The sequence below is a fragment of the Globicephala melas genome, chromosome 2, assembly GCF_963455315.2.
Source record: "Globicephala melas chromosome 2, mGloMel1.2, whole genome shotgun sequence".
NCBI lineage: Eukaryota > Metazoa > Chordata > Mammalia > Artiodactyla > Delphinidae > Globicephala > Globicephala melas.
The window spans coordinates 30,176,009-30,416,813 of NC_083315.2; the positions used below are offsets into that span (position 1 = coordinate 30,176,009).

A 240,805-nucleotide genomic window follows, 5' to 3' on the forward strand; every position below is an offset into this window, starting at 1 on the left:
TCCCCCAGCCCCAGACCATCCCCTCCCCACTGCACGCAATCCTACCAAAACCATCTGTGTGCAGGTCCCATCTACCATTACTCTTCTTTCCATGGTTATAGTTTCCACCCTTTGGTTGTTTTTATGACTCCTTGTTCCTGTTTAATTATTGATACGCTCCCTTGCCTGAGAATATTTATTGTACTTATTTTAAATTCTGGATCTGGGGACTTCCCTGGTGGCACAGTGGTTAAGAATCCACCTGCCAACGCAGGGGACACGGGTTCGAGCCCTGGTCTAGGAAGATCCCACATGCCGTGGAGCAACTAAGCCCGTGCGCCACAACTACTGAGGCTGTGCTCTAAAGCCCATGAGCCACAACTCCTGAGCCTGCGCTCTAGAGCCCGTGCTCCACAACAAGAGAAGCCACCGCAATGAGAAGCCTGAACACCACAACGAAGAGTAGCCCCCGCTCACCGCAAACAGAGAAAGCAGGTGCGTAACAATGGAGACCCAACGCAGCCAAAAATAAAATAAATTTATAAAAAAAAATTCTGGATCTGCCTGAAAATTCTGCTTCCCGAGCTGACTGTGGTCCAGGGCATACTCTCCATATGAGCTGCTGTACTCCTGGGTCTTCTGTTTGCCCTTGGCGCGTGGACTCCTGTCCTCCTGGGGCTGTTGTCACCCTGTTTGGGGACAGGTAATGGGGGACTAGGTGAAGCCCAGGCCTGACCTGTGTTTCTGTGTCCCTCCTGGAGGGGCTGACGGGAGAGAGGGATGAGCCCTGAGACCACAGAATTACTGCCAAGCACCCTCTTTGCTGTTGCTCCACCAGAATTTTCCTTAAACTCACAGATGTCAGTGGCCCCAGGAGGAGGTTGGCTTTCCAGGTTGCAGCCCACCAGCCCTGGGGAGCAGAAGGGGAGGCAAGGAGAGGGTGTTGGAGGGAAGCCGATCTGGCAGGGCCGCTTCCATCAGCTCCTCACCTGGCAGGACTGGGCCACCCCAAGCAGACCCTCTCCGATAAGAGGCTGTGGGATGGGCTGCTGGTCTCTTTCTGGGAGAACAGGCAGAGACAACAACAGAATTTCCCAGCTCTCCTCTGCCTCCTGCCCTAGTAGTGGTCCCCTCACCTCCACGGTCCCAGCTCCCCCATCACCACCCCCAGTGTTCCCACCAGCCTGGGGTCTCCCCAGGACTTTGCAGTTTTGTGTCCCTCCCTCTCCTGCGGGGCCTCCAAGGTTGCTGCTGGTGGGGGTGAGGGCAGCCCCTGCTTGTTCTCTGTCTTGTCCGGGCCCAGAAGCCTATCATCCATCCTTCTACCCTCCCCCAAGGCCCGCTGGATTCCAAGCCCTGGCAGATGCACACAAACATGGCTGGATGAATTCATGGATGAAGCGGTGGATGGCCCCCCTGGAGCCCACCTTCAGCGCTCCTTTGTGGACGTCTCGTAATGAGCCTCTTCACTCCCCCAGCCCTGGCTCTGCCCTCTCTGGAGAGCACACTTCCCCCGTCAGTCCCTACTGGACCTGGATAAAGTCACTTTAAATCCACTGAGAGGGAAACCATATGTCACAGTCAATAGTGGAAAAAGGGGGCTTGGTTGGAACCTTCTTTAAAAATTTAATAGGGCATCCCTGGTGGCACAGTGGTTAAGAATCCGCCTGCCAATGCAGGGGACACGGGTTCAAGCTCTGGTCTGGGAAGATCCCACATGCCACAGAGCAACTAAGCCTGTGCACCACAGCTACTGAGCCTGCCCTCTAGAGCCTGAGCGCCACAACTACTAAAGCCCCCGTGCCTAGAGCCCGTGCTCCGCAACAAGAGAAGTCACCGCAATGAGAAGCCTACGCACCACAACGAAGAGTAGCCCCTGCTCGCTGCAACTAGAGAAAGCCCGTGCGCAGCAACGAAGACCCAATGCAGCCAAAAATAAATAAATAAAATAAATAAATCTATTAAAAAAACAATGAAATAAAATTGTGAAAATGTGTAAATATTCACATATGTGAAGTTCATTTTGTCCTATAATTTAAAAAAATTACCTGATATGCAACCATAAACTACCTCTTAGAGAGATGAAGGAATCTATTGTTAGTTTGGGGGCATAATTTCATATGCTTGACAATATTAATAGCAAACATTTCTATAGCGCTTACTAAGTGCCAGGCACTGTTCTGAACTATAGACGTGTGTATGTATTTAATGTTCACAATCATGAGAAAAACAACATTACTATCCCCCTTTTACAGATGAGAAGACAGAGGTGCAGAGAGTTGAAGCGACTTGCCAGCCGCATGGCCTGTGCTGTAGGGCCACAGTCCCGTCCCCTCCCCACTGGGCTCGGTGCGTGTCCCTCACTTCCTGTGTGACGTCTGCATCCTGGTCAGGGGGATGGTTGGCCTTGCAAAAGCCCAAGGGCCTCCTGAATGCTGTGTCTTTGGAGACTTTCTCTTTGGAAGTGGTTGTTGGACCGTCCACTGTGTTTGTCAGTTCTCTCCTCGTCCGTGAGAGCGGGCCCACCTCACAGCCCTCACTGTGGATGGTTCTGTGTGACTCAGGTGGTCAGCACACCCCGAACTTTGCTCTTCAGGGCACCCACCCTGAGCTGCATGGTACTTTTCCACATGTGCGACCCGATGGCTCCATCCTATGGGGTTGGGCAGGGGGAGGCCGGCGACACTGCTGTGGGGCTGACATTCTGAGCTGTTCACTCCCTGGCAGAGGGAGGTTTTGGGTCCAGCCCGGATCTGGGCCCTGGGGATGCAGGGTGGGCAAAACAGACACAATACCTGCTCTGTTTTTATGGAGTGGACATTCTGTTACAGTCTAATGGGGAAGGCAGACGTAAACAGGACAGTTAAATAAAATACACACAGAGAGAAATGTGATAAGGAGGAAAATGAAGCAGGAAAAGAGGACAGGAAGTGATCCCCAGGGAAGCTGCAATTTAAATAAGTGTGTGTGCTGGGGTGTCTCCAAGATGGTGAGATCTGAGCACACCCAGGAGGACTGAGGGGGAGGCGCAGGCAGCCCTGGCAGGGACAGCTCGGCCCTGAGATCAGGAAGGGGGGGATACATCGGGCGGGGAGGTGTGGGCAGAGGTGCCGTCACCATCACCAGGGAGCAGGGCTGGGTCAAGGGGGCCTCCTTCACTGCAGGGGCTTTGGCTCTGTCTCTGCGTGAGGCTGGAGGGGACCGTGGGGGACCCCGTTGGCCTCTGTCTGAAAGGGTCACTCTTTTATGTATTGAGGCGAGACTGCAGGGGTCACGCAGGGACTCAGAAGGGGGTTGTTTGCAATAATCCAGAGGCAGTGATGACAGGGACCAGGGTCATGCAGTCATGGTGGGAACGGTGGCCCCCAATAGGTGCTCTTCCAAGTAATAGGGTACAGAAGGAGGGGAGTCCAAGGGACTCGGATGTGTGGCCTGTGCTGTGGGGCTGCCACTTCCTGGCGGGTAAGACTGAGGAGGAGCGGGGCACTGGGACGCTCCGTGCTGACACGCTGGGCTCAAGCTGCTTTTAGACTTGGTGCTGAGAACCGGAAGCCCGGGCCGTGCAGGAGAGGCGGGTGGGAGACGTGTGTTGGGGGTCCTGACATTTAAGGCCAGGAGACCAACGGGCCATCAAGGAGGACGCGCTGGTGGGAAAGGGCTCAGGACGGAACCCCGGTCTTCCCTGGGGAGGTGAGGGTGTCTAGCCGTGGAGGCGAGGCAGGAAGCCCAGGTGAGGCCGTGAAGAAGGTGCTGCGGAAGAAGCCGGACAGCCTTGGAGAGGGAATGGCAGAGGAATTGGAGACAGCTAGTGTCGACAGCTCGCTGATAAGTTTCCTGGAAAGGGAAAGAGAAATGCGCAGTAGCCGGAGGGAAAATGGGTCACGAAAGGATTTTTTTGTTTGGTGTTGGCTGGAGGACATGATCCAGGAGGGAGATAACCTTGCTGGGGCTGGACCAGGAGGCGCGCAGGACGGTGTCCCGGCGCAGCCGAGACGCAGTGGGTGCGGGGTGGAGTGCAGGGCCGCGCATCTCGGACGCGGTAGCCGAGGTAGAGCCGCGCCGGGACTGAGAGTGAAGGTCTTGGCCCAGCACCCCGGCTCTCAGCCCCACACACCACGCTCTGTCCCCTTGCCGTGCTGCCCATGACAGGCTCTCCCTGGGGCTGAGCTGTGACGGGGCAGACCTGCCCTGCGCTGAGCAGCGGGTGAAGGGGCAGATGGTGCCCGCGCGGAGGTGTCTCCTGCGGGGGACGGGAATGTAGGTGTCGCAGCGGCGGTGGGAGGGGCGGCGGGTCCCGTGGCACCAGTGCTATGACCCTGCATGGTATAGCAGGCGCCCCCACGGGATAGTGGCTCCGAGGCCTGGGCCCAGGGCCACGTGGCACGGCAGCTGCTCCACTCCCTGGATCCCAAAGTCATTCCCTCCTGCTCCCACCCCAGCTCCGGAAGGTAACGGGATCGTTGCTCTGTGTTAAAGACACTGTCTGCGGATGCCCTGCTTGCATATCTGCATGGGCTGGGGTCAGGTTTGAAATCTGCAGACTTGCTTTCTCGCCGGCCGCCGGTTGTTTCCAGAACATTCCATCAATCGGGCCTCCTTTCATGCTGGTCCCACCTGTGCCCCTGAGACAGCAGCTCTAGACTGAACCTCCATCCCCACCACCAGGGGAGCCTGACAGTCCGGAGGGGGCTTCTGAGGGGCTGCCTTCAATGACATTTAAATGGGGGAAGGGGTTTTCTCTTCACTTTCTCTGTCACATTTATGGTGTTCCTTCCCTTTACAGGACGTTTCCTCTAAGCTTGGCTTCAACTTCAATGGATAGCTTCCGAGCCTATTTAAACTTTTAAAAAAGGGACTCAAACTCGACACACAAATGAGGAATGTAGCTAAAAATGAGAGATGTGAAGAGAAACTCTTTTTGACTCAGTGCAAATATTTTCGGAATTTAATTTTCCTGAGAAAAAAACGATTTGCAGACAGAAAGTGCATCCTGTGTTTGAGCACCAGTGGCCTCTGGTGTCTTTGTTTGTAAACATTAACATGGTGATATATGACTCCACAAACCACGCTTCCCTCCCAGGAAAATTAGAACAATTATAACAACCCTTTCTCTCTTCCTCCCTCTCTTTTCTTCTCCTTTATCTTCTTGGATGATTGTGGACAAATAAGACAACACCTCCTAGAAAACAGAGCTGTCAGACAAGGAGAGTGTATAAAGCAAGATGCTTCCACGTCACTACGAAGCGTATTTCAGCAGAAGCCTCTGACAGTGATGCAGACAAGTGCACATGCCGTCCTCTGTGAGAAAGCAGAGCAACGTGGAGAGTGAGCACGAAAAGGGAACAGGAAGGACGATGTCAGTGTGTATGCTCAGCCTCCGGGCACGCTGTCACATGTCATAGATGTTCACGTGGTAACAGAGATGTAAATCCTCTTTCCAAGCCATTCGAGCCAACCTGAGGATGGTACCCCCGTGGCTGAGGGGCCCCTCTCCATTCATAACCACTGCTTCTCTGCCTGCCCCGAGAAGTCGAGAACAGACCCTTTGACCATGTGACGGAAGGAAACCCCAGACAACTCTCCAGCCCCCAGCCTTCTGATCTTGCAGCTGAGGCCCCAACATCACGGAGCAGAGGCCAAACATCCCCACTAGGTCCAAATTCCTTCCCTGATCCACAGAATAATAAAGGACTGCTTTACGCCACTAAGTTTTGGGGGTAACTTGTTACACAGCTGTTTTAGTCTGTTCAGGCTGGTATAACATTAACTGGCTGGCTTATAAACACATTCATTTCTACATTTCTGGAGGCTGGGAAGTCCAAGGTCAAGTCACTGGCAGAGTCAGTGTGTGGTGAGAGCTTCCTGGGGCACAGACGGCACCTTCTCACTGGGTCCTCACATGGTGGAAGGGGTGGGGAGCTCTGGGGTCTCTTTGATGAGGGCACCGATCCCGGCATGAGGGCTCCACCCTCATGACCTCAACACCCCAAAGGCCCCACCTCCTGATACCATCACGTTGGGGATTAGGTTTCAACATATGAATGTGAGTGGACAAGAACATTCAGACCATAGCAGAAGCCATCATAACCAGAAATGCAGGCTCACGTGTATGTGTGTGACTGGAGGCAATTCCTGAATATCTGAAGAGAGGAATTGGAGCTGCCATTCATTTATTGTTTTCCCATAGTTTCTAATGTTTGTACAGTAAGTTAGTATATTGTTCAAACTATGAAAATAAAACTTAAAACGATACGGGGTAAGCTGGGACGAAGTAAGAGAGTGGCATGGACACATATACACTACCACATGTAAAGCAGATAGCTAGTGGGAAGCAGCCGCATAGCACAGGGAGATCACCTCCGTGCTTTGTGTCCACCTAGAGGGGTGGGATAGGGAGGACATATGGGGATATATGTATATGTACAGCTGATTCACTTTGTTATAAAGCATAAACTAACACACCATTGTAAAGCAATTATACTCCAATAAAGATGTTAAAAAAACAAACAAACAAAACCAACATGGATGAATCCCTCAGACGGAAGGAAACAGGACCACAGCGAGTGTTCAAGTGTACTGTGCCGGGTCAGCCGGGGGCCGGGGTGGGTCGGTGGGAGGGTAGAAAGGGCTCTGGTGGAGGGGTGCTGCTGCTCCCACACAGGCAGCTTCGGCACCTGTGTTTCTGGGTGGGCAGGGCAGTGGTCAGCCTGCAGTGGACGGGATTGTGTGCTCGGAGGCCATGGGAGGGGCCCCTCCCGGGCCAGTCATGCATTTCTGGCTAAACTTTTCCTCCCCAAAATCTAGTTCATCAAGGGGCCTCACCTCAAACGCTTCATCTAAGAACAGTTTTAAAAGATTCATCTACACACCCACATTCTGAGTTTTAGGAATGCAAAATGGCCAGGTGATGAGACACACAGACTTCAACACAAAGACAGTGGGTTCAGCGCATCTCTGCTGTGGAATAACCACTCGAGGCCAGGGCCTGCCCTGCAGCGTCTGCAGAAGGAAGGGGGCAGGGGGACCCTTGCCCTTTTTCTAGGGAAGATGTTGCATACCATTTCTTTCCCCTCCCCCCAGAGCATCCGTCTATGTTCAGGGTCTGTTCCAAAATCACTGCTGCTTCAAAGCTTGTTCTTCCTTTTTTTATGGTCTATACCTCAGTAGAAAAAGGGAAGTTAAGCCTTTCTTTTCTCCCCCTTTTTCTACCCTGCATTATTTATTTGCCATGGCTTGACTCTCCAGGGAACCTGAACCAATCCATGTGGGCTTTGTTCTTGATATAAACACCTGGTTTGAAACATGGAGTCCCGGAGGGTCCTCTTACTGTTGGTTCCACTGAGGCTCCCAAGGCAGACTTCAGGGACTGACGCTGGGGTTCGCGGGAGGCAGTGAGGGCTCAAGGGGGCACCTTCCAGCGGGGCAGCTGCCCCGACTGCTGTTCGTGAAGGACCAGTGGGGGCAGAGGGGAGAGGCCAAGCAAGGGTCACGGCTCCGCAACACAGAGGGCAAGAGCTGGGACTGTCAGGGGCTGGCCTGCAGCGGATGAGATCTTGCCTCGGGAGGGGCAGTGTCAGGACCAGCCTGGGGGCAGGAACACAGCCACTGCTGAGCCACGAGAGGCCAGCTCGGGGGCTGGGGGCCAGATCCAAGCAGGCCTGGATCTGGGGTGGCTGTGCTACTCCTCGGACGGAAACTGGAAAACCAGAGTGGACCAGAACAGGGTTGGCCTGCCAGGGGAGGGCCAGGGGACGGCAGAGAGGGGAGAAGGGTTTCAGGGACAGCTGGAAGACCAGCTGATGGGGGACGGCCCACCGGCGGCTACCTGCTCAGAACTGGAATTCCAGGACCCTTGTATCCCATAGAAGTCCAGTGGCTCCGACGGGGGAGCTCCCAGGGCATCCCGAGAGCCCACCAACAGTCTAAGGAAGCAGCCGGGGGTCTCTTGGGACAGACTGGGTGAAAACCCCAGGATCCAGGCTGCTCTTTGGGAACGAAGAGCCTGCTGCAGGGGCGTTTCCCTGGCACGGAGAGACCGCTGGACCCTCGTGCGGCCTCGAGGCTGAGGAGCAGGGAGGACAGGAAGAGGCAGGCTTGCGCAGGGCTGGGTGTCTCCGAGAAAAGACCGCCTAGGTGCGCTGGGGCCCCTCCCCAGGGCAGGACTGGGCAGGGTTTTCCCTGCTCGTGTACGGTCACCTGTGGCATTTGGAGTCCCCCTCTAAGTCCCCTGTGAGGGACCACCAGCCCCACCCAGTCCCCATCGATAGGCCCACTGGGCTCAGCGAGGTGTGAGGCCCGCTGGGCTCAGTGCGGTGTGAGGCCCGCTCCCAGGATGCGAGCACCGTGTCCTGAGAACACCTGCCCTCCCCCTTGGCTGGGATCGCGGCTTCCTGTACCCTGTGGGGGAGCATCTGGCAGGTGCAGGAGGAACAGGCCAGTTCCTAGCCAAAGAGCCGAGGCTCCAAGTCCTGCCCGTTGCCATCGGTTCCCCTGCATCCATTTACCCAGCACCTCCTCTACCTGTCCACCAGGCCAGGCTTAGCCCAGGACAAACCTGCCCGCTCAAGTCAAAGTCACCTCCACCCCGCTGTCACATTTTCTGTTTCTCATTCTTGTGGTCCTTGCCACGCTCTGGAATCCTCTGGTCCACCTGTCTGGTCCACGTGTCCACTGTCGTCTGTCTCCCCTCTGGGATGTCGGGTTGGCGAAGACGGGGACCCGCTGGCAGGGTCGCTGCCTGCCTATCGGGCTCAGTGCCTGCAGCCTGGCAGGGCTCAGGCCGCCCTTGTGCAGGGGGCAGGGGAGCGAGTGGGTGACCCAGGCTCCCGGCTCTGGGGGGGGCGGTGCTGGGGACGGGGGATGAATAACACACAGTCACAAAGCCTTAAAGGGCTTGGATAACTGACAGCAGCACCGAGGGGCCTGAGGAGTCCCAGCCAGATTACTGGGCCTCGGGGGAGGGGAAAGTGCCCACCTGGGCCGGGCGCAGGGGAGGCTGAGGCCAGCTGCCGCATTCTGGCTTATCTGGGCCTCCTTCCTTCCATCGCTGTTTTCCCCGCACACCCCCAGGCCCCTTTTATGTCCCCATTCTCCTCCCAGGCCCTCTCCCTGTCCCTCCTGACCCCCTCCCTTCTGCCAGGCCCTGGGCCCTTGCCTAGACCCCTGAGGGCTGCCCCCGTCCAGGACCAGGTGGGCACAGACCCCATACCTATGACCCCTGGGTTTGTGCCCCGTCTGCTGCCATCAGCCCTGGGGCCCGACCATGGTCCTTATCCCCCCACACGGCCCAGCATCCCAACCCCACCCCCAATACTGCTCTCCCCACCCTTCCTCCACCCTGCCCAGCACCCAAAACTGGAGCCCTGGGCTGGGGAGGCCAACTTGGGCCAAAGCCCAATGTGGTGTTTGCGATGACGGCAGGGTATGGGCATGGGGTCTGGTCGGCACCTGCCTTGGCCAGGCTCTGTCTCTGTCCTGCAGGGCCCAGAGTCGTTCCTCCAGATGCAGGCCAGGCTCATCCACATCTGGGGTGTGTCTGGGAGCCGTGGGCAATCGAAGGGGGTGGCTCTGGCCTCTGGGGAGACTCCGTGAGCCAGCCCTTCCTCCAGTCCACGACGCAGACTCACATACACATGTGCGCGGTTGGGGGAATGGGTCCCCTTGCCAGAGCCCGGGGTCCTTGCCTTGAACAGTAGACCTCCTAGGACCTGCAGCCGGGGCCGAGGGGCAAATGTCTGCCAGTTGGTCCAGGGAGTTCTGGAAGGACCTGGGGCTGGAGGTGGAGGACGGGGCAGCTTAGGACTGCAGGGCCGGTGTTGCTGGGGCCCCGGGGCCGGGGGCCTGGAGGGACTGGCCCTCCTCACCCGCCCCTCCCTCTGCTCCCAGGAGCAGCCTCCTGGTCCGGCCTCAGTGGCGCCTCCGTGTTGGTCCTGCCTCCAGACTCCCTCCATCGGCTCCCCTCCTCCCGCCTCTGGAGCAAATCAAGTGTGACATTCATTATTCACAATGAAGAAGTAAAATCCTAGCAGCAGCTCAGGCTTCTGGAGCACATTTCGTGTGCTGGGCCCTTCTCCTTGCAGCAAGGGCAGAGCCAGTGTCGCCCTTGTACAGGAGAGGTGCTGAGGCCGAGAAGGCAGCTGGGGCTCAGGCCCACTCACCAACCCCACTCCACACTCCCAAGAACTTCGCGTTTGGTATTTCTTATTTTGCTCAAAAAAGGAAACGGTCTAGAGGTCATGACTAGTAGCCTTTATAGTTTCATGAAGTCCCAGGGGGTCTTCCCTCCCCAACCCCGGAGCCCCCAGCAGCACAGCCAGGATTCGGTGTCCAATAAGAACGGAGGATTATAACCATCACTTGGGGCCCGGAACCTGCGGGCCAGGGAAAGCTCCCATTCACGCCCCTGTCCCTGGAGAACAGGGAAGGAGTCTCTTTAGAGAGTTTCCACAGCCACGTCTGAAGCCGGAAGCAGCTCCAATGACATTCTCAGCTGATGTGAACGTGTCACCGCCCAGGGGCCCACATCCCCTCCCCCACTAGACCTGCAGGCCTCGTCCATCCATCATCTACCCAGGCCACCACCCCAGCTCGGCCTGAGTTCCCAAGTGATTGTCACGCAGGGTGAGAATGGGTGACACAGAACCTTCTCCACTTCCTGATGCCCTGCAGTCTCCACCCCCACCCCCTGCCCGTCCACAGGACCCAGGGGCATCTGTGCTGCTTGCACGGCTTGGCCACTGGGGCCAGAGGACCCCCTGCCCACCACACCAGGACCATCTGGACGGACAGTTTCAAGCACCACGTGTGTGGGTGGAAGGGAGTCTGCGGCGAAAGCTAGTCTCCAAATAACAATATGGAAAAAATGTTAAAGAGCTGAACTAACGTGGGATGGCTGCAAGCCTCATTCATTAAAGTAAAAAATGAGGAAAACTGGCATGAAAGTTAGGAAAATTACAGGGTATTTCCTACAAGGAATATATGGGACATCCTTGGAAATTTCTTGAGGCATGATAAGTTTACTGTTTCTCTCCTTTAAAAAAATATCTTGCTGTGATTCACCTGTCCCCCTGCTCCCCCCTCCGCAGGAAAAGCAGTTATTTATGGCTGTAAAAGAGCCCCCGTTTAGAGCAACGTCAGAGAACAAACACTGCTCTTGGAGCCTCCATAGCAGCGAAGAATCTGGCACTGGCTCAGCATCTGAGGTTGAGTGTCTGCTTGCAGCCATTAATTGCTGTATAAAGCCTTTGAAAAAAAGCCCTGGGTCTGGAGTCTCAGCCATAAAAGCCCATTTAGAGCCAGTGGGAAGCTGGTCTTCAAGTTCTCATTGACAGAAAGTCTAGTTTCCAAGCAGGAACTCCCAATTACTCACTGACTGGATGGACATCTGAGGGCCACCTGGGGGATCAATTAACTGTGAAAATCCCTCCTGGAACCCAGCACCATGGGCTGCCCAGATCTGATCCTGGAACTGCCGCCTGTGTGACCACAAGGGAGCCCAGAGAGAACTGGTGTGGGATTGAGGAGAACAGGAAGGTTTTCTTCTCCCCTCCTAAACTAAGCATGCTTGGCCCACTCCTTTATTTTATTTATTTATTTTTAAAAATAAAGTTATTTTATTTTTATTTATTTTTGGCTGCGTTGGGTCTTCGTTGCTGTGTGCAGGCTTTATCTAGTTGCGGTGAGCGGGGGCTACTCTTCGTTGCGGTGCATGGGCTTCTCATTGCGGTGGCTTCTCTTGTTGCAGAGCACGGGCTCTAGGTGCGCGGGCTTCAGTAGTTGTGGCTCGCAGGCTCTAGAGTGCAGGCTCAGTAGATGTGGCGCACGGGCTTAGTTGTTCCGCGGCATGTGGGATCTTTCCGGACCAGGACTTGAACCCGTGTTCCCTGCATTGGCAGGCACATTCTTAACCACTGTGCCACCAGGGAAGCCCTCACCCCCTTATTTTAAAAATGACTATTTAAATGCCCAAGTCCCGTTGCTTTGGCCCATGCCGGGGAAGTTATTTAGAAAGCAAACACCTATGCCCAAACACAAACCCTTCTCTGCTGCAGAAGATGACACCTACGTGCTCTTCACATGAGAGCAACCGTGAGGGCTGGGGTTTTCGAGACAGTAGATCCCAGGAGGGCTGCCTGGCACACAATGCAGCCAGGAGTACAATGATTTGCAAAAGCAACACTCTCATTTGCCCGTTGTGACAACGGCCACTGAAATGGAAAGAACAGTGGACGCCAGAGTGGCTGTCCGCTCCGAGCTTGGGCATCTCTCTTTTCCACGGGACTATGAACTCTGACCATGCTTCTCCCTTCGTGACTGCATTTGTTACAGAGCCCTCACCACCTCACGGCCCAAATGGCTTAAGTAGGAAGTGGCTCCCACCAGTCGGGAAACTGATGTTGGAGTCTTTAAAAAGGAGCCAGCACTGATAGTTTGGAGCTCTTTTAATTGATCGGGTCACTGGGTGAACTTGTGACAGAGATACTGCTGTCCACAAACTCATCCACAGCTGTGTCTTCCTTTCCCATCCACCAGATCTGTTCAGCAATGTTCAATATACATGATCCAAGTGAAGGTTTACACTGAAAACATTCTTTAGAGTAAATATAAATGGCCAATAAGCATAAGAAACAAGGCTCTACCTCACTAGGGATCAAAGAAAGGCGAAAACTTAAACTCCACACCATCCAAAAGGTTTATACTGAAAAGATACAAAGATAAGTTCTCTTTGGTAGAGATGGTGACACCCAGTAGTGTATGATGTGGGGAAATGGGCTCCCTTGTCCACAACTAAGAGCAAAGATTGCTACCTTTCTGGAAGGCATTTTCTCAATATTTTCCTTCACAATGTCCAACATTCAATCAAAAATGACCAGGTGTGAAAAAATGACAAGATTGGACCAAGAGAAAAAAATTGGACAATAGAAGCTGAGCCACTGGAGATTCTGATATTGGTGTTGTCAGGCTCTTAAGAACTTTAAAATACTAGAGTCATATGTTCCAGAAATTAAGTGACAAGATGAATATTTTCACTAGCAACCTGGAAGCAATAAATGGACATTGTAGAACTTTAAAATACAGTAACTAAAATTAAGGCACTGATTTTAACTAAAATTAAGTTCAACTACAGATTATACAAGGTGAAGAAAATAAGTAATCATGAAGGCAGATTAGAAAAATATATCCAGACGGAAGCAAGAAGAGAAAAAAAATTAAACAGTTAATTAAGAATCCCCCTGCCAATGCAGGGGACACGGGCTCGAGCCCTGGTCCAGGGAGACCCCACATGCTGCGGAGCAACTAAGCCTGTTCACCACAACTACTGAGCCTGTGTTCTAGAGCCCATAAGCCACAACTACTGAGCCTGCATGCCACAGCTACTGAAGCCCAAGCGCCTAGAGCCCATGCTGCGCAATGAGAGAAGCCACTGCAATGAGAAGCCCGCGCACCGCAATGAAGAGTAGCCCTGACTCACCGCAACTAGAGAAAGCCCATGGGCAGCAACGAAGACCCAATGCAGCCAAGAATAAATAAATAAATAAATAAGTTTTAAAAAAATACAAAAAGAATGTAAAAGAAATGTATGTGATTAGAGTCCCAGAAGGAGAAAGAGAGAATGGGGGCAAAAAGTAATATTTGAAGAGATAATGGCTGAGAATTGTCCAAAAATGATGGAAGACAGAATGCCTCAGATTTAAGAAGAGTTATAAAGCCCAAGAGGTATCGATGAAAAAAAAAAAACACATCCAGACAGAGCCTGGTAAAACTGCTGAAAACCAAAGAGAATATCTGAAAAGCAGCCACAGAAAAAATTAGAGGGCTTGGAATATGAGGCTTGGATTCACTGAATTTGGTGCCTGAGCTAGAAATGTGTGTTTTCCATCCAGCATAGGGCTGTCAGATAAGATACGGGACGCCTGGGTAAATTTGAATTTGAGATAAGCAACAAATATTTGTTTTGTATAAGTATGGAAACATGCATTATTTGGACCATACTTACACTAAAAAATTATTCATCATTCATCTGAAATTCAATCCAAAGCAAATTTAACTGGGTATCCTGTTCTGTTCTTGTTTTTTTCTTTCCCTAAATCTGGCGACCCTGTTCTTTGGGGATGCTAACGTCACCTCCTGTCAGTTCCCCCGGGGAAGAAAAAGCCCACCTGCCCTGGAGGCACCAGGAGGCCACTTGGACTCGACCTTTTTGTACTTCCCCTGTGCCGCTGCCTGATGGATGGCGACCCGAGATCTGAGGGCCCATGACAGCTCTCTCTGGAGGCTGTGGCCAGGGAGACCTGCTTCCCTTCCACGGCCACGGGTGGGAGGCTGCTGAGAAACCTCCCGTGAGACTGAATCAGACTCATCTCCTCCAAGAGACGGCGGCGGAGTCACTCAGCCCCCACTTCCTTTTTAAATGGAGGCCTCAGTGCACACCTAGCAGCTGTCACAAGTGCAGTTTGGGGTCTGTAAGTCCACAGAGCCACATCTGGTTCCACGGAAGATGCGCTAAGCTGGACAAAATGGCAGCCCAAGCCCCTGCCTCCATGGTCGGGGCATCCACACCTGACCCAGCTCAACAACTGCAATGGAGGGTTCCCTAACCCTTCACAAACACTGTGGATTAAACACCAAGTAGGCCAGCTCAGTGTTATAAACAGCAACTCCCCAGAAAGTTCCGGGTCTCTGGTAAGGTTTCAAAGTTGTCTTTAAATAAATAAATAAGCAAACAAACAAACAAATAAATGGAGAAAGCTCACAGTTCTCACTGACTTGTGTTACTCATGAGAATTAACCTCGACTTTTAAATCACTGCTCTCAGTCTCGGTTTCCTCCTCTGCCCAGTGAGGATAATAGTACCTGCCTCATGGATTCGGGGCTGGGTTAAATGAGATAACACCTGTAAAGTGCTTCGTTCAAACTGACAATAACAGCTACTCGATAAATGGTAGCTAATGTCATGCGGTGGACAGAGTAATGCCCACGCCGCCCAGATGTCCACACCCCCATCCCTGGAACCTGTATGTTATGTCACAGGGCAGACAGGATTTTGCAGGTGTGATTAAGGTGAAGGACCTTGAGATGGGGAGATTATCTTGAATTTTCCAGGGGGACCCAACGTAATCACACAAACCCTTAGAATCAAAGAAGCTTTTCCAATGTAAATTGGTGCAGCCATTATGGAAAACAGCATGGAGGGTCCTCAAAAAACTAAAAATAGCGTTGCCATATAATCCAGCAATCCCACTGCTGGGCATATATCAGCAAAAACTATAATTAGAAAAGATCCAGGCACCCCAATGTTCATAGCAGCACTATTCACAGTAGCCAAGACATGGAAGCAACTTAAGTGTCTATCAACAGAGGAATGGATAAAGAAGATGGGGTACCTATATACAGTGGGATATTACTCAGCCATAAAAAAGAATGAAATAATGCCATTTGCAGTAACACGGATGGACCTAGAGATGATCATACTAAATACCATATGATATCACTTATATGTGGAATCTAAGATATGACACAAATGAACTTATTTACAAAACAGAAACAGACTCACAGACATAGAAAACAAACTTATGGTGACCAAAGGGGAAAGGTGTGGGGGAGGGATATATTAGGAGGTTGGGATTAACATGTACACACTACTGTGTATAAAATAGATAACCAACAAGGACCTATCATATAGCACAGGGAACTATGTTCAATATCCTGGAATAAACCATAACAGAAAAGAAAAATAAAGGAACTTTCCCAGTTGTAATCAGAGGAAGAAGTGGCTATGGGTGGGGGGTGCAGAGAAACACAGCACTGCTGGCTTTGAAGGTGGAGGAAGGGGCCATAAGCCAAGGACTGTGGACAGACTCTCAAAGCTGGAAGAGGCCAGGTAGTGGATTATACCCTAGAACCTCCAGAAAGGAATGCAGCCTGCCGAGACCTTGGTTTTAATGCATTGAGACCCATGTCAGACTTCTGATCTACAGAACTATAAGATAATAAATTTGTGCTGTCTTAAGCCACTATGTGTGTGGTAATTTGTTACACCATCAACAGGAAACTAATACGATCAAAATGATTGTTAATAGGATTGTGTCTCCTTTGAGATCAGAGCCACATATATGTCTTTTGGGTCTTCCAAGGACCATGGGCATCCGTAAATATTTGTCTGCCTGAAAAACAATAAGCTTCATAGCACAGTGGTCAGGGCTGCAGTGGTGCCAGGAAAACAGTGAAATAATCAGAGTGTTTATGAGAAGATCAATTTTAGAAATATTACAGGAAAGAACAGACTGATTGTCAATGGCAAAAGAATTTTCCAGTTAAATGCCCAACAACAGAGTACTTGATCAATTGTAATGATCCAGAAAATTGAATACTGTGCAATGGCAAAGGCATTGAAGAATATTTAATTAACATGGAATTTTCACCCTATTGAGTGAAGGAAACAAAATACATGACTGTACACTGAGAATAAGCTCTTTTTTCTTAAAAAAAAAAAAAAGTACCTGTATAATATGTACCTGGGAATAGTCTCTGGAAGGATAAATATCAATGCAAGGTTCCCAGTGGCAGAGCCCTGGGGCCTTCAGGAATAGAGGTGTCTGGTTTCCAGCCACCGAATCTCCACAGTGTAAACCTTCCTTCATTCCACTGCTTAGCCAAGCCTGCTCTACAAGCAGGGACCCCCGTGGGTGAGGGAGGTCAGACAGAGGAGCTGGACTTCATGTCCTGGGCCTTGCAGGGCAGAGGGAAGGACAGGCCTGCAGGGTACAGGAGGGATCACAGGTCAGGGTCAGGAGATGGGGACCCCGTGAGAAAGCAGGTGCAGACACAGCATCCTGAGGAGAGTGTGGGGTGGGGGCACAGGTTATGTGGGGAATCTCAAAGGACAGGGTGACCTCAGCTGACACTCAGGCTTCACAGAAGAATGCACTAGGTGCTTCAGGCATAACTCTATGCCCAGGGAGTCTGAGGGGCTCCTTCCAAAGCACGGTGTCAGAGGAGCTGACAGGGGTCCAGGGAGTCAAGAGGGAGCAGGTGGGGGTCTGGGGTGGCGGGGGGAGCAGATGGGGGGTCCAGGGGGTGGGGGGAGCTGGTGGGGGGGTTGTGAGGCAGTGGGGCATGAAGGCTCTCACATCATGGGCACCTCCTGAGTGGCATATAGTCCCATCAGGTGGGCGTGCAGCCTGCACGGGAGGATGGGGATGAGGGCAGGTGTGGACAAGTGATTGGGTTAAATCAGCATATACGAGTCATTTGTGAAAGGCCTTGAGTTCCCTGCTGAGATACTTGGACTTTGTCCTGAACTTTCTGGCCAAAGGGTGGGAGTGTAATCAGATCAGTGCTCAAAAACCAAACCAAACCAGACGCCTCTGGCAGCGAGCGGAGGACTCCATGGCAGGGTTTATGTCAGCAGCCCGTGAGGCAACGTGTCAATTTTCTCCCAGGTCCTCATTTCCCCAGCTTTGGAAACCACAAGGAGTGGAAACTGAAATGACTAAAATGCCTATGGGTGTAAATTATTGGATTTTGCATGCCATTTGCAATTCTTCTCCTCCTAGGAAGTATTTACACTCGAAAGAGGAACTTCAGTCTTATGTCACAGCAGCTGGTCCTACAAGAGGTTGTCAAGAACTAGTGAACTAGCAAGTGTGTTGACTGGACAAGCCCAGCTTTCACTGTGAGGAAGCAGCAGGAATTTCCAGGACGAGCAATGAGGGCAGAGTGCCTCCATTCCAGGAAGGGCCGGGGGAGCTGGGGCTTGGCCAAGGAGGAAACCTGATTTTGGATCATGAAGAGCCCCCCACTAATACTTGAAATGGGAGCATGTTCTTAACTGGATTGGGTTACCCGTGAACATTACAAGTGTAAGGATGCTGCGGAGGGCTGACAAATGCTCATACCTGGAAAGAACAAGACAGACGCTCGCAGCTCAGCTGTGGAGGGAAGCATGTCCTGTGCACAGAAGCAGGCTGAGAGACGTGTGGCTGAAGCCCACTGGCGCTCCCCTCACTCATCTCGAAGTCTCTCAGGTTCCCTGGGTAGATGGGTGACTCTGCCAGTGTGTTGTTCTGTTAGGGAACCTTGACCAAAACCGCCCGCCTTGGCCAGGCACGATGATGATAACCGCTTGCCTGAGTTGTCTCACAACAGGAAGTCCTGATAAAGGACACAGTGCTGCCACCGAAAACTAACGGGGAGAATTTGGGAGGGGCCGAAAGGAGGAGGGAAGAGACGCCAGCCCATAATATGTCCTGAAAACCTCCCAGAGTCCTTTGCGCTGGAATCTGTCTTGGTTGAGTGATGCGCGCACCACCAGGAAGGACCCTGAGTCACCAAATATGGGCCACGCAAGATGATTGGCCAGAGACAACCAGAAACTAACCCCATCTCCATAAACCCTGAGACTGCGAGCCACGTGGACAGCAGTTCTCCTGGGTTCCCTTACCTTCCTGCTCTCCGCCCGGGCACCCCTTCCCAATAAAGTCTCCTGCTTTGTCAACACGTGTGTCTCCTTGGACAATCATTTCGAAGTGTTAGACAAGAACTCACTCTTGGGCCCTGGAAGGGTTCCCCCTTCCTGCTACAGTTCTGTGAAAGGGCTTTGCTGCTCCTCGAGGTACAGAAGGTCCATTCACACACCCCAATGCAGCCACCTGGGTTCTCTGTGGATGTCTCTTTCAGATGCAGCATCTTCTCCCTGGCTCTGCTACAGGCTCTGGACTCATGACCAGAAGCCAGGTCCTCAACTACACAGAGAAAGCATTAGTTCTAGCAAGGTGGAGGGGGTCCTTTCAGACTTGAAGCAACAAAGTCCAGGCTGGGCAGACTCTCTTTTCCCAGCTGCCTATTAAAGAGCTGTAGCAACTTTCATTGAGGAACCAGCAGTCAGATGTCTTCAGCTTTAAAAATATTCATCCTCCCTGAATGTTGCCATGGCACAAGAAAGAAGAAAGGAGAAAACTGTAATTCAAGAAGATATGTGCACCCCAATGTTCACAGAAGCACTATTTACAATAGCCAAGATGTGGAAGCAACCTAAATGTCCACTGACAGATGAATGGATAAAGATGTGGCCCATATATACACAAGGAAATATTAGCCATAAAAAAGAATGAAATAGTCATTTGCAGCAACATGGATGGACCTACAGATTATCATACTAAGTGAAGTAAGTCAGACAGAGAAAGACAAATATCATATGATATCGCTTATATGTGGAATCTAAAAGAAAAAAAGACATAAATGAGCTTATTTCCAAGACAGAAACAGACTCACAGTCATAGAAAAGAAACTTATAGTGACCACAGGGGATAGTGGGGGGGCGGGGGGGAATTAGGAGGCTGAGATTAACATATACACACTACTCTGTATAAAATAGATAACCAACAAGGTCCTACTGTAGAGCACAGGGAACCATACTCAGTATTTTGTAATAACCTATAAGGGAAAAGAATATAAAAGAAAAGATATATATATATATATCTGAATCTCCGCGCTGTATACCTGAAACTTACACAATATTGAAAATCAACTATACTTCAATAAAAAAAATATTCATCCTCCCTGAATGTTGCCATGGCACAAGAAGCCAACTTTTCCAGGATTATACTCGTGACCATCAAGGATTAATATGCTCTCTCGTGGGCACATGAGGGATGCTGCAAACACAGATTCTTTCATCCTAGTGGAGCCCCATGAGTTAGGCAGGAAATGGTTAGGGTTTACTTCAGGTGCACTGCAGTTTTTATTTATTCACTGCAACTCTTCAGAAAGAGCTGTCTGGTCTGATTCAGCCAACCAACCAGCTATTTTTGAAAACCACGTAACAAGTGATGGCTCTGCGTCACTTGTTTCCGTGGGCACACCAACAGGTGGGAGCAGATGAGGGCACCCGTCAGCCTCTATGGAAATATTCCCTGGAGTGTTTGAACTTCAGCTAAGACCCCAAAGCCGAGGACAACAGCAAAGAAGCACCTGCCACATTGTCAGAAGAGCACCAGCAGCGCCCAGAAATCCATTCTGGGCTTTGCTAAGAAGTCTAAACTGGTTCTGAGGCCCTTACCCCAGTGGCACCTGACAACCCACTGTAGAAACTCGAGACGGATGGGGTCAAGTGGGAGTTCTGTAGAAGCAGTGGGGTCACTGCCCAGGGGGGAGCACTCAAACCAGGTGAAGTGGGGCCCAGAGACCCCTTTAGAGATGGGGCACCCCCCCAGAAGGGATATTGGGCATCAAATTTGCCTTGTCTGCAGTTTGCTCCTTTTCATTTCGGATAGTGTACCCTTGCATGGATGTACCTTTGTTTATCCATTCTCTGTGGAAGGACATTTTGTTTCTATTTTGGGGTGATTATGAATAATGGGGCTATAAATGTTCATATACAGATCTTCGTGTGGACATATGTTTTCATTTCTCTTAGGCAAGTATCTAGGAGTGGAAGAGCTGAGTCATATGGCAAGTGTGTGTTTAACATTGTGAGAAGCTGGCAAAATTTTCCAAAGTGCTTGTAACGTTTTGCATCCTCGCTGGAAGTGTACGAGAGTCCCACTTCCTCCACATTCTTACCAGGACTTAGTATTGGAAGTCTTCTGAATTTCATCCAATCTATTACGTGTGCAGAGGTATCTCGGGGGGTTTTAATTTCATTTCCCTAACGACTGGTGCTATTGAGAGTCTTTTCATGTGCTCATTTGCTGTCTATATATCTTTGGTGAAGTGTCTATTCAAATATTTTGCCAATTTTTAATTGTTTTTAATCTTCTTATCAGTTAAAAGAAGAGCACATTCTTTATGTAATCTGAATAACACAAGTGCTTTGTCAGATATGTACTTTGCAAGTATTCTCTTCCAGACTACGGCTTGTCTTTCCATTTTTTAAACGGTCTTTTGAAGAATGAAAGTTTTAAAACTTTGATGAAGTCCCATTTATCAATTTTCTTTCTTTTATACTGGGTGCTTTTTGTGTTGTAACTTGTAAATCTTTGCCTAACACAAGTGCACATAGATGTTCTCCTATCTTTTCTTCTCAAAGTTGCACAGTGTTACCTCTTACATTTAGGACTATGATCCACTTCAAGTTAATGCTATAATGTGGCATGAGGTAAGGGCTGAGGGTCATTCCACACGGAGATCCAAGTGTTACAGCACCGCTTGTTGAAAAGAACAAAGAGAGCTTTTTCTACTGAAGTATAAAATACTTGCAGAAACATGTATGTCCGTGTATAGCTCAAGGAGGTTTTGCAAACTGAGCACCTCCGTGTTATCAGCCCCAGATTAGGAAACAGACCCTTTCCTGCCATTCAGATACTCATACTCCCCGTCTGCCCCACCCCACCCTTGATAATCATTACCTGGACTTCTAACAGCTGAGAGGAGTTTTGTCTGCTTTTAAACTTTCTGTAAATGGAATCATATAGTGTGTCTTCTTTCGACTCTCTGTTCTTTCACTCAACATTATATTTGTAAGAGTTGTACGTTGCATTTCCATGTAGACCACTGCTCCTCACTGCTGCACCACAATTCACTGATTCGTTCAGTTGTTAATACGTATGTGTGCCATGTCCAGTTTGGGGCTGTACCTGTCTTTTCGTGATCATTGGGTGCTTTCCTGGGAGTGGTACTGCTGGAGCATCAGGTGTGTGTATCTTTAATGTCAGTGGACACACCAAGGACCTTTTCAAAACGCTCACACCCCTTCCCCCTCCCCCAGCAGCACGTGGGAGTCCTGGTTGCCCAGCAGCCTACCCAGCACTTGGTATTTTCCATGACTTCCCCTTCCGCCACACGAGTGAGTATGCGGCCATATCTCTGATGACCAACAAGATCGACCCCTTTCTGTCTGTTTATGAAACTTATGAAGGAGGATATTTTGATTTGTTCTTTTGAGACGTGCCTATTCAAGTCTTTTGTCCATTTTCATGTTATCTTTCTCTTGTCGGCGTGTAGGAGTTCTGTGTATGTTCTTTGCGCACAACCTTTGTCAGACTTACACATTGTCGATAAATGTTTTTGACATGGAACTCTATGTGCTGCCTTTTGACGAATTTTTCTTTCCTTTTTCCCCTTTTTCTTTAACTTTTATTTTTCCTTTTTTTTTTTTTTTTTGCCTCTCCATGCAGCTTGCGGGATCTTAGTTCCCTGACTAGGGATTGAAGCTGGGCCCTGGGCAGTGAAAGCACAGAGTTGTAACCACTAGACTGCCAGGGAATTCCCTGAAGAATTTTTCTGAAGGTGCTACTTCAGGTGGATGTCAAGGCTCTTGGGGACTAACGACATCAGAGCCATTCCCGCTCCAAGGACAGAGGTCAAGGGGACAGTGTCGCCTGGTGCTGGGAGGCGGGGCAGGCCAGCTCCCACCCTCCTGTCTCCGGCCAGGGCCTCCATGGGCGGAACCCAGAGATCAGTGAGCAAGGAAGCCCTGGAGGCAGAGTCCAGAGGGTTCAGGCTCTGGGGGCACAGAGAAAGAGAAGGGGGGGACAAGGAGATGAAGATGCTGGGGGGTGGGGAGACGGGGTGCAGCGGAGATGAACCAGAAAGGAAGGATGTGTTGCGAGAGATTATGCAAAGAATGTATCTCCCAGGTTAAGAAACTCTGTAGTCTGCATGGCCCCAGGGGATCTCCAAAGAATCCACAAAATGTGGACCTTGAGAGGGGCAGCATTTGGAGGATTGCCAAGGGAGGGCGACAGCCACAGGACTACCTAAGTTAAAAAGAAAAAAGATGTTCTGCTCCCTGCCTCTAATCTCCCACGCCCTCGCCCCAGAGAGGAAGGGAAGAGTGAGAGAACCAGGAAAAGGAAAGGGGCGCGAAGCCCCTCCTCCATCACTGGCTCAGCCACAGGGCCTGCCTGCGAGTTTGGCTTGGATGTAAGAGTGGATGTGAGATTCGAATTTTGATTGAGACTGGACTGGACTCCTTAATGCCTGGAAGTGAGTCATCTTTACAGAAATGGGGCTTGTTCTTGTAGTTAAAACTGCCCCATGTGCTAAGGGGAGCTGGCTTGCTGAGATGTTGTCAAGGGGCAGAGAAGGAGATGTGGAAGAACTTATTTGAAGCCCAGGGTTGGAGGAAGATCAAGCCATTTCCTGTTTGTTCCTCACTTGTTCAGACTGTTCAACAAACCAGTTGTAAATAACTCAAATCTCTCTCTCTTTTTCAGTAGACACGGGGCTACATGCTTTTAATGCACTGTCTTGTAACACTTACAACAACTCTATGGGTCAGGACTGTTATTATCCCTGCTTTACACATGTGGAAACTGAGGCACAGAGAGGTTAAGTAACTTGTCAGAGGCCACATTAGCCTGGTTTCAAGTTCAGCAAATCTGATTCCATAGTCGGAGCAAGATTCTTTTTTTTTTTAATAAGACTTTTTTTTTTTTAAGTGGTTTCAAGTTCACAGCAAATTAAGAAGGTATAGAGGGCTCCCCTGGTGGTGCAGTGGTTAGGAATCCGCCTGCCGGTGCAGGGGACGTAGGTTCGATCCCTGGCCCAGGAAGATCCCACATGCTGTGGAGCAGCTGGGCCTGTGTGCCACAACTGCTGAGCCTGTGCTCTAGAGTCTGTGCTCTGCAACAAGAGAGGCCACGACAATGAGAGGTCCGTGCACTGCAACAAGGAGTAGCCCCCGCTTGCCTCAACTAGAGAGAGCCCATGAGCAGCAGCAAAGACCCAACATAGCCAAAAATTAAAAAAAACAAAAACAAATAGATAAACAAATTAAAAAAGAAAGGTATAGAGATTTCCAAGTACCCCTGCCCCCTCCCACCCCCCACATATAGCCTACCTCACTATCAACATCCCCCCAGCAGATTGGAACATTCGTTACAACTGAGGGACCTACACTGACACATCATTATCACCCAAGGTCCAACAGGGTTCACTCTTGGTGTACATTCTATGGATTTGGACAAATGTATAATGACAGGTATCTGCTGTCATAGATTCACACAGAGTATTTTAACTGCCCTAAAAGCTCTCTGTGCTCCACCTGTTCATCCCTCTCTCCCCTTAACCCCTGGCAACCACTGATCTTTTTACTGTCTCCATAGTTTTGCCTTCCAAAATGTCACACAGTTGGAATCACACAGTATGTAGCCTTTGCAGATTGGATTTTTTTTTCACTTAATCATATGCTTTTAAGATTCCTCCATGTCTTTTCATGGCTTGACAGCTCATTTCTTTTTAGCACTGAGTAATATTCCATTGTTTGTTTTTTTCCACAGTTTATTTAGCCATCCACCTATTAAAGGACTTCTTGGTTGCTTCCAAGTTTGGGCAATTATGAATGAAGCTGCTATAAATGTCTGTGTGAGGGTTTTTGTATAGACATAAATTTTCAACTCTTTGGTTAATTAAATACCAAAGAGCATGATTGCTGGATTATAGTTAAGAGTATGTTTAGTTTTGTAAGAAACCACCAAACTGTCTTCCGAAGTGGCTGCACCATTTTGCATTCCCAGCAACAGAGGAGAGTTCCTGTTGCACCACATCCTCGCCAGCATTTGGTGGTGTCAGTGTTCTGGAGTTCAGCCATTCTAATAGGTGCATAGTGATATCTCATTGTTGTTTTAATTTGCATTTCCCTGATGACGTATGATGTGGAGCCTCTTTTCATATACTTCTTTGCCATCTGTATGTCTTTTTTGGTGAGGTTTTAAGGCCTTTGGCCTAGTTTTTAATTGGGTTGTTTCTTTTCTTATTGTTGAGTTTGAAGAGTTATTTGAGTTTCTTATTGTTAAGTTTGAAGAGTTCATTTATCAGATGTTTCTTTTGCAAATATTTTCTTCCAGTCCATGGTTTGTGTCCTCACTCTGTTGACATTGTCTTTCACAGAGCAGAAGTCTTGAATTTCAGTGAAGTCCAGCTTATCAATTATTTTGTTCATTGATCATGTCTTTGGTGCTGTATCTAAAAAGTCATCACCATACTAAGTCATCACATCATACTAAGTTTTCTCCTATGTTATCTTCCAGGAGTTTTATAGTTTTATGTTTTACCTTTAGGTTTATGATCCATTTTGAGTTAATCTTTGTGAAGGGTATAAAATATGGGTCTGGATTCATTTTTCACATGTGGATGTACAGTTGTTCCAGGACCATTTGTTGAAAAGACTACCTTTGCTCCATTGCATTGTCTTTGTTTTTTGTCAAAGATCAGTTGACTATATTTATGTGGGTATATTTCTGGACTCTCTGTTCTATAGCACTGACATAATTGTCTGTTCTTTCACTGATACCATGCTATCTTGATTGCTTTAGCTTTATATTAAGCCTTAAAGTTGGGTGTGTCAGTCCTCCAACTTTGTTCTTCTTCTTCAATATTGTTTTGGCTATTCTGTCCTTTTGCCTCTCCATTTAAACTTTAGAATCGGCTTGTAAATATTTAAAAAATAACTTGCTGGGATTTTGATTAGGATTATATTGAATCTATAGATCAAACTGGAAAGAACTGACATCTTGACAATATTGAGTCTTCCTATCCATGAACATGGAACATCTCTCCATTTATTTAACTCTTTGATTTCCTTCATCAGCATTTTCTAGTCTTCTTCATATAGATTTTGTATGTATTTTGTTAGATTTATAACTAAGGATTTTATTTTTAAATGGTATTGTGTTTTTAATTTCAAATTCCACTTGTTCATTGATGGTATGCAGAAAAGTGAATAACTTTTGTATATTAACTTTGTACCCTGCAGTGTTGTGGTAATCATTTATTAGTTCCTGGAGTTTTTTAGTTAATGCTTTGTATTTTGCTATATAGATGATCACGTCATCTGCAACCAAACGTTTTATTTCTTCCTTCTCAATCTGTATTACTTAAAAAAATTTTTTTCTTGTATTATTGCATTAGCTTGGACTTTCAGTACAATGTTAAGAAGAGGTGGTGAGAAGGAATATCCTTGCCTTGTTCCTGATCTTTGCAGGACAGTTTTGAGATTCTCACCATTAAATACGATGTTAGCTGTAGGGTTTTTTTTTGTAGATATTCTTTATCAGGTTGAGGAGGTTCCCCTCTATTCCTAGTTTGCTGAGGGTTTTATCATTAATGGGTGCTGGATTTTGTCAGATGTTTTTCTACATCTATTGATATGACCATGTGACTTTTCTTTTATAGTCTGCTGATGTGGTGGATTATATTAATTAGTTTTAAAATGTTGAGGCTTCCATATCTGGGATAAATCCCACTTGGTTGTGGTATATTTCTTTTTGAACATTGTTGGATTCAATTTGCTAATATTTTGTTGAGAATTTTTGCATCTATGTTCATGAAAGTTATTGGTCTATAGTTTTCTTTTCTGGCAAAGTTTTTGTCTGTATTTAGTATTAGGGAAATACTGGCCTCAGAAAACAAGTTAGAAAGTATTTCCTCTGCTTCTATCCTCTGCAAGAGATTGTAGAGAATTGGTATAAATTCTTCCTTAAATGTTTGGTAGAATTCACCAGTGAGCCCATCTGGGCCTAGTGCTTTCTGTTTGGGAGGTTATTAACTATTGATTCAATTTCCTTAATAGATATAGGCCTATTCAGACTATCTATTTCTTCTTGAGTGAGTTTTGATAGATTGTTTCCTTTAAGGAATTGGTCCATTTCATCTAGGTTCTCAAATTTGTGGGCATAGAGTTGTTCATAGTACTCCTTTTTAAAATCTTTTAATGTCCATAAGATCTGTAGTGGTGTTCCTTCTTTCATTTCTGATATTAGTACTTTGTGTCCTATCTCTTTTTTTCTTGGTTAGCCTGGCTAGAGGCTTATCAATTTTATTGATCTTTTCAAAGAACTAGCTTTTGGTTTCATTGATTTTCTCTATTGATTTCCTGTTTTCAACTTCACTGATTTCTGCTCTAATTATTTCTTTCCTTCTGCTCATTTTCAATTTAATTTGCTCATTTTCTAGTTTCCTAAGGTGAAAGCTTATTGATTTTAGATACATTCAATGCTGTAAAATTTCCTCTAAGCACTGCTTTCGTTGCATCCCACAAATTTTGATGAGTTGTGTTTTTATTTTCATTTCATTCAAACTACTTTTAAATTTCTCTTGAGATTTCTTCCTTGACCCGCATGTTATTTAGAAATGTGTTGTTTAATCTCCATGTGTTTTGGGATTTTCCAGGTTACTTTCTGTTATTGATTTCTTGTTTAATTCCACTGTGGTCTGAGACCAGACATTGCTTTATCCCTATTTTTTCACATTTGTTAAAGGGTGTTTTATGCCCCAGAATGTGGTATGGCTTGGTGAATATTACATGTGAGTTTGAGAAAAATATGTATTCTACTGTTACTGGAAGAAGTAGTCTAGAGATGTTAGTTAAATCCAGTTGATTGATGGTGTTATTAAGGTCAACTATGCTCTTACTGATTTTCTGACAGATTTGTCCATTTATTATAGAGAGGAGTCAAAAGCTCCATCTATGATAGTGGAGTCAACTATTTCTTCTTGCAGTTCTATTAGTTTTTGTCTTGTGTAGTTTGACACTCTGTTGTTAGGTACGTGCATATTAAGAATTGTTATGTCTTCTTGGAGAATTCTCTTTATCATTATGTAATGCTCTTCTTTATCCGTGATAACTTTCTTTGCTCTGCCTGAAATTAATATAGCTACACCCACTTTTTTTTTGATTAGTGTTAACATAATATATTTTTACCTCTATCCTTTTAGTTTTAATCTATATGTATCTTTATATTTAAAGCAGGTTTCTTATAGACAACAAATAATTGGGTCTTGTGTTTTAATCCACTCTAACAAATTCTTTTAATTGGTGCATTTAAGCTATTGACATTGAAAGTGATTATTGGTATGGTTAGATTAATATCTACCATTTGTTACTATTTTCTGTTTGTTGCCCTTGTTCGTTGTGTCTATTTTTGTCTTCCACTCTCTTTCTGCCTTTGTTGTTTTTAGTGAGCATTTTATAATTCCATTTTCTCTACTTTGTTAGTATATCAGTTAGACTTCTTTTTATGCTTTTTTTTAGTGGTTGCCCTAGAGTTTGTCATATACATTTACAACTAATCTAATTCATTTCAAATAACACTATACCTCTTCACAGGTAGTGTGAGTACATTATAACAATAAAATCTCCCTAATTCCTCCCTTGTATCATTGCTGTCATTCATTTCACTTATATATAAGCATACATATTCAAATACAATTGTTTTTATTATTATTTTGAACAAACTGTTATCTATTAGATCAATTAAGAACAAGAAAAATATTTATTTTACTTTCACTTATTCTATTTATCTTCATTTCAGTGCTCTTCCTTACTTTATGTAAATCCAAGTTTCTGAACTATATTATTTTCTTTCTCTTCAAAGAACTTCTTTTAACATTTCTATCAAAGTAGGTCCACTGGCAACAAATCAATTTGTTTATCTGAGAAAGTTTTATTTCTCCTTCACTTTTGAAGGATGCATTCACAGGGTAAAGAATACTAGGTGGGTGTATTTTTTCTCTAAACACTTTAAATATTTCACTCTACTCTCTTCTTGCTTGCATGCTTTCTGAGGAAAAGTCAGACAATATTCTAATTTTTCCTTCTCTATGGATATGATGTTTCTTCCCCTCTGGCTTCTTTCAGGATTTTTTTTTTAATCTTTGATTTTCTGTATTTTGAAAATAATATGCCAAGATACAGTTTTGTTTTTGTTTTGTTTTGCAGGGTAGGACTGATGTTTTGTTTTGAGGGGGTTTTTGTGTGTGGTGTAGGGTGTTTTTTGGTGTTTTTGTTTTGTTTTGTTTTTTGCATTTATCCTGCTTAGTGTTCTCTGAGCTTCCTGGATCTGTGGTTTGGTGTCTGACATTAACTTGGGGAATTTCTCCATCGTGATGGTTTCAAACATTTCTTTTCTTCTTTTCTCCCTTTCTTCTCTTTCTGGTGTTCTCATTCTGCAGATGTTACACCTTTTGTACTTGTCCCACTGTTTTGGATATTCTGTTTTCCTTTTCTTCAATCTTTGTTCTCTTTGTTTTTTGGTTTTTGAGAATTCTGTTGATATATCCCCTAGCTCAGAGATTCTTTCCCAGCTGTGTCTAGTCTACTAACAAGCCCATCAAAGACATTCTTCTTTTCTGTTACAGTATTCTTGATCTCTAGCATTTCTTTTTGGTTTTTCTTGGGATTTCCATCTCTCTGCTTACATTGCCTATCTTTTCTGAAAGCTGCCTACTTTATCTCTTACAGCCCTTAGCACCTTAATCATAGTTACTTTAAATTCTCAGTCTAATAATTCCAGCATCCCTGCTATGTTTCATTCTGAAGCTTGCTCTGTCACTTCAAATTGTGGGTTTTGTTTGTTTGGGGTTTTTCGTTTGTTTTGTTGTTTTGTTTTACTTTTTGATATGCCTTGTAATTTTTTTAACAGTTTTATTGGAGTATAATTGCTTTACAATGGTGTCTTAGTTTCTGCTTTATAACAAAGTGAATCAGCTATACATATACATATATCCGCATATCTCCTCCCTCTTGCATCTCCCTCCCACCCTCCCTATCCCACCCCTCTAGGTGGTCACAAAGCACCAAGCTGATCTCCCTGTGCTATGCGGCTGCTTCCCACTAGCTAGCTATTTTAATTTGGTACTATATATAAGTACATGCCACTCTCTCACTTTGTTCCAGCTTGCTCTTCCCCCTCCCCGTGTCCTCAAGTCCATTCTCTATATCTGCGCCTTTATTCCTGTCCTGCCCCTACGTTCTTCAAAACTTTTATTTTCCTTAGAGTCCATATATATGTGTTAGCATATGGTATTTGTTTTTCTCTTTCTGACTTCACTCTGTATGACAGACTCTAGGTCCATCCACCTCAATACAAATAACTCAATTTTGTTTCTTTTTATGCCTGAATAATACTCCATTGTGTATATGTGCCACATCTTTATCCATTCATCTGTCGATGCACACTTAGGTTACTTCCATGTCCTGGCTATTGTAAATAGAGCTGTAGTGAACATTGTGGTACATGACTCTTTTGAATTATGGTTTTCTCAGGGTTTATGCCCAGTAATGGGAATGCTGGGTCATACGGTAGCTCTGTTTTTAGTTTTTTAAGGAACCTCCATACTGTTCTCCATAGTGGCTGTATCAATTTACATTCCCACCAACAGTGCAGGAGGGTCCCCTTTTCTCCACACCCTCTCCAGCATTTATTGTTTGTAGATTTTTTGATGATGGCCATTCTGACTGGTGTGAGGTGATACCTCATTGTAGTTTTGACTTGCATTTCTCTAATGATTAGTGATGTTGAGCATCCTTTCATGTGTTTGTTGGCAATCTGTATATCTTCTTTGGAGAAATGTCTATTTAGGTTTTCTGCCCATTTTTGGATTCGGTTGATTGTTTTTTTGATATTGAGCTGCATGAGCTGCTTGTAAATTTTGCAGATTAATCCTTTGTCAGTTGCTTCATTTGTAAATATTTTCTCCCATTCTGAGGGTTGTCTTTTGGTCTTGTTTATGGTTTCCTTTGCCGTACAAAAGCTTTTAAGTTTCATTAGGTCCCATTTGTTTATTTTTGTTTTTATTTCCATTTCTCTAGGAGGTGGGTCAAAAAGGGTCTTGCTCTGATTTATGTCATAGAGTGTTCTGCCTATGTTTGCCTCTAAGAGTTTTATAGTGTCTGGCCTTACATTTAGGTCTTTAACCCATTTTGAGTTTATTTTTGTGTATGGTGTATGGAGTGTTCAAATTTCATTCTTTTACATGTAGCTGTCCAGTTTTCCCAGCACCACGTACTGAAGAGGCTGTCTTCTCTCCATTGTATATTCTTGCCTCCTTTATGAAAAATAAGGTGATCATATGTGCATGGATTTCTCTCTGGGCTTTCTATCCTGTTCCATTGATATATATTTCTGTTTTGGTGCCAATACCATACTGTCTTGATTACTGTAGCTTTGTAGTATAGTCTGAAGTCCAGGAGCCTGATTCCTCCAGCTCCGTTTTTCTTTCTCAAGACTGCTTTGGCTATTCTGGGTCTTTTGTGTTTCCATACAAATTGTGAAATTTTTTGTTCTACTTCTGTGAAAAATACCATTGGTAGTTTGATAGGGATTGCACTGAATCTGTAGATTGCTTTGGGTAGTAGAGTCACTTTCACAATGTTGATATATCTCTCCATCTGTTTGTAACATCTTTAATTCCTTTCATCACTGTCTTATAGTTTTCTGCATACAGGTCTTTTGTCTCCTTAGGTTTATTCCTAGGTATTTTATTCTTTTTGTTGCAGTGGTAAATGGGAGTGTTTCCTTAATTTCTCTTTCAGATTTTTCATCATTAGTGTATAGGAATGCAAGAGATTTCTGTGCATTTTGTATCCTGCTACTTTACCAAATTCATTGATTAACTCTAGTAGTTTTCTGGTAGCATTTTTAGGATTCTCTATGTATAGTATCATGTCATCTGCAAACAGTGACAGCTTTACTTCTTCTTTTCCGATTTGGATTCCTTTTATTTCTTTTTCTTCTCTGATTGCGGTGGCTAAAACTTCCAAAATTATGTTGAATAATAGTGGTGAGAGCGGACAACATTGTCTTGTTTCTGATCTTAGAGGAAATGGTTTCAGTTTTTCACCATTGAGAATGATGTTGGCTGTGGGTTTGTCATATATGGCCTTTATTATGTTGAGGTAAGTTCCCTCTATGCCTACTTTCTGGAGGGTTTTTATCATAAATCGGTGTTGAATTTTGTCAAAAGCCTTTTCTGCATCTATTGAGATGATCATATGGTTTTTCTCCTTTATTTTGTTAATATGGTGTATCACATTGATTGATTTGCATATATTGAAGAATCCTTGCATTCCTGGAATAAACCCCACTTGATCATGGTGTATGATCCTTTTAATATGCTAGTATTTTTGTTTGCTAGTATTTTGTTGAGGATTTTTGCATCTATATTCATCAGTGATACTGGCCTGTAGTTTTCGTTTTTTGTGACATCTTTGTCTGGTTTTGGTATCAGGGTGATGGTGGCCTCATAGAATGAGTTTGGGAGTATTTCTCCCTCTGCTGTATTTTGGAAGAGTTTGAGAAGGACAGGTGTTAGCTCTTCTCTAAATTTTTGACAGAATTCGCCTGTGAAGCCATCTGGTCTTGGGCTTTTGTTTGTTGGAAGATTTTTAATCACAGTCTCAATTTCAGTGCTTGTGATTTGTCTGTTTATATTTTCTATTTCTTCCTGGTTCAGTCTCGGTAGGTTTGCTTTTCTAAAGATTTGTCCATTTCTTCCAGGTTGTCCATTTTACTGGCATATAGTTGTCTGTAGTAATCTCTCATGATCCTTTGTATTTCTACAGTGTCATTCGCTACTTCTCTTTTTCCATGTCTAATTTTATTGATTTGAGTCTTCTCCCTTTTTTTCTTGATGAGTCTGGCTAATAGTTTATCAATTTTGTTTATCTTCTCAAAGAACCAGCTTTCAGTTTTATTGATCTTTCTATTGTTTCCATCATTTCTTTTTCATTTATTTCTTATCTGATCTTTAAGATTTCTTTCCTTCTGCTAACTTTGGGGTTTTTTTTTTGTTCTTCTTTCTCTAATTGCTTTAGGTGTAAGGTTAGGTTGTTTATTTGAGATGTGTCTTGTTTCTTGAGGTAGGATTGTATTGCTATAAAATTCCCTCTTAGAACTGCTTTTGCTGCATCCATGGGTTTTGGGTTGTCGTGTTTTCATTGTCATTTGTTTCTAGGTATTTTTTGACTTCCTCTTTGATTTCTTCAGTGATGTCTTTGTTATTTAGCAGTGTATTGTTTAGCCTCCATGTGTTTGTACTTCTTACAGACTTTTTCCCTGAAATTGATATCTAGTCTCACAGCATTGTGGTTGGAAAAGATACTTGATATGATTTCAATTTTCTTAAATTTACCAAGGCTTGATTTGTGACCCAAGATATGATCTACTCTGGAGAACTTTCCATGTGCGCTTGAGAAGAAAGTGTTATTCTTCTGCTTTCAGGGGGAATGTCCTGTAAACATCAATTAAGTCTATCTGGTCTATTGTGTCATTTAAGGCTTGTGTTTCCTTATTTATTTTCTGTTTGGATGATCTGTCCATTGGTAAAAGTGGGGTGTTAAAGTCCCCTACTATGAATGTGTTACTGTCGATTTCCCCTTTTATGGCTGTTAGCATTTGTCTTATGTATTGAGGTGCTCCCATTTTGGGTGCATAAATATTTATAATTGTTATGTTTTCTTCTTGGCTTGATCTCTTGATCATTATGTAGTGTCCTTCCTTATCTCTTGTCACAGTCTTTATTATAAAGTCTATTTTATCTGATATGAGTATTGCTACTCCAGCATTCTTGTGATTTCCATTTGCATGGAATATCTTTTTCCATCCCCTCACTTTCAGTCTGTATGTGTCCCTACATCTGAAGTGGGTCTCTTGTAGACAGCATATATATGGATCTAATTGTTTTTAGATCCATTCAGCCAGTCTGTGTCTTTTAGTTGGAGCTTTTAATCCATTTACATTCAAGGTGATTATTGACATGTATGTTCCTATTACCATTATCTTAATTGTTTTGGGTTTGTTGTAGGTCCTTTCCTTCTCTTGTGTTTCCTGCCTACAGAAGTTCCTTTAGCATTTGTTGTAAAGCTGGTTTGGTGGTGCTGAATTCTCTTAGCTTTCGCTTGTCTGTAAAGGTTTTAATTTCTCCATCAAATCTGAATGAGATCCTTGTTGGGTAGAGTAATCTTGGTTGTATAGGTTTTTCCCTTTCATCACTTTAAATATGTCCTGCCACTCCCTTCTGGCTTGCAGAGTTCCTGCTAAAAGATCAGCTGTTAACCTTATGGGGATTCCCTTGTATGTTATTTGTTGTTTTGCCCTTGCTGCTTTTAATATTTTTTCTTTGTATTTAATTTTTGGTAGTTTGATTAATGTGTGTCTTGGTGTGTTTCTCCTTGGATTTATCCTGTATGGGACTCTCTGTGCTTCCTGGACTTGATTGACTATTTTCTTTCCCATATTAGGGAAGTTTTCAACTATAATCTCTTCAAATATTTTCTCAGTCCCTTTATTTTTGTCTTCTTCTTCTGGGACCCCTATAATTCGAATGTTGGTGCGTTTAATGTTGTCCCAGAGGTCTCTAAGACTGTCCTCGATTCTTTTCATTCTTTTTTCTTTATTCTGCTCTGTGGTAGTTATTTCCACTATTTTATCTTCCAGGTCACTTATCCGTTCTTCTGCCTCAGTTATTCTGCTATTGATTCCTTCTAGAAAATTTTAAATTTCATCTATTGTGTTGTTCATCATTGTTTCTTTGCTCTTTAGCTATTCTAGGACCTTGTTAAACGTTTCTTGTATTTTCTCTATTCTGTTTCCAAGATTTTGGATCATCTTTACTATCATTACTCTGAATTCTTTTTTAGGGAGACTGCCTATTTTCTCTTCATTTGTTTGTTCTGGTGGGTTTTTACCTTGCTCCTTTATCTGCTGTGTGTTTCTCTGTCTTCTCATTTTGCTTATCTTACTGTGTTTGGGGTCTCCTTTTCACAGGCTGCTGGTTCGTAGTTCCCGTTGTTTTTGGTGTCTGCCCCCAGTGGCTAAGATTGGTTCAGTGGGTTGTGTAGGCTTCCTGGTGGAGGGGACTAGTGCCTGTGTTCTGGTGGATGAGGCTGGATCTTGTCTTTCTGGTGGACAGGACTGCATCTGCTGGTGTGTTTTGGGGTGTCTGTTACCGTATTATGATTTTAGGCAGCCTCTCTGCCAATGGGTGGGGTTGTGTTCCTGTCTTGCTAGTTGCTTGGAATAGGGTGTCCAGCACATAGCTTGTTGGTCTTTGAGTGGAGCTGGGTCTTAGCATTGAGATGGAGATCTCTGGGAGAGCTTTCGCCATCTGATGTTACGTGGAGCCGGGAGGTCTCTGGTGGACCCATGTCCTGAACTTGGCTCTCCCACTTCAGAGGCACAGGCCTGACACCCACCCAGAGCACCAAGACCCTGTTAGCCACATGGCTGAAGGAGCAGAGAAGGTGAAGCCTAAGCAAGAACGCCTCCTCAGTGCTTCTTAGGAGATTTCTGCAAAAGCAGAAGCATCAAATCTTTCACCAATGCTATTTAGGAAGGATCTGCTCGTTTTGGAGGGTCTCCTGCAGAGGCAGGGTATGGCTGTGGCTCACCGCCTTGTAATTTTTTTTCATGACAGCCAGACTCGATGTACTGGGTGAAAGAAACTGCTATAACAGGCCTTTATTAACGTGGAGGTGAGCTGTCGCGGGAGGGGAGGTATTCTACAGCCCATGATCAGGTCTCAATACTTAGTGAGCCTGTACCTCTGGGCAGTGACCCTCACAAGTGTCTTAGTTTGTTTTCTCACTTATGTGGAATGGGATGGCAAGAGTGGCGTGGAACTGAGTGTTTCCCTTTCCTCAGGTCAGTGAGGCTCTGATAATACCCCAGCATGCTAGGTCTGGTTAACTAGTTTCCCCCCCAGAGCAGGTTTTGTTGAGAGCAGAATGTTCTGCACATATTTCAGAATGATTCCTCCCCCGCTACCCCCAGAAGCAGGAGGGGATATTTTCCTGTTATTTACTGTGAGATCCTGGTCGAGCTCCTGTAGGCAAATTTCACAAAGTTGTGGAGAACCTCCCATGACTGGGTCCCCTGGAGTTTTTAACTCTCAGAGTTGTCTGCATCAAGCCTCCAACAAGTCATCAATTACATTCCAGGTTTTCCCGCCCTGGCCCAGGCTCTGCAGCAGCTTCCAGCCCTGCATCTCTGCTCCGGGAAGCTGCCTGTCTCTCCAATCTTGGGGGCAGTGGTTGGCCATATGCCCTCCCCTCTCTCGGGGACCCAAGAAGAGTTATTGACTTCTCAGGCTGTTCAGCTTTTCACTTGTTAGGACAGAGTGGCAACTTCCAAGCTCCTTACGTGCAGAACTGGAGAAATTCCTACGCTGAACTCTGTGCCTCATTCAGCAGTCTGAGAGGGTTAGTCTATCTGGTTAGAAGCTGTACAGGTTGGTCTGGTCACCAAGGTTCTTTCAGGCTGGGGGAGAAGCTGGGCAAGCAGGGGCTGGCTAATGCATCAGATCTGGGCTAATCGAGGGGCAGGGGAGGCCCCACATCCCCAAGGGGCTTGGGAGGGAAGACAGATGGCAGCCTCTTCATACAAACATCTCCACAGAAGCAAAACCACTCCTCCAGCCAATGTTTCCAGTCCTGGGGTCCAGGAGCCCCAGGGACTGACCCATGGAACCCTGTCTGGAGCCTCTCACAGTGCAGGCTATGCCTGCAAAACTGCAGGTCAGGACAGGGAACAGGTGCAAAAAGTTCTGGGGTTGGGCTTCCCTGGTGGCGCAACGGTCGAGAGTCCGCCTGCTGATGCAGGGGACACAGGTTCGTGCCCCGGTCCGGGAAGATCCCACATGCTGCGGAGCGGCTGGGCCTGTGAGCCATGGCCGCTGAGCCTGCGCGTCCGGAGCCTGTGCTCTGCAACGGGAGAGGCCACAGCAGTGAGAAGCCCCCGTACCGCAAAAAAAAAAAAAAAAAAAAAAAAAGTTCTGGGGTTGTGCCACCCAATGTGGTGGGGATGGGAGAGCAGACAGAGGAATCATTATTAGATGATTAGGCCATAGAGGCTCCATTGCAAAGAAAGTGGAATGTGAAAACAGACATGATGGTGGAAGCCAGAGAGGCAGGCGGTGAGTGGACCGGAGGGCAAAGGAGCAGTGCACATGGTGTGGGCCATGGCAATGGGGAGGTCGCTGCCCCTCGCCTGTTACAGGGTGGCATTCACTGCCCTAGATTTCCAAGCACAGGCCAGCTTTCCCTTCCTTAGGATGTGGTTGTCTGATGGTGCAGAGCTCCACCCTGGTGGGAGACGTCCGCTAATGGCTTTATCACTTGGATCAGCTCCCTGAGGCCACACCACGTTCTCCACTCACGTGGGCCAGCACTCCACTGAATAGGCAAATTTTCTTACACCCAAGTTGCCAGTCACCTAGAGAGCCTGGTCATGTGTCATCCATTTTTGAACCCAGTCCAGAACCTGGTCCCAGTCGACCTTGCCTTCTCATGCAGCTGGTCATCTCTGGACCGCCAATCTCCCAAGACATTCCTGGATGACTTCCTGCCACTCTGCCTCATCTTTGCCCCAGAGGCCCTGATACCAGGCAACCCACACGCAGAGCTCTCCTGTCTTGGGGTGTGACTATACATCCCACAGTGAGGCCACCTACCCACAATGTGTCTCTATCCTGTTCACAAAAGAGTACAAACGCACGATTGCAATGACGTGACCACAGGTTCACTGGGGAAACGGCCTTCCCCTGGGGCCCCTCTCTTCCTGCTTTCCATCTGGTTATTGGAGTCCCTCAGATGTGGCTGGGGATGGAAGGCTCGAGTTTCTGGAGCCCACTTTCGCCTCTGTTTTGAGAAGTGGATAACATTTGCTCTGCTGCAGGCATTCACTCCACCTCCTATCTGCCAGGATTCTCCTCAAGAATCAAGAAAAAGTGTCATGTGTCACTTCAGAAAGTTCTCAGAAAAGCAAATCAAAGCTACAGGGACACCCCTTCACAGCTTTTTGGTGTGGCTGTGGAGAAATGGGAACCCTCGTACGTCACTGGCAGGAGTGTGAAATGACGCAGCCACTGTGGAAAACAATTTGGCAGTTCTGCATAAACACAGAGTTACCACGTGACCCAGCAATTCCATGATTAGGTATAGACCCAAGAGAACTGAAACACCACATCTTTTGGGGTGATGAGCACATTTTGGAATGAGACAGAGGTGATGGTTGCATAACACTGTGAATGTACTAAATGCCGCTGAATTGTTCACTTTCAAATGGTTAATTTTATGTTATATAAATTTCACCTAAAATTTAAAAAATTTCCAGTAGTGGGTTGACTCTGGAGATCTCAGGTCATCTGGAACCTCTAGGTGTTCCTTTATCATCCTTTCCTCCTTTAAGCTACTAATCGGGTGCTTGACTAGATTCCTCCATTCCTGTCTTTCCAATGGGCCCCTCTCAGGATGCCATGGAGGGACCACTGCATCTGTAGTCTAAATTCCACAGTCTCTGGAGCATGTATTGCCAGCTCGTTTTGCACACAGGGGAGAAGAGGGCTGAAGTGGCTTGCCCAAGGCCACTTGTCTGGGTGACAACGGGGCTGAGTGTCAGCTTGTCCAGCCCCACTGACTTGCCCTCACCACCTGCTTTGCTCCCAGCAGCTATGATACAGAAGCACAGTGAATATACAATGGTGTGAGAAACTCACGCTCCCATCCAGCAAGGAGACAGAGCTAGACTCAGCCAACAGAACCTGAGGGATGAAGTTGCTTCAGCAAGGATTCTTGCCTTCTTGATATCGTCTGGTTTGCCCAGACACCCCACTTCTCCCCTCTGCTATTCTTTTCTGAAAATTATTTTCTTTACTTCCAAGAGAATGGCCGTTTGGTGCACTCTGGCTCTGTTCCTGTCAGAAGTGGGCAGCTGACCCTGCCTGGGTCCACCCATCCCTTTCCTAAGGAGGATGGAAATGGGACTTAAGACCCCTCTGGGGCCTGGACTCTAAGGTAAAGTTCTGAAGCTTCTAGAGGCTGTGTTACCTGTAGGTAGCAGCCAGGCAGAGAGAGGCAGAGGAAACATGGAGACAGAATTTTCTCACTTCTCCAGTGTCCAGTGCCAGCCCTTTTGCTGAGGCCAGCTCTTTCCTGCCCAGGAATGTCCTGCACACTGCTACCCCTCCTGCCCAGTAATTCGAGGGTGGGAAGCTAAAGCCTACATTTCCCAGACTCCATCGCAGCAAAGGCTTCATGTGTGACCGAGATCCCACTAGCCACACATCTGCAGGACACTGGCAGGTGGAAATGAGCCCACACTCAGGGAAACTGGGCTTCTTCCAGGCAGGACGGACCCAGTGCTTGGCTCCCCCACCTAAGCAGTTGAGGTGGAGCGTCTGTTGTCCCGGCCCTCAGCTGTGGGCTGGGGCCAAAGTCACTGTGGGGTTTTCAGAAGATAAGTCCTGTAGTCTGACAGGTGTCTCTCTGGCTGTAGGATCTAAGTGTGTGTCCTTGACCTACCCAGAAATTCTATAAACCACATAACACGTTGTAATAAATTCCTTTCTCTGAAACAAACTGGAGTGGATTCTGTTGTCTGCAACAAAGAATCCTAATTTATACACATGACAATAAATTACTCTTGTGGATGGTTTCACTTGGGTTTTTGTCACTTGCAAACAAAACTGTCTTAATCAATATAATAGCCAACTGATCATTCAAATTGTCTGTTAAAAAAAATACAACTCTCTAAAATGGATTAAAAAAACCTTTTTTATCCAAATAACAGATGTCTCCATTTTCAGGCAGTTCTGACAGTACCCTCGAGGGTGAGGCATCAAGACATGAAATTTCATTTTTATGGAATGAGAAATGTGTGAACATTGTAAGTTAACTGGCTTGTGAGGAACAGTGAACAGTTGAAATTTTGTCTTATAAGAGATGTTAAATTAAGATGCTCACCTTTGTTGCTGTTGTTCCAAGTTCCTCTGTTACTGCCTTCTTTTGTGTTAAATCGATATCTTACAATGTGCCATTTTAATTTTCATGTTATTTGTTTACTACAATTTTTGAGTTATTTTCTAAGTGGAGACACTGAGAATCACCATTAATAATGTAATTTACAGGAATCTAGTTCATATTAATTCTCATCTTCATTGGGTCATTGGTTCTAATTCCTCCTAGAGTTCTGAGGACATGAGGTCCGAGTGTCACTCAGTAGACACCTGAATAACAGGACTGGAACCAGAAGCCACATCCCTTGACACTGGTCTTGTCTCTCCGCCCCAGCACAGTATCTTTGGAGGCAAAGATTTCAGAGCTTGTGACTTGGTCAGAAACGACAGAGGAAGACAAGAGAACGGGGCCTCACATATTTTTCATTTATGACCATACCAGCAGAATTAAAAGTCAGAAGGTCGGAGTTGTGAGAGATGTATTTGGCTGAATCCTTAATTGTGATTCCTTCTCTACAGGGAGCTATCAATTCACAGGGGAAGAGTGTGGGTTCCTGGCCCGCCCCACCTTCTTGCCTGCCACCTGCATTGCCCTCACCAATTCTTCAAGCAGCCTCCACACAGATTGGACTAATGTGTCTAATGGGCTCAGGAAGTTTCTGCCAAAAGAAGCTGTGCTTCTTCCCCAAAGACACTCATTCCAATAGAGGTTTCCCTCTCTCTCTCTAACAAAGCAGGGGAAGAGTCTGCAGCAACTGTCATAAAGCAAGCGACTTGTCATGGCAGGAAAGGGGCTGCTGAAATGGATGGGGAGACTGAAGTCCCTGCTGGCCTCGCCATGCTGCCTCTGGGAAGCGGTGTAGACACAGGGGAAAAGACTGCCTCTGGGCACCTGCCAGGTGCTTCCAGGAACTTCAGTGTAAGGAGGTCAGCCCCAGCCAGAAAGAGTGACCATTCCTGGTGCAAATGCCATTGAAAGTTCACTTGGAAGACAGGCAAGAGCCTTCCCCAGAGTAGAAGGAAAAAAAGAATCAATGACTTTGACTTGGGCAAATCACTGGAAAATGAGAAGAGCTGCTTTGTTCCCAGTGTCTTCTAGAGACGGTACTTCATGGAGTCAACCAAACAGGAATTGAATCCGTGTTTGGAAAAGCAGTAGCTACAGAAGATTTTTCTTATTTCTCTCCACACTCAAGAACAGTAACAACGTCAGCATCTGGGAGATGGAAGTTCTTCATCATGTGTGAGGAATCACACCAAAAGGCCATGAAACTGGACGCTTTAAAAGCAGTGGATCGCACAGCTGAATGCAAACCATAACCACCCATTTCTCTTTGCCAGAAAGACCCAGGGTTGCAGAAACTGAAAGCTTTGTCTGGGACATCCTTTCTTAAGAGGATGCTGGCAGCATGGCCCGACCATTTCTCCCTGATGTGAGGATGGACGCATCTGAACTTCTGCCCCCAGAGGATGGATGCGCTTTCCCCCAGGACTAGACCACCCTTGGCCAGCAGGCTGAGAAGGTACCTGCGTGCTGGGTGGGAAAGCTGGGGCGTGGCCGGAACCACCAGAGCTGAGAGCCACCACAAAGGCCACCAGCAGACAGCCCCACCGTCTGTGCAACCATGAACACTGCTCCTAAGGGCAGAGTGAGCCTGAGGTGCAGAAGGAACATGTAACAACAGCAGCAGGGTTTGCTGCATGAAGAACAATGGAAGGCAGAGCAGAAGGGGCAGAGAAACAGGACTGTGAGCAGGGTTGAGAGGCCTGAGGCTCCTCAGGGCGGAAACGTCCCCGGAGCGGAAAGGCTCGCAGGCAAACCAAGTTTCTCAAATCCTTCTGGTATTGAACGAATTTAAAGCATATGGAGATGAGCCAGGGGAAGAAGAGATGGGGAAGGGTGCCGGGCTTAGAACAGGGTGGGGGAAGGGGGCGGGCAGGGGCAAACCGGGCGGAAGAGCCATACCCCCAACTCCCGGGGACGCAGCATCCCCAGGTCTGAGCCTCTCTGCGCCTCGGCCTTGCTGCTAACAGAGGTGGTGAGAACCACACTTGAAGGCGGGCAGGGGGCTCAGCCGAGGGAAGGTCCTGAGCCAGTGCCCCTCCCTCTGTCAGAGAGAATGCCGGGGGAGGACGCCGGCCGGGCCTCAGAGGAAGCCCGCCCGTGACCGTGGAGCAGTCTACACTGCATATCTCAGGTAACCAGATACCCTACACGGGGCAGCTTCAGAAGAAGCTCACAGGTCTGGAGGCTGGACATCCAAGTTCAAGGTGCCAGCAGAGTGGGTTCCCGCTGAAGGATACAGGAAAGGGTCTGTTTCAGGCCAGAATCATCACACTACTGTTTCAAAAAAACAAAAAAATCAAGAAACAAGAAAAAAAACTCTTGGAAATTACAAATACAGTAACAGAAATTAAAAACTCAACAGAAGGCTTGAAGGGTCAAGTGGAGAAATATTTCAAGAAAAATAAAAGTAGAGAAGCAGCACACAGGAACATGTGGCCGATTGCAAAGACAGCCAACATGCTCCATGCTCCCTGCGGCCACGCTGCCTCTGTCAGCTCGGGCCACTATAGCCAAAATGCCACAGGCTGGGCAGCTTAACAACACTTACTTCCCACAGTTCTAGAGGCTGGACGTCCAAGACCAAGGTCCCAGCAGATCTGGTGTCTGGTGAGGACCCACTTCCTGGTTCGTAGATGGATGTCTTCTCCTTGTGTCCTCACGTGGCAGAGACAAAGCTGAATCAAGATTCCTCATGTCTCTTTTCATTAGGGCACTAACCCCATCATGAGAGCTGCACTCTCATGACCTAATCACCTCTCCAAAGGCCCATTTCTAAATGCCATCACTTTTGGGGATTAGGGTTTCAACATATGAATTTTTAGGAGGACACGAACATTCAGGGCAAAGCACATGCCCTATGCAATGAGACTGCAGCTCCAGCCTACAAAGGTGGCATCTCTTCCCCCTCCCCTTGAATCGCGCTGGCCTTGGAATTTGCTTTAGCCAGCAGAATGTGGCAGAAGTGACATACAAGCCTTGTACACTCCTCCTTGTTTCCCCAGACCCCTACGTGGCTGCCATGTGAACAGCCCCAGACTCACTGTCTTGAAGACTAGAGAGGATGTGGGGGAGGAGCTGCCCTAGTTGAGACCATCTGACACCAGCCAACCACCAGCAAGCCCAGAAGCTGACCGTGGACGCATGAATGAGCCCAGCCAAGATGAGAGAGACTGCCCAGCGAGGCCCACACCAAACTGCTGACCTCCAGAATCTTCAGCTAAATTAGTGATGGTTGTTTCACACCACTACATTTGGGGGTAGTTTACTACACAGCTAACTGACACAGAGCATCAATCCAGGAAGTCTAAAACCTCAGTAATTAACACATCAAGAAGTAAGAATAAAGGAGAAAAAGGGGAGGAAATTGCCAAAGACATAGTACAGAAAAATTTCCCAGACTTAGAAGATGAGTTTCCAGATAAAAAGTTTTCACTAAATTTTCACTATAATAAATGGGAAAAATACTACACTAGGGACATCACTGGGAAATATCAGAATACTATGGGAAAAGAGAAGTTTTTATAAACTTTCAAAGATGAAAAAAATGGTCACATAAAAAGAATCCGGAATAAAAATGACATTGGACTTCTCAGTGGCAACACTGGAAGGTAGAAGGCAATGGAGAAAATGCCTTCAAAATTCTGAGGGAACAGTTTCCACCTGATAAGTCTATACTCAAACTATCAACCAAGGGTAAGGGTACAATAAAGGCATTTGCAAATATTCAAGGTCCCCAAAATGTGCTGCTATTCATCCTTTCTCAGCAAGCTGCTGAAGGATGTACCTTATCAAAATGAATTAGTGTATACTTACACTTACTTGCACGTCAAGTATACTTGGGTTAGTATACCTATACTTACACAAAAGAATAAAAAAACATACATCCACACAAAAACTTGCACACAAATTTCACAGCAGCATTATTCACAATAGTCAAAAAGTGGAAACAATCCCAACGCCATTCCACTGATGAATGGGTGAACCAAATGTGCTATATCAATTCAATGCAGTATTATTCAGCTATATAAGGAATGAGATACTGATCCATGCTACAACATAGATGAACCTCAAAAACATGCTACGTGAAAGAAGCCAGACAAAAAAGGCCACATATTGTATGGCTCTATTTATTTGAAATGTCCAGAATAAGCAAATCCACAGAGTGGATTAGTGGTTTCCAGGGTCTGGAGGGAGAAAGGAAAGGGGAATGACTGCTGACGGGTGTGGGGTTTATTTTGGGGGTGATGAAAATATTCTGGAATTAGACAGAGGCACGGTTCTGTGAATATAATAAAACACTGAATTGTACACTTCAAAAGGGTGAATTTTATGGTATATGAACTATATTTCAATTAAAAAGGGATATGTAAGTTGAGAACATAGATTTCTGGAGATTCAGAAAACAGAAGCTTCAACATAAGAGAGAGTCAAAGGGAACGCACAGGATGATATTAAAGCTCCAGGATGACAGCTGTGCAGCGGCTGGCGGTGACAAGGCCAGATTAGAGCAGCAGACAGGGCCTCTGAGAAAGATGTAGCCAGTTTGAGAATGGAGCTGGCGTGGACGGTCTGAACATATTCGAAAGAATTTTATAATCATTTTGGTGATAAATTGGTGATTACTATATAGAGAACAAATGTGAAAGCAAATGGAAACATTCAAAAAATTTTAAGAGCTTCCCTGGTGCAGCAGTGGTTAAGAATCTGCCTGCCAATTCAGGGGACACGGGTTCGAGCCCTGGTCCAGGAAGATCCCACATGCCGCAGAGCAACTAAGCCCGTGCACCACAACTACTGAGCCTGCGCTCTAGAGTGCGCATGTCACAACTACTGAAGCCCGAGCGCCTAGAGCCTGTGCTCTGCAGCAAGAGAAGCCACTGCAATGAGAAGCCTACATACCACAACGAAGAGTAGCCCCTGCTCGCCGCAACTAGAGAAAGCCCAGGCGCAGCAATGAGGACGCAGTGCAGCCATAAATAAATAAATAAATTTATTTAAAAAAATTTTTTTAATCTAGAAAGACAGAAAGCTGAGCAAAGAACAAACAAGTAAGCATAGCACAGTACATGACTCGTTGTGAATAACAGTTGCAGGCTCATAATGTGAATATAAATATACACATACCTAGAAACTGATATCACAATATTGACATGTGTGTCTGTGGACAAGGAGTGGAGAAGGATTAATTATCAATAAAAAATATCTAAAACTAAATACTCAAGAAATATCAGTGTGATCAAGTTGTATAGAAATATGGATATAAGTGCCAGGAAAAAAAAAAAGTAAGAGTTAAAAACATTTGCCTCAGAGGAGTGAAAATTAGAAGTTTCACAAATGAGGCAGGAAAAGGCTGTTTTTCATTGTTAGCCTAAGTAAACTTTTTGATTAAAAAAATATGCGTAGTATTTTGTTAGAAAAGTGAGAATTATCCCATGGTCATATAAAAGAATGCATAATCTTTATTCAAAGAATCTCAGGTTCTCTCTCATGCTATCACTCTATAATCAAGTTCAGGTATAGTACTTGTCAAAAAACAATACCAGAAAGTGTCCTAGAGTTATAGGAGACAAGAGTTCGGGGTGAAAGAGCTGAATACCCGGTTCTCCAGGGGTGAGTCTCACCACAGAGCTCTCTGAAGCCAGCTCAGGAAAATTAAATCAAAAGGCCTACGGGCATTTGTTCCTCTTGAAGAGTCACCCCCCAAACTTTCAGACTGAAACAGTTTAACCACCGGTAACAAGAAGCGTGCCCCTTCACCCTTGAGGGTGTGTGCACAGCAGGGCTTTTCTCCTTCCGAGGCACGGATGCACTGTGTGGGGGTCAAGCTCAATGTCCCCTCCCCCAAAGGAGCCGGGGTCAAGCTTTCACAACAAGAGCAGACACATGCGAGCAGTGAGACCTGGCGCTCTGACCACAGACAGTGCAGGCCCTCGTGGGCCTGAGGTAGAACCTTATCTTCCTCAGTTTGAAAACAGAAAACTCTTCCCACTGAGCAATGCCATCCTCTGTTCCTGTTAAGGGTACAGAGATGGGGCAGATGAATTAACAGTGATGCACTTACCACTGAATTGGTTCTGGGTCTCTATTATCTGTCTGTCTGTACATATGTCTATATATACCTCTCATCCAAGAAAATCATGTTATGTTAATCACTTCATTGTTTAAAGAATAAAAACTCAAGAGAAATGCTTATAAACATTTTGGGTTGCTTTGCATGGTTTTGAGATGATTGGTATCAGAATCTTAAATTTTTATATTTGAAAATATGCAATAAAAATTGAAAAAATAAAAGAAGAAATGGCCTGTTACTCGACAGCCATTCCTCCCTCTTTCTTCTTTACAACCAAATCATTATTCCTTTTTTTTTTTTTGTCTTTATGTTCCTCTGTGCAGCCCCAGCCCCAGAGGCTGGCTCTGTATTGGTCTAAGACTGGCTCTGTATTGGTCTAATTCAATCCTGCTAATTCTCATCACAGGCACAGGGAGAGGCATGTGACCCGATTCTAGCCGATGAGATACAGGAAAAGTCTCCCAGGAGGGAGTCTGTGATGGATTTCTTAGTTCTTAAAATAAGACACAAGGATAAGAGTGTCCTTCTCCTGCTCTGAACAATGCAAGGCAAGGGGATGCCTGGAGTCACTGCAGCCCTTTTGACGTGTCGAGGTCAGGAGAGAGAGAAGATGGAGTGAAGATGGGGCCCTGATGAGCCAACTCTGGAACTGCCCCACTTTGGGATGCGTTATTATATGAGCCAGTACATATCCTTACCTTTCAAGTTGCCATGTGTTGGAAGCCCTATTCAGGGAGCTGAAAGCATCCTGAATGATACAAAGATGCATACCTAACCACACATGATGAATTATTAGAATAGCCAGGATCAAGAGAAAATCCCAAAAAGCTTCCAGAGGGGAAAAAGAGATGGTCCTCAAAGGAATGAGAGCCAGGCAAGCAGTGGCCTGGCAGCCCTGCAGGATGCTGGAATACCATGGAGCAAAGCCTGCCGACACTGAGGGAAAACGGCTTCAGTCTAAAAGTCCAGCCAAAGTGACCCTCCAGTGGGAGGACGCACCAAAGAAATTTCTGGATACCCGTGAACAAAAAGTTAAGCTCTCATTCATTTTTTCCTTAGGAAATAATAAAAGAGAATACTCCAGCAAAATAAGAGAAGGAAGCAAGAAAAGGGAAAACAGAGACTCCAGGAAACAAGGGGTCCAAACCCAGAACTGCAGTCAGGAGAAGCCCCAGGACCACATTTGAGCAGTGAGCTCTAGGCTGGAGCAGGTCAGAGGCTCTGGGAGGGAGGACCCGGGAAGAATGGGCACTGCACGCCCAGACACTGGAGCTGTGACAAGGGTACAGCATGTGAGGCGGAAGCAGAGGGGCATCCAGGTGCTCCACGGATGGCCAAAGGGTGGAGAGTTGCAATCTACATATGAAGCACCTGATTCAAATTAGCACAGGATTCAGGTAGGGCTCGAGGATAAGGATGAAATGGACTAAGCCAAACAGAAGTGTAGGAAGCTGGAAACTGCAGGCGTTTGTTGAATGAGGCGGATGTGTCTTCTTTCCAAAAGAAAAACAAACTGAACATAAAAGATATGATCCAAATATGAAACAGACCAAAATATCTATCATGATTTCGAGTAACTCATAGCGTGAAACACAGTCCATGTGAAACTTGTTCTTTCAAAGACCCAAGGATACCAACAGTAGACCGCTAAAGAAGGAAACATAATTCTGGCACATTACTTGGCTTGGTTTTTTTGCTTGTCTGTTGGTTTTGACCTCTGAGAATCAATCTACAAACAAAGCAACAGATAATCTTTATAAATCTTGACAGTAAGTGGAGAGACGCACTGACAGAGGCTGGGAAGCAGAACTGGGTGTAAGCAGAGGTGTGACGTCCTCTTTTCAGAGTAAGGGATCCAGAAACACAGGTTACGTTTGCTAGAACAAGAAATGATATAGATGAGGTAATGATGTCACTTAAATTTCTGGTTCTGATTTTAATCAGAATGCTTACAAAGTGTCACTACTGAATATGTTTGCTGTGGCTTGGTTTTTTATTTTATATGTTTTAAAATTTTTAAGCTGTTTTAATTTTTACAGAAAGAAAATTGAGTGGAAAGTACAGAGAGTTCCCACAAACCCCTCGCTCTCCACCAATTCCTGTATTTTTAACATTTTGCATTAGTGTGGGGAACATCTGTGACAATTGATGTGGCTTTTTTTTAGGTTGAGGAAGTTTCATTGTATTATTAGCTTACTGAGAATTTTGATCAGGTTGGGTGTCAGGTTTTTTAATTTAAGAAATGTACCAAGGGCTTCCCTGGTGGCAGAGTGGTTGAGAGACTGCCTGCCAATGCAGGGGATACGGGTTTGAGCCCTTGTCCTGGAGGATCCCACATGCTGCGGAGCGGCTGGGCCCGTGCACCACATCTACTGAGGCTGCACTCTGGAGCTCTCGAGTCACAACTGCTGAGGCCCACGCGCCTAGAGCCCGTGTTCCACAGTGGGAGGGGCCGCCACAATGAGAGGCCTGCGCACCGCAGCTGAGAGTGGCCCCCACTGGCCGCAACTGGAGGAAGCCCACGCACAGCAACAAAGACACAATGCAGCCGAAAATAAATTAAAAATGAAATAAGTAAATTAAAAAGAATTAAGCCTTTAAAAAAAAAAAGAAATGTACCAAGATAAATATGTATCTTCCCCTTCATAAGATAGTAAATTTGTACATTAATAGAATTCCAATATTGAATAATAACAGTGAGAAGAAATGGACTCATCAATAGTGTTCAGATGTTTTGTAGAAAAAATAGCTTTGATCCCTACCTCACACACCACACCCCAAAGTAAATTCCAGATAGATTAAAACTCTACATGAAGAAATCAAAACCACAAAAGAATCAGAGGAAAGTATAATATTTTTATAATCTTGGGATTGGGAAGGACTTCCTAACCAAGAGCCAAAACTCAGGATTCACAAAAAGAAAAGATGGAGAGATTTATATGTCAAAATATAAATCCGTTTACTACCGCCAAAACCCTGTCACTAACAAAAAGAAAAAGATAAGAGACAGGCTGAGAGAAAATATTTGCCATATTCAGTAGACAAAGGGTTAATGCCCATAACATAAAAAGAGGCTCTGGGTATCGCCAAAGAAGAAACAGCTCACTACAGGATGGAGAAAGGGTATAAACAGGCAATTAACAAAAGATCTCCAACTGCTTATAAATGCATGAAAAGAATCTCAGCATCAAAATGTAAGTGAAACTCCAGACACTCATCAGATGGAAAAAACGAAATGGGCAGTGGGACTGGAGGGCGACAGAAAGGGTGGGACAGCCAAGGAGAGACCCTCAGAAATGAAATGGGAGCTGAAGGGCTCATCTGGCTGCTCCGCCAGCTCAGCGCCGGGCGGCAGGGCTGGCGAGAAGCAGGTCTGCATGGCTCTAAGCCTTCCGGCGAGGAAGGCTGGCAGCAGGCTCAGGTGGCAGGACCAGGGGTGTCCCACCATGGCTGGTGGGAGGGGGGCAAGTGGGGTGGATGCTTAGGACAAAAGTCGTCAGTCCTGCTTCCTTCCCAACCCTCCCCACTCCATCCTTCACCACCCTGCTCCGGAGGCAGAGAATCCCCATCATCCAGCTGTGTCCCAGCTCTCCTGACCCTGACCCGGACCCCCCTCACCCAGACACACACGCCTCCCACAGAGCACCAGCAGGTGGACCCAACAGGGATAGGGCAGTAACAACAGCACCATTTCTCCCCACCACATCTTACCCTGCAAAAACTTTTTTAAAAAATCAGACAGTGTAAATTCACCAGGAAGAAAAAAATTAACAACAAATGGAAAAATGATGGACGAATTTAATCATCTATAATTAACCATAGGAGAACAGCAAGTGAAACCATTTCCATTTCATTTTATTTGAGGGCTTATCTATTCAAATTATGCATGGCTGGGCTTATTCCCAGCCCCAGAGCTGACCTCTAACCAGCAGCTGGCAGAGAAGAACCATCCCGAGCACAGACAATGCCACTGTCTTCATTATCCTGGTCCAGCCCCTGGCTGCACCATGCGGGGGCGCTGCAGACCCACGTCTCCTTGCTCCCAGCACCCACCCAGGTCCTTCCACGAACCCTTCCTCCCTGGCCTGAACAAGTCCTGTTCGGTGGGAAATCATCTCCCCTCTGCCCTCAATCCTTTCTCCTCAGCCTCCTTCCACTCCTGGGCCTAAACAAGCCCGAGGTCTCCCCAGGATCTCCACACTGCACTGTCTTCTTGGATGGGGGCTGCTGTCTCCTCCAAGTTCAAGGGCAGGAGGAAGGGGCAGCCCACATCCTGGGGCTGCACCCAGAACATGGTTCACGGTCATCTCTCCAGAACTGCTCTCTTTGAAAGGCTGCACCATCTACCTTTCCCCGTCAGCATCACCCAAGGCGCCGCCAAACCCGCCTGGATTCTTGCTCGTATGTGGTCCTTCAGAGCTCCGAGTCCTCTGAAATAGTTCTTTCCCTCAAGTTTAATGGCTTCTGCATCGTCCTTTGTGTGACCCCACGACAGGGCTCAGGTGTAATCACAGAAAACACCCTCACAGGTTGACACAGAGGGGAGTTCAGAGGGTGTCAGGAGTGCACAGAACCCTCTGGGCTAGAGGCGTGATTTTGGGGTTCGTTCTCCCCGCGGAACTGGACGCCAGGTGAGCTCCACCTCTGGCACCATCGCCATCAGGAAGTTGGGGAGGGGGAGGAAGCCCACGTGCCTCTCGGCTCTCAGCCACGACCACACCAGTTCCGCGGATGCCCTCTGCCTACCTCTTGCAAGCATGAGGCCATTGCTTCCACCGATGCAGAAAACCCAAACGCCTCTTGTACTGTGCTCACCAGCAGATCAGAACGGAAGCAGCAGCAGCCGGGCCTCAGCCTCACCTTCCTTTCCAGGTGTCATGCACTGAACTGCCACACCCTTACTGACCATCAGAAGCAAGTGAGCCTGAGAAATGCATCCCCAACAGGCTGCGATGAAGAGAAGGAGGCAAAGGACATGTGCCACTGCCTCACAGTGCCCACCCCGGCCGGGACCCTGTCATCAGCGGCTGCCCCCCTTCCTCACCACCATCCACTTCTTTGAATCTATAAGTAATTTTGTACGATGCCCTCCCCCTCCCAAGTGTGTGTGTGTGTGTGTGTGTGTGTGCGTGCGCACACATGCGCACGCGCACAGAGTGGGGGGAGGGAAGGAGAGCGGGAAGGAGAAGTCGTACTGGTCATAATAACTAGTAACTTGTCCTTGAAGACAGGGACAGATGCGCTTTCCTGTGCAGGTGTGAGCCTCGGTTACTTTGCCGAGCGATGCAGAAGCCACAGGGGCCCTACAACATTAAGCACACAGGAGCGGATCAGCGTGGAAGAACTTTGGGGGGAACCCAAGGACACAAGAAGCCCCAACGCAGGGAAGGGAGCTGACGGTCATAGACTACAGACAGCCTCGTGTCACTTCATTTCTCACCTCACTCCCGCACATCTCCAGGGTAGGCAGCTCGTTTTATATAAGAGAAAACTGAGGGGGGTGGGGGGCAGGAAAGATCGCCCTTGTGCGGTGCTGGCAAGGTGTGCAGTAGCAGGGCTGAGAAGTGGCCGCCAGTCCTTCAAATGCCGCCCCAGGGGGGCGGGGGCCAATGTTGATGCCCTGGGGACATCAGTATCCAAAGGACTCTCAGTTGCAAGAGATAATACCAACTCAAAATACCTTTCAAGGTTAAAAGGGGGCAGGTGGGGAGCTTACTGGCTTGTGTAGCAGGGCTTCGGTGGGGCATCTAGCTTTGGGCACAGTTGCACCAGGAGATTTGCAGCCTGCAGCCCAGCACCTCCCACCAAGGCCAGCATTTGGCCCAGCTTCCTTGCCCCGCCCCTTACACAGGGCTGAGTCCTCTGATTGGCTGGGCCTGGGTCACGTGTCAGACCCGCAGCCCCAGGGTGGGCCTCCCCGCCCCACCAGGAAGAAGGATCCCGGGTAGCGTCCTCCACTGAGTCAGCAGATGCAGCGTCTGCACCTGCAGCCCCAGTCCACACACAACTTAGTCCCCAAACTGGCTGACACCACGAAGGGAGAGGAGCTGTCTCCGAGGCTGCAGATCCCCCCCATGAGGCAGAGGACTCCTCTCCGTAACCTGACCGTAAGGCCTGGCAAGTCCGCGGGGGCACATTAAAGGATAAATGCCACAGAAACAAAATTGAAAATAAAATTTATGACCCTTTTTCGAACCAATATCCTAAAGCTGGCCGAGACAGCCAACCAGACGTGGTCCCTGAATTGCAGGAGAAATCTGACGGGCACTTATACTATTAAACCACACGTGCGGGATGAACCTGGCCGTTTTCTAGCTCCCTGGGGGACGGATGAAGAATGAAGGAGAGAAGGCGGACTTGCCAACAATCAGCTCGCGCCGTCCTCATGCTGCTCATCTCACGGATGCTCATCCGTCACACGGTCCTCAGGCCACCTCACAGGCCCCTTATTGCTGCATAACCTTTCTGAGGAGCCGGAAGCATCTGTCTCTCCGGCTGAGAGATGCAGGTGATGGGCAAATATCTGGGCCAGAGGTCGGGCCGAGGAAACCCCAGACACCCCATTTTCATTTGATGGAAACACTCTCATTGGCTGGATGGATAAGGGGCTGTGGTTGGGCCTGCCCACCAGGCCCAGCACCCCCCAGCCCCCTTGGAGAGGTGCTTCCAGGCTGGAGAGCCAAACCTGGAGCAGCACAGAAGCCCAGAACATTCCATGGGCCAGGGGCCAGCTTTCCACCATAGCAGCCTGCTGCTGGGCCATCCAACATCCCTCTCCATCCTTCCTTGCTGAGTTCCAGCTGTTCCTGGGTGGCGATGGGCCCAGCAACAGGAAGTGAATCACGAGTCCGTCTACTGGTCATCAGTAGTAGAGGCAGGCATGTGACCAGTTCTGGCCAAAGAAAAAAAAAGCCCACTAGGAAATTGTGTGATCATTTTCCTTCTCAATTAGCAAAGGACATGCAAGGGAAAAGTTCCCTGTTTGCTATCCCCTTTTCTTTGCTTTGCACACATGGTATCGGGTAGTGTTGCCCTGAGTTGCTGGGACTGACTTAGGGAATTTCAGAAAGGCCAACTGAGCGCTGCTGACCCGCCTTGCAGCTGCCCACCTCCCTGCTTCCTGTTGGATTAGGTAACAATACTTGTGTCAATGAGATGGTGTCATATTCTGTCACTTGCTACTCAAAACAACCAACTACTATATTCACAGTCACCTAGTGGGCTTGAGACAGAACCAGGATACATGCCAGGCCAGTGCCCATCATACTTAACTTGGAATCCCACTTGTAAAGGTTTTCCACACCTGTTTGGAGCATGCAGCAGGTAACTGATACACACTCACACTGGGTCACATCTGGAATTCTCAGGGAGAATTCCTACTGTCAGCCAGTGGCCTTGTGTCTAACATGGTTTAACCCTATGAATTTGCATTCTTCTTGCTTTTCAGAAATTAAACTTTTAAATTTGAGATAATTGCAGGTTCATCTGCAGCTTTAAGAATAATACAGAGAGATGGTGGGAATATAAGTTGGTGCAGCCACTATGGAAAACAGTATGGAGGCTCCTTAAAAAAAAACTAAAAATAGGTTTACCATATGATCCAGCAATTCTACTCCCGGGCATATATCTAAACAAAATTATAATTCGAAGATATACATGTACCCCAATATTCATTGCAGCCCTATTTACAATAGCCAAGACATGGAAGCAACCTAAATGTCCATCGACAGATAGATGGATAAAGATGTGGTAAATATATACAATGGAATGTTGCTCAGCCATGAAAAACCATGTAATAAGCCATTTGCAGCAATATGGATGGACCCAGAGGTGATCATACTAAGTGATGGAAGTCAAAGACAAATACCACATAATATCACTTACACGTGGAATCTAAGATATGACACAAATGACCTTATTTATGAAGCAGTTCTCCTGGGTTCCTTTACCTGCTGCTCTCCGCCCGGGTGCCCCTTCCCAATAAAGTCTCTTGCTTTGTCAGCACGTGTGTCTCCTCTGACAATCATTTCCAAGTGTTAGACAAGAGCCCACTCTTGGGCCCTGGAAGGGGTCCACCTTCCTGCTACAGTTCTGAAAAAAGCCTTTGCTGCTCCTTGAGATGCAGAAGGCCCATTTAGGGGCCCCAATGCTGCCATCTGGGTTCTGAGTGGATGCCTCTTTGAGAGGCAACATCTTCTCCCCAGATCTGCCACAGGCTCTGGGCTCATGACCAGAAGCCAGGTCCTCAGCTACACAGAGAAAGCATTAGTTCTAGCAAGGTGGGTGTCGGGGGCAGGGGGGGGGCGTGGTCCTTTCAGGCTTGAAGCAACGAAGTCCAGGCTGGGCAGATTCTCTCTTCCCAGCTGCCTATTAAAGAGCTGCAGCAACTTACATTGAGGAACCAGCAGTCAGATGTCTTCAGCTTTAAAAATATTCATCCTCCCTGAATGTTGCCATGGCATAAGAAAGAAAGGAGAAAACCACAATTTGAAAAGATATGTGCACCCCAATGTTCATAGCAGCACTACTTACAGTAGCCAAGACATGGAAGCAATCTAAACGTCCATTGACAGAGGAATGGGTAAAGAAGAGGTGGTCTGTATATACAGTGGAATATTACTCAGCCATAAAAAAGGATGAAATAATGCCATTTGCAGCAACATGGATGGACCTAGAGATTATCATGCTAAGTGAAGTAAGTCAGACAGAGAAAGACAAATATCATATGATATCACTTATATGTGGTACCTAAAAGAAAAAAGACACAAATGAACTTATTTCCAAAACAGAAACAGACTCATAGAAATAGAAAACAAACTTACAGTTACCAATGGGGAAATGGGGTGGTAGAGTAATAAATCAGGAGTTTGGGACTAGCAGATGCAAACAATTATATACAAAATAGATAAACAACAAGGTCCTATTATAGAGCCAGAGAACTATATTCAATGTCCTGTAATAAACCATAAAGAAAAAGAATATATATAAGTGAATCACTTTGCTGTACAGCAGAAATTAACACAGCATTGTAAATCGACTATACTTCAATTAAAAAAAAATAAAGATTGAGCTAAGTTTCTGTAGTCCCTGTCACCTTCCTCAAAAATAGTGATAATAATAATACGGAGACACAATGTATCCTTTACACAGTTTTCCCCAATAGTATAATATCACAACCAGAAAATTGACATCGATCCAGTCAAGATTAGAACTTTTCCATCACTACAAGGACTGGTCCAGTGGCCCCTTTATAGTCACAGCCACTTCCCTCATGCCTCCCACCCCCAGTCCTTCACCCCTGGCAACTGCTAATCCATTGTATATCCACCATTCATATAATTTTGCCATCAAGAATGTCATGTAGGGCTTCCTTGGTGGCACAGTGGTTGAGAGTCCGCCTGCCAATGCAGGGGACACGGGTTTGTGCCCCGGTCTGGGAAGATCCCACATGTCATGGAGTGGCTAAGCCCGTGAGCCATGGCCGCTGAGCCTGCGTGTCCAGAACCTGTGCTCCGCAACGGGAGAGGCCACAACAGTGAGAGGCCCATGTACCGCAAAAAAAAAAAGAATGTCATGTAAATGAACTCATACCAGTAGGTAACCACTATGTTTTTCCATTGAGCATAATTCCCCAGAGAAACATCCTAGTTCTACATGTATCAGCAGTTCCTTCATTTTATTGCCAAGCAGCATTCCATAGGATGCATGTTCTGTTTACCTGTTGCTCACAGAACATCTGGATGGTTTCCAGTTTTTCGCTATTATGAATAAAGCTTCTATGAACATTCTTGTACAAGTTATTGTGTGAACCTAAGTCTTGATTTCAGGATAATTGCCCAGGAACACAATTACTGAGTTGTATGGTAGTTGCATGTTTATCTCAAGAAACTGCCAAACTGTTTCCCAGAGTGGCTGTTCCATTTACATTCCTGCCAGCAATATATAAGTGAAGTGATCCAATTACTCCGCATCCTTGATAACACTTGGTGTTGTCACTAGTTTTCATTTTAACCATTCTGATAGGTGTGCAGTAATATCTCATTGTAGTTTCAACTTGCATTTCCCTAGTGACTAATGATATTGAATACCTTTTCATGCATTTATCTGCCACCTATATACCCCCTTTGGTGGAATGTCTGTTCATGTCTTTTGCCCATTTTATAAATGAATTGTTTATTTTTTACTGTTAAGTTTCAAAAGTTGTTTAATTACAGATACTACTTCTTTGTTATTTACGTGGTTTCCAGTGTTTTCTGCCACTGTAGCTTTCATCCCTTAACAAGGTCGTTCATAGGACAAAAGGCTTTAATTTTGATTAAGTCAAATCTATTGATTTTTCCTTTATGGATTGTGCTTTTGGTGTTAAGTTCAAGCTCTCTTTGCCTAGCTCTAAATCCCAAAGATTTTCTCCTATGATATTTTTCTTAAAAAATTTATAGTTTTACACTTCACATTTTTAAAAAAATATACTTTACATTTATATATGAGCTATTTTGACTTTTTTTTCATAAGGTATGAGGTTTAGGTAGGTGCATATTTTTTCCTACAGATGTGTAGTTTCTCCAGCACCTTCTATTGAAAAGGTTATCCTCCCTTTGTTGAATTCTTTTGCACCTTTGTCAAAAATCAGTTGGGCATATTTGTGTGGGTCTATTTCTAGGTTCTCTTTCCTGTTCCATTGATCTTTGTGTCTGTCCCACCACCCATACCACAGGGTCTTGACTCCTTTAGCTATAGTAAGTCTTGAAATTGGATAGACTGATTCCTCCCAGTTTATTTTTCTTTCTCAAACTTGTTTTAGTTCTTCTAGTTCTGTTGTCTTTCCATCAATCTTAGAATATCTGTATCTACAAAAACCTCCTGGGATTTTGATAGGAACTGCATTTAACCAATAGATGAATTTGGAGAGAACTGGTATCTTTACTATATTGTGTCTTCCAATCCATGAGTAAGGTATATCTCACCATTTATCTAGAGCTTCTCTGAATTCTATTATCACTGTTTTGTAGTTTTTGGCCATACAAGTTCTGTATGTGTTTTGTTAAATATACACATAAGTTTTTCTTTTTTTAGCAATTTTAAATGATATTGTATTTTAAATGTTGGCATCCATGTGTTTATTAATATTATAGAGAAATACAATTGATTTCTGTATGTTGATCTTCTTGTGGCTTTGTATGCATTTACTAGTTCTATAATTTGCGGGGTAGATTTCTTGGGAGATTTTACATAGACAATCATATTACCTGCAAATAGGGACACTTTTAGTTCTTCTTTTTAGAGTTGTATAATTTTTTAATTAATTTATTCATTTATTTTTAATGCGTTGGATCTTTGTTGCTGCACGTGGGCTTTCTCTAGTTACGGCGAGTGGGAGCTACTCTTTGTTGCGGTGCTCAGGCTTCTAATTGCAGTGGCTTCTCTTGTTACAGAGCATGGGCTCTAGGAGCGTGGGTTTCAGTAGTTGTGGCTCGCGGGCTCTAGAGCACAGGCTCAGTAGTTGTGGCGCACAGGCTTAGTTGCTCCGCAGCATGTGGGATCTTCCCGGACCAGGGCTCAAACCCGTGTCCCGTGCATTAGCCGGCAGATTCTTAACCACTGTGCCACCAGGAAAGCCCCTTCTTGGGAATTTTTAAACAAACAAACAAAAACTCCTAGAACCAATAAGCAACTGAGCAAGGTTCAAGATACAATGTTACTATACAAAAAAATCAATTGCTTTCTTATATACGAGTAATGAACTGTTGGAATTTGAATTAAAAACAGCACCATTTACATTAGCACCAAAAAATGAAATACTTAGACACAAATCTAATAAAATATGTACAAGATATATATGAGGGAAATTATATATCTTTAATGAAAGGAATAAAAGAAGACTAAATAAGTGGAGAGGTATTCCATGTTCACGTATAGGAAGACTTAATGTTGTTAAGATGTTAATTCTTCCCAACTGTAGTTGATGTGTAGACTCAATACAATCCTAATCTAAATCCTAGCAAGGTATTTTGTGAATACAGACAAACTGATTCTAAAGTTTACACAGAAAGCTAAAGACCCAGAATAGCCAATACAATATTGAAGAAAAAGAACAGAGTCAGAGGACTGTCACCATCCAATTTCAAGATTTACTATCAAGATACAGTAGTCAAAGGGTATGGTATTGGTGAAAGAATATACAAATAGATCAGTGGAACAGAATGGAGAACTCAGAAATAAATACACACAAATACAGTCAATTGTTCTTTGACAAAGGATAGCAAAGGCAATTAAATGGAGGAGGAAGTCTTTTGAACAAATAGTGTTAGGTAAACTGCATACATGCAAAAAAATAAATAAATAAAATAAATGAATCTAGACAAAGACCTTTTATCTTTCAAAAAGTTAACTCAAAATTATCTCAAGCCTAAATGTTAAGACACAGAACAATGAAACTTCTAGGCTATAACATGAGAGAAAATGTTTGTGACCTTGGGCTTGGCAATGACTTTTCAGATATCACTCCAAAAACATAACCGTGAATGAAAATATTGATGAGATGGAGTTCATTAAGATAAAAGAACTTATCTGTGAATGGCATTATTAAGAGAATAAAAAGATAAGCCACAGACTAGGAGAAAATATTTGCAAAACATATAACTGATAGAGGAATTGTATCCAAAATATACAAAGAACATTTAAAACTCAACAATAAGAAAACAACCCAAGTGTTTGCCCAAAGGGGGGCAGAAAACCTGAACAGGCACCTCACCAAAGAAGATATACTTATGGCAAATAAGCATATGTAAAGATGCTCAACATCACATATCATTAATTTCAAATTAAAACAACAATGAAAAAAATAAAACACAACAGTGAGGTACCAATACACACCTATAATCCGAAACACTGACAATACCAAATGCTGATGAGGATGTGGAGCATCGGAAAGTCCATTCATTGCTGGTGGAATGCAAAATACTGCAGCCACTTTGGAAGACAGTTTGGCCATTTCTTAGAAAGCTAAACAGTCTTATCATTCACTCCAGCAATTACACCTCAAATGAATTGAAGACATGTCCACACGAAAACCTGCATAAGGATGTCTATTGCAGCTTCATTCATAATTGTGAAGACTTGGAAACAACTAAGATATCCTTCAGTATGTTAATGGATACATAAATTGGGGTACATTCATATAATAAAATATTATTCAGCACTAAAAAGAAATGAGCTATCAAGTCATGAAAAGACATGGAGGAAATGTAAATGCACATTACTAAGTGAAAGAAGCCAATCTGAAAAGTCTACATACTGTATGATTCCAACTATAGGACATTTTGGAAAAGGCAAAACTACGGAGACAGTAAAAAGATCAGTGATTTCCAGGGGTCGTGGGGAGGGAGGGATGAATAGGCAGAGCACAGATGAGTTTTAGGGGAGTGAAACTATTCTGTGTGACACTATAATGGTGGATACATGTCATTATACATTTGTCCAAACCCATGGAATGTACAGTGCCAAGAGTGAACCTTTATGTAAATTATGGTCTTTGGATGATAATAATGTGTCAGTGTAACAAATGTACCATCTGGTGTGGGATGTTCATAGTGGAGGAGACCAAGTGTGTGCAGGCAGAGGGTAAATGGGAACTCTCTGTACTTTGTGATCAATTTTGCAGTGAACCTAAAACTTCTCTAAAAATGAAAGTGTACTTAAAAAAAAACCCATAAAACTGAATAACACAAAGAGTGAGCCCTAATGTAAATTATGGGATTTAGTCAATAATAATGTATTGATATTGGTTCACCAATTGTAACATACATATCACACTAATGCAAGATGCTAATAATGGGGGAAACTGGGAGCAGAGAGGAATAAATGGAAACTCTGTACTTCCTGCTCAATTTTTCTGTAAACCTAAAACTGCTGTAAAAATGTAAGACTGTTAATCTTTAAAAATTCAATTTCCTTAATAGTTATAGGGCTATTCAAATTACCTAATTAATATTGGGTGAATTGTGGTAGTAGTTGGTACATTTCAAGTAACTGGTCTGTTTCATCTTAGTTGTCTAAGTTATGTGTATAGTTGTTTGCAATATTTTTTAATTCTCTATTTATCTACAGAATCTGTAGCAATATCAACTGTTTCTATCCTGATATTGGTAATTTGTGTCTTCCCTTTCATTTTTATTTTGTCAGTCTTGCTAAAAGTTTGTCAATTTTATAGATCTTTTATTGATTTGGGGGGGATACATTTTATTGACTATTTTATTGATCTTTTCAAAGAAACAGCTTTTTGTTTAATTGACTTTTTTCTATACTTTTTCTGTTTTCAATGTCACTGATTTCTGCTCTTATCTTTATTATTCCTTCCTTTTATATGCTTTGACTTTATTTTGCTCTTCTTTTTCTAGATTCTGAAGTGGGAGCTTAGATGATATATTTGAGACATTTGCTGTTTTCTGATGTAAATATTCAGTGCTATATATTTACCTGTTAGCACTTATTTAGCTACATCCCACAAATTCTGATATGTTGTATTTTCATTTTCATTCAGTTCAACCTTTGAAAAAAATTTTTCCATGGTAACTTCTTCTGTGACCCAAGGATTATTTAGAAGTATGTTGTTCAGTTTCCAAGTATCTAGAAATTTTCCTGTTTTATGTTGTTGATTTCTAGTTTGATTCCACTATGGAAGGAAAAAATACTTGGTATGATTTCAATTCTTTTAAATTTGCTGAGTGTTTATTGTAATGCGCCAGGATATGATCTATGTTGGTATATGTTCTGTGGGCACTGGAAGAGTATGCACTCTGCTGTTGCTGGGTGGGAAGCTCTATAAGTGTTGATGAGGTCCTGTTGACTGATGGTTTCAGGACTTCCCTGGTGGAAGACTCCACGCTTCCAATGCAGGGGGTGAGGGTTCGATCCCTGGTTGGGGAACTAAGATCCTACTTGCCAGCACGGTGTGGCCAAAGAAAAGAAAAAGAAGTTACAGTCAATGATTGATGGTATTGCTGAGTTCCTCCATATCTTTCCTAATTTCCTCTATAGTTGTCCTGTCAATTGTTGAAATACGGGTGTTGAAGTCTCCAACTATAATTGTGAGTTTGTCTATTTCACCTTTCAGTTTCATCAGTTTTTGCTTCACACATTTTTACAGCTCTGCTGTCTGGTGCATTCACGTTTAATTTGCTATGACTTTTTGGTGGACTGGCCCTTTTATCACCATAATTTCCCTGTCTTTAATAATTTTCTCTTTGAAGTCTATTTTACTTGATATTAATATAGCTACTTGTGCTTTCTTCTTATTAATGTTGTCTGGAATATTTTTCCCTATCCTTTAACTTTCAACCTACCTATACAATTGTATTTGAAGTGAATTTATTTTAGCATATATTTGGGTCATGTTTTCTAATACACTTTGCAAATTTCTATCCTTTACTCAGTGTATGTGTAACATTTACATTTAATGTGATTGTTGATATGTTTAAGTCAGTCATTTTATTTTGTTTTCTGTTACCTCTGCTTTTGGTTTCTCTGTTTTCTTTTTCCTGTTTTCCTGTGGGTTACTTAAATGTTTTTTTTAGAATTCCATTTTGATTTATAGCGATTTTGAGTGAATCTCTTTGTATACCTTTTTTAGTGCCTGTAAATCATATATACATAACTTATCAATCTACTGATGTCAACATTTTACCATTTTGAATGAAGCATAGAAATCTTATCTTCCCTTACATCCCTTTTCCTCCTACTGTTTATAGTACTATAATTGTCTTACATATGTCTTCTACATACATGTAGGACTTCATCAAACAATGTTATGATTTTTATTTCAACTCTCAAGCATAACTTAGAAAACTCAAGAGGTGAAGCAAAATGTATTATATTTAAGCTTATCTTGACTCATTCCATTGTTCTTTCTTTATTCCTGATGTTTCAGGATTCCTTCTTTTATAATTTTCTTCCTGTTATAGATATTCCTTTAGCCATTCTTTTAGAGTAGGTCTGCTGACAACAAATTCTCTTAGCTTTTCTTCATCTGAGAAAGACTCGATTTCCTCCTTCATTCCTGAAGAACATTTTCTCTGGATACAGAATTCTCGGTGGACAGTCGGACAGTTCTTTTTCAGCATTAGAAAGTGTTGTGCCACTTCCTTCTGGCCTCCATGGTTTCTAAAGAGAAATTTGCTGTCATTTGAATTGATTTTTTCCCTATAGGTGAAATTTTGTTTCTCTCTTACTGCTTTCAAGATTTTTCCTCTCTTTGGTTTTCATGTTTGATTATGATATAATATGTATAAATATTATAAATATTTATAAATATATTGATATAAAATTATATATTTATATTAAATATAAAATGTTACATACTATAATTATAAATATATAAATATTAAAAATCTTGGCATGATTTCATTAGATTCATCCTATTTGGAATTCATTCAGCTTCTTGAATCTGTAGGTTTATTTCTTTTGCCAAATTTGAGGTGTTTCCAGCTACTATTTATTCAAATCCTGCCCTTTTCCCCTCTCTTTCTGGGGCTCCAATGACACAAATCTTAGTTCTTTTGTTATAGTCCCACGGGTCCCTGATACTCTGCTCATTTTTTAAGTCTATTTTGTCTCTCTAGTTTAGACTGGGTGATTTTTACTGCTCTACCTTCAAGTTCACTGATTCTTCCTTCCTCTCCATTCTGCTGTTGGGGTCACCCAGTGAGCTTTTTATTTCCATTACCGTATTTTTCAGTTCTAAAAGTTGCATTTTTCATCTATATATCTTTTATTTCTTTCCTGAGATTTTCCATTTCTTTTCTGAGACTTTCTATTTTTCATTTGTTTCAAATCTGTTCATAATTCATTGAAGCATTTTTATCAAGACTGCCTTAAAATTATTGTTAGATAATTCTAACATCTCTGTCATCTCAGTGTTAACATGTATTGATTGTCTTTTTCATTCAAGTTGAAATTTTCCAGGTCCTTGGTATAACAAGTGCTTTTTGATTAGAACTAGGACATTTGGATATGATGTTTTGAGACTGGATATTATTAAACCTTCTGTTTGAGCTGGTTCCATGATACTACTCTGGCAGGCGAACAGAAGGCACTGCTTTGTTACTGCCAAGGGGATCGACGTCCAGGTTCCCCACTTGGCCTCCACTGACATGAAGGAAGGGAACGACCCCTTGTGGCTGGTGGACGGGATGGCAATTCTGGGGTGCTTCACTGCTGTCCCCACATGACCTCTACTGAAAGAGGTCAGGATGTGTGGTGCTTCATAACTGCCTGGCGTCGGTTAAAGTCCCGGCCCCCTGCTCAGCCTTCTCTGACATCATTCCATCAGGGAAGCTGGGATACCCTGCTACACAGCCTGGCGAGGGTGGAAAGCGAGGCTCACTTACTTGCACGGGTAGGGATAGTGCCATGGTTTTTCTGGGGTGTCTGGCTGGAGTAGAGCAGTTACTGACTAAATGTTTTCTGTCTTCCTGGCCCTTTGGCTAGAGATAGCAGGCTTCTGTAGGGACTTTTGTTTGCGCATATTAGTGTTTTGCCTGCCTTTTCAGCTCTAAGTCTGGGCTACGTGAGGCAAAAAGAATACTCAGGGAACTCATCCCCATGTAGCTCCTTGGATCCTGAGGTGCCTAGCCAGTCTGCCGCCTTCTCTCAATTTATCAGAGTCTTCTTTATTTCTTTTATTTTTGGCCGTGTTGGGTCTTCGTTGCTGCACACAGGCTTTCTCTAGTTGCGGCGAGTGGGGGCTATTCTTCATTGCAGTGCACGGGCTTCTCATTGTGGTGGCTTCTCTTGTTGTGGCACATGGGCTCTAGGCACGTGGGCTTCAGTAGTTGTGATGCACAGGCTTAGTTGCTCCACGGCATGTGGGATCTTCCTGGACCAGGGATTGAACCTGTGTCCCTTGCACTGGCAGGTGGATTCTTAACCACTGTGCCACCAGGGAAGTCCCAATCAGAGCCTTCTTATATTGCTTTAATATATAAGGTCCAGTGTTTTAATTGTACTGAGAGAAATAGAGGAAGTGTGTATATGCCATATTCCTGGACAATGTGCATTTTTAGGTGAAAATTTTCCTTCATTTACCTAGGATCAGGAACCTAAGTTGATTTACCATAGTACAAAGAGGCTACCCTATCCCCCTTTCCCCTTTGGTAACCATAAGTTTGTTTTCTATGTCTCGGAGTCTATTTCTGTTTTGAAAATAAGGAGGGATAAATTAGGAGTTTGGGATTGACAGATACACACTCCTATATATAAAATAGATAACCAACAGGGATCTACTATACAGCACAGGGGACTATACTAAATATCTTGTAATAACCTATAAGGGAAAAGAATCTGAAAAAGAATATATGTGTGTGTGTATATGTGTGTGTGTGTGTGTGTGTGTGTGTGTGTATGTGTATAACCGAATCACTGTGCTGTACACCTGAAACTAACACATTGTAAATCAACTATACTTCAATTTAAAAAAAGAGTCTACCCTCCAAATACTCTGCAAATCTCCAAGGGCACATTATATTGCTCTGCTTCTGAGTCGAATGTACAAGACAGAACGATCCTAATTCTGTTGTGGAGTTAGGATGCAGTACAATGGTGTAAAGCCCATGAAAACGTTAAGACAATTTACTGAGGATTTGAGGATATTAATTAGCTTTTTGTGACTTGGCCCTTACACAAATCTGAGACTAAATAGCTTTATTTTATTATTATTATTATTACTACTATTATTATTATTGGACACTGAGGCAATGCCAGTCACCCTGCATATCCAGATCCCCCACCAGCATGGGCCCTTCTAGGATCCCTAGAAGGGATCCTAGCCGTGTTCACATGGTTGCACATTTTATAAAATTTTCGGGACTAAGGGATTTTAACTGTAATTGGCTCCGAGCAGTCTCTGTCTCCACTCTGATTTCCCCGCCACTATATGTCCCCTCTTATTGGGTTTTGGGGGTGCCTATGGACATTTTGGGGTGGTTACAGATATGAAGAGGAAGTGAGCTGAGGATATATTAAGTCTGAGTTTTGTGGGATATATTTATGTGATTCAGAGTGGCTTTGGTGTATAATTAAATTATTGGAAGTCATCTGGTATAGGAATGTCTTCCAAAAATTTGCTTACTGTGCACTGTGTCAACTCACCTGGCAAGTGACAAGAAAATATTGACTAACTGCATAATGAATGTTATCAATTGAAAGAATATTTGATTGTCCATTGCACAAGAAAACTTGAAATGCCTTGTAATCTCACAGCTCACATATGACAGGTACTTGATAAAGATTTCCTCAAATTGGAAATAATCCAGAATTTTACATGACATTTCATTAATGACAAGTTGTAAAGTTGAAAATAACTTTTCTAAACTATCAATAAGAAAATCAAATTTTAATCAACAGTGCTAAAGGAAAGCTTCATTTCTCTTTCGATTCTCTTTACAGAAAATGCCATTACAAAGTTACTGTAAAAAAAAAATATATATATATATGGCAATGAAGTAACCTAGAGGTATGTTATGGCATAAAATTAATTTTTAAAATTATGTTATTTTTCAGAATGCTGTGACGTTTGAGGTTTAAATTTTTACTTTCTTGTGATTTCTTTTTTTCTCATTAAATATTCACCTTTGTACTTAGTTTTGTTTGCATAATTTTATGTTCTTCTTCATAAAGTGGACTCCCAATTAGATAATCTTTGAGTCCATATTTCTGACCCATGACCATGCACAAAACCATCAGTTTGGTTGAGGTGGGAGAGGGTTTATTGGTGGGTGTGAGAAGTCTCACAGCACCTTTCAGGAAGAGTGAAGAATTCGACTCGGGCTGAGCTCCCAGAACCTGAGTGCCGGACTTGCTGACCCGATGCCACCCTGCCTTCACCGTGCTGGGGCGGGGGGGTGCCCCCAACGTCCCTGCCCCTGCTCCCACATGCTTCATGCAGAGGCCACCTTGCCTGAGGCTTCCTGGGCCCTCTCCTCAGTCACACGTGTTTGGCATCTCATGGGAGAGGAAGTCAGTGTGGAAGGTAGGATTCACAAGGTAGGGGATGGTGAAAATGTCCAGGAGGTACTGAAAAGACTATGGGCAACCACAGTGACCGATGTCCACTCCCTCTGCTGCAGGACAAAGACCCAAGGGGTTCCAGATGCAGACAGGTAAATAAGGCTGGGCCCCGACTTCCAGGACTCCCTGGAAAGTTGGGGAGAGACTGGTGTCCTAACACCCCAAAGCAGAGTGTAAGGAAGGCTCTGGTCACAGGCGCCCTTAATAGTTAATTTCCTAAGAAGGGAGGACCACTGACCTTGACAACCCCCTAAGTGGCTTGTTCAGAGGGAGCAGCGCCAAGGCTGACCCCTGGCACCCTGAGACAGACAATCTCCTGCTTAGTTTATCCGTTGCTGCTGCTGCCTCAGGAATTCTAAGCTGCTAATAAATGTTAATCTCACCACATTACCAAAAAAAATGAAAGGAAGTTTAACAACCTAAAAATATAATATAAACCAAACAGTTTCTTCTTCCCTCACCCACACAGTCAAAGAATGTAAATTAAGGTGTTCTTTTAGTTTCTAAATTTCTATGTAACAACAGGATCAAAAAAAATGAAAGGATAACTAATATTTCAAAACATAATCCTCCAGCAGATGAAATGTAAAACATTTGTTTGCATCACTGCTTCTGTAGTCCAGGATGCGGAAAGGTGTCCTGAGACTAGACAATAGTAACAATTATTTCAAACATAAAGACCACAAGGAAGTCCAAGAGGGCAACATAGGAAGATCCTGAACTCACCTCCTCCCAGGGACACACCGAATCTACAGCCACATATGGAACAATTCCCGCTTCGGCTGCCCCACCAAAGCCGGCAGCCACGCACTGACGACACAGGTGACTCTCCTTGATCACCTGGCTCTGGTGGCCAGAGGGCCTTGCATCCCTGAGTCCCGTGGGACTGTAAAAATCGGGGAGACAGTTCCTGGCAGGCTACCTCCCCAGAGCACCACACAGACAGCAGACTAAAACACACCCCCAGTCTCCCTGTGAAAAGGTCCTATTTACTTGTCCTGGAGCTTCAGCCTGAGGGCAGGACTCAGGTTTGCCACATGCTGGAGGTTCCAGAGGTGCTCTCAAGGAGCACAGGGTGGGGACACCAGCTTCGTGCTCTGTCTAGGCCTTAGTGCCACTTGCCAGTACCTCCCAGAATAAGCTTATACACTCACTCATCTGGAGCCCCAGTTTCTGCAACTGTCACCCAGAGGACAACCCCAGATCCCCTGGTCTGGAGGCCAGAAGATTTATGGGTTTATAATTGCAATCTCACAGGACTGCACATATTTGCATACTTTAAAAGCTGCAACCTGAGAGTCTGGCTTCCAATCAGCCTAAAACCTGGTGCTGACTGAGATCCCTCTCTCTAGAATGCTGGCAAGTCTCAGCACACCCTCAATGACCAGGACCTGTCATGGATAAATCAGGCTGCTTAGACAATCACAAAGATTCAAGAGACAATTCTAGGACAAGGTTGAAGGACAAGGTTCATCCCCTACACAGGCCACTCCTTCAAGACTGGAAGAGGTAGCTGTTTCACTGAATACATGAAAAAACAGAGAGATTCAAGCACAATGAGGAAACAGAACAGTATGTTCGAAACAAAAGAGCAATATAAAAACTCACAGAGAAACTTTAATGAAATAGAGACAAATAATTTACTTGATAAAGAATTCAAAGCCATGGTCATAAATATTCTCACCAAACTTAAGAAAACAATGGATGAACACATTGAGAACTTCAACAAAGAGACAGAAATTATAGGAAAGTACCAGGCAGAAGTCACAAAGCCAAATAACACAATAACTTAACTAAAAAATACATTAGAGGGGTTCAACAGAGACTAGATGAAGCAAAGAAAGGATCCGTGAACAGGAAGACAGGGCAGTGGAACTCACCCAAACAGAAAAGCAAAAAGAAAAAGTAATTTAAGAAAAGGGAAGATAGGGCTTCCCTGGTGGCACAGTGGTTGAGAATCTGCCTGCTAATGCAGGGGACACGGGTTCGAGCCCTGGTCTGGGAGGATCCCACATGCCGCGGGGCAACTAGGCCCGTGAGCCACAACTACTGAGCCTGCGTGTCTGGAGCCTATGCTCCGCAACAAAAGAGGCTGTGACAGTGAGAGGCCCGCACACCACGATGAAGAGTGGCCCCCGCTTGCCACAACTAGAGAAAGCCCTCACACAGAAATGAAGACCCAACACAGCAAAAATAAATAAAAATAAATTAATGTCAGATGCAGGCTTAAAAAAAAAAAGGGAAGGTAGTTTAAGGGACCTGTGGGACAACATCAAGCAGATAACATTCAAATTACAGGGGTCCCAGAATGAGAGAAGGAGAAAGGGACAGAAAACTTAAGAAATAATGGCGGGACTTCCCTGGTGGTGCAGTGGTTAAGAATCCAACTGCCAATGCAGGGGACATGGGTTCGATCCATGGACCGGGAAGATCCCACATGTCACAGAGCAACAAAGCTTGTGAGCCCCAACTACTGAGCCTGCGTGCCACAACTACTGAAGCCCGCGTGCCTAGAGCCCATGCTCCACAACAAGAGAAGCCACTGCGATGAGAAGCCTGCGCACCGCAACAAAGAGTAGCCTCCACTCACTGCAACTAAAGAAAGCCCACATGCAGCAACATGGACCCAATGCAGCCAAAAATAAATAAATAAATAAATTTATTTTTTAAAAAAAGAAAGAAAGAGATAATGGCTGAAAACTTCCCTAACTTGGGGAAGGAAAGAGACATCCAGGTCCAGGAATCCCAGAGAGCTCCAAAGAAGATGAAGCCAAAGAGATCCACACCAGGACACATTACAATTAAAATGACAAAAGTTAAAGATAAAGAGAGAAACTTAAATGCAGCAAGAGGAAAATGACTTGTTACCTATAAGGGAATCTGCATAAGACTATCAGCATATTTTTCAGTAGAAACTTTACAGGGCAGAAGGGAGTGCATGATATATTTAAAGTGCTGAAAGGAAGAAACTTCCAATTAAGAATATTCTACTCAGCAAGGTTATTACTCAGAATTAAGAGAGAGAGAGACTTCCCTGGTGGTGCAGTGGTTAAGAATCCATCTGCCAATGCAGGGGACACGGGTTCAAGCCCTGGTCCAGGAAGATCCCACGTGCCATGGAGCAACTAAGCCCATGTGCCACAACTACTGAGCCTGCGCTCTGGAGCCTGCGAGCCACAGATACTGAGCCCATGTGCCACAACTACTGAAGCCCACACGCCTAGAGACCGTGCTGTGCAACAAGAGAAGCCACTGCAGTGAGAAGCCCACGCACCGCATCAAAGAGTAGCCCCCTCTTGCCACAACTAGAGAAAGCCTGCGCGCAGCAATGACAACCCAACGCAGCCATAAATAAATAGATAGATAGATAGATAGATAGATAGAAGGAAGGAAAGAAAGAAAGAAAGAAACAGAATTAAGAGAGAGAAAGAATTTCCAAAAATCAAAAGCTAAAGTAGTTCATCACCAATAAATCAGCCTTACAATAAATGTTAAAGGGACTTCTTTAAGCTTAAAAGAAAGGGCACTAAATAGTAACAAAAACATATGAAAGTATAAGTATCACTGGTAAAGATAAATATATAGAAAATGTAGTGAATTGATCACTTATAAAGCTAGCAGGAAGGTGAAAAGACAACAGTAGTAAAAATGACCATAACTATAACAATTAGTTAAGGAATACACAAAATTAAAAAAACATAAAATGTAGTGGGTAGGGAAATTTTAGAATGTGTTCAAATTTAAGCTGCTATCAATTTAAAATAGATTGGTACCCATACTTATATCTGATAAAATACTTTAAAACAAAAACTGTAATAGAAGACAAAGGGCATTACATAATGGTAAAGTGGTCAGTCCAACAAAAGGATACAAAATTTGTAAATATTTATGTGCCCAACATAGGAGCACCTAAATATACACAGCAAATATTAACAGAACTAAAGAGAGAAATTGACAGCAACACAAAAATAGTAAGGGACTTTCCCCACTTACATAATGGACAGGTCATCCAGTCAAAATCAATAAGGAAACACTGGCTTTAAATGACACATTAGACTAAATGAACTAAACAAGATATCTCAAACAAACAATCTCGCTTTACACCTAAAGGAATTAGAAAAAGAAAAAGCAAATCCCAAAGTTAGTAGAAGAAAGGAAATAACAAAGATCAGAGTGGAAATAGAGATTAAAAAGACATAGAAAAGATCAATAAAACTGGTTTTTTGAAAAGATAAACAAAACTGACAAACCTTTAGCTAAACTCACCAAGAAAAAAAAGAGGAATCAATAAATAAAATCAGAAATGAAAGAGATGTTACAACTGATACCACAGAAATACAAAGGATCATAAAAGGTTACTATGAACAATTATACAGCTACTGGACTTCCCTGGTGGTGCAGTGGTTAAGACTCCAAGCTCCCAATGCAGGGGGCCCAGGTTCAATCCCTGATCAGGGAACTAGATCCCACATGCATGCTGCAACTAAGAGTTCACATGCCACAATTAAGGAGCCCATGTGCTCCAACTAAGGAGTCAGCGAGCCGCAACTAACGAGACTGCAAGCCACAACTAAGGAGCTCATGTGCCACAACTAAGGAGCCTGAGAGCTGCAACTAAGGAGCCCACCTGCCACAACTAAGACCTGGCACAACCAAATAAATAATAATTTTTAAAATAATAAAAAATAAAATGTCAGCTCTCAAGCCTTTAAAAAAAATTGTACAGCAACAAGTTGGACAACCGAGAAATGGAAAAATTCCTAGAAACATATAATCTTCCAAGACTGAATCATGAACTAAATCTGAATAGACCAATTACTAATAGGGATATGGAATCAGTAATCAAAAACCTCTCAACAACCAAAAAAAGCCCAGGACCGGAGGTTTTACTGCTAAAGTCTACCAAACATTTAAAGAAGAGTTAATACCTATTCTTTTCAAAACTTTCCAGAAAATTGAAGAGGAGGAAACACTTCCAAACTCAATTTACAAGGCCAGCATTATCCTGATATGAAAACCAGAAAAAGATACCACAAAAAGAAAATTACACGCCAATATTCCTGATGAACATACATACAAAAATCCTCAACTACATATTAGCAAACTGAATTCAACAATACATTTAAAAGATCATACATCAAAGTCAAGTGGGATTTATCCCAGGGATGCAAGGATGGTTCAACATCCACAAATCAATATGACACACAACACTGACAAAATAAAGGATAAAAATCACATGATAATCTCAAAAGATACAGAAAAAGCATGTGACAAAATTTAACATCCATTTATGATAAACACTCTCAACAAAGTGTATAGACAGAATGTATATCCCCATAATAAAAGTCATATATGACTAGCCATATATGACACCTAACATCATACTCAATGGTGAAAAGCTGAAAGCTTTTCAACTGAGATCAGGAATAAGATAAGGATGCCCACTCTTACCACTTTTATTCAACAAAGTATTGGAAGGCCTAGCCAGAGTAATGAGGCAAGAAAAAGAAATAAAAGGCATCCAAATTGGAAAGGAGGAGGTAAAACTGTCACTATTAGCAGACAACATGATTTTATATATAGAAAACCTGAAAGACTCCACCAGAAATCCATTAGAACTAATAAAATGAATTCAGTAAAGTCACAGGGTACAAAATCAATATACAAAAAGCTGCTGTGTTTCTATACACTAAGAACTATCAGAAAGACAAATTAAGAAAACTATCCAATTTACAACGCATCAAAAAGAATAAAATGCCTAGGAATAAATTTAACCAAGGAGATGAAAGACCTGTACACTGAAAACTACATGACATCAATGAAATAAACTGGGGAAGACACAAATAAATGAAAAGATATTCCGTGCTCATGGATTAGAATGTCCATATTACCTAAAGCATTCTATAGATTTATTGCAATCCCCATCAAAATTCCAATGGCATTTTTCACAGAAACAGAACAATCCTAAAATTTGTATGGAACCACAAAAGAACCCAAACAGCCAAAGCAATCTTGAGAAAGAACAAAGCTGAAATCACTCCCTGATTTCAAACCACATTACAAAGCTATATAATCACAACAGTATGGTACTGGCATAAAAACAGACACATAAATCAATGGAACGAAATAGATGTCCCAGAAATAAATCCACACATATATGATCAATTAATTTACAACAAAGCAGGCAAGAATACACAATGGGGAAAGGACAGTCTCTTCAATAAATGATGCTGGGAAAACTGGACAGCCACATACAAAAGAATGAAAAATCTTACACCATTCACAAAAATTAACTCAAAATGGATTAAAGACTTGAATGTAAGACTTGAAACCATAAAACTCCTAGAAGAAAACATAGGCAATAAGCTCTTGATATCTGTCTTGGCAATTATTTTTTTGGATCTGACTCTAAAAGCAAAGGCAACAAAAGCAAAAATAAACAAATGGAACTACATTGAACTAAAAAGCTTCTGTACAGCAAAAGAAACCACTGACAAAATAAAAAAGGCAACCTACACAGTGGGAAAAATATTTGCAAATCATATATCTGATATGGGGTTACTATCCAAAATAATTAAAGAACTCAAACACCTCAACAGCCAAACAACAAATAATCCGTCTAAAAAATGGGCAGAGGATCTGAATAGATATTTTTCCAAAGAAGACATACAGATGGCCAACAGGCACATGAAAAGATGCTCAACATGACTAATCATCAGGGAAATGCAAATTAAAACCACAATGACTTCAGACTATACTACAAAGCTACAGTAATCAAGACAGTATGGTACTGGCACAAAAACAGAAATATAGAGCAACAGAACAGGATAGAAAGCCCAGAGATAAACGCACGCACATATGGTCACCTTATTTTTGATGAAGGAGGCAAGAATATACAATGGAGAAAAGACAGCCTCTTCAATAAGTGGTGCCGGGAAAACTGGACAGCTACATGTAAAAGAATGAAATTAGAACACTCCATACACCATACACAAAAATAAACTCAAAATGGATTAAAGACCTAAATGTAAAGCCAGACACTATAAAACTCTTAGAGGAAAACACAGGCAGAACACTCTATAATATAAATCACAGCAAAATCCTTTATGACCCACCTCCTAGAGAAATGGAAATAAAAGCAAAAATAAACAAATGGGACCTAATGAAACTTCGAAGCTTTTGCACAGCAAAGGAAACCATAAACAAGATGAAAAGACAACCCTCAGAATGGAAGAAAATACTAGCAAATGAAGCAACTGACAAAGGATTAATCTGCAAAATTTACAAGCAGCTCATGCAGCTCAATATAAAAAAAAAAAACAACAACCCAATCCAAAAATGGTCAGAAGACCTAAATAGACATTTCTCCAAAGAAGATATACAGAGCGCAAACAAACACATGAAAGGATGCTCAACATCACTAATCATTAGAGAAATGTAAATCAAAACTACAATGAGGTATCACCTCACACCAGTCAGAATGGCCATCATCAAAAAATCTACAAACAACAAATGCTGGAGAGGGTGTGGAGAAAAGGGAACCCTCTTGCACTGTTGGTGGGAATGTAAATTGATACAGCCACTATGGAGAACAGTATGGAGTCTCCTTAAGAAACCAAAAATAGAACTACCATATGACCCAGAAATCCCACTACTGGGCATATACCCTGAGAAAACTATAATTCAAAAAGAGTCATGTACCACAATGTTCATTGCAGCTCTATTTACAATAGCCAGGACGTGGAAGCAACCTAAGTGTCCATCGACAGATGAATGGATAAAGAAGATGTGGCACATATACACAATGGCGTATTACTCAGCCATCAAAGGAAACGAAACTGAGTTATTTGTAGTGAGGTGGATGGACCTAGAGTCTGTCATACAGAGTGAAGTAAGTCAGAAAGAGAAAAACAAATACCGTATGCTAGCACATATATATGGAATCTAAGGGAAAAAAAGGTTCTGAAGAACCTAGGGGCAGGACAGGAATAAAGACATAGACGTAGAGAATGGACTTGAGGACATGGGGAGGGGGAAGGGTAAGGTGGAAAGAAGTGAGAGAATGGCATGGACTTATATATACTACCAAATGTAAAACAGAGAGCTAGTGGGAAGCAGCCACATAGCACAGGGAGATCAGCTCGGTGCTTCGTGACCACCTAGAGGGGGTGGGATAGGAAGGGTGGGAGGGAGACGTTAAGAGGGAGGAGATACAGGATGTATGTATATGCATAGCTGATTCACTTCGTTATAAAGCAGAAACTAACACACCATTGAAAAGCAATTATACTCCAATAAAGATGTTAAAAAAAAAATGTCAATACTATTCAAAGTGATCTACAGATTCAATTCTATCTCTACCAAAAAAACCCCAAAAACAAACCACAATGAGATATCACCTCCCACCTGTCAGAAAGGCCATCAAGCAAAAGACAAGAAATAACAAGTGTTGGTGAGGATGCAGAGAAAAGGGAACCCTTGTGGACCGTTGGTGGGAATGTAAATTGGGCAGCCACTATGGAGAACAGTATGGAGGTACCTCAAATATTAAAGACAGAACTACCATATGATCAAGCAATTCCACTAGTAGGTATTTATCTAAATAAAATGAAAATACTAGTTCCACACGTTATTGCAGCATTTTTTACAATAGCCAAGATATGCAAATCTAAGTGTTCACTGATGGATGAATGACTAAAGATGTGGTATATATATGCAATGGAACAGTACGCAGCCAGAAAAAAGAAAGAAATCTTGCCACTTGCAACAATATGAATGGACCTCAAGAGAATTACACTAAATGAGAAAAAGAAAATACTGTGTGATTTCACTTATATGTGGAATCTAAAAAAACAAAATAAATGAACAAACAAAATAAAACTCATAGATACAAAGAACATACTGGTGGTTGCTAGAGGGGAAGGGGGGTTGGAGGGTGGGGCAAATGGGTGAAGGGGGTCAACAGGTAGGCTCTCCGGCCTCCTCCAACCATCCACCTGTGGAAGGGCTAGGAGACGCAAAGCTGTGTATGAGGAAAGCTAATTGGCGTGGCCCTAAAAGGGACACGGCTAACCAGTCCTTAAAAACACAAAGTGGAGTCTACTAACAGAGACGCTTCTCAATATTGCAAACAAAGGAATAACTAGAAATTGTCCCCTCCTAGCCACAACGAACCAGGAACTAGCGAATTCTGAGGTGCTCTCAAGGGGCTCCAGGGTCACTGCAGCCAGCTCCCACACAACTTCTTTTCCTTCCCTTTTCCCTCATCTCTTGAACGACTTTGGAAATGAATTGCAGGAGATTATATTTTCTAAAAATGTCCACCGAAATATTTTAGTTTTACATGCTTTTCTCGTGAATCTCCTCACTCCCCTAATAAGAGCTGCATTTATGTCTGTCCCCCAGATGTTGAGGGGCCCCTGTCACTGACTCAGTGAGGGGACTGTGGTGGACATGATGCTGATGGCTTCAGAGCCAGGTCAGGACAGGGAACCCAGGTCCATGTGGCCAACCTCCACGCCGTAGGAAAGACCCCCAGAGACCACCTGGAGGGACTTGTGGAGAGGACCCACCAGGTGTGAGAACGAGCCCCCAGGTGGATCTGGTCCCCACTCTTGAGCCCCACTGGCAGACAGGACAGACAAACCGTTCTGCTGTGCCTTGTCCAAATTCCCAATCCACAGTATCTGTTAAAGTAAGTGGTTGTTTTATGCCACTAAGCTCTGAAGTGATTAGTTACACACCCACAGAAGCTGGCACATTAAATAATCACAAAAATGTCTGTCATTATGTCCACATTGCAGAACTCAACAGCCCAGATAAACAGACCTAACACAAAGGAAAAATAAATCAGATCATAAGGTGTATTACAGTCCACAGGAGATACTATCCTAATTGGTTACAGACAGTTTATATAAATTTAAAAGAAGATGTCGGCATACGACCGACCCCAGAGATATTGCAGGTTCAATTCCAGACCACCGCAATGAAGCAAATATTGCAATAAAGCAAGTCACATGATTATTTGATTTCCCAGTGCACATAAAAGTTATGTTTACCCTCTACTGTAGTCTGTCAAGTGTGCAACAGCAGTATGTCTAAAAAACAATGTACATACCTTAATTAAAAATACTTCATTGCTAAAAAATGCTCACCATCATCTGATGACGCAGGGTTGCCAGAAACCTCCAATTTATTAAAAAATGCAGTAACTGCAAAGTGCACTAAAGCAAAGCACAATAAAATGAGGTCTGCCTGTAACTCAAGAATTTCCAAAGAGAAAAAAGTTAACCTTCTATATGTTTTTTTTGTGTGTGTGTGGTACGCGGGCCTCACTGTTATGATCTCTCCCGTTGCGGAGCACAGACTCCGGACGCGCAGGCTCAGCGGCCATGGCTCACAGGCCCAGCGCTCCGCGGCATGTGGGATCTTCCTGGACCGGGGCACGAACCCGTGTCCCCTGCATCGGCAGGCGGACTCTCAACCACTGCGCCACCAGGGAAGCCCAACCTTCTATATGTTGACTCAAATTTTTTCAAACGGAAAAAAACTTAACTTTGATGTTCATTAATAATGTTGGTTACTAGGTTACAAAATAAGAAAAGCAGATCATTCACAGCTTTTAGCTTCTAAATATGGCTGGGAAACTCTTTGAAAGTCATTTTATAATTGGAAAAAAATTCATGCAATGTTCTTGATAAATGCAGATAAATGAAGGTGAGTTTGTAATTTTGATTTAAAACATCTAATTTCTGCTTCCATGTAGGAAGTAGAAAGCTGCAAATAACAATGAGAAAAATCTGGTGGTCTACAAAAATGATCATCTTTCTTGAATCTATTAGAGATGTGAGGTTGCGTGGCAACCAAATACGGTGATTTCCAAAGGAGGGGCAGAGCCTCCAGGGGAAACGTGGCTGCTACCTGTTCCCTTATGTGAAGACCAGGAGAAACACGGGGCTGCCTTGGGGGATGGAGATCTCAGCTAAAACGTTAGCAAATCTTTAAAGGCCAAGTGTGGGCTTGCATGTACGTTTGGAACAGCTGAGGAATCCAGCAAGAGTGCTCGCAATGGAAATACTAGGAGCAGGGCAGGAGCCGGGGAAGGATGGGCACGGACCCACCCCTTCCCTGGATCCATCCCTCCTATGAACTGAGGGAAGGGCACCAAAGCCACCCACAGGGCACAGGTAAAGATCCATTGCTTTCGAAGACAGAGCTAAAACCCATCTGCCTCTGGGAGAGAAGTCAGAAACCTCTTGCCCCAAGGACACAGGGAAAGACCCATTACTACTGCGAGAGTAAAACGTCCTACTTCTGGGGAAAGACAAGAAACCATTTAGGGCCCCGGACCTTAGATCAATACCAGGCAGAGGGAGGAGGAGCAGGAAACTCCTGACCAGAATCAACACAGATACAAGGCAGATTTGGGTTGCCATGGGAAAGAGGGGCAGGAAGCCCCACACTGAGATTTAGGATCTAAGAATGAGCTGGACCAAGACATCAGAGGAATCCCCCTCTCACCATAAACTTCATGCTGAGAAACAAGTAGTGGCCCGCTATCCCTGAAGAAGAGGCAAGTGCTCTCCTCGGTCGCACAGAAATTCAGGAACATCTACAGGTGAAGGAAGCATCAGAACCACTGAGAAAAACCACCTGGAACCTCAGCACCCCCGTAAGCACAAGGGAAAACCATCCACATTTAGAGAAAGTAGAAGCCTTAGCTGCACTGACAGTAGCAATGAAACAACAAAACCTAAATCCAGCTCAACCCCTAACTAAATTGACTCAACGTCACACACTTAAAACCCAGACAAAAGAGGCATGCTAGCACAGGTGTAAATACAGTTTACCTCAGTCTGTACTGTCCTTGTACACATGAGGTCTGGCATACAATCAAAAAAATTACAATTTCAAGAAAGTAAAAAATAAGTAAAAGAAAACAATCTAGAGATAAAGCAATCAATGGAAATAGATTTGATGACCCAGATAACTGAAACTGTTGGGAAATTTCACCAGAGAGAGAAAAACTGTGAGAAAGAGTAAAACAGAAATGCTAGAAATAAACTATATGAGGTCAGAAATGGAAAATTCTTGTGACAGGCACACGAGTAGAATGAATATCACTTTGGAAAAATCAACCAGCTTGAGCATGGGTCAATAGAAATTAAGTGAACTGAAACACAAGGATAATGACGTGGCGAAAGCAAATCAGAGCACTCCAGGCCTGTAGGAACCGCCAGACGGTCTAACATACACGTAACTGGAGTGACAGAAGAAGAGGGAGAATTTGAAGAGAAGAACTATTTGAAGAAGGTAACAGTCAAGAATATTCCAAAAATAAGGATAAACATTAAACCACAGCTCTAAGAATACAGAGGACTCTAAAAGGAACAAATACAAAATATAAAAATAAAAAAGAAAACTCAACACCAACCAAAAAAAGGCCCACATACACTTATACACATCATAGTCAACCTGCTGAAAGATGAGAAGAAAAGCTTTACAATGTGATGACTAGAAGTAACATTGCTTACATTATAAACGAAAGTTGCTAAGAGAGTAAATCCTGAGTCATCAATCACAAGAAAATCTTTTTTTCTTTTTCTTTTATTTTGTATTTATGTGAGATGATGGATGTTCACCATACTTACAGTGGTCATCATTTCATGGTGTGTGTGTAAGTCAAATCATTATTCCATATACCTTAAACTTATACAGTGCTGTTTCTCTATTATATCTCAATAAAACTGGAGGAAAAAAACTGTTTTAAAGAAAACAGAAGGAAAAGCTTGAAGGCAGCCGGAGGAAAGAGGGAACATTACACACAGAGGAGCAAAGATAAGAGTTACAGGACACTTCTGATCAGAAACTGTGCAGGGCAAAGACAACAGAGTGGCTGAAAGGAAAACCCGTCAACTCAGAGTTCTACACTCAGTGCAAATATCTGTCAAAAATTACGGGAAAACAAAGACATTTTCAAACAAACAACAGCTTATAGAAATCACTGACAGCAGACCTGCATTACAAGATATGTTAACAGAGTCCTTGGGGCAGAAGGAGTGTCTGACAGTCACCCCACAGAGGTGGGAGAGCTGAGATGTTGAGACTCGTAAGGCCACGGGCACCAAGAAGATATGGGAAGATTTATTACCCGTGAGCTTTCCTGAGGAGAGGAGGGCAGGGGCCAGCCAGCCAGGCCAAATGGCACGAGCAGTGCAGGGCTAGTGATGCGGGCCGAGGAAAGGGCTCAGGCCCTCGGGCTGGGGCTCGCACACTGTGAACTTCCTGCTGGCACTTCTGGAGCAAGTAACCAGGTTTTCTCATCATTACCTTACTGGCTTTTCCTCAGATGTGGAGCCAAAAGGGAAGAAAGAGGAGTGGGGCTTGAAAGCTGGAGATAGCCCAACATCAAAAATGGAGACTTACTCTTTATTACATGGATATGATGACAGAGAGAAAATCAATCAATAAAGAAACAAGGGCCACCAGAAATGGCAAAAATGGAGGTTAACTACAGAAGACTTTTCTTACTTTAAGTCACAATGAAAGATAATCCACAACTTCTGTGAATTCCAGACAAAATACACATTTCACCCTATTCCTCATACTGTTTGCAAATAAAACTCTCCACAGATACACAGAGCAGCTGGCAGAAGACTCTGAGGGGTGCAGAAGAGAAGGTGGGCGGCAGGGACCTTGACTTGAAGACCAAGCAGGCAGGGTGTTCCTCCTACAGATTCTCGTCCAAGAGTTGGAGGGGTCCACAACCCAGAAATGCCAGCAAGCATAGACCAACAAGCTCCAAGGAAAGCCTCTTCTCTCTGGCTCAAAGCCTTGATAAAGGGCAGCCCTGCAGGATGGAACCCACTCTACTCCAGATGAAACCTCAAAAAAGCTACTCCATCCCCCACCCCTACCCAACACTGTAGCCACAGGGATGGCAGGCAGAGCCCTGTGACCATCCCTGCCCTATGCTGACCAGGAGGCCCCCCTCCCCAGTGGGGCAGGGCTGTGGAAACTGAGGGGGAGCCCTGTGACCACCCCTGCTTTCCATTAGCACAGTGGGACTGTGGGCAGACTCTGGGGTCAACCCTGTCGACCATTCTGTCCCACACTAATATGAGCAGAGGCGCAGCTCCCACTCCATACCCCCCACACTGCACACACTGTGGAGGGGTCCCCATTACCATTTCTGCTCTGCACTAAGCAAACGCCAGCACACAAGTAGTCTCCTCCCCACCAAGTAGCACATCAGCTGCAGAGACTGTGAGAGCCCCACGTGCACTAAGCAAACAGGAACAAGGAGGCAGCACCTGCTCCCCACCCCATCAGAGGGGGTGAGGATTACAGAGAGAACAGTACAGGAGACAGGGATACTTAAATCTGTGCATGAAGTCCTGGGCAGACCCCCAAGCAGCCCATGCATGACCAACCAGAATGAACACATCAGAAGACTGGAGAACTGAACTCAAGGTCAAATGCTGGTCTCGTTTCAGGTTGGCCTCTGGGCAGCACATGGCTGGGCAGGACAGCACTACAAACCACACTGGCATCTGAAGCATGACCCACAGAAGTGTGCCAGGACATGTACTTGGAACCTAAACAGGCTGAGAGCCTGCTGAAAGCAGACTGAAATGCAAACCAGAATCTCATAAACTCACACTCAATTTGTCCTGGCACATTCCACAATTACTCATCATACTGAGACCCAGAAAATCTCAACTCAAATGGGAAAAAACAATCAGCAGACATCAACATCAAGATGATACAGATGCTACAATTACCTGATGAGAATTTGATAGAAGCTCTCGTAAAAATGTTCCCAAACAGATACTAACACTGAGAAAAGAGAAAAAACAGAAACTCTAGGCAAAGAAATAGACTTAAGAAGAACCAATAAAAACTTGAGAAATGAAAAATAAGTGAAATTTAAAAACTCAATGAATGGGCTGAACAGCAGGTGGATATGACATCAGAAAGAATCAATGAACCTGAAGACATAAAAATTGAAATTATCTGATTTCAACAGAGAGAGAATAGATTTTGAAAATGAATAGAATCTCAGAAACATGTGGGACAATAACAAAATAATCTAACATTCATGTCATCAGAGACCCAGCGGGAGAGAAGAATGAGTGTAATGCTGAAAAAGTATTTAAAGAAATAATGACTGAAATCTTACCAAATTTGAAGAAGCAAACCCTAAACAGGATAAACCCAAAGAAATCCATGCCTGGATACATCATAATTAAATTTCTGAAAACTAGAGACAAAGGAAAAATCTTGAAAGCCACCAGAAAAAAATGATGTGTTACCTGATGTGAACAGTAAAACTATTCCTATGACAGTATGTTTCTCATTAAAAATCATGAATGCGAGAAGGAAGCATTTTTCAAGTGTGAGAGAAAAAAGCTGTCACCCAGAATTCCATATTCAGCAAAACTGTGTTTCAGAAATGAAGGTGAAATTCTCAGATGAAGGAAACCTAAGAAATTTGTCAGCAGACCTGCTCTAGTGGAAAAAAAAAATGCTAAAGGAAGTTCTTCAGACAGAAAGGAAATGACAACGGAAGGAAACCTGGAACATGAGGAATGAGAAAGAGCAGAAAGGGCGTGTCAGTTTTCTGTGGCTGTAAATGTGGATAGTTTAAAACAACATACGTGGATCAGGAGTCTGGGGTGGCTTAGCTGCACTCTCTGTTTCAGGCTCTCACCAGGCTGCAATCAAGTGCCAGTGGGGCTGTGCTCCTTTCTGGATCTTGGGGCCTTCTTCCAAACTCACATGGTTGTTGGAAGAATTCAATTCCTTGCAGTTATAGGACTGAGGCCCTCAGCTCCTACAGGCTGCCCACTGCTCCCTGCCACATGGCCCTCTACAGGTAGTTCGTATCACAGCAGCTTGTCCTACCAGGGGTCCTGGGATTAGGTTACATCCACCTGCAACGAGGCAATGAGCCAACACTCCACTGTCAGGGAGGAGTCAAAAAAGCCCCACAGGAAGCTTTGCATGCACCCCGAGCTGGACCTGCACACCACACCCAGAAAGAAAAAGGATTTAAACAGGAAAAAGATCAAACAGGTCTTGCAACACAATACCAGAAATGCCCAGGGTACAAATTTACTTGCCACACCAAGAACTGGGGCAACCACAACCTGAATGAGAAAAGATAATCAAAAGGCACCAACACTGAGATTACTTGGAGGTTGGAATTAACCTGACAAGGATTTAAAGCAGCCATGATAAAAATGCTTCAATGAGCAATTATGTACACTCTTAAATAAAGAATAGGAAGATTCCAACAAATAAATAGAAGATATAAAAAAAGAACAAAAGGGAAACTATATAACTAAAAAATATAATTGAAATTAAAAACTCACTGGACAGGCTCAACAGTAAACTGGAGATGGTAGAGGAAAGAATCAGTGAACGCAAAGACCAATCAATAGAAATTTCCAATCTGAACAACAGAGAGAAAATAGACTTAAAAAAAAAAAAAAGGAGAAGAACAGTGCCTCAGGAACCTGTGGGACAATACCCACAAAATCTAACATTTGTATCACTGGAGTCTCAGAGAAAGAGGAGAAAGAGTATGAATCTGAAAAAAATATTTGAGGAAAAATGGCTGAAAATAATTTTTTTTAATTCAACTAAGCCAAAAGTAGGCAGGAAAATATGAAAAAGAGGACAAGGAACAGATGGAACAAATGCAAACAACTAACAAACTGGTAGACTTAAATCCAATTCTATCACTAGTGATATTAAATGTAAATGGTCTAAAATCCCCAATTAAAAGGCAGAGATTGGGCTTTCCTGGTGGTGCAGTGGTTGAGAGTCCGCCTGCCGATGCAGGGGACATGGGTTCGTGCCCCAGTCTGGGAAGATCCCACGTGCCACGGAGCAGCTGGGCCTGTGAACCATGGCCGCTGAGCCTGCATGTCCGGAGCCTGTACTCCACAACGGGAGAGGCCACAGCAGTGAGAGGCCCATGTACCGCAAAAAAAAAAAAAAAAAAAAAAAAAAAGGCAGAGATTGTCAGATTAGATGAAAAATCAAAACCCAACATAAGCATCTAGAAGGAATTCAATTAAATATAGACATGGATATGTTATAAAAGTAAAAGGATGGAAGAAGATATACTAAGCAAACACTAATAATAAATAGTATAACATTAGTATAATAGTGGTTATATTCATATCAGAAAAGTAGACTTCAGAACAAAGAATATTACCAGGGATAAAGAGGAACATTACATGATAATAAAGGGGTCAATTCATCAAGAAAACATCACACATTCCTCAAAAATTAGACATAGAACATATGATCCAACAATCTCACTTCTGGGCATATATCCAAAATAATTCAAACAGGGATTCAAACAGATGTCTGTATACTAGTGTTCACAGCAGCATTATTCACAACAGCCAAAAGGCATAAACAACCCAAATTTCCATCAACAGATGAATGGACAAGCAATGGACAGCCTTAAAAAAGAATGAATTCTGACACATGCTACAACATGGATGAACTTTGAAGACATAATGGTAAGTCACAAAAGGACAAATACTGTATGCTCCCTATTACATAAGGATAGAATGGTGTTTGGCAGGGAAGGGGGAGAATAAGGAGTTGTTTAATGGGCACAGAATTTCATTTTGGGAAGATGCAAAAGTTCTGGATTGTGGTGAGAGTTGCACAACAATGTAAATGTACTTAATGCCACTGAACTGTACACTTAAAATGGTAAATTTTGTATTATGCATATTTTATGACACCTATAAAGTTATCACAATCCTAAATGCATATATGTAACAGCAAAGTATTAGAATACATAAGCAAAAATTGAGAGAATTGAAATGAGAAATACAAACCTATCATTATAGTTGGAGACTACAGCACTCTTCTGTCACTAATTGACAGAACAAGTGGATAGAATATTTGTAAATATATAAAAATGCTGAAAAATACTACCAACCAACTTGATCTAACTGACATTTATAAAACACATTACCTGGAACAGTACACACTTTTTTCAAGTACACATGATATTCAGCATGAAAGACCATATTTTCAGCCATAAAGCAAACTAACAAGTTTTTTAAAATTAAAATACAAATTTTATTCTCTGACCACAATGAAATTCAACTAGAAACTAATTACAAAAATATATCTTGAAAATTCCCGAATATTTGGAAGCTAAACAGTACATTTAAAAATAATCCTTGGGGGCTTCCCTGGTGGCGCAGTGGTTGGGAGTCCGCCTGCCGATGCAGGGGACACGGGTTCGTGCCCCGGTCCGGGAAGATCCCACATGCCGCGGAGCGGCTGGGCCCGTAAGCCATGGCCGCTGAGCCTGCGCATCCGGAGCCTGTGCTCCGCACAGGAGAGGCCACAACAGTGAGAGGCCCGCGTACCGCAAAAAATAAATAAATAAATAAAAAATAAAATAAAATAAAAATTGGCACATTAAAAAAAAATAATCCTTGGGTCAAAGAGGAAGTTGAAAGAAGAATTATAAAATATTTTTAATTGTACACAATGGAATTCATGAGATGTACACAAGTTTAGAGGGAAATTTATAGCATTAAATACTTGTATTAGAAAAAGACAAGTGTCTCAAATCAATGACCCAAGCTTCCACCTTAAGAACCTGGGGGGTGAAAAGGTGGTAGGGAGGAGTATGGCTTGTATTCTGAGCATTTTTTATATTTAGAGGTTAAAAATCACAGCCTGGTTATTACTGGGGCCATTTTTCCCTTTCTGAGCATGACCTCACACTTGGTGCCCCATGTGTTTTCCTGTGAAATGAGTTCTTTGAGCAGAAGCAATCTTGTGTGAAGCAGTAAACAAGGCTAGGGAGACAAATCCACATCCAGAGTATGTGTCTATTCCATGAGGATGAATCAATATCCCTTCCATGACAGAAGAGGTCCAATGGAATCAATAGCCTTGTACTTACACATTTAAACATAAGAATGGAAGCTCTGCAACAGGAAGAACTTGCTCCCTGCTCTATCTCCAGTGCCCAGAATGGTGCATGTCATATACTAACACCGCAGCATCTATTTGCTGAACAAAGGAATACACTTATGTGCTCTATAGCACAAAAAATTTGCAGGGGCTTTTCTTCTATTTCCTGGGTCATGTTTTCTTCAAGATGGGCTCTTCCTCTTTTTTTGAAGCCTATGTTCCTTCCTCTATTTCTTCTGTGTTCTCCCATTCCCCCTGCAATAGTATACACAGTTGCTGTGCCAATTGTTGAGCTTTATTGAGATAATTTACATACCATAAAGTTCACCAGCCTAAAATATACCTTTTTCACTTAGCATCAAGTTTTTGAGGTTTATCCATGTTTTAGCATGTATCAGTACTTCATTCCTTTTTATGACCGAATACTGTTATATTGTATTGATAGACCACATTTTGTTAACACATCAGTTGATGGATATCTGGCTTGTTTCCACTTTTGACTATTATGGATATTGCTGCTATAAACAAGTTTTTGTGTGTACATATATTTTCATTTTTCTTGGGCATATATCTAGAATTGCTGAGTCAAAAACAGTAACTCTATGTTTAAAAATTTTTAAGAACTGCCAGACTGTTTTCCAAAGTGGCTGCATCATTTTCCATTCCCACCAGCAGTGTACGAGGGTTCCGAGTTTTCCATATCCTAATTCTTGTTATTGTCTCTCTTTCCTGTTACAGTCATTCTGGTGGGTGTGAAGCACTGTCATTTCTTTTTATTGTGTTCTCTTATGTGGGCAACTTCATGATATAGGGTGAGCAAATTACCCTATTTATTTTTTCTCTCTGAGCAGTTTGAAAGCTGTTATTTTGCATCCTACTGAATGTTTGGGAGCGTGATAGCCAGAGGCGAGGCAGGGAAGAGCTCAACTATTTTTGCTAGAATATCTGGTCTCAGGCCTCTTCACTAAGGTTTTCAAAGTGTCCTCAGCAATGTTTCCTGTCCCCTGGGTAGGAGGTGATGTCATGATCCCTGGGGGCCATCCTGGGCTCTGGATCCGTTCTCTGGCTCAGCGTGAAACCCCCACTTCCATCGGAGAGTCAGTCCTCTCATCAGTTTCTCCTCAACAGCCCTTTTCACACACCCTACCCCCTGAAGTAACTGGAAAAGATAAGGATATCCCTCTTCTCCCAACCAGTCACTCTTGTGAGTCAGAGTTCCTGGATTCTGCTGACTCACCAAGGCCATTTGCAGGAGTAGCCTGGCACACCTGAGCAATACTTTTTTTTTCTTCTCTTGTCATTTTTGTATGTTTTTTATTTGGTTGCCTTTTTCCTTGTTTGCTGCTGGGCTTATTCATTTGTTTGCTTGTTCTCTGTGGCAAGGAGGCTCCAGTTTAACTACTGTGTTCATGTCACTGAGTGTTTGAAAAGGGAGATGCTGTGACCCAGCTGCTCTCTCCACTCTACCCAGAAACTCTTAGCAATACGTTTAGGTCTTTAGCTTACTCCAGGAGATTCCCCATTATTCATTCATCGAACAAATAGTCACTGTGCACCTACTGTGTGCCCACCTACTGTGGGCTCTCGCAGTTGGGGTACAGCAGAGAACCAGAGTCCTGCTCTCCTGGAGCCTCTTAGTAAATTACGCCCAAGTGTCTCAGTCAAGGCTTCATTTCACATAAAAGCATGTTTATAGTAGATAATTTCAATACTTTAAATCCAAGAATTTATACCAAATTGCAAACCCTCTAACATCCTTGTGACACTTCACACCCTATAGCCTGGACAGAGGGGAAGCTTGAGAGCGTGAGTGAAGGAATCCACCTGCATTTTTAAGCTCTCCTGATGTATTTGAAAAGTAGAGATTGTTTCCACTCATTGCTTACGGGATGAATTAGAATCACTTGCAAATTCCTTACTTGATGATGTGCCAAAAATAAATAATATCAATTCTGGCACAAAGTATTTAAAAAGTATAGGGAAACAAAGTTGTGTGGCACAGAGAAGACAATTTTACATTTTTAAATCCTGAAGCACAAAACCTTTTAAAAATCTCTTTTTATAAGCACCATAAACCAGTTGCTCCCCAGCAATTTGCAGGAATTGGATTCACGTGGTGCTATGGCCAATATTTAGTTAGAGCCAATTTCTGTATATTACCACCCTGCAGCCACCTCAACTGCCAGGGCCCAGAATCCCACTCAGGTGCTTCAGTACCTGCAAGACTCTCATGGCATTAACTCACTCAGCAAATATGAGGGCCACTGTGTGCACAACACTGCGCTGGGGACGACGGGGGAGAAATAAATAACAGCACCTGCCCACCAGGAGTTACTGGGGCAAGTGGAAGAAGAATGCTGACAAAGCAAGGCAGCCATTCATTAGACAAAGTAATGACACACAGCATGCTGCAGTGATAATTCTCAATTTCCAGAGAACCGTCAACAGAGCTTGGTGACTAATACGGTTCCCAGCCTGTGACGAGCTTCCCCATCTCACAGCCTCTGATCTGAGCTCCCAGCATACGGGAACAGAGCCTAAAGGTCAGACCCAAACAAGACAGTTTGCAGCCAGCAGAGGCTCATGGAACTGGCTAGAGATTACATCCACCTCTCTGGTGCCCTTTGAACATGTAGCTCTGTTACACTTCCTTTTAGGGACGCATGTATGAGTTCCTCACTCATAAATTTGGGAATCTCTTCATCTTCCTGCTAGCTCTCTGAGGCCATCAGCTCCATCAAATCCTTGACAGGAAGAATCCCTGATTTGCTTACATCCTTTAGGTTCCAAAGACTATCCCCATATAAAAACTTTCTTAGGATTCAGGAACAAGTTCATCCATCTCCTCTTGTGGATTCAGAATCATTTCAGCTTTCGCCTTTCAAATGCTGGAGCTTTGTTTTTTAACTCAGCCCACAAAGCATACAGATGGTCAATGGTCAAGATACATACCTCTCCCATGAACACCAGGAACAGCCAGCAATTCCCATCACTCCCCCGCTCCTCCTTGTGTGGGAGCACAGCAGTGGAGATCCTCTTCTACGTGGAGCCGAGTACTGAGGGGATTCTGGGGAAATCTTTATTATAATTAGCAAAGGGGCTGCTTCCTGGCAGGAACAGGTCCTCCTCTAAAGAAATACCAGCTCAAGCCAAGAGTCTCATGTACCCATGTCGGGTAAGAAAGTGTGCTGTCTTTAGAAAAGAAAGTCCCGTGCAAACTGGGCTGCCCACCTGGAAGTGCAGCCCTGCTCTGTGCCCAGGGTCAAGTTCCGGGGGGGGGGGGCTGGCGGGGGCAGGGGGGGGGACGACAAGTCAAGATTGGCTGTTTCTGGGAATATGATGGGAAAGCAACGGTAATGGGGATGCCCCACCTAGTGGCCAGAGCTGGAACTGCTACTCAACCAGACCAACACACCTGCACAGACAAGATTCTTTTTTTTTGCGGTACACGGGCCTCTCATTGTTGTGGCCTCTCCCGTTGCGGAGCACAGGTTCCAGACGCACAGGCTCAGCAGCCACGGCTCACGGGCCCAGCCGCTCCGCGGCATCTTCCTGGACCAGGGCACGAACCCCTGTCCCCTGCATCAGCAGGCGGACTCTCAACCGCTGCGCCACCAGGGAAGCCCCAGACAAGATTCTTGATTCCTAAAGGGCAAGTTATTGTACCAAATAATTCAGTTCCCTTTTCAGGTAAACTGTAATTTATTCTGGTGAAGAAACATGTTTTTGTCACCTGAGATTTATGGAGATGTTCTCAAAAAATATTTTATAGCTAAAGATCTGATAGTCTGGTTAAGTCTGCTGGCTACTGACACAGATGTTTAAAAAGTAACACTCAGATATCCAATTTAAATGGAAAAATGCTAAAAATTTGTAAATGTTTCTAGGGAAATTGTTATTAAAACTCAAAAAGACCTACAAATCCAAAACAATAAAATGAAAATAACATACATATCAATAATAACCTTAAACGTAAAGGGACTAAATGTTCCAACCAAAAGAAATACACTGAATGGATATAGAAACAAGACCTGTATATATGCTGTCTACAAGAGACCCACTTCAGACCTAGAGACACATACAACTGAAAGTGAGGGGATGGAAAAAGGTATTCCATGCAAATGGAAATCACAAGAATGCTGGAGTAGCAATACTCATATCAGACAAAATAGACTTTAAAATACTGTTACAAGAGACAAGGAAGGACACTACATAATGATCAAGGGATCAATCCAAAAAGAAGATGTAACAGTTGTAAGTACATATACAACCAACACAGGAGTACCTCAATAAAGCAAATGCTAACAGCCATGAAGGGAGAAACTGACAGTAACATAGTAATAGTGGGGGACTTTAACACCCCACTTTCATCAATGGACAGAAAATCAATAAGGAAACACAGGCCTTAAATGACACATTAGACCAGACGGACGTAACTGATATTTATAGAGCACTCCACCAAAAACCAAGAGAATACACGTTCTTTTCAACTGCACACGGAACATTCTCCAGGACAGATCACATACTGAGTCACAAAGCAAGCCTCGGTAAATTCAAGAAAATTGAATATCAACCATCTTTTCTGACCACAATGCTACAAGGCTAGAACTCAAGCACAAGAAAAAACTTGCAAAAAACACAAACACATGGAGGCTAAACAATATGCTACTAAACAACCAGTGGATCACTGAAGAAATCAAAGAGAAAATCAAAAAACACCTAGAGGCACACAAAAACGAAACCACAATAATCCAAAACCTATGAGACACAGCAAAAGCAGTTCTAACAGGGAAGTTTATAGTGTTACAAGCTTATCTCAGGAAACAAGAAAAACTCAAGTAAATAACCTAAACTTACACCCAAAGCAACTGGAGAAAGAAAAACAAAACCCAAACTTAGTAAAAGATATCATAAAGATCAGAGCAGAAATAAATGAAATACAAATTTAAAAAAAGAAAAGATCAACAAAACTAAAAGCTGCTTCTTTAAAAAGAGAAACAAAATTGCTGAACCTTTAGCTAGACTCATCAAGAAAAAAGGGAGAGGGCCCACATTAATAAAATCAAAAACAAAAAAGGAGAAAAGTTACAACTGACACCACAGAAATACAAACGATCATGAGAGACTACTACAAACAACTATATGTCAATAAAATGGACAACCTAGAAGAAATGAGCAAATTCTTAGAAAGGTACAACCTCCCAAGACTGAACCAGGAAGAAATAGAAAATATGAATGGCCCAATCACGAGTACTGAAATTGAATCTGTGATTTAAAAACTCCCAACAAACAGAAGTCCAGGACTAGATGGCTTCACAGGTGTATTATACCAAACATTTAGAGAAGAGTTAACACCTATCTTTCTGAAACTATTCCAAAAAATTGCAGAGGAAGGAACACAACCAAACACATTATATGAGGCCAACATCACCCTGATACCAAAACCAAAGATACTACACACACAAAAAAAATTACAGGCCGGTATCACTAATGAACATAGATGTAAAAATCCTCAACAGAATACTAGCAAAAAGAATTCAACAACGTATTAAAAAGCATGATACAACATGATCAAGTGGGATTCATCCCTCAGATGCAAGGATTTTTCAATACCCACAAATCAGTCAACGTGATACACCCTATTAACAAACTGAAGAATAAAAAACATGATCTCAATAGATGCAAAAAAGCTTTTGACAAAATTCAACATCCATTTATTATGATAACTCTCCAGAAAGTGGGCATAGAGGGAACATACCTCAACATAATAAAGGCCATATATGACAAACACACAGCTAACATCATTCTCAATGGTGAAAAACTGAAAGCATTCCCTCTAAGATCAGGAACAAGACAAGGATGTCCACTCTCACTACTTTTATTCAACACAGTTTTGGAAGTTCTCACCACAGTAATCAGAGAAGAAGAAGAAATAAAAGGAATCCAAATCAGAAAAGAAGGAAAACTGTCACTGTTTGCAAATGACATGATCTATATACAGAAAATTCTAAAGATGCTACCAGAAAACTACTATAGCTCATCAATAAGTTTGGTAAAGATGCAGGATACAAAATCAATACACAGAAATCTGTTGCATTTCCATACACTAACAATGAAATATCAGAAAGAGAAATTCAGCAAACAATCCCACTTATCATCACATCAAAAAGAATAAAATACCTAGGAATAAACCTACCTAAGGAGGCAAAAGACCCATACTCTGAAAACTGTAAGATGCTGATGAAATAAATGGAAGACCACACAAACAGATGAAAAGATATACCATGTTCTTGGATTAGAAGAATCAATACTGTCAAAATGACTATACTACCCAAGGCAATCTATACATTCAACGAAATCCCTATCAAATCACCAATGGCATTTTTCACAGAACTAGAACAAGTAGCCAAAACAATCTTAAGAAAGAAAAATGGAGCTGGAGGAATCACGCTCCCTGACTTGCTACAAAGCTACAGTCATTAAAACAGTATGGTACTGAACACAAAAACAGACACATAGATCAATGGAACAGGATAGAGAGCCCAGAAATAAACCCCTGCACTTATGGTCAGTTAATCTACAACAAAGGAGGCAAAAATATACAATGGAAAAAAAAGACAGTCTCTTCAATAAGTGGTCCTGGGAAAACTGGACAGCTACATGTAAAAGAATGAAATCAGAACATTCTCCAACACCATATACAAAAAATAAACTCAAAATGGATTAAAGACCTAAATGAACTATAAAACTCCTAGAGGAAAACATAGGCAGAACACTCTTTGACATAAATTGTAGCAATATTTTTTTGGAATTACTCCTAAAGTAATGGAAGCAAAAGCAAAAATAAACAAAAGGGACCTAATTAAACTTAAAAGCTTTTGCACAGCAAAGGAAACCATAAACAAAATCAAAAGGCAACCTATGGACTGGGAGAAAATATTTGTAAAGGATGCAACCAACAAGGTATATGTTTTCCACAATATACAAACAGCTTATACAGTTCAATGTCAAAAAATCAGACAATCCAATCAAAAAAATGGGCAGAAGTCCTAAATAGTCATTTCTCCAAAGAAGACATACAGATGGCCAACAGGCACATAAAAAGATTCTCAACATCACTAATTATTAGAGAAATGCAAATGAAAACTACAATGACGTATCACCTCACACCGGTCAGAATGGATATCATCAAAAAGTCTACAAATAATAAATGCTGGAGAGGGTGTGGAGAAAAGAGAACCCTCTTGCACTGTTGGTGGGGATATAAATTGGTGCAGCCACTATGGAGAACAGTATGGAGCATCCTTAAAAAACTAAAAAGAGTTACCATATGATCCAGCAATCTCACTCCTGGGCATATAACCAGAAAAGATGAAAACCCTGATTCGGAAAGATACATGTACCCCAATGTCCACAGCAGCACTATATACAATAGCCAAGTTCATAGCAGCACTACTTACAATAGCTAAGTGTCCGTTGACGGAGGAAGGGATAAAGAAGATGTGGTACATATATACAGTGGGATATTACTCAGCCATAAAAAAGAATGAAATAATGCCATTTGCAGCCACATGGACTGACCTAGAGATTATCATTCTAAGTGAAGTCAGAGAAAGACAAAAATCATACGATATCACTTATATGTGGAATCTTAAAAAAACATACAAACGAACTTATTTACAAAACAGAAATAGACTCACAGACATAGAAAACAAACTTATGGTTACCAAAGCAGAAAGGTGGGGAGAGATAAATTGGGAATTTGGAATTAACATATACACACTACTATATATAAAATAGATAACTAACAAGGACCTACTGTACAGCACAGTGAACTATATTCAATATCTTGTAACCTACAATGGAAAAGAATCTGAAAAAATACACACACATATATGTGTATACATATACACATATAAACATAACTGAATCAGTCTGAAATACTGTAAATCAACTATACTTGAATAAAAAAAAGTTAATTAAAAAAATTTTGGATTAATAAATGTTTTTATTTCCAAGAAAGGGTCTACAACAGATCTTACAAAGACTCAAAACCATTTATCACACCAACACATTTTTTAACACTTCCAGTGTGTTAATGAGCCAGCCAATTATGAATATATCTATTAGAATGGAGTAATGCCCTGAAAAATAAATATTATACTTCTTAATAATAAAAGTTGCTAGGATTATTCAAGATTATGTTTTAATATAAAAAACATAACAGGAAGAAGTCTGCAAAATTTTTAAAGTAACTTGTAGTTTTATTAATTCTCCAGTACTCTTGCAACATTTTATATTACTAACAAAATTCCAATCACAGGAACCAGACACAAAATTTCTGCAGTTTACTTCAAACAGTCATATATGAAGACCAGACTCCATAGACATTACACTGCAAAGCTCAGAGACGACTGAAAATTTAGGTAATCTTATTTAGCTAAAGAATAAAAACATTTCCCACTTTCTGCAATTATAGTTGAAAAGCTCTTTACGGCAGATGACACTCAGGCTGGAGATACATGTGGCACAGTTTGAGGTAAGCAATATAAAACTCAAGTCTACGAATTGAACAGATTTTCAGTCGCTGCACAGGTTGTTCTTCTAGTTTAAGTAAGTTTAAATTTTTTCACGGAAAAAAAAATAGACTTCAGGCAAATAAAAACAAATTCCAGATAAACACAGTTCAGTGTTTTTTATTTTACCTTCATCAAGGCAGGCAAAGTACAGATGCTGTACATTAAAAACATACACATACACCATTCACAGCACATGGACTCCTACAGGGAAGAGGTTGTTTTCTAAGCACTGCTCCCCTCTGAAGCGCGCAACTGCAGCTAAATGTACAAAGAGCCATCTGCTGGTCCCACGTAGCCGACTCCAATGAGCAGGACGTCGAGCAGCGTCCATATTCCCAGGCCCCCAAAGCTGAAGAGCTTGCCGAGGCCTTCCCGCCACTGGCCCAGGTAGAAGCGGTCCGCTCCAAACCCACCAAGGGTGATGCTGCAACAGCAAACAGGCCTGGAGTCCATCAACGGCCCCCCGACTGCGCCTGCATTACTGCGCCTCAGTAACCGCTAACTCACATGTGGGAAAGGGCCTCAAATCACCAGATCCCTTAATCAGGACACAGTGACTATCTCACAAACGTACAACACTAAACAATCATGGGCAACAAGACCGTTTAATTGTCAAAAGTAAACACTTTTTAGCTGTAATGAAATCTAATGGTTCTCTTTTCAAGAAAATCGAGCTTGTTGCTTTTTTAACCTTGAAATGGCACATCCAGGAGAGCAAAGTGCGGCTAGTCCTACAGACAGTGCAGGAACATGGTGGTCGAAGGTGGCATCGCCAGGCAGCCAACACCACATGGCCGCCCAGATCAAGTCGTGAACATTGTCAGTCACCCATCTTTAAAAATTTCATGTTCAGAATAAATGACTTTTAAGGTTCCTTCAAATTCTAAGATCTAACAATATTCGGACAACTTCTCATTGTATTTCTTTTAAAGCTTTTATTATGAAAAATTCCAAACATATAAAAGTAAAAGGAAGAGAACAGCACCCATGACCCAGCTCCAATAGTTATCAACATGTGTCCATCCCTGGTTCATCTACACCCTTCCAATCCCCCACCCTGAGTACCAAGAAGCAAACACCAGGCATTATCACATTCACCGTGAATATTCTCAAAGAAACCATGCTGAGCCCAGAGAAGGAAATTATTCTTATTTTTAAAAAATCAGCTATTAAATGTGCCACGGTAATTTAAGATGTCAACAATGTGGGGGAAGCTGGGTGAAGGGTGTACAGGAAATCTCTAGCTTTGAAACTTTTTTTTAAATCTAAAATTATTCCAAAATAAAAAGTTTATTGAAAAGCAGAAAGTCAGCTGTTAGTCTGAATGTGAACCTCTGCTGACAAAGACGCTGGGTGTCACCAAATCTGTCGTTGCATCTAATTTTCTATCGTGGACCCGTCTTTCACTTTCCAGCTGTGCTTTCCTGCCAGCAGGATCCTCCTCTTCCCCAGCCCAAACCCTGACGCAGTGGTTCCCGACAAGGGGCCACCTGGCCACCCCTGGAGGCATTTTTGATTCTCACAGCTTCAGTGGGGGTTGGGGAGACTGCTAACACGCAGTAAATGGAGTCCAGAGATGCTGCTGAACATCCTGCTCTGCAGAGGACGCCCCACAGCAGAGTTCCTGGCCCAAATGTCAACAATGACAAGGCTGAGAAGCCCTGCCCGCGTCTCACCACAGGCCACAGGCCACCTCAGACTCTTACCCTAAACCTCCAACAGCAGATGCCTACCTTCCTAATCACAGAATCATTTAACCAGCACCCCACCTGCCCTTCCCTCCGGTGGGAAGAACTGGTACAATTTTCTTTTCCAACTGTTGAAAAGTTTAACTAATACAAGCAAATTTTTATGTAAAAATTGTAAGTCTATAAGTATGTTTGAATGGTGGAATTATAAGTGATTTTCAACGTTTCTCTTTGTCATTTTCATTTTTTTCCAGTTTTCAGTACTGAGCATGTATTATTTTTTGTAATAAAGAAGAAAATTACTGAAAATTAAAGATATACATCATAAACCTACCGACTTTAATTAGTATATGGCATTTTACTAATTCAGGGTACACTCAGGATGGGAAGCACTGACTGCTTCTAATGATCTCTAGTAATGACTACAGTCACCTCTAGAATGTGCATGTCATTTCGGGAGGAAAACCAGCAACGGGCCATTAAATTCCACGAGGGTACTGGTCTGACCACCTAAATAACCTCCCACAGTGCTGTCCCTATGGTCTACCGAACACACGGCGGGATCTGAGTGGATGGAGGAGGAGCTTGGAAGAGCCCACCAACCCCAACGAAATCCAAATGGCAACCGACTTACTAGAAACAGAGCTTACCTCAGAGCCAGAGCAGTAGACCACTTATAACCGCCAGTCCAGTTGCAGTACAGCATTTTCGGAAAAGTACGGTTACCTTAAAAAAGGGAAAACACTCCACATAAAAACACGGGTATAAAAATACACTCACACAGAGACTAAATTATAACTAGGGGCCTTGTGATTTACAATGTAAAAAGCCAACTTTCTTTACAAAAGTAAATGTTCACTACAATGAATGGTAAAAAGAAAGCCCTGACTGTCTATGAGCACAGACTCGACATTTAAATCAGTTTTGTAAGGATCACAGCTTGAAGAAGGTAAAACACCCCACCTGCTGTGAAAACGTGGGTAACGTGGGGCTGAGACAGACAAACCAGGCACCGGGAAGGGAGCGGGCCCACAGACCGCCCGGGAGTCCTGGGACACTGGGCTGTCCCAGCCAGAAAAAGTGAGACTGAATCCACCTTACACCATGTACCAAACCAACCCCAGGGGACTAGAGACCTAAACGTGAAAGGCCACATTTACAACTTTTAAAAGAACGTACAGGAAATTATGAATCTGGAGTAGGGAAAGATTTCTTACAACAAAAAAGGGCTAACTCTGAAAGACTAAAAACTTCAACTAACTAAAAATTTAAAGTTCTGTTCAAAAGATACCAAAAGAAAGGGGTTGTGGGGGGAGTTAAAATCTGGGAGAGGATGTTAGGGACACCAAAAAATTACTACCCAAAATATAGAAGAATTCCTAGAAGTCTGTAAGAAAAAAAACCAAAACGTAGGGATAACAAGTATTGGAGAGGATGTGGATCATCACGAACAGTTGTGTAACCACTGGTGGGAATGTAAACGGATACAACCGTCCTGGAAAATAACACACGCAAGAGAGTGTATGCCAGACAAACATGTGCAACCAGGAGACACGGACATGTGCAACCAGGAGACATGGACAAAAGCTTTAACAGCAGCGCAATTTGTAAGGAAAAAAACTGTAAATAATCCAAATACAGTGGAGAAAGGATAAACTATGACACAATCTTACAAGTTATTATATAGAAGTAAAAAATATTGTAATAAGAGAAGACAAATGGAAGAATCTTAGAGCCATGATGTTGAAAGATGGTCTCAGAAGACCATAAACAGTCTATATTATACAATTCTAAAACATGCACTACTGAATAATTTACCACACTATATTCTAGTACATTCATGTGATAGAACTACAAAAAATTTAAAGAAAAGGAAGTGAGATGATAAGAAAATCCAAAAGGGTGGTTACCTCTGAAGAAGAGGCAGGGTAACTGCGTGCAGGAAACACACTCTGGTAGTTTCAATGGCATCACGCTGCTTTAGTTGTTAATTTGGGTGAAACTCAATTATACACTATGCTTTATACCTTACACATTTTTTGTTTTATCAAATATTACATTTTAAAATAGAACTGGCATAACTAAAAATAGTGCTAATAAATATTTCTGACGAAACAATTAAAATTTAATTCTTAAGTTTCTGGTTACAGTTCCATAAATAAGCGTAGAAAAAATATCTTGCTCACAGATTTCCTTAACACCGACCTACCCAGGCAGTGGACGTGGTCCCGCACGGTGCAGTTGGCCGTGTAGCGCTGCCGCGGGCAGGACACCGCCATGCAGCTGGTGGAGCTGGAGCACTCGTAGTCGGTTTCCGGAAGCTGCCAGCAGAACCTGCAAGTCATGTTGAGGACAAAGCTCTTTCGGGATTTGAAGTCTTGATCCTACGTACCAAAGGACACAGAACTATTCAATCATAATACAGTAGTTTGTTAATAGGTCAATAAAACTACAGTCATATGGCACCAAGTGTCTAAAATACTTTATGACCTAGGAGGAAGTGGCAGAAAAACAGGCATCAAACCAATATGTACACAATACAAATGTGTATGCTATGATGCTATGATCATGAATATACAACCAAAAATATATACCTAACAAAAAATATCTAGATAAATGCACATCAAAGTAACAAAGGTTATTTCAGAATGATAAGATTATTTCATCACTGTTACTTTGGCTAAATTTTTAATAATGCACATGTGTACTTTTATAACACAGAAAAAAGGAAAATGTACTTTATAAAGCCTCGGAGTCACAGAGAGTTCAAAGGGCAGATGAGTCCCTCTGCTCAAGGTCACGGAGCTGCAAGACAGTGCAGAACGCAGGAGCCCTGTTCCTGGAGGAACAGCCTGGCCACCGGGTCTCAACTCTTCCCTAGGAGCCATCCTGCGAGTGGCCCAGAGCCCCAGGGCTGTCACTGCTGTGACACACCCACGAGCACCCAGCAGGACCGACCCATAGGCAGCCCCAGAAAACCACTCCCAACTTAGAAAGAACTGCATAGAGAGGCTGATGAGCAAGTGTTCACTGTGGGCCCTGAACTTTGAGACCAGAGATTTTTTTCATTTCAATTTTAAATGTCCTTATTTTGTTTTCTGCCTATAAGAGCAGTCCATCTTCTTATATGTTGCACATTTGGAAATTACAGAAAAAACCTGTAACCTCTCCAGAGACAAGCACTTTTAACCTTCTTTCATTTTTCCTTCCTATAGTACAGATTTACATACGTGGAATTACACTGAAAACATTCTGTATCCACTTGACATTATATTGTCATAAATATTTTTCAAAATCATATTTAAATGGTAACACAATCACCTCTGGAAGTATTATATTGATTAACTTTTTTGATTAATGCAAAACTCCTATTATGGACAGTATTTGAAACTGAGTAAGGCACTGCATGATTTAAGCAATATTGTTTTAAATGTCTGCATATTTCTAGTGATGCATCCATAACACGTTTCTTATCGATTGTTTTTTAAAACTAGGTAATAAGTTTACGTGGTACAAACTCCTGGAGACAACAGGAGAGTGAGGAGAAGGCTGGTGCAGCCCAGCCCTCAGCAGCACTGCCCTCCCCAGCACCAAGCACTGCTCACCCACTCTGGCCTTCCAGGGAGTCTGTTCTATGCATGGGCACGTTTACATCAGATACGTTTCTTTTTTTTTTTTAATTTAATGTTCCCACTGATATTTACTTTTCACTTAATTCTATAGATATCGATAAATATCCCTAGAGCTGCCTAGTTCTTCTCAATGGCTGCAATGTATTTATTTCACTACACAGTGGACCATAAATTAAACTGTTCTCTTTTGTACATTCGGCTTGTTTCCAATCTTGCCTGTGTGAACAAAGCAGCTAAGAATATCCTTAGGCATATTTATTTGCATACACGTGCAATATGTAATATCTGTAAGATAAATTCCTAAATATGAAATTGCTGGGTCAAAGCTTATGTGCATCTATAAGTTTCAGAGATAAGACAAAGTGCTCACAAGAGGCTGACTAACCTACCCGCCTGCTAACAAGATACAGGAGTGTTTGTCCCTTATACCCTTAAGAACTCAGAGTGTTAAACTTTTTGATTGTTTTGCCAATCTGATAGTTTAAAAAATGCATTGGGCTTCCCTGGTGGCGCAGTGGTTGGGGGTCCGCCTGCTGATGCAGGGGACGCGGGTTCGTGCCCCGGTCCAGGAGGATCCCACATGCCGCAGAGCGGCTGGGCCCATGGGCCATGGCCGCTGGGCCTGCGCGTCCGGAGCCTGTCCTCCGCAGCGGGGGAGGCAGCAGCGGTGAGAGGCCCGCGTACCGCAAAACAAAACAAAACGCATTGATTTGTACTTAATCATGAGAAAAATTAAACTTTTTTCATGCATTGAAAGTTCAATTGTATTTCCTTTCCTATGAACCCTCTGTTCATGTCCTAAAACCATTTCTCTATAGGACTGTCATCTTTTTCTTATTGGCTTTTTGGAAGTCTTTATATATTATGGATATTAGTGTATTATTTGTCACGTGTGTTAGAAATACTTTTTCCTCGTTTGTCATTTATCGTTGGCCTTTATGCTTTTTTTTAGGTCATGCAGAAATCTCTAATTTTTAGTAGTCAAATCTATCAATTCCTTCTTTTATGGCTTCTAAATTTTATTTCATACTTAGAAAAATATTCCCTACTTTGAGATTATAACAAAACTATCTCATGCTTTCTCTGGTACTTTGTGGTTTCACTTTTTCACATTAAATCTTTGATCTGGAATTTACTTTGGATAAAACAGGATTCCACTTTTTTCCATATAGCTACACAGGCACCCCAGCATTTACTGAATCCATTTTCACACCACAAAAAAGTATAGAATCCCAAAAAAGCTCATCTGTAGTAAAAAGATTTGTTACCTTTCCCTTTGTGAAACAGCTGTCATTAGTAAGGATACAGAACCTATCTGAAGGAATTAAACTTGCTTCAAATACACTAGCAGACTGAGCTCTTCTCCAAGGAACAGAAAGCAGCGTTTCTATCAAGCACATTTCCAGCTGAGGTAACTGGCTTGATAGTTCCCATCATAGCTGGAGCAGGAGTTAGCTGATATGAAAGGGGTTGGAGGATTTTTGCATTAATTTCTATTTATATACTTAACAGGACCATTATAAAACAATTTCTTTGACTAGTGTAATCCAGGTAAGGTTCCCTTGCTCTGAGTCCCTATGCAGTATGCATTAGAAGGACAAGAAGAGTTTCTTTCTTTCCATTAATATGAAGTTCAAAATAAGGTGCAGGAGGGAGGGAGAGAGCTGAGTGCAGCACAGCGAAAGGATGAGCATTTGCACGTGCACCTGCGTATGCAGATGGTCACAGCTTATTTCTTCCTGAAATGCTAACTTATTTAGCGAGACAGGATCCTACAGGTGGTCATTAAACAAACAAGGGAAGAATGCATGGCCTGCCCCAGATCACCTGGCCGCAGCAGTCCTGGGGCCCGTGGCTCCTGACAGCCAATTATTTGACTGCTCTTCATTTTTAAGAAGAAACAGACCACCAGACACTCCTGAGGCTGCCTTCAAATGCCACACTTGCGGGCTGGGCATCTGCTACTTTACAGGATTCGCGATGACTGGCTAGTCAGGAAGCAGGTGAGGTGAAAGCACCTCGGGAGGAGAAGGGAAGGAACCCATCCAGGGCACATCTCAGCCAAGGGGTGAGGATGCACCAGGGACCAGCACCCAGGAATTCAGAAACTTCCCTAAGCTTTGTAATTTCTCCTATTCTCTGCTATTTTTCGCTAAATGAAACTACTTGTTTTTGGAACACCTAAAGAAGGAAGAAATTGAGAACTATGTTTCATTCAGGAGCCAGCTGTGAGAGATGAATGTCAGACACTGAGGCAAACAAAGGAGGCTAATTCTGGAAAAGCTCTCCTCAGCCATCAGTTTTCTCATTTTTCACAAGGTACCTACTATCTGCCAGACCAATGAAGTACGCAATTTCAAAAGCCTTCAAACAGGTTTCGCCATTAGGTAAGTAGGGAGAAAATTCTATGTAAGATACAGCAACAGAGACTAACTGATAATCCAAGGGCAGTCATGAAGATTACCCAGCAACTAGTTCAATTTTCCAGCACACTTTAAAGGGTAACTCTGATATAAGAAAATGAGAAATACTGACAGTTACAAACACTATGTCCAGACACTGAGAACACATAAAATCTCATTTCCCCTTTGGAGTGAAGCCTCCCTCATGCCCTCACCTGATACTAGACCTCAGGAGAAACAGAGAAAGAGCCTGGGGGGTGGAAGGAACTTTCTAATCTAGCCCTCTGCAGACCAAGTTCCAAAGAACCGACGGGGAAAGGTATCTTGTTCAAGTAAGTTAGAATCGCTGGGTCAAAGGGAATCTGCAAAAGAGAATATGGTGGGCTTCCCTTGGTGGCGCAGTGGTTAAGAATCCGCCTGCCAATGCAGGGGACAGGGATTCAAGCCCTGGTATGGGAAGATCCCACATGCCGTGGAGCAACTAAACCCGTGCGCCACAACTACTGAGCCTGCACTCTAGAGCCCACGAGCCACAACTACTGAAGCCCATGTACCACAACTACCAAAGCCTGAGCACCTAGAGCCCATGCTCCGCAACAAGAGAAGCCACCGCAAGGAGAAGCCTGCACACCGCAACGAAGAGTAGCCTCCGATCACAACTAGAGAAAGTCTGTGCGCAGCAACGAAGACCCAACGCAGCCAAAGATAAATAAATTAATAAATTAATTAAAAGAAAAATCTTACTTCCTACTGCTTCCCTTAAAAAAAAGAAAAAAGACAGAGATAGAGAATATGGTATGGAATCTATGTTTTCCTCCTCAACCATCTCCCACAAAGAGGGCACCATGGAAACACTTTAGGAAAGCTGTTCTGGGCCCATCTCCTGATTTAACAAGAGACAGATGACTAAATCACAGAGCTAGTCATGGCAGGTCCAAGAGTAAAACACTGCCTCATTATTCATTTCTACTCTCTATCTCACCCACATGCTGGGACTACAATGAAGTTTGCAGTAACTTCCCTGGTCCAACGGTTCAAAAATGCAAATACACGAGTCTCCCTGCCCTTGTCACATTCAACAGGTGTGGGGCTGCCGCCAGGAGTCTGTGGCTCTGAAGCAGGTATCCCGAGAGCATGCTAAGGAACACCAACTGTGGAAGCCTTTGTAGGCTCCTTCCTGGCTGTCAACATATCAGATGGGCTGCAGGAGTGACCACTGTAACAGGGTCATTTCTAATGGGCAACAGTTGGTGCGTTTGAGCTTTTACTTCCTACTTTTTGTAAGAAGTCTGACAATTGCTTCAATTTATCCTCATGTCAAAAAATTGCTATCTGAACCCTTGCAACCAAACCTTACTTGGAGATGGAAGTTTCCATCTTCTGATAAAATTAACTTTATTCCTCAAATCTTACTTTTAAAATGCAGAGCACTTTCTGAATTTCCTCCATAGTCAAGTCTAAACTCTACTTATAACTCGAGCTTTACGATCAGTTTATTAAGAATAAGTAAGCTGCAGTACTTACAACACAGGTAACAGAAGGTTTGACTGTGCAGTCAAAAGTGACAGGCTTCCCATAGACACAGGAGAAATTGGTCTTGCACTCTATACAGTCTGCGGGAAGTTTGCTACACAAACCATTGCTCGGACACTTCATCATATAAGGTGGGATATCGGTGCTTTCTGTGAGAGGTGAGAGAGAAGCTTATTCTCTTGGAATACTGATTACAATAACAGAGGAAAGCAATTTTCTAAGCTTAAGGAACACAATCATGAACATAACATATATACAGTGCTAGGAATAAATTAGGACCTCAAAAAGTCTATCATGTTACAAGATGAAAAAAACGAAGGCTTACAGATGATAAAGTTCGTTCAAGATCACAGAGGGAGGGCAAAACTGGAACCAGAGCCCAAACCTCTCAGTTTCCAATCCAATGTTCTTTTCACTTGAATTCACGAATTTGTAAGTGAAGCCCCTAACCCTCTAAGTGAATCAATCGGTACAACAAGGTACCAACCCTAGAAAAACGTCCTGTCATTATTCCACTTTGGTACTTCAACAAGCCACCATCTGCAAGTAACATTTACAATTTTACAGTACCAAAGTTCAAAATAGTTCTTCATATTAGTAACTTATTCAGTGGGTTGCAGTAAGTTTCTCCAGCCAGCCTAGCTGGGAGTATAATATATTACTATCACTTAAGAGAGGATCAAAATTGCAACCAGTATTCTCAGGAAGAGAAGCTTTCAAAAACGTCCAAGAGAGTAAAAAATTCTTGTGCTTTCTCTATAAAATAATCTGTTTTAAACTCAAGTATGCTGCTGTCTTCTAGTAGTCTTTTATAGAATCAGTAAAATACGTCTGCCAGTTGCAATTTACTGAAGTAATGGAACTCTAAAGGGATGAAACTACAGAGACCAAAGTTCCATTTAGCAACACACACTAATACTCATTTAAATCTGGTCCTAAAGTCACTATTAAGTGGGCAATTCTACAAAATACCTACAAAAGGGTATACTTACAAAAGGGTATAATTCCTATTATACCCTTTTGTAATAGGAACAAAAGAAAAGAAAATTTTCTTTTCTTTTGTTCCTATTACTACCGTGGCTGGAGGATGGGCACTTAGAATCACAAAGCCAAGAATTTACAGGGCCAGGACAACCCCACGACCTTAAAAAGATGAGAAAACGGAAACCCAAAAAGGTGAATATTTTGCTCCAGCTCCCAGCAGCACCACCAGAGATAGATGCCAGGTCTGTACCAGTCCTTCTGCAATCCCTCCATTTCACACAGCCCTGGGGGAGCCTTTAATAATATCCAACATCAGGAACAGGGTTCCAAAAGCACAAGAAATTTTCTGAAGAGAAAGAAGCGTTGGTTGAAGGTTATCTTGATGGATGAAGCGGAAAAAAGAAAAAACTTGAAATAAAGAAATGGAAATGAGGAGCCTGGGACTGGAAAAAGATGAGACAGGAATGTCAAAAGGTATTGAAATACCAAGACTGTCTACAGAAAAGGTATGCATCTGCCTTCAGTTCACATATCTAAAATGCAATCAATAAAATGTTCAAAACATGGAAACTGATGTCATATTCTACAAGAAATTTTATCCAAAAAGAAACGAAAGAGACCACTAGATACAAATATACACGTTTACTAGAAGAGAAAACGTCTAGTACCTGCTGCCCTGGGCACTACTGTGAACGTACGTGTGGGGCCCGGATCCTTGTCGGACTGAGCCAGCGGCTGCGAAGGCTCTACACTGAAGGATCCTATGATTAGAGAAACGAAGACCTCAGGCTATGTATGTATCGCGCCAGGCCCACAGCTGCTTGGGCAAACATCTCGGCCTGACCGCCGGGAAACTGAACATGAAACCCAATGGGGTCGACACCAATTTAGGTCTGCGGGCAACTGGAGACGACGCGCGGTGCCGAGACCCAGCTCCGCGTCCGAGGCCGAGCCCCCAGGCCCACAGTTCGAGGCTCGCGGCTCCGGCTCCCTGAGCCGAGGGGCGGCGGCAGGACGAGCCGGACTCGGCTGTAGCAACCCGCGCCCTCCGCCCGCACTCAGCCTCCGCCCAAGGGCCCAGGCCGACGGTCCCCGCGGTCCTGGGTTCCCCAGCCCTCAGCCCGGCCCGGCGCAGACCCCTGCCCCCAACTCACCGCCGCCCGAGAGGATGTAGAACTGCGAAAGGAATAGCAGCACTCGACACAGGCGACGTAGGTTCCACAACAGGACCCCAGCACGCGCCATCTTGCCAGAGGAAACACTTCCGGGCCGCGGGGCACGCCGGGCCGAGAGGAGTTGGGGGTGCCAGGGGTCCACGGCGCAGGCGCGGCCCCTCCTCCCGAGTTCCCCGCGCCCCGCCTCCTAGGGCTGCCAGCGTCTGTGACAAGGCGTTCACCTCTCCCCCGGCGGATGGAGACACGGAAAGGTCACCTGGACCCCGAAAGTCACACCTGAGGGATCGAGAGCAGAGGCGGGGAAATGTGGGAAGTTGGCCGCTGTATACCTGTGGCCGGATCTGTACGTTTAGAGACAAAAACTGCTGCTGTGCTCTTGGTACCGTGCGGAGGTTTGACGACGTTACGTTTTTGTCAGACTAAAAAGCCTCTTGTTTACAGATGAGGAAACTGGCCCAGACTGCTCGGTAAGGACCCCAGGTGTGCCAGGTGGCCCCCAAGGACCCACTCCCCGCGACCCCAGGGCCCGGGCAGCGTCCCGCGAGCATCTCTCCAGGCCCGCCCTGCTCGGATGTCTAACCAGTCCTCAGAGACGCTCCTCGAAGGCGGGGAGAAGCCGGACTGAAGTGCGGCCGCGGGTGTCAGGCCCCCAGACCCCCCCTGGAGGAGGCCCGCCCCGGGAAGGAGCTGCTCCCAGGCCGCGGCTCCCTGCGGCCGGCACAGCGATCCGCACCTGTTCCCACCGCAGCAACATTCGTGCTGGGCTGAGCACGGGCTTCCCTCTCCCCGCCCACCCAACACAAGGTTGTCTGGGGTGGGGATGGGGAGTCTTCTGACGCCCCCTGCCTCACTAGCACGTTTGGTGAATTCAAGGAATGTATCGAATAGTGCTTGGCCTCAATTAAAGTTAGCTTAAACAGGTACATCACACAATCTGCACCTTCCATCACACAGGCCTGACCCTTGAACAACTTTGGGGTGAGGGGCGCAGTGTAACTTAGAGCGGGTCCTCCTCATTCGGTTCTTCCCTATCGGTGACTCCACCTCCTTAGATTCCACCAACTGCGGGTAGGACTGTGTATACTCTAGTATTTGCTATTGAAAAAAACCCACGGGTAAGTGGACCCGTGCAGTTCAATCCTGTTGTTCACGGTCAGCCCTGCTGGTTTGTCTTCCAACTCTTCAGGAAGCTAAATGATAAGCGTGTACAGAAGAGAGAAAAGGTCTTAAATTTATTTTGAATTCCACAGCACATAACCAAATAAACACAAAAAATACTGCTTGATTGGTAGCTAAATTCACTACTGACATAAAGCCATTTTAATTGTTTTGAGCAGTAAGGTATTCCTCTCAGTTAAAATCAGAAATCCACTTGAGTCTGTAAATCAGTGGAATGTCATCCCATCAGAAGAGTAATTTAACTCTAGGGGAGCAAATTATTATGGTATAAACCTGTAGGTGAAACCCTGGAAGCACTACATAACACATTTTATTTGAGTTTATTTTTTCTAAAGATAAATAAGGTTCAATTGTCATTTAGAAGCATTAAAATGGCAACTCTTATCCTATAGTGGAAACTACAGAAGATTGCACAACACTGAATTTCTTTGAGTTCAGAATCCTTTGTTAGTAATCCAATATTTAGTACTAGCTTCTTCTTTTGTGATTGTTGGTTAGTTAAAACAAATTGATTCCGATTTTGAAAATAAAGTTTCAGGACCTCCCTAGTGGTCCAGAGGTTAAGACTCCACTTTTCCACTTCAGGGGGCATGGGTTCGATCCCTGATAAGGGAAGTTCCACATGCTGTGGGGTGTAGCCAAAAATAAGAAAAATAAAGTTTCAGTGCGAACTTTAGTAAAACTTCAGTTAAAAAATACCTGAGGCATAATGTTATTAGAAAATAAGATATCACCCCATATTCAAAAAGCTTTGCAGACTTTTGAAACTTATCTTTTGAAAATCAGAATTCTTAACAGTAACATCTCATAATGCTCATTTCCTAGTATTTCCCTCTTTTTTTTTTTTTTTATTTCCCTCTTTGATGAACGACATTTTCCCATTGAAGTCTCTCAAGATACTTGGGAAATTTAAAATTTCCCACACTTGTCCTCTCATTGTCCGCAGACACATTAGTGAATCAGATTTTGTGCATATCAGCCACTCATTCCCCGTCTCACTTCTCACTGTGCCCATCAGTGGACCAGATAGTGGGTCCTAAGTTCTCAGAAGTATGAATGGTAATTAAGGAAAATGCATGTTCAGGGTTCAGAACAAGGTTACACAGATGTGAGCACAAGGAAAGGACTTCAGAATTCTTCCTCAGCATTCAGGGTACGTGATTTCTTGAGATTCTTCAATTTATCAATGGCAGAAGTTACTGAAATCTCTCCATGAATTTTGTTGTCTCTTGTTCGAACATTTACGGCATTATTTGTCTTTTCCTTTTCTCCAACCACTGTAGAAAACAAAGGGAAATATATTTACAATCAACAATTTACTAAATATTAAGTCAGCAGTCATATGGCATGTGTCTTATTAAGTTTTCTTCTTAGTACTAATCACCAAATATCAATCTAATGTCCATTTGGTCATCCTCTTAAGAGTAAATTTCTTGAGACAAGGAATGACTTCTAATCCCATCTCTCTATTGTCCATTTTCGAGAACACCTGTGGTGGTCATGGGGTACAGGTGGGAGGAGGGAGTTCCTAAAGACCCCCTGACTCCACCTGGCACACTTGATGAATCAAGAGGCAGGCACCAGACACGTGCCCAACCAGCCAACAGAATTTTCTGGAATATATGTAAAAGGTTTGTTCTCGCTAATGACCCATACTGTGAGATGATGCAGAATTCTGCCGCCATGTTTCTTGCTGTCTGGAACGAAGATACTGGCCAGCAAGTAAGGGGAATAAAGTAGATCAAGAGAAGCATAAAGAAGCAGATCAAAACAGGGAACAGAAATGGGGAGAAATGGTCCTGGTAAGGGTTGAGTTCCCCTTCCAGTTACTTTTCTAATGATTTGGCTACTTAATTCTACCTTCCATGGCATGAGATACTCTAACTCCCTTCCAATACATTCCATCGTGTCTAAGCTAATTTGAAATTTCTGCCACCACAAGAAGGCTGATTGAAGCATCACAGTACCTACTACAAACACTTTTGATGACAAATTGCTCATAGGACAGCCCTGTGCATATTTATTTTGCCTTCTACACAAACTTTCAACTTATAGGACATAACCATATCATGCCTGCAGGCATATAAATAAGTTTCCCTTGATTTTGAATCATTTTTACAGTCAAAATTTTAGATTCTGCATCTAATTACTCATGTTCCTCAAGGACGTTTTATTTTTTCACTTAATTCTTTTCTTTTGATCATCTTAAATTTGGAACATCTCCTAGTCATTAGTTTAATCCTAAAGATTTCTAATAAACCAGAAAAGCAAAGGAGATTATTTCAGGCCTATCACATGACTGAAACATATGGAGTATAATTCTACTAAGATCATTTTCCACTGTCGGTTTGAGTTATTAATTCTTCCTAGTAATACTACACCACAGGATCCATGTGAAACTTCATAACTCTTCTTTTCTGGCAAATAACAAAAAGTATCTAGCCAGGAACATCACAGACTCTTCTTTGTGTATAAGTATTCAACAGCTATTTGTCATAATCAAGCCGTTATACCATATTCTTTATTTTGTTTTTTGGGGTTTTTTGGAATTAAGGTGAAAAAACAAGCATTTGGGAAAAATATATACAAATTTAGATTACCCAAAATAAAATTATACTGATCCAGCTGTGCATTTCGTATTTTCTTATTTAGTGTACAACTATGATCTAAGTCAACATCAGCCATGAATCCTTCTTCAAAAAATTCAGTGGATACCTATAAGAGAATGAGACACTTTCATTAATACATTGTGTATGGTAATGCGGTGGCCAGCCTCCAAGATGACCCCCAGGGTCCCACCCCCCGGTATTCACACCCTTGTGTGTCCCCTCCACCTTGTACCAGGTTGGTCTCTGTGACCACAGTGGAGGGAGAGTGATGGCACCCCACTTCTGAGATGAGGTTAAAGTGCTGAGTCACTCCCCCTGCCTCGACCTCTGAGAAGCCTCACCAGGCACCCGAGCCAGAGTCCCCAGCCAAGTTGTCCCAGATTCTGACTCACAGAAACTGAGATAATAAATGCTTATTGTTCTAAGCTGCCAAGTTTTGGGGTAATTTGTTACACAGCAACAGATAATATAAGTATTCTTCCTAATAGAGCCACAAGGAAAAGAATAACTATGAGATGTTTTAAAACACCAATTTCTCAAAAACATTAAGAAATAAAATAGCTCTGATACAGCTACATAGACACGACTCAGGTGTTACTGAAAACATTTATTTTGAAAACATGAGGTGGTAAATTAATGTATTAGTTATGCAATATTTTAAGGTGCGAATTCCAAGTCAATGACGTTCACAGACCACATGCCAAGATTATGTACTTTAAATGTCTCTAATTTTACCTGAAGTGCATATTTTTCACAAGTTGGCTCCACAGGGATGACCATTACCTGACGAGGAGACAGCCAGAAAGGCCTGAAAAATATAATACGTATTTTTAAAATGACCATTTATTACAAGATTAAAAAACAACCAAAGACTCTTTTTTCTTTTTAAGTAAGACTTCACAAGAGAGCAGGTTCAGTAGAGGGGTGTGGAAATAAAGCAAACTGTATTAAAAGGCAATAGAGGAGACAAAAGGGGAAACTGGGCATTTTGGTTGGAAAGGGAGGGAAAACAGGTTGGCAGCTAGATGAAAGGGCTAAACATCACTGACCATACAACCCAGCAACCGCTCTCCTGGGTATTTATCCCAGAGAAATGGAAACATGTTCACACAAAAACCTGCACACTAACATTTATAGCAGCTTTACGTATAATAGCCCCAAACTGGAAATATCCGAAATGCCCTTCAGCGAGTGAATGCTCAAACTGTGCATCACACTACAGAACACCATCAGTAGTGCAAGGGAGCCAACGACTGGTACCTGAGATGCCTCAGATGCATCTCAAGGCAACTCCATCCAAGGAGTGAAAAAAGTCAGTCTCCCAACGGCTGCACGCTGTGATTCCATTTATGTAACATTATGGAAATGACAAAATTATGAAGATGGAGACCAGATGAGTGGCTGCCGGAGGATGGTGACAGGGATGGGGTAGGAGGTGTGTGGCCATAAAATAAACGGCAGCATGAGGGATCCTTATAAGTAATGGAACTGTCCTGTACCTTGACTGGCGGGTACACGAATCTACAACGTGTGCACAAATGCAAGACCTGAATGAGGTTGGTGGATTGTCACTCCCCAGTTATGTTGTACACAGTTCTGCAAGATGTTACCATTGGGGAAAACTGGTAAAAGGTGTGCTGGACCTCTTTGTAAATGATTCTACAGTTACCTCAAAATGAAAATGTTCTAAAAGATGGAAAGGTGGGTATAAGCAATGTTTGATGTGGGAAATGTTTGCCTTTTTCTTCAGCATGTTTAGTTTGAAGGTGGAAGGAAATGCACGGGGACTATTACCAGATGGCACTTCATGCATATATGTTTTTACATACTTATTCTTAAATTACAAAAGCAAAATAATACATGTGACAAATGTAATTATATACATGATGAAATACAGATTATAAAATGAAAAGTAAATGTATCTTTTTGAGCTCTGTTCTCACCCCTGCTTCAGCCCTACCAACTCAAGAGAGCCACATTTTAAACATTTCTATTTTTATTTCTCAGGGAGATTTCCACCACAACTTGGTAGGTGTCCAAAGGCTTGCTGTGTAAACTGTGGAGGGTGGTACTGTGTCTCCACAGGAAGGTGTGCCCACACCATCTCCTGATCCCCTAGTTCTACTGCTCTCTTGCGAAACCCACCATCTCTCACTATGTTAACTATTTACAACAGAATCAACTGGAGAGAAATATAAACATGTTAATTCACACACACACATATTCATATCTACAGTTTTGGATTCTCTGTACCTGTAATAGATTGGACACCCCCATGACACCTCAGTATACTTCTCTAGGATTGCAAATAAAATCTAAGGGACAGACACAGACTCGGGCAATACCATCCCCATGGCCCATTCTGAGCGACCATCCACATACCAAATCTACTTGTCATCTGGTTTCCAACCTAATTATCTCTTAAGTCTCTGACCCTGTGGCCAAAGCAATAACCAGATCCCACGCATCAATGTAACCCACATCTGGCCACTTTTCCCTCTGGGCACAGACGGTGACCAGACGTACCACTCAAAAGCCTGCACTTAGGGCATTCACCTTCCCCCTCCATCCCTGGAGGGGGATGCCACTGCAGCGGTTCTCTTTGGCTTTGGGGCCATGTGTGAACCAGGCTTACATGTTTCCTCCTAAGTCTGTGGTCACGGGGCTGTGAGGTCAACAGCATAGCGGAAGGAAGGAGGGCAGTACAGCTAGAGATGGTGCCCTGAGAGTGTGGGCCATATATGTTCCAGCGGCTAGATCTTTGAGGGGTTTGTTTGACACAGGTGAAAAGATTACTCTTTACTTTTACTGAGATCCCAAAAAGGTAAATGGTAGTGTTATCCCACGCTGCCTTTGTTTTCGTTTTGTTTTCTGGTCTGGCCGATGCCACAAAAATTTTTATTTGCTGTTTGGATACTTGCTAATTATAAGGCAAGAGCCACCAATTTTTTCATATTAATTTCATCTTTTAGACATGATTTCTAAGAACAGTAGACATATAGCTTTTCTTTTCCATATCACTTACCACTTTCCTCCATAGTTTTCTGAGAGAATGGCTATCATTCTTTCCACTGACCCCAAAATGGCTCGATGAATGATCACAGGGTTCTTCTTATCATCCCCATCCTTACTAAAAAAATGAAAATTATACATTTAATTATTCTTTTAAGATTCATAAATAACTTTATCTTCTTACCTTATATTTAAAAGGTATTTTCCCAAACTAGGTAAAACAATAGATTACTCATAAATTATCTTTAAACATAAATGTGCCATTAATTAGAAATAAAGGTTTTTTTCTTTCAAATTATGGTATCTTTTATTTTTTTAAAGAGATTTTGCATTATGTTTCTTATTTTTTTAATAGTTTAGTATTTTTAAAATTTATTTATTTTTGGCTGCATTAGGTCTTTGTTGCTGCATGTGGGCTTTCTCTAGTTGCAGCGAGTGGGGGCTACTCTTCGTTGCGGTGCACGGGCTTCTCATTGTGGTGGCTTCTCTTGTTGCAGAGCATGAGCTCTAAGCGCTCAGGCTTCAGTAGTTGTGGCGCACAGGCTTAGTTGCTCCGCGGCATGTAGGATCTTCCCGGACCAGGGCTTGAACCCATGTCCCCTGCATTGGCAGGTGGATTCTTAACCACTGCGCCACCAGGGAAGCCCTATGGTATCTTTTATAAACCAAAGGGAAGTAAAATATATCATCTAGGAAAAAGCAACATGATATTAGATCACTATCTCTATTACAAATCTACTGATTATTCTAAACTACCAGTTTTATTCGAAACTACCAGTTTACTCATATTGAGAGGCAATTTTACAAATCATATTTTTTAAATTAACTTTATTTTGAACTATGGCTTACTTCACCACTAATTTATTGAACAATTATCAAAGACATTGCAAAAATAAAGAAAATGGGTTTCTGTAGTCTGTAATAGAATATGTTGGTATTCTATTAGTTTGGGTTAATGGTATGACCACGGTGGCTGGCAAAAAATTTACCAACCTTAGTTAGTTAGTTAGTAGTTATTAGAGAATATTGAAAACATATACAAAAGTAGAGAGAATAGTATAATGAACTCCCACATAACCCTTTCTCAGCATCAGCAAATGTCAACTCACAGCCAACCTAGTTTGGTCCAAATGCACCCATTCCTGACACCATCCACTGTAAACACACTGCCATATTGTAAACACTATGCCCCCATACTACAGATATATTTCAAAATGTTCCTGATACTTGTTCCAGAAGTCCACTGGTCAAATTCCGTTTACAGACCTGAAACCTTCATGACATTCTCCTTACATTTGAGAATCCTCTCCTCCCTTTCAAAAAAAGATGTAAAAAGCAAATTACAACTGTTAATTGTAATAAAGTCAGGCACTCCAAGATCTGTGCACACTTTTCCCAGAAAGATAAATTTCACATTACTGCAACAAATGTAATAATGTGTGATGCATACAAAGTTCTTAGGACAAATTTTTATCTAAACGTTGTACCAGCTATTTACTACTAAAACACATATACACACAGGGCAAACAGACAAATAAAAACAGAGACTCATTCATTAAACTCACTTCAAAAGAGTTTTCATTGGACATCGTCATTGCCAATCATTTCTGCTAAAAGCCACGGCAGACTGACTGCAGGCCAAATCCTCTGTCAATCCTACAGAAGCTTTGGGGTGGGGCTGGGGGACCTGAGTCCAGTCCTGCTCAGATATGTGAAGAAATAATTCATTCTACAAACTGGAAACAGCATGGTATATTCCTGAATGTCGCATAATGTTGCCTGTGTAGGGAATGAAAGAGAAGCAGCATGATCCTTTCACAGGCCCCTGGGTACCAGAAATTTCTGTCCCATCATTTATTTTAAAAGAATTAAAATCAGGTCTAGTCTTAAGAAGGGCAAAGAGTGACCTAAACTATGCTTACACATCTATACTTTCAGGTAAACATTAGAATTAATGACAAGTTCCCCCAAACAATCCTCGTGGATTTAGTTGGAATTACATTAGATTTAGAGATACATTTGAAGAGAATTCGTATCTTCACAATATTGATTCTTCCCAGTCCAACAGTGGTGTGAATCTTCATTTAAACAACTGGTTTTTCTTGCCTTTGATAAAGTTTTATGGTATATATTTCAAATAAATATTATATATTTATATTCCTTGTTAAGTTTATTCCTAGATATTTTGCTTGTGTTTTTTTTTTAAATTTATTTTATTTATTTATTTTTGGCTGTGTTGGGTCTTCATTGCTGTGCGCGGGCTTTCTCTAGTTGTGGCGAGCATGGGCTACTCTTCATTGAGGTGCGCAGGCTTCTCATTGTGGTGGCTTCTCTTGTTGCAGAGCACAGGCTCTAGGCACGTGGGCTTCAGTAGTTGTGGCACACAGGCTCAATAGTTGTGGCACACAGGATTAGCTGCTTCGCTGCATGTGGGATCTTCCCAGGCCCCTGCATTGGCAGGAGGATTCTTAACCACTGCACCACTGGGGAAGCCCCTCTGCTTGGTTTTTGTTATTGTTGCTGTTACTGTTTCTGAAATTTTTTTTCCATTGCACTTCTTAGCAGGTTGTCGCTAATATATATGAAAGCAAATTGATGTTTGCATTTTGACCTTATTGCTAGGTACCTTACTTTATTATCAGTTTTAATTTTTCTCCATCTGATTCTATTGGATTTCTAGACATCTTAGCATCTACATACAATGAAAATTTGGCTCTTTATTTCAATATGTCTACGTATCCCAGAACAATGTGAGTAAGAGTACAAATAGGCTAGTCACCTTCTTCTCAACTAAGTAGAGATGTTATTGTTGTTTTCTAATAAATACTCCTTACCATTACAGGAAAATTTATTTCTGTTCCTCTCACAGGAATGAATGTTACAGTTTATCCAATGCCTTTCAGCGCTGTTGAAGGTAATGGGTGACAATACACTTCATAATGTTAAACTACCCCTGCTTTTTTTTTTTTTTAATATTTATTTATTTGGCTGCACCTAGGTCTTAGCTGAGGTTGCTGTGTGCGGGATCTTCCTGGCGGCATGTGGAATCTTTAGTTGCAGCATGCGGGATCTAATTTCCTGACCAGGGATCAAACCCAGGCCCCCCGCATTGGGAGTGTGGAGTCTTAAGCACTGGACCACCAGGGAAGTCCAAAACCACCCCTGCTTTCTTGGGTAAAAAACTTACTTGATCAAGGTGATGAACTCGCTGTTCCTGCCCTCTTCTCCCCTCATATCTAAGCCACAAACAGATCGCATTGGTTCTACCTCCAAAATATACCCCAAATACCTCCACTTTTCTCATCTCTATGTATCACTGCCACCATGTTCTGTCATCATCTCTTACCTGGCCTACAGACCACTGCTTCCACTTCTGCTTTCCAGTCCCCACTGTCCACACAACACCTAGGACGATGGATGGATGGATGGATGGATGGATGGATGGATGGATGGATGGATGGGTGGATGGGTGGATGGATGGGTGGATGGGTGGGTGGATGGATGGATGGATGGGTGGGTGGGTAGGTGGATGGATGGATGGATGGATGGGTGGATGGGTAGGTGGATGGATGGATGGATGGATGGGTGGATGGGTGGGTTGATGGGTGGGTGGGTGGATGGGTGGATGGATGGGTGGATGGGTGGATAGATGGATGGATGGGTGGGTGGGTGGGTGGATGGGTGGATGGATGGAAGGGTGGATGGGTGGATGGATGGATGGGTGGATGGATGGGTGGAAGGATGGGTGGATGGATGGGTGGAAGGATGGGTGGATGGGTGGGTGGAAGGGTGGATGGATGGATGGGTGGATGGGTGGACGGATGGGTAGATGGGTGGGTGGATGGGTGGGTGGATGAGTGGATGGGTGGATGGGTGGACGGATGGGTGGAAGGATGGGTGGATGGGTGGGTGGATGGGTGGATGGATGGAAGGGTGGATGGGTGGACGGATGGGTGGATGGATGGATGGGTGGATGGGTGGATGGGTGGGTGGTGGGTGGATGGATGGAAGGGTGGATGGGTGGACGGATGGGTGGATGGATGGATGGGTGGATGGGTGGATGGGTGGGTGGTGGGTGGATGGATGGATGGGTGGATGGATGGGTGGATGGGTGGATGGATGGATGGATGGGTGGATGGATGGATGGATGGATGGATGGGTGGATGGGTGGATGGGTGGATGGGTGGGTGGATGGATGGGTGGATGGGTGGGTGGATCGGTGGGTGGGTGGGCGGATGGGTGGATGGATGGATGGGTGGATGGGTAGATGGATGGATGGGTGGATGGGTAGATGGATGGATGGGTGGATGGGTAGATGGATGGATGGGTGGATGGCTTGCCTGATCTATTGCTCCTCCACATCCCCCTTGGATGGCTAGTAGTGTTCAAATTTTGTTGCACTAGTTGGGTCATTTTTGCATAAAGTCCCCCTACACCTAATTCCTTTTGTTCATTTTGGTAGGTTACTGGGGAAAGATGATTTTGCAAATATGAACTTAAGACACCATCTTTTCCAAAAGGCCTGAATTTATTCTTGAAAGTTCCGTGCTTTCCCCTTTAACCTTTGAGAATTTTTATTATTCTCATGTCCTGATGTAACTCCTTGTATGAACACTTCAGCTATTCTTCAGCTCTTTACCTTCTCACAGGATGTAACTCTCAGTGTAGCTCTATAACCATTAATCAAAACACAAGTTGGAGAATCCGAAATAAAATTTTTGTTGGTTGAACATAAATTGAGATCACTGCATAAAATCCTACACTCTGCGAAATTGGTGGTTGTTCATTTATTATAAGAATCTTATTAGGAAAATATTCTATTAAAAATTATTAGACTTAAAATATGCCAATAATTTTTCCTTTTTAAATTAATTTTTTAAATTAATAATCTTGAGTGAAAGAGATCTCAACACATTATCTAACCAACACCACATGTCTAAAACAGGACATGGTGAGAAGGGGAGAGTTTAAAGAAATGATGTTGTGATTTTTGTCTAATTCAAGTCAGTGGAAGGGTCTTTAAAAAGAAGCTGCTTCCAGGCAGAATGAAGTAAGCATGCCACACCTGACTCTCTCTCTGAACGCAGACGTGGACCCTGGAGAGAACATGAAGAACAGCCACCCGAGGGCTGGGAGGAGTGACTGGTGCCGGGGGATTGCCGAAGAAGACCAGAATCTGAAGTGCCACCAAACTGCACTTAGTTTTTTGTAATTTTGTCTTCCAGTTTGTGTGGCCTGGACTCAGAGACAGCCCACAAGCAAGCATACATACCAGGTGCAGACAGGAAAAGCTTCAAGAGAAATCCTCACTTTCTGGCCAAGAGCCAGAAAATAACTGCTAAGTTTCAGAAAAAGTGGGGGTGGGGGACATCCTGGAGTTTTCTTCTGTTTCTTTTTTCTCCTCTCTTCCTCCAGCCCCCAGCATTCCCACAGTGGCACAGAGACTAAACAGGCACCTAAAACTCCAAGGAAGGGGATCCTTCTCTCCAACCCGAACAGCTGTGATCCCAAGCGTACATGAATCCCTGTGCTCTCTCTCTCTGGATGGCCTCCTGATGCCTGGTCTCTGAAACAGATAGCCCTGGAAACAGCATGCGGAGCAGAGAAGCTAAAGCCCAGCGTTCTGGCCACAGGACTACAGAAAGGGACTTCAGGGAACTAAAAAGTGTCAGGAAAATACAGAGAGCAGGGGGCACAGAAGAGCTGCCCCATAAAGGGGTGTATGAGCTTGCTGGCCTCACCTCTCATCGCACATGCTTGGATCCGACCCTAACAGCACATAAAAGGCTTGAGAATTGGACTGTGGGACTTTGCCCCTGGGTGGTGCACACAGGACAGAAGGCCTCGCTGAGGCCAAGATCCACAGACGCTCATATCGCTTATATACAATGGCTGGTACAGTGAGCCCAGTCGGGCCTCCATATCCATGGGCTTCACAGATACGGATACAGATATGGATACAGAGGGTCGACTGTATAGGCTCAGAAAACTGAGCTGACGCTGGAACCACAGAAGGCGGGTTAGAAATTACAGCCTGAACCTGACCAGGCAGAATGACTGCTAAAAAGTCAACAATCCCCTTAGGATTTAAACAAGACCCAGCATCTCACAATATAATATTAACAATGTCTGGGATGCAATTCAAACCTACTCAGCATATTCATCACCAGGAAAATCTCAATTCCAAAAAACAGATTATGGAAAGGGAATTAACAGTAACTGCAGTGGGGAAATCTGGCAAACTTTATTTTAACCAAGTGATGGAGGTTACATCACTGCTGACAAGTCACATTGATGCCATGCACACCCTTGACAGGAAGAGCCACCCTCAAAAGGTGATATACAGTATGATCCCACTTCTGTGGAATTCTGGGAAAGTGATGGAGAGGAGGTCAGTGGCTGCCCAGGGCTGGGGTGGGAGGAGAGTGTGACTGTAAAGGAACAGCACAGGAATTTGCTTGCCTGATGGAATCACAATCGTGGTGGTGGGCACACCACTCTATACGATGTTTAAAACTTACAGAACTGTACACACACACACACATATACACACAAAGTCAACTTTACTGTGAGTTAAGAAAAAAATTTTTAAAGGAGTTGTTGGTTTGCAGTGATGAAACTGCCTTTTTTCCTCTGCTTTCCCTGGTAAATACCATCCTTAAGACACAGACCCAGGGTCAGCCCTTTATGAAGTCTCCCCCTCTGCCTCAGGGAGATTTCTCTGTTTGGGTCATGTTTCCACGTCCTTTGTTCATAGCTCTAACCAGAAAACTAAAGCTGACCTCCAACTAGATTACAAGCAGGTAAACAAATACATACTGAGTATCTTGCACACAGACAGACATTCACTGACACTTGTTTCTGTACTGCTAATGCTCAAATGACAATAATTAAGATATGAGTCCTACATTATTTATCACATTCAATCACTCACCTAACATATGTAAGATTAAATCTTACAGGCAGTTGGAAGTCCAGCTGAATTGTAGCACACTGATGGTATCTGCCAATAGCATCCTTGATTTTTATATCAATCTGTAAATTAAATGATGTTTTCTTAGAGACAGGTTTTATTTTTCTGTTAAATTCTACTTTTTTTGAAGCATATGGCCTACTTACTTTAGGACCATAAAATGCTCCATCTCCCGGGTTCATCTTCCATGGTTTCCCAAATTCCATCAAGCTATTCTGTAGTTGCTATTTTTTTAATAAGAAGAGAACATTACTTACACTTAATCACCATATACTTATTGAACCTCTTCTACATTCAATAAACTACCGAGCAACGACTACGTAAAGAAAATTAAGATGGTACTTACTCTCAAGAAACATACACATTTTAACTGGGGGAGAAAAAAGATAACTTACTAAACTGTTCCACTGAATTCCAGGTAAGTGATAGAGGGGTACTTTGGGCACTTCCGCCGTGCAGGCTCCCTCTGCCCTACTCTCTCTAGCTCCTTTCAGGAGGCGCCTCCACACCATAAAAGGCAAGAAAGCTGGGGCCTTGTTCCTCGTGCACTCTGTGCTCAGAAGACCGGGGGACAGGCCTAGCACTTGCTCTTGCTTCTCCCCCACCTCTGTGCCTGCAGCTGGTGGGCAGGGCCCCTTGGGACACAGAGGCTGTGGAAGCGTGAGGCCCACTCTGGTCTCCAGACTAAGCCACGTAAAGTCACCTAAGTTAGCTCACAGTGAGACCGCTCCACACTGACGGTGACGGGGCGTGCACACGAGTATTAGTGATAGGGCTCTTTGAGTCTTCTGGCCACTCCCTGTGAAAATGGCTACTCTGGGAAGCACCCAGGCATCCCTAAGGCCCTGGCCAGAAGAATGTCAGAACAGCAGCCAGACTCCTGTCATCACCCCAGCGCACTGGAGCCGTGAGGGGGGTGACATTTGGGAGTGAAGCGCCCGACAGGGAAGGAAAGCAGTGGTGGTGTCCTGGGCCAGGCCAGCATCACCCAGAAAGCCTCCTCCAGGGCCTCAATCAGAGCAGGTCAGGAGCTGCTCCTGGCCAGACCCCAGGGGGTCCCTCAGGGACCCAACCCTCCTGCAGAGGCTTCCCTTGTGCTCAGGGCTGGGAAGGCCACCTGCACAGATGCACTTCACAAGCTGGAGCTGCCCTCCCCCGACTTTGTTTCTGAAGGGAGAAGAGACTGTGAAACCATGTTCTCAGACAAAACAAGGCCCTGCTACAGCAGGTAACAGCGATTGTAGGGACTCCCAGGGAATTAAAAGCAAAAGAAAGGCCAGGTTTGGGGGAAGAGCATACAGCAGAGGTCACTGCGTCCACTGCTCTGTCCTCTCCCTGGGGACACTGGGATAGGAAGGCCTGATGGGAGGGGCCGAGGCTAAGAAAGCTTCCGGTTGACACGAGGTCTGGGGAGAGGGGACGTCTGGGCAGTGCTGGAACTGCCGCTCCCAGGACTGGCCCGGGGACACTACCCGGCACCTCTTCTCCCTGCTGTCTGTCCTGCCCCACGCATGCCAGGTCTCTGGCTCCCAAGAGCACTAGGGTCTAGACTGTGGGATGTGCTGGGTTTCGGACACATCAGTTTGCTTGTGCTTATGTGGGAGGGGCTGGAATGTTCTTAAGGATCTAATGACTCACTGCAACTCTGGGAAAGTGGGACCCAAGAGAGGTTTTTTTTTTTTAATTATTTATTTATTTATTTATTTATTTATTGTTTCATTGGGTCTTCGTTGCTGCACAAGGGCTTTCTCTAGCTGTGGTGAGCAGGGGCTACTCTTCATTGCGGTGCGTGGGCTTCTAATTGTGGTGGCTTCTCTTGTTGTGGAGCACGGGCTCTAGGCACACGGGCTTCAGTAGTTGTGGCTCATGGGCTCTAGGTGTGTGGGCTTCAGTAGTTGTGGTGCATGGGCTTAGTTGCTCCGTGGCATGTGGGATCTTCCCGGACCAGGGTTCGGACGCATGTCCCCTGCACTGGCAGGCGGGTTCGTAAACACTGCGCCACCAGGGAAGCCCCCAAGAGAGGTTTGAGGTTAATCCAGCTCCAAGGAGCTGATGGACGTACATCAGTTCCAGTGGCAGAGGCCAAACCAGAGCTGCTAAAGAAGGAGCCAGAGAACTTCTTTAAAAGCTTATGAAATTGGTTATTAGTGACCAGCACTGAAAAGAGTATAAATGAAAACCTGGTATAAACTAAGGTGTGAAGCAAATATAAGGTACTGCTCTTAGCATTGTTTTGAAGAAAACTGGATTAACAAAATTCTACAATGGGCACGTTTATCCCAGAACTTCCAATTTTAAATTTCCATTGCAAAGCATCGCATCCTCATGCAAGGTACTTTCCATATTCACAAAAATGAAGGGTAACACTATGTTTCTCCCTACCTTTTCAGCTTCATCCCATATCTCAACCTCCCCTAGAAAGTTTTCAGGTCTTGTTGACAAATTTAATTGAAAGGAGAAGCCAAATGTTGAGTAAACGGATTGCAAAAACTGCAAACACCCTTTTATTTCTTCTTCAATCTGAAATCAGAGCAAATGAAAAACCTTAAATAACACCAAATTTAAACCTATTTATGGCATTAAAAAACATTCTTCTTGTCAGATAGAAATAAAGCGTGGTTTTACTATAGTCAGTAGCACTGTTCGGGTTGTTGTCTTTTCCTCACTCAAATATTCACGGGACGCCCGCCAGGTGCCAATGCACACAGGCTGCTGGAGGCCCCCATGGTCCAGCGCAGGGCTGGGTGAAGACCCAGGCGAGGGTACCTCTCCGTGCACAATGCCACACAGGAGGAAGGGCGGCTGTCCAGAGGAAGTGATGGCCAAGCTGCAGCCAGAGGAGAGGTTAAGCGTTCTCCACGGAGGCAGGGCAGGAGCTCCCGGAGCAGAGGAAACACTGAGGGTGAAGACCCACAGGATGGAGGAGTGGGCCAGGGCAGGACAGCTGTGGGAAGCTGCACGTGACAGGACAGACGGCACAGAGGGAGCATGGCAGACAGTCAGGATAGAGGCAGGCCGGGGCCAGAGAAAATGCAGTGCTTTCAAAGCCAGGGTAATGTCTGCACTTTTTAGCCTGAGAGCAATGGAGAACCAGTGGAGGTTTCAGCAGGGGACTAACACAGTTCAATGTGATTGTTTGAAGTACGGGAAAAAGACTGGCAAGACGAGAAGAGCAGCCCATTAGGAAGCTGTTGGGATCCTTCAGGAGCAAGAGGATGGCAGCTTGAAACAGAAGCGGCTGGAATGCAGGGAATCAGAGGCGTTTGCAGGATACCTGTCCTTTCGTTCACTAACAGATAGTAATTGCCTACATTGTCAGCACTGTGCTGGATGCTGGGAATTCAGGAATGAATGAACTTATTCAAGAATAATATATTTAAGAAGAGTGAATAGGGCTTGTGATAAACTAGACATGAGAAGTGAAAACCAAAGGACACCTGGGTTCCTGGCCTGGGCCATGGAGAGGGTGCTGGTGCATCGCTGAGAGGAGGAGGATGTGGTGTGAAAGGCAGAAGAGGGGCCGACGCTGGGTCTGGCCAATGAGAGGGTGTTTGTGATGGCCAAGCAGACACGTCCCCCAGCCCCTGCAGGGCTTGGAGCTCACGGGGGACAGCTGAGACCCAGCAGAGGTTAGGAGAGGGACCAATGCCAGAGAGCGCAGGGTGAGAAAAGCAGGGCCCGGGCTGGGAGGCTGAGAGAGAGCATCCTTAACAGGGAGAAAGACAAGCACATCTAAATGCAGACGAGATGGGGCAGCAAAAACAGAGACGTAGAGAGAGGGGACAAGTAAGGATCTGCATGTCACCAGGGATTAGGTTTTGGGATTTTCATCAGTGGAATCATGCAGCCCTTGCTCTTTTTTCTGTCTGGCTTTTTCCACTCAGTAGAATTATTTCAAGATTCATTCATACTGTTGTGTGCATCAATAATAGGTCATTCTTTTTTCTTGCTCAGTGGTTTTCCACTGTATGGATATACCACTGTTCCTTTATACACTCACCTGTTATTGGGCTGTTTCTATATTTCGGCTATTTCAAATAAAGTTGCTATGAACACGTGTGGACAAGTCTTTGTATGGACATGTACTTTCTTTTTCTCTTGGAAAAGGAAAAGGAGTGGTAAGATGGCTGGGACATATGGTAGGTTTGTGCTTTAAAGAAAAAAATTATTTATTTACTTATTTGGCTGTGCTGGGTCTTAGTTGCGGCGCACAGGATCTTCGTTGCTGCATGTGTGATCTGCGTTGCTGCATGTGTGATCTTCGTTGGGGTGTGCGGGATCTTTAGTTGCGGCGTGCATGTGGGATACAGTTCCCTGACCAGGGATCGAACACGTGCCCCCTGCTTTGGAAGCGTGGAGTCTTAACCACTGCGCCACCAGGGAAGTCTCTGCTTCACTTTTTAAGAAACTGCCAAACTGGTTTCCAAAGTGACTGTGCTGTCTTCCATTTCCACAACCAGTGAGTGAGAAGTCCATCCCCTCCACACTCCCAACACGTGTCAGAGTCAGCCTTTTACATCTGAACCATTCTAGTTGGTGTAGAGGCAACTCCTCATGGTTTCAATCTTCATCTCCTTAGTGACTGATCACCTTGCACCCCTTATTCATGTCCTTCTTTGCCATCTGTGTATCTCCTTAGATATGTATCTTCGACCATTTGAATGGTCAAATCTTTTTGCCCATTTTTTAAAGTTTAACTTTTTGAGATTCACATGCATTTGTAAGAAATAAAACCGTTGTACCATTTACTCAGGTTTCCCCAGTGGTGATATAATTTTTGCTTCAACCGTCAAACACAACTCAGAAAACTGTGAGTTTTTCACAACTCTGAAAACTCTGAGAGAAAGGAAAAGGAAAAGGAATATTTATTGTATTTAACCATGTTTTACTTTTACAGTTGTTCTTTCTTTCTTCCTAACATTCCAAGACTCTTCCTTTTATCATTTCCTTTCTCTTCAGAGAAATTCCTATAGCCATTCTTCTAAGGTAGGTCTAATGTCTTGATTTCACCTTCATTCCATAAAGACGTTTTCTCTGGATATAGAATTTTGGGTTAACAGTTATTTCAGCATTTGGAAAATGCTGTGCCACTTCCTTCTGGCCTCTGTTTTGTTTTGTTTTTGATAAGAAAACTGTTGTTTTTTTAAAAAAATATTTTTTTCCTTAATGGTAAGGTATCATTTCTTTCTCACTGCTTTCAATTTTTTTTCTTTTTCTTTAGCTTTCAGAAGTTTGGCTATAACGTGTCTTGGTGTGAATTTCTTTGGGTTTATCCTGTGTGGACTTTCTCAGCTACTTGAATCTGTAAGCTTATGTTTTTTGCCAAATTTGGCCAGTTTTCAGCCATTACCTCTTTGAGTACTTTTTCACCTCCACCCTACATTTCCAGAACTATTTCCAGAACTATTCCAGAACGTTGGTGACATAAATATTAGGCATTCTGTTATAGTCCCACTGGTCTCTGAGGTTCTGTTCATTTTTCTTTCAGTCTCTTTTCTGTTTTTCACATAGTGTCATTTCTACTGGTGTCTTCAAGTTCACTGATTCTTTTCTCTGTCTCCTCCATTCTGCTCAGGAATCCATCCACTGAATATTTTGGTTATTACATTTTTCAGTTCTAAAATTTCCATTTGGTTCTTCTTTATATCTTCTATTTCCTGAAACTATTTTTTCATTTTTTCTAAATGTGCTTGTTAAAGCATTTTTATGATGGTTTCTTTAAGATCCTCATCAGATAATTCTAATATCCCTGCCATGTCCACATCAGTGCTCCTACACTGCCCTTTGTCATTCAAGTTGAGATTTTCCTTGTTCTTGATGTGATGATTGATTTTTGATTTCTGAAATCTAGATATTTTGGATATTATGTTATAAGACTTTGGATTTTATTTAAACTCTTCATTTTAGCTGGCTTCCACTGACTCTGCTCCAACAGGGAGGGAGCAGTACTGCCTGGTTATTGCAAAGTAGGAGCAGATGTCTGGGTTTCCCACTGGGGACCGCAAGGGAGGCAGAGGCTCCTCATTACTGCTGGGTAAGTAGGAGTTCTGCACCTTAGTAGATTTCCTCTGATAACACCTCAGCTGGGAGAGGCAGGGGTATCTTGGCACTGCTCCTCATGTGGCCTTTAGCAACCTCCAGGGTGCACGGCCTCATTACCATGGAGTGGTGGTAGAAGTTTTGTCTCTCCACTCAAGCAGGAAGTGGAAGAGGCACCTTGTGACTGCCAGGTGAGGGTGGAAGTAAAGGCTCCCACTTAGTCTCCATTGACATTACGGGGTGGGTGCAGGGAGATTCCTGTTAATGCCTGGCAGGGATGAGTAGAATTGGTATGATTTCTTCTTTAAGTGTTTGGTAGAATTCACTAGTGATTCCTTCTGGGCCTGGAGTTTTCTTTGTGGAAATGTTGTTAACTATCAATTCAATTTCTTTAATAAACACAGGGCTACTCAGATTATCTATTTCTCCTTGAGTAAAGTTTGGTAGTTTGTGTTTTTCAAAGAATTTGTCCATTTCATCTAATTTGTCCAATTTACTGGCATAAGCTTGTTCATAATATTGCTTTATTACCCTTTTAATATCTATAGGGTCTGTAGTAATGTCACTTCTATCAGTCCTAATATGTTTTTCTTTTTCTTTCCTTTTTTTCGGCTGGGCCATGCAGCTTGTGGGATCTTAGTTCCCCGACCAGGGATCAAACCCAGGCCCCATGCAGTGAGAGTGCAGAATCCTAACCACTGGACCACCAGGGAAGTCCCCAGTCCTAACATTTTTAATTAGTATTTTCTCTTTTTTCTCCAACAAAACTAAAGGTTTATGAATTCTATTGATCTTCTAGGAGAACCAGCCTTTGGTTTTTATTTATATTGTTGTGTTGTTCAAGGGTTAACTGGACAATATTTTCTAATTTCCCTTTGATTTCTTATTTGACACATGGGTTGTTTAGAAGTGTATGATTCACCTTCCAAATATTTGGAGATTTTCCAGATAGCTTTCTGTTATTGATTTCTACTTCAATTTCATTGTGGCCAGAGAACATATTTGGTACGAATTGAATTCCTTTAAATTTACTGAGACTCATTTTATGGCCCAGAATATGGTCTACCTTGGTAAATGTTCTGTGTGCACTTTCAAAGAATGTGTACTCTGCTGTTATTGATTGGAGGGTTCTATAACTGTCTATTAGGTCAAACCATTTGATAGTGGTCCTTTGCAAGACAATTTTAATTTGAATTAACATGAAAACCTGAAAAAGTAAACACTAACTTCTAGGCAATACTGAAAAAGAAACACATCCAAAATTCCACCAACCCCCTTAAAACAGTCCACTTAATGTGCTTAAGTTAATAAAATTGGAGGAAACTTAAAAAAATAATAATAAATTTCATGTCAAGAAAAACAAACAACCTAATCAAAAAATGGCAGAAGACCTAAATAGACATTTCTCCAAAGAAGACATACAGATGGCCAGCAGGCACACGAAAAGATGCTCAACATCACTAATTATTAGAGAAATGAAAATCAAAACTACAATGAGGTATCACCTCACACCAGTCAGAATGGCCGTCATCAAGAAGTCAACAAAATAATAAGTGCTAGAGAGGGTGTGGAGAAAATGGAAGCCTCCTAAACCATTGGCAGGAATGTAAACTGGTGCAGTCACTATGGAGAACAGTATGAAGCTTCCTTAAAAAGCTAAAAATAGAGTTGCCATATGATTCAGCAATCCCACTCCTGGACAAATATCCAGAAAAGATGAAAACTCTAATTCCAAAAGATACATGCACCCCAATGTTCACAGCAGCACTATTTACAACAGCCAAGGCATGTAAGCAACATATGTATCCATGGACAGATGAATGGATAAAGAAGATGTGGGGTGTGTGTGTGTGTGTGTATACATATATATATATATATACACACACACACACACACACACACAATAGAATAGTACCCAGCTATAAAAGAGAAGGAAATATTGCTATTTGCAGCAACATTGATGAACCTAGAGTTTATCATACTAAGTGAAGTAAGTCATATAAAGACAAAAATCATGATATCATTTATATGTGGAATCTAAAAAATGATACAAATGAACTTACTTACAAAACAGAAACAGACTCACAGACATAGAAAATAACTTATGGTTACCAAAGGGGAAAGAGAAGGGGGAGAATAAATTAGGAGTTCAGGATTAACAGACACACACTACTTTACAGATAGATAAAATAGATAAACAACAATGTGATTTATGTTCCAATGTATAATAATAAAACTGTCTTTACTTTTGATTTCTGTCAGTGATTGTTAAAAATTTTTAAATAGCATCAAACAGAACTTCGAATTTTCAGAGAATCATGTTCCTTTATAATAAAATAAATTATGTTTGAAAAAAACTTTTTCATGTCATGAGATTACTGATCTATGACCCAAATTAGAGAATCACAAAATGTTGGAGCTGATGGGCCCTCAGAGACTAGACTGAACAACACATTTCACAGTGACCCTGAAAGACTCAGCGATCTGTCCAAGGTAGCACACCGGACCTGTGCTGACCACGCCTCCCCTGTGTCCACGTTTACCTGCTCCACAGTGCAGAAGATGTGAGCGTCATCCTGCTGGAAGCGCCTGACGTGGGTCAAGCCATGTAAAGTTCCTGACGGCTCATTCCTGTGAAGAGCTCCGAAGTCAGCAAATCTAATAGGCATTTCCCTCCAAGATCGTGGACGATGGGCAAACATCAGACTAGAAAAGAAACAATGGCACACAGCTTTTCCTTAGCATGGAAAAGATTATGTAATGATCTAGATGTTAATAAGGTACAGTTAAATGCCTCAGGATTTGTAAACACCTTATTCTGGTTCTTAGATCACCAATTTTACAAAAATTCTTCTCCCATGAATTAGTGAACCTTGAACTTACATCACTGTACACTCTGAGAAAGAACCCTCTTATCTTCTCCAGAATGCTGTTCCCTACTCTCATTCACCCAGGGAATATCCACTTACCGTTTACAATCCATTTCAAAGGCTACTTCTTAAGTGAAGCAGCCCTGGACACTCCCGCAGAAGGGCTAGTCAGGCTTGCCTCAGCCTCCAAGAACAGCTGGAATTGCCACAGTTTTGACACTGGTCTTGCTATTTTTATAACTGACTGTCTATATATCTGTTCCTTCCCCAATCTGCTCATGAGCTCCGGGGGGAAATGGATTGCGTCTGAATCACCTCTGCATTTCCAGCTCCCAGCACTGGAAACACTCGGCTAATGTTCTCTGTTGAATGAAAGGCCTCTCTTCTGCAGGAAGCACCCCTGGCTCCCAAATCCCATCACCACTAGGCCACTGTGGTCCTGCTCTTCCTTGTTCTGAGACATGAAAATACAAAATTACATTCTCTACTTGTGTTCAGCTTTCTTCTAATTCTATTGAAATCACAGCTTCAACTGGTACCCAATGGGAAACTGAGTTAAGAAGTTGTTAATACAGGTGTTTTAGAGAATGCAAAGCACAAGGTTAGCCTCCATCTTCTGTTTTTATTTTTTATTTATTTATTTATTTTTTTGCGGTACGCAGGCCTCTCACTGTTGTGGCCTCTCCCGTTGCAGAGCACAGGATCCAGACGCGCAGGCTCAGCGGCCATGGCTCACAGGCCTAGCCGCTCTGCGGCATGTGGGATCTTCCCGGACTGGGGCACGAACCTGCGTCCCCTGCATCGGCAGGCGGACTCTCAACCACTGCGCCACCAGGGAAGCCCCACCTTCTGTTTTTAAAACGAGGTTATAGAATATTTACATACAAGTTTTTAGAAAATTAAAGATAAATATATATTTTTTACATGCTGTCATCATAAAGTTGAACTTCTTTCATTCTTTACTGAAAAGGGCAAAGAGCTTTCTTCAATGTTCAGAGGTTTGTTTTAAGTAGTTACCTTCTAAAGTAAATTTACCTGAAACTATGTAGTTGATGATACAAAGCTACAATAGTTGGGATATTTTTTTGTGGAGAATTGTATCTGTTCACTTCCAGTTGTAAAATCTGCTACTCTTACAAGGTTGTATTTGCATACCATGCAACTTTATGATAATTACATTCTTTCACAGACTCTAAGACAACCTTGATTGTAAGATGTACCATTATTTTATACATCACTAAGAAAGAAAATAACCATTAATTAAATTATGGTATAATGTTAAGATACCAATTATAAGATGTGTCCCAATTTCAGGGGTAAAGCCATCTTAGAATCAATGAAATCCAGTCATTTATTTTGACCTCACTGTTCTTGTTACAATCAACCCAAATAGTATGTAAGAACTAGATGTTCTGCAAATATGTATATTTGAAGTGTATTACTATTAGGAAGAGAAATATTACAATAATTTATAAAGTTGATATGTAACATTATCCTCTGAGAAGCACAAAATACTAAATGGTTTCCAGCTACCATCCCACACCTGTCAAAGAGCAAACATATTTTAAAAAGTAAATTTATTCTCCAGAATGAAATAACTTGGTAAAGATGATTTCTAACCACCAGTCTTCAGATTAAAGGAATCACTTAGTTCCAAAAAGCAAAATAATATTAAAGACTAATTGTGAGGAAGTCTGCTATGCGTTTATAGGCACAGATCTGCTTCACTTTTAATACTCACCAGTGCCCCGGACAATTCATGGGCTTAAGGGCAAAAGTGTCCTTGTCAATGTCAAAGGTGAACATGTTGTCACTGTAATGCTGCCAGTGTCCAGAGGTTTCCCAGAGCTTACTGCTGTACACGTTGGGGGAGAGCACCTCCATGAAGCTGCGTCGGTGGTACTCCTCCTAAAAGAGACGCACACGCAAAGTTAAAATCTGCTGGGACAGGTCACAACTCCAGGCAAATAACACTATGAACAAAGATTTTTAAATTCAGGATTATGTCTTATATTAATTCATGGTTAATATGCCCTTGGCTTTAAGGGTGGTAACTTATGGATCATGAAAGAAAGATTAGTGTATGCTCAGTATAATTTTCACATTAAGTATATTTATTTTATAGTATAATAGTATATAGTGTATAGTATTTTAATTCTTTGAGAATTAGTAATTGAAATACTATATATATAAACTTTTTATAACTACAAACTCCCAAATCCTTGTACATTCCAGATAAACAGCAGGAGTTTTTTTTTTTTTTTTTTTTTTTAGGCGGTACGCGGGCCTCTCTCTGTTGTGGCCTCTCCCATTGCGGAGCACTGGCTCTGGATGCGCAGGCTCAGCGGCCATGGCTCACGGGCCTAGCTGCTCCACGGCACGCAGGATCCTCCCGGACCAGGGCACGAACCCGTGTCCCTGCATCGGCAGGCGGACTTTCAACCACTGCGCCACCAGGGAAGCCCAGGAGTTTATTTTCTATTACTTAAGAGGTAGAATAATTTTATAACTCAATAAGCCTCTGAGTGCCATGTTATTTACAGTTTTGACCCATTTAGTTTTAAATAGAACTAAAACTGGGAATTTGAATTTGTAATATTTTAAGTGGTTGTTATCTACTGAGTCAGGAGCTGGCTTTGCTCCCTCCCTATCAATTAACAGCTTCCCTCATTCCATCACTGGGGTCAGGAAAAGAGAGGCTTGTTTTCAAGCAGAGTTCTTCTTTTACTTTAACTTTGCTTTCTTTTCTTCAAGTTATCAATCTGATGATCTTTGTTCAGTGTTTCTTAGAGTTTCAACATTTGTTAATCATTTAATGTGCATCTGGCACAAACCTAGATCACCATATTTTAGCTAAGTAAAAATATATTTTTATACAATTAAAAAAATATAAAACATACTATTTCAAAATTACTACAAAGAACAGTTTTGCATCACTGACAGGGATATATTATTTGTCCCTCTTCAGCTGAGCATCTTTTCAGTCCAGTTGTGAAGAGCCTGGGTCTCAGCTATCCATTAAGCTTCTTTACTTAACCTTTGTTTTTACCAAATAGGAAAATTTCAACAAAATTATAGGTCACTATGAATGGCAGTAATTATTTAGTGGTAAGTCAGATGGCTCCATATACTCAGATTAAACAATGTCCCAGCTACTTCCTTGGTGGCGCAGTGGTTAAGAATCTGCCTGCCAATGTAGGGGACACGAGTTCGAGCCCTGGTCTGGGAAGATCCCACATGCCACGGAGCAACTAAGGCTGTGCACCACAACTACTGAGCCTGTGTGCCACAACTACTGAAACCCACGTGCCTAGAGCCCGTGCTCTGCAACAAGAGAAGCCACCGCAATAAGAAGCCTGCGCACCGCAACAAAGGGTAGCCCTCGCTCGCCACAACTAGAAAAAGCCCGTGTGCAACAATGAAAATCCAACACAGTTCAAAATCAAATAAATAAATAAATAAATTTAAAACAAAAAACAAGGTCCCAGAAATTAAAGGGGTTTTTGTGTTTTGGTTTCTTTTTACTAGAGGTTACTTTTAAAGCTAAGCTCAGGAGAGAGTAATTGATAGATTTTTTTTAACCCACTCTGGACACAATCATGTTAGGAATTTGTTTTGTTGAGGTGTTTGGAAACGATTTTAAACTATGCCCTATGAGGGCAAGTGTCATTATGTTTGCAACTTATTTTATGCAGTTTAGCAAAAAACAACTGCTACATTTATACATAAAATGTACACATATATTGCATGTATATCACCTTATCTCTGTATATTATATGTGTGTAATATATATATATTGTTTTGTCTCTCTCACATGCACATACATGTCAGAGAGAGAGAAAGCAAATTGGCAAACTTAACAATTGATGAATCTAGATGAAGGACACATGTATGCTCACTGCACTGCTCTTTAACTTTTCTGTAGATTTGAACTTTTTGAAAGAAAAAGTTGGGGAAAAATATATCTGAATCCATATCACCAATTTCTTTCTCTCAAGTGTAAAGAAAATCAAGTCTGAGAAAGAGCAAAGTCATGATGACTGACCAGTCTATATCTATAGCTCAGTATGATCTGAAGAAATCCTGAAAGCTTATTCTGAAGATTAAAAAGCATATTTCATCCCTGAAGTAATAACTTCATACCGTAGAAGGTACTGAATCTCCACCTGCACCTGTGATTTGGCCACTGGAAATAGCACCTAAATATCAGTGCATAGAGAAATTCTCTTAAGTAATTTTTCATTATAAACACTAAAGTGATTCCACTTAAACAGATCCTTTCCAAAATCACACTAAAATACCAGAGTTTTAATAAAAGCATAAATCTACAAGGCCAAAGAGAAAAAGGAGAGGAGATGACAGCTATATACTTATGAATCTGGAAAGCAGATGAGCAACAGCCTCAGCAGATCTGGGAAAGCTGAAACTTTACGGGAGAATCCCAGAAGCAAGACTACTCTGGCTGGATATAGATTTCTTGGCTTCACATTTTTAAGGTGTTGCTCCTGTCTTCTATATTTTAGGGTTTCCGTTGAAAATTTCATTTCTTTTAAGACTAATGATGTTGAGCATTTTTTGTGTTTTTTCTGCTGTTTCCATTAACAAAATCAAATATCTAAGGATAAATCTGATGAAAGATGTGTTAAGACCTCTAAAGTAGCAGTAACAAAATATTGCTGAGGGAAAATAAAGATCTAAATGAATTGACAAGATTTACATATGGATTGTTAAACTCAATATTGTTGTCATTATCTGCAAATTAATCTATAGATTGAATGTAATTCCAATCAAAATCTCAGCAGTGTTTTTTTCCTTTTTTAGGAAATTGACAAGCTTCTTGTAAAAGTTATATGGAAATGCAAAGAATAGCCAAAACAATCCTGAACAAAAATAATAAAATTAATGAACTTAAACTACTGACACCAAGACTTAAAATACAGTTACAGTAATCAAAGCGGTGTGGTACTGACGCAAGGCCAGACAACAAAGGGATCAGAAGAACGGAATAAATACCCGGAAAAAATATATATGCGATGATTTGGCTTGGGACAAAGATTCTGCTATAGTAATAAACGGTACTGAAGTTACTGGATACGCACAGAACCTCAAAATGAATCCAAGGTAAATCATAGCCTTAAGAGTGAAAGCAAACAAGTTTTTAAACAGAACAAAGAAAAATAGCTTCATGACTCTGAAGTCGGCCAAAGATTTCTTAAACAGGATGTGAAAAACACTAAGGAGAAAAGAAAAAGTAATAAACTGGACTTCATTAAATATAAAAAGTGTTGGTCCAAAGACATCATTAAAAAATAAATCAAGAAGCCACAGACTGAAAGAATATATTTATTACATATATTTAACTAAGGACTCAGATTCAGAATATAGAAAAAAATTCCTACAAATCAATAATAAAAAGACAACCCAAACTTTTAAATGGGCAAAATATTTAAACAGGAGCTTCACAAAAGAGAACATCCAAGTGGCTAATAAGCATATGAAAAGATTCTCAACATCACTATCCATCAGGGATATGCAAAATAGTGCCATTATACCAAGTGTTAAAAAAGAAATAACAAGCCTCAAATGGGGTCACTTACCCCCAGGACAGAAAACCAAGACAGTTTCAACCCCACCCCCACAGAGATGTGACCTTTACAACAGCCCATCTGAAAGGTCCTGATCAGCACTGGTGAGGTAACTACCTGAGAAAGACCCTGCTGTTCCTCCCCCAGTAGAAGACAGACTGTTCCTCCCCCAGTAGAAGACAGCCTGCCTAAAATAATCCTTTCTTTTCATTTGCTAACACCTTCTCGCCCCCTCCCCTCCTTCTACCTATAAAAACCCTCCATTTCGTACAACCCCTCCTACTGCTGCTGATTCTTGAATTTCTGAATAAAGCCAATTAGTTCTTCAAATTTACTTGGTTGAATTTTGTTTTTAACAGTGTAGAAGAATTACATAGTCATATAATCCTAGAAGGAGTAGTAAGTGGTTCAACTACATAAAAACTGGTCAGCATTTTCTTTAAAAGTTTGTCATTACTTCCCCAGGACCTAGCAATTCTATTCCCAAGTAAATACCCAAGAGAAGTGGGTTCTTGGGAGCACCAAAGACATGATCAAGAATGTTCACAGTAGCTTCATATGTAATAGCCCCAAACTGGAAACAACCTACATGTGCGTCTACAGGAGAATAAATAAACAGATTGTACTATAGTAATAAGATGGGATAAATCAAAATACACACAACTTGGATGAATCTCACACATTAAGTTGAACAAAAGAAGCCAGAAACACAATAGTGAATACTACGATTCCATGTTATGAAGTTTAAAACCAGGGGCAATTTATCTATGGTAACCAAAATCAGCATAGAGATGATCTCAGGGGAGGGAAGGGGAGGCAGGTACCATCCGGGAAGAGACCCAAGAGGACACACGACAAGATGGAAGGTTCTTGGTCTTGATTTGAGTGTGGCTGGTAGATGTGCACATGTGAAATGCTTCAGATTTGTCCACTTTAATGAATGTAACTTATATTTCAATCAGTAGCCTCCCTCCGAATACAATAATATTGTTAGGGAACCGTTGACCGAAACCGCCCGCCTTGGCCAGGCACTATGATAAGCGCCTGCCTGTGTTGTCTCACAGCAGGAGGTCCTGATAAAGAACATGGTGCTGCCACTGAAAACTAACGGGGAGAATTCAGGAGGGGCTGAAAGGAGAAGGGAGGAGACGTCAGCCCATAATATGTCCTGCCAACCTCCCAGAAACCCTCGTGTTGGAATCCATCTTAGCTGAGAGATGCGCATGCCACCAGGAAGGACCCTGAGCCACCAAATATGGGCCAAGCAAGATGATTGGCCAGAGACAACCTGAAACTAACCCCATCACCATGGAACCCGAGACTTCGAGCCACGTAGACAGCAGTCCTCCTGGGTTCACTTACCCTACTGCTCTCTGCCCGGGCGCCCCTTCCCAATAAAGTCTCCTGCTTTGTCAGCACATGTGTCTTCTTGGACAATTCATTTCCAAGCGTTAGCCAAGAGCCCACTCTTGGGCTCTGGAAGGGGTTCCCCTTCCTGCAACAACATAAGGGACCTAATGCAAGAACCACCCCAATGAGCCTAACACTTGGAACCATGAAAGAGAAGTTTTAATCAGCAGTTTTAAGCTACTCAGTTTCAGGATGGTTTTCTAGGCTGCGATAGAACAGACAACCAGGACAGAATGTGCACTGGCCATGGGTGCTGCTGTACCAGTAACCCTAAAACAGGGGGCTGTGGCTTTAGGGCCAAGTGGTGGGCAAAGCTAGAAGGGCCTTAAAGAAACTGTCTGTGACGAGTTGAACACTAACAGGGAGGAAAATGTTACTGGAAGTTGAAGAAAAGAGGACCCTTGTTAGGTGGTGCCAGAGATTTGGTAACCCTGTCACCCCAGGTAACACGGAAAACAGAAAGAGTCCCCGAAGAGCTCACAGACTTAGCTGGGGGTGTCCGGGCAGAATGTGGAAAGGGACAGCCAACTTCTAACTGCCTGTGACAAAATACAAGAAGACAGAAACTAGAGAGAGCACTATTACGTTTCTGAGACAAATTTAGAGGAAATACAAAGGTGGCAGGACCGACCGGATTCAAAAATAAAACTTTCTCACCCTCAGACCTTCTCAGCAAAAGAGTCACAAGACTCTTGAGGACAAAGGTCAAATCTTAAGGGTGCAGCTGTCTGCCCTTTACAAAGACCTCGGAATGAGCTGAGTACCCTATGGGGCTTTGAGAGTCTTAGGACTGCTCTTTGTACACTCAGTTAAAGAGGAGGCTTTTACATTTTTAAGTGTCATTTCCCAGCAGCCTCCCAGGCAGCCCTGGGTAGGGAAGAATCTGTCCCAGAAAGAGACGCAGGGATGGCTTTTATCTAAGCATTGATTATAAACACTGTATGTAAAAGTGCTCCCCGCCCCCCAACTCTTAAAGGAACTGTACTAGCTGGGATTGAAAGGGACAGAGACAGCACGAGAAGAAATGAGGTCTCTGGACCCCAACCTTCACAGAAGGAATCAGGCCGAGGACACTGAGAAAGCTGCTCAGAGGTCCACACAGGCAGGGAGGCTGACTCTGAACCAGGGCCCAGAGGGAAGAGAACTGAGTCCTGAAAAACAAGCGTTTTCTGACCTTGGAGCTGGGAAGACGGGTGGGAATCAGGGTTTCGACAGATCACCGACCCCAGCACCTCCTTCTGCGCCCATCCCTTCCTGAGTGGGAATGTCCCCGGCCTCCTACTCCTCCATCATCATTTTATTTTATTTTATTTTTTTCATCATCATTTTATAATGTGGTGGGGTGGGGGGAGTGGGGTGGCCCACAGGTAACCTGTCTCTTTAGTCCACAGGTCTTACACTGACGGGAACTCTACCTGAGGGGCTACACCTGAGAAGCCTCCTCTGCACCGAGATGAGTTACTACCTTCTGCGCTGATGTGGTAACCAGAGGAGACTCGGCAGACCTTTTACTCAGCACTCAAAACACATTCAAAGGGCAGAGCTGATTATCCTCCAGCCTTTGGGGGCTGAAGACATAAAGAGCCACCAGACGCTCAGCTGGAAGCCCCGGGGGCCAGGCCCCAGACACAAGGGCAGCCTGTGTCCCATCCAAATGCAAGCCCAGCCTTGACTGAGCTCAGTCTCCGCACTGAGGGCTTCTTCTTCCATCTAGGCGATGGGTAACTGCTCAAGTGGGAGAAAACGTAACCCGGAGCCTCTGCAGGTATGTTTACATACAATATCCAGCATAGAATAGAAAATGATCAGCTGTGGAAAGAGGCAAGACTGCATACCAGGAAACCAGGAGAAGGCAGTCTCTGAGAGGTTTTTCTGTTTTGCATGGAAAGGCCGATTTTCTCAGACACGGATATCTGGGGGTTCAGAGTTCTTCACCTCATCTGTGTCTGCCAACCATTCCCCTTCGAAGCCTCAGAGACCCCCATCCTTCCCACCAATGCCCTTACCTCAGCAGAAGAGACCACTGGGCTTACGTATGTAAACGACTGTACAGTACTACAACCCATACGATCAGGCCTTGGGCCTGATCATCAGCCATGTCTGTCTTGCATCTATAAAAGATAAAAGATTCTTTTAAAGCCACCATAGAGGCATCCTGTTTATTCTCCACACATTCCACCTCCAACCCAGGGAGTTCAAGGTGCCAGGGGCTGTGCTGATTTTCCAGCAAAGACAGCACACCCCAAACAGCAGCTGTGATGGCCATTACCACCTGGTGAAGTCTGACACCCTTCAAAGACTCTTCAGGTCTTACCTCCCTGCTCTCTGATCTCCTCCCATGGCTAAGCAGTGGTCAATCCCTGTGGAAGGCATGCAGCCCACAGAGGTCAGCCTCCAGGCGCACAGCCGAGAAGAAAAGGAAGGAAAGCGAGTCGGACAGTAACCAGTACAGGCCACGTATCTTCTCAGGAAGGCACTGCAGAAGGTGGTCCCCCCAACGAGAGGGACAAGCAAGGAAGAGGAAGACATGGGTCAGGGGAGAGGGGACTCAGCACAGGAAAGACAGGAGGGGAGTAGCCAGGGCGATGACGAAAAGAAGTCCTAAGACATCAGTTGTCAAGAATCTTAGCAGCAAGTCAATTCTGGAGGGAGAGGGTCAAATTTGAAGAAAAAAAATTTACTTAGAGATTACCTGAATCATCAGAATACACTGCAAGGAGTTTCAGAGTTTTGATAGAAAGTTGAGGATGAATTAGTGATGGGCACATAGAAAAGTGAGGAAATGAAAGTTTTAGGTAATTATTAATTACAGGAAAGACACAGAAAGTACAGAAAGGAAAAGTAATCCTAGTAGTCTGCCTGGGTCACCTCTGCACAACATCTACATAGTCCTAATGAAGACTTTCTACTCTATGAACTTGTCCTATTGTACAAGTAGCTATTTTACAAAATTGTTTTTTCACTCTTTGCTCTGGAGCTGCCAAATCACCTAGGAGTCACATAATAAACAATGGCAGGGGGCACCAGTGGTCCAGGGATCACATCCTGAGAAGCAATGATACTTCACAGTTTAGTGTTCTGTGCCACACAGAACGCTTCCTCCTTCCTTCTCTCAGGGGGAGTTCCACACTTGGTCTGAAGTTTATCTTAGTATCCTACGTGTTCCAGAAACTTACATGGACAAGAGGTACATTTAATGAAGTCCAAGTATAAATGTAAATATTTAGGGAAAATACAAATTGTTTCAATGTTTTTAGTTGAAGGCACAATGTGGCATTTCTCTTTGAGGTTCAAAATTCTTAGTATTATTAAAATAAAATTAATGGAAATGCTTGGCCATTTTACGATGAGAGAAAATAGTAAAATGTAAAATGGAGTTGAGTAAGTATAGAATATTTTAAAAATTAACTTACTCGTATGAAATCCATAAGTGTATTATAAACGAAGGCTCCTCTGGGAAGAAAGAAACAGCTTCCAGGACTCAGATCATGGAAGAAGAAAAGTTCTTGTTCCTAGATTAAAACAATAATTGCATTTCATTTTCACTGTCGCTGCATAACATTTACTGTATACAAATGATACACTAGGAATAAAACATATACTTAGTTATTTCTGATTCTAATATTGACATTCCAAAGTCCCTCAACACTGTACTTGAATCTAACTACATGTAACAGCACATGTAAAATTACAACTCATATTTATGGTTACTTAGCTTTGAACTTGGCTTTTATTTCACCTAGTATTTACTGCTGATTTCCTCCTCGGCACCTTGGAGTACGGATCTCATAGGGAGACATGGCTGGAGGTGGGCTCTGAGTGACGTGACATCAGCATGGCCGTCATGCTGAGAGCCCACCCTGGTGGCCACCAACACCCAGTGTCCGTCCTCATGCCACTTTGCACGCTACCCAGCAGAGCCGAGGACATGGAGCTCCACAGCGAGTGCCTGGCCTGTCGTGTAACAGCTCCTACGTGGCAGGACTGAGCTCCTACGTGGCAGGACTGAGTTAAACCCAGGTCTGCCTTCTTGCAGATCTTCTTTGTTTCTGCTCTGCTTCCCAAATACAAAGTATATTATCAAATATACACAATTTTTTTAAAAAGGTTATTTTTATATCATGATAAAAGTGAAAGGTGCAATTGTTTAAATCTAATACAAAATACAAGAAGGAAAGAGGTTAGAAGACATTGGGGTAGGAGCGTGAAAGAACTCAGCAGCAAACCATGAGCACCAGCAAAACAGAAGACAGGAGAGGAGGAGAAGAAATGTTAGTTTTAAGACACCCTAGTTCTGAGACGCGGTCGCAGGCCAGCTCAGCAGCGCTCAGCGCGGCGCACCTTCCCAATCCTCCTGTGATCCTGGGTCTTGGTCTCCTCCTGCAGCTTCTCCCAGGCTGTCATCATCTGGTCATCAGGAAAGGATATCCCGTAGACCCTCTGCAGCGTTTCCATTTCAGGGTTACCCTCCCAATATGCTGAGGAATTCTAAACATCAGATGAGATTTGGGTAAACACACCAAACCCTCGGTTACAAATAAAACTGCTCTGAAATATGTACAGCTGGTTCATACCAGGGGCCTGAGCTACCGTGGACTTTGGTATCAGCCGGGTATCCTGGAACCACTGCCCCGTGGATGCCGAGGGATGACTGTACACAACTCCTCACCCTAACATCAGCATAGCTTACTTAAAGATGAGTTTTTGTAGACTTGGAATCTTAAATTGTTTCTAACTAAACCTTCCCAGCCCAAATTATACCATTAATCAGTAAATTATGTACTCAGTCTGCTGTGGATTCTAGGGATGAAAAGTGAGAAAGGAAGTGTGGAACTGAGGGAAGGCCAAGCACCGAGTGCATCACCCAGGAGAGGGCAGTGGAGGAAGAGGTGTGGGGACATGAAGGCCAGCCTTGCTGACTGTCATCACCCTTCCTCCACCTGTAAGAAAACCAAGGCCTGGGAAGGGCAGGACGGTGATGTCAGTCTCATGCCTCTTGATTCCAGAGTGTGTTTTCTGCATCATACCACTCTATCCCTTTATTTTCTCCTTTTCCTACAGTACGTTATTCTTACATGCAGATAAACATTCTTGTTCACATTACGGCAATTCAAGAAAACAATAGTATGCAGAACAATATTGTAATATAGATGAAAAAGAAATGCACTGTAACATGTATAGTAAGGTTAAATGATAAACAATTAAAGGCTACATATAATGTTCTAATTACCAAAATTCTAAAAAATTATATTATTTTTAGAAGCCCACATAAAAATCAAATATGGATGTAGTGTTTCTAAGAGGCATGGTGTTCAGGTTATAAAAGATATTATTGAATATCTAGTTCATCTTAAGTTTACTATATTAAGAAAAAAATCAATACTTACCTTGAAAATTTTTATCTCTTTAATTTTTCCAGTGTGTCTTACATGGGGGCCTTTACAAAGGTCAACTAGTGGACCACACCTGTAATAAAATATTTAAAACATGCCCAGGCACAGTTATAGCTTTTGGGACTATTCATTAGAAACCATGTTCTATGTTTTGGGGCAATGTTTAATTTAGGAACAACTTAATTTAAATGAATTTTTAATTTAAGGAGCAAGAAAGAGGCGATTCACCTCGTCTCAGATCCCAGCCTTCCCTCCTTCGCTCACATTCAAAAGCCACAGAATCCTTGGAAAGAAACTGTGCAGACAGAGACACCACTTTTCATTGTCACACCCTAAGGCTCCTAAAAACCTTCACTGTCTTAAAATCAGATAGCCATTTCCCTGCTCTACACTAATTTTCAAAACCAAAATTATATGACAGTTATAAAAAATGCGTTAAGTTGATATTTTACATTAAAAATAAACTTCACCAAACCCACAGAATGCACACCAACAGTGAAGCACGCTATAAGCATCGGTGTAGATGGATTGTAACTCATTTCCCACCTCTGGTGGGTAATCTTGACCATGGGGAAGTTGTGCATATATGGGGGCAAGGGTGTATGGGAACTCTCTGCATCTTCTTCTAAATTTTGCTGCGAACCTAAACGGCTCTAAAAAATAGTCTACTTAAAAAATAAATAAATTCAAGGGTTTTTGTTTGTTTTAAGGCCCTCTGATTTCATGACAAAATGTCTAATTGTCTCTTGGTTTAGAAAAACAGCATACTGACTTAACAACGTAAATCTCAGGCAAAGGTTTAGATCAGAGACGACACTGCTATTAAAGCACACGGGGCTGCAGGTGGGGACTCGCCTGCACCTATAATGAACAAGGGACCACTAAACCCTAACAAGCGCAGACTTTTCTCCAAGTACAGAAACATTAGCAGAGTTAAGATACCAATAATGTGGGTCTGAGGGAAGGTGACTTAACGTCAACCAATTTAAGGAAAATTTAGTAAAGAAAAAAAGTTGTTCCTTAACTATTCCAACCAATTTTAAGTATTTTTAAAGTTCATTGGTTAAAAAGTTAAAAATTACAATGAATACATAAAGGGACTGGATTATTCACCAAAGTACAATGAAGCTTTAAACATGAAAACATCATTTCTCTGAATGACCAGGCTTTTATGTATTGTTCTCTGTCCAAGATGGAGGTTGTAAGTCAATGCTCAGAGAAATGGAAAAAAATGCCTGATTAGCATGAAAGACTTTAATAAGCTAATCTTTAAATAATTCCATAGAAAAAAGCCATTTATTTTCAAAAAATTAAATACAAGCCATTCCAATTGATAGAATAAGCATCAATGTTGACCTAAGTTAAAAAAAAAAAACAAAATGTCAAGTATTAAAAGCCAGAAATTTAAAACTTAGCATACCTTTTCAATTTCTTCATTTATTTTTAAACTTTAAAATGATTATACTGACACTTTTTTGTATTATAGGTAATAAATAACAAAATCTTATCAGGTCATTGGAGAGCAGCAAAAATAAGATAAGCATGGTATCCACCTTCAGCATAAAATGGCCATGTGTTCATATTATCATTTAAGAAATGCACTGTGGGGACTTCCCTGGTGGTGCAGTGGTTGAGAATCCGCCTGCCAATGCAGGGGACACGGGTTTGAGCCCTGGTCCGGGAAGATCCCACATGCCACGGAGCAACTAAGCCCGTGCACCACAACTACTGAGCCTGCACTCTAGAGCCTGTGAGCCACAACTATTGAGCTTGCGTGCCACAACTACTGAAGCCCACGTGCCTAGAGCCCGTGCTCCGCAACAAGAGAAGCCACCACAGTGAGAAGTTCACACATGGCAACGAAGAGTAGCCCCTGCTCACTGCAACTAGAGAACGCCCACGTGCAGCAATGAAGACCAAACACAGCCAAAAATAAATAAATACAATAAATAAATTAATTTTTTTAAAAAAAGAAATGCGGGCTTCCCTGGTGGCGCAGTGGTTGAGAGTCCGCCTGCCGATGCAGGGGATGCGGGTTCGTGCCCCGGTCCGGGAAGATCCCACATGCCGCGGAGCGGCTGGGCCCGTGAGCCATGGCCGCTGAGCCTGCGTGTCCGGAGCCGCAATGGAAGAGGCAACAACAGTGAGAGGGCAGCGAACCGCCAAAAAAAAAAAAAAAACAAAAGAAATGCACTGTGCACAGCTGTGCATAAAGGGGGTATAATTTTACTCACAGTACAGTTAAGTCAGAGAACCATAGTACTTGAGTGTGGAAAGGAAGTTCCCTGTGGAGGATATTTGTGGTCGTACTTATACAGGGACCAGGTCTTCTCCGACGGGACCGTGAAGGTCACAGGCAGCCAGAGAGCAGGACACACAGGAACAGAGACGAGCAGTACGCACAAGGCAGCTGAACAAGTGACCAGTAAAAGGGGTTGGGAGCCTAATGCCCAGCAAAACTAAGTGGTTTGGGTAGGGGCACCCACTGGTCTCTGCTTCCCACCACTTCTTGTCTCACTGTGAGTCCAGCTGACACCTGGAGGGTAATGCTCTTGGACCCCAAGCAGTGGAGAGCGTGGTAAGAGGCAGAGAATGACTGCCCGAGGAGATGGCCCATGACAGCTCCCACCGCCCCTCAATAAGAACGTGGGAGGACAAACAGAATTCCTTTCCCTAACAGTCCCCCAAAATGTGAGGCCCTGAGAACACAGTCTTAACCACAGGGAGAAAGAGGCTGCTACAGCTAACATCTAGAAAACAGAATGTGGGTTTTTAGTACCATCCTAATAAATACAAATGAGAAAATAACAATTCCCCTTTGGTGATAACATTTCAGAGTCCCCACCTACAGTAGTACTATACCAACCATGCAAATTTATAAACAGACCACCCACCAAAGACAGACTTGCTACTGTTAATGCCTTCAGATGTACCACTGAGCAGTGTTTAAAATTCACACACACTTTACCTGTAAACTGTGGTCGTTGGCGTGTTAATATTCTCCTTCAGGATGCGGCATTTAAATTTATTGTACTACAAAGAAAAATACATTTACATATTATCACACAAAATGTTTAACTGGGAAAAAATGTTAACTTTTTTCAACACACCCTGAATGGGCATCTGCTATGTTCTAGGTGCTGAGACTGTGGGGATACAAAGAGCTGACAGCCCAGAGCTGTGCCATGCAGGACGGGAGCCTACTGAGCATTTGAAATGCAACTGATCTGAAATGAGGTGTACCACAAGGGCAAAACACTGGATTTCAGAGGCATAATGTGAAAAGAAGAAAATAAAATAGCTCACTAATTACTTTTTATGTTGGTTACATGTTGAAGCAATATTTTTGATTTATTGGGTTAAATAAAATGTTATAAAAATTAATTCCATCTTTCTTTTACTTTTAAAAGGTGGCTACCAGAAAATTTAAGATGACATATGTGGCTCAGATTTGTGGATCTCATTATTGGACAGCACTGCTCTCGAAGATTCCAATTTTAACTACATGAAGTAAATAAAATTCTGAGGACACGTAAAAATTAAAAACGGGAACCCTCCTGCACTGTTGGTGGGAATGTAAATTGATACAGCCACTATGGAGAACAGTATGGAGGTTCCTTAAGAAACTAAAAATAGAACTACCACATGACCCAGCAATCCCGCTCCTGGGCATATACCCAGAGAAAATCATAATTCAAAAAGATACATGTACCAAAATGTTCACTGCAGCACTATTTACAATAGCCAGGACATGGAAGCACCTAAATGTCCATTGACAGATGAATGGATAAAGAAGATGTGGCACATATATACAGTGGAATATTACTCAGCCATAAAAAAGAACGAAATTGAGTTATTTGTAGTGAGGTGGATGGACCTAGAATCTGTCATACAGAGTGAAGTAAGTCAGAAAGAGAAAAACAAATACCGTATGCTAATGCTTATATATGGAATTTTAAAAAGTGGTACTGATGAACCTAGTGGCAGGGCAAGAATAAAGACACAGGTGTAGAGAATGGACTTGAGGGCACAGCGGGGGGCAGGCGGAAGCTGGGATAAAGTAAGAGAGTGACATGTACATATATACACTACCAAATGTAAAATGGTTGGCTAGTGGGAAGCTGCTGCATAGCACAGGGAGATCAGCTGAGTGCTTTGTGATGACCTAGAGGGGTGGGATAGGGAGGGTGGGAGGGAGGCTCAAGAGGGAGGGGATATGGGGATATATGTTTACATACAGCTGATTCACTTTGTTGAACAGTAGAAACTAACACAACATTGTAAAGCATTTTTACTCCAATAAAGATGTGAAAAAAAAATTAGCAGAAAACCCCAAACGAAAGAGGAAAACCCAGAATTTTATATGGTATTATACATATTGTTGAATTCAATAGCCGGAGTACTAACAACACTCAGAATTAATCAGATTTATAAAACACACATATGAAACTATTCCCCTGGCCCTTCACCTACCTATGTCTGCATTAAAAATTCAACCAACCCGTTTGGAACAATTTGGTGAGCAGTGGCCAATTATTTGTTAAAACCAGTCGTCTGTGTTAAATATTGTTCACGTTCCCGGCACGAACTCACCTTAAACAGGTCCAGCAGGGCCTCCTTGCTGACTTCCAACCTTTCGAAAGGCTGCTGCTCTTTGATGATGGCCTTGCACGTGCTCTCCAGCGCTGGCAGCTCTGTGCTGGACACGGCCCTGCAGGGAAAAGCAGCGAGAATCAGCACAGATTGATCAGACATGACCTTAGACCTGTGGCCTTTGTCACCAGCTGACTAGCCTTCTACATTGAGGAACGTGGTTCTTTACTGTCCAGGACTTCAGAGGGTCAGTCATCCTTTCACAAGGCAGGTAACCCTACTTCTCAAAGAGGGAGACAGAGGCGTCAGCTGATGAACTGCCCTCGGTTCTCTGAACAGCCCCGTTGGACACTCCCCAGCTGGACCACAAGCTCCTCCGGGGCCTGATCATCTGGGCAGTCTTCCTCATTCTTCACATGTTTACGTTTTTGTTCAAAAGCTTAGTGTGGAGCGTGCGCCATGCCCCTGCCCTAGACCAGGAGATCCAGGCTGGGAGGAAGCTCTGAGAGTGTGAACTACAGGTCAGCCGGCCTCCGCTGGGCAGTCCTGGCTCCTCTCAGGAACACCTGTCTGTGCTCACACCCCTCCAGCCCTGTGGGCCACCTGCATTCCTCAAACAAGCCACACACACCCCGACCCAGGGCTGTCCCACAGAGGCCTGGGACGTTCTTCCCCCACCAGCCTCAGAGCTCGCTCCCTCTCTCCCTCCGTCCCACCCCTGCTTCAAGGTCACTGAGCTCTCAGCTGACCGGCTGCCTGCTCAGGCCCCCACCTCCCCTTCACAGCCCTCACCACCTCATCACCTCCGACAGCAGACGGCTGCGTGTCTGTCTATGTCTGTCTCCCCCATCCAGACTGCTGAGCCCACGAGGACAGGCTGATTTGTCCAGTGCAGAGTCAGCAGCACCAAACCCAGAGCACACAGGGGCGTCAACACGTCCTGCGGAATGACTCCGGGGGGGACTACGCTGGACAGGCTGGGAGCAGGAGCTGCAGACTGCCGGGCGCTCGGTTAGGGAGGGGTCACTTTGACAGCGTGGAGGTGGCAGATGGCGGGAAAATGTACCACGGTCGTCGAGGCAAGGACGCTGGGGGTCTATGTTAAGGCAGAAGGTGGGGGAGAACTACTTAGGGGATAAGACTGGCAGAACTGGATGGAGTGACTGGGGGGGGTAGGGGTGGCAAGGAGCAGGGTGGGCTTGGGAAGACCCTCAGGTTTTGATTTGAGAGCTGGTGGTTTCCTTAAGGGCGACGAGGGATATGGAGAAGGAGGTGGGCCAGGGCTGGGCCTGCTGCTTGTGATTTCAAGCACAGATCTACTTGAGGAACATGAGGCCGCTGCGAACCAGCACCTCTGGCACCAGCTGTGGGACATGTGTGGCTGGGGTGGACAGCGCCCTTGACCATCACGGCACAGAGCTGAACTATGTGCTCTCCAGGGATTAACCCTACAACTCTGGTCCGAATTAGTAGTTTGCCCTAGCCAAGTCTCAGGTTACATAAATAGTGTATCACATCCTTCTCAAGAAAAGAAAGAAAACAATTTGAGAAGTTACCCTTGAATCTAAACTCATAAAAAATAATACTGTTCATAAATGGTGACCTAATCTATAATCACATTCTGCAATAGGTATTCACTACACTAATGTGTAACCACTATAAACACATGCACTCAGAGGCGTTACCTGTCTTTGAGGAACATGTCGTAGTAGAACCCGCAGTCGGTAGGTGGCCCGCAGCACAGGAGGCCCCCGTAGTGGAGCTCCAGGGCTTCCCCGAGGACGTGGGCACTGGAGTGCCAGTACACCTGCAGGCAGGACAGAGGCCGCGGCCACGACCACGGGTCACGGGAAGCCATCAGGCAGACAAGAGGACAAGCAAGCACGTGGATACAGTGTAAGGGGACAGACACTGGGACACAAGGCAGCATCAATCTCTGGCGACTGCTGACGAGAGACGCTTCCTGAGCCCTGTCTGGAATCCCTGGCAGCCGGCTGCTTGGTTCTAACGTGCAGCTGCTGCTCTGTGTGGCACTGAAGCCCAGCTCCTAAACCACTTCCTTCTGTGCCTTGACCACCAAGCAGAGCAGCCGCCCAGAGCCGGTCCAGGCCCAGCGCAGAGGAACGCCAGGGAGTGCTGGGCATGGGCCCCTTTCCTCCTCCTCCAGGCAGCCTCTCTGAATCAGATTCGAGGCCACAGCGGCTGCTCATGACATCACTCACGTTAACAAGATTCTGCGTCTACACAGCAGTCTTCACGCGCTGAATAGCACGTGGCTGTGGAAGTCTGAAAGATAACTCAAGACAGAGGGGTCACTGAGGACTGTCTGCTGGCTGCCGGGGTCCCCTGGGCAGGGTGTACATTTGTTAATTCACTGCAGTCCAAGGGCCAGTCATTAGCTCTACAAGTTCAGAAAGTTGATTGGGTTTTGAATTACCAAGGAATCAACGGTTTATGGATACATTAAAACTAACCAGTCACCAAATATCAATAAATATAGATGCCAAAGGAACAAGACAATCGAGTCCTCTGGCAGCACTTTCCTCAGTTACATAGGAAACAAATTGCAATTAGAAAGCTGTCTGAGATAATAAACCGGAGTAGAGGGAGTTAGCTGGCTGAGCAGGCTCCGTGCAATCCCGACCTGCGGCGCCAGGCCTAGAGGCAGAACCCTCTGCTTGGGATGGTACAGGATGGCAGGCTGGCTGCCAGCGTCAGCCCAAGTACCTCCTTTGGTGCATTGTGCACACCTGGAAATCGCCTGAGCCAAACACTGTGTTAGGTGCTGGAGACACAGGAGAGAAAGAAATGCGAGCCACTGGCCTCAGGCAGTTTGCAGCCTAGTGGGGAGAGGGCAGGCAACACACCTCTAAGTGCATCATCGCAAGACAAGAAGCGTATTTAAAAGAAGATGAGGGCTTCTCTGGTGGCGCAGTGGTTGAGAGTCTGCCTGCCGATGCAGGGGACACGGGTTCGTGCCCCGGTCTGGGAAGATCCCACATGCCGTGGAGCGGCTGGGCCTGTGAGCCATGGACGCTGAGCCTGCGCGTCCGGAGCCTGTGCTCCGCAACGGGAGAGGCCACAACAGTGAGAGGCCCACATACCGCAAAAAAAAAAAAAAAAAAAGAAGATGAACAGGGTGCTGTAATTAAGAATCACGGCAGACGCCCTGTATTCACAGCATGGTTAGGGTTGGGGGGATGTACCACAAAGCAGCTTGTGGAAGGGTGACAGGTAAGAACAGGCCAGCGACCATGCAGGCCTTGGAGAGGGATTTGAGCTTTATTCTAATGCAGTGGGATGTATTAAAAGGTTTTAAGCAGAAAAGAAATGATTGAATTTACATTTAAAACATAGGGCATCACAGAACTAGCAGCTTGGGTTCTTACATATATCTGGTTTTGTTTACACCTCAGATAAGTACCTTGTTTACACCTCAGATAAGTACCTATGCTTCCTGAGCATGAGGTCCCAGCAGCACATCGCTGACTGCTCCTGGGACTTCCGCAAAGATTTAGAGCAGAACGAATACCCACATACATTCTCCTGCTGGACAGCATGCTTGCAAAAGGAAATATCTATTAGATATATTTTAGACTTGAAAGCTCTACCATTTTATAAAATGCTCCTTGTTTCTGGTGTGCGTACTTATCAACTTTACATGAACATTCTTGCTGTCACTTTCAACATGAATTTACCTAGAGGGTGAGGACTATTTACTTTCCTATGTTACATCATGCACTAAATAGTCTTGTAAATAGAAGCATCTTTTAAAATAGAAGTTTAAGAGTTTGCTATACAAAGGAGACGGATTTTTCTGTAAAGTAAAAAATGCTTTACAAAATCATTAATTTTATCATCTTGTAGATCTGAGTTTTCTAGATTTGCTTTTCTAGGATTTCTTTTTCATGGATATGCATTAAGTATTCATAAATGGGTTTATGCTCAAAATCTTAATATGTTCATAGTAACAGGAAAATAAAATCCAAGAACAAAAAAAAACCTCTCTGTTACTAAATTACACTAAAAGAAGCATTGAGGGCTTGGAAAAGTTACTGAAGCATCCTGAGCCTGTGTACTATTAACACGGTACCTGTGTGAAAAGGTAAGTGCAGACTCAGGGAGATAATGTACACAAGGGGCTGGGGCTGGTGCCTGGCACGGAACATTCTCATTTTCATAAACAACCACAAGTATTTCGGAAGCCATGCAATGTGACACCAGGTGCCATGTTAGTATCAGGGTAGGCAGAGGGGCGGGCTGATGAGACACTCCAGAAACATTCCCCAAGATAATATGATAAATAAGTTTTCTCTTTCATGATGTCACTAAACACAGGGGGAAAGAACTCCAAAGAGGTCGACCCCTCCATGGAACATTAAGTTTGGTAGCTCCCCCGGCCCCCCAACCAAACACCTGACAGTCTGAAAGCCTGCAGCAGCCCACTGTTAAAGAATCTGTTAGAGAACAGTGTCTGCAGGTCAACCAAGAGCCAGCTAGTGTGGGAAAGTGCTCAGGTCTCGGCGGGATTCCGCCCTCAGGAGAGGGCTAAAACTAACTGCCGGGCCAGCTACCATGGCTGCTCCTACTTGCTTCTCTGGAGGCTGACACCACCCGAAAGTGTCTAGTCGTTTATTCCCTTGCTCACTACCCCTCCCACCAGTGAACTCTCTGTAGCAGGAGCCTCTGCCGCCCCACAAGGTCTGGCATGTGCACCCAACAGCTTAGATACTGGTCAGCTGACTGAGGGAATCAATACGTGTTCACAAGTTCTGGGGTGACAGCTGGCATATAGTTAGGTGACAGCTGTTTGGGTTAGATCTTAAGTGAGAAAAACTAAATAATACATATAAGCTATGTATTTCATTTAAAACCTGCTCTTTCTGAATCACTTTTAAATATGGTGTTATTAATATTATATTTATTAAACACCAACAAATGCATTTTAAACCTTAGAAGGCCACAAAACCCATCATTCTTGACTTCGGTATGTGGCGTCATAATTACATAATGTAACTGACAACATAAATAGCCGAAGTACGGTGGGTTGGTCTTTAAACACTTACAGTTTGGGCTTCCTTGTCCTCAAACGTGAGCAGCTCTAGGGTGGTGTCCCCTTCCAGCGGACGGTCCAGGTCCCACAGCTCCCCATTCACTTTGGCTATCACTGTGCTTTCTGCCAGCTCCTGACTGGTGAGAAAACAGTCACGTGGGCGTTAACGCACCACAGGCTAAAACAAAAGATGGAAATGATTTCCAGGGTTTCTTTCTTTAGTGGAAAGTACAAATGTAAACTAATAGGATAGATTTTTTTAAAATTCTGTAACACTTATTTTAAGTACAAAAGTAATAAGATACGTTCACTGTAAAAACTCAGAAAGCAGAGAATGCACAGAATAAAATAAAAATCACATAAATCTCACCATCCAGATATCACCACTCATATAACATTCTGGCACATGTTTTTCCAGTCTTTATCTATACCCGCCCCTCCTTCACACACTCACCCCCCACACACACACAGGCACACACCCCCATCATAAAAAAACATAGTTGCCTACATAATTTTCTTCACAACCATGCCATCAGACAGACTCCCAGAACATTCTGGAAGGACCACACTGATTAAGGAAGCCTCCTCCTGCACACCAGGTCGTTGTGTGCTATCAGATCGTACACTGCACAGACATCCGTGCACAGGCGGCTTTGTTCTTTGGTGACTTTTCTGGGAATAGGCCTTTGGAAGTAAAACTGTCAGGTCAAAGAGCATGTACCTCTGAAGGACTGCTGATAAATATTGTTTGAATGTACCACTTCCACGCACCCCGATTTTTTCAAACGTTGCCAATGTGATGTTGGAAATGGTTGTTTTAATTTGGTTTATTGGATTATAAATGTTTACTGGCCAGTTTACTTTTATGAACTGTCCGTGTCCTTTGCCTATTTTCTACTGAGGTGTTGATCCTTTTCCTTTGTGTGTGTGTGTGTGTGTGTGTGTGTGTGTGTGTGTGTGTGTCTTTTCATTAACATTTATTGTTTGAAAATTACTGACAAAAATAACATGTTAAGAGAAGAGACCTAGAAAGCACAGAAAAGCACAAAGAAAAAAAATCACCCTCTGGACTTCCCTGACGGTCTAGTGGTTATGACTTCATGCTTCCAACGCAGGGGGGTACAGGTTCGATCCCTGGTTGGGGAACTAAGATCCCACGTGTGCAGCCAAAAAAAAGATTCACCCTCAATCCAGTCACTCAGAAATTACTGTTAACATTTGCTGTCCGTCTTTCCACTTTTTTGGATAAATACATACACCAATGTAAAAATTTTAATAGTATTACTCTTTATGTTATATGATAACCTACTTTTTAAACTTAACAATAAACCATGACATTTTCCCCAACAGCAAACAGACTTGTAAAACATGCTATTTGACAGCTGCAGTAGAACTAAGATTTGCTTAATGAACCCACTATTGCTGGGATTTGGGTTATTTCTTTGTGGGTTTTGGTTTTTCTTGTTTTATTTTGACAATGACAAATAAAGCTGCAATGGACATTCTTGAACATACATCTCAGTTCCTGATTATTTTCTCAGGAAAAATTCTAGAAGTAAAACTACTGAGTCAAGGGATAAGCACTTTTAATGACTTTAATTGGACTATATTACTAAATTTTCCTATCAGAAGAGGGTCCCAAAATACCTTTCTCTGTGCTCTCACCTTCAGGAGTACAAAATTGTGTCATCTTGACAATGTAACGTTTTCATTTGCATTTCTGTGAGTAACTTGAGCAGGGGCACAGCACTGTGGTTAACAGCACACACTCTAGGGTCAGGCCAACCTGGGGTTAAACACTGGACAATTTACTCAGCTTTTCTAAGCCTCGGTTTCCTCGTGAGCAAGATGGGAATTACAGGACCTTCCTCATATATTTATCCTAAGGATTAAATAAGGTGTACTCATAATAAGAACTTAATACACATTCAGTATTGTTATCAGTGGAGTAGAATTTTATCTTCACCTTCGCTGGCCATGCCAGGCTGCTAAGGGCTCCTCAAGCCCATTCTCTCTGTCCTCTACAATCAGTGCCTGGCCATCCTTGCAGCAGGAGGCAGCCACGTGGCTTAGGTGGAGGCAGAAGCGGTGTCCAGCACTGCCATATCTCAGCCTTAACACCACGCAGGGCACCTGTCCATCCGGCCCTCTGTAGATGGAGCACACATGCTACGACTTTTGGGCCATACGGACAAAGGAACACTGTACCAGACCACCCAACAGCCAGATGGAAGGAATTTAGGTCCCCAAATAAACATATGGAGAAGCGCTGCCTGCCAACCTGGACCCTGCACCCCCAGACTGCTGTCAGAGAGGCTCTAGTCGTATTTAAGGCACTAAGTTTTCTGTGGCCTGTTGCAGCAGCTTAGCCTGTGCCTTAACTAACGCAGAAATAAGGGCCTGCAAGTGAGTAACAAAAACAAATCATCTGGCATTGGCTTAGCGGATGGGCGGTGGGTTACACAGAAAGAGGTACTCAGACGTGGAAAGCCAATAACCCTGTTACAGCATAACAAAGTGTCTCCTAAGACTTGCAGGCAAATAATGTGCTTACGATGCCTGTAGCACATGAGTAAACGGTTATACAAAGGCAAACGCTGGGATACACTGGGTAACTCTTGTGGCTTTTAACAAAATACTACCAGGCCAAGGTAAGCTCAGACGGTATTTGTCCCCTTGCGAGGGAGGCTCTCTCCGCACGCGGCCTGTAAGCCGAACTGAATGGGAGTTCAGAAGTGTGAGGCTGTGCAAGATGCAAAAACAATCTTCTGTCCCAAAGAGCAGGAGGAACAGACACTGACAGCCCTTCTCAAAGGCCGCACAGAGACAGACAACACAGGCTGGTCCAGCTACAAGGATCAGAGCCCGCAACCTACAGTTTTGTCTGATCTTGGCCCATTTAACTGAGGGAGGGAGGAACAAGCAAAGGACAAAGGCCAGGGAGTAAAAGGGTGAGAAGTCTCTGTCTAGGAGAAATCTTCAGTATGGTTACTTTCACGGGAAACTGACTAGAAGCTTCTAGTTAATTGCTTGAGGGAATTGTTTTGCCAAACAAACTACAAGCCCAGCTTACAAGTACCTGTCACTGATCCTCAGGAGCCCTGAGCCCCACATGTGCACCAGCAGGAGCCGCACCAGCAAACCCCGCGGCCTCCACCATGAACAACTGCCCGCACTTCAGATGCGGCAAGTGAAGGCCAGGGACAACGACAAGCCCTCCAAATTGCAAAATCAGGGCCGACAGAGGGCGGTGGACAAGAGAGCTGCTCCCAGAGGACAAAGGGTGACCAGATGGTTTGACCCGAGCCCCACCCACGGCCAGGCTGCAGACAAGATCTGGGGGCTCCTGAATACCACTGTCTGCCGCATCACTCCTCTTTTTTCCAAATGACACTTTAATCGTGATTGTGTTTATCCCACCACCATATACACGTGGCATGGGCAGCCTCGTCTATCAGTTTACTTGCTGCTAGAGCACGAGCAGCCAGCCGATGGGGGTGTTGTGTGCTTCACCTGAAAATCCTGGGCTTTCTACTGCCAGGGGCTGGAGTCGTCTCACCGGGAGAGTGAGGGAGTGTGGGGGATGATGCACGGCGGATGCTCACAGGTGTCTGGAGGTCCCAGCAGCACGCCGTGGCGGACGCTGTCCCCAAGACCATCCTTCCTCTCTCCTGTGGTGAGAGTGCCTGGGCTGGACGCGTGGCCAGCCAGCAGGAGCTACGTTTCCATTCTCTTACAGGCGGCGTGGCTGTGTGACTAAGCGTGAGCTAACAGGCTGTAGGTGGGAATTAAAACATGCTGCTCCAGGGTCTTGGCCTCAAAGCACCCTTGCTCTCCAGCCGCTCTTCCCCTGCCTGCAAGCAGGTCCATGGGTGTGACCCAGCCTCCACCCCTAGATGTGGACAAACCCTACCTAAGGGGACGGCAGAGCGACAAGATGCAGGGATCTTGGGCCCATGAAGGACTGCCTAGACCAGAGACGCCCACCAGTCTGACCACCACGAGTCTGTCAGGGGAGAATGTGGCATCTGCCTTATTTAAGCCATGATCTCTAGGGACTCTTTCCTGCAGCAGTTTAGTCAGCAGCCCCTGGGGGGCTCCTGGAAACACAGATGACTAACTGATTCAGCAAGTGTGGGATGGGGCCCAAGAATCTGCTCTTCCATCAAGTTCCCAGGTGATGCTAATGCTGCTGGTTTGGGGACCACATTCCAAGAACTACTCTTCAATGAACTACTATGAACTGTCCTTTGCTCATTTTTCTGCTGGGGTATTTCCTTGGGATAAATGGCTATGTATAGAATGACTGGATCCAAGGGTTGGGGTTTGCACATTTAAGAAAGAGACTGCGCCTCTGCATCCACCCTCCAGCAGTGCCATTTCCCCAAAATCATATCAATATTAACCATTATTCATAAATCTTTGACAGACCAATAGATAATACACAATTACTTTAATTTGCATTTCTAAGATTATCTTTTCCTCCTTTTTATGCGTCATTTTTACACATAGCCATTTTTCCTAAGTGTTTTTGACTCTGTCCATCTTTTCCTTAATGATTTGTACCTTACATGTTACACTTCGGAAGGCCCGACACTCCCTCAGAGCAGGGAAAATCATCCATGCAATCAAGTCTCAGTAAACCAAGGGAAGAGTCAGTATAATTTAATAAAACTATTATTTTTAACTTTATTTTTATAACTGTACACCTTGCTGCACCCTTACTTATTTTAATAGTTTCTCAGTTAATACTCTTCTCTAATTCACTTTTTTAGTTTCCTCCTAGTTTAATTGTTCTTTTTCTAACTGCCTGAGTTGAATTCTTAGTCATTTCATTTTTTTTATTCAATAATAAAAGCCTTCAACACTATAAATCTGTTCCTGATCACCACTTCAGATGTATTACATAGATTTTGAAATATATTCTCTTCATTAGAAGTATTTTCTAAGAATACTCCTTTTTTACTCTTTTTATTTCCAAAAATACTTGTTTTTATTTCTTTTCACCTGAGTATTTTGAAGTTTTTTTAATTTCCTAGCTTTGTTTTGTCTTGTTGTCATTTAATGCTTACTGAGTTCACAACGGATTTCACTTTGCTCACAGAATGCTAACTGTGTGTTTCTGTATTTTATTAAGATTCTGAGGAACCGAAAGCACAACCACAGGTGCCAAGAGAGGAGGCACCATCTGGGCCACAGCACAGAGATCAGGGACTAGCCACGAAGCCTACCTTAGAGTGTTGTTATTCAGACCATGTAATCTTAATTTTGGGCTATTTGATCAAAAACTGAGAAAGGCATGTTAAAGTCTGCCACTCTTGAGTTCCTATAATCTTGTATTTCTGGTTTGATGCTACGTTATATAACTCATAAAAGTGCGTGACAAATTGGGAATTACACTGTTCTTCTATTTTAAAAATAAGCCTCAGTCTCCCATTCAATGATTCTGTCTAATGATTTAGACAGCCCTAAATTCTGCTGTCTGACGGTAACATTAAGACCACTGCTTTCTTCTTATCAGGTTTGCCTGATATAGCTTTGCCCATGCTTTAGTTTTGGACAATTTTACTTTTTAGACACTCCTGTAACCCCTCTGTCATAAAACTCGAGGGTGGTTTTAAACTAGTACCTGTGGGAATGCAAGTCACTGTACAATGAGAACACGTCCTATAATGAAATGACCTTGTTTCCCAAGCTTGGACAGTCTCTTCAGTGCAGGACGGCTCAGACTTCAATCCACCAACACGCAAATGACTCTCCACGAGGAAACATAAACTTATTTTTGCCTCAAAGCCCGTTCCCAGCACATCTATTCCTCTCTCCTGGAAAGCACAGGAACAGGCTGGGACGGGCCTTTAGGGTGTATGATATAATAGGATGAAAAATACAATCTTAACCATATTTTTCAAAGGAAATCTGAAGATTTTAATTGTTGAATAGTTTGCTTTTTAAATAATAAGTTTATTTACATGGCAGTTTTGAGCTATAGCTTCCACAGAATTTTATTTAATGCCAGGAATTAACATTAGTCAAAACAACACAACTTCACTGAAGTATCTAATTTCTAGGAAGGTCAAAGCTTCCAGGGCTGATCATAGCTCTAACACATACATCTTCAATCTATAATTAATAGGCCTTTTTGTACATTTCTAGAGTTGCTTTCATTTTCAGAGTATCTCTCATATATAGTATTTTATTTAATCTTTACAATCTCGTAAGGTAAACGATAAAAGTATTATTATTTCCACTTAAGATTTAAGAAAACAGGCTTGGAGGGATCTGCCCACATTGGTTCAAAGACCCACCCACAGTTATTTACTGGTGGAACAATGGCTTGGAGTCAAGCCCAACAAAAGACCTGTAAAATCTCATGGAAATAACTTGATAATGAACCGGGTCAATGTAATGTCGCCTGTCAAGGATTACACATTTTTCTCTACTATATATTTTTACTAGAACTCTAAAAATTGGACCCTTGAAAGAGAAGGAGATTGTGTTCTGATATTCAATTACGTATTAAATGGCCCCTTTAGAAGCCAAGAGGTAAATAATTACCTAATTACATTTAATTTATTCAATTGAGTAAGAAAAGAATACCTTAGCAGTCCCTAAGAACACATTTTCACCAAGCTCTAGCCCAACACTTAGTACTGATCATCTGCTCCACACTACGGTTTACCTAATTTCAGCAGCCACTTGGTAAGGTGTTGTTTTCCAAGCTTCCCCTTCCACTGTTTTCCCATCAGCCACTCTTACTGTGATCACATTGCTTGTATTCCCCTTTTTTCCATAAATGGCAAGTAAGAGCTGATGATCTTTCTTCAGTATTTCAAAAAGCTTCAATCTTTCCTTCACAAAATTTGGTGGATTCTTCACCTGAAAACCATTAGAATACAGGAGGGTTAACAGACACAGTCCACTTTTTTCTAACTGCTCAGCTCTAAATAAGCCCCACCCCTTCTCAGCACGCTCAGGTCACGGCCCCCACAAGCCCCTATGACTCTGCGTTCACTCTCACCCCCTGGAGACTCCCCTCCCAGGGTCTAACTCCCTCCTAGCTCTCAGGGTCCTGCGCAAAGCCCTCCTCTTCCAACTACCACACCCACTGGCATCGCCCTTCTCTATAGGTTTAACATGCTCGTGCACAGAGCCACACAACTCAGCCTTTATTGATACACCATCTGACTTTGTTCTCTAGTTGTTTCTCCCGTTTGTCTGAACTCCTCAACCCGATGGATCCCTGAAGCCAAGATCCCTCTGCTCCTACCAAATGTTGATGTGCCTGATCAATTCTGGTTGTTTTAATGATTTATATTTAAAAAGCAAAGAAGCCGGTTTCCTTAACACAAAAGAAGAGCTCTGCTTTCTCAACTTAAATAGACTAAGGAGCCCTTTACAGCTGTGGGGCTGGCTCACCTCTAAGTTAAGACATCTTGTATCTAAGGCTAACAAAATTTTAAACACACTCCTGTGGCCCAAGCCGTAATTTACAGCAACTGTTTTAATTAAAACCCCTGGGCAATTAACTACATAAGCATATTTAAATTATAGGTAGTATTTTATATTATTTCCACAGCAGTGACTTACCTCACTGTCAGGCCCGCTTTCCTTCTTCTTTTTAATGTCCTTTCCTTGGCTCTGACTAGGAGGAGGCTGAGAAATAAAGGGAAATAATAAACAACTCATCCCAATGACAACAAAGAGCAACATATCTGAAGCCCGAAGCAGGAGAGGGACAGGCCAGCAGGCAGCAAGCGTCCCATGTTTAGAGGCTCACGGCTGGGGCTCTCCTGACCATTACCTACAACCTTCAACAGGTAAGCCGTTTTCTGGGGTTCAGTCCTTCCTGAATGTGCACTTTCACATTCTTGCTAAGTACACTTAATATATTTTGCTCTTTAAAGTTTCCCCCCCCTAAATTTTAAACAAATAATGTCCCTGGATTAATGGTTGCATAGCTGCTCCCAGAGACTCTAAATGCACTGTTTCAAGAAGGTGTTGCCCAGGAGCACCACAGTCCGCTGGTACAAGGACTGAGAACACCCACAGTCTAAGAAGGCCTTCAGAACTTAGAAATGCATTACGTTAGAAGGTAAGTGAACCAAAACATTAAAATACACTGTTAAATGACAATATTAAATACGCAAATCTCAAGATATACCTCCAAAACAAGGCAACAACTAAACACCCCAAACCGCCTGTCATAAACAGCTCAGACCAGCCATTCACCAGGGGAAAGGGAAATGTTTCTACATGGAGCTGTTGGTCTTCCTGCCCAAGAAAATAAGTGTGAATTTTAAACACTGCAGCATTTTTTTCAGACAGGAAAATGCTATTTCTGCCACTGAAGAAAATGTGCGCCGAGCAATTTACGGGAAGAGTTGAGACATTACAGCGTTAGGTCAGCCTGGCGATCGCTGGAGACGCAGCGGCCCCGGCGTGTCCAGTCTGTCGCGGGCTCCCGGCCCGAGTGAGAGCGCGGGGCAGGGGGCCGGGAGGGCAGGCCCCGCCCCGCCCCCGCCCCCGCCCCCGCAGCGCACCTGCCGCCCCAGGGCTCTCAGCGCACGAGCTCCGCCACGCCCTGCGGACAGGCCCCAGCCCGGTACCTGAGTGCCCGCAGCCTCGCGCCCGGCCTCCTGCCGCAGCGTGCTCTCCCGCCGCGCCTGGTGGCTCAGCTCCTCCGCGAGGCACAGCCGCAGGCGGTACAGGCGGTGGCGCAGCTCGCGGTTCTCGGCCCGCAGCTGCGCCACCTCGCGCGTGAGGCACGGCCCCTCGGCCTGGCAGCGGTCGGGCGCGTTCAGCTGCTCGTCTCTCAGGCGGTGGACCTCCGTCCACAGCCAGCGGATGTCCTCCTCCTGCCGCGCCAGGCGCGACGCCACGGCATCCGCCGCCAGGGCCTCGGCCGCCATAGCGTCCGCCTCGCCTCACACAGGTACCAGCGGCCCGTGGGACACAGTCGCCAGCTAAGGGGCGCACTGCGGTGTCCGGGCGGCGGCCCGACGCTATATAAATAGCGGGGCGGGTGGGGGGAAACGGGGTGACGGGGCGGGGCGGGGCTAGCTGTACCGTGTAGGGGCGGGAAGATAGGAGCTGAGGAGGGCGGAGATATGGGGTGGGGCTATAGGAACTGTTAGGGGCGGGGTGATGGGGAGGGGTGGGGCCGGCTTGCACTGCAGGGGCGGGCTATAGGAACTGTAGGGGGCGGAGTGAAGGGGAGAGACTGAGCGATAGGAACTGTAGGGAGGGACGATGGGGAGGGGTGGGGCCGGCTGTGCACTGCAGAGGCTGGGCTATTGGAACTGTAGAGGGCGGGGCAAAGGAGAGGGGTGAGGCTGGCTGTGCACTGCAGGGGCAGGGCTGTAGGAACTGGGCGGGGGAGACGGGTTGGGGCGGGGCTGGTGTACCCACATTGGACACGCTTCGGGGCTGGGGGCCAAGACAGGTAGAGTGACCTGGAGAGTGGAGTGGGCCCTAAACAGGCTCACTGTGCCTTCAAAGCTACGAGTAGGTTGCCAAAATGCATATTGTCCAAAACCATCTCCCTTCCCAGAATGGCTCCTGTTTTCTCTCTCGTGAATCCTGGAAGTTACCATTCTTTTAACTTGCCACCAGGTTCTAAAAAGTGGCCACTGAGAATTGACCTTCTTTGGACTCATGCCAAGGCTGCCCAAATGCAAAGGTTGCTGCACCAGGGCACGCAGATCGCTACAAAAATTTAAATCTGATGGCAAGAAATTGCTAGTTCCTCGAGGGTAGGACAAATGCCACATAGGTCTTTGTATCCCTTATAACCATAAGCACACACCTTCCCGTAGTAGGAACACAAGTTGGTTTTTATTAACATTCTTAGGGCTTAGAATGTGGCAAACCTTGTTCTAAATTCTTTACACAGATATTAACTCCTTTAACACTTACAGCGAGAGACACTATTGTTATAGCCGTTTATAGATGGAGAAACTGAAACACAGAGAGGCTAAGTGTTCAAGGTCACACCACCTCTGCATGGCACATCTGAGTTTCAAGCTTCGACCATCCGAGGCATGTTTACGTGCTCAGCACTAGGCTGCCTTTCGACCGCGGTGAAGTTTAACTGAACAGGTAGCCTGGTGAGATGCAGGCCATGAATGTCATCGTGGTTCCAAAATGGGAGAGCTTCGTTTGGACTGGTGCAGTTGGGAAGGGAGCAGATGCTCTGGAAAAGAAAGGTTGGCAGGTGTTAGGAAGGAGGAGAGGTGGATGAATGCCTCTGTAGGAGGTGAGGGGGCGAGCTGATTGGAGTCACACACAGCTCCCAGAAGGAGGTTCCATAAGTATGACACTAATACCAGTGCGTCTTTGTTATTCCCTCCCCTGATCAGCTTCTGGACGGAATTACACAGACTCACAGGCTCCACAGCCTTCCCATTCTCTTCCCCACTTCCCCCCATCTGATTTCTGCTCCTCCCGTTCTGGCGTGACCTACGCACTGTCAGATGCCGTGGCCTTTGTAATTTGTCTCTCTTAGGCCCCATCGCCAACCCCCAGGAAACGACTGATCTGCTTTCTGTCACTATAGGTTAGTTTACATTTTCTGTAGTTTTCTATAAATGGAATCATATGGTATGTACTCCTTTTATTCGGCTTCTTACGCTCAGCATAGTAATTTTGAGATTTACCCATGTTGTTGGGTATATCAATTCTTTCTTTCTCTCCTTCTTTCCTTACTTCCTTCCACCTCCCTCTCTACCTCCCCCCCCTTCTTTCTTTCTCCTTATTTTTCATTATTTTTATTGGAGTATAATCGTTTTACAATGTTGTGTTAGTTTCTGCCGTACAGCAAAGTGAATCAGCCATACGCATATGCACATCCCCTCCCTCTTGGACCTCCCTCCCCACCCCATCCCATGCAACTAGGCCATCACAGAGCACCAAGCTGAGATCCCTGTGCTATACAGCAGGTTCCCACTAGCTATCTATTTTACACATGGTAGTGTATTTATGTCAAACCTAATCTCCCAATTCATCCCACCCTCCCCTTCCTCCCGTGTCCACACGTCCATTCTCTACGTCTACATCTCTATTCCTGCCCTGCAAATAGGTTCATCTGTACCATTTTTCTAGATTCCACATATATGCATTAATACACAATATTTGCTTTTCTCTTTCTGACGTACTTCACTCTGTATGACAGATTCTAGGTCCATCTACATCTCTGCAAATGACGCAATTTCATTTCTTTCTATGGTGGAGTAATATTCTATTATATATATGTACTACATCTTCTTTATCCATTCATCTGCCAGTGGACATTTAGGTTGTTTCCATGTCCTGGCTATTGTAAATAGTGCTGCAATGAACATTGGGGTACATGTGTCTTTTTGAATTATGGTTTTCTCAGGGTATATGCCCAGTAGTAGGATTGCTGAGTCATATGGTAGTTCAGTTTTTAGTTTTTTAAGGAACCTCCATACTGTTCTCCATAGTGGCTATATCAATTTACATTCCCACCAACAGTGCAAGAGGGTTCCCTTTTCTCCGCACCCTCTTCAGCATTTACTGTTTGTAGATTTTCTGATGATAGCCATTCTGACCAGTGTGAGGTGGTACCTCATTGTAGTTTTGATTTGCATTTCACTAATAATTAGTGCTATTGAGCATCTTTTCATGTGCCTCTTGGCCATCTGTATGTCTTCTTTGCTGAAATTTCTACTTAGGTCTTCCACCCATTTTTTGATTGGGTTGTTTGTTTTTTTTGATATTGAGCTACATGAACTGTTCATATATTTTGGAGATTAATCCTTTGCCTGTTGCTTCATTTACCAATATTTTCTCCTATTCTGTGGGTTGTCTTTTTGTCTTGTTTATGGTTTCTTTTGATGTGCAAAAGCTGTTAAGTTTCATTAGGTCCCATTTGTTTATTTTTGGGTTTGTTTTCATTACTCTAGGAGGTGGGTCAAAAAACATCTTGCTGTGATTTATGTCAAATAGTGTTTTCCCTATGTTTCCCTCTAAGAGTTTTATAGTGTCCGATCTTAGATTTAGGTCTTTAATCCATTTTGAGTTTATTATTGTGACTGGTGTTAGGTAGCATTCTAATTTCATTCTTTTACATGTAGTTGTCCGGTTTTCCCAGAACCATTTATTGAAGAGACTATCTTGTCTCCATTGCATATTCTTGCCTCCTTTGTCATAGATTAGGTGACCATAGGTGTGTGGGTTTATCTCTGGGCTTTCTATCCTGTACCATTGACCTATATTTCTGTTTTTGTGCCAGTACCATACTGTCTTGATTACTGTAACTTTGTAATATAGTCTGAAGTCAGGGAGCCTGATTCCTCCAGCTCCATTTTTCTTTCTCAAAATTGCCTTAGATATTCAGGGTCTTTTGTGTTTCCATACAAATTGTATACTTTTTTGTTCTAATTCTGTGAAAAATGCCATTGGTAATTTGATAGGGATTGCAATGAACCTGTAGATTGCTTTGGTTAGTATAGTCATTTTCACAATATTGATTCTTCCAATCCAGGAGCATGGTATATCTCTCCATCTGTTTGTGTCATCTTTGATTTCTTTTATCAGTGTTTTATAGTTTTCTGAGTAGGGGTCTTTTGCCTCCTTAGGTAGATTTATTCCTAGGTATTTTATTCTTTTTGTTGCGATGGTAAAAAGGATTGTTTCCTTAATTTCTCTTTCTGATCTTTTGCTGTTAGTGTATAGGAATGCAAGAGATTTCTGTGCATTAATTTTGTATCCTGCAACCTTACTGGATTCATTGATTAGTTCTAGTAGTTTTCTAGTGGCATCTTTAGGATTTTCTATGTATAGTATCATGTCATCCGCAAACAGTGACAGTTTTACTTCTTCTTTTCCAATTTGTATTCCCTTTATTTCTTTCTGTTCTCTGATTGCCGTGGCTAGGACTTCCAATACTATGTTGAATAAGAGTAGTAAGAGTGGACATCCTTGTCTTATTCCTGATTTTAGAGGAAATGCTTTCAGTTTTTCACCATTGAGAATGATGTTTGCTGTGAGTTTGTCATATACAGACTTTATTATGCTGAAGCAGGTTCCCTCTATGCCCACTTTCTGTAGAGTTTTTATCATAAATGGGTGTTGAATTTTGTCAAAAGCTTTTTCTGCAGGTATTGAGATGATCATATGGTTTTTATTCTTCAATTTGTTAAAATGGTGTATCACATTGATTGATTTGTGTATATTGAAGAATCTTTGCATCCCTAGGATAAATCCCACTTGATCATGGTGTATGATCTTTTTAATGTGTTGTTGGATTATGTTTGCTAGTATTTTGTGGAGGATTTTTGCGTCTATGTTCATCAGTGGTATTGGTCTGCAGTTTTCTTTTTTTGTGATATCTTTGTCTGGTTTTGGTATCAGGGTGATGGTGCCCTCGTAGAATGAGTTTGGGAGTGTTCCTCCCTCTGCAATTTTTTGGAAGAGTTTGAGAAGGGTAGGTTTTAACTCTTCTCTAAATGTTTGATAGAATTCGCCTGTGAAGCCATCAGGTCCTGCACTTTTGTTTGTTAGGAAGATTTTTAATTACAGTTTCAATCTCATTACCTGTGATTGGTCTGTTTATATTTTCTAATTCTTCCCGGTTTGGTCTTGGAAAGTTGTACCTTTCCAAGAATTTGTCCATTTCTTCCAGGTTGTCCATTTTATTGGCATATAGTTGCTTGTAGTAGTCACTTATGATCCTTTGTATTTCTGTGGTGTCAGCTGTAATCTCTCATTTTTCATTTCTAATTTTATTGATTTGAGTCCTCTCCCTTTTTCTTGATGAGTCTGGGTAAAGGTTTATCTCTTCAAAGAACAAGCTTTTAGTTTTATTGATCTTTGCTATTGTTTTCTTCATTTCTATTTCATTTATTTCTGCTCTGATCTTTATGATTTCTTTCCTTCTGCGACCTTTGGGTTTTCTTTGTTCTTCTTCTTCTAGTTGCTTTAGGTGTAAGGTTAGATTGTTTGAGATTTTTCTTGTTTCTTGAGGTGAGCTTGTATTGCTATAAACTTCCCTCTTAGAACTGCTTTTGCTGCATCCCATAGGTTTTGGATCGTTGTGTTTTCATTGTCATTCGTTTCTAGGTATTCTTTTATTTCTTCTTTGATTTCTTCAGTGGTCTGTTGGTTATTTAGCAGTGCACTGTTTAACCTCAATGTGTTTGTGTTTTTTACAATTTTTTCCATGTAATTGATTTTTAATCTCATAGCATTGTGGTCAGAAAAGATGCTTGATACAATTTCAATTTTCTTAAATTTCCAAGCTTTATTTGTGACCCAAGTTGTGATCTATTCTGGAGAACTTTCCATGTGCACTTGAGAAGAAAGTGTATTCTTTGGCTTTCAGGTGGAATGTCCTATAAATATCAATTAAGTCTATCTGGTCTATTGTGTCATTTAAAGCTTGTGTTTCCTTATTTATTTTCTGTCTGGATGATCTGTCTATTGGTGGAAGTGGGGTGTTAAAGTCCTCCACTATTATTGTGTTACTGTCGATTTCCCCTTTTATGGCTGTTAGCATTTGCCTTATGGATTGAGGTGCTCCTATTTTGGGTGCATAAATATTTATAATTGTTATGTTTTCTTCTTGGCTTGATCCCTTGATCATTATGTAGTGTCCTTCCTTATCTCTTGTCACAGTCTTTATTTTAAAGTCTATTTTATCTGACATGAGTATTGCTACTCCAGCATTCTTGTGATTTCCATTTGCATGGAATATCTTTTTCCATCCCCTCACTTTCAGTCTGTATGTGTCCCTAGGTCTGAAGTGGGTCCCTTGTAGACAGCACATATATGAGCCTTATTTTTCTATCCATTCAGCCAGTCTGTGTCTTTTGGTTAGAGCATTTAATCCATTTTACATTCAAGGTAATTATCAATATGTATGTTCCTATTACCATTTTCTTAATTGTTTGGCCTTGTTTTTGTGGGTCTTTTTCTTCTTTTGTGTTTCCTGCTTAGAGAAGTTCTTCAGCATTTGTTGTAAAGCTGGTTTGGTGGTGCTAAATTCTCATAGTGTTTGCTTGTCTGTAAAGCTTTTGATTTCTCCGTTGAATCTGAATGAGATCCTTGCTGGGTAGAGTAATCTTGGTTGTAGATTTTTCTCTTTCATCACTTTAAATATACCCTGTCACTCCCTCCTGGCCTGCAGAGTTTCTGCTGAGAAATCAGCTGATAATCTTATGGGGATCCCCTTGTATGTTATTTGTTGTTTTTCCCTTGCTGCTTTTAATATTTTTTCTTTGAATTTAATTTTTGTTAGTTCGATTAATATGTGTCTTGGTGTGTTTCTCCTAGGGTTTATCCTGTATGGGACTCTCTGCGCTTCCTGGACTTGGATGGCTATTTCCTTTCCCATGTTAGGGAAGTTTTTGACCATAATCTCTTCGTATTTTCTCAGACCCTTGTCTTTCTCTTCTTCTTCTGGGACCCCTATAATGCAAATGTTGGTTCATTTAATGTTGTCCCAGAGGTCTCTGAGATTGTCCTCAGTTCTTTTCATTCTTTTTTCTTTATTCTGCTCCCTGGCAGTTATTCCCACCACTTTATCTTCCAGCTCACTTATCCATTCTTCTGCCTCAGTTATTCTACTATTGATTCCTTCTGGAGTATTTTTAATTTCAGTTATTTGTTGTTCATCACTGTTTGTTTGCTCTTTAGTTCTTCTAGATCCTTGTTAAACGTTTCTTGTATTTTCTCCATTCTGTTTCCGAGATTTTGGATCATCTTTATTATCATTACTCTGAATTATTTTTCACGTACGTTGCTTATTTCCTCTTCATTTATTTGGTCTTGTAGGTTTTTACCTTGCTCCTTCGTCTGTAACATATTTTTTGTCATCTCAGTTTCTTGATGGGTGGGGTTGTGTTCCTGTGTTACTGGTTGTTTGACCTGAGGGGTCCTGCACTGGCGTTTGCAGGCAGCTGGGTAGAGCTGTGACTTGGTGCCCAGATAAAGACCTCTGGGTGACCTCACTCCAATTAATATTCCCTGGGGTGTGAGGTTCTCTGTTAGTGCAGCAGTTTGGACTCAGCACTCCCACTACAGGAGCTCAGGCCTGACTCCTGGCCTGGGAACCAAGATTCTGTGAGGCATGCAGCATGGCAAAGGAAAAAAAAAGGAGCAGTAGAATAACAAAGAATAAAAAATAAAATAAAATTGGAAAGATAAAAAATATATTACATATATAAAATATATATTTAAAATATATAAATATATACATTTGTATATGTTTATATATTTATATATAAATATATTAAGAAAAATAAAAATATAATTGAAACAACTACAACAAGGTAAAACAGAACCACAACAGAAGAAAGAAACAAAGAAAAATGCGAATACGCCAAAAGGAGAACAATAACAAAGTACAAAGAATAAAATAAAATTAGAAAAATAAAAGATTTATTAGAAAAAATAAAAATATAAATGAATGAACAACAAGGTAAAACAGAACCACACCCTAAAAGAAGAAGAAGAAAACAAAAAAGGTGGTTAAAGGCCTTGGCTGTGGGGGGGCGGAGCTTAGGCGGGGGTGGGGTTTAGGGTGGGGGCAGGGCCTACGCTTAGGACCTGCCTGGCAGGGAAAAGGCAGCACAGCCTGAGGGGGTGCCTGAGAATGTGGGGTTCCAGAGTTTGTTGGTAAGGCCTTAGGTGAGGGTGTATGAGCAGGGTTTAGGCCCAGTGCAGTTGGAGGGGTCTCAGAGGGGGTCTCCGAGTGCCACCTGTAGAGGTAAGGCCCTGGGTGGGGGGGGTGGGGGCCGGGCTCTGCGCTCCCAGAGGGAGCCTCTGAGGGCTGGGGATTAGACCTGGGAGCCTAAGAGGCTCCCCGGTGCCCAAGTGGGCAGGGAAAGCACTGGCCACTCTCCTTTCTGTTCCTCTGCCCTCCCAAGGGTCTCTGCCATTGCTGCTGAACCCCTAACTATGGGTGGGCCCCACTGGGTATGATAAATCCTCCCCTCTCCCAGCTGCCCCTCAGGGGTGCAGGTCCCATCGGTCAGGCCTTTACTTTTCCTCCCCCCTCCCTCCCTCCTACTCCCTCAGGACCCACACAGCTGGTGGGGGCCTCAGTGGGCAGAGGATCAGGCCTGGGTCTCAGCAGGCTCCCCGGGGCCCGTGTGGACAGCGGAAATGCTGGCCATGCTCCCTTCTGATCCTCTGCCCTCCCAACGGTAGCCCTCTTTCCCCCTCCAGACGTGGGATCCCTTCCCCTCCCCCAGCTGCCCCTCAGGGGTGCCAGTCTTGTCCTGTCTCCACTTCTTCTCCCCCTTTGCTCCCCCCCACACCCTACCCGGTCACTGGGGGTTCCTCCTGTCCCCTTAGGCGTCCATGGTCCCCCACCAGTGCCTGGCAGATGCCCTAGTTTTGCGGAGTCGGGAACTCCTCGTCCTTCTAGTCCACCATCTTGACTCCGCCCCTTTCTTTCTTTCTCTTGAGTAGTAGTCGATTGTACGCCTATACCACAATTCATTTATCCATTTATCTGTTGTTGGACATTTGGATTGTGTCCGGGTTTGGTCTGGGACCTATCTCACAGCATGCTCATCCATTCCCCAAACCCACACTGTGCTCATTTGCCCAGTTTCAGAAAGCAGAGTTTGCATAGACATATTCAGCAACTGGCAGAATCCCTGCAGTGGTTCCTTGACCCACGGACTTAAGGATATTCTAGTAAGAAAGGCCAAGTGGGAGCCACTCGAATTCTCTCAACCTTCAAAAATCGTAAACCAAAGCAAACACCGCATTCCTGGAGGAATTGCAGAGATGACTACCACCCTCCAGGACTCGAACAGTGCAGGTGTGGAGATTCTCATCACACCTCCGTTTACCTCCCCTATTTTGCTTGTGTACATGACAGATATGTGTTGAGGAACTACAGTGGATTATCATACATTTAATTAGATGGTGACTTTAGTTGCAGCTGCTCTTCCCAATATGCTATGATTGGTGGAGTATATCAGCATCATCCCTGAAACCTTATATGCAGCTATTGGTCGGGCTAATGCCTTTTTCTCTCTACCTGTTCATTGAAGGCCATCAAAAGCAGTTTTCTTTCAGCCGGAACGACTAGCAATATCTTCACATTCTTACCCCAGGGCTACATAAACTCTCTAGCTTTATGTCATAATCTAGTCCACAAGAAATATTATAACTTATATGAAGAAAACCTTAAAACACTTCTGAAAGCCACAGAGGTAGACTTGAACTGATGGTATAATGTCTTTGTTCTTGGTTAGGACACCTCAACATCATTTAGAGGTCAGCCCTCCTTACTGTACTTAGAAATTTAATATGATCCCCATAAAAATTCCAAAGAGGGCTTCCCTGGTGGCGCAGTGGTTGAGAGTTCACCTGCCAATGCAAGGGACACGGGTTCGTGCCCCAGTCCGGGAGGATCCCACATGCTGCGGAGCGGCTGGGCCCGTGAGCCATGGCCGCTGAGCCTGCGCGTCTGGAGCCTGTGCTCCGCAATGGGAGAGCCCGCAGAAGTGAGAGGCCCGTGTACCGAAAAAAAAAAAAAAAAAAAAAAAATTCCAAAGAGCTTTTTTATGAACCTAGAAAAGTTGATCCTAAAGTTCACATGGAAAAGTAAGCACATAATAATAGCTAGGAAAACACTGAAGAGAAAGAGCTATAAGGCCAGCCCTACTGGATATTAAAACATATGACAAAAGCTCTATAATTAAGAATATGGACAAATATCATCTGATGTCACTTATGTGTGGAATCTAAAAAATGATAGGAATCAACTTATTTGCAAAACAGAAATAAACTCACAGACATAGAAAACAAATTTATGGTTACCAGAGGGGAAAGTTGTGGGGGAAGGATAAATTAGGATCTTGGGATTAGCAGATACAAACGACCATATATAAAATAGTTAAACAACAAGGGCCTACTGTATAGCATAGGGAACTACATTCCATATCTTGTAATAACCTATAATGGAAAAGAATCTGAAAAAGGTTATATATACATATATAACTGAATCACTTTGCTGTGCATCTGAAACATTGTAAATCAACTGTACTTCAATTTAAAAAAAGAGATTATCTCCATTCTTAGTAAAAGCAAGCTGAAGAATTTAGGGGTAAAGGGTCATGATGTATATAACTTACACCCAAATAGTTCAGAAAGAAGTATTGTAGAGGGAGAGAGAACAAATGATAAAGCAAAGGGTAAAAAAAGTGTTACCAGCCTCAAACGTGAGGCTTCTGAAAATTAACACTAGTTCTGAAAACTTCCATCAGATGATATCTCTCCTCCAGGTAAAGCCTTCAGGAGCTTTCTACTGCAAGGGAAGGAAAATCCAAATTTCTTTCTTTTTTTAAAAAACATTTATTTATTTATTTTTGGCTGCATTGGGTCTTCGTTGCTGCACGCGGGCTTCTCGTTGTGGTGGCTTCTCTTGTTGCGGAGCACGGGCTCTAGGAGCACGTGCCCTAGGCGCACGGGCTTCAGTAGTTGTGGCACGTGGGCTCAGTAGCTGTGGCTCGCGGGCTCTAGAGCGCAGGCTCAGTAGCTGTGGTGCACGGGCTTAGTTGCTCCGCGGCATGTGGGATCTTCCCAGACCGGGGCTCGAACCCGTGTCCCCTGCATTGGCAGGTGGATTCTTAACCACGGTGCCACGAGGGAAGCCTCAAATTTCTTATCAGGACCTAGCAGGCTGGCAAGATTGACCTCCTGACGGCCTTTCCATCATCGCTCCCTGACCCCACGTGGTCCAACCCCACATGCTGGTTCGTGGAGCCCTCAGATGCCCAATGACTCCCACGCTCTCCTGCTCTGGGATTTTACACATTCTGAGTCTCTGCCTGATCATAGCTTCCATCCACTCTTAACATCTGACTTCTTTTCATCCTGGCAGTTTTAGCTCGTGTGCCACCTCTCCACTCTATTTAAGGTATCCCTATGCCCATTTCCTCTCAGCATCTTTTTCAACAGTATTGTAACTATTTTATTTATTTGTTACCTGGCTTTTTTCTCTCCCTACCTGGACCTTTTCTCTGGGTAGGGAAGTTGTCTGTCTTGCTCACCATTATTTTGTATCATGCTCAGCACAAGGTGGGCAACAAAATAAAGAAAATCTTAGAGTAGAAATGGCCTGTGACAAAAATTTGGAGACAGGAAAATGATCAGTGGGTGCCAGATGTTAGAGGGGTGGGAGGGATGACTGGTGGAGCAAGGAGGATTTTAGGGCAATGGAACTACATCTGATGCAATAATGATGGATACATGTTATTACACATTTGTCCAAACCCACAGAATGTAAACCACCAACAGTGAACTGTGGACTCTGGGTGATAATTATGTGTCAATGTAGGTTCATCATTGTAACAGACGTACCCCTCTGGTGGAGGTGTTGGTAATAGGGAGGCTGTGGGCGTGTGGGAGCAGGGGGCATATGGGAACTCTCTGTACTTTCTGTTCAACTGCTGTGAGCCTAAAACTGCTCTAAAAAAATAAAGTCTGTTAAGAAGAAATGGCCTAAGAGACTCTAAAAACACCACAAGATGGCACTAATTCCCTTAGAAGTTGCAATGTGGGGGCACATAATCTTTGCTGCTGGTGCAGAAGAATGTAGTTAGGGTTAGGGGTTCTGTGACCTCCAGTCCAGTTCTTATGACACTCAAAGTGCTTCACAGCATTGTCACAGCTCAGCCCCAGCTTTGTACTTTCAATGGATGTTTTAAAGTGTCGAGTTTATTGCTACTCAGGCAGGGCGAGGCCAACAGATCAGGAGACCACGGCCACTGAAAAGATAGTTTGTCATTTACAGTTCCCAAGAGAAGGGGGGGCTCCGTGCCAAGCAGGGGCACATGAGGGAGCACCGGGGGTCCATCAGGAGGCAGGAAGAGCAGGGGGGAGGTGTGGGGCTCGTGATTTCTGCAGGAAGGAACAGATGAGGCAGTGTAAGCAGGCTTACGATGGGCTAGTTTGAATTCTTTCAGCGGGCTGTGGGACAGAGGGGCTGTCCCTAGTTGTCTGATACCTGGCCCTGGGGTCATTAGGGCAGGTAGAGAGAGGCCCCAAGTGTAAGGGTCCCATAAAGGAGGTGTTTGGGGGTGTGGACTCCGGATTGGTGACTTGCCTACGAAAGATGTGCTTGCAGGCGAGTTCTTTGCTGTCTCTAGGAACTGGTCAGTCCTGGGGGCGGGGCGGGGAGGGGGGCAATCTCTTCGGAGTCAGCAAGGCCCCAAGATGTCAAAACATCAGAAATACATGGTTAACACAAAGGAGTGTGATGACATAGAATTATTTTCTCAAGGTCACACACGAGGTCAGAAGCAAAGCCAGGAAAAGCACCATCACCAGAATACCCCAAGGGAGTTTGGATTTCTGAAAAGCAAATCTTCCACCCAGATACTGTAGAGTAATATCTAATTGCTTCTATAAATGGAACTGGCAAGAATATTACGAGAATTGCAGATCTTTTCATCAGTTTCCTAACTGGAAAGCCGTTTATAAAAATTGGGCTTTTTTAAATCATTTCTCTTCACCTGATCTGTGAATGATCTGTGTTTTTTTTTTTTTTTTCTAATTTTATTGGATTGTAGTTGATTTACAGTGTTGTGAGTTTCAGGTGTACAGCAAAGTGCTTCAGTTATATATATTCATTCTTTTTCAGATTTTTTTTCCCGTATAGGTTATCACAGATTATTGAGCAGAGCTCCCAGTGCTATACAGTAGGTCCTTGTTGGGTGAATGATCCTAGGGTGACTTTTAGAGAGAAGACACAGTAATGTGAGTGGGAGAAAGACCCCAAGGCTATACTTCCATCTCATGGGCAGAGGGAGAGGGACAGGCCAGAGAAGAACAGGTCACCTGCAGACGCAGCCAGGGAGCATCCTGAGGTGAGTCAGGCCTGGCAGCTCCAGCAGGTGGAGCGAGCAATCATCCTGCATCTGCGTGGTGCATAGTGAGGCATGGCTCGTGGCAGAGGCCTCCCCTGACCCGGCAATAACTCCATTAAATGGACATCAGGGTTGGATCAGAGGAGGGGGGTCATCTGTGGGACTGAATCATTTAACCAAACGATCACACAGAAGTGTACCAATTTCTGAAAGAAAAAGAACCATGCCCTAAGAAACAGCACTTAGCAGACAGTTTGGGAAAATCAAAATGCTCTGTTGAACAGCTGGCTTTGGCCAAGTCTCCGCGTGTCCGCAGCCAGGCTGGCTGTCAAGCCATGTCCAACCCCCGACGACAGGGGAGAGAAGACCAGAGAGATGAGTAGTCGGGTCCTGACACAGCTTCCAGCGTCACAAGGAGACCCTTCAGTATAGACCATGAGCCTGTTACATTTGTGATGCTGGAAATAATCTTTTGGGGGGATGCAGGGGTAGCCTGGGGAAGTGCTTACTTGGGGATGAATTTCAGCTGAAGGGGATTCAGCCAGGCTGCGTCTTGTTCATCTTTGCAAGTTCACCACTGCAAGGGGCTCATGGGTGCAGGGCAATCCTCTTAGGCCACGACGGCCAGCACTGCAGGTTTAATCCGAGGCCCCCCCCCACCCCTCCCCGAAGACCTGCAATCTCTCCAGACGGTGGGATGAGTCGGCCTGCAGATGCCTGTGCGGTGTGGATGATGCCCACGGAGGCCGCGGAGCTGCCTGGACCGGGAGGGAGCCCTTTCCCGGGCCCTCCACGTGCCAGGACAGCAGAGACAGGGGCCGGGTCTTGGTTCTATCACTGCGAGCCAACGACTCGGAGAGAAAAGGAGAGGAGGGCCGAGCAGCTCTCGGAGATCTCCAGGAGTTACAAAGAGAGGATCCTGAGGGACTTGGACGTGAGCTGGGTGCTCCCACACTTGGTGTACGATGGTGTGTTCTCCTTGCAGGAGTGCAACCAGATCCTCTCCCGGGATGACTCTTTGGAGAGAGTGGACTCTTTTTTCTTGAAGCTGTGCTCCAAAGGGCCAAAGGCTTTCTGTGCTTTCTGCTCTCATCTGGAGGAATTCTGCCCTTACCTGCTCACCTGCTTTTTTCTTTACCTTCAAGGTAAGAACATGGTTTGCTCTGAGAAGTGTTAAGATTAATGATGGTCTAATCAAAATATCTGGCACTACAACCACACTCTTTAAGAATGCGCTCCAATGCAGCATTGATTTTTATTTTAATAAAAAGATCCAATACTTCTCTCTAAAGTCTCATGATACAGAAGTAAATGCTTTGGTGTCACATAAAATCTTACACAACACAGCCTAGGGGATGACTTCAGTTGTCTCATAGAATGATTTGCACCTTTCTGATTTTAACGAGGACTTTTAATTGCAAGGCATAAACTATTAATAGATTAAGTTTCAGTTAATAGAAGCTGGCCTGAGCTTTCATTTTATAGGTAAAGGCACAAAAATTGCCATGGTTCCTCAAAATGTAAGAGTTACCATGTGACCCAGGATTCCACTGCTTGGTATACTCCCAAGAGAAATGAAAACATGTCCACAGAAAAAACCTGTGTGAGAATGTTCACAGCAGCATTATTCATAATAGCCAAGAAATAATGACCCGAATGTCCATCAAGTGATGAATGGATAAACAAAATGTGGTATATCCATGCAATGGAATATTACTCTGCCATAAAAAGTAATGAAGGCCTGAAACATGCTACAACATGGATGAACCTTGAAAACCTTATGCTAAAAGAAATAAGCCAGTTACAAAATGCCACATATTGTGTGATTCCATTCATATGAAATGTCCAGAATAGATAAATCCATTGAGACAGAAAGTAGATTCGTGGTTGCCCAAGGCTAGAGGTAAGGGGATTGGGAGAGACTGCTATTGGGTACCGTGTTTCTTTGTGGGGTGATGGAAACGTTCTGAAATTAGGTAGTGGTGATAAGCTGAGTATGTCTATGACATACTAAAACCCACTGGATTGCATTACTTTCAAAGGATGCATTTTATGGTACATATGTTATATCTCCAAAAAAGCTGTTATTTCCAAAAATTAGCGTGGGAGTCTTCTTAGCTGTTTCTCATCTGCTAGCCTTCCAAAGAGAGCCCTGTAATTGCCAGTTCCGATTTCCCTACCTCCTTCCTTCTAAAGAGAAAGGGTTTGGGTTCGTCAATACCAGTACGTTAAAGGAATGAAGAGTGGGGGAAGGGAAGGTGAGCGTGGGAGAGAAAAGCAACACAGAGCTGGACAGAGGAGGTGGGTTTGGGAAAAGCAATGACAGCAGATGTTCTGGGGCAGTTGTAGGACTATGGGAACAGAGGCAAACGAAGGAGATCCCTATCGTGATTCTGTGGCCTGAGTACATGTGTACCACTCAAGTCTTCGAGAATTGCAGGAAGTGTTTGGTTGCTGGTCTTCATTTGCCTGAACCATAAGAATCCCAGCTTTACAATAGTTACATGTATTTTAAGATTTGTCTCAGGGGAAAAATTATTTTTGGTTTTTGAGATAGTCGTGAATTATAATGTTCAGTAAAATGGTCCATGCATGGCCCAGGTCAAGATGGTGAAAGTGGATATTTATAAATGGCTTCTTACTTATACATTATTTAGGCTATCGTGTAATATAAATAATTTATACATATTTCAGGTTGTAATTAATATAAATTTATCAGAGGAGTATTTGTTCATACATTCATTTATTGACTCTATACAACTTTATACAGTACTGTGGTAAACAAGAACAATGCAGTCCTTTATTTTTTATTGCCAAGTCCTTTATTGCTATTAAATATCTATCATACAGTAAAAAAAAGAAAACCCCTTTGGTAAATGTTTTTTACAATGTAATTTAAAATGTTGATAAGTCAAAAATGGCCTGAATATCTATTACAGTAATCATTTAACTTTTTAGGTAAGGGTCAATTACACAGTGAGTTTTGTTTATTTGTTGCTTAATTTTTTTCTTGTAAATAAATAACCTTGGCTGAAAAGGAAAAGGGAGAGGGAAAAGGATCAGGTGGAGTATTAGTTGTATCTTTAACATTTTAATTCTTTAAAAAATTTTGAAGCATATCCTGGGCATATATCCAGAGAAAACCATAACTTGAAAAGATACATGTACCCCAATGTTCATTGCCACACTATTTACCATAGCCAAGACATGGAAACAACCTAAGTATCCATTAACAGATGAATGGATAGGAAGATGTGGTATATATATACAATGGAATATTACTCAGTTATAAAAAGAATGAAATAATGCCATTTGCAGCACCATGGATGGACCTAGAGATTATCATACTAAGTGAAGTAAGCCAGACAGGGAAAGAAAAATATCATATGATATCACTTATTTGTGGAATCTAAGAAAAAAAAGATACAAATGAACTTATCTACAAAACAGAAATAAACCCATAGGCATAGAAAACAAACTTATGGTTACCAAAGGCGGAAGGGGGTGGAGGAATAATTTAGGAGTTTGGGATTAACAGATACACACTACTATATATAAAATAGATAACCAACAAGGACCTTCAGTATAGCACAGGGAACTATACTCAATACTTTGTAATAACCTATATAGGAAAATCATCTGAAAAAGAATATATATATATATATACACATATATATAACTGAATCACTTTGCTGGACACCTGAAACTAACACAACATTGTAAATCAACTATACTTAAATTTAAAAAGTAACAAAAAAATTCTGAAGCATATGTATGAAAATGTTAACACTTGTTAAATACAGAGTTAGAAACATGGCTATTTCTTATATTTCTTATATTATTTTCTATACTTTTCTGCATATTTGAACATGTTCCTCAGCAAAAATAAAAATAGAAGTATTTGAATTGTAAAAGAAATAATCTGATTGTGGTGGTGGTTACACAAATCTGTACTGATGACAGCATTTTATAGAACTATACAAGAACCACAAAAAAATGAGTGCATGTAAAAACTAGTACAATCTGAATAACGTCTATAGGTTAGTACTGTGCCAATATCAGTTTTCTGGTTTGAATGGTTGATTCATTATTCAATACATAACTAGGATTATGTAAAACATTATCATTGGAGGAAGCAGAGTGAAGGGTACATGGGAGCTCTCTGTATTATATTTACAACTTCTACTCAAGCCTAAAACTGCTTGAAAATTAAAAGTTGTAAAAAAAAAAAATGTAGCAATAGCATTATCAGAATTTAACTGGAGAGATTATTTTTCAAAAATCAAATTCTAAAATGTTCAACTTCTTTTGCTACCTGAATTTCATGTCAACAGTCAGAATTTAGAGTTTTAAAGTAATTTTTGTAGGTGATTCCATAGGTATAATTCTGGGCTATTCTGTAAGTTCTTTGCAGAGGTTCACTTCCTTCCAGCATGGGTTGACCTACCTGTGCTCCATGGGGCTCACCCTTTGTAGGTGCCCAGGAGGGGCTGCTTTATGATGGGCTATCACGACACCTCCCTTCAGAAGGAAATCCATCTCCTCTCGCTGTATGGGGGTAGAATCAGCCTGTGTAAATGCCTAGGAGGTCTTGCCATCCTTAGAATACACACAAGGCCAGCTGCCATCACTAGACATACATACTATAAACAAATATGTCCCAGGGTGACCACACGGGAAAGGATCCAAGTTAGCAGTTATGCTTCGCAGCATCTGCGAAGGCAAAACGATCTAATTGGTGTAAAGGTGGAGGCATGAAGTTACTGTATTTCACTCAGTATCAACAGCTAATGAGATCCCAGGGCCCAGGAGCACTACAGTGTCCTATGTTTTATGGCCGTATTATATATATATATATACACATATATATATGTGTATATATAAAATATATTTATTTATTTATCGGCGGCATCAGATCTTAGCTGTGGCACGTGGGATATTTCATTGCGGTGTGAGGGCTCTTTGTGGTGTGCGGGCTTCTCTCTAGTTGAGGCACACGGGCTCCAGAACGTGTGAGCTCTGTAGTTGTGGCGCCTGGGCTCAGTAGTTGCAGTGCACTGGCTCAGCTGCCCCGCGGCATGTAGAATCTTAGTTCCCTGACCAGGGATAGAACCCGTGTCCCCTGCACTGGAAGGCGGATTCTTTACCACATGGCCACCAGGGAAGTCCCTGTGTCCACATTTTAATGTTCTTTGCGGAAGCACTAGTTGTTACAACAGGTCATTTGTGCCCATAGAGATGAAAAGAGTGCCTGACACCCCTAACTACGGGGGAGAACCCCACACACAGGGCGAGAGGCTCATCCCTACGGCCCCTTAAGGCGGGCACTGCGTTTCTCCTATTCCCACCCTTGTGCACTGGGAGAACAGGCAGGATCTAGAACTGGAAGGACCATGTAAGTGTGAGCAGAGTCAGCCTCTCGCTCAGCCCGGTTCTTGGGTGGACCCTTCCACCGCGATGCGATTCCTTGTGGCCACACAGATCACGACATGCCTGCACCTGGCAGGTATGTGACCGCCGGGAGGATGCGGGCTGCCTTCCAGGAGCGGGAGGGGGAGGGGGACATGACAAAGCAGGAGCACGTGAGCGCGAGGGCCGGTGCAGGCGGGGGGGGGGGGGGGGGGGGGGGGCAGAGAGGTCGGCAGGTGGCCTTGGATGCTGAAGGGGCCCCACGGGAAGATGGCGTCTTGTGACGGATGGGAGGTGGGACAGAGAGGCTTGTAGGGAACGAAGTCTCAGAGGCTTTGAATCGGGCGTGCGGTAAAGCTGCTGCCCCAAATCACAGTAGGGTCCCAGAGAGGAAGAAGATGAGCTTTCCTAGCGAACCTGACGTGCCTCTGCCTCCCAAACCCGCACAGGCCGTGGGGGTCCTGGGTCAGCAGCTCGGGAGAAGCCACATTTGAAAGGGATCCTGGCTCCTCCTTTTCCTTCTTCCCTGTTTGCATGAAACCCATTTGTACATATTGCAAGGAATGTGATTATTTATTTACTCCAAAGCCCTGTGCTCAGAAAAATACCGAAATGGGCTTTTGAAAAACGCCCTTTCTTCCCAGCCCCAAGGAGCAATTGAAGGACTTATAATCATCCGTATGTCAATGAACTAACAGGCGTTTGTTTAGAAAAGTGTGGCCTGAATCCTGTTTGCCCTTCTCTGCCCTATTGAAACGGCCATGTCTCCAGCAAGAGATGACTTTAGCGAAGGGAAGCAAGGCAGGGATGAGTGGGAGAGCGTCTTGCCAGAACTGTGATTCCTGTTTATGTTACAATGCAGAGCAGACCCGCAGGATCCTGCAAGATGTAGCTGCTGCAGAGGAAAAAGCAAGGGTTGGAACTCAGCCCGAACCTAGCAGTGTCCTTGAGACTGAGGATCGAGAAAGTCTTCAATTATTTAACAAGTATGTTCACATTCTGCGTGTGTTTGCAGCTTTTGAAAAGTCCTATGTTTTTCTTTTCCGCTTTCTTCCTCCCTGTGTAGCTCTGATTTCACCCTGACCCCTGACCATTTACAAATCGTTCTGCTGATGCCCATATCTTCGAGGATGTGCCCAGGCCACTGTGTGGCTTCTTGGGTTGTTCCACGGTATAGAAAAATGGTTCTTGGAGAGCACATGAATCTCAGACCCTGGATGCCATGGAAGCATGCTCCTAATTGCCCCGGGGTTTTGTTCCTTATTGGGGTCCCAAACTGCACTTTCAGAGCCTCCCGGATAACTCTGCATTTCAGTGGTAAAATTCTAACATCTGAATGTCCTGGATGCAGTGGGGAGTTCCCTGGTGGCCTAGTGGGAAGGATTCCGGGCTTTCAGTGCTGTGGCCTGGGATCAATCCCTGGTCAGGGAACTGAGATCCCACAAACAACACAGCGCAGCCAAAAAAAATAATAATAATAAGAATCGTGCAGTGATCCACTAAAATGTGTTCTAATGCTTTCCCCTCAAAAAAACCCTGAATATTGAACTTTTTATGGGACGTTCTGGAAGTATTCTAATATGAGTGGCCTTCGTCTGCTTCTCCGGCTCACAGGTTACGTATGTTATGCGCTACAATGAAACTTGGACTGTGCTCAGCCTTCACGGCTATTTCTTGCCGATACAGACCCTGATGGGAAGGATTTGAATAAACCGAGAACCGAACGCAACTGTCAAAATGGTTTCTACTCCAGTCAAAATCCTTCCCCCTCCAAAAGGCATGAAAAATGTAAACCATCCGTTTTCTTTAATTTGCTTATGGCTTGCTTATAAATAGCTACATTGTGATAATTAGCAAGCATTGTGGGAAAAGTACACAGGCCAACATTTAATGTATTTAATTAGCGTATGTAATCGATTTTTCCATTCATAGGGCTTATTAACTTAAATATGTACTTGGGGCCTCATTATCATAGTCTATTCACTTGGAAAGTATACATCCTGCTTTTGATCCTTTTTCTGGCTGCGTGGAGAACCCACTTAGTCTTGGGGCAAAGCTCTCAGGGGTCCCTGAGGCTGACCTGGGTGGGCTTGGGTTCCCTGTGATGAACACTCCTCCTGCAGGTGAGCCCCCTCTGTGGAGAGCGCAGTGTCCTCCCAGCTGTGTCCAGCAGGCCCAAGGCCGGCCCCCAGGCATCCCAGCCCTTCCCAGAACAGGATCCAGAGCGGCAGGTGCCTGCAGCGTTTGTCAAAGAGGTGATTTTTGTTTCTTTCCCCATCTACTTCTTGTTTTCAGTAAGGAGAAAGGATACACACACACGCGCGTGCACACACACACACACACACACCCTACGGAGAAAGAGAGAGAGAAATTTATTTTAAGGAATTGTCTTGTGCATTTGTGGGAGCTGGCAAGTCCAAAACCCACAGGGCAAGCCCTAGCAGGGTGGGAATCCAGATCAGACTTGATGTTGAGGCTTGAGTCGGAATTCCACAGGGCAGCAGGCTGGAAACCCTGGCAGGTTTCTATGTTGCAATCTTAAGGAGAAGTAGTTCTATTTCAGGAAGGCTTTGTCTTTATTCTTTATTCATGTGATTGGGTGAGGCTCACCCACACTACGGAAGGGTAACCTGCTTTACTCAAAGTCCACTGGTTTAGATGTTAATCACACCTAAGAAATATCCTTACAGCCACGTCTAGACTGGTGTTTGACGAAACACCTGGGCACCGCGGCCTAGACAAGTTCACACATAAAAATAAGCGTCGCCAAGTATTGTGTAGCCCTGGGCAAGCTGTTTAACCTCTCCATCCCTGAGTTTCTCTTGTGGAAAGCGAGAATAATAAACAGTAGCTGGCTCATCAAGTACTGGGGGGAGAGAGGGTTAAATGCACAAAAATGCGTGAAGCAGCCTCTCCTGATCCATTCTTCCCTCTTTGTGCCCAGACTACTCTGTGCCCGGCATGTTGTTGGCGCTCAACTCATGCTAAGACTCGGCCGCCTGCTCACTGCGTCCTCCTCTTGGCTTCTCTTTCCGATTAAGACAACGGTCCAGTCCGGGGCTGCCGGCATCTCCTCTGTGCATCTGGCCACGCACACCGGGCCTGCGGCCACTTCTGCACCCTCAGTCCCCCTGGGCCTGAGGCCCATGCACTGAGTTAATACGATCAGCAGAACATCCTGGTTTCGACTTTCTGTCTTGTGTGCAAACACAGCGTCTCGATTATGGTTTCTTGACCCCTCCTGCCTTTCCCTGAGGCCTAGATCCTTCTTTCTTGTCTCCCTTTCCTTTTTTGCCCCCGGACCCCCACCCAGGGATAATGTAAGGATGGAAAGAAGGTCCTTGGGTCATAACTTCTTGTCAGACCCCAAGAGAGCGGGAGCTCTGAGCTCCAAAGCAGCCACCCTGCGGTCGTGCTTTCTTTGAGCTTCTAAGGCTTTGGCTTTTCCTGATTCCTGGGGAGGCTCAACACCTTCTCTTTTTCCTCCATTCCCCAGGGCCATGTCTGTGTGGATACAGGTGCACGTGGGGTGAGACATGCCCTGGAGTGGTCTAGGTGCGTCTCCCCCTGCCCCCAGCCTCAGGCCCTTCTGAGCTGAAGACTAAGCTCATGACTAGCCATTTCCCGAGGAAAAGTTGCGGCCGACCCCACCCATATCTCTAGATTGGCCCTTCTCTCCAGAGCCGTGACCTATGCTCTCACCAGCCTCCCCTGACCTGTTCTTCCCTTCTGCGCATTGCTTGTCTTCTCTCTGACCTCACTGTCCTTTCCTAGCCTGAAATTCTAAACGGGGTACCCCCAACCCTGCTGGAGAGCATGTGGAGAACCTTCCCCGCTGGGCCATCACTGGACATTCTGTCTGTGTTGGTTTATCATTTTATCATCACTCCCTCTGTGTTCACTGTTTATTGCTAACAATTTCTGCAGACTCCCAACTGTATCTTGCCATGATTTAAAGAGGTAAAATGGCCCTACATATTGGATAAACATGCTCTACATTCTAGAACAATAGTTATGTCTGTTAGGTTAACCTGCAAAGTGCATAACCTAAATCCTATTTGCGTTAGAAAACAACCTATAATATGTCGATTTTTCTGCATCTGTGAAACACTGGTCTAAAATAATAATTGATCATCTCCTACTCATGTTGAATAGAGTCTTGTGAAAAATACACCTCATTAGGTTATTTCATCACAATAGTGATGACAGTAGGTATTATTAAGCACCTGTATGGCCAGCTCCTAAATATGCCTCTTGAGAAGGGCAGTAATATGATCATTCCTCTCCCCAAATTTATATCCAGGTTCTGTGAATTAATGAATAAGTTAGAGATGCACTATGTGATTTTATTAGGAGGTGGGGAAAGTGTCTTTCCTGTCTGGGTTTTGCCACACTAGCAGCAAAATCAACTTGGGTTCCACCAACTGTTAGAAGACATTTCATCCACGCGTACGTCTGCTGCACAGCGGTCGTGGCGAAGGGCCTGCTCTGTGCCCGGTGGGGTCACCGTTCTCCCCTCACCCTCCTGCTCACCTTCGGCAGAGGAGGCTGGAGCAGGACCTCTACCCCAGCGCAGAAGTCAGGCTGGAGTGGAGGCCCTGGAAGTGGGTCCTCCCACTCAGCCCTGGGACCTGATTTCAGAAAAAGTACCCCGCATGCTTCGTGATGGTTCTCTCTCCCTTCCATGAAGGGCTAGAGAGAGGGGATTGACTTGGACACAGCAAGTGTGTGCTTTTCTCCTTTTTCTGTTCATTCACCTGCCAAAAAAAGAACACCCCTTGCTCACAGACACATATACTGAAGAAAAAGACAACGAAAGAGAGAGGATGTCTTAATTTTAAGCCTCATCAGGGGTAACCTCAATGTTTAAGAGCAGAGACTAAATCAGAGATTCTTCCCCCCCTACCCACACACAGCACTGTGAATTCACCAAGGCAACAGTATCCAGGACCTGCGGCTCCACCCGTGAGAAGGCAGCAGCAGTCCTGAGGACGCCCAGATGGCATCCCAGACACAGGCAGCAGGCAGGCTGCATCTGGATGAGGCCACCGGAGGCGGGGAGGAGCCCAGCTGACACTGTGTTTCTGTTTACAATCATTAAATGCATTGAAAAGGGACAATGAGGGATGAACGGAAAGGAATGCTGGGCGTGTCCTATACCTAAATATTTCACTCATGAGGGACAAGCCTCACCTCTGGCGTCAGATCATAATTCTCAGGTGGGTCTGGATGCTCCCCCGGAGTTCTGAGGACACTCTCGTCACACACCCACAAGCCCCCTCGGGGCACAGTCGTTTTCCATGCGTTATCTTAACTCCTCTCCCCACACCTCAAAGTGCGATTATCCCCAAGTGGCAGGTTTAGGAGCTGAGGCTCAGGGCTGAAGGCACTGGCTCCAGGCCCCTGGTTCTGTACCCTTTCCAGAGGCCCACGGCTTCCAAGGACCTGGCGCTCCTCCTTCACAGGGTGTGTGCGGGATGCAAGCCCCAAGACTCGGCCGGCCTGCTTCTTAGCACACCTACCGATGGAAGGAAACACCTACACCTACAGATGGAAGGTCTCCTGCCCACCAGGCCTCACTGTGGATTGGGAACGGCCAAACCACCCATGTGGGGTCCACACTTTTTCGTTGATCAAGCCCTTGGGAATCTCACTCTAAAATTTCCTCCACTGTCCAGCAACACACCTGGGCAGCCAGGATGGGACCCTCCCCGGGGATGGGACCCTCAGCTCTGTTTCCACACACTCTGGCCCCTATTTTCATGCTTCTCAGAATAGATGGGTTGTTTCCCCTCACACCTCTCCTGCCCCCCGGCCCCCCAGCACACACGCTCACAAAAAGGAATCTTTTACATCCACGTTTTCCTTCTCAGAGCCCAGCACAGCCTGGGATAGAGCTCACGGCTTGGGCTGCAGTGAGGTGAAAGCTTGCCCATCCTGGGCCCAGGTCTCCACACACCCGGCTTGGCTTCCTCACCGCCCCCCCACACACACACCCCGGTTCCTCTTGAACCTATTCTGCAGCCCGCTTCCCTCCCCCTGCCCCTCCCATAAAGATCCCCCCCCTCCATCCCTGGCCTTCTCCTTGCTGTTCCTGGATGTGCTCCCCGCCTCCCTCCATCCCTCGCCTTCGCCTCGGCTGTTCCCGGATGCGCTCCCCCCTCCCACCCCACTCTTCCTGCTCCCCCGCGGGATCCCGGTCCTGGTGGTTCTCTTGATGACCTTGTGGGCCTCTACCCATCACTCCCCAACTGGCATCTCCTCCCTGAAGCCCAGTCCCATCCGCTGCCTCCAGCCTAAGAGGCAACCCAAATGATGCTAGCCAAGCACCTGGGAACTGGCCCCTGCCAAGTGCCATGCCCACGACTGCTTAGGGCTCAGCAAATGGCACTTCTGTCCAAAGTCTTTGGACAGTCGCCCTGGCTTCCCTTCCCCTCATCCCACGTCCCAGCCCCAGCTGTTCCCGGGATCTGACTGTTCCTCACCACGCGGCCAAGTCCAACCACCCGCACCTGGAGGCTGTGGGGCTTCCTAACCCGCCCTGCTTGGTCCTGGACCCACAACCCATGGTGCCACAGCGGAGAGAGACAGATTATAAATGCGTCAATCAGTCACTGCCTGGCTTAAAGGCCCCTAGGGGCCTCCATGACACCAAGATAAAGTCCTTGCTCCTCAAAATGGCCTTGGAGGCCCTGGCCCTGGCCCCTGGATACCTCCCTTCCTTCCCCCAGGGCTGCAGGCTCATCAGCCTTTGGCTGGTTCTCCTCCTGGCTCAGGACTCCACCCTCCTGTCTTCCCTGGAACAGCCGCCAACACCCCCTACGCAGCAGAGGGGTGGGGCGGCTTCTTTCTGACCCTCACGTACCTGTACCTCTCGGGAGGACTTTCTTAGCACTCCTTCTAGAACTGTGCCACTCCCACCTCTAGAAGTATCCATCCCTCATTCTGCCTTATTTTCTTCAAGCACTCCCTGATACATTGCATGTTTTGTTTCTTTGTTCATTTGTTTTCTCCCAGTAGAATGCAAGCTCTGTGAGGATAGAGATTTTATTTTGTTCACGGCTGTATCCCTAGTTCTTAGAGCAGTGCCTGGAGCACAGTAGGTGCTCAATAAATATTTGTTATAATAAATAATAAAAAATATTGAACAGAGGTTTAATAAGATGCATCAAAATACCAATTTCCCCACTGATGATAGAGATCAAGGTTAGTGAAGTATGGCAGTGGACCAAATCCAACCCGCAGCCTGTTTTTGTAAATAAAACTTTATTGGAAAACAGGCACATCTGCTCATTTGCATAAAGTTTATGGCTGCTTTCATGCTGCCACTAAAGTTGAGTAGTTGTGAGAAAGACTGCACTTAGCCGCTCTTTTACAAAAGCATTCACTATTTAAACACTGTAACCTGTTCTCTTCTTTTTAAGGAAATTAAGATTGAATGTGAGAATTTCTCTCACATTCAATAAATCACATCACTGTATGGTATAAGTTATATCTCCATGATACACATGAAGGTTGTTTAAAGATTTGTTAAGTCAGTAAGCAAAATAGAATAGACAACATTGTGAATTTTAAAAATAATTTCAGGCCTAGTCATTAACATTTTTTCTTCAGACCCTTTATTGTTGAGAAGGACATCTAATAGATTAAATTAGGTTTACCCATGCCAAACAAATCAATGGCTCTTTTATAAAACAAGGCTTGAAGCAAGAGAAAAATGATAGATTCACATTGAATCTTGTCTATGTTTAAAATACAGTGAGCCCCATATGTCTGAAAATGTGCTTATAATTAGAAATATTGGTAAACTAAGTGTAAGTGCCTTGTTATATCTGAATTTGATCAGAAAGGGTCCAAATTACCCATAATACTCTCAGCTATGCCCTCAAGTTGTCATAGAAACAACTATCCCTTTAAACATTTTTTTCACCCTCCATAAATCTCATTAAATAAAGATAATTGTGACACCTACCATGTCAAAAGCATTTGATTTTCAGATTGCACTTGAAGAAATGCACAAATTACACTTGTTCAGAGTAAGAAAAAAACAAAGCAGTACTCAATATTCTATGGTATAACTCAAGACAGATAAGACAGATTGCAGTAATTATTGTGAGAAAAGTAACCACAGTACTTGTTCAATATCCTAAAACAAAATTTACTGAGAATCCATATTGGACATGTCTGAGACCCTGGAACATTTTAAAATTTCATATAAGCTACTGGAACCTGCTTACCTTATCTATATTAATGCACTTCATCACCCTAAACAAATTTTGAGTGATAAAAGATGCCTTTCTCCTTTCACCTTTTTGATAGTTTACAGTCATGGTGTGTGTCATCCACTATGGACCTGGATTTGCCAATTTCAGGCTGAGGTAAACCAGTCCTCCTTTAACACCAGGATGGAGCTATATCATCACCACTAGGTGGTGCTCTGCAATAGTTAGTAAATTCCACAGTGTTTAAACTTGGCATTGACAGTGATTCTTTTCTTCAAGGAATGAATCACTCTTAATGCGTTTTTGCCATTCTCATCAGCACTATCTACTGCTCTCCTAACTTTAATTTGCTAAATCACCCTATTTTGAAGCAATGATGGCCTTTGACTCATACTGAAATCTCTGATGTAAAGTTCTTTAGGTTAAATAACATGTGGGCTTCTGAGAAGTGCTATTAATTCTCTCTTTTCTTTCACACTTAACTTCAAGTGAAACAATATTGTAAAGGAATGTGAACGACACTTTTTGCAGCCAACTAAGCAATTAAAAGCAAAGACAAATGAGCATTAACAAAAACCGAAATTCACCGTTCTTCGTGGTATCTGTAGTTGACATCTAAAGCTTTTGTTTATTTTCATTGCTAAGTCTTGTATGGCAAGTATGTTTTTGGTAGAGAGGATGAATTTTGTCTTTATCAGTGTGGTACAAGCAACCAGGCTCTGGTTAATACACTGTTTAATGGAAGCCGTTCCTAGGAGCCTCTCTGATGGACATTAGTACTGGGCTCTGTCACCCAGGAGAACACAGTGGTTTCGCTCCAGAGAGCTTTTGAAGGCAACTTCACTCTGGGCTGCTACATTTTTCCATGTTTCATTGGGAAAAAAATTCTGCACCATTATGTGTGAAGGTCATTCTGGTGTTGATCTGTAATAGGTACATATAGTTCCTCTCATTTGTGGTCAACCGGTAAGAACGATGGTTCTCTAATGGCTGAGTCGGTTTACCTCAACTTCCAGTAACTCCATTAGAACAGATTTCTCCCCTGCAAACAACTCAGCATATAAATAGTCTGCGTGAGGACGGATAGCAAAATAATATAGACAGAATCTGTTAAATAGGAAATACATTGAATTGGCATATGGCAAAATTAAATAACTGAAAAGTTATGTTTAAATTTTACCTCTTTCTATATTTCCTTCATGAAAAAGCATGTCCCAGTATTGATTAATCATTTAGTTCAAAACCTTGAGAAAGAATTCTTGAGTAATTTATAGATATCTATATGTCTTTATCCATTTGGGTTGTTATAACAAAATACCCTCAGCTAGGTGGCGTATAAAGAACAAAAGTTTATTTTTCACAGTTCTGGAGAATGGGACACCCAAGATCAAGGTGTTGGCAGACTCAGTGTCTGGTGAGAGCTTCTTGATTCATAGATAGCTGTTTTCTCTCTGTCTCCTCATGTAGCAGAAGGGACGAGGAAGCTCTCTGGGGTCCCTTTTGTAAGGGCACCTAATCACCTCCCTAAGGCTCTACCTCCTAATACCCTCAGATATTAGGAGGTAGAATTTCAACATAGAATTGGTGGGAGAGACATAAGCATTCAGACCATAGGAATATATATATATATATATATATATATATATGTGTGTGTATATATATATATATATAATTAAAGAATACAGGCAAGTTTTTCTTTGTGTTTTTTTTTGTTGTTTTTGGCTGTGTTAGGTCTTCACTGCTGTGCACGGGTTTTCTCTAGTTGCGGTGAGCAGGGGCTACTCTTCGTTGCAGTGCATGGGCTTCTCATTGCGGTGGCTTCTCTTGTTGCGGAGCACGGGCTCTAGGCACGTGGACTTCAGTAGTTGCGGCATGCGGGCTCAGTAGTTGTGGATTGCGGGCTCTACAGCGCAGGCTCAGTAGTTGTGGTGCACGGGCTTAGTTGCTCCACAGCATGTGGTATCTTCCCAGACCAGAGATCGAACCCGTGTCCCCTGCATTGGCAGGCAGATTCTCAACCATTGCACCACCAGGGAAGTCCCCAGGCAAGTTTTAATAAGGAAATACTTGATCATTTTCTAAAAAAACATTTTGAACAAATGTGTACTGAGTACCATAGTGCTAAGTGTTGGGAGGGATGCAAAGAAGTAAAAGATGGTCCCTACCCTCAAAAACACAGATCCATATATCCTTATTGAAGAAACCAAGCATGATGGTTTGAAACAGTACAAGGCCCCAGACACTTAGACAGCAGATTGGAAGTCAGCGATGTGGAGGGTGTTGGATAAAAGAAAACTCTTCCAGAGCCGGCACAGAGAAACTCCTGGAGGGGAAGCGACTTATGCGGTTCATAAATCACTGGTTCACACGGCTGGCTGTGTGTTGGAATCACGTGGTGAACTCACAACAGAGATTCTGCTTTAGTGGACCTGTATGCTCCCCAGGTGAATCTAATGAACCATTGCCCTAGTGTTGGTCCCAGGGCTGGCTGCTGCTCTAAGAATCCAGCTTGAATCAGAATGTAAATCAACTACATCACCCAGCACAATGTTTAGTTCTGCTGCCCTCCTTCTTATGAGGATAACATAACATGACAATCTTGATGAAAGAAGCAGCAGGTGGATTTACCCCTGGTAAAAGGTCTGCATCTTCCTGGGCCCTTGTTTTGAGTAGTGCTGCTAAATCATGAGTGGAATTTACATAGGTTTGGAGGGATAGAGGGAAGCAAGCATGCGTGGAAAGAGCAAAAACAAAGGTATAGAAGTGGGAAGAAACAAGATATCTCAGAGCAATTTTGTCTATAGATCTGATGAGAGTATCATTAGTATTCCTCCTAAGCATACATATCTGTGGCAAATTATAAACGACACTAAGGGGTTGTTAATGAATAACAATTTAAGATATTAATAATGGTCAGCATTTCTTTCCACATTTCCCCCTTTCAAGAAACTTAATGTTTGTAAGTAAAAATTCCATCTTTAATTGACTTTTTGTATCTGCAGCCTTGTCTGCCTGGGCCGTGTCATTTAGCTTAGGGTCTCGTACAGAGTATGTGTTCAGTAGATAATTTTTCAGTGCCTTATTATGGAAAAGTTTACGCATATTCAAAGTAAACAGAATAATGTAATGAGCCTCTGTGCACCAATTACCCAGTTTCAAGAATTATCCACATTCTGCCATTTCTGCTTCTTTTGTAAACCCACCCACTCCCTGTCCTGACTTAATATTATTTTTTAGTTTTATTGGAGGTAAAATTTACATCTATCAAAATGACTTAGTGACAGAACCACAGAGCTGGCTGTACGATTTTGGCAAATGAATACACCTGTGGTGCCCCAACCCTGTGACAGAGAACATCTCCATCTGTCCAGAAAGTTCCTTCACATCTCTGGTGAGACGATCCCTCACCAACCAGAGGCAACTAGTAGGATTTTTTTTCACTTTACTGAACTTTGCCTATTCTAACATGCCATCTAAAGGAAGTGCACAGCATTTAGTTTTTCGTATTCAGATTCTTTTGCTTCACATAATGTCTGTGGGGTTCACCCATTCAATAAATATTTTTTATTTTTTTATCCTTTTTTTTTTATTCTTTATTTTTATATTTTTTAAGATTGTTTTTTTGGTGTGGACCATTTTTAAAGTCTTTATTGAACTTGTTACAATATTGCTTCTGTTTTATGTTTTGATTTCTTGGCCGTGAGGCATGTGGGATCTTAGCTCCGCAACCAGGGATCAAACCCACACCCCCTGCATTGGAAGGCAAAGTCTTAACCACTGGACCACCAGGGAAGTCCCACTAAATATTTTGTAAAGTAAAGAATTCTGGACTAGAGAGTGGCGGGAGCAGAGGGCTCAGGATGAGGACAGATTGGGAGGGTGGCTGGCATCCATCCATCTGCGGCAATCCCTGGAAGCCAGGAAAAGGAACTTTTACTCTGTTTTCATGGCTCCAAGTCAACGGTCTGCTTCGTCATTGCTGAGAGGGCCTGGGGCCTGGTTCTGACACCACACCCCACTCCCCAGTGCTTGGTGAGTCACTGCGGTGCCACTGAGTGGCCGGGCCTGGTGCCAAACTCTCCGTGAAGCTGCTGCATTCACACCTCCCCCGAAGAGCTGGCCCGTCCGTAAGTCCCATCCCACCCCCCTGGACAGACAGGAGGAAGGAGCTCAGAACTTGGCACAGGCCTTTGAAAGACTGTGTGAGCCTTGTAAGGCAGCGGGGCTGCGAAGGCCAGTGATATGAAAAGCTTGAGCAGAGCAGTCAGGGAGCCATGCACCAGGGCTGGGCACTGGGAGCTAGTCGGGGGCCTGGCAGTGTACTGCCCGGGCGGGGAATCAGACCATCCTGCAGGGCTGCTAAGGAGGTTTGATCTGTGTGGGTGTCGTACGAGGACAAGAACACCGCAGACCAACCATCAAATGCATCAGCGATAAAAGATCTGCTGACCAGGTCAGGCTGAGAACCCCAGCAACCCCAGGCTCTGGAGTTGGAATCCAGGTCAAGGATGAAGAAGAAGACAGTCTGGACTCAAGCTAAGTTTTGGAACATGGAAAGTCCAAGGCAGAATAGCAAGGAAGGCAAAAAGCTGGACAAGTGGTTGTCCAGCAGAGGAAAGAGTGCCTGGAGGCTGATACGGAGTGATCTTTTCCTTCCTAAGCATTATCTTCCTCCCCAGTATCTTCCCTCAGATTCCAGAGAAGCATAAACTTAGGGGCCTTGAGAAAACGGCGGGAGAACTTCTACATGCCTTATTGTAATTGATAGAATCAAAGATAGCCCCAAGTGTTGGAACCTAGGTGTATTAATTATCTGTTGCTGCAAAACAAATTACCCCCAAATCACCCCAAAGTGTGTGGCTTAAAAAACACAGTTATCATCTCATCGTTTCTGTGGGCCAGGAATCAGGGCACAGTTTAGCTGGGTTACACAGCTCAGGGGTTCTCACAGGCTGTAATCAAGGTGTCAGCTGGGGCTGTGGTCTCATCTGAAGTTTCCAAAGGAGAACAATGAAATCCCAGCTCATTCCTATGGTTGTTGGCAGGATTCAGCTCCTTGTGAGATGTTAGGATGAGGCTCTGTCTTCTTTACTGGCAGTTAGTCGGAGGTTGCCCAGAGTTTCTTGCCATGTGACCTTCTCCACTTTATCAGAGCAAATGTGTGAGGAGGGTCAGAAAGACAGAGTATATGAAAAAGAGGGAAGTCACAGTCTTTTATAACCTCCTCTCAAAAGTGACACCCCATCACCTCTGCTGTATTTTGTTCATCAAAATCAAGTCACTGGTCCAGCCCGTACACACAAAGTCATGAATACCAGGAGGTGGGTGTCACTGGCGGCCGTGTGGGAAGCTCCTAACTCCCTAGGGGACTGGAGGAGTGGAAACATCAGGAACCACAATACGGCAGCTGGGATGGAGGTCACATGGACCCAGATGATAGGCTGAGTTGTATTCCCAGGAGGTGTCCCAAAACCTCAGCCCACACCCATGTGAGTCGTGGGAGAGCTCATAGATTGGGAAGCACCCTGTTTTGACCACCTGTAGGACATGTATACTTCATTTCATTGCACAATGAACTGGTCTGTCATCTGGACAACCAGCTCTGTCCTTGAGAAGTCTAAGGGACCGCTCCTGGGCATGTCCATTCTTCAGCAATTTCCTCCTGATTCCCAGAGAACTGATATGAGACTGACCTTGGCCATGATGTGGAACCACAGAGGCAAAAGAAGCCACTTTTTTTTCCTTTTTTTCTTTTTTTTGGAGACAGAATAAGGCCTAGAAATTGTTTTGCCTTCATTGCGGTTGTTACTCTTCTAGAAACGGTCTCTTCCTATTTTAGACAAGGATGTAAAGTCTGCCTGTTCTAGCTCACAAAGCTCTCGTGGGAACCAAATGAGATAATGCTCATAAATGCATTTTGAAACTTTTTTTTAAAGGACAGATGTCAGATATTCAAACCACATATTGTTATGTTTGTCACTGTTCTTTAAACAGTTGTTTATCAGAGAAGCTGAAAGCTTTCAGGATAAGCTCTGGCTCCTTCCACTCCTTCTGCTTCTCCATGCCCAGAGGAGCCTCCTCTTGGTGACTGAGGTTCACAGTGTCACCTCCCTCCCAGATCCCTGCCTGAGGTCACCCCTGCTCTCCTCGGGCCGGGGGCACACATGGCCCTCGTGGCAGCCTCTCTGTGCCCCTTAGCTTTGCCAGGTCTTCCCTCTGCCACACTCTGGTCACCAAGCTGGCTGCTGTGTAAAGTACAGAGCTCTCAGCCTACACTGGGGCCTCTGATCGCCACCCCGTTGTCCTCACTGACCATGCTCACCCCACCAGCCCCAGGCCCTCTGCCCAGGCCCTTGCCCCCTGTCCGAGGCCTTGCCTCTGTGCTCCGTGGCCCCTGCATGGAAACAGAGGGTCCAGTCTGTTCCCTGGTGCTGGGCACCCCCGAGGACCACTCTCTGTTGCCTTCCGTCCGCACTTTTGACATGGATCTCTTTCAGTCATCATGTTGCTCTGCAGAGTAGAAGATGGGGGTTACCATATCTTCTGAAGCTCAGGCCTTCACAGGCAGTAAAGGGCAGAGCTAGTATCCAAACCCAGGCCCACCAGCTCCCTCCTCCCCGGGCGCCTGTGACATCCCCCCATCAGGTCAGGAGACACCGTTCTTCAAGTCTTCAGATTCCCAACAGCAACTGGGGATTCTGCCCCAAGGTAAAAAACAGTGATGTGGGCAAACTCCTGACACACGTATATATTTCTGCCATAATTTATTAAATCCATATTTAATACATTTCATTGGATAAAAAGATTAACTTGTATTTTGTAAAAAAAAAAGAAAAAAATTGATGAAAATGTTGTAGCCCTGGTAACAAGGTGTGTCTACATCAAATACAAAATTTCCCATTTCTGGTTCTCTCAAGTCGACTCTATGCCATTAAATATCTACATTAAATGAAGTACCACACTGCCTTAAGATTTATTCATTTGTAGGAAGAGACTGCAGGGTGTCACCCTTAAATCTATAAAAAGTACTAACTAAAAGTAACTGTTACCATGGCAACACACTGCCTTCATTAGGAGTCTCCAAAAGCAAAGCACTTTGGAAATGAGCATTTACAGGTGCTCCAGAGTCATTGAAACTCCATGGAATGGATTTTTAATCACTGTTAACACTTGCAGCTTCATTCTTAGGTTCAAAAGGAGATCTCAGAGCTTGCCCCATACATACACTCTTTTAAAATTAAAGGAGCGTATTTCATTAGTATTGCCAATTTTAGATAGATAGATAGATAGATAGATAGATATGTATGTTTGAGGAACTCACAAAATGGATTTTAAAATGCATGTAGATGGGTAGGGTCCGTGAATGGCTAAGACACTTTGGCAAAATAAGAGCCAGGGGTTGCAGGGCACAACCCCCATATGAAGTCACACCACAGAGTCATAGCAAGAAGGCAGCGTGCTCCAGCAGAGGAAAAGCAAAGAGGTGGATGCAGCCCGGGACAGAGCCACGGACCAACAAGTCACACGCAGGCCTGGGACAGGCTCGGGAGAGCAGCAGCGCTCCAGACCAGTGGCGAGAAGACCCATGTGTTTGCAGCAGTGATGGGGAGACCTGTCTCAGTAAATGGATTCCTCCCTCCCACTGTGTAAAGGAGGCAAAGTACTGTTGGATTCAATACCTTAATAGGTAAAGTATGGATGGACCTAGAGATTGCCATACTGAGTGAAGTCAGACAAAGACAAATTATCATATGATATCGCTTATATGTGGAATCAAAAAAAAAAAAAGGGGTACAGGGCTTCCCTGGTGGCGCAGTGGTTGAGAATCTGCCTGCTAATGCAGGGGACACGGGTTCGAGCCCTGGACTGGGAGGATCCCACATGCCGCGGAGCAGCTAGGCCCGTGAGCCACAACTACTGAGCCTGCGTGTCTGGAGCCTGTGCTCCACAACAAGAGAGGCCGCGATAGTGAGAGGCCCGCGCACCGCGGTGAAGAGTGGCCCGCGCTTGCCACAACTAGAGAAAGCCCTCGCACAGAAACGAAGACCCAACACAGCAAAAATAAATTAATTAATTAATAAACTCCTACCCCCAACATCTTAAAAAAAGAAGGGTACAAATGAACTTATTTACAAAGCAGAAACAGAGTCACACATGTAGAAAACAAACTTATGATTAGCAGGGGGGAAGGGGAGGGAGGAATAAATTGGGAGTTTGGGATTGACATACACACACTACTGTGTATAAAATAGATAACCAACGAGGACCTGCTGTACAGCACAGGGAACTCTACTCAGTACTCTGTAATGACTTATATAGGAAAAGAATCTAAAAAAGAATAGATATGTGTATATGTATAACTGATTCACTTTGCTGTACACCTGAAACTATCACAGCAGTGTAAATCAACTACACTCCAATACAAATTAAAAAAAAAATAGGAAAAGTAAAACCATATAACAGATGCAAAAAGGTCAAAGGAAATGTCTTGGCGACCTCAGGGAGGAGACTATTCAAACAAGACCCTCAATGCATCAACGACAGGGCAAAATAGGAGGGATAAGACCATCTAAAAACTCTGCCTGTGGTTCAGTGAAGTCGTCTTAGGCAAAGTTAGCAGAAAACAATAATCTGGAAGAAGATTTGAAATGGATAAAATTGACAAGGGGTTCATAGATACAACCACTCTGTCTGAGAAGATTTGTCGCACTTACGGGAATGTTCCAGGTCTGTGCTGGCCACAAGCCACTGGCAGCTAATGAGCACTTGAAATGCAGCCAGTGTGACTGAGCAGCTGGATTTTAGTTAATTGTCATTCTAACAGGCGCATGGGACCAGTGGCTACCTCACTAGAGAGCACAGACCTGGAATATACAAGGAACTCCTACAAGTCAATAAGGAAAGTGAGAAAACTCAAAATATGAATAGGCAAAAAGAAAAACGTGACCTCAACTTTTTACCTTCATTCTCCTCCATCTCCATTTCTTTGCTTATTTTATTTTTATTTTATAATTGTATGTATGTATTCATACGATGCACCCCAAATCCCTTTCCGGCAGTGAGATTTCGCGTATGGAGCTGACCATGGTCCTCTCCTGGGACCAGCTGGGGCTGGCCTCCCCGGGCCTCTGAGCTTCTATGAGATGGGCCGGCATCAGCCGTGGAGAAGCTGCATATTCTCCTACGATGTGCTCAGACCCAGGCTTTGTGGCAACTCATCTGTTCCAGTTCATTTGAAAGAAGACACATTTATCAGCTGCAAAGATTCTAAGACAGTAAACAAAGAGGTCAGTGATGTTTCCAGCTCCAAACAGTCTAAGTTTGGGTGCACACGTCACATTCTTTTTGCTATTTACATAATGGAGAAGAAAGGTTAAAGTTCGGTAAAGCTTTTAGCCAAAGAGAAAATGGAAGAAATTGTGATTTATTACTTAAGGTAACAGGAACAATATTTCACGTTTTTCTTGTCACTGCACCCTCAGAAAAAGCTCATCACAGTGGAGCTGCCCAGAGGAAGGGCACTTGTCACACAAAGGGCAAGAGCTCCCTAGGAAGGCAGGAGAGAATGTGGTCCTCCTGTGATGGTGCCACACATGTCACTGAAGAGGAAACAGGCATCAAACAAGCATTGTTTGGCTCACAAAAGTTCTTTGACGAAGGAACCATTTGTTCCCTGAATTGGGCAACAAAAGCAGGTCGTTTACTCCTCCAGAAGTATGAAAGTGAAGGATGTGAAACTCTGCTTTTTGCAGGACAAAAATAGCCAACAAAAAGAGCAACTTTGTGTGGTTCAGTCACGCAGCCCTCAATCAGAAAAGGCAGCCAAACCTCCTTGGGGGCCGACAGGAGAGGCTGCCCAGTCAAGGTTCCGGGGCCACAGGACAGACAAGTTTCAGGTCCCAAATGGTGTGAATGAAGAGACAAGAACCAGAGCTGCAGCTGAGGATCTGCGGGAGAATTGGCAACGGAGAGAGAGCTGGGCTGCGCACAGAGCCCTCGGGCATCCGTACCACAATCAATTAATCAGTCAATCAATAGGATCTGGGAAAGTCCCAAAGATCTATCCCAACAATAGATGCCACTGATCTTCAAAACCCCAAGCCAAGCACTGAAGTTTTAATGTATTTTTGTTCACTTGATAAATCCTTAGAGTAGGTGAAGGCGGTCGTGGCAACAAGCCCCAGTATTTTCAACAGCTCCATGGAAGATGATGCCTCTCCCTGGGGCGTGTTCCTGGTGTGTTCTTGGCCGGATCAGGCAGGCAGCACCCCGTAGCTGGTGATCCAGGGTGCTCAGAGGCCAGCAGAAGCCTGCAGAAGGGAACGGCTTTGACATATCATCATGTGGGGGAAAGTGCAAGAGGATCCAGTTCTAAACTCTGGTTTGATTGGCTGTGAAATCTCCTGTTTTACATTTTATAATGAATAATAATAGTTCATGTTTCCTTTCATTAGAAATGCATCATAGAGAAATAACCCGTTCAGTCCTGAAACATCTTTAAGTGATTTAATAACTGCGTATGGTAAAACATAATGTAAGCATTCAATGAGGCTGCCTTTGATGTTAACCTTGTTATGTAGTCATTTGACTGAATTTCCCAAACAAGTCCTTTAGGCTGCTTGTTAATTTTATTATAATTGTGAGGATCAACCCTTTTGTTGCAGGAAGGGGAACCCAAGAGTGGGCGCTTGTCAAACACTTGGAAATGAATTGGAGGAGGAGACACACGTGCTGACAAAGCAGGAGACTTTATTGGGAAGGGGCGCCTGGGCGGAGAGCAACAGGTAAGGGAGGCCGGGAGTACGGCTCTCCACGTGGCTTGCAGTCTCAGGGTTTTATGGTGATGGATTTAGTTTCCGGGTTGTCTCTGGCCAATCACTCTAACTCAGGGTCCTTCCTGGTGGCTCGCACATGGCTCAGCCAAGATGGATTCCAGTGAGGAGGATTCTGGACATATCTTCTTCTCCCTTCCTCCTTTCGGCCCCTCCCGAATTCTCCCAGTCTGTGTTCGGTGGCAGCACTGAGTTCTTTATCGGGACATCCTATTGTGAGAAAACTCAGGCAAACAGTTATCATCATGCCTGGCCAAGGCAAGTGGTTACGGTCAACGGTTCCCTAACCCTTTCTTTTAGAAATTATGATGTAATTCAAAGCTTTGAGTCAGACAGAGCTGGGGTGAAGCGCAGTCTCCAGCAAGGCTCTTCACCTCCGTGCACCTGTTTTCTCATCGGTAGTGTGGCCTACTTTGAAAATAAGTGAGTGAACCTCTGAAACGTCTGTTCTCTGCTCCCGGCTTTGCCCTCCCTATCTTACGCTGCTGCGGAAGATCGGGGTCTACGATGTGATGCCCACATGCCGGGGAGGAATTCAGCCCAGAGTTGGTATCACAGGCCCATTCTTGGGCCCAAATCATTTCTGATAGAATCATCTAGGAGAAGAGGAGGGAAGTGAGGCCAAGGGCAGATATGCAATCCCCCGGGCCTTCCCTCAACCTGCAGCCCTCACCAAGGCCCCAGCCGACCACACCAGGGCGCTCTGTTCTTGGATCCCCACTGTCCCCAGAACCCAGCTGCGGTGGTGACTGGAGGGGTCTTCATTTTCATGGCCTGAGTGCCAAGGCCCCGGCGACTGTGGAGAGGTGAGAAAGGGAGAGTTCTGCCCTTGCTAAGGGCTCTTCTGAAAGTCAAGAGGAGAATTACACTTTAAAATTATTTCAGAGCAGCATGGGGTTTTTTGTTTGTTTTATTTTGTTTTCAGTTTTTTTCTTTCTTCCTTCCTTCCTCTCTTTCTTTCTTTCTTTCTTTCTTTCTTTCTTTCTTTCTTTCTTTCTTTCCTTCTTCCATCCTTCCCTCCCTCCCTTCCTTCCTTCCTTCTTTCTTTCGCTGCACCAGGTCTTAGTTGCAGCATGCAAAATCTTCGTTGCTGTGTGTGGGAACTTCACTGCAGCATGCGGATCTTTTTTTTAGTTGTGACAGGATCTTTAGTTGCAGCATGCTGGCTCTTAGGTGCAGCTTGTGGGATCAAGTTCCCTGACCAGGGATCAAACCCGGGCCCCCTGCATTGGGAGCACAGAGTTTTACCTACTGGACCACCAGAGATGTCCCTGTTTTCAATTTTTCTATTGTGGTAAAAATATACATAACATAAAATTTACCATCTTATGTGGTACGTATATACAATGGAATACTACTCAGCCATAAAAAAGAATGAAATAATGCCACTTGCAGCAACATGGATGGACCTAGAGATTATCATACTAAGCGAAGTAGGTCAGACAGAGAAAGACAAATATCATATGATATCACTTATATGTGGAATCTAAAAAAAAATGATACAAATGAACATATTTACAAAACAGAAACAGACTCACAGACATAGAAAACAGGCTTATGTTTGCCAAGGGGGAGGGGGTGGGGAGGGGATGGATTGGGAGGTTGGGATTAGCAGGTGCAAACTATTATATGTAGAATGGGTAAACAACAAGGTCCTACTGTATAGCACAGGGAACTATATTCAATACCCTGTGATAAGCCATAATGGAAAAGAATATGAAAAAGAATGTATATATATATATATATATGTGTGTGTGTGTGTGTATAACTGAATCACTTTGCTGTACAGCAGAAATTAACACATTGTAAATCAACTATACTTCAATAAAATAAATAATAAATAAAGAGTACTCTGACAAAAAGAAAAAAATTACCATGTTAACCATTTTTGTACTGGAGTGTATAATTGATTTACAACACTATATTAATTTCAGTGTACAACATACTGGTTCAATATTTTTATAGATTATACTCCATTTAAAGTTATCATAAAATATTGGCTATATTCTCTGTGCTATACAATATAGCCTTGTAGTTTATTTATACATAGTAGTTCGTAACTCTTAATCCCCTACCTCTACCTTGCCCCTCCCCTCTTTCTTCTCCCCACTGGTAACCACTAATTTGTTCTCTATATCTGTGAGTCTGTTTCTGCTTTGTTACATTCATTTATTTGTTTCATTTTTTAGATTCCACATATAAATGATAGCATTCTCTTTCTCTGTCTGACTTATTTCACTAAGCATAATATACTCCAGGTCCATCCTAGTCTGCAAAGTTACAAATTTAATTCTTTTTTGTGACCAAGTAGTATCCCATTGTATATTGATATATATATATGTAAATATATATGTATATATGTGTGTGTGTATATATATATATATTTATACATATATATATGACACATCTTCTTTATCCATTCATCTGTTGATAGACACTTAGGTTGATTGGTTCCAAATCTTGGCTATTATAAATAGTGCTGCTATGAACATTAGGATGCATGCATCTTTTTGAATTAGTGTTTTCATTTTCTTCTGATATATTCCCAGGGTGGAATTGCTGGATCATATGGTAGTTCTCCTTTTAGTTTTTTGAGGGATCTCCATACTGTCTTCCATACTGGCTGCAACAATTTACATTCCCACCAACAGTGTAGGGATTTCTCCACATCCTCACCAACATTTGTTATTTGTGGCCTTTTTGATGATAGCCATTCTGGCAGATGTGAGGTGATATCTCATTGTGGTTTTGATTTGCTTTTCTCTGATGATTAGTGATGTTGGATATCTTTTCCTGTGCCTGTTAGCCATCTGTATGTCCTCTCTGGAAAAATGTCTCATCAGGTTTTCTGCCCATTTTTTAACTGGGTTCTTTAAATAAAGTTCTTTCAAAACTTTAATTTTGTTTTTTTTTTATATTGAGTTGTGTGAACTGTTTGTATATTTTGGATATTAACCCCTTATTGGTCATACCATTTGCAAATATTTTCTCTCATTCAGTAGGTTGTCTTTTCATTTTGTTTATGGTTTCCTTTGCTATGCAAAAGCTTTTATTTTACTCAGGTCCCATTGTTTATTTTTGCTTTTGTTTCCTTTGCCTTAGATGACAGATCCAAAACAAATATTGCTTTGATTTATGTCAAGGATTGCTCTGCCTATGCTTTATTTTAGGAGTTTTATGGTTTCTGATGTTACATTTAGATCTTTGATCCATTTTGAGTTTATTTTTGTATATGGTGTGAGAAAATGTTCTAATTTCATTCTTTTAAATATAGCTGTTTCGTTTTCCCAGCACCACTTATTGAAGAGAATGTTTTTCATTAATTGTATGTTCTTGCCTCCTTCATCATAGATTAATTGATCATAAGTGTGTAGGTTTATTTCTGGGCTCTCTATTCTGTTCCATTAATCTATGTGTCTGTTTTTGTGCCAGTACCATATTGTTTTGATTACCGTAGCTTTGTAGTATAGTCTGAAGTCAGGGACCATGATGTCTCCAAGCTTTGTTCTTTTTTCTCAAGATTGCTTTGGCAATTCAGGGTGTTTTGTGGTTCCTTAAATTTTAGGATTATTTGTTCTAGTTCTGTGGAAAATGTCATGGGTATTTTGATAGGGATTGGTTTAAATCTGTAGATTGTTTTGTGTAGTATGGACATTTTAACAATATTAATTCTTCCAGTCCGTGAACACAGAATATCTTTCCATTTCTTTGTATCATCTTCAGTTTCCTTCATCAATGTCTTATAGTTTTCAGAGTATAGGTCTTTTACCTCCTTGTCTAAATTTATTCTTAGGTATTTTATTCTCGGATGCAATTTTAAAAGGGATTGTTTTCTTGCTTTCTCTTTCTGATATTTCATTATTAGTTATAGAAAAGCAACAGATTTCTGTATATTAATCTTGTATCCTGCAACTTTACTGAATTCATAGATTGGTTCTAATAGTTTTTTTGGTGGAGACTTTCTATATATAGTATCATGTCATCTGCAAATAGTGACAGTTTATACCAACTTTGATAAGAGTTTTTTTCATGAATGGATGTTCAATTTTGTCAATGCTTTTTTTGTGTGTGTGGTACGCGGGCCTCTCACTGTTGTGGCCTCTCCCATTGTGGAGCACAGGCTCCGGACGCGCAGGCTCAGCCACCATGGCTCACGGGCCCAGCTGCTCCGCAGCATGTGGGATCTTCCCAGACCGGGGCACGAACCCGTGTCCCCTGCATCGGCAGGCAGACTCTCAACCACTATGCCACCAGGGAAGCCCTGTCAATGCTTTTTGTGCATCAATTGAGATAATCATGTGATTTTTATCCTTCCTTGTTAATGTTGTGTATCACACTGATTGATTTGCAGATATCGAACCATCCTTGACTCCCTGATATAAATCCTACTTGATCATGGTGTGTGATCCTTTTTATATTTCCATCTTAACCATTTCTAAAGTGTACAGTTCAGTGGTGTTAAATGCATTCATAATGTTGTGCAACCATCAACATCATCCATGTCCAGAACTCTTTTCATCTTGCAAAACTGAAACTCTGCACCCATTAAAGAATAACTGCCCATAACTTTCTTTCCTAGCTCCTGACAGCCACCATTCTACTTTCTGTCTCTGTGAATTTGACTGCTCTAGGGACATTACATGAGTGAAGTAATACAGTATGTGTGTTTCTGTGACTGGCTTATTTTACTCAGCATAATGTTCTCCAGGTGCATCCATGTTGTTACTTGTGTCAGAATTTCCTTCCTTTTTTTTTTTTTTTTGAAAGAATATATCTCTATTGTTGGCACACTATATATATATATTTTTAATTTTTATTTATTTATTTATGGCTGTGTTGGGTCTTCGTTTCTGTGCAAGGGCTTTCTCTAGTTGTGGCAAGTGGGGGCCACTCTTCATCGCAGTGCCTAGGCCTCTCACTATTGCGGCCTCTCTCGTTGCGGAGCACAGGTTCTAGACGCGCAGGCTCAGTAATTGTGGCTCACGGGCCCAGTTGCTCTGCGGCATGTGGGATCTTCCCAGACCAGGGCTTGAACCCGTGTCCCCTGCATTGGCAGGTAGATTCTCAACCACTGTGCCACCAGGGAAGCCCCAGAATTTCCTTCCTTTTTAAGGCTGAATAATATTCCATTGTATGGAGAGAGCACAATGTGCACAGCAGTGTTTTTCATGTGCTTACTCTTTCTTTGCCTGTGGGAAGAAAATTTCTTCTAAAAAGTCTTAAATTTTTTTGCTTAGTCTGTTTACAGTAATATTTTCAGGTAAATGATTTTCTTCAGCATGCAGTACAAAATAATGTCAAAGAAGTTGTTGATGCTTAGATTCAATAATCCACTCACAATGTAGTAACTTTCCCTTCTGGTCTGTTATCTGCTTGAAGATAAAAATAGATAGAGATTTCAACCTCAGAGCAAAGAGTTGCTTACTGTATTTATTTAGTGTGTTATAATTAAAACTGTTGAGAGAAAAAAAAAACTGTTGAGAATTCTGCAGCTGCATTTTGCAGAGGCTGATAAAACCTTTTTTCAAGTAAATTCACACTTTTTTTTTTTGTTGCGGTATGTGGGCCTCTCACTGTTGTGGCCTCTCCCGCTGCGGAGCACAGGCTCCCGACGCACAGGCCAAGCGGCTATGGCTCACGGGCCCAGCTGCTCCGCGGCATGTGGGATCTTCCTGGACTGGGGCACGAACCCGTGTCCCCTGCATCGGCAGGCGGACTTTCAACCACTGCGCCACCAGGGAAGTCCTCACACTTCTTGAATTCCGTTTTGTGCTTTAGGATCTAAAAACGAATCTAGGATTAAAAACAAAAGGCAACAGCACCACTGTGGCGTTCCTGGGCTCGTGCAGAAACAAAAGGGTATGTGCAACACATAGCATGTGTCCAAATGACACACTCACAGACTCAGTTGTAGCTCTGGGACTAAATTTGAATCCAACGATGTTATTGCTCACATGTATCTTTTTCCTAACTTTTGATTAACATCAGCTCCCTGACGCCATCATCAACTCTACTCTCATCTTTTGGATTAAATTCTCTTTAAATTAATTGAAGCCTTAATTAAAAAAGAAAGAAAGAAAACTTTCCAGAGGAAGGAGATGACTAAAGGTTATTCATTGCATTTGCCACCAGAGTTTTGGAGATGGCAGGAGCCTTAGAGATTGGGGGAATCTTTGCCATTTAGGGGTCCCTAGCATAGCACCCTAATGTTCATCTTGGGGAATCTTCCATCAGATGAGGGGCACCAGGTCGTTTTCTCCTGCCCTAGTGGAGCCTGGAGGCTACATGTTGGCTCCTGGGCCACTGAATCTTGAGGACTGAGCAGGGTTAAATGTTAGAGGTCATACTGTCATGGTGGCAGCAGCCTTAGTGACAGCAGTTGTATCCCAGTGGGGCTTTTCCTGCCCTTTCCTACTTGCTGACCATCTAGAGATTCCTGGTCCCGCCAGTCTGGAGGGCAGCCTGGGCCCTCATTACATGTTTGTGGGTACAAGTGCCTTGATCTGAGCAGCCTGGGGTTCGGAGGAATGTCAGGGAAAGTAACCTTGATGTAGAAGCAAACTTTGGTCAGATTCCAGTTCTGCCTCTTACAAGATGAGTGGCCTTGGACAAGCACTTTCCCCCACTGTGTTTTCCTTCCCTCACTTGTGCAGTGGGGCATAGGCCTTGCCTTGCACAGTTACTCTCAAACAAGACCTGAATGTGAGACTACTTTTTAAACCATAACATACTATACATCAGAGAGATGATTTTACTGTTGTAAACCAAAAGCTTGCAAGCCACACCAGAGTTGGACTTGAAATGGCTTCACATTTACATGTATAACTCCAATGTCACTGCTTTCTGGCTCTAACCTAGTCGACTAGACCCTCTGTCCTACACCTGGAAGGACTTCAGTAGAACAGCCTTCAGGATTGGCTTAATCCAAGCACTCCAGTTCCTCCAAGGCCATGCCTGTAGTGTCACGTCATCTTCATTTCTCTACACAGGGATGAGCAAGGGAAGTGAGGAAGATTCCCTTCCATAGCTCTCTCAAAAGGAAATGACATGTACACACTAGTATATTTAAAAGAGATAAGGACCTACTGTATAGCACAGGGAACTCTGCTCAATATTCTATAATAACCTAAATGGGAAAAGAACCTGAAAAAAAACATATATGTGTATATATACATAGCTGAATCACTTTGCTGTATACCTGAAACTAGCACAACATTGTTAATCAACTATGCTCCAATATAAAATAAAAATTTAAATAAAAGAATAAATAAAACAAATGGATTTTAACATTTTAAAAAAATCATAGCATTAAAAAAAAAAAGAAATGAACCTACTGGAAAACATAGGTAGAATAACGCTGTTCGGCATAAATCACAGCAATATCTTTTTAAATCCCTCTCCTAGAGTAATTGAAATAAAAGCAAAAATAAACATATGGGACCTAATTAAGCTTAAAAGCTTTTGAACAACAAAGGAAACCATAAACAAAATGAAAAGACTACCTACTGAATGGGAGAAAATATTTGCAAATAATGCTACCAACAAGGGATTAATTTCCAAAATATACAAACAGGTCACACAACTCAATAACAAAAACCAAAACAAAACAAAAACCCAAACAACCCAATCAAAAAATGGGCAGCTATACATATATATATATATCCCCATATCTCCTCCCTCTTGCGTCTCCCTCCCACCCTCCCTATCCCACTCCTCTAGGTGGTCACGTAGCACCGAGCTGATCTCCCTGTGCTATGTGGCTGCTTCCCACTAGCTATCTATTTTACATTTGGTAGTGTATATATGTCCATGCCACTCTCTCACTTCATCCCAGCTTACCCTTCCCCCTCCCCACATCCTCAAGTCCATTCTCTATGTCTGCATCTTTATTCCTGTCCTTCCCCAAGATTCTTCAGAACCATTTTTTTGGGGGGGAAAGATATGAGGATATATGTATATGTATAGCTGATTCACTTTGTTATAAAGCAGAAACTAACACACGATTGTAAAGCAGTTATACTCCAATAAAGATGTTAAAAAAAATAAAATGGGCAGAAGACCTAAATAGACATTTCTCCAAGGAAGACATACAGATGGCCAGCAGCAGACAAATATCATATGATATCACTGATATGTGGAATCTGAAATATGACACAGGGACTTCCCTGGTGGTCCAGTGGTTGAGAATCTGCCTTCCAATGCAGGGGACACGGGTTCGATCCCTGGTCGGGGAACTAAGATCTCACATGCCATGGGGCAACTAAGCCTGCATGCCACAACTACAGAGCCCACGCTCTGGAGCCCGCGTGCCACAACTAGAGAGAAGCTCACGCGCTGCAAGGAAGAGCCCGCACACTGCAAGGAAAGATCCTGCATGCTGCAACTAAGACCCGATGCAGCCAAAAATAAGTAAGTAAATAAATAAATTTTAAAAATTTTTTAATTCAGAAAATGTCTGAAAGTTAAGTCTGTAAAAAAATAAATTCAAATAAAAAATTAAAAAATATGACACAAATGAACTTACTTACGAAACAGAAACAGACTCACAGACATAGAGAACAGGCTTGTGGTTGCTGGGGTGGGGGAGGGATAAATTGGGAGTTGGGGTTTAGCAGATACACACTACTGTATGTAAAATAAACAACAAAACCTACTGTATAGCACAGGGAACTATATTCAATATCCTGTGATAAACCATAATGGGAAAGAAAAGAACTCTCATAGACGATAAGAGGAATATTTGAGATCACCTGATAATCTGGCTTTCTCACAATTATGAGAGCTTAGTTGATGTGGTTGGAGCCCAAGCTGGTGAGGAACACAGTGGGTCTTTGGTAGAGTCGTTGCTGCTCCCATCACAATGGCAAAGTGCAAATGGGAAGCGTTTAATACCATTTGGGGTTGGGATCGAAATCATTTGTGCCACTGAGTGGGGAAAAGTCTAACTATAAGAGCGGTCACAAGACTGTCCAGGGTATTCTCTAAAGCACTGCATCTCAAAATTTAAAGTGCGTATGGATTCAGTGGCAATCTTGTCTAAAATACAGTTTTTAATCCAGTAGCTTTTGCATTTCTAACAAGCTCTAATGAGCTGCTCCTGTGGGGACACACTTCACGCAGAAAGGCTCTAAACAACTAAGGGCCGACAGCGGGAGACTCGCACAATTCTGGCTGGATCTGGTCGTTCTACCAACTCACTGGAAGTTTAAAAATGTAGCTTTTGATCTAAAGAATTGATTACAAACATGAAATTCTAACTAAACAAAGTGCTCTGAAATCATTCATTCATACTCTTTAGGACAGAGCTAACGGATCTCGGTTGGAGGAGAGACCACCTCCAAGGGGGCATTCGGTAATGTGTAGGGGTCATCATGGTTGCCATGATAACATGGAAATTCTACTTGGTGCCTGAAGGCCCAGGACGCTAACCGTCTGATAATGTGTGCGATAGTTCTGAACAAAGAATTGTCCCACCCCAAATGCCAAGAGAGCCCCTCGAAGATACCTGACAAACCCCAGTGGAGACAGATGCTGTGCCCATGCCTGAGACCTCAGCCAATCAGTTTTTGAAGTCTTTTTTAATTTATAGTTTGGAACAGTTGGCCTTTCCCATGTGCTTTAGCTTATCTTTTTAGAATTTTGGCTGCTTTTGGAATTTTCCAGTGAGAAGAGAGGCCCGCATGTGGTACCATAATTTGATAAAGTCATGGCTCAACAGAGGATGAGCTCAACAGGAAAGACTTCAGGAAGTCCTACAGAGTCTGGATCATTGATATTCTGAAAGAAAAATCAGAAAAGGGAATGTCCAGGGTCCCCCTTGAGATGGCATTTTCCAGTGCTACTGTTGGGGTCACCTTGCTCCAAAAATGGCGCTATGACCAGTGTGCCCGACTCCAAACACAAACAACTCCACGGCTTAGGGTCTATCAAACTCCCAGCACATTCTTGAGAATTCCCTGGTGGTCCAGTGGTTGGGACTCTGCACTTCCACTGCAGGGGGCTCGGGTTTGATCCCTGGTTGGGAAACTAAGATCCCACAAGTTGCATGGTGCGGCCAGAAAAACAAAAACAAAAACAAAAAAACCTCCCAGCACATTCTTCTTCCACAAAAGGAAGAATCCCACAGTCCTCAATTTGCTGGCCATCGCAAGCTTTCCTAACGTCAAACAGATTCTGACCTCTGATCCCAACAGATAATGTCAAACTTTAAAATGAGCATATTAGAAATTCTTCTGGTGTCTGAGCTGAGATAAAAATATATGTAGATAAGAGAAATAAAATGGGGAAAAAGGGAGTGACAGGGCAGTGTTAGAGAAAGATGATGCAGTGAGACATTTTTGAAGGTAAGGAAAACCCAAATCAACACAGTGTGGTAGAAAAGAGGCCTTCACAGCTGTTGTTTCAGAGACTAGTAAAAAAAAAAAAAAGATGAAATACTGGATACAGAGATAAGTATATTCAATACAATAAAGGGAAAATAATGTGTAGCTTTTCAAACTTCCTTATTAAGTTCAAGGGTTGGGAAACTTCGGAAAGTGTTTGGGAGGGTCAGTGTGATTCAGTGTTCATCCTGGCGTGGTCTGAGGGAAGATAGGAAGATGGGAAACACCTTCAGCTCCCCAGGGGAGCAATTTCACTGTGCTGAGACCCCCAAGACCCCCTCACCACATTGCGATGCCCTGAAGGAGACAGTCTGTCACCCACTGCTATGCTCTGACAACTCTAAGATGGGTAAACGCTTAATCTGACAAAAATTAGTTACAGAAGTAAAATCATGTGTGTGTAACACCCATAATCATGTGTTTGAAGATGCTGATTCTCGAGTGGCTGACCAGCTCCCAGACACAAGGTTCCTGGAATGCTGGAAGCGGGCGGTGGTTCAGGGCCTTGAGCACAGCAGGACTTTCTTCCTCTGGAGGAGAACTGGCCATGCTGATGCTGACTTGGCTTCAAGGACCAGGAGCTTCCTGTGTTGGTAAATCCTCTCTTAAAATGGTGTATGGGGAACTCTGCTCAATATTCTGTAATAACCTAAATGGGAAAAGAACTTGAAAAAGAATAGATACATGTATATATATGTAAGTGAATCACTTTGCTGTACACCTGAGGTTACAACATTGTAAATCAACTACAGTCCAGTATAAAATGAAAAAATTTTCAAAAAAGAACAAAGAGGAGTTAAGGACTTGGTTGTGGTGATGTTTTCACAGATGCATACCTATCTCCAAACTCATCCGTTTGCATATATTAAATATAGAACTTTTCGTAAATCAGTCATACATCAGTAAAGTGGTTTTAAAAAGAAGAAAAAACATGGTGTGTGGACGTTCTTCTGAAAAGGTGCCGCAAGCCCCGGTATAAAAGACTGAGCAAGGATGTCCAGGACTCCTCCTGCCGGAAGGCAGCTGTGAGCCCCTCACACTCACTCCCTTAAGCTCCGTTCCTGAGTTACAGCAAGTGTGAGTGCATGTGCACTCACATGTGCTTCCTTCAACCTATAACCTACCTGCAGCGACACTTGCCACAGCTGGAATGTGCGGAGAAAATGTTTCTCATTGTGTTTACACAAATTTCTTGCCTTCCTCAAGTACCTGTTTGCAGGGAAGCAGAGCAAATAAACCAACAGAACCCAACTAAGTGGCCCATGAGGTTTAAGGTTTAGAGGCAAATGATTCTTTAATCGGTTGCTTGGTCACTGGCCAGCCTCCCCTGTTTCCATCTGTTCGAGTGTCCTCTTGCGGGATGGTCCTCCTCCGGGTCCTGGTGATACTCCTGGCTGTGTGGGCACCGGGCTCCCTGCTGGCTTCTGAGCTGAGGGCTGCGGCTGCTCATTCCTGGGGGGGACCTGCAGGTTCCCACCTGGGTGGCATGGCTCCCGATGGACCCAGCTTCTCTTCCATCTCACTGGCTGAGCCCCTCCAAGAGCTTGCATCGTCTTCCCTGCAGCTCCTTCGGGGCCCCTGCAGCCTGGCCTCGCCCCACCACCAGGACTCAGGGTGGCCCGGTGGCTCTCAGCTCAGGGCCTTGCTGGTGGGGATTGGAAAACTCTCTCGCTGAGCTCTGGGCTCTGTGCTCTTCAGGAAGCTGGGCCCGCTCATGTCAGCTCAGGGGACCCCACCCAGCAGCCTCTTGCGGAGCCCGTGCGTTCTACACCCCTTCCTGCTGGAGCTTCGTGAGGACCACTCGGCACCGACATCAGACTGACCTGTAGCTGGACCCTTCTTGCTCTCTCCTACCCCCATCTCTCAGAGGGGAGGAGCTGGGCTTCCCTTTACATCTCTTCTGCGAGAGTTTCCTTGTACCAGGTTGAAGAAAGCCCTGAGGCCCAGCAGAGATGGATAAAAGGACCCTCTTCTCTTTTCACTTTAGGAGATGGTTTAAGCTCCAAGTCAGGTCTAGGCCTGTTTGAATGGCCATTCAGTGAATCGACCAAATGCACAAAGCCTGGATTTCAAGCCTAGCATCATGCGAAAGAGGGCGCATACACGCTCTCTACCCCGGGCAGTAAGCCTCTTGACTCTACATCAAGATGAGATGACAGAGGTTGAAATGAAATATGGCTTAAGGACAAAATGCACTGGTTTTGTAATTGTAAAATACTGCTTTCATTACAACTGTTTGATAGGGTCTTTCAGGGGAAAACAAGACCAAGCAACAAAGAAATATGTAATTCAGTAGCTTTAATGGGTAAAGAGAACCATTATTAACACAAGGCTTTCTGCATCATAAATTAGACATGAATCATATTTTGCATATGACCTGTGTGTTTGACCATGCCTGTACAGCTAGAATACTAGTTGTTACTGGCCCATGCATTTGCATTTTCCAGTTATTCCCGTGTCCTCTTCTCAACCTCCCACAACGAATTTACGTTAACCTTCAAAAAAAGAAAATGAGTACTTGAATGTCATGCCAAGTGACTTGCATTCTAGGATGTATTGTAACTTCCAGAGCACTGAGTCAGCAATCTAACAGTTTAGCCTGCAACCTCCTGACAGCTGTTTCTTTCTTTCAGTGTAATTTCAGAGAAAAGTATCCAGAAGAGATTTGCTGCCCTAGATCTATCAGGAAACATATTTAAGATATTCTGTAGTTTCATAACACAAAAATCTAACACTAAATAATTATATCATAAAAGGGTTACAACTTCAGTAATAGTTTAGCTGAACTCAGGCAAAAAGGTGTTAAAAGCACACAACAGATACCTTGTTTCGTACCAGATTCAAAGAGTTGATGCGTGGGAACAGCAGAAGGTGAGAAATATTTCAAATACTATTTTAAGGCAATCGGGGAATAAAAGAATTAGAAAGAACCTTTCAGTATTGTCTGATTCAGACCCCTGCTTCAGCACCTATAAAGGAGCTTCCTTACTGATTTCTGGCAGGCGAGTAGAGCTGCTCAAAACTCAGAAAGCCTTGGAATCACAGTCAGTGACTGCAAGAAGAGCCAGGTCAAAAGGTCTGATTCCATCAGGCTCAGCCTGAAGTCCAGGACTTGGGCAACAGGCCAAATTGGGACTGAAAGGCAAAACCAATCCCCAGAGAGGAAGAGTGGTCCAGATCAGCTTCCAGAAGCCGGTGGCTCCAGCAGGCAGGAGAGCGTGGATGGCAGTTTGCATTCACGTGGTAACTCTGACGGGTCTCCTGACACCAACTCTAATCCCCTCAGTAGTAATTGCTTCAGATGTAAAGCAACTACTAAGAAGATCACTAAAACCAAAAATAGTCCAAAAGTCGACAAAAGAATGAAAATGATACACAAGGAAATATCTACTTACTACAAAAAAGGCAGTAGAGGAGGAATAGAGGAACAAAACATAGAGTTGTATAGAAAACAAATGTCCAGATGGCAGAGATAGTTCCAACTAGATAAATAAAAACATTAAATGTGAATGGATTAAACACTCCAATCAAAAGTCAGAGATTGTCAGGCTGGATTTTAAAAAAAAAACAAACAACTATGATCCACTTTAGATTCAAAGAGGTTGAAAGTAAAAGGTTGGGAAAGATATATTGTGCAAACAGCAACTGTAAGAGGGCCAGAGTGGCATATTAATACAAGACAAAATATACTGGAAGAAAAAAAAGTTATTAAATGGGGAGGGACTTAACATTTTAAAAAAACTAATGTCCATAGTTTACATTAGCATTCACTCTCTTTAAATATTTCATTCCACTATCTTCTTGCTTACATGGTTTCAGAGATGAAGTTAGATGTAATTCTCATCTTTGCTCCTCTATAGTTAAAAGTGTTTTTCCTCCTTGTCTCTGGTAATTTTCTTTCTTCTGAAGTATACTTTGTCTTATATAAATAAAGCCACTCTAGGAAAAGATGACTCCAATGGCGTTCAAACTGTTCTAAAGCACAGAGGAGGAAGGGAGCCTTCCTAATTTATTTCCTAAGTTACGGTATTATGGCTTCTAAAAGCTGAGGCAGGTGGCTCTCACACAGATATGCACACTCACAAAGCATCCCTATTTTAAAGTCTTACTTATGAACTTAGTTACAAGTCTCCAACATATACTTAAAGAAAATGTATCTCAAGAAACACACAGTATTACTAAGCAAGGCTTAATTTAAGAATGAAAAAATCCTTTGATTTAGGAACTCCATTCATTAATAAGAATGAAAGCCTTACGATTACCTTAATTCTACGAAGCCATTTGAAAAATTTGCATTATTTGAAAAGACTTTCAAATACTGTAGCAGAAAGACTAATTTATTTTTAAATACATAGTACCAAGGTATGTTTAATGATGGAATAGTCTCTCTGTTTTCAAAAATATTTTGATTGGAAGGCAAAGCCCTGAGGGAGTGGCTTGCCCTGGAATGCCCAACAAGAAAATAGTAACACTATTTGGCACAAAAACTAAGCAGAAGTTCAGGGAAGGGTGAAAAAAGATGGGAGGGAAGCAGAATATAGTATATATGTTTGAGCAAACTGGGTAGAAGCCTGAGACTCCTGGAGGAATATGCCAGTTAGAAATTCCCAACTGTGTGAGTTGACCAAAGAACTTTACTATTCAACTGATGTGGCAGCAGGGAAGCTCCACCTCCCACCCCGACCCTATAGAGAGATCTGCATGTGAGGGGCTTTCTACCAAAGAAAAAGGGTAGGTTGAGTTTCTCATCTGGCTGAGGGAACAGAGAGCAGAATACGGTGAGGATTGAGGGAAACAAAGGAGCTCAATGATTCAGCCAGAGCAGAGAATCAGACTAAACTGTGGGGCCCACAGAAATCTTGGAAAGGGGTTTGGGCTTCCCTCCAGGTGTGCAATGGGGATTTGGGTCAAATTTTTTGTAAATCTCAAAATACAGAGTGACCTCAACTGAAATATGCATTATGTTAAGAATATACATTATCTATCTGTGATTCTTACTGTGTCAAAATACGCATTCATATGCAAATTTAGTGTACTAATCTCAGATGGATTAAAGATGAGAGTTCTACAATGAGAATCTATAAGAAGGAAACAGGGGTAAATATTTTAAATAATACTTTATAGGTAAGAAGTTTCCAAGGATGACATCAGACTCAAGAAGCCAAGTAGGAAAAGATTGATAAATCCAAGGACATAAAAATTAAGCTCCTTTGCACAGAAAAAGAAAAGTACAATAAAAGCTACAAAAGATAAATTTGGGCAAAATATTGGCCCAAGTGGCCAATGACGATCAATGGTTACATGTTCCTAATAAACAAAGAAGTGTTTTAAATCTGAAAAGAAAAGAATAAACATCCCAATAGAAAAAGAGGCAAGCATCTCACAGAAAAACAAAGTGCAAATATAAACACATGAAAAGATGCATAATTTCATTCTAAGGCAGGAGATGAAAAATAGAAATAATAATGGTGGATGACAGGTTTTTAAAAATGCATTATACCCGCTGTTGGTGAGGATGAGGGGAAACAGTCACTCCTATGGATAATTCATTGGACAATATGTCAGAATAATCTTCCTGGAGGACAATTTTCCTTCTCACAAGAGTACACAGAGGTGTAGGTTAGTTTGAGTGTGCCAAAGCAGGAGAGCAGTGAGTTAGGCACTCAGGCTCTGGAATCAGCCTGCCAGGGATCAGATGTCACCTCAGCAACTTTCTAGCTGTGTGACTGTGACAAGTTACCTTACCCACCTGAGCCTCATCTGTGAGGCGGAGATGATGTAGTCAGCTCATGGAACTGTTGTGAAGGTTAGGTATATTTATACAGACTAGAAGAATGCTTAGCACGTAGGTAGCAATCATTGCAACATTAGTATAAAGAAAACCTCCAACTGCTTCTCAGCAGCGAGCTGTTGAAGGAAAACACGGTACAGAAGCTCAGTGGGCACCATGTTCCATTCACGGGATGGAGCCAACCTCTTTGACTAGGAGACTAGTGTCTCCACTCCGTTAAATCCTGGATACCACAACTTTCCACATCGCTTCATTTATTGTGGCAGCATTCTAGTAAGAATTCTTATCTGGGAGTAAGACAAATGGCAATTACAAAGACAGGTATTTTCTTACACCGTGGCCATTGAGAGTTGGCTCTTTTCTTGTGCTTTCTGCCTTGGAGCTGGGTTTCTCAACAGTGGCACCATTGACATTTTGGGGGCCATCATTTTTTGTTGGGGGGCTGTGCTGTTCATTTTAGCATGTTTAGCAATATCCTTGTCTTCTCCCCACTCTATACCTGTAGCACCCCCAAGATCTGACAACCAAAAAGGCCCCCAGATATTGTCAAAGGTCCCTTTGTGAGGGCTGTGAAACCACCCTTGGTTGAGGATCAGTGCTTCAGAGGCTGGCAGTGGAAGAAGGGGCCTGTCACCTCTCTGCCTAGTCACGAAAACAATCCTCCCATCAGAAGAACTTAGGGAAATTAACGTTCGGTGAGTGTGTGTGTGTGTGTGTGTGTGTGTGGTGTGTGTGTGTGTGTGATATTATTTGACACAAACAATACATGCCCAGTTATCCATTGGGCCCTTGGGTGAATAAGTAAGCATAGTGTCCATTTAATCTGGAGCAAAATCCTTGAAAGGGTCTAGATTTGGAGTCCCCAAGTCCCACTTGCTTCTGAAAGTCCATTTTTATTTTTAACAGGTTTTTTTTGGGGGGACCATGCCACACAGCATGTGGGATCTTCCCCGACCAGGGATCGAACCCATGCCCCCTGCATTGGGAGCGCAGAGTCTTAACCACTGGACCACCAGGGAAGTCTGAAAGTCCATTTTTATTTTTATTTCATTAATTTTTCTTTGAATCAGCAATATATTCACGTGGTTCAAAATTTTAAAGGTATAAATGAGTGTAGAGTGAAAATTTTACTTCTTGTAAACTTGTCTCCAGACACCTGGTTATTTCCCATGAGGCAGCCACATGAACGGTTTCTTATTTACACTTCCAAATATATTTTATGCATACATGAATATATTTCTCTCTCTCTTTCCCCCATCTCTTTTTTGTTTTCTTTTGCCTATTCATGTTTTTGTTTTGTTTTGTTTTGTTTTTACATCTTTATTGGAGTATAATTGCTTTACAATGGTGTGTTAGTTTCTGCTTTATAACAAAATGAATCAGTTATACATATACATATGTTCCCATATCTCCTCCCTCTTGCGTCTCCCCCCCTCCCCCCCTCCCTATCCCACCCATCTAGGTGGTCACAAAGCACCGAGCTGATCTCCCTGTGCTATGCGGCTGCTTCCCACTAGCTATATACCTTACGTCTGGTAGTGTATATATGTCCATGTCACTCTCTCACTTTGTCACATCTTACCCTTCCCCCTCCCCATATCCTCAAGTCCATTCTCTAGTAGGTCTGTGTCTTTATTCCCATCTTACCCGTATGTTCTTCATGACATTTTTTTTTCTTAGATTCCATATATACGTGTTAGCATACGGTATTTGTCTTTCTCTTTCTGACTTACTTCACTGTGTATGACAGACTCTAGGTCCATCCACCTCACTACAAATAACTCAATTTTGTTTCTTTTTATGGCTGAGTAATATTCCATTGTATATATGTGCCACATCTTTATCCATTCATCCGATGATGGACACTTAGGTTGCTTCCATGTCCTGACTATTGTAAATAGAGCTGTAGTGAACATTGTGGTACATGACTCTTTTTGAATTATGGTTTTCTCAGGGTATATGCCCAGTAGTGGGATTGCTGGGTTGTATGGTAGTTCTATTTGTAGTTTTTTAAGGAACCTCCATACTGTTCTCCATAGTGGCTCTACTAATTCACCTTCCCACCAGCAGTGCAAGAGTGTTCCCTTTTCTCCACACTCTCTCCAGCATTTATTGTTTCTAGATTTTTTGATGATGGCCATTCTGACCAGTGTGAGATGATATCTCATTGTAGTTTTGATTTGCATTTCTCTAATGATTAATGATGTTGAGCATTCTTTCATGTGTTTGTTGGCAGTCTGTATATCTTCTTTGGAGAAATGTCTATTTAGGTCTTCATTTTTGGATTGGGTTGTTTGTTTTTTTGTTATTGAGCTGCATGAGCTGCTTGTAAATTTTGGAGATTAATCCTTTGTCAGTAGCTTCATTTGCAAATATTTTCTCCCATTCTGAGGGTTGTCTTTTGGTCTTGTTTATGGTTTCCTTTGCTGTGCAAAAGCTTTGAAGTTTCATTAGGTCCCATTTGTTTATTTTTGTTTTTATTTCCATTTCTCTAGGAGCCCCCACATCTTTTTTTAACAAAAACTGGCAACATGCTGGACATGCTGTTCTACACCTTCCTCCTTCTGCACCTTCTGTGCATACATAGCACCCATTCACTGCTTCCTCCTTCCTAACAGAGCTCTGATTTTGTGCAGTTCTCTTCCCCCAACCCCTACCATGGGACCCCCCCACCCCCACCCCATGTACCTTAGTGGAAGTAGATTCCACCTCCAGACCTGGGAGGTGGTTGGTCAGAGGGTGACCCATACTCATTGCCCTAAGTCAGTTCAGAAATGGGCATGAGACTCAATTCAGGTCAACGAGAAAGCTGAGAAGTTTGCCAGGCCCTCCAGGAAAGATCTTCATTTTCTTTTTTTTTCTTTTCTCTGTCAGTCTGACTTACTTCACTTAGTATGGTAATCTCTAGGTCCATCCATGTTGCTGTAAATGGCATTATTTCATTCTTTTTTATGGCTGAGTAGTATTCCATTTTATATATGTACCACATCTTCTTTATCCATTCCTCTGTTGATAGACATTTAGGTTGCTTCCATGTCTTGGCTACTGTAAATAGTGCTCCTATGAACACTGGGGTGCATCTGTTTTTTTGAACCATGCTTTTCTCTGGGTATATGTCCAGGAGTGGGATTGCTGGGTCATATGGTAATTCTATTTTTAGTTTTTAAGGAACCTCCATACTGTTCTCCATAGTGGCTGTATCAATTTACATTCCCACCAACAGTGCAGGAGGGTTCCATTTTCTCCACACCCTCTCCAACATTTATTGTTTGTAGACTTTTTGAGGATGGCCATTCTGACCAGTGTGATGTGATACCTCATTGTAGTTTTGATTTGCATTTTTGTAATAATTAGCAATGTTGAGCATTTTTTCATGTGCCTGTTGGCCACCTGTATGTATGACACTTTAATATAGTCCATGGCCAGACCTGGAGTCGTGGTGAGCCAGCTTATATTTTAGGATGAATTCTGGATAAAGTCATTTTCTCAGGAGCTACACTGCCTGGTGTTGTCCACCTTTCCCATTTGTTGTTGTTGTTATTTTATTTCTAGCCAGGAATTTTTGCAAGTGTAGAGAAGACACTACTATAACATACACCCACGCCTGTTTTCTGTTATCTGCAGCAATAAAAATCCAAAAGGCCCCAAGACCACAAGCATCCAAAGGAGATAAATGAATGGGGGATTGTCCTCTGGGCGGCCAGCAGGGCTCTAGCATAAAAGGCCACTTGTACCAGCCGCGTTCACAATCAGCTGACTCCGCTGTACACTCTGAGCAACAGTAGCTCTTGAACCTGCCTGCTCCTGTCTGCAACAGGCTCAGCAGGGAACTCAGACCAATTAAATGTCCAGAGACACCCTGGGTACCAGTCTGCCTGGGACCAAGTGCACTTCACTTCTTTGCTGATTATACCGACTGACCTCAGACTTGTCCAGAAGTTTGTAAATATTTAGCAGGTTACTAACAAAGACAATGATGGGCAATCCCAGCAAATTCAACCCAGGTTTATTCTTTTTTCCTTCAAATCTCAGATTTTAGCTTCCTAGAAATCTACTTTGCCTATTTAGATGAACTATTGGGCTTTTTTTGGAAAGACCATTTTTTTATTATGGTAAACTCCATATAGCAAAATTTACTATTTTAGTCATTTTAAAGTATACGATTTAGAGACATTTAGTCCATTCACATTGTTGTACAACCATCGCCACTAACTAGTTTCAGAATCAATTTTGAAAAAGATTTCTGCAATTCCAACAATCTTCTACCCTCTATTATATATTTAGGAAAATTAATTTTTTCTCACTTTTTTGTGTTCAACTAGAACACATTTGAGTTACCTAATTTTGAAGATCTTCTCATGCCATTGATGCACTAAATATGAAAGGTGAATGTAGGGAAATATCTGAAAATATCTTCAAACAAAATGTATGTAAATGACTATTTTTCATTTCATTGATAGTCCACATTATTTCTTTATTATTACATATACACATTATTTTTCCTATATATAGCCTTTTCACTAAGCCTGAAAAAAACTAAGCAAGTATGATACAGACAGAAGAGGAAAGTCATTAATTATATATGTGTTATTCTTCATAAATTCAAAGCAACTGTCTCGCTTATTTTAATGTTTTAAAAGACATCATACAACAATGAATATTTTTTAAAGTCCTTAACTGTGTGGTGAGATAAATACTTTGCTCCTTTCATATATCCTCAAATGTATTTCTATTTATAAAACAAACACACATACACACATACATTTTTAAAGCTTTCTGACTTCATTAGGAGGCTAGTACTTGGAGGCAAAAGACCAAAATATTAGCACCAAAAAATTGTTGTCAAGAAAATGTAGGGTTGTTGTCTTAATACTATAGGACGTGATTAAGGCTTTTTGTGACCCCTGGTTGGGGGTTGATAAGGCTGTGATTAAGTTCTCTGTCTTTTTATTGGTCATAGCTTTTCATTATTCTTATCTTTTTACAGCCACCTTCCCTGACTAGTGAAAGCTTCACCCTAATTTTGGGTCTGAGGCATCTTACATAAGCACCACCCATGGGGAGAAATGATACTTCAACCAGTCATACAGGCTCCTATTTTTCATTTGGCACAAAAAGCATCAAGCAGAGTTTGTCTTATCTGGGTAATTTTTTTTTTCATCAGTTGTAACAGAACAGTAAACTTTACCTTCAGCTTTTCTCAGAATTTGTGTATTAATGGTCCCCACTTGTATCACCCACTGAATACTAATTATAGAAATGGTTCAGTTAGATAATTATTTTGGTTAAGAGTGAATAACTTATGAAAAAGTTGGGGGCTTCCCTGGTGGCGCAGTGGTTGGGAGTCCGCCTGCCGATGCAGGGGACGCGGGTTCGTGCCCCGGTCCGGGAGGATCCTACGTGCTGCGGAGCGGCTGGGCCCGTGAGCCATGGCCGCTGGGCCTGCGCGTCCGGAGCCTGTGCTCTGCAACGGGAGAGGCCGTGGCGCTGAGAGGCCCGCGTACCGCAAGAAAAAAAAATAAAAAGTGGGGACAAGATAAATTTCAAGCACTGTATTTCCACAAGATCAAACCGAAGTTTAAGCCAGGCCAGTGTGTCAGACACTTAACAATAAACAGCCCATTTGTTTGCATTGTCAGATATTTTAAAGCTTTCAATAATCTGTTACTTTCCTCTGTTCTTAAATACACTAACTGGGCAAAATTCATTCTATGAGTTATATATTATACAGGCAAACACATGTTTGGGAAATCATGACTTGAGACAGACAAGTAAAGAAGTTGGAAAAAAAAAAAAAAAAAAGTTGGGAGATGTCGAGCCTTGAATTGAGAATACCTAAATCTGAATGAAAGCCATATTTGGTAGGAGTTTGGGATTAACATATACACAGTACTATATATAAAATAGATAATCAACAAGGACCTACTGTATAGCACAGGAAACTCTACTCAATACTCTGTAATAACCTAGATGGGAAAATAATCTGGAAAAGAATAAATACATGTATATATAAGTGAATCACTTTGCTGTATACCGGAAACTAACAACATTGTAAATCAACTATACCGCCCCAATGTAAAATAAAAATTAAATTTAAAAAAAGAACAATTACAAAAAAAAAGAAAAAAAGAAAAGAAAGCCATATTTGGAAGGGAGTTGGCTCCAGACGGCAGATCTCTGAGCCTGGGAGGACTCACAGAAAGGCAGTGTTGGCCTCGCAAATGAAAGACTGCTCTAGATTTTAGAGTTGCTCAACAATGGGACAGGTCGCCCTCTGAGGTGGCTTGTCTCTCAAAATGTCCAAGAAAATACAGATAGGGATGTTGTAAAAGCAGTCTTTTATTTTTAAAGGCATTTTTTAAAAATATGTATTTATTTATTAATATTTGGCTGTGCCAGGTCTTAGTTGCAGGCAGACAGCATCTTCGTTGCGGCATTCAGGATCTTTAGTTGTAGCACGTGGGATCTAGTTCCTCACCAGGGATTGAACCCGGGCCCCTGCTTTGGGAGCATGGAGTCTTAGCCACTGGACCACCAGGGAAGTTCCGTAAAAGCAGTCTTGCGTCGATTAGTTTTGTCTTAACCTCCTTCTGCCTACCTTGGCTTAATTAGCCAGTTTGCTAAGGAGGTAGTTTGAACATCAGGTTTATTGCTGGATACAGAATAGAAATGGCCTCAGAGAGCATTTGGGTTCGTGATCTTTTTCCTTCTATCTGTGGGATAGGTTGTTTCTAAAGATGGTCACAGCAATCTGTCCCATCCTGTATGCCCTTCTGCAATGGGACTTTACCAACAAAGAAATGAAATTTCTTCCTTTGAATCTGAACTGGACCAGTGGGATGCAGTGCAAGTTACACTGTATGACTTCTCAGCCTAGGCCTTTAGAGGCCTTGCAGATTCTGTTTCTGCCTCTTGGAAGCCAAGTGCCAGGTACAGAAATCTAGACGACCCTCTTGGAGAGGCCACATAGACAGAAAGAGGGCCTGGATAATAAGAGGCCCCACAGAGGAGAACCAAGGAACCCAAGCTGACAGCCAGCACCAGCAGGCAGAAGCTGGGATCTTCCGGCCTCATCTGCCCCAGCTGTCCCCACCAGAGCCAAGGAGAACTGCTCCCACCAACCCTTGCCCAAGTTCCTAGCCCACAGAATTGTGAGCAATAAAAGTGACATTGATTTAAGCTACTAAATGCTGGGCTGGTTTATTACGCAGAAACAGATAACTGAAACAGAAATTGGTATCTGGGAGGAAAGTGCTGCCATTATAAAAACTGAAGATATCTGTAATAGGGGCAGGGCAGGTGCACAGCCTTTACTGCGAGACTGTTACCGCCAGACCCTAAGTGCGAGACCTGCAGCCCGGCTGTTAGAGGTCCTGCTCCGCCAGTGGTCAGCGTGGCCATGTCCCTTGTGGCAGAGAGTGAGGTGAGAGGCAGACCATGGCCTTCTCCCCAGGGCCCTCCAGGCCCTCCGACCTCGGGCTGGTGAGTGAGCTGGGGGCCCGGGGACAGGCTGGGGGCTTGTGTCCTTCAGAGCTCCAGAGCCCTTGCCATGGCCACCCAATGGCTGGGCCCAGCCAGGCCTTGAAGCAGCGGCGAACCTCTCTCCCATCCCTTCCTCCGAGACCTAATGGAGGTGACGGTCTCCATGAGTCGCAGTCCATGGAGGCCTCGGCAACTGGAACATATGGACACGGCCATTAAGGTAACAGCTCAGGGACTAGTGGTTAAGATTTCGCCTTCCAGTGCAGGGGGTGTGGGTTCGATCCCTGGTCAGGGAGCTAAGATCCCATATGCCTCGCGGCCAATAAACATAAAACAGGAGGAATATTGTAACAGATTCAATAAAGACAAAAAAAAAAAAAGATAACAGCTCAACCAGCTTTCGTTTCTCCATTCAAGTTTCAAAACTTGGTACAGCTTGGATCGGTTGTCCACCCCAGGAGGTGGCCAGAGGTCAAGGTTAAGTTGCAAGGACACTGTACATCGTTACTTCAGGTCCACCTGTGTGGCTGGGGCTTTTCTCTAAGAAGGGCGATTGCTGTGAGCTGGGAATTAACGTGATGGGTATTTGCTACCATACTTATTCCTATGGATCCTATACAACTGATTCTCTCCAGTTTAAATGAGAAGCCTGAGGGCTGGCTGTGTCCTGGGCGCTGGGCAGGGTCTGGGGACCTGGCCCTGAGGGCGCTGTCAGCTGAGATCTGCCTCTTCAGCCAGGCCTGGGCACTGGTGTGAGGACCCAGATTGGGTGTCGGAAGAGCGCTCCGGGGCAGGGTACCCGGCCCCTGCAGGGACCCCCTCCTCTTAGCCAGGCCTGGACCTTGGAGGGCGAAAGTTGAGCCTTGGGACCTTGCCCTTGCTTGTCAGAACAGATAATAACATTTGTGTTGGTGGAGGTTTACAGGAAGATGGTGACCTGACCATGACCTGACCTCAGGAACGACGGATCTGACACCAAGAAGTTTGCAACAACTAACCACATCCCTCTCTCACCTATTGTATAAAAGGGCTTTGCTGAAAGCTTTCGGGGAGTTCAGGGTTTTTAAAGCATGAGCCACCTGTCTCCTTGCGTGGCCCTGCAATAATCCTTTCTCTGCTCCAAACTCCCACATTTTGGTGGTGTTTGGCCTCACTGTGCGTTGGGCACACAGACTTTTGTTCAGTAACATCATTAGTTTTGACACTGGGAACAGAGGCCGAAGGAGCAGCAAGAAAACTGTCAGGGAAGCCTGGAATAGTAGTGAGAAAATTGCTATTGGAGGCTCAAGAAAAGGGTGACCTGTGTTACACCTGGTGGAATTTTTGGCCACACCGTATCATGGAAGATAGAAAACTGCAGCTAATGAACTTGCTGATCTGGATAAGGAGATTTCCAGGCAAAATACTGAAAGTACAGGCAACCTAAGGAGTGGGAAAAAGTATTTTCAAATTATCTATCTGATAAGGGATTAATATCCAAAATATATAAGGAACTCATACAATTCAGTAGCAAAAAAACCAAACAATCTGGTTAAAAAGTGGGCAGAGGATCTGAATAAACATTTTTTACAAAGAAGACATACAGATGGGCCAAAAAGTACATGAAAAGGTACTCAACATCACTTATCATCAGGGGATTGCAAATGAAAATCACAATGAGATATCACCACACACCTCTTAGACTGGCTATCATCAAAAAGACAAGAAATAAGAAGCGTTGGTGAGAATGTGAAGAAAAGGGAACACTTGTGCACTGTTGGTAGGAATGCAAATTGGTGCAGCCACTATGGAAAACAGTTATGAAGGTGCTGGAAAAAATTAAAACTAGAACTACCATATGATCCAGTAATTCCATTTCTTGATATTTGTCTGAAGAAAACAAAAACATTAACTTGAAAAGATATCTGCACCCCTATGTTCATTGCATCATTATTTGCAATAGCCAAGATATGAAAACAACCTAAGTGTCCATCAATGTGTGAATGGACTTCAAAATGTGGTCTATACACAGGGAGATCAGCTCGGTGCTTTGTGACCACCTAGAGGGGTGGGATAGGGAGGGTGGGAGGGAGATTCAAGAGGGAGGAGATATGGGGATACATGTATACATATAGCTGACTCACTTTGTTATACAGCAGAAACTAACACAACATTGTAAAGCAATTATACTCCAATAAAGATGTTTAAAAATAAAATGTGGTCTGTATACACAATGGAATATTATTCAGCCACCAAAAAAAAAGGAAATCTTGCCTTTTGCACCAACATGGATGGACCTAGAGGGTGTTATGCTGAGTGAAATAAGTCAGACAGAGAAAGACAAATGCTGTTTCATCTCACTTTTATGTGGAATCTAAAAAAAAAAGCTCACGGATACAGAGAACAGATTGACGGTTGACAGAGGGTGGGAGGTGGGGGTGGGAGAAATGGGTGAAGTGGATAAAAAGGTACAGCTTTCATGAGGGTGTAATGTACAGCATGGTGACTATAGTTAATAATAGTGTATTGTATAGTTGAAAGTTGCTAAGATCTTAAAAATTCTTACCATGAGGAAAAAAGATTTTATAACTATGTATGGCAATGGGTGTTAACTAGACTTATTGTGGTGATTATTTTACAATATATATAAATATCTATATACAAATATCAAATTATGTTGTACGTCTGAAGCTAATGTTATATGTCAATTATACCTCAATAAAAAAAATAAATAAGTGCACATATTATAAAAAAGAAAGTGCAACTGGCTTCTTTTAGCTGCATTTATAAAATGCAAGAAGAAAGAGATTAAAGAAGGAAGTATTAGGTTTTAGGCAGGATAAAGAAGAAATATAGGGCTTCCCTGGTGGCGCAGTGGTTGAGAGTCCGCCTGCTGTTGCAAGGGACACGGGTTCGTGCCCCGGTCCGGGAAGATCCCACATGCCGCGGAGCGGCTGGGCCCGTGAGCCACGGCCGCTGAGCCTGCGTGTCCGGAGCCTGTGCTCCGCAACGGAGAGGCCACAACAGTGAGGCCCGCGTACCGCAAAAAAAAAAAAAAAAAAAAAAAAAGCAGAGAAACATGAGTGATAAATCAAGGGGAAAAAATAGATAATAAAACAGACCCACAAATACCCTAGCTATTTGAGTTGGTAAAAAAAAAAGGATGTTAAATAACTGGTACGAGCATATTAAAGAATGTAGAGGAAAATATGGATTAAGTGAATGAAAACATGTCTTTTTCTCCCAGTTTTATTGAGATATAATTGGTATATAACATTGTATAAGTTTAAGGTGTACAACACAATGATTTGATATATGTATATATTACAAAATGATTACTACAATAAGTTTAGTTAACATCCATCACCTCACGTAGTTACAATTTTTTTCTCATGATGAGAACTTTTAAGGTCTACTCTCTTAGCAACTTTCAAATATATTAACTATAGTCACCATACTGCACATTATATCCCAAGAACTAATTTATCTCATAACTGGAAGTGTTACCTTTTGACCACCTTCACTCATTCTCCCCCCACCAGCTCCCACTTCTGGTAACCACCAAATTGTTCTCTGTTTCTTTCTTTCTTTCTTTCTTTTTTTAATAGTTATTTATTTATTTTATTTTTGCCTGCGTCGGGTTTTAGTTGTGGCACTCGGGATCTTCGTTGTGGCACGCAGGATCTTTCGTTGTGGCCTGAGGGCTCTCTAGTTGTGGCTCTCATGCTCAGTAGCTGTGGCGCACAGGCCTAGTTGCCCCATGGCATGTGGGATCTTAGTTTCCCTACCAGGGATCGGACCTGCATCCCCTGCATTGGAAGGCAAATTCTTAACCACTGGACCACCAGGGAAGTCCCATGCTCTCTGTTTCTATGAGTTTAGTTTTTTTCGATTCCACATATAAGTGAGATTATACAGTATTTGTCTTTGTCTGACTTATTTCACTTAGCATAATGCCCTCCAGGTCCAACCGTATTGTCACAAATGGCAGAATTTCCTTCTTTCTCATGGCTGAAATAATAATTTCCTTGTGTGTGTGTATAAATATAAATATACACATCTTTATCCGTTCATCCATCAGTGGACACTTAGGTTGTTTCCTAAGTCTTGGCTATTATAAATAATGATGCAATGAACATGGGAGTGCAGATTTCTCTTCAAGATCATGATTTCATTTCCTTCAGGAATATACCCAGAAGTGGAACTACTGGATCATATTATAGTTCTATTTCTAATTTCTTCAGGAACGTCCACACTGTTTTCTGTAGTGGCTGCACCAATTTACATTCCCACCAACAATGTACAAGTGTTCCCTTTTCTCCACCTCCTCACCAACACTTGTTTCTTGTCTTCTTGATAATTACCATTCTTTTGGTGTGAGGTGATAATTCATTGTGGTTTGAATTTGCATTCCCCTGATGATTAGTGATGTTGAGCACCTTTTCATATACCTGCTGTCCATTTGAATATCTTCTTTGGAAAAAAAAAATGTCTATTCCAGTCCTCTGCCCATTTTTTAATTGGATGATTTGTTTTTTGCTATTGAGTTGCATATATTTTAGATATTAACCCCTTATCAGATAGATGATTTGAACAGATTTTCTCCCATTCCATAGGTTGTTTTTTCATTTTGTTGATTGTTTCTCTTGCTGTGAAGAGCTTTTTAGTTTGATGTAGTTCTACTTGTTTATTTTTGCTTTTGTTGCTTGTTCTTTAGGTGACATATCAAAAAATCATTGGAGTTTTATGGTTTCAGGTCTTACATTAAGTCTTTAATTGATTTTGAGTTAATTTTGGTGAAAGGTGTAATATAAGGGTCCAGTCATTCTCTTACATGTGCATATCCAATTTCCCCAGCACCATTTATTGAAGAGACTGTCTTTTCTCTACTGAGTATCTTGGCTCCCTTATCAAATATTAGTTGACTATAAATGTGAAGGTTTTTTCTGGGCTCTCAGTTCTGTTCCATTTGTCTAATATGTCTGTTTCTATGCCAGTACTGTATTGTTTTAATTATTACAGCTTTGTAATATAGTTTGAAATCAGGAAGTTTTATGCCTCCAGCTTCGTTTTTATTTCTAAGGATTTCTTTGGCTATTTGGGGTCTTGTGGTTCCAAATGAATTTTAGGATTACTTTTTCTTTTCTGTTTTTAAAATGCCATTGGAATCTTGACAGGAATTGCATGAATCTATAGAATTGCTGTGGCTTTTTGTACACTAATTTTGTATCCCACAACTTTACTGAATTTGTTGATTAGTTCTAACAGGTTTTTTGGTAGAGTTTCTAGGATTTTCTATATAAAAAATCATGTCACCTACAAACAGACAATTTAAATTCTTCCTTTCCAACTCAGATGCCTTTTACTTCTTTTTCTTGCCTAATTACTCTGGCTAGGAGTCACAGTACTATTTCAAATGGAAGTGGTGGGAGTAGGCACCTTTTTCTTGTTCCTGATCAACCTTTCAACACTGAATATGATGTTAGCTGTAGGCTTGTCATGTATGGCCTTTATCATGTTGAGGTAGGTTCCTTCTATACCTGATTTATCGAGAGTTTTGTCATGAAAGGATGTTGAATTTTATAGAATGCTTTTTATTCATCTATTGAGATGACCTTATGATTTTTATCTTTAATTCTATTAAGTGATGTATCACATTTATTGATTTGCATATATTGAGCCATCTTTGCATTCCAGGGATAATTCCCACTTGATCATGGTGTATGATCCTTTTAATATGCTGCTGAATTCAATTTGCTAGTACTTTGTTGAAAATTTTTGCATCTATATTCATTAAGGATATTGGCCTATTTTTTTTCCTGTAGTGTCTTTACCTAGATTTGGTATCAGGGTACTAGACCTTGTAAAATAAATTTGGGAGCATTCCCTCCCCTTCAATGTTTTGGATGAGTTTGAAAAGAACTGGAGTTAATTCTGCTTTAAATATTTGGTTAAATTCACCAGTGAAACCATCTGACCCTGGACTTTCCTTTGTTGGGACTTTTTAAATAACTGATTCAATCTCCTTACTCATTTTTGGTCTGTTCAGGTTTTCCATTTTCTCATGATTCAGTCTTGGTAGGTTGTATATTTCTGCGAATTATTCCATTTATTTTATGTTATCCAATTTGTTGGTATATACTTGTTCAAGTAATCTCTTCTGATCTTTTGTATTTTTGTGGTATCAGGTTATAATGTTTCCTCTTTCATTTCTGATTTTATTTACCTGGGTTATTCTCTTTTTTCTTAGTCTAGTTAAAGGTTTACCAATTTTTTTTTTTTTTTCAAAAAACACCCCAGCTCTTGGTTTCCTTGATTTTTTTCTATTATTTTTCTGGTCTCTATTTCTGCTCTGATTTTTGTTATTTCCTTCCTTATGTTAACTTTAGGCTTAGTTTTTCTTATTTTTCTAGTTCTTTGAGGTATAAAGTTAGGTATTTCATTTGAGATCATCCTCTTTCCTTAATATAAATTTTATTGATGTAAATTTCCCTCTTAGAACTACTTTTGCTGGATCCCATGTTTCAGTATGTTGTGTTTCCATTTTCATTTGTCTCAAGGTATTTTTTGATTTCTTCTTTGACCCACTGGTTGTTCAGGAGTGTATTGTTTAACTTCCACATACTTGCGAATTTTCCAATTTTCCTTTTGTTATTGATTTCTAGTTTCACATCATCATGGTTGGAAAAGATATTTGGTATGATTTCAATCTTCTTAAATTTGCTAAGACTTGTTTTGTGACCTCTCCTGTGATCTATCCTGGATAATATTCCTTATGTACTTGAGAAGAATGTATATTCTGCTGTTGTTAGATGGAATATTCTGTAGTTGTCTGTTGATTCATTTGATCAAAGTATAGTTCGAGTCCAATGTCTCCTTATTGATTTTCTGTCTAAATGCTTTATCCATTGTTCAGAGTGGAGTATTGAAGTCACCTATTATTATTGTATTGTTGTCTATTTCTCCCTTCAGATCTGCTAATATTTGTTTAATATATTTAGGTACTCCAATGCTGGGTACATCATGCATATTTACAATTATTATATCCTCTTGATGCATTGAATCCTTTATAATTATATAATGACTTTCTTTGTCTCTTGTTACAGGTTTTTAGTTAAAAAGCTATTTTGTCTGATATAAGTATAGCTACCCCTTATCTCTTTTAGTTTCCACTTGCATGGAATACCTTTTTTCATCCTTTCACTTGGAACCTATGTGTGGAGCCCCACTGACCCTACTGCTAGGAATGAGGATCTTTCTTCAAGTACCCTAATGGTTGACCCACAGCTTACTCCTACTTCTGTTATTGGTGAACTCTGTGTTTGGGGCTTTTACTATCCTAATTGGGCTTTTGTGCACAGAAAGGAATCCTTCTAATTAACATGCTTTAATTCATATTGTATTATTATAGCTACAAAGGTAAAAATCTTGTTTTCCTTAAACATTTACAGCTTTTATTTCATTTACAAATTTTATAATTTTAATCAAAAATAAGAACAATCATTTTCACTTGTGCTTTTTCAGTTAATTCCTACATGTAACATATTTAGATATTTAACTTTAATCAAATTCCCTTGGCTATTTCAAAGTCCAATTTTAACACAATTGACTCTCTCAAACATTTCAAATACACTAAGAGAGGATTACAAATGTAAGAAACAAAATCTTCCTAAGCATTTAAGCCACTCTTGTCAATCTACTATATCAGCCTTATAAATTTTGTAGATAAAATCCTTTTAAGCCTTTCAAACATCATTAAGAAAATTAACAGAATATGTACAGGATATCATAATGGTTATATTTAAACACACTTACATAAGAGTACACTGAGTTTTAGAGATTATAAATTATTCATCCAACTAATGAATGATGAAACAAGCATGTCATACCAACTGATGTTCCAAGGTCAAAAGCTCAGGACAGTGGCCTGAGCTCCAAGTGAAACATACTGGAAACCCAAGGGGCATAGGACCCCCAGCAGCTCTGGATTGAACACCTTCTTATAGGCAGATTTTCTCTACCATAGCATCAGCAGCTTCTAAATTCATGACTTTCAAAGATTTGACCAAATGTATCAATTAGTCAGCTGAAATTAACCTATTTCAATTTTTGACAATCCAGTGATTTTTTCCTCTCAAAAAATGACCTGCGGGTTTTCCCTGGTGGCGCAGTGGTTGGGAGTCCGCCTGCCGATGCAGGAGACGCGGGTTCGTACCCCGGTCCGGGAGGATCCCACATGCCGCGGAGCGGCTGGGCCCGTGAGCCATGGCCGCTGAGCCTGCGCGTCCGGAGCCTGTGCTCCGCAATGGGAGAGGCCACAACGGTGAGAGGCCCGTGTATCGCAGAAGAGAAAAAAAAAATGACCTGCCCTTAAATTAATGAGTGCTCTCCAGGTCTTGGTTTTAAATTTCATTTTCTGTAACTCTTGTGTCAACTTCTGCACTAAAGCTTAGAATATTCTAATGGAATTTTGAGCCACTCACTCAGCTGTAACCTATTAAAACTTTTTATCTTTCAATCAGAATAGTTGACAATCTAGGACACCTTATTTCTATATTATGCCATATAAGGAACTTGTATTTCTTTTCTTTATTCATTAAGATAGTCTAACTTGTATGTGTCAAAATCTCATGTTAACAATGAAGAAGCCTGAGTCTTCTGAGAATTTCTAATTTAATTTTGTGTGGCTAAAAGAGAATTACAAAATGTCCAAGCTCAGTTTCTGCTATTAATTTTCCAGTAGGCTTTCTAGGATTATTAGTCTGTGGAAGTTGAATTCAGATTACTCATCTCAGTTTTCTGCTGTCCATTACAGACTTTCAATATATCTTTATCTCTGAATGTCTACATTTAAAAATTCTCATTTAAATCTGTAGGAACAAGCACAATGCTTGGCAAATAGTACGTACTGAACAATTAGTGATTGAATGAAATGGATGATAAATAGATCAATTATTATCTTTAGTCGCTTGTACCACAGCATCCAGATTATTTTTAGGAGGAAGTTAACATGTATGAAATGGTAGGCAAAGAGTGAGCATACAAGAAACGTTTCTTTAACTGCCTCTCTGGTTGTCTTTTTGAAACTTAATACTTCATATCAGCCATGGCATCAATAAAACTCACACCCTGACCTTCCAACTACTGATGTTTAATTTAACACAGTTTTATCAGAATCCTACAGTGGATATTTTATTGCAGGGAGCAAGTGTTATAACCAAGGGGTTTTTTAATTACCAAGTGATTTGTGACACTAACCCATTCCCGAACCTGCCCCTTCCCAGCTCCTGATTACTCAGACGAAACCAGCTGTGGTTTTGGGTCAAACGTGGAAAACACCAGATGGTATCATACCTACTTAGAGATACAGGAAAAACAAATGAGGTTCATTTGTTGAGGGGAGAATATCAAATAGATTGTATGACATTAAAACCCTGGATGTGAAAGCTGGAGTCTGTGTAAATATCAATAACTTACCTACAGACTTTGAAGAGAAACATAAAAATCTTGAAGAAACAATTAACACTTGTGGGGAAAAAATGATAACACTGCAGCAGATTTCAGGCTGCTTACCCAATATGTTATCTCCCTTTCTTCCTTAGTAACATAACTCAGATTTTGTTCAGAGGGTCAGTGTGCCAAGCTAAAAAACTTTACTTCCCAGCCTCCCTTGCAGTTAAGGGAGTATTCATTGAAATTTAAGTAGAAGTCTTGGGTTAATGTTTCCTGAAACTCTCTTTAAAGGGGGCCTGACTTGGATGAGAGAAGAGCCTGTTTGCCCCCTGTATTTCCCTTTCTATTTTTCCTAATACGCAGATGCGCTGGCTGAAGCTCTGGGCAGCCATTTTGTGCCTTTGAAGATGGAAACAACATACCAAAGAATGCAAAGCAGAAATTAAAAAGTGCCTGCATCTCTCATGACTTTGTGGAACCACCTTACCAACTCCAGACTGGCAGACCAATGGCATTTTTTACATGAGAGGAAAAAAATGTTCCTTTGTTCAAGCCACTACGACAGGTTCTCGGTACTAGCACCAACACCATTCCTAACTGATACATCCTAAAACTCTGCACGTTTATTATCTAATAATCTGAAGATCCATTCACTCATAAGACAAACATTTACCAACCACCTACTATGTGTAAGAAACTGGGAAAGTTTCTCTGTAGGGAGCTCAGGAATGGATCAGACAAGGATCCTGTCTGCCACAAAGTCACTGTCTACTGAAAGAGCTAAGACATGTCCCCCTTCAGTAGTGATATAGGATAGAAAGGGAAAAGGATCAGAGGACAGCTGGGAATAAGACATCAGTTTAGGAGAGCTTCCTGAAGAAGGTGAGGTGTGCAGGTTTTAAACCAAGCAAGCTTGGGAAAAAAAATGCCACACAGACTATAGAAGAGAAGAAGAAAATGGTACATTTCCTTGAGAGAGAGAGGAATATGATCGATAACTCCTTTCTGTTTTCTACATAATTCAGCTGAATATAAGAGCCACTGGAGGTCAAAACTGAAGGATGCCATTAGGAGGTTTGCCAACTCTTGAGTATTCCCATGGAAAAAATTCCTCATCTCATGTCAGTGGAAGGAAACTATTAAAGCAATATGACAGCTGTTACTTCCACTAAGTGGTAGCTGAACAATTTAGCCCTGGGACTGACAAGAGCCAGAATAGATTGCCTGGCCGCTCGTCAAATCCACCAAGGTGAGAAGTGAGCAGACCACTCCCCAGAATCCCTGGGTTCTTCTCCTACACTCAGTTCCTGTTTTTATAATACAGAGACATTTTTTTTCCCTGTTATTGTGTATGAAAATAGTCCACAGCCTCTCCCAAACTTACTGTAGATTTTATAAGTTTGGCCAGTCTGATAGGATTGTAGGGGGTCTCATTGTGGTTTTAAGGTACATTTCTATGAATACAAATTAGGCTAAACACCTTTGATGTGTTTATTACACATTTGGAATTCCTTTTTGAAAAGCTGCCTGTTCAGGTCCTTTGTGCATTTTTCTATTGTTATCTGCCTTTTTCTCATTGGTAGGCATTTAAAAATTTATATATTCTTGATATGAGTCCTTTGTCCATTATATTCATTCATTACAAGTATCTTTTTCTAGTCTTGGGTCTTTTGATGATGTGGAAGATACCTTCTGATGATGAGATATGAAGTTCTTGATTTTAATGTTGTCTTATTTATTAATCTTTTTCTTTATGGTTAAATGCTTTTTATGTACTATTTAAGAAATCCTTCCAGGTCTTAAAGATATCCTCCTATATTATCTATTGAAAGGATTATAGTTTTGCTTTTCACATATATTTGCTTTTAACTGATTTTTGTGTGTAATGCAAGGTACAGGACCATATTCAGGGTTTTTCTCTTATGAAATCCCAGTTGTTCTGGGACCAGTTAATGAAAAGCCATCCTTTTGTCACTTATTTGCAATGGCAGCTCTGTCGTCTAACAAGTGGCCACATGTGTGTAGGTTTATTTCTGTGTGCTTCCTCTGGCCCATTGATCTAATTGTCTGTCCCTGAGCCAATACACAGCTTCTTAATTGTTATAGTGTTGTTTTAAGTCTTGACATCTTACAGGGCAAATATTCCCACCTTGTTTGTTTCAGCTTTCTAGGCCCTTTCCTGTTCCATATAAACTTTAGAATGTTTGTCAGTTTTAACAACCACTTAAACTATTGTTTTGTTTTTTACAAAGAGAATCTTTATTTATTTATTTATTTATTTATTTATTTTTAGCTGCATTGGGTCTTCGTTGCTGCGCACAGGCTTTCTCTAGTTGCGGCGAGCAGGGGCTACTCTTTGTTGAGGTGCACAGGCTTCTCATTGTGGTGGCTTCTCGTTGCAGAGCATGAGCTCTAGGCGCACGGGCTTCAGTAGTTGTAGCACGTGGGCTCAGTAGTTGTGGCACACGGGCTTAGTTGCTCCGAGGCATGTGGGATCTTCCCGAACCAGAGCTTGAACCCATGTCCCCTGCATTGGCAGGTGGATTCTTAACCACTGAGCCACCAGGGAAGTCCCCTAAACTACTGTTTTTATTGCAATTACATTGAATCCATATATTAATTTGGGGAAAACTGATATATTTATAATATTCAAGCTTCCAATCCATAAGTTTGTTATATTTCTCTATATCTTCTTTGATATCTCTCAGTACAATTTTATAATTTTCTCTATAACATCTTTTGTTAGATTTCCTTCCTAGGTACTTTGTATATTTTGGTACTGTTGTAAATAGTATCTTTTATTTCATTTTGCAATTTTTTGATGCTGGTGTATAGAAATGCAGTTGACTTTTTTTGTATCCAGTAAACTTGTTCATCTCTCTTATTAATTCTAATAAAATATTATTTAGTTTTATTTTGAATTATTATATAAACATTATTTTCTAATAATAACAGTTTTGTTCTTTCCTTTCCAGTTCTTGCATAACTTTTTTTCTTTTTACTTTCTTACTTTATTGGCTAGAACCACCACTACAATGTCAAATAGACTTGATGATAGTAGAAATTCTTGTCTTGTCCTGATCTCAAAATATCACCATTAAGAATATTTTCTGTACCCCAATGTTCATTGAAGCACTATTTACAATAGCCAGGTCATGGAAGCAACCTAAATGCCCATCAACAGATGAATGGATAAAGAATATGTGGTACATATATACAATGGAATATCACTCAGCCATAAAAAGGAACAAAATTGGGTCATTTTTAGAGATGTGGATGGACCTAGAGACTGTCATACAGACTGAAGTAAGTCAGAAAGAGAAAAACAAATATTGTATATTAACGCATATATGTGGAATCTAGAAAAATGGTACAGATGAACTGGTTTGCAAGGCAGAAATAAGAGACAGATGTAGAGAACAAATGTATGGACACCAAGGGGTGAAAGCAGGGGCAGGGTGCAGCGGTGGGATGAATTGGGAGATTGGGATTGACATATATATACTAATATGTATAAAATAGATAACTAACAAGAACCTGCTGTATAAAAAAATTAAATTAAATTAAACCAACGAAAAAAAGAATATTTGCTATATGATTTTTGAAGATAACTTTCACCAAGGACATTCCCTTTCATTCTCACTTTGGGAATAATTTTTTAAAATCGTGAATGTATGTTGAATTTTATCAAATGCTTTTCCTACATTTAGTGAGAAGATGTTATGATTTTCTTCTTTAATATGGTAACATGGTGGATTATATTAATTCATTTGCTAAATGTAAAACAACCTTGAATTCCTGGGATATAACCAACTTGGTCATGAGGTAGTATCCTTTCATATACTGCTAGATTCAGTTTGCAGACATTTGGTTAGGATTTTTGCATCTGTGTTCATGCATGAGATTGCCTGTAATTTTCTTCTCATGCACTGTCTTTGCCAGATTTTAGTACCAAGGTTATACTAGTCTCAGGAGTTGGTGTTTCCTCTTTTTCTATTTTCTGAAAGAGTTTAAGATTAAAATGATTTCTTTCATGAATGTTTGGTAGAATCTGCTGGTGAATTTGAGCCTGGAACTATTTCAGCAGGAACATTTTGGACTATGGATTTTGTTTCTCTAATTATTGTAAGTAGGAAGGATGAACATATGGCTTACCCTCCAAAATGGAACACTTTTGAGAATTAAAAGCGTCATTAAAATAATTAATGGATATTAATCTATAATGGGCATAAACTGGGACTGTCCTGGGCAAAATGGAATTTATGGATACTACAGTTGTAAGATTTCCTATTTCTTACTATAGATTTCCTATTTCTTCCTGAATAAATTTTTTAAGTTATATATTTTTAAAAACCTGTCCACTTTGTCTAAATTTTTCAAGTGTATTGGTATGAAGATTTCATGTCAATCTTCTTTTTCTTTTAACGTGTTCCTCCCCCCCCCAACTTTATTGAGGATCATGTTAATCTTGTATTGTCTTTTTAATAATTTGTAACATCTGTAAGTATGTCTCCTTTTTGTTTCTGGATATTAGTTATTTGTGCCTTAGTTTCTTGATCACTACTGACAGAGATATTGTAACTTGTTAAAATCAACAAGCAACTTTTGGCTTTGTTGAACATCTCCATTATGTAATTGTTTTCTATTTTTAAAGTTTCTCCTTTTATCTTATTTTCTTCTTGCTGGTATAGCTCTAACTTCTTCGAATGAATGTTTAGTTAATTAAGTTTCAGACTGTTTGAATATACACACTTTGAGGTTGTGAATTTCCCTTTCTGTACGGAATTCATAAATTTTGATATGCAATATTTTGTTATTGTTCTGTTTGAAATATTTTTATAATTTTGTTTTGATGCATGATTGTTTTAGGTCTGTAACATCTGGGGTATTTTTTCATTTTCGAATTTTTGCTGATTTCTAGTTTGTCTTATGGTCCAAGCACATGCTCTATGGTTTTAAACCTTGAAATATATTAAGACTTGCTTTATGGTTCATTTATATTTAGTAAATGTTCTGTATGCTTGAAAAAATATGTATTCTGCAGTAGTTAGGTGGTAATCTCAGTATGTCAATTTTATTATCTTACTCAAATCTTTTCATGTCTTTACTCATTTTTTGTTTGTTTTTTCTGTTAATAACTGAGAGATGTAGTACCAAAAACAACACTCCTTCCTTGTTTATAGATTTGTCTATTTCTCCTTGAAGTTCTATCAGTGGTTGCCTTACATATCTTGAGGGTATATATTGGGAATATACAAGTTAAAAATTGTCACATGTTCAGCAAATGGAACCTTTCATCAACATGAATCGACCTTCTTTACTCCTGTAATTTTATTTTCCTTAAAGATATTTTTTTCCTTATTATAGCTACACTAGTTTTCTTTGGTTTAGAATGTGTTGGTAAGTCTTATTTAATCATTTCCCTTTCAAGTTTTCTGTATCCTTAATCGTTGTATTTTTAAGACATTTGATTTCTCATAAAAGCATAGGGGGAGAATTTGTCTTTACCAAGTCTGAAAATCTTTGTCTTTTAACTGGAGCATTTAGTTCATTTACATAAAATTTAATTATTAATGCCATGACATTGCACCATTTTAGAGGCACAATTCACACTCTGTATATATTTGGGTTTAAATCTGCAACCATATTTTGTGCTTCCTACTTGTCATACCTGTTGCATATTTTTTCTCCTTTTTTACTTTAGTTTGTATTTACTGACTATTTTAGTAATTCCAATGTTGTCTCCTCTAAGTAGTTTAAAAGTTATGCATTATGTTCAATTCTTTTAGTAGTTGTCCTAGAAATTATAATATGCTTACTTAATAAAGTCTAAATAAATCCCTTAACTTCCTCCTGCATTAATAAAAGAAACTTAGAACACTTCCCAACTTACGAATCATTTTTCCACGTATTTTAACTATTCTTGTTTAACCCTTTAAGACATTATTATTATTGTTTTATTAATTAGTACTTGCTTAGATTCATCTACATTTTCACCACTTTCTTTACTCTTCATCCCTTGTTTCTCACACCTTCCATCTAGGAAAACTTTTGTTCTGACAAACATGTATCATTTCAATTTTCTCTATTGAGAGTCTCCTGGGGACGACCTCCATTTTTGTTTGACTGAAAATGTCTTTGTTTCACCATATTCTTAAAAGGCATTTTCAGTGGCTGTAGAGCTCGACTTTGACTGTTGTTTTCTTTCAGTTCATTGATTCTCCTCCCACTGGCTCCCGGCTCCCGTTACCGCTGTTGAGAGACCAGCTTCAGTTTAATTGTTGTTTCTTTAAATGTAAGCATTCTTTATTTTCTGGCCTATTTTCAGATTTTCTTTTTCTTTAGCGTTCTGCAATTTCACTATGATGTATTTTGGTGGGGATTTCTGTTTATTGATCCTGCCTGGGATTCACTGGGCTTCCGGAAATGTGAACTGGGCCTTCCATCGGTTCTAGAGTATACTCATGAACACCTCTCCGCATGCTGCTTCCTGCCCCCTTTCTCCCCTTCCCCACCTTCAGTGCTGCTCTACTTACGTTGGACATCTCACTGCAACTTTCAAGTCTCTTAATCACTGTTTCATATTCTCCATCATTCTGTCTCTGTGCCTACTTCTGGTAAGCACTGTGTCTACTTCTAGTTTACTAACTGTCTAGCTACATCTGATCTTCTGTTAAACTCATCCATTTGTTTTTTATTTCAATTTTTTTTTTTTTAAATAGGAATAGAAAAAAGTTTTACTTGAGCCAAACTGAGAACTGTAGGCGGGAAGACAGCTTCTCAGGTAACTCTGAGGAACTGTTCTGGAGAAGCATAGTTTTCAGCACAAAACAAAGAGCATCAAACAAGTCAGGAACACATTCCTTCAAGGTTTCAAAAAAAAACAGACCAGCACGTACACAGTGAGCCAGTATGGCCTTGGCACCTGGGAAGGGAGTCTTTTTTTTTAATTAATTTTTATTGGCGTATAGTTGCTTTACAATGTTGTGTTGGTTTCTGCTGTACAGCAAAGTGAATCAGCTGTATGTATACATATATCCCCTCTTTTTTGGATTTCCTTCCCATTTAGGTCAGCACAGAGCACTGAGTAGAGTTCCCTGTGCTATACAGTAGGGTCTTATTGGTTATCTATCTATCTATCTATCTATCTATCTATATATATATATATTTTTTTTTTTTTTTTTTTGCTGTACGCGGGCCTCTCACTGTTGTGGCTTCTCCCGTTGCGGAGCACAGGCTCCGGACGCGCAGGCTCAGCGGCCATGGCTCACGGGCCCAGCCGCTCCACGGCATGTGGGATCCTCCCGGACCGGGGCACGCCCGTTTCCCCTGCATGGGCAGGCGGACTCTCAACCACTGCACCACCAGGGAAGCCCTTATTGGTTATCTATTTTATACATAGTAGTGTATATATGTCAATCCCAATCTCCCAGTTCATCCCACCCCCACTTCCCCCACTGGTATCCGTAAGTTTGTTCTCTATGTCTGTGTCTCTATTTCTGCTTTGCAAGTAAGTTCATCTGTATTGTTTTCCTAGATTCCACATATAAGTGATATTATATGATATTCCTCTTTCGCTTTCTGTCTTACTTCACTCTTACTTCATCTTCTTTGGAGAAATGTCTATTTAGATTTCCTGCCCATTTTTCAATTGGGTTATTTGCTTTTTTGTTATTGAGTTGTATGAGCTGTTTGTATATTTTGGAAATTAAGCTTTGTCTGTTGCATAATTTGCAAATATTTTCTCCCAGTCCGTAAGTTGTCCTTTCATTTTGTTTATGGTTTCCTTTGCTGTGGAAAACAGTGTTGCAGTTTCTCATAAAGTTAAAAATAGGATTACCATATGATCCAGTGATTCCACTTCTGGGTATAGACCCAAAAGACTGGAAAGCAGGGTCTCAAAGAGATATTTGTTTACCTATATTCATAGTAGCATTATACACAATAGTTAAAACATGGAAGGAATCCATGTCCATCAATGGATGAATGGATAAGCAAACTATGATATATACATAATATAATTATGTATATAATAATAATAATTATTATTCAGCCTTAAAAAATGAAGGAGATACTAACATATGCTATGAGGTGGATGTATCTTGAGGACATCATGCTAAGTGAAATAAGCCAGTCACAAAAAGACAAATACTGTATGATTCCACTTATATGAAGCACTTAGAGTAGTCAAATCATGGAGACAGAAAGTAGAATGGTGGTTGCCAGTTCTGGAGGCCAGAGTTATTGTTTAATGGGTATAGAGTTTCAATTTTACAAGATGAGAGGAGTTCTGGAGATGGATGGTGGTGACGGCTGCACATAATGAGTGTATTTAACGTCACTGAACTGTACATTTAAAAATGGTTAAGATGGTAAATTTTATGTTATGTGTACTTTACCAGCATTTAAAAATTGGGGGAAAAATGAAGAAAATGATTCATGAAGGATATTCTACAAAACAATGGACCTGTACTATTCAAAATTGTCAGTGTTATAAAAAACAAAGAACGGCCACAGAATTGCTCCAGATTAAAGGAGATAAAGGAAGTAAAAATAAAGTTACTATGAAAGACAGTATTGGGATAATTGTCAAAATTTTCATATGAACTATATATTAGATAATAGTATCATATCAATATTAAGATTTCTTAATTTGATAAAATTTCTTAATTTGATAACAAATTTGACAATAAAAGTAATAAAAATGACAAGATGTATTTGAAATACAACCAAATAAAACTTGTAAAAACAAGAAATTAAAAATTGAAACAGGGCAGGGATTCCCCCCTCCGCGGGGGCCCCTGCCAAAACCAAAACCAAACTCATGCTCATGCAGCTCAATATCAAAAAAAACAAAACAAAAAAACTACCCAATCAAAAATTGGGCAGAAGTCTTAAATAGACATTTCACCAAAGAAGACATACAGATGGCCAACAGACACAAGAAAAGATGCTCCACATCACTAACTATTAGAGAAATGCAAATCAAAACTACAATGAGGTACCACTTCACACCAATCAGAATGGCTGTCATCAAAAAGTCTACAAATAATAAAAGCTGGAGAGGGTGTGGAGAAAAGGGAACCCTTGTACACTGTTGGTGGGAATGTAAATTGGTGCAGCCACTATGGAGAACAGTATGGAGGTTCCTTATAAAACTGAAAATAGAGTTACCATATGATCCTGCAATCCCACTCCTGGGCATGTATCTGGAGAAATTCTAATTCGAAAAGATACATGCACCCCAATGTTCATTGCAGCACTATTCACAATAGTCAAGACATGGAAGCAACCTAAATGTCCATCAACAGATGAATGGATGACAAAGATGTGGTATATATGTACAGTGGAATACTACTCAGCCATAAAAGAATGAAATAATGCCGTTTACAGCAACACGGATGGACCTAGAGACTGTCATACTAAGTGAAGTAAGTCAGACGAAGGAAGACAAATGTATGATATCACTTATATGTGGAATCTAAAATATGACACAAATGAACTTATCTACAAAACAGAAACAAACTCACAGACAGAGAACAGACTTGTGGTTGCCAGTGGGGTAGCGTGGGGGAAGGATGGATTGAGAGTTTGGGATTAGCAGATGCAAACTGTTATATATAGAATGGATCAACCAAAAGGTCCTACTGTAGAGCACAGGGAGCTGTATTCAATATCCTGAGATAAACCATAATGGAAAAGAATATGAAAAAGAATATATTGGGTTGGCCAAAAAGTGCCTTTGGTTTTTAACTAAAAATAAAAGACACATTTTTCATTTTCACCAAGAACTTTATTGACAATGTATTCACCCTTTTGTTCCACTACCTTCTGCCATTTTTCAGGCAACTTCATAATTTCATTTTCCCAAAATTTTTTTATCTTTTTGAGCAAAGAACTGTTCCAGGTGCCTTTTATAGTCTTCCAGGGAATTGAAATTTTTTCCATTAAGAGAATTTTGTAAAAGCCGAGATAAATAGAAATCTCAAGGTAATAATAAATAGAAATAAACAGAAATCTGGTGAATACAGCAGATGAATCAGAACCTCCCAGCCAAGCTATAACAGTTTTTGCCTGGTCATTAAAGAAACATGCAGTCTTGCATTATCCTGATGGAAGATTACACATTTTCTGTTGACTAATTCTGGACACTTTTCATCGAGTGCTGCTTTCAGTTGGTCTAATTGGGAGCAGTACTTGTTGGAATTAATCGTTTGGTTTTCCGGAAGGAGTTCATAATAGAGGACTCCCTTCCAATCGCACCATGTACAAAACATCACCTTCTTTGGATGAAGACCAGCCTTTGGTGTGGTTGGTGGTGGTTCATTTCTCTTGCTCCATGATCTTTTCCATTCCACATTATTGTACCGTATCCACTTTTCATTGCCTGTCACAATTTGTTTTAAAACCGGAACGTTTTTGTTACGTTTAAGTAAAGAATCGCATGTGGAAATATGGTCAAGAAGGTTTTCTCGCTTAACTTATGTGGAACCCAAACATCAAAGTGATTCACATAACCAAGCTGGTGCAAATGTTTTCAACGCTTGATTTGGATATTTTGAGTATGTCGTCTATCTCCCGTGTGGTATGCCATTGATTGTTCCCAATTGATGTCTCGATTTGGTTGCTATCAACTTCAACTGGTCTATCCAACTGTGGAGCATCGTCCAGCGAGAAATCTCTGGCACAAAACTTTGCAAACCACTTTTGACACATTTGATCAGTCACACACCTTCTCCATACACTGCACAAATCTTTTTTTGTGTATTGGTTGCATTTTTATCTTTCTTGAAATAATAAAGCATAATATGCCCACAATGTTGCTTTTTTTCTTCCATCTTCAATATTAAAATGACTACACAAAAATTCATCAAATTTGATAAGTCTTTTTTTAAATACATGCTGATATGACAGCTGTCACATACAATCTAACAAAATTGTTTCGAATGAAGTTAAAGACAACTAAGTGCTACTAGAGCCATCTTACGGAAAAAAAAGAACGAAACTTTTGGCCAAACCAATATATATATGTATAACTGAATCACTTTGCTGTACAGCAGAAATCAACACAACATTGTAAATCAACTATACTTCAATAAATTAAAAAATTTTTTTTAAATGTGCTTCTTACTGGAGGTGGACCCTCCACCTCCCCTCAGGACCCTCAGGACCCTGTCTGAGAGGAAGGTGGGCAACAGGTATAGGTGCTATAATCCCCAGCGACTTGCTTGCTGGAAGATTTCCCGTGGGTCTTGCACAGTGTCATTGTAGCAGCCCCCTCATTTTCCTTTGAAGCATTGGCTATCCTCTGAGAACTAATAGCGCATTTTTATTTCTTTGACTTTGTAAAACGATGTCAGCTTTCCAGCTGTAATGTTTACCTACACTGCATGCAAAACTATACGGGTAGTTTGTCTCATTTGTTAGGAAAATGATACATTTTATGAAAAGTCATGGAATCTTTCATTTTGCATTCATGCCCTCACTCAAGTTCAACAAATATTTATTGAGTGCCTACTGTATACCAGACCCTGTTCTCGGGACTAGAGATAGAACAGCGAACAACACTGACATCAACCCTTTCCCCTGGACCTGGGCTTTGCATGGTGGGAAGTTTTTTAATTCAGTCTTTTTACTTGTTATAGTTCTATTCACATTTTCTGTTTGTTCTTGAGTCAGTTTCAGCAGTTTGGTCTTTCTAGGAATTTCCCCATTTCATCTAGGTTATTTAATTTGTTGGTATACAACTACTCATAGTAGTCCCTTAAAATCTTTTTATTCCTGTAAGATTGGTGGTGATGTCCTCTCTTTCATCCCAAATTTTAGTAATTTGAGTTTTCTCCCTTTTCTCCTTGGTGTCCAGCTAAAGGTTTGTCAATTTTATTATCTCTTCTAAGAACCAACTTTTGGTTTTGTTAATTTTTCTCTATTATTTTTCTATTCTCTATTTTGTTTATTTCCACTCTAATATTTATTATTTCCTTCCTTCCGCTTGCTTTGGGTTTAGTGTGTTCTTCTTTTCTAATTTGTTAAGGTGGAAGGTTAGGCTATAAATTTTAACTCTTTCATCTTTTAAAATATTGGGATCACAATTATAAA

The 240,805-nt window shown here is 42.9% G+C and overlaps 2 protein-coding genes across 6 annotated transcripts; both read right to left on the reverse strand.

Moving 5' to 3' along the window:
* Window positions 1-2,227: 2,227 nt before the first annotated feature.
* On the reverse strand, window positions 2,228-104,692 carry TM2D3 (TM2 domain containing 3). Of its 4 annotated transcripts, none has more exons than XM_060293715.1 (6): window positions 104,569-104,692; window positions 104,083-104,175; window positions 102,422-102,579; window positions 97,073-97,247; window positions 95,514-95,589; window positions 2,240-3,813 (listed from the first exon to the last, which is right to left on the reverse strand). In XM_060293715.1, exons 1-6 carry the CDS (start codon window positions 104,657-104,659, stop codon window positions 3,639-3,641), a joined length of 768 nt encoding a protein of 255 aa, XP_060149698.1. In that variant the 5' UTR covers window positions 104,660-104,692; the 3' UTR covers window positions 2,240-3,638. The 4 variants fall into 4 exon arrangements, with proteins under 4 accessions (XP_060149699.1, XP_060149698.1, XP_030734247.2 ...); XM_030878385.2 differs by lacking the exon at window positions 2,240-3,813 and adding an exon at window positions 92,606-93,599; XM_060293716.1 differs by lacking the exon at window positions 104,083-104,175 and having other exon boundaries at window positions 2,228-3,813; window positions 104,569-104,682.
* Window positions 104,693-105,799: 1,107 nt separating this feature from the next.
* TARS3 (threonyl-tRNA synthetase 3) lies at window positions 105,800-158,347 on the reverse strand. Of its 2 annotated transcripts, XM_030878400.2 has the most exons (19): window positions 157,912-158,347; window positions 156,893-156,958; window positions 155,985-156,181; window positions 149,319-149,442; window positions 145,938-146,059; window positions 144,253-144,370; window positions 142,628-142,692; window positions 139,654-139,732; window positions 138,608-138,754; window positions 137,680-137,778; window positions 129,013-129,179; window positions 126,945-127,107; window positions 120,745-120,882; window positions 118,509-118,586; window positions 118,324-118,424; window positions 111,403-111,507; window positions 109,113-109,185; window positions 108,369-108,483; window positions 105,800-107,045 (listed from the first exon to the last, which is right to left on the reverse strand). In XM_030878400.2, exons 1-19 carry the CDS (start codon window positions 158,212-158,214, stop codon window positions 106,897-106,899), a joined length of 2,409 nt encoding a protein of 802 aa, XP_030734260.2. In that variant the 5' UTR covers window positions 158,215-158,347; the 3' UTR covers window positions 105,800-106,896. The 2 variants fall into 2 exon arrangements, 1 of the variants encoding a protein (XP_030734260.2); XR_009562812.1 differs by lacking the exons at window positions 105,800-107,045; window positions 108,369-108,483 and having other exon boundaries at window positions 109,142-109,185; window positions 111,403-113,168.
* Between the last annotated feature and the right edge of the window lie 82,458 nt (window positions 158,348-240,805).

Bases quoted from the DNA above. Each gene is read 5' to 3' on its own strand.
- TM2D3 (XM_060293715.1), bottom strand. From the start codon at position 104,659: ATGGCGCGTGCTGGGGTCCTGTTGTGGAACCTACGTCGCCTGTGTCGA. The intron at 95,590-97,072 runs GTAGGTCGGTGT...CCCTTTTTTAAG, and splicing joins GGACCACGTCCACTGCCTGG to GTAACCGTACTTTTCCGAAA. The intron at 3,814-95,513 runs GTAAGCTCTGTT...TTCCCTTTCCAG, and splicing joins TCTACTGCTCTGGCTCTGAG to GAAACTTATCAGCGAGCTGT.
- TARS3 (XM_030878400.2), bottom strand. From the start codon at position 158,214: ATGGCGGCCGAGGCCCTGGCGGCGGATGCCGTGGCGTCGCGCCTGGCG. The intron at 149,443-155,984 runs GTAAACCGTAGT...TTTTCTCACCAG, and splicing joins CAAGTGGCTGCTGAAATTAG to TCAGGAGCTGGCAGAAAGCA. The intron at 111,508-118,323 runs GTGAGTGATTGA...TCATTTTTTTAG, and splicing joins TTTAATCTTACATATGTTAG to TAAGGATGGGGATGATAAGA.